At 44.0% G+C, this 288358-nt stretch overlaps 1 protein-coding gene, 1 long non-coding RNA gene and 1 other non-coding gene across 5 annotated transcripts; 1 reads left to right on the forward strand and 2 right to left on the reverse strand.

Annotated features, from left to right (window-relative positions):
* Window positions 1–634: 634 nt before the first annotated feature.
* On the reverse strand, window positions 635–143401 carry GRHL2 (grainyhead like transcription factor 2). 2 transcript variants are annotated; one of them, XM_010981884.3, is made up of 16 exons: window positions 143345–143401; window positions 107069–107264; window positions 100100–100167; window positions 94923–95316; window positions 86390–86445; window positions 83241–83397; window positions 79655–79766; window positions 57657–57751; window positions 39562–39720; window positions 32437–32524; window positions 31809–31948; window positions 27344–27375; window positions 18534–18625; window positions 14514–14599; window positions 5731–5795; window positions 635–3703 (listed from the first exon to the last, which is right to left on the reverse strand). In XM_010981884.3, the coding sequence occupies exons 1-16, from the start codon at window positions 143362–143364 to the stop codon at window positions 3589–3591; spliced, it is 1875 nt and encodes a 624-aa protein (XP_010980186.1). In that variant the 5' UTR covers window positions 143365–143401; the 3' UTR covers window positions 635–3588. The 2 variants fall into 2 exon arrangements, with proteins under 2 accessions (XP_010980186.1, XP_010980185.1); XM_010981883.3 differs by having other exon boundaries at window positions 18534–18628.
* On the forward strand, window positions 143399–221183 carry LOC116148905 (uncharacterized). 2 transcript variants are annotated; one of them, XR_004132485.2, is made up of 4 exons: window positions 143399–143486; window positions 159101–159384; window positions 204647–204843; window positions 214551–221183. It is a non-coding gene; the product is annotated as an uncharacterized LOC116148905 (long non-coding RNA). The 2 variants fall into 2 exon arrangements; XR_010377052.1 differs by lacking the exon at window positions 204647–204843.
* Window positions 199621–199693, reverse strand: TRNAP-AGG (transfer RNA proline (anticodon AGG)). Its single transcript has one exon. It is a non-coding gene; the product is annotated as a tRNA-Pro (tRNA).
* Window positions 221184–288358: the final 67175 nt, after the last annotated feature.

Raw genomic sequence — 288358 nt, forward strand, 5'->3', positions numbered from 1 at the left:
GCTGTGGGCATGAATAGACAGACAGAAGGTAAGGTGTGGAAGAACACAGAAGCGCTGCTTGTTTGGAACAGAGAGGCTCTCAGGCGATAATCAAGGAGGTTGAAGGAGTGTGGGTGGCTCTGAAGGGGGGAGAGGTGGTCACTGAGGAAACGCTAATAAATCCTGGGGTTTGAGCTGCCAGATCCCAGTGAGCCTGTGGGTTCCAGGGCAAGAGATTGTCATGATGAAGCTGGAGTGTCAGCTTTGTGGTTTTAGCCTCTGAGTATAGGTGGGTACAGATGAGCTGGGGAACCGGCGGGCTCTTGGGGTAATTCAGGTCGGGGTGAGGGAGCCAGGAGTGAGGAGGTGAGCACTGGACAGAACCTGTGCCCTGCCCTGAGGAGCTTCAGAAGGAGAACCACCCTGCGGGCCTGTCATGGTCTCACCCAAGGCCTCTGCTGTCTCCAGCCTGCTTCTCATTTGACGTTGAGGTGGGGCCCAGCAAAGCAACCAGAAGAGGAAATGCCCGCTGTGTTGGAGCCCAGGGCCTGAGGTGCCCAAGCAGAGCCAGAATCTTCCAGCTCACACCGAGGCCTCTTTCCAGTCAGGCTAAGAGCCCCAACATCCACCTCACGGAAAACACCAGACATTCGAGTTTACTCTTACGTTATGAATATTTATTTTTTTTTCTTCTTAAAAATGTACAAAAAATAAAATAACTGTATTTATAGTTTATAGATTCCCCCTCTCCCATTTACAAAACTATTAAGTTACATTTGTCTTTTTTCTTTTTTTAACACGAGAGCAAATTGTCCATCTATCTATCTCCCTCGCTTGTCTTTAAAAGAGGGCTGTTCATAGAATTTGGCACAAACCCTTTGCTTCTGTTGCATTTTCATAATTTTAAATTAGAAGGAAAATAAATGTTTGATTCAGTTCATGCTTCTTAAGTTTCTGGGCTGGGACGTGCCTCAGTCTTTTAAGATCCAATTCCAAGATGACATCTGACTGCATTTTTCTGTTGGTCCCAATTTCCAAACAAAGTCTAAGCAATTTGGGTAAGCAAAGAAAGAAACACACTTGTTTCACATGTTCCTCATCTTACATGGATTTTTTTTAAGCCTACTTATTTGAGTGTAATTGAGGGACAGAAAAAAGAAGAAAAGGCAAGTTTTCCTGTCTCTCTGGAGTGTTCTTGCTTGGACAACTTTGCTCATCAAAGCTCTGCTCGCATACATAGTGAAGGACAAGCCATGGGCACACCGAGAATGCAGAGGGCACGTGATAAGATGGGGACAGATCTGGGAGGGGACAGTCTGCCCCACTGACCTCATATGCTTTGTTCTGGCAGTGGTCACCACAATGATTGTCCAGGGACTGGGGACAGAGGCAAAAGCATCTCCAATTCAGCCTCTGCCTAGGGCAGGCCCAGCAAACATTCTTCCCACACAGGCTGGAGAGAGAAGGCTCGGGAACCTGTGTCAGATTGCCGGAAATTGTCTCTTTTCCTACTCTGGAGTCCTATGCCCCAGCCCAACAGTATTCGCCATTATGCCTGCCAGTCATGTTTGCAGCCACCCCTTAGGTGAGGACCATGGGGAGTGCATCGTACATCATGTATTTTTCCAACACTGCATCTGTCCATCTTGGAGCAGGGCTCCTTGGTACCCAGGAGAGTCCCCACGATTCTGGTCCAGGGCATGGCAGTCAGAGTGGAGGAGGAGAGGATTGATTGGAGCAGAGCTGAATCTAGGGTATGAACCTTAGGCACCACAAGGAAGGGTAATGTGTCCAGAAGACACACAGCGAGGTGCCCCTCCCCACACCTGGAGATTGTCCCAGGCTCTGCACCTGCCCTCCATTCCATGCAAATCTGCTGCAGCCTCAAGGAGGAACAGCTGGGTGGGAGTGGCCCTTCCTTCCTGCTCTGGGCCTCAGGGGCAGATGGGATGGGAGGGCCCGGAGCCCTTGGACAGAAAGCCCCCAGGTAAGACATCAAAGTGCTTTACAGGCAAATCTGGCCCTTACATAACAGCTGTCTTTGATCCAGGACCTTGGTTTGGTGTGGGAGGTGGGGGATGTCTGGCTACCAAAAAAGCTAGTGCTTCAACCCACAGGGTGAACACAGACCCCGAGACCACGTTCCTGTCCCCTCAAAGAGAGCAGTGGCCCGGACGGCTTGTGATCTTGTGATTGTTCAGGGAAGTGTTTCTTCTCTTCGTCTGCCAGGGCACCCAGCAGGAGGACAAGACCTTCTCTCTCCCAGTCGTCCGCCGGACGCTGGTTTCAGAAGAGCCAGGGCTGTCGAGGCATTCTCGCTCCCTCCCTCCCTCCACATCCAGCAGCCGGGAGCAGACGCGGCTGATCCCCGCCTCTCCGGTGCCGGCCGAGCCCTGGGAGGCAGCCCTGGCCTGTCGGTTCCAAGCTGAGCTGCTGGCACCACTCTCAGAAGCGCAGTCGGGCTTTGAAGGGGCCACTTGAGATGAAGAATGGGCTTGTAAACTGCGAGGCCCCACACGGTGGCCAGGGTCCTCATGACAGTCAAGGAATTCTGCAGCGGCCCCGCGCAGGCCCTGATGGCAGCCCACTGCCGGCTCTCCGGAGAACTCAGGCAATGCCAACGCCAAAGGCGGAGGGGCTGGGGCCTCAGACAATCTGACCTTTCCCACGAGACAGCTGGGAGGGAGAGTCAGGCGAAGCACATCACCGGAGAGAAACTCAGCGGCCTCCAGGGCGGGTGGTGCCCGTGCAGGGGCCCCTCCATGGACCGGGACTGAGGCCCTGGGTGTGCCCACTGGGGCAGCTGTCTTGGCACCCACTGCAGCCACCTGACACCCTAAAGGCCACTTCCCTCGCTCAGCACATCTCCTAAACAGAGGCAGAAACCTCTTGTAGAAAGCAGAGTTTCCAGGGATGTGCCTCCCCTAGGCCAGTGGCAGTAAACATGCCCACGTACCACAGGTAAAATATATTATTGCAATATTATCAACACTATATACATGAGAGCCGGGCACGCCTTCTGTGTTGCTTACTAATTACATGGAAGCTGAACATCGTCCTGTCCAAGGCCTGGTGGCCACTCGCTGGGAGCCCCTGGAGGGATCAGCAAGACGACCTTCCAAGAACAACCTGGAGGTTTCTGGACTGTAAGGGGGCGTCCTGAGCAGCAGCTCATTCTGTCCAGACAATCTGCAGCCATGGAGATGGGAGCCGCCAGGAGTGAGCCTTGCCGGGCTCTTCAGGATGACCGGGTTGGCGGTGTTTCCCTTGAAGGGGAGGGCACTGGACGGTGTTACCTGGAGCTAGCCGTGACCTGCAGAGTCCTGGCAGGCCTGGGCCCCTGCTCTCTCAACAAAAGGTGGACAATAAATAAGGATGTGACAGGCGCAAGGCCGTTTCCCCAGGGGCTGGGGCTTTGGCTCCCCAGCAGGAGCCGGTGGGTGGGCCAAATGCACGGACAGAAGGTGGGGCTTCGGGCCTCGCCCCCTCCCCAGCGCAGTCGTGTAACAGCAAGTGTGAGATGGGCAAGGTGGGTCTGCGGGTTCTGGGGCCAGGACCTGTGGCTCTCCCCGGGAGGAAGGCACTGAGGGCCGCTGCCGAGAGCAGGGCTCAGATCTCCATGAGCGTGATCTTGAAGCCTTCCACCATGCTCTCCATGTTGAGGATGAAGGTGTCCTCATTCGAGTAGTGCTCAATGATGTTGTCGTCCATGTTCACCAGGATGCTGCCGGGGTCAGGTGGGGAAGGAAACAGAGATGCCGTGACCCAGGTGCTCGGGGCAGGGGAGAGGAGACAGGCAGGGAGAGAAGCCATCACTGTATTTCTCTCTCCCCAGAAACCAGTTTGAGGAAAGCAAAGGCTGGATTTCTCAGAACCAGCTCCTGATGAAACAGGATTGGAGAGACCTTTCAACCCAAATCTTTCGCTTTCTCGATCTGGACTCTGAAGCCCAGAGAAGTTAACAGAACCTGAAATCACAGAGTTGACTATTGACAGGGCGAGGACCTAAAGAGTCAGTTCCCCTAACTCTTCATTAAACTATACTGCCTCTTGAAAATACATTTAAAATACATTTAGGAGGAAAAAGAAAATAAACAGGAGCTGCAGCTACCCTTTGTGGAGCACGTGGCATGCTCCAGTGTCCCTGAGACCTCGCGTTCCATCCTCACGGCAACCCTGAAGGCAGGCACGGTCCTCGCCATGTCGCACATGAGAAGCCTGAGCTCAGTGAGGTTCCAGCCTGTCCCCAAGTCCACTCAGCTAGTTTACAGCTAAGCTGGCTTTTGGAACTAGCTTTGCCTCGCTCTGAAGTTCGTACTTTACCACACATGACCTGCTCCTTGGTTATCCATCCCTGGTGGGTTTAGTTTTTAGGAAACCCAACAGCTTCCAGGGCCCGTCCATGATTCAGAAGCCCTTGAGCCAATCCCCTTCTTTGAAGTCAGACAGACCTTAGTCTGAGGACTGACTGTCATTTTACAGCTATGAGTCATTGGGCAAGTTGTTTAGCCTTTCCGAGCCTCAGTTTATTCTTCTGCAAAAATAAGAATAACAACCCTGCTTTAGAGGGTTGTTGTTAGGATTAAAGTACTTAGCCCCGGGCCTGACACAGCACTCAGCGGATGAGAGATGCTACCATTGGCATGTCCACCAGCACTGAGGGTTTCTGCTCAGCATAAGACCTTCAGACACCACTCAAATCTCACCATCAAAGGAATACACTCAGCCTCCCGCACTGACCTTGGAAAGAACTGTAACAAGCATTTTAGTGAGCTCTTCAACCGGGGTTCAAGTGGAAAAGGTTTCCGGCTTGACTCCAGCCAAGAGACTCCATCACTAGGAAAGCCTGTGGATCCCAGACAATTTCCTCTATGAAAGAGGCCCACAGAAGAGTTTAAAGACCCATTTTCTGCTTTTTGTATGAAAATAGCTCCAGAAGCTGACTCGATGAAGACCCTCTCCTGTCACTAAACTCAGCTCTTGTGGCCACCACGCTTAGAACCTCATACACAGGAAGCCCCGGGAGGGCTGGGGGCAGCAGGCAGCAGAAGGTGGGAGCTAAATACTTGGGCTTTGGGGCCACAGACCTGGGTTCAAATCTGCATTTCACCTGCTAAACATGAGACTTTGGGCAAGATGCTCGGCCTTCATCTGGCTTAGTTTCCTCAGCACCAAATTGGGTTGAGAATCTCCCTCATTGAATGGTAAGGAATAATAAAGCACTTAGCAGGGGACCCAGAACCTCCTGAACCCCAAATAAATGAGAGCTACTGTTCTTAACACTGAGAGCAAGCAGGTCCGGCAGTCATTTTGATCATTTTGTTAATAATGACCGCAGAAATATCCCCTATGCCCTGAATCCTTTGTTCCTACTGTGCTGCCCTGAAACCAGCCCCAAGAGCAGCATGTAAGTCCCTATAAACTCCACCCTGTGCAGAAGGGCGATGTTGCCACGCTCCCAGTGCCGCCCTCGCCACTTCTAGACCCCTCTATCCTACCTGCTAATCCCATCATTGCAGTGGGGCATGTCAGCTGATGTCATGACTCTCCAATCCCTCCCTTTCTCATTAAAGGTCTTCAAAATGCACGGCATATGTAAGCTGCTCAGCACTCCTTTGGAAGGATGACACACAATTTTTATAAAAGTGGACAACAGAAGCAACAAAAGATGGGCACCATCTCGTTTTTTTTTAAAGCACTATGTAGACATATCTGATTTGGAAGTCCATTTAAATCTGGTTTCTTTCTTACCCTTTTTTGCTTTTCTTGTAAAGCTTTGTTATCTTCTCCACAGGGAGTCCATATTTCTCAGATATCTGCAACCAACAACAAAAAGGCAGATGAGAGTGGAAGGGGAGCCAAGCAGAGTCAAGAGAGAAAGTTCTAAGTTCACTGTCCTGAAGATTCTCCGGCGTGCCAGCGGCCTTCACTCAGGAGTCAGACTCTCAAAATGGCTCTCCCTTTGGACAAACCATAAATCAGTCAACAGAAGATTCAGCCACACGGGAATTTAATCTATGAGGAAGCTGTCATTTCAGCCAGGAAACAATGGACTCTGATCATGACGTTGGATTAAATAGGTGGTCATACAGAAAGTAACACGTTAAGCCGGGTCCCTGCCCCACTCCTTACATCAGAATAAATCACATCAAAGGTTTACATGTGAAAGATGAAACCACACAAGAGGAAGCTGTGGGTCAATTCTTTGTATCGATATCATCTTTCAGTATGGAGGCTCTTTCCAAGCAAGATCTGAAACCTGAAGAAAAAAGGTCAAAAGGTGGATAAAACAGTACAGAATTTAAAAGAGCAGAAGAGCAAAAACAACCCCCAAAAATCTGAAGACAAATAATGCACTGGGAAACTGTTTTGGAACACAAAAGACAGACATGGAACTAACTTCCTTAAGTTAGGGAAAAACTCCTACAGATCAAGAAGGAGACGCACGTGCTCGCGTCTGCAGCACACACACTAACACTGGGGCGCTGCCGAGAAGCGCAGTGCGGGCCCTGCACGTGGATGACATGCAGATTCGTGAATTCCACATTTTTAAATATAAATGAATTTATTTACAAAACAGAAACAGACTCACAAACATAATAAACCGAACTTATGGTTACTGGTGGGGGGAAAAGGAGTGAAAAGGGATAAATTGGGAGTTTGAGATGTGCAAATACTAACAACTATGTATAAAACAGGTAAAAAACAGACTTCTTCCGTACAGCATCGTGAAGTAACCTATAGTGAAAATGGACATGAAAATAATTGCAGGTGTGGCGGAAGCATCATGCCGTGCACCAGTAACTGACTGTGCTTCAATTAAAAAAAAAAACGAAGAAGAATGGCATCTGAGAAATGCTTTTCACCCAACCGTCCCATTTGAGGAAAATACTCACAGAAGAACTCTAGCTAAAGAGAAGATGCATCAGAACAAAGACTCCAGCTAGGCAAGGCGTGGGGGAAACAAGAACCAGCTTTGCGGCATAAACACACACACACACACACACACACACACACACGGAGAGAGACACTACCTATACGCTCTTCATATATATCTAGATACATTTTTTGGTTGTTTCATCTCCTGGTTTATTAACAAGCCACAGGCCACACAGGTGACAGACAGAGGTAGTCACATTCCTCTAATACTTCAGCTTTAAAAGTATGACTACCATAACCCAGCTATGTCCGCCAGCATACTCCTTCCCACAGGAGTCTGCGTTTTCAGGGTTACTGAAGTCTCACACAACCAGGAGCTATGAGTCCATATTCATTTCCAGATCAGAAAATGCTTTATTCCTCCAAGTCACTTTAGCATCACTATCAACACACACATGGTAAAAGCAGGTTGTTTTTGCAAAAAGTTTCCCTGTAAAACCTATACACGCCTATAGTTATATAGCTACATACAATGCTTCCTCTCTCTATATACACAGACATAGATGGTCTATCTATAGACACATATAGGTGTCTGTAACTATGTACGGTTAAATGGACTGGGAATGTGAAATAAGTGCTAAATAAGGATTCTTGAAGTAAAAAGAACGTAACGGAAGGAAAATCTAATCATTTCCTAAAAAGAGCATATTAAACTATTTCGGTAGCATCCAGAAGCCTGGAGTTGTGGGGACAGTGTGGGGTAAATGTTACGGTGGCCTCACCCTAGCGAGCGCAGGAGGGGAGAGGAGAACCGGAAGCTCAAAAAGTCTCTTCTTACCTGGGGGGTGAGGGGAGCTAGAGTGTACTGGTGGGGAAGGTGGCTGGAACTGTATTTTCAAATCACAGAGCACTAAGAGGAGACTGAAACAATTTAGGAAAAGTAAAGAATGACTCTGAAGAAAAGGTGAAAAACAGAGACACACTGCAACACCAAAGCGAAAGAGGAAAGCACAAAGTGAAAAAAGTAATGAAGAGTTTATCGTTGTGAATTGCTTGGCTTGCAAGAGTTGGGTTTTGAACTTGAGTGTCATTTGGAACTTCTTTTTAAAATGAAATGGAAAAATAAAATAAAATACGTTCCTTTTTTCCACTCAACATCAGCCAGCTCCTATCTGTTAGTTCCCCTTTTCTGAAAGAGAAGGAAGTCTGATTCTGGGAGCTTCTCCTTTCAGGGGTGTGATTCCCAGTTTCCCAAGGCATGAACGCACGGCTGGCTCACAACTCAGCTGGTAACAGTCAGAACTGGGAGATTTGCATAACCCTGCATAATTCCACTTTTGACTTGGGTCCGCTGGGAGCCCAGGCAGCAGCCAGCATTTGCCAACTGCTTACTAAGAGCTTCACGTATCGGCAAAGGGAGCTTTGGATCTATTAAGCTGCTGAATCCTTGCATCATTACAACGGAACAGGTGCTTTCATGAAACCTGTTTCTCAGGCGAGGAAACTTGGGCTTATAGTCATTAAGTAACTTGCCCAGGGTTCTTCAGCTAGGAGGAGGCAGAGACAGGGTTTGAAAGATCACAGCCTGGCAGTCTGGTTTCGGATTCTGAAGCCTGAGAGAAAATGGGCACACGTTGGGACTGTTTGGAGTGGGGCTCATGGACTCCATCCAGGACCAAGAAGCAACTGGCAAAGTTGACACCTGTGCACCTGGCTGTCGCAGGCAAGTTTCCAGGAGGGCAAAGTCCTGCCCTCAGTGCAATCATCAAAGGCAAAGGCAGCTCGATAATATGCCACCCTGACATGGCGTCCTCTGTCTCCATGCCAGGCAAGGAAGTGTGCTTTGCCAAATTCAGAAGCCTGGAAAGAAGTGCAGGATGTCATGTGGAGGAAGCTGCCCATCTGTCGGGGGTTACAGAAGCAACACTTCTGCCCGGGAGCTGGATGATAACACCCAGACAGCCCTCCGCTCCCACATGCGTGGAAAGCACGTGCCACGTGACAGTTCTCAGAACGGGTGCGATAGGAGTGCTTGTTTTTTCCTTTGTGTTTCTTAAGTTGTCTGAACTGACTGTACACTTACATCATTTTTAAAAGCCCATGACTAATATTTTGAAGGACCCCAAAGGCCTCCTTGACAGCCAAGAGGACCCTAGGTCTTGGACATATCTCATCAAGGTGTTACTGGTTGCCTGATGATCAGCAGCTTTTAGACTTTTACACTTTTACTTTGTGGGGAATTCTCTCTGCCCAGAAGCCTCAGGTATGTGACAGGCAGAACTCAGAGTTTCCCACTGGTTTCCACCAATGCAGGACTCTGTCTGCCTGATCTAGAGGCATCCAACTGAATTGCTGGCTCTGCACGCCAGTGACTTGGATCTGGAGTTACAAACTGTTCAGCGTGGGCTCCAAGATGCACATTTGAAAAAAGGAGGGGACTCGTGCTTGCAAATACTTCCTAGGTGGCTGCCCATGACCTGTCAACAGCATCAGAAGGACAGGCCTTCATCTCCCTTCATCTCCTTGTGTGGACGGCTCAGCTGCACAGAGAGGGTGCTACCCGGGCCGTGAGCCGCCTTTCCCGGCGCACCTCTGCCAGCCTCACCGGAGAGAATACCCTTTCTCTAGCCCCTCTGGCTCGGAGGAAGCTCAGTCTGCCTCCCCACCCCATGGCTCTTACAGTCGTCTACTATACGCACAGCCATTCAGGGAGTGCTTCTATGTGCTACTTTAAGCACCTTGTATATGAATTTAATTTAATCCTCGCAACAACCCTACATATTATTTTATCATTATCTTCATAATAATACCCAGATTATTATTCTTCTCATTTCAGAAATGATGTGCCTGGGGTATAGAGAGGCTGAGTAACGTGCCCAGGGTCACACTACTCTGAAGTGTCAGAGCCAGGATTTGAACACCGACTGTGTGGGATCAACCACTACACACACTGCTTCTTGCCTGATGGCTGACCGTTGCCTAAGCTTCTCTCCTTTCATTGTTGTGAGCTGTGACTTGGAGTGTTTGCTCTTCTTGTAATAACTTTTCATGTGTGGACATCTCTCTAAGTGGACTTAAGCTGTTCAAGGGCTTAAGTTGGCTCTGCCATTCTGTAACCCCCACTCTGAGCCTCCGTCCTGTCACCTGTAAGTGATGATGATGACATCTGACCTGCCAAGTTCACAGAGATATTGTGAGGGTCAAAGGAAGCAATGCATGTGAAACAGGTGTCACCCATAGCGCTCAGAGTGGTGACGCATACACAGTGTGTGCTTGACGCAGTCAAAGAGTTATGCTCAAAGACCTGATGGTGCGCGGCAGACAGCAAGAGACAAAGCCCCCGCGCTCATGAACTTTCCATTCTATCGGGGAAGAGAGAAACAATGAACATCCAGCAAGTGTTAAATATGTCAGGTGGTGATAAATGCTACAAGGGAAAACAAGGCAGGATGAGGGACTAGTGACAAGGATGCCCTTGGTGCAAGTGGTCTGGGAAGGCCATCTGAGAAAGGGACATGTGAGCAGAGGTCAGAAGGAAGGGAGTGGGCCTTGCAGACATGGAGAAGAGCACTCCTTGCGGGATGGACAACAAATGCAAAGACCCTGAGGTATGAGTTGCCTTGGTGGGCTCAAGGATAGCAAGGGGGCTACAAGAACTAGAGCTTCTTTATCTTTTTTTTTTTTTATTTTTTAGAGCTCTTTGTTAGTGGATTACTAGGTAAGTTCACCCAAAAATGCCAAAAAAAAAAAAAAATTGAAATCTCACGTCACCTCCACTATCATCATCATCACCATCACCAAATCCTTATGTATAATCAAGTTTAAAATCTAATTATAAGAATAAAGAAGCCAACGTGGATCATCGAAGTTACGTGGAAGGCTTGACTGACAGGATACGAAACATGCAGATGAAAGAGAAACATTCTACTTGATCCAAGTGACACCGGGTATGGGAATTTTCAATAAGATCTGGCTGAGAGAGGACTTTTTACCTTTTTCTATGTAAGTATCTAGATGTGTATGGATAATGCCTTCCTGACATGTGAAGTAAGGGTCTGGGAGGCTCAGGACCCATAAATAAGAGAATCGTCTAGTCTGTCTTACAGAAAAGTGACCGAGTTCAGTACAGACTACCCTGAATCCATTCCTTTTCGTGGTGGCCAAAGAGTTCTTTCTAAGACAGCGAGAGGTTGAGGGCTGTACAAACAAAGCAACTCCTCAAGGTGGGCACCGTCCACGCTCTGCAGGGGAGGAAACCAAAGATGCCGCGGTGGACATGCCTGAGGCTGCACAGCCATGATCTGAGCCCCAGTCAGTCGTGTCCCAGCCCGCCTTCCTTTGCCGGAGCTGACGCGGGCGTGCTCTCGGGGGGACTGTGACCTTGGTCTCATGGGGACTTCATTAATTAAGGCAAGCTAGTAACATCATCGCAAGGGAGAGCATAGCATCTGCTGAGCATAAAAACAACTCAGTTTCTAGACAGCGGAACTACTCATTCTATCCAGTGACCTGCCTGGCCGACATGTGCACAGGCTGCAGCGACACCGTCACCGTCTCCAGATGCTCAACAAGCCTGCCTGACGCGGCTCCTTACGACTCAGACCTCGGTTCCCGTCTGAAGGAAGGGCGGCAGTGCTGTTCTGTCCTGTCTCCACGACACATCGACATTTCTCCGCTGGCTGCCGATACTTTTTTTAAAGGGAAAAAAAAATGCAAAACTTTTTTTCTGGCTCTTTATCCTCCAGGACAGACTTTCTTCCCCATCTAACTAGTGCCTGGCTGAGGGTCGGGAATTGGGGGTTTATCAGGAGAGATGAGAGAACGTTCTCCTCTGGAAAGCAATCCAAAGCTTTCTGCTGAGGAAGCAGCTGCACCACCATCAAAGTCACGGCCATCGTGTGCTCAGCTGGCGGCCACGGGGCTTCTGTTAGTTCATTTATTGCTCCCGATGACTCCACGTTACAGGTGAGGAGGTTAGAGCACGACCAGCCCTTCAATAACGAGTTCACGAAGGGAGCGGGAGAGCGGGGGTGCCGACACGAAGCAGGTGTTTCTCTCTCCAAAGCAGCTGCAGGACACACACACACTTTGCACAAGACACACCTTCCATGTGGAGTTGTGAGCTCTGCTGTCCCTGGAAGACTGTGAGCCTCCTTCTCCACAAAGAAAGCGTTTGATCTTCCCACACCACTGATGAAGGGTGAAGGAGGGAGCCTTCCCCCGGACCAGTTCCCCAGAGCCACAGGGGCGGGGCTCTGCACATGAAATAGCCTGCAGGGTTCAAAACTACTGCTCAAAACTCCTTCAGCAGGAATGTTGGCCCCAAAAGAATATAATGAGGGGGCTTATTCTCATCTGAGTAGATATGCACTTAGGACCTAGGGCAGAATTCGACCCTAATACCAGGTAGTGGCTCCCAAACTTTGATTTGCTTCAGTGTCCACTGGGGAGAGTGTGAGCAATGCTGATTCCTGGGACAACCCCCAGAGAACCTGATTCTGAAGGTCAGGTGTGGGTACCCTAGGAAATTCCAAGGGACTCGCCCACTTAGAGAAGAAACACCCCAGGCCCACAGTACACGCCGGGTCCATGATGAGTGGGAGACTGTTTTTATGAGAAACCATTTTTCAACCAGGGGCAGGATTCCAAGTGATGGCTTGAGGTCAAGTATAGTATCTCTCAATTAAACAGATTTCCTTTAAAGTTAGGGATTTTTTTTTTTTTTTTTTACAAATGCAGCTTTTAGTTGTTAAAGAATTTAAAACCCACATGTGGTATTATTTTAAAATTAAAAGTCAAAACAAAGCATGGGGGCCAGGGTCACAGTGCTTTCTCGTTTTGAGGCAAACAATATGGCTTCTCGGGAGCAGCCTTCTGCCTCTGGGCTCAGGAGGGGAGCCCCTGACACGGCTTCCAAGGTTACCTGCGCCATTTGCACAGCTCCACGCCTCCTCTGAAGTGTCAAGTTAGTGGAAAATTCCATCATAGAATCACGAGCCAAAATCACTTTCCATCTTTTGGACAAGGCCTACAAGTAGCTGATTATTTGAGAAATCCAAAACCCGAGGCAAAGGAGGAAGTCTGCACCCTGTATCTCTGATTCTTACTCAACCCAATGGTTCAGTAGCAAAAGCTAACCTTTATCGGGTACTTAATATAGACCAGGAATCCGGTGAAGAGTTTGGTATCTGAAGCATCTCCTTTCACCCCTGCAACAACCCTGTGAGGCAGGTACTACTGTTACTTCCATTGCAAAGATGAAGAGGTTAAGAAACCTTCCCAGCCATGAGAGGCGCAGCCAGAATTTGAACACGGGTTTCTGAGCCCAAAGCTCATATGCTGGCTCACTAGGCTACACTGCCTCTCCGTGGGTGTTGGTAGGTGTCAGGGTGGTAAAATGCCAGACACTAGCCAGGTGCTGGTCTGCAGGGGACCCCTACCTGGAGACAGCCCTGTCTTACCCCACTAGGTCCCACAGAAACGTAGGGTACCAGTGCAGCGAGCAGGATCCAGTGATCTTCAAAATTCTGCCTCTCACTCCATGTTGTGCTCAGGTCGTCATGTAAATAGAACCTGCTGTCCTTCGCGGCCGCCCCCACATTGCAGGGGCCGCCAGGGTCGTTCCTTTGGAGTTCCCCACCAGACTGCATCCCCTGGGGACCCTGGAAGAGCTTCTCTGGCCCTGCTTTCCCATTTGCACAACTTAGGAAGCAAGGAGAAAGCTTGTGTTGGTGCTTTAATAAATCTTTTCCTTTCCAGGTCTAATAAAGGAATGATGAAGTCAGAATTGCCCTATGGAGTCTGCCCAGAGCCAGCCTAGGGAACCCGATCTCTTCGTGGCTTACAAGATCAAAGGATACAATACATTACTCTCCCCCACACCCCACATAGGGATGATTCCACTTCGAGGCACTGTCCTATACATTTTTAACATATTACTCCACAGCCCAATGGCCTGCTCCAGTGCAGCAGTTTTCCAGACCAACAAGTCTGGACTGTCCCTTGGCAGTCTCGTTGTCTCCACCACTACAAAACCCTTGATCTTCTACAACATAGCCATGCAGGGGAGTTAAAAATCATATTCAAAGCAGAGTCACATTTAAGTCATAGTCAGATGGGTAATGCATAGATAAAACATAAAATAACTTCCTGAGCCCAGGCTGGGGAATGCTAGGCTGAACTGGGAATGAGAAGGGAGGGGGGGACTTCAGAATCTTAACCTAATCATTATAGCTCTGCAATATATGTATTTTTTCCTTAACCAAGAAGTCATATTTTCTTTTGAATTGCACTATCACAGCTGGCAAGACGCTTTCTGATTGTTTTTGTTCGTACATATTTGGAAGTTAACCATATCTAATTTGGTTTTGAGCCATGAGACAAATGGAAACTCACAATTTAACCTTCCTCGATGGCGTCTCACTCTGATTAGCCTGAAATTGACAGGGAACTGGCAGTTTTTCAGTTTCCTTCTCCTGAAGATGCTAATAAGCCACAATAGGATGGAAATCCGTGTCCCCGCCAATCTCTGCTTTTGCTTTTGCTTTTATACAGCTCATTCCAGAGCCGTCTTGAAGGCTGCATTTAATAAATGGATTCCAGCTCAGGAGACTACAAGCCGGTTTCTTGGAGGCCAGAGGAGGGTCATTGCTTACCGCTTCCATCAGGCCCTTCACTGTGGGAGATTTCAACATCAAGGCATCAAACACGTCGTCCGTCTCCTTCCTCACGTACAGAAGCACTGAAAGAGAAGGGGGGAGCTGTGACCGCGGAGCCCATGCAGCTGCCCCCGGAGCCCCCGTCCCTCACACAGGGGTTAGAGGCACACGTTATCTGTTAAGTCTCGGACCCCGACCCAGACCACATCCTCCAAGGGTGACAGGCACCTGCAGCTAAGGGCTGTTAAGGAGGATCTGATGACAGAAACTGACAACTGGGTAACACCAAACACGCTGTGAGATGCTCTCACACATCATTCACACTTGAATTTCCCCAGGTGGACACATGATCTCTTTAGGACCCATTTTTCTGTGACCTCTGTCTTCCATTTATTTATTTGGTCATTCAGCAATGCTGAATACCTGTCTGGGCCCTGAGGTCCCAGGCTGTGTGCGAGGATCTGGGGTTGCAGCCCTGAGTTAAGGCACGGCCTGCCCTTAAGGTGTCCATGGTCCACTTAGAGAGGCAGGCAGTCCTCAACAAGCAGACAGCTGCACAGAGTCGTAGGAGTTATGAAGGCAAAAGACACAGGAGAGGGCTCACGGGGCCTGAGTTTTTCGGGGGTTGGGGGGGCCCCCTAGAAGGTTAACTTGAAGGAGGGATCTGAGTTATGGAGGGTGTGTAGGCTTCAACACAGGCAAGAGGGGCGGGGAGGGTGGGAGAGAGAGGCCGGGGAGAGCAAACTCCAGGCAGACAGACCAGCGGACCGGGAGGGAGACGGTGCGCATCAGAGGCAAGTGGAGGGAGAGGCATAGGGTCTGGAGAACCGTCCAGCCTGCGCCGGGGCATTTCACCTCTCCGAGCTGAGGTCTCCTCTGTAAACGGGTGGAGATAATGCCAACCTCAAAGGGTTGCTGAGAGGGTCCAGTGAAATGACATCCACATGGGATGTTAGCACAGCGCCTGGCGCGCGGAACCCATCCCTCCCTCAGTAGGTGCTGCTGGGAGGCAGCTGCAGTGGTTCTAGGGCCCTCAGCAAAGGTGCAGGCAGCTTTCTGTTCATTTCTCTATAATTCTGAATTTCACCATGCACAGAATAGGAGAGATGGTAGGGACCCCAGGTGACACGGTGACACCCTGCCACTGCCAACCCAGCCTCGTGGCAACTGCTCCAGGCTTAGCTCCCAGGAAGAACTGGGAGATGCCATTCAGAGGCTACCCTCCAGCCCCAGTGAGCTGGCTGCCCTCTCCCTCCTCCCAGGGGTGTGACCTCTGGTTCTTCCTTCAGAGGGAAGGAAGAGGGCCAAGGCTGAAGCCCCATGCACTTGGCCACTATAGGAAGAAAGCACAAGCCAAAACCCTGCTGAGCCTGGATCCCGACTACGGTCAGATACCTACTGAGCCCCGGTCACCACCAACCTGAAAGAGTGAAGCTGGAGCTGGGAAGTGAAATCAGCTCTAACCCCTTCTCCCCTCCTGTCCAATCCCCAGGGGCTTCGTTAGCGCTGCTGCTTTATAATGGCAAAGTCTATGCGTGCACATGGGGTCTGCCTGCATCATTTTCTTTCTACAGCCAGATGTTCCATTTGTGTACAGCCGAAAAAAAGAACCACGTATAAAAATTAAATATCAATTAAATAAATAGATTGAAAATGTCTCCAAAGATTTCCCAGTTTGGGCCTTTGGAAGTAATATTTTGTATTTTGTATTTGTATTTGTAGCCCCCATTTCAGCTAAAAATGATCTAGGGGCCTGGTGGCACTATCAGCGGACTCAATCTCAGCAGGATGAAGAGACATAATTAGACTGCAGGACCTCATTACGACTAGATGAGGAAAATTAAAGTGAAAAACAACAGAACAAAACCCCCTCGGTGGCTGTTACAGGTGAACATTCTATAACTTCTTCCCATAGCCCCCAGCAGAACACTGTCATTTCCAGTAGGCTGACCCTAAGGAAACCCCAAACCGTGTTCTAATGAGTACAGCTTCCATTGTGTTTCCTGATCTCGTCTTTGAAAAGCCTTGTCTTTGAAATAGCATGGCTGCTACTCCTGCTGCAGGGGGCCCTGGGAAGAGTTAACAGTGGCCTGGAGGCAGGTGGAGGGGCTAGAGAAAGGCACGGAGTGGGCAGGGCCCCCTCGCTCCCGCTGGGCTGGCTGACAGCCACACCCACCCGCTGGGCTTACAGCTCACCCTCACGGCTTGCCCAGGGAGGCAGCTCTCATTCAGGTCGTATCAGTGGGTAACGATCACTCCACTAGGGGCAGCAGTAACCACCACCATATATGCCAGATATTGTTCGGACAAAAGCAGCCAGCCACCGGGGGCGGCCCCCAGTGACTGCAACGGGGCCACCCTGAGGAGTGGCTGCAAAGGCAAAACAGCAGATGACAGCATTGGTGATCGCTGTGATCCTTCTCTCTCCGGGAGAACTCCTAACACACAAACAGCAGGCGCCATCAGGGACCCTGACTCCTCGTGCTTGTCCAAGCCCAGCTCAGAGCAGGGGCTCCAGGCCAGGGGCGCAGTAACTCCACTGTCCTTTGCCAAAGAAAAGCCACTCCTAGGAGAACCAGGTCTCTACTGCTGGAAGCTTGCAGCGCCCCCGTGTGTCCCTGTGGGGCAGGTGCCGCAAAGGCCATAACTGCTCTTCCTCACAGCCCAGCACAATTCCTGGTGGCAATTTCTGTGCAGACCTCACAACCTCAAAATAATCTGACAAACACAAACTTTGCACCGGCCAGCACGCACTAAACATGGATGTAAGCTACAACTGCTTTGGCCCGTGTGCTCTTGATTTCCATACGATGCTGCCTCACTGGAAAGGAGGAGCTAGAAGAGGCAGACGGGAGCGGAGCTCAAAGTCAAAGTGCGCTCGAGTATTTGACGGTGAGCCTGGGACGTCGGAAAATCCTTTAAAGGTTTATATGTTACAAATGTTAGAGACACTACTCAGGAATTTATGCTCTTTGAATTCTGAAATGCTAATTACTCACTGATGTTTATGATAACACACCTTAACTAGATCCAGGCCTAAAAATGAAACTAATAATTATATTAGTGAGCACGGAGGCTTACTATGTCCTGGGCACTTGAGTTCAGTGTTGCACGTACGTTAACTCATCCATCCTCACTCTATATATGTAGGTCCTCTCGTCACCCCCATTTCACAAATGAGAACTCTAAGGATCAGAGGACCTTCCCAAGGTCATAGGACTCTAGGTGGCTGAGCGAGGCTGCAGAGAGGCTGTTCTTGGCCATTATGCAAATTCCATTTCAACAAATAGGAAAAAATTCCTCAATAACAAAAAACTCAAGCCTGTGCAGATGGTGTACGTGTTGAACACGGTCACCTGACTCACTGACAGCCCAGGGCTGCGCAAGCCAAGGGTCTCTGGAAGCTCTGGGTGTTGGCTACCGCAGGGTGTGCGGCCAGCGGCCACCCCGCACTTCCCTCTCACACGTGGACGGACAGGGAGTCAGCACAGCACTGAAAAGCTGAGCAAGACATTGACACGCTGGTGCTTCATTTCTCACTCTCTGGGTGAAGTGGAGTGAGATCCTTGACTGAGAGAAAATGACTAAGTTGTGATGTCAAAGAAAACAGGTTCATTTATTTGTAGGCGATGAATTGCTGGCACCCCTACTGAGCGATTCTCAGCCCTTATCTCAGCCCTACTGTCATACACGGCAAGAGTTTCTTGTTTAGCCTTATATCTCACTCCCGATGAGTCAGTGTATCCATTACATCTCCCTCAAGGCGAAGGAAAGAACCAGTGCCCAGAAAGAATAAACGTTTGCTTAGGATGTTTAAAAGATAAGGTTTAAAGCAAAGGAGGAGACTGCGGACTTCCTGTGTCAAAAACATCTCCAGGCAAGCGCCGAACCACAGGGGCCCGGGCTGGGCTGCATGCTCTCCGCTCTCCAGGGTGAAACGGCCCCCACTGATCATAATGGAGGATGGGTTCCCACAGCAGTGCCCTCGGTGGGGGTGGGGAACAACAGGAGTGGTACCTCGCTTCATCCCTTCTTCTTTCATCTGCTTCGAAGGTGCTGGACCAAACTCCTCTTCCATGGGCCTGAACATCCGTTTCACAAGGACACTGCTGCTGGAAGAGATGAGCAGTGTGTTAGGTACGGCAGGAAGGGTGCCAAAACACAGTCCCCGGGTGGGCCCGTCCCTGTCTCTTCCCTTTGTTTACACCATCCCTAGTCACAGCTGGATCCACTCACCAACCTCCTTGTCATCCCTGTCTGAGCAGAGCACATACGCCAATACCTTTGAAGCGCGGCCCTAAGACATCCTTCCTGTTGCTGAACATAGATCCACGAAGGTGAGACCTGTGAGTTTTAGCCATTCCGTTCCACACCTAACTCCCCTTCCTGCTCCAAAGATTTGGGCTAGGGATGCAGGTGAGAGCCCTGGTGTTTGTGTCGTCTCCAAGTTGTGCAGCACCCGCACCCTTCCAGCTAGGGCCTGGGTGTCCTGCATTCTCTTGCCAGCCCCGAGGGCTCGGTGTGACCTCTGGATATGGAACTGGAGGTCAGGCGAGGCTCCCTCTCTTCCCGCTGCTCTGCGGCGCCATTAGGTTGGCTCCCTAGAGACTCAGGCCTCACTGCCCGGCCCTTCCCTCCTCTTGGGAGGTTTCGGTCCCCCTTCCTGAGGGCGCACATGTCCCCAAATGGCCAGTTCTGATGATTCTGCATTTCTTCCCAACATTCGTGTCCTTTCTGGGCACTCTGAGGAAGGAAGGGCCGTCCAAGAGGAAGGAACTGGAAAAACAGACCGTCATTGAAGAGAGGTCATTGATGCTGAGTGTCATGGACTGCACGTGTCCCCTCAAACTCACGTGCTGAAGCCCTAACCCCCAGTAGGATGGTATCCGGGGGTGGGGGCTTTGAGAGGTAATTAGGCCATGAGGGTGAAGCCCCCATGATGGGAGAGTCTTTGTAAGAATGGGAAGCTCTCCTTCTTCCTGCCACGTGAAGACACAGCAAGATGGGGGTCTGCGGGCCAGAGGAGGGTCCTCACCAGACACCTACCATACTGGAACCCTTATCTCAGCCTTCCAGCCTCCAGAACTGTGAGAAATAAATTTCTGTTACTTAAACCGCTCAGTTTATGGCATTTTGTTACAGCAACCCAAGCTGACTAAAACACCAAGAAAATGCTTCTGCGTGGAGTTTACTGTCCTTTAGGCCCTCAAGAGAGTAGGTACAGATTTTTAGAAATTTTTATCTCGCTGGAGATTCCTGGAAGCAGGCACATGAAGCGACACTAGATACACAGCTCAGCAGAATTGTTAAGACATGGACTCTGGGTCCAGACTACCTTGGCTTAAACCATTGCTTTGCAATTTACTAATTATGGAAACATGGACAAGTTCTTCAACTGCCCTGAGCCTCGGTCTCCTTGTCTTTAAAAGGAGGCTGTTGAAAGAATTAGATGAATTCAACAGATGTAAAGCACTCAGAGCTGCCTGATGCACTGTAAGTGCTGCTGAAGGGCTAGTTCGAGATGACGATGATAGCGATGCTGGTAATTAAAGCTGGAGAGATTTGAGCAAGAGAGATATGGGAAGACCACATAAGGCAAATAATTTGAAAGAGCTCCAAGTTTCCATTCACCATCAGGTAGCAAATAGTCCAAACTACCACTTTGGTCCAATTTAAGGGCTGGGGCCGGAAAAGCTTCCTGCATGGGATACTGACATTCCATCAATCCCAAGCTTCCAAGATAATACAAAACCCTGCCCCAAAGCCAAATCCCTGTTGGCATCACTGTCATTAAGAAGTTTCTTATCAAGTTGTGGTGTATCTATACAATGGAATACTAATCAGCCATAAATAAGAATGAAATAATGCCATTTGCAGCAACATGGATGGACCAGGAGATTGTCATTCTAAGTGAAGTCAGAAAGAGAAAGAAAAATACCATATGATATCACTCATATGTGGAATCTAAAAAAAAAAAAAGAGAGACCCAAATGACCTTATTACAAAACAGAGACAGACTCACAGACATTGAAAACAAACTTGTGGTTACTAGGGAGGAATGAGGGAGGGATAAATTGGGAGTTCGGGATTTGCAGATACACACTACTATATATAACACAGATAAACAGCAAGGTCCTACTGTACAGCCCAAGGAACTATATTCCATATCTTGTAGTAACCTATAATGAAAAAGAATATGAAAAGGAATATATGTTTGTATAACTGAATCACCATGCTGTATGCCAGAAAATAACACAACACTGTAAATCAAATATACTTCAATATAAATAAGTAAGTAAGTAAAAAATAAATAGCTTTTATCAGTTCTCAGGTCGAGCTAATAGTAGGGTCTAGTGGTAGAAAGAGCACATGGTATGAAACTGTGGACAGTCCAACAAGTATTTCTATTCATTCTAATAGTGTGAAGTATTAAACCAACAAGGCTTTAGTTTACCACCTCATACCCTAGATGGTCCAAAGTTATGTTTATCAGCTTTAATAAGACCACATTTTACAAAGTGCTTTTCATCTCCTTGGTCAGTTAGGTCTCATGAGCACTCTGTGAGCCAGCGGGGCAGGGACCAATCTTATCCCTAGTTCAGGGACGACCAAACTAAGGCTCAGGGTGTTATGTGTCTTATGCAGAGCAATGCAGCTAAAAAGTGAGAGAACCCAGCGCTGAGGGACAACCACAAGACAAAGCACCCACTCAGTAACCTGAGATGCTGATGAGTGAGGGCATGAGAAATGATATTAAGGGTCAGCATTTTATTTTATTCCTTAATAAAGTCAAACTATGGAAACAACTAGAGGAAAAACTCAATCTCAAGTCCCAGCTGAAGGTGGTAATAATCCCCCTATCTTACCCTCACTTTTTTTTAAATCATAAAAGCAGGTAATATTATTCTGTCATGTCCTGGAACCAAACTGACCATGACCTCGGGAGCAGATTAAAAATCCATTCATATGGCTATGAGTGACCAGTAGGTGAACAATGGGTAAATAGCCTGAAATATCACCAGGCACTCATGCTGTGCCAGGGTTCCTAAAGTAGTGGTTTTCTTTTTCTCACCAAGAAAGATTTATTTATATTTTTCTAGTTCTTGTTGAGCTTTGACAGCACCCCATTCTGAGCCATGACAAACTTTGCCATTAAAATAACATCTTGGATAAACCACATTTCTCCTGGGGGTTCAGAAATGCTTTTTCACACTTTCAAGCCTATAAACCCAGTAGGGGTCGATAAGCTTATGTGGTCTGAATTCAACTGTTTCATTTCTTTTCAAAGCAAGATGAGAAAAGATGGGCAGATATGTCTGCCCCAACGGATAGATGACAAGAGCACAGATTCCAGGTCTCCTGGTGCCCTGTCCAGTCACACTGGATTGTACACATAAAGACGAGCACAAGGAGTAGGTGCTTTCTCTGGTATCACTCTCCATCCTACTGGCACAATGTGTGGATAACACGTGGAGTGACTCCAGGTCCGGCAACATATGAGGCCATTGCCTTGTGCGGTCAATCTCAGGGAAAGCAAGTCCCTGAGTTATAAACAAAGGACCGCTAAGTTGCATCAGAAGAAAACTGGGAAGTTGCTTGGGTCTGAAGCCTGAGTCTCTGCTTATACTTGGCAGTGTTGAGCCCTACCTGCCAGACTGAACTACACAAGGCATCAATGCCTAGTGAGGAGGTGCCAAAATAAAGCACAGAAAGTAGCTGCAGGGACCACGGATGCAACTCTGCTTATGGCCTATGTTAAGCCAATCACCAATTCTGCCCTAAGGAAATTAATGCTCCTCCCACCTTGTTAGCCTCAGAAAAGAGGTCTTCTTCTGTTCAAGTCCTCAAAAGTCTCTCAAATGATGGAGTAGACTCTCAATTAATTTATTCAACACTAAAATCACTCTTTGGGGAAGAACCCAAAGATACGTGCAATTAAATTAATAAAGTAAGTATCAGTAATCATTGATTCTTTTGGCTATGTCTGTAAGTTTACCTAGTCAAGTTGGCCCAAAAGATTTAATTTATGTTTTCATCTTCACCTTGGGAAATTGGAGAAATTGCTCTATATTTGTAATCATCTTATATCTATGTATATAGGTGGCAAAACACAGGCCATCATAACATAAATTTCATGATTTGCTTAGCATCCCTGAGAATCTTATTGAAGAAAAGTGCTTGGTTACCTGGGAAACTGCTCCTTTAAGGGAAATGGTGCAGAATTCTAGAATTTTATTTTGTGCTGATGAACACGGGGTGATGACTTCTCAGGTCTGATATTATGCTGATTAAGTGCACTCCCTGGTGATTGGATGATTATCGCTAACTTCCCTGGAGGGTATTGAATTTTAGCCAAAGTGTTTGCTTCCATGGAAGATGGCCACCCAGAATTGCCTCTTTCTCAGCAACACTGCAATCAAGCTCATGGTTTGGTCTGGCAGCACCTACAGGGCCCTCCCGCGTGCAAGAGGAAAGGCAGGAACCTCTGCTGGAGTCACTTAGAAACCAATGAGTGAAGTCACTTTGAGGAGCTGAGAGCCGGGGTGGAACCAAACTGCAGGGTTGTTCTGCCCCGCGTTTGCTTCTTCTGGCTTTTGTTTTGCTAAAGCCTCAGGCTTTGAGATTATACAAGGGAGATAGTGGCGTGTCTTTGAGACAAAGCAAGGAAATGAGAGATTCTTGGAGAAGATTACAGTCTGAGTGTCCCAAGCAGCATCATGACAATGGCAAGTTCTGGGAGGGAGACCACTGTCTTCCAGACACAGGGATGCCCAGATTTCCCAAGGATCCCTGTGCCCCAAATGCAGTGCGAAGCCACAGAGCTGCTAGACTTGAGGGGACCTCAATGCAGGCTGGATCAGGGGGCACCTCAGTGGGGACCAGTGAGGATCAAGGCAAGAAGGGCTTTCCAGGAACTAGAGATCTGATGGAGATGGAGACCAGACCCCCAGAAACAAGGGAAATAGCATTTCTCTCTGTGCATGATACTTGCATATCAATTTCCATATTATTTTGGGAAGGAAGAAGCCGTTCTCTCTTCCCCATGAGAGCCATTCATGAATCCCTGGTTAAGAGCCCAGCTCTACAGAATATTCTTTTTGTCCGGCTTGTTCTTGCTATTATTCTTCATATTCCTTTCTTCCATTTCTCAATTAAGCATCATTTATTCAAAGCCTGAAAAGGAACCTTAACAATAATAATAGCTATGTTTTTATGAAAGCACCTTCTGTGTATCAGGGCATTTTACATATTGATGCTTCTGATAACCCTAGCAGGTAGGTATTAATATTTGCTATTTTTAGATGAGGGAAATTAGGCCCCAAAAAGTTGTTATTGTAAGTTACAGAGCTTGTAAGATCAAGGTAAGACTCAAGTCATGGCTGGCTGGCTCTAGAGCAGTGGTTCTCAAACACTGCCACACGTTAGAATCATCTGGGGGTTTTAAAAAGGTCCCCGTGCCTGAACTGCACCCCATCGCTAATTAAATCAATATCCCTGGGGGCGGACCCTGGACATGAGTATTTTTTAACTCCCCGGGTTGATTCCGATCTGCAAGAGACCTGTTGCCAAGAGCTGGTGTCCAAAAGCCTCTGTATCTAACTGTTGTAGCCCCTCCCTAGGAAGCAAGCCTGCACGGGGTCTGTGACCTCCGAATTCAGCACTAAAAGTCACCCTCAAAACTCACTTATCTTTAGACAGAGAGGTAGGAACAAACAGGAGTTGCTCTTTCTGTTTAGTTTAGGTACTTGGCTGACGAAGCCTCCTGAGCCCACCCCACCCGAATTTTCTCCAGTTTGTCTCTTTAATTGCATGCAGGTTTGCTGGCACTTCTGGCCGAAAAGCTCTCCTCCTTGTGGACAAGTCTGTGCCTGGCCACCTCGCTCGCTTCGGACTTGCTGGGAGAGGGCTCTGGTGTGCCTCGGCGGGCTGTGTCCTCCAGCTGGCGCTGTGTGAATGAGGCTCTCCAACACGCAGTTAGATGCTCTAACGCTAGCTGACTCACTCCTGGCAGGGAGTGAGGAGACCCGGCCAGGCAGTCCTGACGAAGACTGTGTGAACACCAGCAGAGCTGGCACCCCTCAGGGCTGGGTGAACTGACCCCCTCTGCCAGGTACTCTCATCTGGGCTTGTCACACTCTGGGTCCCAAAATCCAAACGATGTGCCTTTGTCAAGGCGAGGGAGCCATCACAATGAAGACCCGTCTCTCCACGGCCGCCGCAGATGGAGAATTAAGAGGGTTAGGTGATAGGGCATGATGGGTAAAGGCCGGCGATGGGAGTGCGGCTGGACTTGGGGTCAAGTCCTGTCTCTACCACTTACCAGCTGTGCAGCTTAGAACAGGTTTCTTAATCTCTTGAAGTTTCAGTTTCCTTATTATAAAGTGGAAGTAATTATAGTACTTCCCCATGGGAATTTTGGAAGAATTCAATAAAATAATGCATATAAAGCACCGTGTATAGTGTCCAGCCAAGGTAGCCAGTGAATGTTAATGGTCACTTTCACACATGACGATCGATTGCCAAGTACCTACTATGTGTTAACACTGAGGCCCCAAGGCTACCAAGAGTGCTCAATCGAACTCTAATTAGAAGACGGGTAAGAGTAAGAGAGTTGGGCCTCTGGCCTCGTGATTATGCAATAACAGAGGGTAATTTTTCCAGAGAAGACAAGCCAAAAGAGTTAAAAGTAGGTCAACTGGCCACCTAAATGTTGCCAACTTGCAAGGCAGGACAGTTAAGCTGAGATAGATTTCCAAGTGCACACGTAGGAACATTTAGGTCCCAGACATTTCTCCCTCATAATGCTCAATTTTTTCACAAGAGATCTTAGAGACCATCTTATACAAGATCTCCATGTTACAATGGAGGAAAACAGAGCCCAGAGGTCAGGGGGGCGGCCCCAACTTTCCCACAGGTGAGTGCAGCCCAGGCGTGGAGAGTAGGCTTCCCCAGCCCAGAGTCAACGTCCCTTCCATGGCGCCACAGCGTCCCTTGTAAGACATGTGAATAACAGATTACAATTGATGGCGCTGATCATCTCTGTTCATCCCAGCCACTGGAATAAGTTATCTACGGACTAAGAGGAAAAGAACAATCTAATAAGGTATTTAGGAAATTCAGAACACAGAATTTAGAGGTCAGATCCTGAATAAGGTTCTGCTCCTAACCAACTAGGGAATTACTTGACTTTTTTGCGATTCCCTGTCCTTGAGGACAGAGGATGGCACGTGTTTTCTGCAAAGCAAATATTTAGGCTTTCCATGCTAGACGGACTCTGCCAAAACTACGGCAGAATCTTTGCACTCAGTTCTGCTGCTGTGGCACCACAGCAGCCCTTGACAAGTCACAAAGGCACTAATGTGGCTGTGTGCCGGTTAAACTTTACTTACAGGCACTTGAATCTCATCATTTTCAAGTGCCATGCAATATTCTTTTGGATTTTTTTCAACAATTTAAAAATGTTTGCAGACAGAACAAAACAAGTGGTGGGCCTTGGTGTGTCACTGGCCTGCCATTTGCCGAGCTCTGCTCTGGAAAAGGGACTCAGGACTAGCTGGTCCCCTCGCTTCACTTTGAAACGTTTTATAAGTAAATAGGTAAATTATATAAGCACAGGGAAGCCCTGGTTTGACTATAGTTTGAAAAAAAATGATCTAGAAATTTTAGTTATGCATATGTAATGAATGCAAGCCACGATTTTAGTTGTACATATGTAGTGTAATGTAGGTATTGAAAAATGAATGTAGTTCTAGATTGCATGAAGAGACAAAAAAGCATTCAGGCCATATGAAGAAATTATCCCAATATGTGGTTCAGAACACATGTATTTCTGAGAGCCAACTGTAAGGAGACCATTAACGAATCTGGTGGTTCCCCCAGAGAGGGAATTAAGACCTTGAGAGGTAACTGTGTCCAAGTGAGAAGGCAAGGATGACACTTATCCAGAGAGCAGAACCAGAGCCACTGGGTATCAGTCAAAAGAAGGCAGACGTCAGTTCAACAGACAGACTCTCCGGAGCTGGAGCTGTACCGCAGTGCAGTGAGCCACCTTGTACACAGGGCGAGACTCTCGCCTCACATACAGGGTGAGACCACCCAGATTATTCCCACCACTGGGGACATTCGACTGGAAGCTGGCTGACCACCTACTAAGGATGCGGTGCATGGTGTCACACTGCTGAGGAGACGAGCTCAGCTAAATGACCTCGAAGGTTCCTTTTTGGATCTAGGAGTCTACACAGTGAGCTAGTGCATAGAAAGGCATGAGGCAGAGACTTGATGTGCAAGACGCTGGGAGGCTTTAGTGCCCTGCGTAGCCCCTCTCTTACCTACAGTCCTAAGGACAGTGACACGATCTTCAGCCTTCTCGGCTCCCATCCAAACCAGCCTCACCCGAGACCACCCAGCTCACGTCCCCAAGGGAGGGCTCCAGGAGGTGCGTGCAGGGGGCCCAGGGAGCACAGGGTAGGACAGCCTGTCTCCCTGGCTTCTGCCTCGAGCTCGGCTTGATCTTGTGTTGGGGCCAAAGATTGCAGTAACTGGATTGTCAACAAAAGGGTGGAACTGGAGGGATGTATGACTTCAAAACATAGCTAGCTATTCAAAGGCAGATCATAGGAAGGAGAGAGGGTAAGAGAGACTGGGAAGGAGAATGGTCTCGCCCAGCTTCCTCCCAGACGATGCCCAGAATCAAGCCTTTCTTAGCTCTGCGTCCAGAGCTGAGAAGGAGTTCCCCCTCCCCGCCCCCGTTCCCCTGTGCCTGGAAACCCATTTCTACTGACACAGACTGACTTCGGGTGTTTTAGTGAAAGGGCTGAGTGTCTTACCCTTCTCGTTCATCATCCGTGTTGTAATACACCTGTGGAACAAAACAACAGGCTTACTGCCGGTCACACACCAGAAAGGGAAATACATTCCATGATGCACAGGCCTTCCTGTGCATTACACTGTCTCTTGAAAAAGACAAAAGACAAACCTGTTTAATGATGCTGTGCATGTGTGTCTAATACAAATTTAACCTTCTCATAGCCTCCCTGGGGTTAATTCTTAGATTTTAATCAACTCCCTATAGCCCCTAAGCCAGATCTTGGGTTTGACAATGAGGAAATATTTAAGGAAGATCTAAAAATCACTGTTTAGAAAGGTCTTGGAGCAGGGCCTGTGAGTAACCGATCCCATCCGGCCCGCAAGGGAACTGACTCCAGGCAGTGCGCTTTGGCGAGGGGAGGGGAGCAAGAGGGTCCCCCGGCAGTAACCCCAGATCTCTGTTTATTCCCCAAAGGGGCCTCGGTTACCCTGGCATCCCATAACCACAAAAATCCAGGAGTCAGCTATCTTCAGGCTGGGGAAGGTCATTTCACTCTAAGAGGTATTCTGATCAGAAGGCAGACCTCAGAAAAGAGACTTCTTTAGGTGGTCAGCATGGCGGCAGGCAGAATCAGATTTGAACAAATAATGAAGCATCCTTATTATTTGATGCGACTCAAGAAATCCAGAGGGAATCTGCTACGTATGTTAAGTCCTCTTGACTCAGTTATTTATGAAAATTAATTGTGGGTAGCCTTTTGTGAGCTTCAACTGTGTGCTTCAGGAATATTTTTGTTTGGGTGAAGAACAACACTCTAGTATCCCACATTCACACACGACCTTTGAAAGTCACCTCTGGTTCTAGGACATTTTATCGCTGTCCCTGCCACAGCCACCTGGGAGTGGAACAGCCATGCCTAGACTGACACCCTCTGTGCAAACTTCCTCAAAGGCTCTCGGCAGTCCCCGCGATGCTGCCAAGCCCAGACTTAGTTATATAACAAAGCTAGTTACCCGGAACTTTTTGGGAATGAGTCATGCTAGTCACTAGCCTGGATTTCCACTGGGAACTTCTTCCTCTTAAATTTTCTCAGTGTCTATTGTATTGTATACTTTGTTTCTTTTTAAAAAAAATTTTTTTTTGGTTTAGTCCTTGGGGATTTCCCCTGTTTTCTTTCAACTTCAGCTATGCATTCAGCATGTCGTTTCTTCTTAAACAGAAAACAGTGAACATAAGAAGCTTCCTCCTCACGACCCTAAGTCTCAGTGTGGCATCGGAGCACCTGTCGTTGGGATGTGCTAGTAACGGGACCACCGCAGTGCACACCGAGTGACCCATGTGAGCGAGAGAGTCTGGGCCATGGCACTGCACACACAACTGGGTATCAGGGTAAAGGACGGCTCTCTGCAAAGGTGACTAGGGTCCCCAAGCTGGAAGCGGCCTCCTCTTAAGCATCTTCCTGGCTCCTGAACGGCCCCTCCTATCAACACCCTCGCACTGTCATTCCTCCCCGCCGCACGTAATGACCTAGTTTCTCCTTGGTCACTTGCAGGGCTTCTTGCACGAATTTAATTTCTAAACAGTGTTTCTCAAACTTTCGAGTGCGTAAGAACTATCTGGAGACTTTGTCATAAATGCAAATTCCATGAGCCCCCCCCGGGGGGGGGCGGATTTTAATTTCAAAGACCTGGAATGGAACGTGGGAACCTGAATTCTCATCAAGAGCGCCTGTGATCTGGGGGAGGATGGTTTACCAGCCATGAGTGGGGAGATGGTTCTTGAGAGTGTGTGTGGGGGAATGAGGTCCTCCTGGGGTTCAGATGCCTAAAGGAAGGCTGATACCTGCAAAGTACCCATTACCCAGCAGCATGATGCCTCTGCATCCCACAGTTTCTCCCAAGCTCCCCTTATCACTTGCTTTTAAAGGCATTCCCAACGAAGGCCACATGACTATCAGGGCTTCAGTGCAAGGAGTGGGAGACAGGATCTCCACTGTGCCTGCACGTTGGGCTCACGCCCTCGTACAAGGTTTTGATAACCGTCTGATGATTATTCCAACCTACTAGTGCATCAGTGAGGTAATGAGGACGGAGAGGACATGTGGGCCGACAGTGAAAATACCTGCTCCCTGGCCCGTGTCTTTGGGTGACCACAGCTGATGGGCCTTCCACATGGCTTGGGGTGCTCACTGACCATGAAAGCTAGACGGCTGCGTGCTCTGAAGTTGTGCAGAGCTGCCCTGGGCTGATTTTACCAGGCTCACGCTTGCGGTGGTTCCTGAGCTGCCCACTATCACCTGCCTTCCTTTCCTGCCCACCCTGCTCCCTCATGGTAAAGCTGGCCCAGCCTTTGACCAGCCATGGCTGGCTCTTGCTTTGCACGTTAAAGCTAGCCAACCCCTGCCCCCTGCTACTTCCAGCGCCACGGCACTGCCCTCTTCCCTCCTGCCCCTGGACCTGTCTCCCAAGGCTCCCAGCGCTTCTAAGAAAAGGCAACCTTCAAAGTCCCAGCCAGCCTCCATAGGTGCTCCTGTCTTTTGACCAAGAAAGCTGATCAACCAGAGGATAGTCACGTGTTGTTCCAGGGCACAGAAGAGTGTGTTCCTTTGTGGCCCGGCTCTGGCAGGCTCCCTCACTGACCCCCTTAACTCTGACTCCAAGGCCACAGGCAAAGCCTGAGGCTCTTCAAGGGTGGTGCCCAGACAGCAGGACCCTTTGCCGATGCCCCAGAGGACTCTAACTGGGCTGCCTTACAGACCACTGAAATCAACAAACTGTGAAGACTACGCCTTCTTTCTGATTCAGCCACAGTCTAGGAGCCCAGTTCAGGACACGGAGGGGGCAAATGAGGCCAGAGGACTGACAGTCCCGAGCAGCCAGATTTGGTCACATTTTCTCTGAAGACTCATTTACAGCTTTGTGTATTTCAGGGGAATCTTGCCAAGAAAACAGGTCAGGCTGTCAGCTTTGACACGGGGCTGAAGCCAGAATCATGACAGTAAACAATAAGAGCAATTTAACTCAATTCTCTCCTCTCTTCTGGAAAGTGTGGACACCTAGCTTCAAAAAAAATCCCACAGGCAAAGACTGTAAACACACAAGTCACCACCATGTTATGGGGAATTTGAAATAAATAAAATTAGGTGCCAGCACTCATATCTTAATAAATCATAACATCTTCCTTTCTTCTTTGGGTCCTTTTCCTATCAAACAAGTAAGACAAGATGGGAAAGTTAAATTTTAGTGGAATGCGCTCTAAGAAAAAATCTATAGGTATTTTGTTACCATGTTGTGTCAAGAACAGCGACAGAAAAGTCCTGGTTGTGTAACAGCTTTGTCTCATACATATAATGAAGTGACACAGGGGACAAACTTCCTCAAGAGAAAGTTAAGCCAATAATGATTTCTCCGCTCAGACTAAGAGGAGAATTCCAGCGAGTGTCTTTGAATGGAAGAAAAACTTGAATGTGTCAGGAAGCACCTATTTCTTGAAACGGACCTTTCCTCAGAGGACTTGGCTTTTAAACAAAAACTAATCAACGCTAGAGTCACTAAACCTACTGGTTTGGTGAAAGGCAACTCTGCCTAATGCTAGGGAAGTAGTTTTTTTTCCCACACAATTTTAATTTATCACATAAAATAGATAACACTAACAATATTACTAAAAGAAAAACAACCACCCATCTCATAACCCTACTCATCAGGTATCACAATTTTTCCTGATGAATTTCAGGTACGTATTTGGAATCACAGTATAGACACAAATGGGTATTCTATTTTTTATCCCCACTAAACACTATCATAACTGGTTCCTGTGTTGCTACATCCTTTCCATAATTATAATTTTAGTGGCTGCATAATATTTCACCAACTTGAGCTACCAAAGGAGTTACCTATTGGGCATTTATGTTATTATAATATTATCTCCATAATTTCACTTTTACATATACCTAGAAGACAGAAACTATTTTTTTAAAGTCTTGTCTACAATCTCACTTTTCTTTTGGTGTAGAATAACTTACCTATTCAAGAGTAACTGTTAATTTACTAAGGGAAAATTTGTTGATAGAGTTTTATTTAATCAAAGAATTCTTCCTCTTGTGCCACTGTTAAAAGTTACAGGTACAACTTCCCACCAGTAGATGGAGCTCCATTGCATCAGGCGGATCCCACATGACAAAAATAACAAAAGAAAACTTTTCTTAAAGGTTACCAGCCTCCTTACTTTCTTCCTCTTTCACTTCTTTGTCAACACTTCACAGATAACAGCTCACTGTCTTCTTCCCCTTACTAAGTCGGTTTCCTCCCCTGAGATGTTCCTTTCTATAAAAATTCCATTTTCTGTAGGAAATGACTGACTTTTTGCCCAATGCATGGAGTGGAGGTTTTATTTTTAAAGTCAACAGTGCCTGAAGTGATGCTATCTGAAGGCTCTGCTAGCCCCACGGATGGACGGCAAGTGGATGTTAGCAGGTAAGGCCATACCTGTCCTGTCCTCTGCAGGTTTGCAAAGTGAACGTCGGGTATGAAGAGGACTGGCTGGGAGTGCAGATCGGGCATCGTTTTGAAGTAGGTGATGTCGCTCTTCTTCTGTAAGGGTATCGCTGCCAACTTCCCATCAGAGGCTGGACACGATCACAAAACCCACACATGAGCGGGCTACGAACGACTGAGAGCTCTCACCTGTAAGCTCTAGTCTTAGCCAGAATTCCTGATTGTCTCCTCTGAAGTTTCCCAAATGCCACAGATGTGAACACAGCTTAAAAGCCTCTCCTCTCCTACCACCAAACTAACAGAAAGAGCGGGACTTCGAGTGAGCTCTCCCGACGGGGAGCTCCGGTTCCCTCGCCCCCCTGTCCCTCTCTGAGCCCTAGATTCCTTGTCTGCAGAAGGAGGGGGTTGGTCTCTCCATATTAGAAAAGCCCCTCCTTGCTCAAACACTGTGATCATGTGATTCTGTCTGCTTCTCACAGGGATGGCTCACCCAGCCTCCACTGCTAGGGAGAAGAAAGCCGGCCCTCGCATGTCTGCGTTTTACTTGCAACCCCCTCCTTTCCACCCGTTCCCCAGGGACCCAGGGCGGCAAGGCCCACCCCTCGGCAGCCACACTCACAGTTGTTGCACTGGGTTTGGGAGGCCTGGCCTTTCCCCTTCTTCCTGTTCTGCTTTCTCTCTTCATCTCGGATTTTTCTTTCTGCTCCCTGACAGGGAAAAACAAATGCAGACAAAGCCGCACATGTGACCAGAGCATGCAAAAAAGACCTTCTGCGCACAAGTCACAGGGGCGAGAAACCACACGCGGGCAGGAGAGCAGGTGGCTCCATCCCCTTCCCTCCGGTGAGGCCAGGCCTCGGCTCTGAAGGCGGAGACCGGCCCTTCGTCTACTCTACATTGCTGGCTTCCAAGGGAGCCACTTCCCCCAGGTTTCCCCCCCTTTTTGGTATCTTGCCTATTTAAACAACTCTAGTTTTCACTCCCTACAGAAAGACCAGACCCAGTTCCCTATCCCAGTGAAGCCGCTTCAGTACCTTTAGTGATTGTAATAAAACGTCATAGGACGAAGCATTGGCCCGTCAACCTCATTCCTAGGCACGGAGAGGGCATTAGACTTGAGCGTGAATTCCCTATACAGCTTTTCCTTTGCTTGCTGGTATGGAACTTTCAAAAATCATCACGGTAGTGAAATGAAGGAGGGCGTAAGGAAACTGCACAGGATGTAAGATCACTTGGTCCATACGAGTATGATTTTGGGTTTTGCTTTACTATGTTCATATGCTGTTGGAGATGGTGCTCATTCAACCAAATAGAGAAGAGTTTGGTCTGTTCACCTCCTTTTTGCCCCTCTGTTCCTTGTAATCTGACTTTTTCATTGGCTTCTCTTGCCAAATCCATCTGACTTAACCAGTTGACCATCACGTTATGTCTCTTGCCTTCCTGGCCTACGATGATTTTTCAGTTAGCCTCTTCTCTTTCTGGTCATTCTTCTATGTCAGCTTTGCTAACTCATCTTCCTCTTCTGACTCCCCAAATACAGACGTTCCAACACAGTTGCCTTTTCCTTTCTCTCTCTCCATTCTTGCGGCAGAAGAATTGATCTTCACTTATTTTTCTACGACATTCTAGACAGGTGACACCCAGGTAGACACCTCCCAGCCGAAACTCCTCCCCTAGATTTGACATGTGCATTTCCTGTTCCTGCCCTTTGTGGCAGCGTATTTCAAGACTAGTAAAGTGTGGACTGGCCAGCAACTCTACCTCTAGAAACTGCCCCCAACTTACCAAGTATAAAAGAGACGGATTTGAGAGTATAAAAATTTAATCCTTCTGTTACACACACACGCAAATCAATTAAAAAGCAAAGGACAAATTGGTGATAAAACTTGCAATAAAATATCATGTAAAGCATTACCTCATTAATATGTAAATAATGATTCAAATTTAAAAAGCAACTACCATGCCAATAAAAAAATGAACAAGAGTCGTGAAAGAGGCAATTCCCAGAAAAGGACACACAAATGGTTTGAATTGAAACATTGAAATATTTTTTTTGCTTATCAAACTTTTAAAAAAGCAGACTCCCAATTCTGGCCAAAGTAAGGCCATGACACCACGGGAATTTGTGGCATCATAAAGGACATGGCTTTAGAGCTGATTCTTGAAGAATGAGTGATTACAGCCAATCCCTTACGTGGCACTTACCCTGTGCCCGGTGAGTTCTAATAGCTTTACATAGGTAAGATTTGGATAGTTAAAATATTTTAACCAGATATTTTAAATATGCATTTTTTTGTCAAAAAACTTCTTACTACCAAAAGGGAATAATTATCTCACAGTGCTTCACTTTTAAGTTTTGAATTGTCACTGATATTTATAAACCGTGGAAATTCATACAAAGAAAGAGCTAAAATATAGAAATATTTCCTCTGGAAGTCTCTTCAAGATATACTAAGGTTTTGTAGAGTTTTGTTTTTTTTTTTTTTTTTTTTTGGCCAGATAACATATAATATTTTCAAAAAATAGAGGGTTAAATGCACAGACATTACCTTGTTCAAGTGGGTGTGAAATATAAGCAAAAGGCCCCTATTTTTCATTTTTCTGTTGTGTCCATGTAAGACATTTTTTTCTACATATTTGAGGTTCTGTACAATATAGTATTCAGTGTAAGTAGAAATGTGGAACTTTACCTATATAAATTACAGCTCACCCAAGACACACCCCAAGATTTGTCAAACAATTTTGTTTCTAAATTAGTGTTTTGTTTTGTGCTATTTCTATGAGGAAAACGTCTAGAACTAATCTGTTTCTGGATTTATGTATGTTCAACGTCAATTTTTAGAAAATAGTCACCAGCTTACTTTTTTACAGGTATTTTTTGATAAGCCAAACCCAAAGGATTAAAACAAAAGAGTAGATCTCCGTAGAGCCTAGTCTTGGAGCCACATCTATGTAAGAAATTTCCTGCCCAGAAGGCCCAGATATCAGCACTAGAAAATAATTCTGATAGTTTTCAAATTTAGGAGAACCACAGTTCTCATTTCTAAAATGAAGCTTTGACTTCACGATGACCCGGGGAGGCTTTGATACATTCAATTAAAATGGAGAAAGTGTCCTTGAACATGACCTTCCAAGAATTCCTTTCTTTCCTGTGATTATCTGTGACCCACAGCTTCTAGAAAATATTCTTTCCCCTCTTACTAAAGTGCAAAGAAATCTAGTTCTTCCAGAAGAGTATAATTTGCTACAAACACCAAATTTATCATTTGGAATAATTTCCCCCACCTATATGTTTACTATGGAGGGTTAAATTTGAAAAATATGCCTGAGTAGTTCCTGATTATCTTATGATCACTTTTGCCACCTCTTGAGAGGTGATCTTTGTTTTTTTATTTGACTCTTAAATTGTTTCTCTTAAATTTATTTTAAGACTGTGGCGTCAACCTAAAGTTGGCCAAGTACCAAGAAAACACCAAGGGGCGGATTCTTTAGCTCTTCATAATCTTTAACAGCCATTGCCTCCAAGATCATTCTAAACAAGAATTAATAAAGAGAAAAAAATTAAAGAGAATGGCTTTATTCTCAAGTTCTGAACAATATATAGTTGTTTGCAGTAATGAAATTCTTGTTTTTCATGAGAGATAATGGAAGTAATTAAATATACAGATATGCATATAAGTATTGATGTAGGCAAAGCTAATAGACAGCTCCTGAATTTTTTTAAATTCCCAAACATATGTATTTCAATAGAAGTATCATAATATCAAAAAAAAAGTTAGAGAAAGCCTTTAATTTCATCTGCAATTTCACAGGTGCATTAATTAGAAATCAAGCTTGGGAACTAAAAATAGTACAGAAGTCCATCTGTTTAAAACTTTGGACTGTGATTGGGAAATTTACAGTTTTAAAACGGAATAGCTCTTAATTTTTTTGCTTTAGAAGAAAGTTCAAAGTGCAAGAATTAAACTGTTTCTCTTTTCAACCTCCTAGGAGTGAGTTTTGTCTGGATTTTGAGATTAGAGCTGGAAATATGATAACAAATTATAATAAAAGATTTTATGTCTAGCTTATCAGAAAAATTAATAACGGTTAAGCTTAATACACCCTGCTTGTCCCGTGAGATTTCTTCCTTATGGGTTTTCTCTCCACATCAGGACGTGTGAAGTAAATACTACCCACTAGCAACTCTTTACATCACTAACTTCTTAGAGTCCCTCTCATTCTAGAACATAAATGAGCAACAATGCAATAATACAACAGTCTCTATTCATTCTGCATTCTTGTTTTGTTTTAATTTTTACTATTTATTGGAACAACTCTGTTGAGAAAAATAATTATATGAGTGTGCCTTAAGCCCTCTCTTTCCTACTTTCAATTCCAACTATGACATAAAGGTAAATGGACAGCCCGGGGCTTCTGTTCCATCCTTCCCTCCCTTTCTCCTTGCTCTTAATCTTACTCCTCACTTTCAGGAAGGAAAGTCATGGAGGGGGTTGTACCATCTCCCTTGAAATTTGTGGGGTAAAGTAAGGGAATTCAAATTGCTTAAATGTGCTCCCATTTGTACTTTAAAAATTCCATGTTGTACATCATTTGAAAATGCATTCATAATGTTTAATATGCTGAATTAAAGACATATGTTTGAGATTTACAAATGTTAACCACTATACATAAAAATAGATTTTTTTAAAAAAGCTTCTTCTGTATAGCACAGGGAACTATATTCAATATCTTGTAATAAACTTTAATGAAAAAGAATATGAAAAATATATATATGTATCTGCATGACTGGGACATTGTATTGTATACCAGAAATTGACACATTGTAACTGACTGTACTTCAATTTAAAAAGGTTAAAAAAATAAAAAATAAAGATATAAGGAGTATGAGTCTGGAATCAGAACTGGATTTACATCCAGCTCCTTGACTTTCTCACCAAGTGACTCTGGGGAGTTACTTGTGCTCGCGGGCAGTGTTCTTATCCGCGCAACTGTGTCTGTCGACTTAAATGGCCTCTGCAGAGGCCACATAGAGGCCACCTGACTGTCCCTGAGAGGGCTGTGCCACTCTGACGATTAGCACTAACTGAGATCATCACAACCTGAAAGGCTGTCAGGGTTTCAGAGCTATTTGCTGCCAGGCTGCATGCATGTCTTTAAGCCCAGTGCAGTTCCAGTCGATGGTTTCCCTTCTCTCTTCTCCTGACCGTCTCTGCCTTCTGTTCACAAACGCCCACCTCCTCCTACTCTCTTTCACTGCTAAACTACAACTCAGACATCCTAATGGCATGGTCTATCTTTGATACACCTGACTGCAGCACCTTTAAGAGTATGAAAGAATAGGAAAAAGAATATTTATATGTATAATTGAATCACTCTGCTATATACCAGAAACTAACACAACATTGTAAATCAAGTATACTTCAATTAAAAAAAAAAAAAGAATGCTGGGAAATTCCGAATTAGCCACTAACCTCTTTCTCCCCTTCTTCTCCTCTCCCCAGGATTTAATCTGAATTCCCCTTTTATGTCCAGTTAACGCTTATGGCAGTTACCACCTTATTCTACTTTTCATAGTCTCTTCCCATCCTCCCTAATTTTTAAATAATTGCACTATGTCTACATTGTCAGAACATAGACTGCCATGACTGTCTCCCGCATCATTTAAAATTAGCTCTGTAAGTAAATCTACACTTAATGTGCACCATCAGTCCTTTTATCCGTGCCTTTACCACCATATTGGTTGTCTAAAGTTTGCTCTTTACTAGATTCCCCAAGAAGCATATTCCCTGGATTTTTGCTTGTTTGTTCATTGGTAGTTTTGTGTTTGTTTTATTTTGTTTTGCTTTTGCCTGTAGTCTTTATACTTGAAAATCAGCTTGGCTAGACATAAAATCCTTGGCTTACATTTTCTTTACTTGATTACTTTAAATATCGTTATCTTCTGGCAAGGTGTTGCTGTTGAGAACTTTGATATTAAAAGTTTCCTTATAAATGACTTATTCTTTATTTTAAATTTCTTAGATGCCCAAAGGATATTTTTAAAGTCCAACAGCTTAACAATTTGATATGGCTACCCTGAATCAAATTTCCCAAGAGCGTGTATGCCATTTAAATATATACACTTTTAATTTTAAGTTTTCCTGGTTTATCACTTTTGGCATTTCTTCTTTTCCACTGTTACTTCCTCAAAGATTCATATTGTATGTCTATTGGCTCTTCTTTACCTGGCTCCTGTGTCTATTATTTCCTCTTACATGTTTCTTCATTTCTTCTGATTTTTAAAATTCTGCTATTTTTCAACCTGTGTTTCTCTTAAGGCATTATCTTCTATATTTATTCACTCTTGTGTTGCTCGCAGTGTAGTCTTTACTTCTGAAATATTTTAATTTTTTGCTTTAAATTTTTTCCTGATTCTATCAGATCTCTTTTCAAGTCATTCTGTTCTCCGAACATCCCATGTCTGAGTTTTTCAAATTGTGACTTATGTTGTTCTTCATCATTCCTATGACTTTTCTCAGTTTCATTTGGCTCATTTTGGAATATTAGGCTACAGAGTTCACCTGTTTTGTGGGCAAGTCTTTCTGGCAAGCATTGTCCACCAGAAGTCAATTTTTCATCTTTGTTTCATGAGACATTGTATGGAATTCAACTGCTTTTGTTTCTGCTAGTCATTTCTAAGTGAAATGAGAGGGCTAGGGTAGTCTAGCATCATGACTCTCATTTTCCTGTTCAACTGTATTCACAAAGTGATAAAAGAAAATAGTCTTGTATTTCCTGAGATCTGCCTACTCTGTATCCTTTCCCCTCTTCCTTTTTATTTGAAACTTCTCTTTCCTTTGAACTTTTTTTTTTTTTTTGGTCCAATTTAACTTGGATTCTACTCTCAGGAGGCTTTTCTCAGAGCAGGACTTTATCCTAGAAGAGAGCTTCCATTTATACCTTTCCAGAGTTTATAGAGCCCCAAACCCTTCAAACACATCAATGTTCTGTCCCCTTGCACCGACCAGTAAACTGGAGTCTGCACAGTTCACACCCTCCCACCCCAGTTTCACGTACTGCCCTCAGGTGGTCCACTTCACTCTCCAGTACCCTGGATCAGTTTTGTAGGTTCCCTGTTCTTTGGTCATCAAGTGGTCCCACTACTTTCCCTCACGACGCTGACATCACACAGGTCTTGAAATTGTCGATGCTTGGTCCCATTCACATCTGGGGTTTGTAAGGGTCTCCTGTCACATCATCATGGGATTTTAATCTTGGCTGTTCTAATTGTTCTGTCTCTTATGGGGGAGTTCAGGAAGATTCAAAAACTAATCTCCTGAGGAATGAACTTATTTTATTGGTACCATTTCCATTCCAAAAGGCTCTAGATGAGAACCCATTTAACTCATAAAACAATAAGGGTTATACTGATATGTTCTGGGACAGGATCTATATACCTACTAAAAACTGTTAATCCCTTATTTCAGTTATCTAAGTGAGTCAGACTCACAGCACAGTGCAACGTCAATCAGTCGTTAAATTAGTGGTAGAATGACTGACTACAAAGAAAACATAACGCAGGTGACTGATGGCTCCCTTGCTATCTAATCGGAATGAGGATGAAAGATTACCACTCCCGCTGTGGTCGGTAAGTGATTATTTTGACACCACTAGACAAGAGAAGGTGACAAGGGGGAAATGTCATTCAAAGTAATATCTAATAACAAAAATACCTTTATGACAAACTGTCATTTTTACTCACTTTGTCGCAGAAGACCTTGATCTGGCAATAAGCTCTATGAATGGGTTTATTGCTACGATTATTATAACTGTATGTGTCAATCTGAATCATCAGAGGAAGTCCTTTCACCCCTTTTTGGGAGGAGAAATCTGTGCTCAGGCAATTCACGGTGATGAAAATCTGAGAGAGGAAGAAAAAAGAAAAAAAAAGGAAAATTTCACAGGTCACCATAAAGAAGATCTATAAAAAAAAGCATAAGCCTTAGACTTAAAAATCAAAATACTAAACAAACCGATAAGGATAACTGAAGAATATTTGGATCTTCTCACAGAAAAAGTGTTGAATGCATAAAACATGATTTCTTATATAACTTATTATTATAAATTGATAAAAATTTTGCTTTTATATTCAATTTTAAAACAGACAATTTAAACTACTTCCCTTTAATGGCATCAGCAAAGTCTCACTTAGTTTTCAAACATGCATAAGTTAACTGGGTGAAATACTGTCTTCTCAACGTGTTAAAACTGTCACTTCTAATAATTATGTCAATTTCTCTCATCTCTAACCCGTGGGATAAAAAATTAAGCCATGCAACCCCTTCCTCTGTGCCTTATTGCACTGGAACATAGTTATTTGTTTACACATCTGTCTCTCCTACCTGAGTGAGATTATGAGAGTTGAGACAACTTCTAATTATTTTTGCATTACTCGTACCTAATGTAGTGCCTGGCAGGGAATAAGCATTCAGTAAACATCTGATGAATGAGGTCAGTGAGTTCACCTGGAAAGCCCACTAGATTGAGAGTCCAGAGCCCCAGGCTTTAGTCCCAGCTCTAGCACTAACCAGCTAAAAGACCTCAGGAAAGTCACTTCTTGTCTTTGGTTTTCAATTTTCCCTTTGAACCATTGTTAAATCCCTCCCTGCAGAACAGAATATCAATACGAACACGCTTTCACTCAGTGAAAAAGTAAAAGAAGAGCTGGCAACGGTGAGACAGGAGACAGGAGGGACGCAGGGCGGTAAGGACACCGGCATCTTCCTCTCACAGCATGAGGTGTCAAGAGACACAACAAAAATGACGTGACTCTGAAAACGTGGAAAATCAAGCAAACGACGAAAGACGATAGCACTGCTCAAGAGAACTGAAAACGGTAATTTTATTATAAAATCTTGGGAGGAATAAAGGGAGGAGAATAAGTGACGAAGTTTAGCCTCCTTTTATATAGTGTGGTGACGTCAATATACACTGTTTTAAGGTGAGTTATCGTGGACCAGGGGTTTGAGGGCAGCACCTAGACTTGTGGAAACCACATGAGTAGGAGGTCTCTGGGGGAAAAGGAAGCACACTGTATTATACTCTCAGTGCTATTTTCATTCAATACCCTAAGTGTTGTTTTTATGTAACAGAAAATTTTAAACCCACTGTTCTTAAATTGTACAGTTAGGTATTCTGAAAACCGTTTCATCTGATGTATTATCTGACTCTTGTTTGATTTGATCCCCTTGACGTTTTCATTCACCTTCAAACCTGGGACCTGAAGCCTTTCACACCACAGAGAACAGCCCTGCAGAAAGCAAGGCACCACTGCCAGAAGCTGCATCTTAAAAGCCATTTTTTGAATTTTTGACATAACTACCAGGCCTGACTTAATTCATTTCAAGCCCTATGCCTGCAAGCCTTCGGATCTCTCATTTTTAGTGCTATATCCACACAAGGATCATTCTTTATTTCTGAGCATCTTACTTGGTGATGAGAAACACATTAGCAAGGCACCACATTGACAGTGGTCAAGGCCAGATGACAGGTCTCAGCGACATGCCAATTACAACCACCCTGCGCCCCAGGCCACAGGACCTCACTTCTCCAGCCATGTCTGAAAACAAATGCCTAAAGATGATCTCACCACAAATATGGTCATTTTGCACATTCATCCCTTTTATCCATTCAGTCATTCATTCATTCTATAAACATCAACGTACAGTCCACAGTAGGTCAAACACAGTGTTAGGCACTGGGGATACAGAAGAAAGCCAGACTCCAGCCTCACGGAGCTGCCAGTCCAAGGGGAGGACAGACGGGCAATCCAGCGATGACCAGCACACGGCGGTGAGGGCTCTCCACGGAGAGTGATGTGTGTGCAGAGGCGGCGAGAACACGGAGCCCTGAACTTGGAGGACAAAGTGAAACGCAAAGCCCACAGAGACACAGGGATACGACCAGGGATTTCACAAATACTTGTTTATTATTTAGGAGTCGTGAAGACAGAGTGACTCAAGACGCAGATGTCAAGTGGTTTAGGGCTGCTGAGTGACGAAGGTCAGTAGGAAAGACTGCCGTGCCTGTTTCTCCTACCGAGCGTCCAAGGGGAAATAAACAGAATGTGCTGCCCGCTGCTCCTGGAGATGCCCTCACTGCAGAGGACGGTCATTCGTGCCACAGACATACTCACCACGCCCCCGAGACCGCACTAGGTGCCCGCTCAGAGGCACCAGTTACGGCCCCTGCGGTCACAGAAATCGGAGGACGGCTGGGGAAGGAAAGACAACACAGTGGTGCTCTGAAGATTACAACAGCTTCGTCAAATGCTGATCTTCAGGTCAAAAAATAAAAGCATACTTTCCTAGGGACACTTGACTTCTTTTACTGTTACTGTCATTACTGGCAAAAGGGTTATCTTGGCCAGAATGTGTAAATCAGCACAGCTTTATGCCAGCAAATCAGACGATCACTCTGATGAGCCATGCGGTTGTGTATATTCTTGGCTATATATTTCAAGTAGAAATCTTCCTGCTGGTGGCTGTAAGCCACAGGGGCCTCGACCCAGACTGGTTCGTTCCTCTCCCTCACAAAGCCTGCCTAGTGCTGCAGAAGCCAGGCGAGAACAGTGCCCTGTATTTCCTAAGCTGTTAGGATTCCTGGTTGGCTCACTGATCCCCCACACATGACTCACAGTGGGCATCCACCCAGACAGGCAGGAGGCAGTATTAAATGTGTCCTGGTCAGATCCAAGTCTCAACTAAGAAAGCTTACCTACCGAAACATGTGTATTTATAAGGGCCACTAGAGTGGGACAGAGCCACTGAAATAACAGATTTTTACTGGCAATATCCAACAGTACAGACTAAATCCTCCATGGGGGAGCATAACCCTCAGCAACCCCCCCCCCCAGTAAACAAGGGCTTAAAGGTCAAATGAGCTACAACACACTGGACTCTACCAGCGGACACTTAGACGTAGGTCCTCTTAGTGGAGAAAGGTCCTTCATAGAAGAGCTAGTGGACCCTCTTTGATTCATGACATCCTGATCCTATAGAAAGCAAACATGAGAACCTGCCTTCTCTGCTACATCGTGGTGCCAGCTCCCAGCGTTATCCCAACAAGCAGAGATTTTATAATGGGATTAGCACTGCTTTCTTCTTGCCTGGATATCTGCTCCAATTGCAAAGCACAGTCTATGTGCTTGATGGTATCATAGTCTCGCTGTACTGCACTTAAAACCCAAATGGTTGAACTTTAACTGCAGCTGGGGGGTTGGGAGGCATGCAAGCACATTAACTAAAACCTTGGCTTGGGACTGATAAGCATTCATTTGTTTCATCTTGCAAACCCAACCATGTCCCAGCTCTATGCACAGCAGGCTAATGTGAGAGCAAATTTCTTGGAAGTTTATCTACAAAGCACTGTTTGTAAATGTGTATTACAGAAACTTAGGGAAAAGGTATGCTTTACCTTACCAAGTGTTCATCCAAATGTCAAGCACAGAATGTTCTTTTTAACTTCAGTAGGAGCCCTGGTTATGTAAAGAAATGCCGTGAACAATTGGTCTGTCAACCGAGAGCTATGAATGCTGTTTTCCTATAATTCTTACAGTACATAATTTATTTTAAAAAAATTTAGTTGAATCAGGTGTATCCAGGCAGATAATAGATACCATTTTAATTTTGTCATCGTTCAAAGATTGATTCAAATTGATCATTTGTAAAGGTACCAAGAACTTTCCAGAAGTAGAGGCTGTCTCGTGGTAACTGACAATTTTTAATAAAATCATTTTTTGACACATGAATTGCAATTCCCATTTTGTAGTCCTTATACAAGAAAAGCAACTTTGCCCAGGTTATATAATATCTCTCAGTTGAACATTATGTGTGTAGTAAGATTTATTAAAATAAACACAGATCAATGGGCTTAGAATTGCTACATTAACTTGATTATGAACTCCTAAGATTTTTCTGACAGCTTGCCATTAAAGTAAATGGGCCAATCTTCATTCACAAAGCAATTTGGGATTTGAAAAATCATAATGTCCATAATTTGATGGGGAGTATTTATTTTCCTCTTTAAACAATTGTATTTGCATCTTCAAGAAGATCCTATGATTAAAGACTAAAAAAGCTACTTATTTCCTAAGGTTGATACTCTAAAGAGCTCTTCTACAAGAAACTGCACACACATTAGCCTCCAAATTACAGGGACAGGCATATATCAAGAAATCAGCACTTTCACTGTAAAACGCAAACAATGCACAAATACGTAAGTGTCTCTTACAGTTTCCATACTCTGTTTTCTTCTTGGTTCTTAGAATTATTAAAGACCTTTTTATAGATGGTTTTCTTACCTTTCAGCATTTTTTTCCCATTTCTATGATTGCATTTGGTGCAGAGATAAAGCCAAATTGAGACAGAAAGATAGACTAAAAGTAAATATTAACATGTGAAATCTCAGTCGTGAGCAATTACTTATTTCCTCCATGTACTAATTCATCAAATATTTATCAAGTAGCCTCTCTCTGTGCCTGGTATTATGTGACAAGGTGGGACACAAGAATGCTGAGACAGATTCCCTGCCCTCAGAAAGCTTGCTATTTTGTTGAAGATCTCAGAAACTTCTGGATTTTCTGACACTTCCATTTATATGGCACCAGAAGGGAGCAATTTAAAACCTGATAATATATTCCTGTATTTTCTCCTACAGATACTGTGGGTATGCACAGATACACATCTGGTTTACTCACACATCCTACCACAGTTTTCCATATTCTTTTAGTTCTCAATATTCTCCATTTCCAGAATATACCAAGCTTGTCCCCAGTGGACAGCCTTTGCTCTGTGCTGTGCCCTCCACCTCCAAGGCTGTTCCTGCTGATCGTCACACACTAGCTCCCTCTGCTCACTCAGATTTCAGTCCAGGGTCCGCTCTTCAGGAATCCCTGCCTTAACCACCTGTCTAGAGCTGGCTTTCTCCTCCTCCTCCCACCTCAGCCCACGATCAGCATCACATTCCACCACACTGCTCTGCTCAAGTTTCTTCATAGTCCTCAACAGTATTTGGATTTGTCCTGTTTATTTGTTGAGTGCTTAATCATGTGTCTGCTCCAAGTGAACGTAAGCCCATAAGAGGAGGGCCTTTGGCTGCCTCAAGCTCACTCTAGTCTCAGGGCCAGGCCCACAGGACATACTCAACAAATGTTTGCCCAGTGAATGAAGAGAAAATTACTTTTCTACATACACATTTTCCTCTTTAGCCATGTTCTTGCTTTCATAAACAAAACCTCCTATAAGCCAAGATTGCTTTTTTTAGTAGCTGAAGTTGTCAAGATGATACAGCAGAGTTAGCTGCTCTAGCCAGATTATCCTCAAAAAATGTTATCTATCTCTATATCAACACACACAAATTGAGCACCAACTATCTAATCAGGATGAATGTATGTATGTACGTATATGTATATATGCTACCGAAGATGCTGTATGGAGATGTCATGGGAGATACAGAAGTCCATGGTAGAGCCCTGCCCTCAAGGAAGAGGGGAGATAGAACATCTCTCACTGTGGTGGGGTAGACGTGAGTAGTTACTAAGTCGAATAGCTCAGGCTATGTCTTGTAAGAACTTGGAAAAAAGGACAGAGTTCAACAAGGGAAGATTTCCCATAGAAGTCCTGATCTAGAAGAAAGAGACATGGAAGAGAAGAAAGCGTATGCTGGCTCTCAAAAGAGTGAAGAGACCAGCCTAATGGGAGAGGAGGATTCATGCTGGGGAGGTTCAGAAAGAGCCAGAAAAAAGGCAGTTGGTGACAGAAGAGGCCAACCAAGATGCTTGTATCACTGTGATCAAGGAACGAACCCTTGATGAGGTTAAGGGTATATTCCTGAGGCCAAGGGCAGAGAGAATGGTGACCACAGTACCCAACATCCAGGTTACAGAGAGGACAGAGGGAAGACTGAGCAACGGCCACCAGGATCAGAAGTAGAGGGTCTGTGCCCCTTCCAGATGCCAGACTCATGGAGGGAAGGACGGGAAGTCCGATTGCTGGGGCGAGTGAGCCAGGACAGGAAGGTGGAGAGGGGGCACCTCGGCTGGGCAGTCTGGCAGAGGAAGGAGGGGTGGGCAGGAAGGCGGCCCATGGGCAGCACATGCAGAGGTGTTCTTCCAAGATGCAGGAGGTGTTCACGCAGCAAGAGAGGATGCACGCCAGGCTGCAGAGAGGAGGACTTGTGAGAGGTAAGAGCCCAGGAAGCAGGGATTAAATGGGATCAACTCACAAGGGAAGCTTTGTAAGACGAAAGACAGAGCTTTCTCTGAAGCTGGAGGGTGAAATGAGAGGAAAGCGCAGCGAGGAAAAAAGTGTGCAGGAGGCTCGAAAGCATGTCCCTGGTGCAAATCCTGACACTATGGCCTTGGACTAATTGTTAAACCTTTCTGGGCCTCATTCACCTAATCTGTTATGAGTGTAATAATCCTTACCTTGGCACCGTGACACTTTAAAGTGAGAATATGTTTTTAAGGCGTAAAGTGGCATGAAAATCTAAAGCAGCTGACTAGCATCGCCATGGTCTCATCTTCAGGTATCTCCGATGCCTGGTCGCCCGGCCAGCCTAGTCTCTGACTCCAAGCTCCTCCTTGCCCCCACTGCACAGTCAATAAAGCCCCATACTTATTACCTCCCCAGTGATGCCACAAGGCTGGCTTCCTGCTCATCCCTGGTCCCCCAATTCAAGCCCTCCTTCCAATAGCTTCCTATCAGATTCTCTCCCAAGGCATTTTGTGATGCTCTTTCCAAATGATTCAAAAGTAGGTTAGGGTCCAGGAGCCAAGATGGCAGAGTAGAGAGACTCACAGCTCACCCTCTCCCACAAATACACCAAGAATTACATCTACAAACTCACTGAATCTCACAGAACACCTACTGAACTCTGGCAGCGTGTCTCTCGTTTCGAAATACAGGAGGATTCTCACAAAATCTGACAAATAAGTTCATACTGTGCAGCACAGGGAACTATATTCAATATCTTGTAGTAACTTACAGTGAAAAAGAATATGAAAATGAATATATGCATGTTCCTGTGTGACTGAAGTACTGAGCTGTACCCAGAAACTGACTCAACACTGTAAACTGATTGTACTTCAATAAAAATAAATTTTAAAAAGTAGATTAGTTATATTCACATTAATCTGAATAAAGAGGTATTTAATGAAGGTGAATTGATTCAAAAAACACAGACACTATCTCTGTGTGACACTCTAGGAGGAGCAGAGTCCCAGGCTTGGTCGGGGCGAGAAGAAGGGCGAACTCTCTCAGGCAGGGCCTCCCTTGCTCTGCAGGTGGCCGGCCTCTGCCACGCTGCTCTGTCACCTGGACGGGTCTTGTGAAACAGCACCTCAGGAAAAGGAAGAATTTGGACGTTGGGTAACAGTGGGTGGGGCTGTTTCATACATAATGAGCTCCCAGTCCGAGGAAGAATTTAAGCCAAGACTGAGTCACTCACTCACATTTCTGACCATTTGTTATTATTTTAAACCTTTCCTGTTCTTGTTTAATACTTGAAACTTGTTTTGAGTTTGTCATACCTGAATCTAGCACAAAGTTCAAAAGAGTCAACCGTGGAAACCATACACCCCGCCCCCCACCAGCACTGCCCCCCAACCAAGAGTTCCTTGAGTGGCCTACATGTTCTCGTGTCTCCTTCTAGAAACATGCTATGCAAATTCATAGCCTTTTCTTTTCTGTACAAATGGTGGCGAAGTAAACACATGGTTCTGCCGCCTCCTTTTCTCGCTTGATGGTACATTTGGAAGGCAGCTGTTTCTTTTTCTTTTTTTTTTAAACATTTTTTATTAAGTTATAGTCATTTTACAATGTTGTGTCAGATTCCAGTGAAGAGCACAATTTTTCAGTTTATACATGAACATACATATATTCATTGTCGCATTTTTTTTCGCTGTGAGCTAACACAAGCAGCTGTTTCTTTTTCTAAAGAGCCATGTATAGGGAGTAACAATTTCTCTAATATGAAGCTGTTTCCTGTCTTTTCACCTTGTAACCAATGCTGCGACGCACGCCTTTCAACACATGCACATGTAAGTTACTGTCCGTAAGTCAAGGCCGTGTCACTATTTTTTTATCTGACTTTGGACTATACTCTGCTACTTGAAGAAATTGCTTTTTTCAAAGTCAGCCTTCTCAGTAGCATCCTGATAAGCAGGGGTTTTCAATGCCCCTCCTGGGCATCCAGGAGGCCATGTTAAAACATGTTAAGATTCTGCCCCACTAGAGTTTCCAGTTCAGTTGGTCTGAGGTGGGAGGTCCAAGTACCTGCATTCCTAGCGATTTCCCCAGGTGATGCTGCTGCTGTTTGCAGAGGCCCGGGCTGTGAGAAACCACTGCCTGCAGCATCCACTTCATTGCCACTTCCTCCTTCTGTCCTCCTCTCCCTCTTCCTTCTCCTGTTCTCTCCTTACAACCACCCCTTCCTTCTCGGGTTCCTCTTCCTCCACATCCCCTAAATGGGGAGCTCTAAAGTTCCCACCTTGCCCCTCTTGCCCACCCTGAGCTCTCCCTTCACATCTCATCCCCTCCCGTGGCGTCTCTCATCCTCTTCACAGCCCACTCCTACCTCCTCCCGTCCTCCTGTGCTTCCCAGTCTCTGCACCTTTCAGCGCCCCGCCCTTCCACCTGGGCCCCCTTCCCAGGTCCACACGCCTCAATTCCACCTGCTCACGGGCCACACCCTCCCTCATGTGCCCTGGACCCCATAGAATAGCGCCCTCTCGATGTGCTGACATCTTCAGATGAGAAGTGTAGGTGAGTGTGAGGGAGAGGGAGAGAGGAAAGGGAAAGCAAATCTGGCAAAAGCCTAACAAAGAGTCAATCTAGGTGAAGCGTATGTGGTCATAATTGTCTTATTCTTTCAGCTTTTCATTTGCAATTTTTAAAATAAAAAATTGGGAAAAAAATTTAAAATCAAAAGCAGGGCTGTCTCCCTCTCCAGAACTCTCCTGGCATTGTAATTCTGTTTTCATTAGCATCTTTGTCATTGTCTGCCTCACAGTAGAGTCATTTACAGTTATGTCTGAGTTCTCAGCCCCTAGAATGTCCTCCGAGAGCAGACACTCTGCTTGGCTTGTCTGTCTGTGAATTCCCACTGCCTGGCCTCGCCCATGACGTCCAGCAGGCGAGCTGCTTCGAGGGAATGACGGCCCCTTCGCCGGGGCTAATGTAGAAGATACTATGGCGGGCCCCTCCCTGGACAAAACCTCGGTGTGGAAAAAGCACGTGCTGCAAACACACATTCCCGGGATAGGAATCCCAGCTCTCCTGTGCACTTGCTGTGCAAGCTTAGGGAAGCTGGCTAACCTCTCTGGGCTTTAAACTCTTCATCATTTAAATGAAAAATGATATCCACTTAAAATATGAATATTGCATAATGTATAGAAAGCACCTGGCAGAGTGCCTGGTATATGGTAATCACTGAATAAATATTAGCCATGGTGTGTGCACAGCACACGTGCACACACGCACGCGCGCACACACACACACACACACAGTCTATGTAATCTGACTCTGTCATCTAATTCTCTGCATACACACAACAGTTCACGCATGTGAGTTACGGAGCCCTCAGCAGATTCGGGCCAGAAACCATGGATACTCCACATTCTAACAACAGATCAGGCCATGGATATATCTGGTGAGATGCTTTCCAAAGATTATTCCTTCTATAAATGAATTAACTCCAGCTTTATAGCTTTTGCTGCCATCCATTACCTTATAAAACTGGAACAAAGGCATGGCTTTGTTTAAGTTCAATATCAAAGACTCCAGCAAATGTTTACCTTTCTCTTTTAAAACTTCCCTCACCCACACCACGCCCTAGCTAACACATAAAAAAGCCATTTGCCCTGCTTTGCAGTGTGCGTCTCAACCTTTTAAGACCCCTCCCCAACCCCTTCTTCACTTTGGAGACCATAGAAGATGCCCTATTACATTCTCTAATCTTCCATGTGATGACCTGTTGAAACCTGGGCCCTATTTAGGCAAAGCATTGAGATGTAACTTTTTCTTAATATTTATCAACTCCATTTCATCCTGGACTGTCTTGTAAGCAGAAAGAGGAGACGGGGGTCAGGGGAACCAAATAGGTCACGAATCCATGGGGCACTCAGCAGTATGGCCTCTTTGGCCAGTCCTTTGGGTCCTCTTTTCATTCTAAAAATCAGTATTTAATAAAACAAAGAAACAATAAGGGCCTACTGTATAGCACAGGGAACTATATCCAATTCATTGTAAAAACATATAATGGAAAAGAAGCTGAAAAAATATATACGTATGTATATGTATAACTGAATTGCTTTGCTGTACACCTGAAACTAACATTGTAAATCAACTATACTTCAATAAAAAATTACATTTTAGAAAGATATCATTGTATAGTAAAAAAAAAAAATCAGTATTTACACACCTTCTCTTCTCCCTGGCGTCCAGTACTGGAGTTTGGCAGAAAGAGAACACAGTCCAGGTTGGAAGGCATGATTCATCACAACTATTAAAAACATTAACATTGTAAAGTGCTCTGCTTGACACACAGTGGGGACCCCATAAATACTGATCAGATCTTTTAGACCAAAAAAGAAGTGCTGAGAGAGAGAGAAAAGGAAGGAGGGTGAGAAATAATAAATTGGGACAATTTTAATGGATGCATCATGATTTGGTACTAAAATTTCAAGCCAGTCTTTCAATTAGTGAAAAGAGACTGAATAGTTTGCAGGGTACAAGAAGGTTCGAATGTTTAGATTTTCTCCAGTTTACTGCCTGTACGTAGGCTGGGATCAGAGCACTGCCGCTGGCACCGGCCTGTCTTCTGAGCTACTAAAACTGAGATCACGTGGACCAATGCACTGTTTGCCTGTCCACCAGTAGCTGATAGAGTAAAAAGCGAGGCTGGGCTTGCTGACCGCTGGTTATACCTTGAAAAGACAGCACTGGCAAGAGAAAAGGTTGACCACGCAGGGAGAAAAGGAAGAAGCCTGGACTTCATTAAAAAAAAAAAAAAAAAAAAGAAAGTCACCTGATATGAGGGCTTTGTTTATGTCTCACAAGGTGAAGCAATTCCTGACACGCGCCGCATCAAATGCATAAAGGCAAGAGGGTCCAGGGCAGCTGCAGAGCAGTGCTGGGGCATTAAATCAACTTCATTTTCTTCCTCAAGCATGGAATTACAAATCTGGAAGAGAACCTTTTATTCCCAACTGTCATGTGTATTTCCCTGCTCAGCCAGCTAACTCATCTCAGCGCATCAGACTGGGTCTCCGTTCTCATGTGACATCTCCCTGGTATTAGCGCAAAGTCAGATGCAAATGCAATAAATAAGGCAAAGATATTCAGGGAAATAGGGCCCAGAGGGAATATCAACATGCACCCTCTCAGCTTGCATCTTTTCTTGATTTCAAAAATTACATGTCAATCTCTTTGGTAAATGCCATTCATTTGAAGCATCCAAAGGAATCCAAAGTGAGAGGAATCTATCTATAAAATACTGCTCATGTGTAAATACTGATCCAATTTACCAGCCTGGTAAACATGGGTTTCCGTTTACTATATTTCTTAAGTTGCAAACAGAAAGCAGATAGCCACTGTGTGCCTTCTGCAACCTTCATTTGCTCTAATAACAACTGTCATTCTTGCTTTGGATTTTTTCATGCTGTGCTTCCTGCATGGTATTGCAAAAAAGAGTAAGGAACAGTCTTCACTGTTCATAACAGTGAAAAAAAAAAAGCAAAGAAGAAAAGTGTACAGAAATAACATAAATGAGTATGAAACTGAAGTTCAGGGTCCCAGGGAAAGGAGAGAGAAGTGGGGAAAATGGAGCATGAATGTGTAAGGTATGGAGACGAAAACACTGGTACACCTCAGAACTGCAATATTAGAAAGCACAGTATGATCTTCAATTAATACAGAGTGAGCGAGGCAGTGACGGCACAGATGAGGTCACTGATATCAGGCTAACACGCACACATACACACGAGCTCAGTCGAGGAGAGCAAGGAGTCCAAATAGTCCTCACTCCCATATTCATTCTGGCCAGTACGTATGTGACATCAACAGGTGATGAACCAGGACAACTAAAGGCATGGCTAGGAAAGACCTGTTGCTAGAAGCATTGGACCAGTGGCCCGTCTTTGTTGGCAGGTGTGGGGGATAGAGAATGGCAAAAGCAGAGGGACTTGATTGAACTGCTTTCCTCAAGGAAATGAGGCTGCTCCTTTGATCTCTTTCTTTCTGGACCTTCCTAGGTTGTACCCTATAAATTTCTTCGGGAAGGAAATTTATAAACTTCTTTGGTTTTAAAAAAAAAATTATAGCTATCCCCCTGTTGGGATGGCTGAAGAAATGGACTCTGGATTCAGAGGGATGTCAGTTCAAAGTCCACCTTTTCCACTTGCCCAATCTAGCAGTGCCTGCTATGAAGAAAGTTGACATTTGGAAGGATCAGAATCTGAGATGCACAGGAAAATGATCCATGATCTCTCTCAGCCTCTCTGCTCCCCACCCTACCCCAACCAGTTTTCGGCCCTGCCCATCCCCAATCTCACCACAAAAATCTGTTAACAAGGATGAAAACATATGCCTTATCTATGTCTTCGGTATAGGACTTCCTGTCAAGTTCCTCCCAAACACCAAAATTCAGGAAGAACCTTCCCCTCGCAAAGCAGAGTCCCCTCCTGTAACTCCAGAGAAAGGGTGGGAGGCAGGGTGGGGTGGGCGTCACTCCAGAAGGCAGTCTCTCTACTGCAGACAGAGGTGCTGGGCTCAAAGGCTGCAGATGGTAACCCGGGGCAGATAGAATTCCATACTACTGAGTTTACAGTAGATTTTCTTTTTAAATCACAGAGACTGGGGGGTGAGCTCGTAGTGGGTTTACTTGTTTGCTTGATTATTTAGTGGTGGCGAGGGAAGAGGAAGATTTCACAGGCTCAAGATCATTCCAAAAAGCTTGGCTGCAGAGGGATTAAAAAAGGGTTCATGGAAAGAAGCCTCCTTCATCTCAGATAGTTCATGAACCATGAGAAGGATGAGGCACAGAAACGGGAGGAAATGGGTATAGTGTTCTGGTGAAAAGACACAAAAAAGGAAACTTGTTCCTCAAGGCACTGAGCAGCATCTTAATGCTCAAGTGATTCTCTGTGGTCACATGAGAGAGGCCTTTGTAGCACATCGAGGTGGGTTTACTGCTGAAATCACTGTGAACAGAGAAAACTGCCCCAGACAAAAATAAAGGGCCTAGTTTCAAGAATCTCCTTAGAAATCGGGGAGAAAGAGGAGCCTGTAATTAGGGTTTGTGTGCTCCTGCTCTGGGGGTGATGTCATCACCTAGAGAAAGACGGCACTCGGTGCCAAGAATCTGAGCTCACCGCTCTTCAGTAATTCAATAGGGTTTTGCATGGGAATTTCTCATCTAGAGGATTAGTGACCAACAAATCTACTGTGTAGGTACCAGCATTTGGCTAAGGGGGAGAAAGAAAAATGGAAATGACCTTGAAAATGGGAGCCATGTGAAAGAATGTAGCCCGGTGGTCCTCTCATTAGAATCATACGGTTGTGACCTTACTCTGTCAACCCCTCTCTGTTCCCCTTCCCGCCAGTTTGCAGCTGAGAAACTGAAGCTCAGAAGGAGGAAGCCACAAAGCCTGCTGGCTAGTCCCATGCCTGAACCCCACTTCAGTGCTTTTTCCTCTCTATCACCCTGTGCCCCAGCCTCTGTCAATTTCCAGGCTGTGACAGCAAGGATGCTCAGAGCCTTACCCTCCTGGATGCCACCTGAGTCATTCCTAGAGACCCAGGGACACTGGTTCATATGACATGAGCTTCCAGGCTGCACAGACCCTCGGGGGAAACAAACATCCTGCTGGAGACACTTTCTGCGGTGGCAGCGGCAGGTGTCACTGTGCAGAGATGCTGCGGCAAAGCCAGCGAAACCGGTTCTGGGTGAAAGCACCCCAAGCCGCTCCGCCAGAACCCTGCTGGGTTGCGGCTGGCAGTCTGGGGCTAATCCCCCAACCTCGTTTTAACTAATAGTTTTAACACCTTCCCTGGCTAAACTTTTTCCTGTAATTAAATTAAACTAAATGAGTAGAGCTTCACTTTCTTTCCTTTCTTCTGTTTATCCTAAATGAGAGGGAAGAAGAAAATGCAGGTCAGCATCAAAGGAAAAAGTCGTGTTCTGGAAAAATCCATGAACCTTATCATTAGGTCCTGATGATGTGCATGTGGGAAGACTGCCAGATCCGAAGCCGTTTTATTTATTTGTTTTAGTAAAAGTACCAAGACCAAATATCCCAAAAGAAGCTGTTTCAGGGAGACACACACTCTTCTCAAATGCTGCTGCTGTGGCTCAGAGTATAGTTGTAGTGTCTCTTCGGATGTTGGCTACTTCAAAGCTGGTCTTGAGCCAAAAAAAAAAAATCTCATTTTTACCCTTGAAGTATTATCCAACTTGTTGGTATATATTTACATTTGGACCCAAGTGATTTCTGATTTTTTTTTTAATCTTCAAAGATTAAGATTTACCACCATTGTGGATGTTCCAAAGGAAGGCACCGGCCTGGCAGTGCCGACACACGTCCGCGTCAGTCTGCCTGTCACCAAAGGAAGCCGGGAGTGCGGGTGGGTTCCTGACGGCCTGCATCCTTTCAGCCACACTGTATCACACTCCCTTGTGTCACTGCCTTCCCCAACACTGAAAGCCAATAAGGATGTAAACTGCATGTTCAGTTGTCTGAGGAGGTGTGAATGGGGCATGAAAACTCAAATGTCCATGAGGGCCAGGCAGGGAAAGTTCCAGAATGGAGAAGCCCAGAGAAAGCATTAAAGAGAGCAGCCAGTACGTCACAAGAGCCACTCGCAGCCTCGCAGACGCTCAGGCTCATGGTTGCCAGAGTCTTCAGTTATCCAAAAGAATCTGGAAACCTTGTGTTTGTTTTTTTTTTAATTTCTTAATTATTAAATGTGAGCAAAATATTTAAAAAATTGAAATATAAGTACATAAATGCCAGCTATACACATACATATATACATTCTGTGGACCGTGTGAAGGCTGCAGGTCACAAATTTGTGTCCTCTGGCCACATACACCAAAACACCATGTGACCTTGAACGGGGCCCAATCCTGAAGCCTACAAAAGATTTCTGTGTGGTTACTACGTATAAAATAGATAAACAATAAGAACCTACTGTACAGCACAGGGAACTATATTCAATTTCTTGTAATAACTTATAATGGACAAGAATCTGAAAAGAAAATATGTATGTGTATGTATATGTATAACTGAATCACTTTGCAGTGCACCTGAAACTAACAGTGTAAATCAACTGCGCTTCAATTAAAAAATTTTTAGAAAAGTGAAAAAAAAAAAAAAGATTTCTGTGTGGATGTTATCAACAGGAACTCAAAAGCAAACACAACTGCTCCTGAGAAGTCCACAGCATGGAAATTACTAAAAATCCCACTGCGAGAGGGACACCCTTTACGCCTTTATTGAAAACCCTTTCTCAGCCATGGCATTTTGATTTTTGCAGTCTGCTTATTATAAAATCAGTGATATTTTAGAGAAAAACCTTATACTCTGTGGATAGAAAAAAAAAATCTCAGTCTACCTGAGGAAATGGATTTAACTTTTATGGTTTTTCTTTTAAAGCCCTTCCAGTAGTTTGACAAAATCATTTGGAACTATTTTTACTACTTATCAAAGAAACTCAGACTGCATACAGTTACAACTATCAAATAATAGTTATTGAAAATCTGTATTAAAGACACAAGTTTTACTACAACAAGCAAGTATTGCCGTTTGTCAAAGCATATGAGCTTAAATTTGTCAGCCTGGAACAACACATGTGCACAAACACACATATTTGAACAAGAAAAGTGAGCCCTACCTACGGGAAATGAAAGGAAAGTCAACTCAGCCCCAAGTTAGCTACCTCACTGATTGACCACAGAGCCTCCATCATTCAAGACATCCCTTCCGGTTTAGGCATTCTCTTTAAAGGTCCTTATTGAGAGGTAAAGGTAACACATTCACCCTCTAGCACTCGTTGTCAGATTGCATGATGATAAAATCAGGGCTGCAGTTCCAGCTCACACTTACAGGCACTTCCAGGGATAGGATCCCACTGTCTCCCCAGTGGAGGACATGGCTACATGGTTACTGGTCCCCCTCTCTCCCTCAGAGACTGGATTTTTACACATCATTCCCCTAACATGTACTTGGTTCAGCAGAGACAATCAGAAACATTTGTTTTGTTTTGTTGTGTTTTGTGTGAGGGAACTGAGGCCCAGAGGAAGTCGGACCACTTGCCAAGGATTCTACCCCTGGCCCCTTGTGCCATTGCAGAGACAGCCTTTTCCTTCCCCAGAACAGTCATCTGGCCCCTGGGAGAAGGGGGCCGAGGAGAAAGCAGGGGGCTCACGTGAGGAACTTCAAGTGGAGGCAGAGCGGAGCCTCCAGGAGGAAACTTTCCTTCAGGTCTTGTGGGACCTGAGCTCCCATGGCTCGCAAGGCCTCCCTCCTTCCCTCAGACGCACTGAGCCACTGGAACATTCTCCTGGCTGCTCTGGCGTTCTGTTTCTTCTTGCCCATTTAGGTCACCTTTCTCGGGCCTCAAGCCAATTTCATTTATTTTGTTTTACACACGAGTGAAAGGAGACACTGAGCAATTCATCTCCTTCTCTAAGTCATGCCCACAAACTCCATCCAGTTTCCTTTCTCACCCAGCCTTCCCGGCTCGCAGACAATGGAGCATTGAAAGGACTTGTTTACATTGACCTTTCCATTAATTCGAAGACAAAGTCTTCTAACGCCTTCCTAGATGGTACAGAACTGAAGGAGGGAACAAGCTGGGGGTTCATCTGGAACCTTCCCTTTTGTGCCAATTAAGGATCAAGAATCGAAAACTACAGAACACAGAAAGGAGAGTGGGCATAGCAGAGAAGCTTGGAGTTTTCCAGCAAATCTGAGTATCAGCAAGTCTTACATTTTACCCAAACCAGTGCAGTGGTAGACGTCTATCCTCAGGACACACCTGGCCAAGATTTTCCCACTGCCCTTCGTAACCGTGCCTGCACCAGGTGGAAATAAGAAAAGCTGAAGCTTAAGGTCAACAAGAAAGAAATGGCTCAAGGTCACAGTGCTGGCTTGACCTCAGGCGGTGAACTTCAGAGACCTGCAGCCCTGCTTTCTGTTCCCTCCCTAGCCTGGGTGCAGCCTGGAAGGAGCCGGGGTGCAGGAGGCACGCCCAGCCACTTACCTGGGCAGATGTCAGCTCCCAACACCTTCCTGCCTCTGAAGAAGGCGGCAGTTAGGAGAGGTGTTTGAGAAAGCTGCAGTGCAGGTAGAAAAGGTTTTCCAGCCCAGTCCTGCAGCCCCAAGTGCTAAAATAAAGCCTGGGGGCCTGCAGGATGTGGGAGGGACAAGGGGTCTGGCCCAGTCAGTGGGAGGCCACAGAGAAACAGGTACACCCCCATTCTCCTTTGCTCCCTAAAAGGCAACTTAGGGGCCATAGTTGAGTATGTCTGACTTCTAAAGCAAGATAATAGGTTGGTTTCCCTCTTTTCTGGCTCAAGCTAACAGACCTTTCCCTACTTACAGAGGCGTTTGTAAAAGAATAATCTGCAGAGAAAGGGTGTTATTTAAATGTATGTATCTATCAAAATGCATCAAACTGTGCATCCGAAATATGTGTAATTTACTGTACAGGAATTACACCACCATAAAGATGCTAAAAAAATTTAAAACTTAAAAAAAAGGTATGAACAACGAATCAGTGCTACTTTCTCACTCACCTTCGCTTCTTCATTCACGTCCCAGGTGAAGGAAACAGCATTGTACGCGATCTCTTCAATGTTTCCAATTGTATTAAAGCTCTCCTTGTAATCAGCTGTGACGTGAAAAAAGAGAAAGGTCTTAAAAGAGTAAAAGTTACTGGGTGACATGTCTTGAACCATCATTTTCCAATGGGGAGACTGCTGCTTTGCCTAGTCGTCTGCCTGTCTCTATGGCAACAGTGCAGGATTTGCGCTCACTGGTAGCCTTCCACTAACATTTACTCTTTAAGAATGTTAAGCACGTTCCTCTAATAAAAGAGTAAGTCTGGGTGAAGCGATGTTCCCAACGGATTTGTTCATTAATTTCATGTTTGAGTAGGTTTTTAAAATTATTCATTTTTTTCCCTCCTGAGTCCCTTGTCACCTACCCACTCCCTCTCCTGCTCACTTTCCTGCCACTTAATTGTGCTGGCAGTGCCTGAGCCATCCCTGGGGACTGTTCCATAGAACAGAGTATCTGTTTCTTAGCCAGGACTTCAGTGAAGAAATTCCAGGAGAATGCAAAAAAACTTTTTTTTTTAACTTCTTTTTGGACTTGGGCACAGAGTTGAGTTAATCACACTCAGCTCACTCTCCCCACCTGTCTATTCAAGGCCCTCTCTTCTTTCTTTTTTAATGTAATAGCTATTTATTTCTTTATCCCCACTATCCTCCCCACCAAAACAATAGCTATCAGTGTGTTTGCTCTGTATTCTTAGGAACTATGCTGGGTTGATTTGCCTGTGTACATGGCTTTCATTTTCACAAACTGTGCTGTGCTCTGATAACTAGGGTTGCCAGGGTTAGCAAATATTTGGCACATACTTATCCTAAAAAGTATTTGTTGACCAGAAATTCAAATTGAACTGGGTACCCTGTATTTTATCTGGCAACCCTAACTCTGCACCTTTCCACATAGAACCACATTGCTGGTTGCATGCCTAATTCCAGCGGTGGCTGTGTAAACTTCCATGGTGACCGTCAACCACAATTACCCCCTCTCCCCAGACACAGACCTTTCAGTGGTCTCCAGCTCTTTGGTACCAGAGACAACACTGTGATAAAATTCCTTATTCCTGTCTCCACTGTCACTGCCTTAGTTGGCCTTCAGGTCCAGACATGATATTCCTAGTCTTCATCCTCACTCTTTCGTGAGGTCTTCAGCTTATGCCTACCATCCCGACTCTCTCCCCTACTCTCAGCCTCCTTTGACAAGACCTCCGACCTTAACTGCATCCCTCGTGTACTAAACACACACCGGTCCTGTCCTGCTTGGCTGGCATCATGCTGAGGCCCCTCTGCTTTTCTTTGAGGGCTGGTTCCTTCGCAGCTTGATCACCAGATCACATGTGTTCTTTCTTCCTAAGCTTCTATAATTATTTTTGGAAAACAAAATCTTTGATCATGTGCTTTTAATGAGTTTTTATAAGGCTAAAATTTACTCCCTGATCTAACACATCCTGCACGCCTGTCCACATCATCACACACCAGTCCCACAACAGGGGTCAGAGGAAGCCTCAATGCCAATGATATTGGAGGTCTTTTTGTTTATAAAATTTTTAAAAATATTTTTTTGAGTTAGGAGTGAGGTACTATGACTGACTCCCAGGATACATAAGGTGTTCATTGTCTGCCAAATCTGACAAGTTTCTGACCAAACGGTCACTTCCTCATCCTGTGTTCTAAGTGGCCCCTATCACTCCAGGGCTGGTGGCTTCCTGAGGCTTCAACAAGTTCTATTAATGCTGTAAAATTTTGAAGTCTGCTTTCCTAAAATTAACATAGCTGACCTTTTTGAGCCGTCTCCTCCTCATTTATCACAAAATCTAAGTTCATGTGATTTACCAAGATTTTAATTGCCTTCTCTTATTAATACAACTCATTTCATGTGAATTAGGTGGAGCAGGACTCCTATTTGCTGTTTCTGTCCAAAATACAAATAATAATAAAACAAAGTCCATAATAAGTTTATACTAATCTGTAATAAAACAGAGTCAGTTTGATTTTGTTTAAAAAAAAAAAAACAAACTCCTTATTTCTGGGACCTGGAATGATGGTTAATTGCAGAAAAATCTACTTAAATGTGCTTCCTCAGATTCACTTTCTAGAATGGTTCGTGTCAGTCTAGACTCTGACCAGAATTCTATTTCCCCTCTTTCTCACCAAATTTCTACGTTTGGGGCCAATCCATTTGGTTCAAAGTGGTATCTTAATGATGTTATATTTGCATTTTTTCGATGAATTCAAACATCCCTTCACATCCAGGACAGCCACCCAAATGTCTCTTTATACAAACTGTCTCTTTATGTCCTTTGTCCATGATTCTATTGGTTTCCCCAGGGAAACTTTAAAGCAAAACTATATATTTTTACTTTGTAAATAAAGCATACACACTTGAATATAGAAGCTTGTGTGTTCACCATAGGAAAGTCATAAACAAATAAGAAAAATATTTAAAAGCAGCCACAATCTACTCACCCATGAACAACCCCTCAAAACACATCTGGGTATAATTCATTTTTCCTGTCTCAGTCTCTGTCTCTCTTTCTCCAAAATATGTAAATATTTTTACATAATATTGCAACAATTAATTTTTAATTTACTTTTTTTCCTTTAATATATCTTCAGCATCTTTCCATGTCAATAAATAAACCTGTGGAAAAATAGTTCTAATGGCCAGATACTTTATATTAGATTAAAATAAAACGCTATAACTTTATTTTGTTCTTGTTGGTAACTTAAATGAAGTCCAATATTTTGCTACCTTAAATAGCACTTAACCTAATTATCTTTATGGCAATATAGTCATATACTTCATTATTTCATTAACATATATCTCAGAAGTGAAATTAATAGGTCAGAGACAAATAAATATTCTAAAACTTTTAATTCATTTTGTCAAATTGCTTCCGGAAAGGTTGAAACAATTTATTTTCACAACAACAGTGTATGACTTCCAGTTTCCTCAAAATGTCTCTTTCCAAATTGGTATGCAAAACAAGTTAACATTATTTTAATTTGCAATTCTTTGATTGCTAAAGAATAGAACAGTCTTCCATTTGCTTTCTGGCTCTTTGCAGTGTTTCTTTATATTCTTTCTCTTCGTCTTTAAAATGTATTCACTTATTATAACAGTTTACTGTTCTGTCTTTTGCTCATTTTTCTCTTAGGTAATTCAAATTTTCTCATTGACTTTAAAGTAAATATTGAAAGCTAAGAAATAAAATAGAAAGCAAAAGAAAACCATTTTATATTCTACAAATTTAGAATAAGGCTTTATGACTATACTTGGGGCGGTTTTAAAAGCAAACCTGTGCTTTTAGCAGGCCAGCCAATCTCTTAAAATTCTGAAAAGAAAGCAGATCACTGAATCCAAAGAAACTGAGTTTCCTGATGCTTCAGAGCTATGTTTTAAAAGATAGTCTTGTGATTTTGTTTTGAAGTTTTTAATAAGCATTTTTAAAACTCAAAAATCAATCATAAATGTTAAACGCAAATGCCATATCTAGCAATAAAGAGAAACCAAAGTGGTCTGGTCAAACGCTGAGCCTAGATCGGCCAAGTTTTTGCATTATAAGGTTTTATTTTTCCATACCTTCTCCAGCTGAAAAATTTCTCCCCTAAAAATGCCTTAGCTTAGAAAAGGAAAGGATTTTAAAAACAAATACAAATAAAATGCTTTCTGGTTCCCCAACTCTTGCACAGGGTCTCTATCAGTTTCTCTCCATCATATTCACATACTCCATCAACAAATGTATTGAAAAATGTTTACTGTGTGTCTCCTATATACTAGGCGGCGTCCCCACGCTTGAGGAACAGCAGAAAATCTTAGGTCCCTAATCTGTCGGTGCTTACAGTTCAGAAGGAGACAGAATACTGATAAGGAGACAAATAAAGAACAACACGATTATGTTTAATATGCTTTTTTTATGCCAAAAACAAACAAGCAAAAAACAAGACTAGCTGGATTACTTTTTATTGGGTGGTTATGTTACCTTGTTTATTTCCTTCACACTGCATCTCAGTATTTTATTTATTTGCTTATTTATTTATCACCAGCATTTTCCATTAGCTCCACTACACGAAGGCAAGGGACTTCTCTTAAATAGTGCTACTTTCCCAGTGTTTAACATTATCCAGACAAGACGTACCCCCTAAACTCGATGAATAAATGAGTAAATGAATGTAAAATGGACACACAGGAATACACAGAAAATATAACTAAGAGACATGTCAAGCATTCCTATTTAACCTTATACAAGAAATACCTGTTCCGCTCTACCCCGTTGTTCTTATCCTCTAAGCCATTCACCGATAGACGGTAAAACAGCTCTGCTGTCACGTGGAGACTGTCAAAGTTTTCTGCACACCTTAGACACATTGATATTGCTTTGTACACGTGCTTTTTTGTCCAGTAAAAAATGCTAATAGATGCGTCTCCCGTTTCTGAAAACTGTCTTAACGTCCTTTGATAAGTCTTGTTTGCTTAAGGGTTCACGGCCCATGGTGCAGGAGTAAAAACTCAGCAACCTGTTAAGTCTTCCTGAACTTATTCCCTCAAGAAAGTTTCTCAAACCCAAATTTTGTTAGGTGTTGACAGCTGCCACCAGTACAAGTATTGTCATGACTTGATGCAGTGACTTTAGTTTCCCAGAGCTGCTGTAACAAATGCCACAAATGTGGGGATTTAAAAGCCACAGAAATGTATTCTCTCACAGTTCTGGAGGCCAGAAGTTCCAAATCAAGGCGTTGGCAGGGCTGGTTTGTTCCGGAAGCTCTCAGGGAAGTGGGCTCCGTGCCCCTCCTAGCTTCTGGTGGCTGCTGCTAATGCTTGGCACCCCTGGACCTGCAGACAAGCGCTGTAACCTCTGCCTCTGTCTGCACACGGTGCTCTCCTATGTCTCTGTTCCCCCCTTTTCTTCTCTTCCAAGCACGTGTCATTGGATTTAAGGCCCACCCTAATCCAGAATGACCTCATCTTGAGATCCTTCTTATTGTGTCTGCAAAGACCTTTTTCCTAAATAAGGTCACGTGTACCAGATCTGGGGCTTAGGATACGAACATAAAATTTTTGAGGGTTATCATTCAACCCCTGCAACAAAGATTCCCTCCTATGATTGGAAGCCACATGATTTGAGTGTCTGGCTTGTTCTTGTATGACAGCCACAGGAGCTAAAAAGCAAGCACCCTACTTTAAGAGAATTTTAAAGCATTTAATTGGCACGCCTTAGAGATACTGTGGAGCTTGCTTCCAGGCCAGTAAAGTGAATATTGAAATAAAATGAGTCACACTAATTCTTTTCCTAGTGCATGTAATATTTATATTTACTCTGTATTGTACTTTTCTGAGTATGCAATAGCACTATGTCTAACAAACAATGCACATACCTTAATTTTAAAATATTGCTAAAAAGACTATCACCTGGGCTTTCAGTGAGTCCTAATCTTTTTGCAGGTGGAGGGTCCTGCCTTGATGCCGATGGCTGCTGGCTGATCAGAGGTGGTTGCTGAAGGCTGGGGCGGCTGTGGCAATTTCTTAAAATAAGACAACAATAAAGTTTGCCACATCAATTGATTTTTCTTTACACGAACAATTCCTCTGTAGCATGCAATGCTGTTGAAAGCATTTTAGCCACAGTACAACTTCTTCCAAAATTAGAGTCAAGTTTATGTCATATTCTAAATCCTTTGTTGTCATTTCAACAATTTCGACAGCATCTTCACCAGGAGTAGTTTCCACTGCAAGAAACCGCTTTCTTTGCTCACCTATAAGAAGGAAGTCCACATTCATGACAGTTTTATCACGAGATGGCAGCAATTCAGCCCCATCTTCAGGCTCCACTTCTAATTCTAGTTCTCTTGCTACTTCCACCGCATCTGCAGTTACTTTATTCACTCAAGTCTTGAATCCCTCAAAGCCATCCATGAGGGTTGGAATCAACTTCTTCCAAACTCCTGTGAATGTTGATATTTTGACCTCTTCGCATGAATCACAAATGTTCTTAATGGCACCTAGAATGGCAAATACTTTCCAGAAGGTTTTCCATTTACTTTGCCCAGATCCATCAGAGGAATCATTGTCTATGGCAGCTAGAGCCTTACGGAATGTATTTCTTAAATAATAAAACTTGAAAGTCAAAATTACTCCTTGATCCATGGGCTACAAAATGGATGGATGTTACAGGCATGAAAATAACACTAATCTCGTCGGACATCTCTGTCGGAGCTCTTGGGTGACCAGGCACATTATCATTGGGCAGTTGTAATATTTTGAAAGGAATCTTTTTTTTCTTAGCAGAAGGTCTCAACAGTGGGCTTAAAATATTCAGGAAAACATGTTGTAGACACGTGTGCTCTCATCCCAGCTTTGCTGTTACATTTACAGAGCACAGGCAGAGTAGATTTAGCGTAATGCTTAAGAGCCCTAGGATTCGCAGATGCTAAATGAGCATTGGCTTCAACTTCAAGTAACCAGCTGCATTAGCCCCTAACAAGAGAGTCACCCTGTCCTTTGAAGCTTTGGAGCCAGGCACTGACATCTCCTCTCTAGCTATGCAAGTCCTAGATGGCATCTTCTTCCAATATAAGGCTGTTCTGTCTACGCTGAAAATCTGTTATTTAGTGCAGCCTCCTTCATGAATGATCTGAGCCAGGTCTTCTGGATGACTTGCTGCAGCTTCTACATCAGCAGTTGCCGCTTCACCTTGTACTTTTGCATATGGAGACGGTGCCTCTCCTTAAACCTCATGCACCAACCTCTCCTAGCTTCAAACTTTTCTTCTGCAGCTTGCTCTGGATTCAGCTTTGGCTTAAGGGAAAGCTGTGGTTAATTTGATCTTCTATCTAGACCAGTAAAACTTTCTCCATATCAGCAGTAAGTTTATTTCACTTTCTTATCGTTTATGTGTTCCCTGAAGTAACACTTTTCATTTTCTTCAAGAACTTGTCCAGGGGGAGGGTATAGCTCGGTGGTGGGGTGTGTGCTTAGAATGCACAAGGTCGTGGGTTCAAGCCCCAGTACCTCTGTCAAAATAAATAAACCTAATTACCTGCCCTCCCCTCAAAAAAGACAAAATAAAACAAACAAAAAAGAACTTTTCCTTTGCATTCACAACTTGGCTGTTTGGAGCAAGGACCCAGCTTTCCACTGTCTTGGCTTTCGACGTGCCTTCCTCACTGAGGTTAATAATTTCTATCTTTTGATTTACAGTGAGATACATGTGACTCTTCCTTTCACTTGAACACTTAGAGGCCACTGTAGGGTTATTAATTGGCCTAATTTCAATTTTGTTGAGTCTCACGGAATAGGGAAGCCTGAAGAGAGGGAGAGAGATAGGGGAGTGGCCGGACGGTGTAGAAGTCAGAACACACACGGTATTTACCAGTTAAGTTTGCCATCTTTTATGGGTGTGGTTCATGGTGCCCCCAAAACAGTTACAATAGTAGCATCAAAGATTACTGATCACAGATCAACAGAATAAATACAATAATAATGAAAGTTTGAAATATTGTGAGAATTACCAAAATGTGACACAGAGACATGCAGTGAGCAAACGCTGTTGGAAAAATGGCATTAATAGACTTGCTCTGTGCAGGGTTGTCACAATATTCAACTTTCAAAACAATAGTATCTGAGGAGTGCAATAAGGCAAAGCCCAACACAACTCTTCATATTACCTTTTGAATGGACTTTTCTTTTTCCTTAAAAAAACTGAGAAACCATAAAAACTACATGTTTTGTCCACTGGTTTGTGAATAGCTATAGAATACTAACATCCACTTGGTGAGCACAGGGTGATAAATAGAAATATGGCTTAGATGTTTCCAAAAACTGGCATGATGGAGCAAAATTACAATTGGCTGAGACCGGTTTCTGAAAAAATGTATGTCAGTTGAATCTGAATTAAGCAGGTACTTCTTCTTAACCTTAGTGATTTACACACAAAGGAATCACCCACAAGTCCACAGCCGGCTCAAAGCAACAAAAAGGATGAAACTATGGGAGGAAGAAATGAGAGTCTGTGTAATGCAATGAGTGAAGCTGATCTCACTGTTAATGTCCTGTTGCTGGTGATGGAGCCAGACTTTCCAGGGTCTGTGCTCAGGCTGGGCGTGTCCTCAGAATGTCAGAGTGAGGCGTATGGGAATCCACCATGGAGATTCTCTGGGGCCTTCTAGGATGCTCCCCAGAGATGCAGGCTGATAGTTTCTGGATTCTCGTAGCTTACAGGCTTGTGTGAATGTTCTGTAACAGCGCTTCTCAAATGCTACGCTAGGCATGCGTAGATGTGCAATACTTTCCACATGCTTCTGGTAAATCGTATTCTGTGCCAAAATTATGGGACTCATATTATTTTAATTGTTATGGAAAGCATGACGGTGAATCCTTTTGTTGTCTTTTTTTTTCTTTTTTTTGCATATAATTAGTGGTCTGTTAATAGGTGTTTAAATTCAGACTCTTGTAGATTGAGTTTTCTTCAAACTGATTGTATGTGTAAGGGTGATTCTGGAATGCCGTCAAAGGAACAATTAATTCTTTCACCTTAATTAAGCTTCACGTGCTTGGTAAATTACAACTACCCCTTTTAATCATTTTTTGTATATATTGTTGGAGATTAAAGGGAGTGGTGTAATTAATGTAAAAATTGCTTCTCTTTTGAAAGGTGTGGATTCTGTCTGGACTAGTGGAATAATGAAGCTGGAATGCTGCAAATGGCTCAGGGCACTGCTGCCAACTCAGTGTACAATACACCACAGCCTAAGAGGAAGGTTTGTTTTGAAAAGCCAAGGACTTAGGGGTAGTTTATACATTTGGGGTCAGGATGCTACAAGGAGTCCATTTACAGGGTGGTGCCCAAAGCACAGAGAGAAAGGACATTGGTGGGGGAGACACCCAGACCTGCATTTAATCTTTGTCCTCCTCTCACCAAGCCCTGAGACCTCCAGTGAGTTACTGAGCCTCTCTGTACTTGCATTTCCTCATCTACAAAAGAGAAAAAAAAAGAACACAGACAAGGCTACACTTTCCCCACTGGTCCCCTCTTCCCCTCAGCCTTCCTGTCCTCAAACATTTGCTTCCCTCTGTCTGCAATGACCAAATAGGATCAGCTCAAATTCAGGAAACAGACGAGAGTCATTCTAGGAGTATTCGCTCTGACTTGAAATAGGTGGAGTAAATAAACCCTAGTCCAAGTAGGTTCTGAGATTTTTTTCCCCTGTTTTTCAAAATCAAAGCAGCAGCTTCTTAAAACCTGAGTGACTCACAAGAACTCTAATAAGTTCACAATTTCCTTTATAAAACTTTAACAAAGACAGAGGTAACCCAGGTTTCCTCAAGTGTGTTGACACTTGAGCCCATTTTCAGGAGCACTAAATGTATTTCCATCATTTGGGCCTGGCCCCTGTGCAAATAGTAGGAACCGTCACCAGTTTTTGAGAGCCGAGTGTGTGCTAAATATACATACTTCACAAGCACTACCTCAGACAATTCTGATCAGTAGCTTTTTAAATTATTTCTACTTTGCAGAACAGGCAAACGTGTCAAGTACCTCCCCTCCCCGGCAGTTGCTTAGTTTCGAAAGGGCCAAGCTGTCTACACACACAGCCAGAGCCTTCTGCTTTCTGTGTCTATGGCCTTTCCCATGAGCACCTTCCCATACATGATTCTCAAACCAAGGGGGCTGGCATTATGAAAACATAACTTGTGACTCATAGAATCTGACTGGAATAGAGTGATTCTTTGATAACACCATTAAAGCTGAAATTATTAATAATATTATTGATATTTGCTCTCCATGATTTAATATTACAATACCCTCACAACCACCACCTAACATGGACTCTTTCTTGGAACTTCTCCATTAGGCTAAACTTAATGTTGTATTTGTGTTTGACTTCCTTCTGTTTCTAGAGAAGGAATTATACAGGCCAACAATAAGCTTTCAACTACATTGACCATAAACTTAGAGAAAGAAAAGCATTTTACATTGTAACCCATTACTGTGTTCCAGATATGCTAGTATTTTTTTTCTGTTCTATTTGATTGCATTGTCTAAGAATTCTGGTCCTGACCCATAAACCTGACTTCAAACTGAAAGTAGGTCATGTTCCATGTGCAGGCATATAAACACCCATGCTTATGTGCCGGTACGTGCACCACAGCTTCTAGCTCTGGGTCTGAATCAACCTGGATGGGCTTAAAATGAAACTCTTCTCATTAGTCTGTTATTCAGTGAGATTTTACTTCAATCTATCTATTTCATCTCTTCAAACTATTTGTCTTTTAAATTTGTGAAAGCACAACAGTGCCTGACACATTCTGACAGTTTACTGAATGAATAAAGACATGGGTGGTATTTTAGTGAGTAATTCATTCTTGTACGCTGCACAGACTACCCATATTTTATCCCAGTTTTCCATTCCTCATTTCATTGCTTAATATACTAACACTTTTAAGGGTAAGTAGGGGACAAGAAGTTATAGCCATGTAAGATTGTAAGTTACTACCCAAAGTGGTTAAACAGCGAAAAATCATCTCAGATCCTCAGAGAGGACTCCTTCCCTCTAGCAAAGTCCCCTACTTTCCCCACCCAAGTTGATATTTTCAGACATAATAACACATCCCAGTTAAACCAACTGGAATTTCTAAGAGAAAATCGAATTCTTTCTCAAATGAGAGTCCTTTACTATTAGCAAGAGTCTTGAATAAAATAATGCCATTTGCAGCAACATGGATGGACCTGGAGATCGTACATTCTAAATGAAGTAAGCCAGAAGGAGAATGAAAAATACCATATAATATCACCTATACATGGAATCTAAAAAAAGGACAAATGAACTTATTTATGAAACAGAAACAGACTCACAGACATAGAAAACAAACTTATGGTTACCAGTGGGTAAAGGGGGTGAGAAGGGATAAATTGGGAGTTTGAGATTTGCAGATACTAACTAATGTATATAAAATAAGTAAACAAGTTTCTTCTGTACAGCACAGGGAACCATATTCAATATCTTGTAGTAACCCATAAGAAGAATAAAAAGAATATGAAAACGAATGTATGTATGTTCATGCATGACTGAAACATTACACTGTACACCAGAAATTGACACAACATTGTGAACTGACCATTCTTTAATAAATGTGTGTGTGTGTATAAAAAGAGTCTTGAGAATTACTGCTCTATGATAAGGCATTCCACAGTCTCTCTCAAAGATCCATTCTAGTGTCGAGCAGCCCTGAATGTCAGATGCAATTTTCCAATATCTATCATTGTCCTTTTGAACTGCAGACTGAATAGATTCAAACAAAAAAGTGACTTTTTGGTAATTGGTGGTGCAGGACACAGACATATGACAAGAGCTGTAAATGCTCACATGGATCATCTCTTGATAAATTGGAATTACAAATCCAATTCCTTCAACTGCTTAAGATCCATCAAGATTCACCTTCATCTTCAACCTCTCCCAGAACCCCTGGCCACCCAAACACTCTTATCAAACTGCTTACCACAGAGAGGAAGGTCAGGTGTTATGGAGGCCTGTTTGGGGGTGGGGGTTGTTTGCTGTATGAATGATTTTTGCCTTAATTGCTACTTGCGTTAACTACTCATGCTGCCATTCCTGTTTACTTATTTTCCATCAGTGATTACAGGATTTAGATATTATTTCAAAATTGAAATTCCAATTCTCTTAAATCTATTTCTTCAAGAAGGTATGTCCTTCACAGGAGGACTGCAGTTCCTGCTGAGGGGACCGTAGGTGTGAGGACAATGGGATGAGCGGCCACCGGAGAGAAGCTGGCTTCCCCAGCTGTGACCTGCCTTGCAGGACCTCTGAGCAACGACGAGATGCTCGTTTATTCAGCGCCTGGTTATTTCAATACTTGCCTTTTAGCAGAAAAAAACGCAGCAGCCCCCACTTCTGGAGCCTGTTGAAAGAGTTCTCTTCAGGTTAGCTCCACCTTACTTTGGGTTCTCCGACCTCAAAGAGCTTAATTTAATTTTGGAAAAAACTTTCTCTCGGCAAGTTTTAGGCTTTGTCAACAGGGAAGGAAAACTTGAGATCTGCCTCATTTCACTCTGGCGGGTGCTGCAAAAACATACACTTGTTTCTGCTGAAAGGCAGGTGAGAGAGAGGCTTCCAGCCAGTGCTGAGGGACGGCTGAGAAGACCAGCTCTGTGGTTTCGTTCAGTAAGTAGATGAGTCTCATGAAACTATCAGACTGTACTGCCAGGGTTTGTTTTGTTTTGTTTTGTTTTTTAATTCTTAAGCCAATCAATTTTTTTTTTTAGATGTGAGACTATCAGGTTATCTGAGGATTCATTAAATGCATTTCTAAAGAGAAAATAATCAGACCCCAAGCAAAAAACATGAAATGAAATAAAAGCACAGATTATATGTTTGAGATGAAAGCGTGGTCTTACACAGCTAAAGGTATAGAGAAGGTCCAACCAAGTAGGGGAAAATAATGTGGTACCTGGTAGCCATGAAAAAGAAAAGATGGAAGACAAGAAATTATAGCATCTTATGGTATTAAGTATGGTGGGTCTATTCAGTGGTTTTAGTTAACTGTGTGTGTGTTTGTGTGTGTGTTAATTTTGAAAGCTCATAATCTAAAACAGTATCTCTTAATGTGACAGCTTTAACCTTTCATTAAAACAGAATCTCAGAGGGGTCTTGAAGCATCCATTCCATGCTTTAGTCCTCTCTGTAACCTTTCTTCTGGTTTACCACTCTGGGCTTTAGAATGCCAGTAGTAGGGAAATACCTTTCCAGGATAGACTTATTAAATAATAATGCCTAGAACCAGACAAACACACCTCCCAGGAGCAGTGAAGAAATATTACCCCAAATTAAAGACCACATTAATTATAATTTTTAATTTCCAAATCTAGCTACCTTTCAAGGGGCAAGCTTGCCTTAAAACTATTTTCTATTTGTTTGCTTCAGGGAAACAATGATAATTTCTAGTTAAGTTAAAAAGGAGAACTATCCCCTTGGTTTATTAGTGTAGATATTATATTTCTACGTTAGCAATTAAGTCTTAGAGTCGTTAACCAAGTTTTACCACAAAATCTATAGTATAATACAATAGTATTTAAAATGTAAAGAAATCAAAGTACCAAATGCACATTTAGCCCCTGGCATCCAGAAAAACATTACCAAAATTGGTCCTTTCATCATGGAAGAGGACAGAGCCCGACCCCACCCTGACCCCCCAGTTAACTAGACCATGCCTGCTCACCGTTAAGTGTTACCTACACATACAGAACCGTACGTGGTGGCTTGCTCATCAACCAGTCAACACTAGCTGAGCATCTATTCTGGGCCAGGCTCTGTACCAGTTGTTGGTTATAAAAGTTAAAGAAAAATTTTCTCTCCACTCAAGAAGCAAGGCACCTAGAGGAGTGGACGGAATGTAAACTGACAAACCACGTGCAACGCCGCAGAGCATTACTGTCTAGGTATAAACTAAAGCCAGGGAGGGAGCAGCCGACTCCGCCTGAAAGGCGAGGCACCTGCGTGGGAACAGGGAGCAGGGTTTTAGGGGCGAGATGTCTGTCAGGTGAAGGAGGGAGGGAGGGCCGTTCTGGGCACGGAGAGCCCTAGGGAAGCAACAAAGGAGAGGCTGCAAGTAACTGGAAAAACTGGAGGCGTGAAAAATAGACCTGTGGATTTGGCATTAAGAAATTTTAATAAAAGGCAGATTATGCTGGATTCTGACATAAGTAACAGTTTAGGATGCGGGGTAGGAGGTGATTCCTCTTTTAAGATACATGGATTGGAAGGAAAGATGACCCGGAAGCAGTGTGGGAGGGAGGCTGTGGACCCAGGGCCTAGACGTGGGGGCGGTTTGTGAACTCTGGTCCAGTCCCGGCCCCTTCCCTGCAGGGGAAGGACAGGGGAGCCCTGCACCACGGAAATGATTCTCCCGGGAGGTGCTGTCCCCAGCAGAATGAGCTTCTAGGATGCACATTGAGCCATGAATGCAGCAAACAAAAACCCACAGGGACTCAATTTTTATTGGAAATTAGTATGTTCTGCCTGAACTAAGATTAAATTAAAAGAATGCTTGCAGTTTATAACTTTTAAATATACAACCTTAATAGCCCACCACTTTTCTCAAATAAATGTTTTCTAACCAAAATTGAAGATAGAAAAAAACTTTCCAGTAACTCTGGCCACAGCATTCTCTATACAAGAGAGGCTGCCTTCCACTGCCTGTGACCATGGGAGCAGCTGGAGCAAGGATGCCCACACCCGAGCAGCAGTCAGGCCATGCCTGGCTGCGCCCCACCCTCGGCCCTGTGGAGGGAGCAGGGCCCAAGGCAGCTCTCTGAGCTGAGCTCTGACTCACTGCCTGGATGCTCACCAACCGGCCCTGGCTGGCTTTTTTTTTTTTTTTTTAAGTTGAGGGTTCTCAAGAGGTTTTGTCTTGTTTTGTTTTGAATCAAATTTACTTTTCATATCTTCTCAGAAGTGTGGAAAGAGTCTAGGAAAACATCAAAAATCCAAATTCCATTTGCTTGAGTTATTTTTAAAGGAGGGAAGAGCCATTCTTTCCCGACTGCAGGGAGAGAGCAGGTTTGTTTAATTCTGGGGCAGGCGAGCTCTCCACAGAACAAAACTCTGGGGAACAGAGAGGCGAGTGGTAGGTGCACTTGTCTCCCAGGCCTATTTGGGCCCCAGGTTCACTGACTACCTGGCTACCTGACCTCTTGACAGGCCACAGCTGCCTCCCCTCTCCCTAACCCACCAATCTCCAGCCTCCCACTTTTCTGCACAGCCTTGCGTAGCCCAAGCCAGGATTGACTATAAAAACTACAAGAAAGTACTTATAGGGCACATCCAAAGCCAGCCTCCTTTAGGAAAACTCAAAACAAAACAAGTGTTACTTAATTTCACCCACAATTCCTATTTGAAAGTGGTATATGACTCCAGGCAGAAGAGAGCGCCTAGCCCTGGACAGATGAGCCAAGCTGAGTAAGTCACGGGGTCAGCGAGATTCTGTGTTCCAGAGTCTTCTGAAAGGCTTCTCTTTGACTCTCAAAGAAAACTATTTAAAACTAAACTTAAAGAAATGTTCTGATTCTGTGGGAACTTAAGTTTTCATGCACAGCTTTACCTTAATATAAGACTGCCATCAACAGCATGATTTAAAAATAAACAAACAGATTTGTATTAGGGCACAGATGAAAATCCTATATCACACGCTAATAACGAAAAGGTACCATAATTGCCTGCCAATTATCATGGAAGACTACAGGATTAATAGTAACAATATAACTAACACATCCTCATACAAGGGAAGACTACTTACTGTGAACCAAAATTAAAGACAAATTGAATAAAGAGCAAATGGTTGGTTTCACAATCAAGTACAAAATTGTATCAACAATGATTATGCTGGATGTGACTGTAAGATAAGGATGCTTACTTGGATGTGTTGTGGAATCAGTCTCATTACATTGTGGTACATACCACTCATTCTGAAAGGGCAAAAACTGTAACGTTCGTTATTTTGAAGTATCTGCATTGTAAAGCTGTAAATTAATTCTCAATTCTGTGCAGTAGAGAGAAATTATATTTGAATGAGTTTCAATTTCTCTGCTGTAGCTTCCAATTTTTCATTCTATAAGTCAATATTAGCTGTTGAATCTCTTCTAATTTTCCTTCCCTGCTTGAAAGGAAACAAAGATAAAAATATCCGTTCCCAAGGAAGTGGTTTGGAATTACCCACTGTTTGAGTAGACTGGGTATGCAGTCCAGGTCACTTTGTGATTTGCAGTTCACTTCAAATATTTTTTAAGTGGTTCACACTGTGCAAAACAGCATCCCTCCACTGTGCAAGCCCCAGGGAACTCCCACCTGGCTCTATGTATAGATGGCGCTTAAACTCATCGCGTCCCTGGCTGTGCTCAATACCTGGCCAACCTCCACCCACCTGACAGCTGGCCCCGCTGCTCCTCTGGACCCCCTACCTCGGGGCAGGGTATCCACCTCGCTAGTAAAGCTGAGCTTTTCTTCTAGGATCTTTTTCATCACTACAGCCAGTCAGTCTGGAAGGTTCACCAGTTCCCGAATTCATCTCTCATTCCTGGGCTAACTTTGTATCAGTCCTTTATAGTTCACTTCTCTGAGTTCCCAGCTATAACCAGTCTCTCCCTCACTGCATCCCACCCCTACGCTAGCCCAGAATCACCTCTCTGAAACACATACATCATCACTGCGTCACAGTCCTGCTAAACGTCAATGGGCATCCAAAGCCTCCAAAATCAAGCGCTGCAACGCGTCACAGAGAAATGTCCCCTCCTCACATATCCCAGCTGCCTGCGGTTTCTGCCCAGTCCCCTCCTTGTCAGAAGTCTGGGAGGACCGGTGTGTGAACGGAACACGCCCGCCTGGATGAGGACAGTATGCAGGACAACTCTTCCCAGCCCTCACTTGCTATTCCTGATCTCTAAAACTCCTTCCAACAGTAGGAAAACATGGATTAGCTAAAAACCAAGTATGCATATATCACACCTCAGTATAAAAAAGTATAAACACACACACACAGAAGCTTCAGTCTCCCCCTGGCACAACTCCAAAACCAGACTTGTGGAGCCAAGATGGTGTCAAAGCGGCAGAGGACGAGAGACTCTGAGCGTAGTCCCCTCAGCATCTGGCGTGGTGACGTGCCCACCCCAGGGTCTTTGCAGAGGACCCGAGATAGCATTTTCCCAAAATTCTACCTGCAGCTCTGAGGTTTACCAACAGGACACGTGGTAAGAGTCAATGGCCCTCTAATACCTGGAACCTTCGGAGTCCTGGGCCCCTAGACACCCTGCTGGGCTCATTCAGCCTCCACAGGGGACTCAGAACTTCAGGCTGAACCTCATGGAAACAGCTTTACATGGGGCTCCTTTTAGAGTTTGAGGCCAGCAAATTCCATCTACCCTTCATATCCCTGTTGCCCTAAGATTCCACTTAAAAAAGCAAGCCTTTCCACGACTACCAAACCCTTCTCTTTCCTTTTCTCAACCCAATTTACTGGGGACTGCCTTCCTTCACCCCACTCCCTGCACTAGTTGAAGCAATGACACGCCCACCAGTGAAACACGCTCACACATGAGCTTGTCCATCCCTTAGAATAAGGTGCCGATCTCATTTTGGCTTTTCTGCCTTGATCCCTGTCCCTCTACTGTTTCCTTGGCTCACAGCCCCCTCACCCACCCTCAGATGTTCTCGCCACTTTTCCAGAGGGGTCCTAGAAACATCTCAGGGAAGCGCTCCTCTGACTTCCCCCTCCACGTGGTATCTCAGCCATTCATCTTTCGGCCTCCAGATCTGAGCAATCTGAGGATGGGGCTCTGCCTTATTTATCTGAATTGCCAGTCCTAACACAGGGTCCGTTTGCTGAGTGAACGTGGAATTACTCTGGCTTTCTGGAAGCTGGTGGTAACTAACATGGCACCAGCACCAACTCCACGTCCCCTTAGAAAGGGGCTTTCACACTCAGAGATGAGCAAACAACAGGCATCATCAGGTGGTGATTCCCTGCGGAAGGTACAACCGGCACAGGGGCGCTCCCTGGGCTGCGGAGCGTCAGACTACTCGCGACCTGGAATTTCTGTTGTTATCCACGCAGCTCACAAGAAGGGACTTGTGAGACCTGGAGAACTCTGCTTGTGTCTCTGCAAAGCAGCAGGCTGCACTTGGGCTGGGGTTGGTTCGTTTTACTTCTATCCAGTAAGAGCTCATGGCATGTTTCCTTCCCCACCACCAACAGAGTTTACGGCCTAATGCACCAGAATCACCAGCTTTCAGAAATGCCAGAACTAGCATCCGCCAAGAAACCCGCCACCCAGAGTGCAAGCCGCTCTCAGTGCCTGGAGGGAAAAGCAGGACCTCAACCCGGGAGAGTATGCAGGTAGTCAGGGCCTGGTGGAGGCCAAGAACCATCTAGACGTTGGGATACAAAGATGACAGATGGTGGAGTGAGGACAGAGAAGAAAAAAATACGAGGGTTGCAAACTCCAGCACTCCTGAGATTCCATCCCACCTCCACCACATACCAGGGGTTGGAACTTGGGTAAATCCTTTGCCCCTCACCATCTCAGTTCTTAAACAATACGATGAGCTGTTTTCAGGATGAAGGACAAAATGCATGTGCCTGATGCACAGGAAGAGCCTGGTATGTAGACGGCATCGGACACGTGGGAGTTGTTGTTAAGACACAGCTCACTCCTTCCAGGGGCCCGCCTCCTGTCAGTGTAATAAGAGTTTTCACCCACATGTTCGTTCATTCATTCATTCATTCATTCACTCACTCATTCATTCCTTCAGGAAATACTTACTGAAAACTTACGAAGACTCAGGCCCTGTGCTGAGCACTGGGGCTAGAGTGGGAGCAAAACAGACCAGTGTCTGCCCTTAGGTGTGTGTCCTTAGAAGGACTTGCCTTCTAGCAAGAGGGGGACACAATAAAAACAGAAATATATGTACAGAATGAGATGTTGGGGGTGATAAGCACTGCAGTAAAGGTAAGGGAGCTCGAGAGGGAACAGTCTGTGACATTCGGGTACAATGACAGGGAAGGACTCTGATAAGATGACAACAAGCAAAGGCCTGCAAGAAGTGAGGACCAAGCCGGGTGACATATCTACTTAAGGAGGGAACTTGTCTGGTGTGACGCAGTTAACAGCCTCACCGAGAGCCCCACTGAGGACACGAGGATGCTGGGAGCTGGGCGCCACGTGCTCTGAGGCGCCACGTGCTCACCAGTTCCTTCCCTGGCCCTCAGGCTCCCACTCTCCTGCTCATGGACACACAGACAGGGCTCCATCGGGGACACTGTCCTCTCCTATCAGGCAGCTGGCACAGAGGGGCACGTCGAAGGATGTGGGCAATGAGGAGCAGCCACCAAGAGCAACCAATAATCCAACAACCAACAGACAAATCTATGTCAGGAAAGACGCAGAATGCCCACCAGGCATGGTTACCACAGCTACCAGAGACACCAGGGGCGCCGAGGGGAAGCCAGATAAGGAAAGACACAGAGAGGTGAAGGCTCCAGTGGGCTTTGCTTGGAGACAGCGTGCCGGAGGGAGGGCTGGTTGTCCCGGGCACCCCAGGAAAATGGGATGAAAGGATTGGCACACTCATGCACACAAAATCGTGTTGTGCATAATTTGAAGAGACTGAGGTTCCCCTAAAGCTGCACCCAGATTCTACCCACAGACCCCAAGGGCCGAAGCTACAAATGCTTGTTTTAGCGAAAGGGGCCTCACCTCGGTCTCTGACTCCGGCTTCCGGTCACCACCCCGAGGCCTCAGCCGACCCGGCGGGCCCAGGGCCGGCGGGGATGTGGGAACTGCAACTTTGGAGCCCAGTTTCATGGAGGTTAAGAAAGGGTAATACATTAAATTGCTTTGGATCCTTCCTTTTCTTTTTGAGGCTCCTAGAAGGTTCTCATTTCAAACTGACAAAGGCATGGCACGCGCACCCTTGGGCCTCCCTCCCCCTCAGCGGGCCCCGGGAGCCCCCGGCGGGGCCGCACCGACACCCCGAACGCCGCACCACCGCGGTACCGCCGGCGTGGCCGCAGCGCACAGACGTGTCCGCCGCAGCGGCCTCGGGCCTCCCCAGTGGAAACGGCGTTGACCACCCACTGGAAGAGGAACAGATGGCTTGATTTTATTTTATTTTTTTAATCTAGAAGAATGAATTAGATGAGATTTTTTTTTACATACTTCCCCCTCCTGCGTGAGTAGCTGTCAGGTTGAGTTCAGGGGGCAGAGACCAAAATCGATTTTCCGTTTGAAGCTAAGAGGCCGATTCAGTGCCTTGGTCTCAGGTTCAGGGCAAGTAGCCCAAGTCGCCATGAAGCCACTGAGTAAAAGTCACAAATCTCAGACATAAATTACGTATGTGCGTGTGTGCACACACGCATGTGTAAAGGGTCACAAGCGGGGGAAAAGTCTGAAGGCAGGCAAGAGATGATAAAGAAGAGAGATAAAACTTGAAGTTCTATGAGATCTGAGAGATCATTCTGGTCTAAGAAAGGTAAACCTTGTAACAACATCAAAGTTGAACCAACAGGTATGCCAGTAAAACGCTTTTATTATTTGCCTTATTTGGACCTAGTCCATATTTTCTATTTAATTGCTCCTCTCATTTTCTTGGGCAATAATTATAAGGTTAGCTTTTCAAATAAAATAAAATTGTTCCTCTGCTCTCTGCAGATTGACTATAAAGCAGGTTACGGCAAGTATCCCCAAACCTGTCATCCTAGTTGGTCTTGGGGGTTCAGTGTGTGACCCCAGGAAGGAAGGCTGTTTTTCACCCTGGCTCTGGCACTAATTCTTGCACTGATTATTTGAAGACAAGTCATTTGGAAAGGTGGGTCAATGAGCCTCTCTAGGCCTCAGTTTCCTTGTTTATTAGTTAAAAATGTTTGATTAGTTAATAGGAGACGTGTGTGTGTGTGTGTGTGTGTGTGTGTGTGGTGTGGGTAAGGAATGGCACAGCCATTTTGCAGAACAAACCAGCAATAATTTCAATATATTCTACGATGAGCGTCTAACCTTAACCTAGTTACTAACTTCTTTGCCGTTGGTCAAGGGGTCCTAGCAAGTGTGCGATGGAAGGTCTAAACAATGTCGTCACAATATGAAAGAAATCAAAGTAAACATCCTTTCCGTGGCTAATTAATTCCTCTGGTACCCAATGCAGTGGAAACCTTCACTTTACCTGAGCTCAGGGGGACTGTACGCTCTTGGTCTGCAAAACATGGTAACAAAGCCTATAAATGAGAAATGACTTGTTTCTTATGGAAGCAGCACATAGATAAAGTGTTAAAATTACTGAGAAACACATATATTACTGTTAGTGTTTTTAAATAATTTCTAGACACCGTAAGATCCAAGCCCTGACTCCCCCTGCTTTGCTCTGTGGCTCAGAGGTTGATTCCTGCAAGCTGCATGTGCCAGGGGCATGTGCCCTCTGGCTTCAGGGTAAACGTGGCCAATGGGAAGCACGAGGGGAGACTGGGAGGCAGGGAGGAGGCAGGGCATCGCCTCCCCTCCTCCTCTTGGTGTTGAGAGATGTCCTCAGCAGTGATCCTTCTGTGGCTCTATCTGTTCCGGGAAGGCTGCTCCTTCCGTGGTCCCACCTCCTGCTAAGGCAGCCCCAGCCTCTGTTCCAGTTCCTGCTGTGGTTCCCATGACACCCAACACCTCCTTCCTCAGTCCTCCAGCCCTCCCACTGACAGCAGGAGATTCCTGCTGGCGCTCCTCTCTGGATTGCCTCATGGTGCCTTCAGCCCTCCCAAACTGCAGTAAGTTCCCTCCACCCGACCACTTGGTCTGGGCTCTGAGACCCGTTCGGGGGCTCCAGTTCTCTGGAGAGCAGACACCATGTTTAGGAGGATAAAGCCCCCAGCAAATGCACTTGGTGGACACATTCCTTCTACTGCCAGGAAAGCTCTCAAACACTGCAATTGCCTGACCACCTAGGCCTGTTTGCACAAGACGTGTGCTCCAGTGGGAGGAACACTGGATGGAGAATCAGAGAACTAGAGCTCTCTACCTAGTCATGTGACCTTCACCAGTGCCTTAGAACCAAACAAGAGAGGTTATTCACGTCACAGAGGGCTAAGAGTTCCCCTGGCATGCCTGCCTACTAGGCTCAAACGCAAAAGGGTGTGAAAGTCTGCTTTAGAAATTATCCTGGCCTCTGCAAACCCAAATCTGTTATTACATGAGACACAACTGACTTTCATGGGGCAAAAAGCGCTTTGCTCTCCACTTAGGCTGATTTCGATTTTTAAGTCTGGTTTGTCCTAAATGAACTAATACCTAGGAAAAGTGCAGAGACTAGCGCCTAGGGGGCAATGTGGGTCCCAGCTGTGACTTCTGCGCTGGGTTCTCCTCTGCACCATGACCACATGTCAGTTTATCAGAGACCACGCAGGGAGGTCAACGTGGACTCACCGATGTCGAGGACCCTCTGCTTCGCCGTGTGCTGCCGAGAGTGCCAGTACTTCCAGTATTTCAGCTGCTCGTCCCGGTTCTTGTCTTCGCTGAAGACCACCATCACCACGCTCTGCAGAGGGGACAACCACGGAGCTTACTTTCTGCTCAGCACCTCCTGCTTCACACACCCTCCAGTGCTGGGAGTCCCACCACAGCTGTGTTTCCTGTCATTTCTGTAAACTTGCTTTAGAGATGCTCACTTGTAAGGTTTGTATTGTGTTAAATGGGCCTACCTTAAAACGTGATGCAGACAGGAAAACAGCTCATAGAAAAAAGAATTTTACCTCATTTTTACCAGTAGTCATAAACAATCAGATTAACCAATTTATCAGCAAATTTATTGTTTTGGGAGGTTGAGTGGGAATACCAAAAGAGATTTTTTTCTTATATTGGAAACAAGCACATTTTTGAAATTTCACATCCTTAAGCATAGAGTTTGGCACATTTGTAAAGGAGCAAATATCTGTCTCTGACCTCATTAAATGCCTCTGGCTGGATCAGTGGAGGTAATGAGAGAAATCCTAAAAGATGAGATGATGTTGATGAACACAGATCTAAGCTACAGATATTTTGTTAGACCACAAGATACAAAGTCAACTATGTTATTTATTTAAATAGTGGATGTACTTTTAAAATGAGCTTAAGAAACTAATTACACCTTGTAGAAATAAGAATCCCAAACCACTTTTAAGTCTAAGTTACAAGTAGCCTTGTTAAACAAAACATATGTTAATTCATTGTCATTTATGAGATGGAGAAGGTACCAAAAACATAAAAATAAATAAACAAACCAAAAAAAGCTCCTTTAATTACAGCATCAGGAATACTGTACCCAGGAATACACTCCCCCTTTCATTCCATATCTAAAATACTTCTTAGACATTTTTTTTCTGCTATTCCAGAAGAATATTTCATTGACTCTCATTCCTCAATAATGTCTCCTTTGTAGCATTTTACACACTCACAGCCATCTACTTAGTTATTTTTAATTACTCAGTCCATGGCCAGGTCTTCCACTAACTTATCACTCAGCAAGGGCAGGACAGTGTCACCCCGGGGGCCCTGGTTACTGACAAACTGACAAATAATAGACACCAGATATATGCTTGTGGCCGTACTGCCAAGTCAAAAGCTGGCTTATTCCCAGTGTCTATGTGAACATTTGTTATACAGGAAAGCAGGTGTCTGTTAGAAAATCTAGTTTAGAAATACATATCCATGTTATTTGCTTCACAAGCAGCATGACCTTCAAAAGCATGGAGGAGAGGTGAGGAGAGAGGGACCTGCTGGCGCTCAGCCTGCTCTCCATCCTTCCTCAGGCTTTTCCACTTGTATGTAAGAGTTTACTGTGTGGGCCCCCGCCCCCCAGTCACTGAAATAAAAATAACACTTAAGGTAACTTTTTCTAGCAAATGACTAACAGCATAAATAACGGCATGTTCTCGGTTTGGAACTGTATGTCTTCAGTGGTAAAGAAGAAGGCAGTTTGAAACTGCCATTGTCCAGGCTACGTGCTTCGACTCGGATGCAACACTGTTCTCAGAAACCAGCACCAGGAGGTTCCAAGCGCATCGCTCCTCCCTCCGGACCACTCACTCTCCCAGAGCCGAGGAGTAAGAAGGATCTGCTTTGAGAAGGGCCATCCTACTCTCCAAAGCTGTTAGACGGAAGTCCTTAAGAGAAGGAAGGCTCCTTGCTTCAGGCAAAATGGAATGGAAGGAAATAACGTTTCTATATTAAATTATTCCCATGATTTCAATGAAGTAGAATTCTTGGAACAGTCCCTGTACTCCAAGCTGTTGTCATGGCCTTAGATTACTAACCATGCATCATCTTTTCATGGTGATAATAATGGTGTTGGTACAAGGGTGTATATGATTATACACTTGTAATTTAGAAGATTTTTTTAAAAAGAAAATTTATCCAGTGTCTTCTTACCAGGTATCCACATATGAGCGTGTAGGATGCAAATTCTAGGATGTATTTCTGGAGATGGATCCCAGGCTAACATCCGCCTGCCTTTCAGGCCTCCATGCTACTCAGCACAGTACACTTAGTGGTGGTCAAGAGAATAGGTGAGGAGTTGACTGCTTGGGATATGTAGCCTGGTTCCCTCACATTTTAGCTATGGAAACTTGGCCAGTTGCTAGCTTCTCAAAGGCCAAGTTTGTTCATCTGTAACATTATAAAAATAATGTCTATTTCATAGGGTTGTTGTTAGTTTAAAATGAGTTATGAGATGTGTGTTATTTAGCACAGAGCTTGGCACATAGAAGATACACTCAATAAATACTAGCTGTATTGTTGTGATGATGGTGATAAAGATGATGAGGGCATCCTTCCACTGTATCCTGGACCACAGGGCTGGGACATACTAACTCCCCTGGAGGGCACACAGCACACTGAGCACCATCCACCTGCCACGGGCTCAGCCTTGGTTGGACATTAGCCCCACATCTCCCCCATCTTTCTCCTCTCAGCTGCCCTGCCTTCTACAGCTCCAGTCTGCCACTGGGACAACCTCTGAGGGAGGAAGTCTTGCTGGACAAATAAGCAGCGATTCTTTGTGTCTTTCTCGTGGAAACAAAGCCACAAAACCTGGTTGATTCAAGAGACTGCCATTGCAATGATTTTACCTAAAGCTAATAACAGGCAAGCTGGCCAGCAAGTGCCCAGTGACTCCTCTCTCTTCTACCTCATCTATTACCTTTGCATGGGGGTCGGGGATGGGGTAGACTCACTGCCCCGGCACAGCACAGCGTTCCTTGCTCAATGTGCTGGAGAAAGAGCTTAGGAGGAGGGAGCTCTGGATAAAATAAGGAGGGGTGGGCACCATGCACACAGCAGCATAAATCATTTTACAGCAGGGCAGGAAAGTCCTTCAACCTCTTTTCAGAGCTCTGCTATAATTTTCCTTTTCAGTAGAGAGGGATTACCAGTTCCCTCCCTTCTTGGCAGGAGCGAGAATGCCAGAAGCTGGCAGCCTTCCAGGGCAGTTTTATTTCCCACAAATAGAACTAACACTCATGAATGTGAAAATTCCTCCAAGCCACTCCTGGGAGGGACCATAGCATGCCTCCCCCTTGACTCCTGAGTAAGAGCTGGGCTATAGATGGTTTTTAAACAAAGCTGTAAAGGGCTCAGGGACACAGAATGAATTGCACCCTCCTCTATGTTAGAAAGCTCAGTTCCTTCCCGCCCATAAAGATGCTCTGACTCACAGCTACTTACTTGAAAAATGAAGATCATTTGATTGAAAACAACAACAGTAACAACTAGGTAGCACACAGGCGATGAATGAAGCCGGGAAAATTCCTTGGATACAGTCAGAAGGCATGTTCCTACCACGTCCCTTCCTGGGGTTTATTGGTTACTGATTAAAATGATAAACTGTAAACCAGTAAGTTTTCTTGCCCCAACCCTCTGACGTTTGTTCTAGAATTATTTATTTTGGAGTTTTTTCCCTGCCCTTCCACAAGGCTGGCAGGTAGCAGCTGCTTTCATCTGCCCTCCCCGTGCTTTATTTGAGAGACGAGGTCCCTACCCTGACTTTGCTGATTGGGTGTCGGAAGCACTTGTTGTCCCCCGTCTCGCTGAGTGTTATGGCGTAGAACTGTCCCTTGTTGAGGTAGGTCATGGGGCCCTCCCCCTGCTTCTGACGGAGAGATTTGGTGGCTTCCAGGGTGTACTGAAAGGTGCCACTGTGAACAAAAAACAAACACTGGTCAGATTCACTCACTTGGACATCTCTGACTTGCTGATCAATTTCACATCAATAGCATTTTGGATGAATGTTAACCAATATTTACTCTGTTTTAGAGACAAAACACAGCATATGGCAGAAGAGATGAGACCAGACCAAAGGTCACTCTGGTACAATGCACACAACTAACACTTCTAACAGCAGACCATAAACCAGATGGTTTCGAAGGGGAGAAAGTCCATGATGGGCCTGTCCAATTGTGCGAGGCTGGGCCAGGGAGCCTCTGCTAGGGCATAGATGGCACTCTGTAATGCCTGAACTCAAGAATCGATAGAATTTGCTACGTTCGTCTTAGGAACAAGCCAAACGTGTGAATGCTTTTGTTCAATTCATATACATACCTAAACTTCTTTTGTCTAACCAACATGTTTCAAATAGCTACTTCCCACTTTAAAACATTTCAAAATGTAAGAATCTAAAATTCAAATATTCATTAAGAATCTAGTTCCATACCAGGAAGTTTTTTTTTTTACTTTTGTTCCTTAAGCCTGCAAAAGAACTCAGGACAGGGTTGCTGCTCTAAATCAGGAATTTACAGACAATGGTCCATGGGCCAAATCCAGCTCACTGCCTGTTGTTGTAAATAAAGTTTTATTGGAACACGGCTACACTCATTTGCTTATATCTCACCTGTGGCTGCTCTTGTGCTACAACAGGAGAGTTGAGTAGTAGTGAGAGAGACTGTATAGGGCCACCAAATCTCAAATATTTACTATCTAGCCCATTGCTGAAAAAAAGTTTGCAGATCCCTGCTCTTAATAATTTCCCTATTATTTTTTAAAATACAATTTAATTAATACAAGGGAAAAAACACTGATTTTTTCCCAACTTTGAAGAATATATCAATTGTTCCAAATGAACAACGGGTATGAACCACAGTCTTCTGTTTAAGATGTTCATTCAGAATATTTACTTCTACTACACTTCAGGATGGCACAGAGTGATGATCTAATTACAAATGCTTTGAGTGTTTTCTGAATCATCAGAAGCCCTTCACTGGGTCTGTTTGAAAGGTTTCTGATGCAAAAATGTCTCAGAATTTGCTTCTTAAAATGATCTGCTTACAAGATTATGGGTGACTTTTGCCTTCTATGTTAAATATTTCTGCAACATTTGATTCTTTTTTAACTTTCATAATGAGAAAGAAATTTGAGGGACAAAATCATATTCCCCCGACATGATAAAAATCTTAGGCTTAAGCTGATAAACAAAACAAATTCCAGAATATGTGTCTTTGGATAAGGTGGGAAATAAATCATTCAAGACAGAACCAATTCCACTGTCATTTTGCCTGGAAAAAGCAATTTCAAGATAACCAGTGAGTCATAAAATCTGAGACCTGAACAGGATATTAGGAATTGCCTAAACTCAGAGCTTGACTAGGGCACAGGCTGCTTGAAAAACATGAAGAAAGCTGTGAGCCCTCTTCCCAGATAAAAGCGCATATGAACACAAATGACTTTTACTATAACGTCAGGAGATTCACATCCCCCAAGCTTATCCGCAACGCAAGATAAGAAGCACCTTCCTCATTTCTCAGCCGAGGAGGGGCTGAGAAACTTGCTCACTCCGGGAAACAAGTACAACAGCAGAGAGAGAAATCGGGTCAAGGGCTGGTAGGTCGATGCCCTTTTCGTTGGCCCAATAGCTGGTGACACGGTGGATTGATAGCATGCAAATTGTAGATGTTTTTCCACATTTTAGAAGGTGACTTGGAACTCTATCTTTCCTGCCTCTCCCCTCCCCTTTACTGCCTCCGAACTCCCCAGCTCTGCCTAAGATGATCCGGGGAGGATGACCGGGGAGCCTGAGGTTGAAGCAAGACCCTGTAGGATCAGAAGAGAAGAAGGCCACACGTGTAAAAGTAAAGTGGCAAGAAATGCAACAGGGGACAAAGTGAAAGTAACAAGGGACCAGCACATAAAGGGCCCCCGACTACTTTCATAAGGAATTTTTGTTTCATTCTGTCTGAGATGGTGAAATCACTCATCAGTTGTGTCAGTGAGAGGGGGCAGTACATCCCTGCCGTTCTGTCTTCAGGCCTGATCACCACCGTGGCCTTTGAACATCTGGCCTCTTAACCTAGAATATTCTTTAATCCTCCTTCTTTCCCTGGAGAGCTCTTGATAATCCTTCAAGATTCAGCTCAAATGCCACTTCCTGTGACGCTCTGCCCTGTCCCACTCAGATCCCCCCACCCAGGCCTGTTGGTCATTTCAGCTGTCGATTAATGTATCTCTGTAGCAGGACTCATCACTTACCAAACATACTGCAGCCTGTCTGACATCACAAACTCCTCCAAACGTTTATGGGCCTCTTGTAAAGAGGGGTTATATCTTATCCCCAATCCCTATTGCATTGCTGGCACATGGGAGGCACCATTGTAGGACAGTAAAAGGTAGATATGCCCAAAGGAAATTGTTGGCAGGGCGATCAGTTATATGCCAATAGCTCAGGAGAACACGAGCAAGAGTGAGGGGAAGGAATAGGACAGGTGGACATTCAGCACTTGGCAGGTGCTGGGAACGTAGCAGGAGGGTAGGCAGACCTTCACACCTCTTGAGTGGGTAGCTGGGAGGATGGCTACATTATTAGGCACAAGAAGAAATAAACATGGAAGAACACATGTGAAAGAAGTAAAGAAGGAAGCAAAGAAGAGGGAAAAAAAGAGAGAGTTCTGTTTTGCACATGCTGTTTTGGAGACCCACATGTTTGAGGCTCAGAAGAACACCTAAGAAAGGCTGTCTGGCCAACGAAAGGACAAAGAAAGGGTACAGGCCTCAAAAAGTTGATCAGGACTGGAATTAGTCATTTAGAAGTCATTGTGTGGAGAAAAGAATTTTCTCTTAAAGGTTTAAAAGTATAACTTGGGGATACATTTAAGCAGCCATCAGTTCATCAGCTTCTAGGGGCATCTCCTGGTGACCTACCTTGCTGTCTGGTCGTACATGTACTCCTCAGCCCCAACTGAAGCACTCCGAAATTTCTGCAAAATGTAAAGGTCATCAAAATGAAAACAAGTAGGGGAGTCATTATGCAAAATGAAAAAAAAAAGTGTCAAATGGATCCAAACTGTTTTATCCTCATTTTAAAAAGGAAAATTATCCATTTTTTGGTATTATGTTTTGAACTACAGTGAAAATGGTTACCATTTGTGTACAGAACTCGCATGTGACCTGAATTACACAGAATTACATGCAACAGAAAATGCATTTGTGCTTTGTACATTATTCACATGTCCATATTCACATGTCCACAGGGGTTCCTAAGGTGTTTTAGGTACTGGAAACTGTTTCCACAAACATCTAAATATCTGTTCCATTTTCTTATCTCCAACACTTATTCCGAAAGTCACAGATTCTGAGTTAATGGAACACTGATTACACAGAGGCCACAGAGAACATCACAAGCAGTATGTAGAGTTTTAGGAGTGTAGCTTCTGGGACAAGACTGTCTCGAGTCAAGTTCTAACTCTTACCCCTGCTGTCTGTGCAGACTGAGGCACGTGCCAGACTTTCTTCGTCTGTAAAATGCCTGCTTACAGTGATTAGAAGAATTAAATGCATTGGTAGAGGTAAAGTACTAAGACCAGTTCCTGGTTCCTCGGGCGCTCTGTCTGTGTGTATGAAATTCTGTTCTGTAGTAATCACTTGATCGCACTCGGTGCCCTTCTCTAAGAACTTCATTATCACAACGTTGTAAGAGTAGGTTTTTGGGAGAAACTTTAACTCTCAGTATTATACGTGAAGAGGCTTCAGTCCATAGAAGTTTATTGTTATATACTTAGTACAAGTAGAATGTATTTTGCTACATTTTAGAATCTTTTCAAAAGTAGTTGCACAAAAGCCCTAACTCTTGATCCTAAAGTGAATATAACAGAATACTGATGAAACAACTATGTTTCAATAGATAGATAGATTACATAGATAGATAGATAGATAGATAGATAGATAGATAGATAGATAGATAGATAAAATTTAAAAGGCTTAAAAAAAACAATATTGATGAAAAAGCACTCGGTGGCCACACATATCTGGACCTTCCACTATGGCCTTTTTTCTAGCATCTCTTCCTAAGAAACAACTTTCCTGCCTCTCATTTCTCTGCAATAACTTTCTACTTTTTGACAAGTAATTCAAAGATTTCCTACTCAGGAAGGGTTTCTCACAGCTATTTTTCAAACTTTCTTCACAATCTCTAACCACCATCTCTAGAATGCAGTGTACCCTTACACCACAGTTTACATGCACACACATAGAATCTTTCTTTTTATCCAGTCTTATAAATTCCTTGGATCCAAGAAGGCAGTTTGCCTTTCCAACTTTACCCAAATGCAGTGCAAGAACCTTTGACAAATGTTTGTTAACTGGTTCATTAATCATGGCAGAGAATTAAAGTACAGATTTGTATTCCTTCTGCAATCAGTCAACCAATCAGCAAGACATCCAGTGGAAATATTCTGGAGCTTCACCACTGATTGGTGCTGCAAGAAATACAAAAAGTGTGTAAGACACTTTCCCTGCCTCAAAGATATAAAAATTGGTTGAGGAGGTGAGTAAATTCATGTGGCAGCACCAGAGAAACTGAAATACAGAAAATAACTAGATATGAAAGTCTGTGTTGAAACATTCATTCATTCATTTATTCAGGTGTCCTGACTAAAAAAAGTACAGAATGAATATTACCAGGAAGACAAGATCAGCAAAATTATAGAAAGATTTTATGGATATTGTGAACTTTGCTCTGACCCTTTGAAGCTAAGGAGAACCTGGATTAATTGAAGAAATTGAGGGAAAGTAATCCAAGTAAGAGAGAACCACCATAAGTCAAGACAAATGATGGGTACAAAGGTGGTGCATTCATGAGGTCAAGGACAACCCAAACATGATAAAGAGCTCCTCCCAATTCTCTCTTACTGAGTTGCCCCTAGGGATCCCCTGCAGAAGCGGGCTAAATAAATATAACTTTGACTACAGATGTGTTCATGGTAGTCTTTGGCCAGTGGACTTAGATACAAAGAAAACTGACTTTACTAGGAACTAAAGGGACAGGACAGGGAGGGCTTCTCCGAAGAAGTCACAGAAGGAAGAGTATAGAAGGAAGTAAAGAATATTCTAGAATAGCACTGTCCAATAGAATTTCATGTGAAGATGGAAGTGTTCTATATCTTCACTATCAAATATGGTAGCCACTGGCCACTTGTAGAAGGTGAGACCTAACATGGAGTTAGTGGAACTGAGGAATTGAACTTTTAATTTTATTTAATTTTAACAGCCATATATGGCTAATGGCTACAGTTCTAAGAGATAGAGTAGCATGCACAAAGGTCCTGGGGCAGGAGGGAGCATATCAGGTTCACAGAACTGAATGAAGCCCAGAGCAGAGAGCACAATGGGGAAAGATGTGCAAGATGAGGTGGGAAAGGCAGAGAAGAAACAGAATGTGCAAGGAAGGCCTTGTAAACCTGTTAAAGATTTAGATCTTAATCCTAAAAACAGAGGGATTTAAGTGATAGGGTGCCATGATCAGATTAGCATTTTGAAAAGACCGTCACAGGTACAGTGTACAAAAGTGGACAGTATTATAGGCCAGAGACAATGATAGCACAAGCCAGTATGGTGGAAGCAGGATGGAGACAATGGATAGATTTCGGAGACACTTAAGAAAGTGGAATTGATGAACTGATAATGACTTAGACAAGGATAAGCAGAGAGCAAAGTATCAAGAAAAATATCCTGGTTGCTTGAGAAACCAGAAGGATGGTGGTACCACTCCACTAGGGGGGAGAACATGAGTGAAGATTGTAAATTAAATTCTGAACACGTGGAGAGTCAAATAGGTGGTTGGACATAAAGGTTTGGAGCTCAGAGAAGAAGACTGGGCTGGAAAAAAAAAAGGAAAAGTATTCAAGACAGAGATGATAACTGAAGCGGTGGACATAAAGCCAAGAGCATTTTCAAGAGGCAAGCATGATCAAAGTATCAAATAGTGCTGAAAAGTAACAGCTTTAACAGAAGAGGGGTTTCCAGAGCCATTCTATTCAAGAGGCAGGGAGATGTCTACTATGAACCTGAATAATGGACCGTCTAATTGTGTCAACTTTGATTACATGTAGAGAAACCTAAATCCTCCCAAAGTATAAAAATGTGTATGCTAAGGATTTTCCAAAAATTCTGCTTGATGCAAAAACAAAATAACAAAATGACAGAAGTTTGGTAGTACGATATACACTGTATCATGTATTTAAAATTAATATAATAAAATTGGCTGCACTCATCAGAAATGAAGTCATGTTCCATTTTAGTACCTGACTCAACATTTTTAAGATTTTATTCTTCAAATTTGTGGGGATAGATGAGCTACCAGTTAAAAATTAATCACCTTAGCCAGGGCTTAGATCCAAGATAACCTACAGTATCAGTCCACAGATGAATATAAAATCACTCAACTAACCATCATGTGTCTATTAGGCATGACAAATAATCATTCTTCTATTTCATTTCAGGATTCTCTGCAAACTGTGTTAATTTGACAAATAATATACCAGGGCTTAAATAATGAAATACATGGTAGAAACATTGAGTGCTCACCCATTGATAATTATTCCTGAACACGTGGGAGGACTAAACGGGAAAACTAAAGTTCTCAGCCCTCTTGCAGTTAGTTAGGCCCACGTGACTAATTCTAGCCAATGAAATGTGAACAGGGGTAATGGTGTCACTTCCAGGTCAAAGTATTTACAAGTCAGCGTACCACCTCCATGGTCTCTCTTCCCCACCTGGGGTGATCCTGGAAGCCCCTTGTAGAGATGGTAATGTCACAAGATAAAGGGAACCTTGACTCCTGAGTCACTGATCAGAAGACAGGTCTGCAGACATGTATTAAGATTATTATTAGCAAGAAATAAATTTTCAGTGTATCAGGTCACTGAGATCTTTTCCTTGATTCCTTCAGCTAGATAAACTTATGTTAACTGACTTATACAAAATTGTAGTATAGAATAAGCAAATTCTTTCCTTTGAGCCTTATGATGACAATACATAAGATTTTTCTGTGAAAGCTCTTTCTTCCATCTCTCAAGTTTTATATGTTCTAGGTGTTAGTACTGCCCTGATTTATATTTATCAACTATACTCTTTGCTTATTAGCTGTGTGACCTTTGGCAAGTTCATAACCTCTCTGAATCTGTTTTCTTTATCTGTAAAGTGTGAAAAATAATATCTTCCCTGCAGAATGGTGATTTAGTCAATATTAGAAATAAACTGTGTAAGCCACAGTGCCTGGCACCCAGTTGTACTCAATAAACAGCAGCTATTTTTATTTCTCTTCACAGATATAGACAGACAGTAAACTTCTAAAGCACAGAAACCAAGGCACGCCTCCTCTGCCCTCTACTTCCACATCTAGCACAATGTCTAATACCCAGTATAAATATTTACCAAATGCTATTACAAAGAAGATATAGAATAAAATATAAATCAACTTAGCTATAATAAATTCATTAATGAACTTTTTAATGCTACCACTGGTCCTAAAAAAACTCCCAACCTAAGTTGAACCAGACTGCTCCCTTCTCTGGTATAAACACACACACACACACACACACACAGAAAGAAGCCATCTCTAATAACAAATGAAACTTGCTAATTCAACAAGTAGTAAACGTTTTAATAGTTTGCCTAAAAGAAGTACTAGGTTTTAAATTTTCCTTAGTAAAATTTACTTGGTGAAATTACTCTGAGCTCGCCTAACCTCATAACCAGTTGACAATGCCATGGCTAAAGTTCATAATAGATCCTTCCATTTGATTCACATCAGACTGAAATCCAATATGCAACGTAAACACTGATTCCCAAGACTCGGAGAGCAGCTAAAGCAAATCCAGTGGAAATATTTTTCCCATTGAGTTTCTGCTAAGTTGCTTTCTCATCCACTTCAAAATAAAAGACAATAGCTTCCTTTCATAAGCCTCTTTATCTGCAACACAAACACAGCTGATAACACATCCTCCAAAGAGCACGATGGTTCCGCTGACATTGGACCACATCCACGGACTCCTCTGGGACTAATGGAATATTTCTGCTCCATGTGAGAAAAACACCAGGAGCAACCCTGTAGTGAAAAAATATGCACCGCACATTCCTGCGTGGATGTGCTTTTCCTGTAGAAGCACCCCTGACTGCTCGAGGGCAAATCAAATATTCAACAATACCAAAAATTCTACAAGATCCCTCACTCAGTTTTTTGTTTTTTTGTTTTTTTAAAAAAAAGCTTGTTAACTATTTTAAGCAACACAGCACAAGAAGCTAAAGAATCAAACTTTAAGACACTATTTTTATTACAAAGACACTGAAAGTTTGATATAAGGCCACCAGAACCCAAGAAGCACAGAAGTCTGTTAAGGGCAGGGAATTTATCGTGTCCTGCTCTGCTCATTCCTCGATTTCGCAGGATCCAGCAGGTACTTGGGGATGATGGGGGCCAGAGAGAAAGGACTGTTCATGTGACTTGTCTCCCCTGACCTCCTACCAACGCTGTAGAGAGCTGGTCCCTTCTGCCCCTCTTATTCTCATATGAAAGATGAGAAATAGCTAATGACATAGATAAAGAACACTTAGATTTAAAAAAACAAACACGTTTGGGCAAGTCACTGTGTTACGCAGTGGACATCCTGAGAACTAGAAGGCCTCACCGTCTCTGAGTGCAGAGGTGATGGTAAGGATACAGGTCCTGGGGCCCGACAGGTTGTGGCCAGTCCCATCTCTGCCACTTACTGCGAGGGGACCACCGGCATTCTTACACTCTCTGTGTCTTTGTATCCTCATTTGGAAAATACAGATGACAATAACAGTATCTTCCTCCCAGGGTTTTTGTGAGGATTAAATGAGTATATGTCACTCATTTAATGAGTGGTATGTGCTCATCAAGTGCTTATTCTTTAAAAATATTATTATTTAGGGCTGCAATTTCAGCCTCAGGTGGCTGAATTTTGTCCCAAATGGCAACTTAAATGGGCACAGGCTGCAAATATTTGGTATGCTGCCACCACACTCACTCCTCTTTAAAAAATTAGAAACCTCAAGCTTTCCCCTTCTGCCATTGTCTTGCATTGACCCAGCCGACTGAAAAATGTGATGTCAATGACCATCATCTCGAATGCAAAGGCACTGCCCCTAAATGTGGCAGAAGCTGACCTGAGATAATTAAAAAAAAATGCATAATGTGTTCTGGATCAAATTGGAGAGGTTAGCCACAATTATATCATCAGCTGATGTTCTTCTGCAAAGACCCCAAGGCAATTAAATGTCTTTTCAGCAAATGGTTCTGGAACATTGGGTATCAATATGAAAAGAAATGGGACTCAACCCTTCTCTTATACCAGATATAAAAATTATCTCATTGTGGATCATAGAGCTATATATAAGAGGTAAAACTATTATACATCTTTAAAAAAAAGAGAGAAAATCTTTGTAGGCCAAGACTTCTTAAACAGCACATCAAAAGCATAAGCTATAAAAGAAAAATACTGATCAATTGGACTTCATCAAGATTAAATACTGTTTGCAACAATATTTAAGCCACAAGCTGTCAGGCTCCAGCTGGCAAGCTCTACATCCTTGAAAAAACACAATTGAGAAAATAAAGAAGCTACCAAACTGCAAAGCATATAACTGACCAAGGGCTACATTCATGTTATTCCAGAAACTCTTACAGCTTAATAAAAGGGAGACAAATAACCCAGTTTTAAAATTGGGCAAATTATCTGACTTGCAGCAACATGGGTGGACCTAGAGATGATCATACTAAGTGAAGTCAGACAGAGAAAGACAAATATCATATGATATCACTTATATGTGGAATCTAAAAAAATGACACAAATGAACTTATTTACAAAACAGAAAAAGACTCACAGACAGAAAACAAACTTACGGTTACCAGGGGAGAGAAGGAGGGAGGGAGGGATAAATTGAGAGTTTGGGATTTGCAGATACACACTACTATGTACAGAATAGATAAACAAAAAGGTCCTACTGTATAGCTCAGGGAACTATATTCAATGACTTGCAGTAACCTGTAATAAAAAAGAATACATATATATATATATGTATATATGTATATATGTACATATACATATACAATACCAAGTCTGGGCAAGGATGTGGAAAATGGGAATCCTCAGTATTGCGGGTGGGAATGAAAATGTTACAGCCACTCTGAAGCACTGTACAGTAGTACCTTACAAAGCTACACATACATTTACCACGTGACCCAGCAAGCCCAGTCCTAGGTATTTACCCAAGAGAAATGCGAGGGTATGTCAGCATAAACACATAAACCCGAATGTTCACAGCAGCATTATTAATAATAGCCAAACTCTAGAAGCAACCAGTGACCACCAACTGGTGAATAAATTGCGATACATGCTTACCATGAAATACTACACAGCAATTTGAGAAACAAATTATTGAATACAAATAAAAATAACAGTTGAATCTCAAAAATATTATGCTAAATGAAAGACAACATATAAGACTCTATAATCTGTCATCCCATTTATATGAAATTTTAGAAAAAGCAAAACTATCACAACAGAAGACAGATTAGTGCTTGCCATGAGCAAATGAAGAAAGAGGAGAGGGCTTCAAGTTCAAACTTTTAAAATGAGGAAACTTTCTATTTATTCTGATGTACACAGTTGTGTACAATCACCAAAATTTTCAAACTGTGCCCTTAAAACGTGTGAATTTAAAACAAGCAAGCAATGCTCATTGTTTTTGTTAAGTTCTATGGGCACACGAGAACACGTAGCCCCTGTTTATAAGGTGCAAAGTGCACACGCACACACTTGATTATTGATAACACCAGTTCTTTCTTCAGTATTCAATCAAACAAGGTCTTTAAAGACTGGTATTGTTTTTTTGACTTTTTTTGTAGGGGTTTTTTTTGTTTGTTTTGTTTTGTTTTGGTGGGAGGAGGTAATTAGGCTTATTTATTCTTCGGAGGAGGTACTGGGGATTGAACCCAGGACCTCATGAATGCTGAGTATGAACTCTACCACTTGAGATATACCCTCCCCCGATAATTGTTTTTAAAAAGGGAGGGACAGGCAACATCTTTAGCTGCCATTTGGAAGAGGTCAAGGTGAAAGCTTTACAAAGTAGGAAGTTTCCACACAAACAGCTCTTCATTCTTCATAAATATTTAATTTTAAGACTAAAACTAACACCAATAAAGGAATCTGTCATCTAAGAGTCAGAAAAAAAAGACTATTCCTACACACACATAGATCAAATGGTTTAATAAAATCTGTTTATAAAGAAAGATGCCAACACATTAAAAAAAAAAATCCTAAACTCACAGTTTAATTCATTTATTCCATTTCGAAAGCAAGTAGAAAAAAAAAAATTAGGTGAGGGTTCTGGGTTTCGGTTCCAGCTGTTAACGTAAGAGCGAGGGACTCACCTCTGTGGTTCCGTCTTTGAAACTCTCGCTGTAAGTGCTGTCCGGGGTGCTGCGCTGGTCATCCTTGAGGTAGGTGCCGTGGCTGGCCATGGAGGGCACGCCGTACTGAGCCTGTTCAAAGATAACCACGCGCTGCTCCTCACCGTCTCCCCGGGCGTAGTGCACAGGTGGGGCCATGAAAACCGGCGTGAAATCTTCAGCCTTCACCACTGTGATTCCTGACACGGGGATGATGGCTGGGCTCTCGGGGACGTTCGTGCTGTACTGTTCCCGTTTTGAATTCTCCAAGTGGTCTTGATTTAGGGAAAGGTTCACTGGAACAGTCTTTAGGACCTGCACTCGGTTTTCTCCTCCACTCAAATTACTCTGGGCTTCACTGGTGCCAAGACAGTTTCTGTGTGGTTAAACCCACCCACCCCCCACAACATGACAGAATTAGAAAAATCACCATTTGCAACTCTTAATAAAATTACTGATGCAAGCAATAATCAGTAGATGCAAATGTGTTAGGGGAAAAATTGAACTTTGTTAGGGGAAAAACAGTGAACTTTACAATGGAATGCAATGGATCTTTGCATCACTAGAGGCAGGGAAACTACCCATGTGTGTGCCTCCTGGTGTCATGCAATCAGCTCCACCTAAAAAGTGCTATTGCCAAAAAAAAAAAAAAAAGTTGACCCTAAATCAAAGTAATCCTTTATATCCAACGTCCAGTTCTTGGGAAATATAGGAGCAGAAGAATGACTCAAACAACATCAAAAGAAACAGTCAAACAAGCCAGAATATTGAACATCTTGTTGACCTGGTTTCTTCAATAAGTCAGAGGCATATATAAATAAAAAAAAAAAAAGAAAGGTGCGAACCTTGCTGTAGATTAAGAGATTTAAAGGAGAACACAGTCATGTATGATGAGCAGATCTTGTTTTGATCCTGATCTGAGAAACCAGAGGCATTCATGAGGCAATGAGATTTTTGAGGCAATCGAATATGAACTGGGAGTTAGCTGATGTTAAGAAGTATTGCTACTTTAGTGAGATGTGATAATGATTTTGAGATTATGCAATAAAATGTCCTTGTGTATTTAGAGATACAAATCAGAAGTTGTTAGAGGTGAAATGACATAAAGTAAGCCGTAAGCTGGGGACTTACTTTAAACACTATTGCAATTAAAAAAAAAAAAAAAAAAAAAAGGCAGGGGGAAAGGAGAGGGAAGGTGGAAATTAAGCAGGTGTAACAAAAAGTTATCATTGCTGAAACTGGGGGATGGGATGGGTATTTGTGGGTTCATTATACTGTTTACTTATGGATATGTCTGAAAGCTTTCTAAAGAAAAGAATTTAAAATAGCTTTAGGGAGAAGTGGGGGAGGGATAAATTAGGATTTGGGGTTTAACAAACATATATTACCACGTATAAAACGGATAAACAAGGACCTACTGTACAGCAAAGGGAACTATATTCAACTTCTTATAATGAGCTGTAATGGAAAAGAATCTGAAAAAATATGTATGTATGTATATGTATAACTGAATCTCTCTGCTGTATACCTGAAACTAACATTGTAAATCGACTACACTTCAGTAAAAAATAAGAATTAAAGACCAAAAGAACAAAAAAATAAAATAGCTAAAAAAAAAAAAAAAAAAAAAAGGCAGGGACAGGACAATAACTTGAAGAGGGAGAGTGGGAGAATATTTTTCACTGTTCTGTGGGCTAAACTCCTTACAGGAAAAATAAGATAATGAGAATTTATCATTAAAATATTTGCACTAAATTGAGAAATAACATGAGCTCATTGATATCCTTAGCATTAAATTACTTTCAGGGCTTAAGGAAGGGGTGTTAACTGGGCTTATGTAAGACAAGATCTCTCAGATCGCAGACCTCCTGGCTGGTACAAAGAGAGAGGAAAGGATTTAGAAAATTAATTCTTGCCAGGACAGGATGAAATACTTTCATCTATGCTATAGAATTCTGGGAGAGAGCAGACGCAAAGAGAAACTTCTTTACAAGAGACTGTTGTTGAAAGCAAAATGATTTTACTAACAAAGTCCTTGCATTCAGTAAGATTTGAGGCCACCTCTTACTTATTTATGGATTATTCTGAATGACATAGAGAGAAAATGCATATTTACATCGGGCCCCATCTCCAGTGTCTGCTTTTTTGAAACTAGCATGTGCTTTCTGGGACTTACAGGTATCTCTCATCAAGAAAAATATTTGAAGAAAATTGGTTCTTCCAAGAATTGAGTTCTCCTGGCTCCTCTCTGTAACGGAAGTCTGCTCGCTTTGGAGTCTGCCTAACTCTCAAGCAGGACTTGGTATTTTTAGCTTTGATTTTTCAGATAAAACTTCAAAGTGAAGCTTGAGGAAAGACTGGCTCCACGTGAACAAAGCCAACAGAAAAATATCGGAACTTCTGTGCATCAGTCACAGACTCGTAGAAATCATTCGAAAAAAGAATCCTTTAAAGAACAAAATCGCAAGTCTCCAAACATTCTGGCTTTAAGTAATAACCTGCTTTCGTGGCCAAATCAATACAATGAATCTGTATCTAAGACACAGTGAAAATGCAGAAAGAATGTTTAATCTGAATCCAGTGAGCTGATGATGCCAAAATCCAGACCACCCATTTATAGCAGCCTTTCCTAAACCTCAGTGTTTAGAACATTGCACGGAATGTTAATAGATGTTCCTCAAAGAAAGGAGTCCCTGATAAAATCAGTATTTAAGAAAAAAAAATTGCCAAAATGAGACCACCCTGGTGGGTCACAAACACCGTGAACACAGTAAAGGCCCCCAGGGGTTCCTTCATTTGTTTAATTGTAATCCAGAATTTCCCAAACTCATTTTGCCCAGGGCCCTTTTGTGGATGAGTAACTGTTAATACTAGGGGACAGTGTCCTGCAAGTAGGGTGCAGAAGGGTTGGTCTCCGTTGATTAGTTACCAAAGCCACTATCCATTTTCCACTCTTCTGGGCTTTGCACAAGCATGGTCTTACTGGCTTTGCCAAAATATTCAAAATTAATCAACTCCTCTCTAGTTAGAGTCCATTTCAGTCCAAATTTCTTAAACTTTTAATTCATGCAAAACACCTGAATTCTAAACAAGAACACAAGCCAAAATATTCTGTATGTTCTTATAAACAAACAAATAAATAAGCAAACTAATAACAGGGGTACAGACCTAGTCAAGTCATTAGTACCACATGACAAGGAAATAAGAGTCAGCACCATCCTAAAAGATGTAACTGTAACTTCCATACAATAGCATTGGCTTTAAAAGCTGATGCCAGAGAACCTTGGAAGACATCCAAAAAAACCAGATCAGATCAGAAGTAAGAATTACTGTGATACTGATTCATGAGCAATAGAATTTAATATTAAACCAAGCATAATAATATGAGAAAAAATGCAATGCTAAGAATGGTGCATGAAATGGTGCTTTTAAAAAAAAAATTTTGAGTCATGTCGTTAAGATTCTCAGTTACTTTTCAAAGTAGTGACTTCTGTATATAAACATTTGTAATGATACGTTAGCACATGGCACCTTAATTCATGAACACACTGCAGACTAAATGATATCCTTCTAAATTACATTCAACCAGAAGTCTACTAAGTCATAATTAGTCCTATACAAGGTGGTTGTCTATGCCTCCCTGCCAGGTTTTTTTTTAAGGTGCTTCATTGAAATCACAAAAATGGCCATTAAAATACAATGAGCGGCTGTCAGTCTTTAACGTTGTTCTAAAAGATGCTTTACCAAAGCGTGGCCTCTTTTATCTATTATGATGCATACAGAGTACGCATCTTAGATTCCTTCACACACCCTCCACCACCACCTTTCTGTGATTACTGGTATAGGACTGAGCAGACAGCAGACAGCAATGCTTAGCTTAATAAATACTGGCTGGATGGAGGAAAAGTTACAGGATCTGAAGAGTATCAGCATCTCTCTCCCTGTCCTCAATGCTACCAACTAGTGCCCACGTCCCCAGAGCAGCGTGGAGCATCAGAAGATCCCTGCGGAACTGCACATTGGATGCATACAGCAGTGACCCCCTGCTGGAGGGCGGGGCGGGGAATGCCTTGAGAGGTGACGCGCAGCACAGGGCTGCCGGTTGCGGGGGCGGGGGGGGGGGCGGCGCCCACTGCTAGTCATCTAACAAGATCGCAATGTCACAAGTAGCTGCTACCAAGGCCAGGTAAGATCCTGGCATATGTGTTGTTAGCAGGAGACTTCACTTCTCCTGGCTTCATGTTGCCAAGGGGAAACCCCTCCAGCAGGGAAGCACCGCGGCTTCTCCACCGCTTTACCGGGGAAGAGGCGTATCTGATTGGTGAGCTTGGGAGAAGCAGCTGAACAAGCTGGTCCAGACCCTTCTGGCTCCCTCCATATGTCTGGATCATCCTAGGGAGTCTCAGAGGGGATACTCCAGTCACCACGGCCATGCCGCAGGTGGCCTGTCCCTCCAGGGAGGACTGAAGCCCTGCTTAGGACTAGATGAGTAGACATATCTAGGGCAGGACTGACATGTTACAAACTGCTGATTCAAAATTACATGCTCTCATTAGCTTCAGCAGAAACAAAACTGATTTTCTTTTTCTTTTTAAATTTCAATCTGTCTGTGTCTTATTTTTCAGCTGGTTCTTAATTCAGGGTTGCAGAAAGCAGTATGACATTTGCTCTCCAGACATCTTTCGTAGCCCAGCACCCAGAAACCGCCCTCTGCCACCCATGGCTCTCTACCAGCTCCTTCCTGGACTGAGATCAGCCTTGCCTCCTTCCTCTTCCCTCACAAAGGTGATCTGCAGGTGTCTCACCCCTCAAGGGCCTCATCACAGTCATACAGCCATAGGATTTTCAGCAAAGCTCCCACCAGCGATGGGCTGTCTTGCCAGAGTATCACTTCTAACTCTTGGGATTTACAGCCTCCTTAGGAGGGAGGATATCAAGAGCCCGTTGATGACACTTTGAATGTAAAACCAAAAACTGCAATTTGCTTTCCTCGCCGAGAGATCCAGTTTTGGTCCAGACTCCAAAAGACAGGTGGGGAGGTTAAGCTTCTCGAGAACGCCTCTCAAGAACAAAAGTTATAGTTTAATACTGTTGTTTTCAAAAAATGTAGAAAAAGAGTTATTCGGGGAGCCAGCCATATCTTTTGTAGATTATCATACCTTTTATCCTGGTCTTCTTGGCTGTCGCTTGCTTTGCTTACAGACAGCAGCCTCTTGTCTCGAGGAACCTGCAAACATCACCGAGCGTCAGTCAGACTTACATGGAGGCAACTGTGACCTTGTGCAGAGCTAGACACCAGCGCAAGTAAAGAACATGAAATGGGACATTCTCCAGGAAAAGGTGGCAACTCTGCGATAGCCAGGAGATGGTTAAAGGTGAGTAGCCTGAGTGGCAATGACAGTGGATCAGACACAAAAGGGTGATGATAAACGTAGGGCCACAGCAAGCCTGATTCTGCGGGGCACTGCTGACACAGACCACTCTCCCTGGACCTGAGCGCCTCCCGAGGTCTCCCCACTTTGGGAGTGGATGAGAGGAAAGGGGCATTATGAGTGGAGGATGAATCTGGGCATCTGTGCCCTGGAGCAGATTGAAAACATCTCGGACCTACGATGAGCATCCTGCTAAGGAACAGGGACTGACTCTCCACTCTGACGAGGGACTCCAGGGGCTGACGTGGAGGGGAGCAAATTGGGCAGGGGGCCGCACTGTCCACTGGGGGAGCAGCACCTAATACTGGGACCAGCCTTTACCCACCCTCCCTACATAGTTCATGGACTGCCTTCCATCATTCTTTAAGTGCACTTTTACTGTTGTCTTCACAACCACAATGCCAACACATTACCTAAAAGATGACTGAAAAAGTGCTACCTGAGAGAAGGGACACCCTCACCAGCCACGTCTCTAAGCATCATCTGATGGCGCTACTGCATTAAGGATCGAGCGCATATCTCTGCCATAGTCTGAACACATGAATAGTGGGTCTAGATTTGTTTGGCTGGTTGAATGTTTTGGTTATTTTGTTTTTTCCTAAATCTCCAGATCTCCTTTCTAGCCAAATATCTTTGCACTCAAAACACAGCCTTCACTATTTTGACATGAAAGAGTGTTTATAAGAAGCATCTCCCTTCTGGCTTCCTCCAGCAATGCTCCTGGTTTCCACTCACCTGAATATGTGTGCAAGCTCAGTCAGCTGGACGAGGGAGGCAACACAGCAGAGCGGCTGAGAGTCCAGACCTGCACTTGACTGGCTGGGTCAAAGCTCCGCTCTACCACTAACTAACTTTGCCTCACTTTCCTCAGCTGTAAAGCAGGCATAATGAGAGTCCTATACCTCACAGGGTGTTTAGGAAAATTAAATGAGTTAATTTCTTAAAAAGCACTTAGAGTGTCTGGGACTTTATTTGTTAAATAAAGATAAAGTCAGTCCGTTGTAAGTCCTTCACTCACACGTCAGTGTTGAGTGTCTACAAGGTAGCAGGCATTCTAAGTGAGTGCTAGACAGAAATGAGATGAATAAAACAGTGCCTGTCACCTACTCAGGATGACAGGCAAACATAAAAGTTCAGTACCCAGCACACCCGTGTTCACAGCACCATTATTCACCATAGCCACATACAATGGAATATTACTTGGCCTTAAAAATGAAATTCTGATACATGATAAAGTATGGATGGCAACGGACTCTTCACTGGACTCTCTGCCCACAACCCACCTCCCTGCTGCTGTTGTAATGTGTGTAAATCATTTCTTCAGTCTGCCAGGCCTGTGCTCACAGTCCTTCAGGAATGGAGGAAATGATGGCAAATAGCACGACAGAAGAAATACAGGACATTTCAGTTTCTTCTTTAAGATTCCCTGTATTTTCTAGAATATGTATGTATAAGCTTAAAATGAAAAGCTGATTTCTTTTAAAAATTTCAACAGCTTATGAATATTTATTAAATCATGTATTCACTCATTCATCCAGCAAAAAGCAAGGCCATGCACTTAGCCCTGTACTCCCTTTTGGGAGAATAAAGCCCAGCCCACCAGCCTGGTCTCTTCCAGAAGGAGTCACTGCCTTCCTGACCGAACTTGACTGCCCACCCCCACCCCCACCCCCACTCACCTCCCACAATTCAGCAAGGCTAGTTCTGTGGAAAAACAAAGTGAGCTAAAGTAAATCAAACCACTTATAAGAAGAACTAACTAATGCAATCTGTCACACTTTTCTGTCATGCCTGAAATTAATAAAAAGGTCATACTTGACTTTGGAGCTGCTACCAGTAAGTAGCTTGAACTGAACAGAAAACTAGGCTAATATGAGTCCCTAAATTATGACAGATCCTAGCAATTTAGTTATTTTTATAATAAATGCCATCTAAATAGCTTCAAATGTGTATCTTTAAAATTTGAACCCATTTTCAAATGGATACAAAGAAGCTATTTTTTAAATGGTGGGCAGCGCTATAGAATGAACTGTGTGTCCTCAAAGTTCATGTGTTAAAACCCTAATCCCCAGTGTGAGTGTATTTGGAGATAGGGACTTTAAAGGAGGTGATTAAGGTTAAATAAGTTTACAAGGGTGGGTCCCTAATCCAACAGGACTGGTGCCTTATAAGAGGAGGAAGAGACACCAGGTATGTGTGTGCACAGAGGAAATGCTATGTGAAGACACAGTAAGAAGGTGGCCACCTTCAAGTCAAGAAGGAAGAGAAGCCTCATCAGAAACCATCCCTGTCAGCACCTTGATCTTGGACTTCCAGCCCCCAGAACTGTGAGAAAAAAAATTTCTATTGTTTAAGTCCCCCAGTCTGTGGTATTTCTTCATGGCAGCCCAAGCAGACTAACACAGACAGTGTAACAGAACAGACATTAAGAAATGTCCAGAATTGCCTTGTGACCTTGAGTAAATCCTGCTTAGCTGCCTGACCTGTGAAATACAAAACCTGATGGGACTCCCTGAAGTTTCAGAATGTAGGTGAAAGACTTTGAAATGCATGAAATATTCTACCAACACAAGCCTTTGCAATTTTCAAGGACAGGGACCATCATTTCTTGAGTGTCTGCTGTGTGTCACACACCATCCCCCCTCTACTGGCCCCTGAGGGGAGATGTACTCCAACCTTAGGAGCAAAAGAAAATGGTTTACTTTATGAAAAGAATCAATTACCACTTACAAAGAGGTACAAAAATTCTATACAATTTAGGTGATAACGTGGCAGCAATTGTTAAAGTAATTTGACTTCCCAAAGTTTAGACTCAAAAAATAGAATCTTTATTTTTTTCTATTATCATTTCACTTTACTACAGAAAGAGAGTCTATCCTCAAAGAGGATTTGACTTTGTTATAACTTTAATTCCAGCATATATAAGCTCTGAAAAAGAGTGGGTTAAGGCCTGAAAATGATCATTTGGGCACAGAGTTTTTGGAATTAAGAATAATTCCTTAATGTTTAAAATTTCAAGCAAAAATACAGTAAAGCTTGTGAGAAACAAATTAGCCATGTAACTCTGCTAGTCCAGACGGTCTTAGAAACTATTTTATTTAAATATTTTATATCCTAAATTAATATATTATTAATTCAACAGTAAGAGTCATAGACTTGGTTACAAATTGAGTTTGGAGGAGTTTGTGGGGGACAGGTGTGGGTGATGGCTATTTATTTATTTATTTATTTTGAAGTATGGCTGATGTAGAATGTAATATAAGTTTCAGGTGTACAACATAGTGATTCCCAATTTTTAAAGATTATACTCCATTTATATTATTATAAAATGTTGGCTATATTCCCTGTGTTGTACTCTATATCCTTGTAGCTTATTTATTTTATACAAAGTAGTTTGTACCTCTTAATCCCCATCCCTATCTTGCCCCTCCCCCTTCATTCTCCCCACTAGTAATCACTAGTTTGTTCTCTGTATGTGTGAGTCTGTTTCTTTTTTGTTACACTCACTAGTTTGTTTTTATTTTCTAGATTCCACATGTAAATGATATCATACAGTTTGTCTTTCTCTGTCTAATTTATTTCACTTAGCATAATACCCTCCAAGTCCATCCATGTTGCTGCAAATGACAAAATTTCATTTTTTATGGCTAAGTAGTTTTCCATAGTGTGTATGAGAGTGTGTGTGTGTGTGTGTGTGTGTGTGTATTATATACCACATTTTCTTTATCCTGTCATTTGTTAATAGACAGTTAGGGTGCTTCCATATTTTGACAACTGTAAATAATACTGCTGTTGGGGTACATGTATCTTTTCAAATTAGTGTTTTCAGGGTTTTTGGACATAAACCCAGGAGTGGAATTGCTGGGTCATATGGTAGTTCTATTTTTAGTTTTTTGAAAAGCCTCCATACTGCTTGCCACAGTGGCTGCACCAATTTACATTCCCACCAGCAGTGTATGAGGGTTCCATCTTCTCCACATTCTCATATTTGAGTTTTATGTGAACTCCCTATTCTGCATCTCAAAATATTTACAGAAAACAATATTCAACTTTCCTTTAAATACATTTAATATAACATGCAAGAGGTGACATAATACAGGTACCATATTTACTAATACTTTATTATCCTCTGAACCTATGGGAAATAAAATAAGTTGCTTTTCTAAATTACTAACGATTTTTGTTCCAAGGTACATTTCTCTTTTTCATCAATACAAAAGAATCATCATCTAATACAAAAGAATTGTCATCTAATGCAGATATATGAAATTATGTCCATTTCACAGTAATGGGATATAATCCATTTTTTAAAAATAAGAATAATATATTTCTTCAAAATATATCTTAATATATTTATTCAAAGCCTTATAAAACTGTTAACTAACATATTTGTTTAATAAACTTATATAAGTTACCAAAAACCCTGTAATGATCCAAGCGATTACATCAGGGTGTCATTTGAATGATAGGCTACTAGGTATTAGAGACTGATAAAACTGTCAAGTTTTAACTGTTTTTTATAATAAAGTATTCCTTTCTAAGGATGGGATCATTTCTGAAAATTGTGTATTAACACAAAAGTTGAACACAGCTGAACCCTCAAGAAATGGCCTAGAATGTGCAGCGCTCTAACATGGGCTTCTCTGTACCGTCCTCAATACGTTCTGGAAAATTTCACTCCAAAACGTTTAGAATTCACCCTTGTGTTTTTCAAAAGAGCTCCTCAGTCAAAAAGGATTAAAAATATAAAACAACCACAAACAAAGAAAAGAAGAAAGGAAAGCCTGCCAAGAAACCATCTTTGTTTCTCAGGCTCCCTTTTTTCAGGCACTTCCTATTCATTGTAGAAAACTGTTCTACTTACATGAAATGGAGTTTAGACCCTAAAACATCCTTTCGTCTGGACCCCAAGTCCCCCAGAGCTAAAGGCCCTTCTTGATACGCTGAGAGCTGTACACCTTCACAAGAGGGCTGTTGGAAACTGCCAACTCCGGCTCTCTTGGTAAGGGGGAAACGTCAGCCTAGATGGACACGGGTACCAGTGGGATGCCTTTCCTGTATTTCTCCAGCACATTCTAACCACAAGAGATGCACTTACTTGGGTTAATATCCTCACTTAAAATACCCTGGATGGGCCAACCTGCCAGTTACTCATGCCTCGTTCTTCATCTTAGATAGTGCAACTTGACTTGGCTTTTATGCCTCTTCCCATAGAGGGAGCCCTCCTAGGGAAAAGGGGAAGAAGCTGGAAAAAGAACGAGTGATTTTAGAGAACTTGGGTGAAAGAGTGGGCATGGGGGCAGGGCCAGAGTTGGTGGTGGTGGGAGAGCTCTGGGAATCATGAAAACTGGTTTAGGAGAGACACAGGAGACACTGCAACTTGCAAAAGTGGAGACTGTGGAAAGGACACAGGAATTGGGAATCAGGACTGAAACAGGAAGCCAAGATTCCTCTCAGGTGATTTTCTCCTGCTGGAGGGAGCGGGGGAGGTGGGGAATCAATGCTTGTTCTAAAGTAAAGAGTTCACTGTGCCCAACCAGCAAAATAAACAAGCCATTCTCACCTTTGTGCCAATCCCAGCCTAAGCTGAGGGCCTTTACAATCAAATCAGGCAATAAATATCCTCACTCTGTAAATACTTGTTGATTTTTCACACATCACTGGTTCTAAGGGAACAAGTCACACCAGACATAGTCCTTTATAGTTGAGACAGACATCGTTTGTTGTTTGACTTCCTGAAATACTCCTATTTTGAAGGTACTGTATGGCAGGTATGTTTGTAATGCCAGTGAATGACATTCATTTTGTTTTACAGATTTCTCAAAATAAATATTTAGCTCCCATTGAAACAAGTGGACACAAAATTAGGTTTTGGAATTGCTGCAAAATCTACCACAAAAGCATTCATCGGAATATCCCTTACAAAACTGAAAAATTTAGAGACCCTGATGTTTCTGGGAAAATGAAAAATCCAAAGGCAACCTAGGCAGGGTTCTCCCCAAGGAATGAACATAACAACATCGTTGAGTTCTAGGAACTAGGGTCCCCCTCCAGGTGGAGGATGGCAACTTCAGGATGAGCACAGCGTTCCTGGAACTCCGCCCTGTTACCTCACCACCAACCAATCAGAATAAAGTCACACACCCTGCAGCCCTCACCCCAAATTTTGCCTATAAAAACTTTTCCCCCAAAACCATCCAGGAGCCCAGGGTTTCCGAGCATAAGCCGCCTGTCTTCCTTGCTTGGCCCTGCAATAAACCTTCCTCTCCTCCAAAGGGAAAAATAGAAATAAATAAAATAAATAGAAGCAACCTAAATGCCCCCAAACTGAGGAAGGACTAAATTATGGTACAGCCACAGAACATAAAATTCTTTATGTGCCAAAAATCATCGTCATAAAGTAAAAACGACAGCAAGGAAATGTTTGCAATATGATATGAAGTAGGAATTATATGTAGGTAATAGGTATGCTTGTGAACAGAGGACACAGAAATGATGGTCCCCAAATGGAAACACCCTCGGGCGGTGGAGTCGGGGGAACGTTGGCAGAGAGGCAGTGAGAGCAGGAAGAGGCAGAAATGCACAGCCCGCGCGGGAACAGCATTGGTCCTCGGGGCTGGGACGGACCAGCTGCCCCCTCTGCCCCCGAGAGCGGAGGCGCCCGGGCAGGGGGCGGGGGCTGGGCTTGGGGTCTACCTTGTAGTAGTCGTACAGCAGGCCCAGGGCGGCGGCGCTGTCCTCGTCGCCGTTAATGCTCATCATCGCCTTGGTGGCCGCCGTCAGGGGGTTCTCCAAATACGACTTCCAGGCCTCATCCTCACTGGTGTAGGCTCTTCGGGTATTAAACGGAGGGTCACCGGGCATGGGCACCAAGGCCACCAGACGTTTATTACTGTGAAGGCAAGAGAAGGGTGAGGCTCATTAGCAGGGAAGTGTTCCTTTTCCCAGTAAAAATATACATGTTATTTCTCTTCCATCCTCGGGAAGCTGTACTTTCCGAGGATGGAAGAGAAGGAAAGATTAAGCCTAAAGTGACAGCCACATTGCATTGCTGAAGCCACTGATTTTTCCTTTACTGTCCGTGAGAAGAAAATGGCCTTTACAAGGCAGTATACATACATAGTGTAAGTCAGTTCCCTTCACACTTGGTTTTCATATCCAGTCATCTCAGGAGACAAATCGTTTTATCTGATTATTCTTTATTAACGAATGTTAGAATGAAACGCTGGGAGGAAGCAGATTTCATTGAAATCTGATGTATGTATATGTGCCATACAGTAAATGTAACCAATAAGTTAATGATTACTAAAAGTTCTTTTCTCTAGGTTAATTTCCACTATAGTTGCTAGAAAATTATAGACCAATCTAAGTCCTTTAATTAAAAAAGGCAGTAGAAGCCACTTTGCAACAAGACATGCTGCAGTTATGCTGAGTAACAGGGATGTGAAGCAACAGGAATGAGACAGACTCTGCATGTGAATCCTGTGTTGCCACAGGATCCTCCTATAGCTAAGGGATAAGGAAGCTACAGGTTATTAAAAATCACCATAGGGAGTGAGGAGAGCACCTGGAAAATCTTCTGTAGAGACAAAAGGGGTTGGAGTCGTTTGTCAGTCCTAACCAAGCCAAACTTGGGGAGAGCAGCAATTAACCATCAAAGCAAGTTTTTTTTTTTAATTCTGTTTTTTATTGAAATATGGTTGATTTACACTGTTGCATTAGTTTCTGAGGTACAGCATCAGCATAGGGATTCATTTATACATATATTCATTCTTTTCCATTATAGGTTATTACAAGATATTGAATGTAGTTCCCTGTGCCAGACAGTAGGTCCTTGTTGTTTATCTGTTTTCTATGTAGTAGTTTGTATGTGTTAATCCCAAACTCCTAATTTATCCCTCCCCTACCACTTTCCCCTCCTGGTAACCTTAAGTTTGTTTTCTATGTCTGTGAGTCTGTTTCTGTTTTGTAAATAAGTTCATTTGTATCATTTTTTAGATTCCACACATAAGTGATATGATATTTGTCTTTCTCTGACTTACTTCACTTAGTATGATAACTCTAGTTCCATCCATGTTGCTGTAAATGGCATCATTTCATTCTTTTTTATGGCTGAGTAGTATTCCATTGTGTGTGTGTGTGTGTGTGTGTGTGTGTGTGTGTGTGTGTGTTTACACACCACATCTTTACCCATCATCTGTCTATGGACACTTAGATTGCTTTCATGTCTTGGCTATTGTAAATAGTGTCAAAGCAATCTCTTAAGGACGATGTGATAATAACTCAAATATCCCCAAATCATGACAGTCCTCAGCAGCTCCCCAGGCTTGATCATTGAAGTGAAACCAAAAAGTAACAATGAGACATTGTGTTTCAGTAATACCTATGTCTCCTAATAGTAACATGACAAGTGACTGTGTCTCCTCCTAGTAGACAAGTGACCGGACTGCAAAGGCAACAGCCACACCGCCCAGTGGAAATTCAGCCAAGAGCCTTCTGGGGATCATGTGGTTCTCAAAGACATCTCTTCTTGCTGATTCTTGCAAGGCCTTCCAATGGCAGATGGTGTCTTAGCTCCCTGAGTGGTGGAGCACTGGCGGGAACCTTCAGCAAAGGCTGTGCTGAAGCCCTTATGTGGAGGCTGGCACTTTGCATTGGCGTGTGGTCAGAAAATGACATTGACCTTAGTGAGATAACTTTGGGGATGAGGGAGGGGAATCCACATTTAGCAGAGTGGAACTCTAGGCTAGATGATCTCCAAGCCCCTGATTTGAACTCCTTGTGCCAGGGGTTTGGCGGAACTGATTGAGAAGGAAGAGAAAATAATGACCCAATTGCAAATGAACTGGATTCAAAGGGTATAATCAAGTTTCTGGAAGTAAACGAAAAAACCCTTGGTGGAAGGGCTTTCTAACCATCAAGCAGTGTGGTGACAGGAAGCAGCAGAGGCCCTGGAAGTGAGTCCCTGCTCACCACTTACAGTGGAGGAAAACTGTGCGAGGTTCCGTTTCTCTGTGCCTTAAATAAGGACAGCACTGTCCATCTCACTTACCTCACACGTCACTGTAAGAAGCAAATGAAGTAATGGATAAGCCGGAGTTCTGTAAACTACACGATGCTACACAATAACAGGTGTCACTGTCACCGCACAGCTCTACGTTCCTGTGAAGTCTGTGCATTTAGCAATTTTTGGTAAAATTGATTATAATGTAAACGTGCTCAAGATAATCACTAATTAAAGGGAAACTGAAGTTGTTCATTTAGCCATTTTCCATAAGTACTGATTGGAAGCCCATTGGGTCCAGGCATTATGCTAGCTGTAAAAGATGCAATAGCAAACGATGCAGACAATTTCCCACAGCCCTCGTAGCTTGCAGTCCAGCTTTCCGAAAGAAAGTACTGCTATTACAAGAGTGATGAGTGTGAGAAATGGAGTGTCATGAGTAATATATGGTCTATATATGGTGTGTGTGTATATATATATATACCAAGGAGGAAGCAACATTTTCACAAAGACCTGAAGGAAAGGCAGGAGTGTGCTGGAAAATGTCAAGATAGGCAGATGTGGGAACCATTTTTAATGTGAAGACTACTTCTGGGAATGCAAATGGAATTTTCCGACAAAAGGAGCACATGTGTATTCATTTGGGAGAGTCGACTAAAGAAATTTACTTATTCTGATTTAACAGGAAAATAGCATTTCTATGTTGTGGAAATTACTAGTCATATAGGACAGGGTTGGATTTGGACACAGAATTTTGGTGGACTCCTAAGAGTCTGTAAGTGGAAGAAATGAGGTCTCTGGGAGGACCAAGAAGGCAGAGGGGGTGGGTCCACATTGTGTCAGTGTCACCACCATCCCTACCACAAGCATTTAACAGGGGCCACCCTGGGTGCCTGGGGGCACTTTCACTTGAAGGGTGAAACAGGATTCTGCACCTTAATCGTGGCCCACGAGGTTCTGGCACCACAGACACTTCCTAAAATGCTCAGTCCCATAGGAAAGAAGAGCTTCAGGTTATTTGCAGCGACCTCACCATTGAAAAAGATGATTTTACTCTCTTGCCTGAGAGAAGCTTGGGGAGCAGAGGGGTGTTAATTACAACACTGGCTAATTTCCAAAAGTGTACGAGGAAGTGCCAAGCTGAAGAGTGAGAGCCAACTCTTGATTTACAATAAGTAGTGTCCTGATTCACTGGAGAGATTTTTTCCTTGACTCTTTCTTCTTAGAGTCCCTACTCTCTCCTGCTAAGTCTCCTAGATTGCTGATTTCATCTGTTCCCAGGACAAGCGTTCACTCATAAATCTAGATTCATCAGCCTCTCCCCTCTGATGAAATGGCTGATGAATCCTTATGTGATCAATGGAAAAAAACATTCTGGGAAAGCACAACCTTACTAGCTGTTTCTGTTCATTTTTTTGATGGCGACAGGATTTTTATGCGCTTCCTTTTAACCGCATAATGACTTTAGTATTTTTCATAGATATAATCTCTCCGGTACAGAGCACTGTTGAATAAAGCTTGGTTGAATAAAAACAGAATAATCTCTCTGGTACACTGAGCAAACATGTAGACTTGTAAAGAAAGGAAAGTTTCACAGAACAGCTTTTACCAAAGTTCGAAACACTTTCTGAAGTTGAGTTTCATCATTGTTCTTTCTTTTGGAATGGCAGTTCTAATCTACTCTGGGCGGCTTTTTAAATGTCCTTTCTATTGCTTTAGGGATGTAATGTTCTGCGTTGCCGCAAACACAGAACTGTAAACAGCAACTCTATAAACTGGATCCCTGGTTCTTCTCTGGAGGCAAGTTTAGATTAGCACCTGAGTATTCACAGCAAGGCTAAGGCCCAGTTAGATCATACATGTAACTTTTTTTTCTTTCATTTGTTTCTTTAATCCACTACTTCATCTTGTTGATGTTGAGAGAAAAATTAAGAGATGAGTCATCAGCTGAAGTAGTGAAAGGGGTGGAGCAGTCACGTAACTGAAATCATAACCGACAAGTCAAGAAAAGTTCCAGATCACTCTAGCACAGACAACCGACATCCCCTCAGGCATTAACAAGAATCTAGCGGAGGGAACGCTTGGCTGGGGAGAAGCATACGAAACTCAGCCTTCGCCTCCTAAAAGTATGTGTAGTAACAGTCAACAAATCCAGGCATAAATCCATTTCACAAAACAAAAGCTAGGACAGTGACATTTTGCCTTCAAGTTATCACTTGAAATCCATTTGTCATCATTCATTTCTTTTCTATAATTCCGAGAAGGGCATTGGTTTCTGTTTTGTGGGAGTGTTGTTTTGGGGGTTTTTTGTGGGGTTTTGTCTTAATCTAGGGGGAGAATGGTTTTAGAGTTGAATAAACCTCAGTTTTAACCTCAGCTCTGTCAATGACTGAATTTAGATGAGTTACTTTACTTCTTTGAGCTTCCTTTGTATTGTGTTATCAATCTTACAGTATAAGGCTGTTCTAAAGGAATTCCTTGTTCTAAAGGAATAACTGAGCTATTTATACATGAAGAGCCTGGTACATTACAGAGCTTCAATAATAATAGTTAGAACTATTACTTCTCTTTAGAACTGATTCTATTAATGACCTGTGCTCAAAATCCAATAGACTGTTCGCAGTTCTTAATCTTCTTGGATTTTCCTCACCATTTCTTACTTCCGAAAAGTCTTGCCTTACCTGACTTCCAAAACACTGTCCAAGCAAGGGTGGTTCTCCTCTGTAGCCAATCATTCTTCTCTAATTTCTGCCCCATCTGAACTCTCCTCTTATTCCTCTAACTCTGATCATTCCTAGGCCCTTTGTTCTTTTCTCTCCATTGTTGATTCATATGGTTTCACTGATTCTCTGCATTAATGACTGACAGATGTGCATCGCCTGAGAGCCAGTTCTGCCTTCTCCTTAGATGTCCTGTTGGCACCTTAAACTCAATCCAAAACTAAGCTAATCATTGTTTCTCAGTTGGACACTCCTCTCCTTCATCTGTCCCCAGTCATCCAGAGCCAAATAGTATGGACTGGTTTAAAATGTAGACTCAGGAGCCAGAGGGCTTGGGTGCATATCCTGGCTGCACCACTTCCCAGCTGTGTAACCCTGGACAAGATCATTAACCTTTCTAGGCATCAGTTTCCTCACCTGTAAATTTGAGATGCACCCTAAACGAGGTAAAATAATAATATCCACTCTCTAGCATCTCGTCAGAACTAAAACTGACACAGTGTAAAAGCCTCAAATGTGTTAGCTATTATTCTTTCTCTCTGTCCTTACATGGAGTCAGTCACCATACCCATGATCACAGCTTTGGTCTTCTCTCCTCATGCCTCCAACTAGTCTCTTTATCCTTCGACTTTCCCCACTTCGATCCATAATGAAGCCCTATGGAATCATCTTCATGGATAACTGTTTTCAAAAGTGTACTATGATTCTTTACCACCTATACTATCAAATCCAAAATCCTGTCTGATACATAAGATTCTTCATTATTAGGCCCCTATCTACTTCTCAAAATTTCTTTCTTTCTACTTGCTTAATAGAAGGAATGAAACCATTTATTAGCAGTTGCCAAAGAAGCCTCATTCCTCCTTCTGTGCCTTGCTCAGACTGTTTCCTTGCCTGAAATACTCTTCCTGATTCTCTCCATCTAAATCTAGTCTTATCAAAGTCCAGCTGCAACATCCCATCCCATCTGCTAGAAAATGCTCCCTGATTGTCCCTATTTAGGCTCTTCAGGACCTCCCTGTTCTAGGAACTCCTGCAGCATGTATATTACTTACTATATATTCCACCATTTAATTTTTACTATGCAAAAGATACTGTCTTTGAAAAGAAAACTGTCATTCAGCTGTCAGATCCACCAATTACACCAAGAAAGTGGCATTCATTAAACCAAAAACCCAGCAGTTCCCATACACGGGCCACAGTCTTCATCCTGCACCACTTTCCTGCCCTGCCTAGGATTCCCAACCTGCCTGGCTTCATTCAAAGATCCGAGAACCCCTCTTCTCCAGCTTTGCCATAGGCTTTCTCCTAAAAGCACCAATCTCCACCCCGTCCCCAATCACACACACACACACACGCTCAAACGTGCACAACCTGTCTTGAGACTGCATGAATTCTGTTTTCTAAATAGAATATCTCATCTTATGCAGAGTCTTCAGCACTTGAGGTTTAGTCTCCGTCCACTTCACTTTCTTGTAGCTGATGTACTGTAGCTGTAGCTCATTACTGACATGCAATCACTTCAGCTTCCCAGAGGGGGGAAAAAAAAAAAAGACTCTATTCAGAACTTAAATTTAAGAGCAAGGTTTCAAGGACTGACAATTATTCTTTCTTTAGGAATCTTGGCATTTTCTCCTTTAATAGAATCTGACCTTCAAACAGAAACTAATGAAGCAATCATCCTAACCAGGGTTAACGTCACAATTTAAATGCCAACAATGTTAGTCATTTCACTGGTAGCTACTTTCAATAATATCCCTCTTTTTGGTGCTTGCTAGAGGCAAATCACAAAAGATAACAGACACTTTCCATGTTACAACAAGGGTTGAAATTGATCAGGAAATTTCTACCGTGAGCACTTATCCTTAATGACTCTAACCTTTTGCCCTTGACCTAATCCATGTAAGATTCAAAGGAAACGAAATGAATCCACAAGCCTAGGGTGACACTGATAATCTTATGTTGAAGATGGTTATGTTTGAGAAAGAGAGAATTTGATTAACTCAGTGAAAATGTTATGATGCTCTCCACCATATAAAGTGCAGTTTTTTAAAATAATCAATTTTAAAACAAAAACTTATGTCTACTGGAATTAAGATAGTTCCATTTTAAATGTATTAACTGCAAAGTATACTGACCCATTGATTGAAGTATAATACATCTATGTCTCTCTCTCTCTGTCTCATCGGTGCCCTGTTTTGCTAGTGCCCTAAGTGTCCTTCGTCTCCCTATTAAGTAATCAAGGACTGAGAGGATGAGGGGTATAATTAAGAAGCTGCAGGAAAAGCACATTATCAGCACTAGAAACAACCATGAGGAGAAGATATAATGGGAAATAAAAGGAAGAGGACAAAAAAAGAATTTTTTAAATGGAGAGAATTTGTAGAGCTCACAATCTATGAAGTAACTAAAGCTGGTTAACGTGTGTGTATGTAAACCAAAATCCAAAATGTTAGCAGTGATTATAGATGAATTTTTATTTGCTTCTTATTACTTTGTCACCTTTCAAATAGTCTTCAATAATAAGTCACACATAGTTATAGAGCACCTGCCATATGCTAGATGGTGTTCTAAGCCCCGGACACAGGTGAACACATTTATTCCTTACTGTAGCCTTAAAGTCAGGCAAGGTAATCATGCCTTTTACACTGACAGGGACACTGAGCAGAGAATGCTAAGTTACTTGCCCAGGGTCACACAGCGGGCAGCTTAGACCAGGACTGCATCCCAGAGCCTGAGCTCTTAAGCATCCTTCTCTGTTGCCAATTCTTGACTATACTCTATTTTCATAATCAGAAAAAAAAATGTCACTTGAAAAGAGGGAACTAGAAAACAGATTGGATGCAAGAGACCAATATGACAGGGGATTTCTTACATGGAAATAAATGAGATAATGTCCAAATTCAAAGTTCTAGAGAAATTGTGCAAAGGGGAAGTCTATAAGCTTCTTAAGGACAAAGATGACGTGTTTGGGTTATTTGTAGAATTCCAAGGTGCTGAGACACTGTGCAGGGGACACATTAGGGAGGCAACGCAAATAAACTGTGTGGGAGGAGGAGCTACTACTCCTTACCCATCTTTAGTGTGACTCAATTAGAGTCCATCTGTTTTTAAACACTCTGTGGGAAAATATTAAATAAGTAACATAATAGAAATACACATTAAATAATTAGGAAATATTAGAAACATTATATTTTGACAGGGACCAAACATACAACTTGTAAAGAAAAGAATTGTTTTAAAGCCAAATTAGCTTTAAAAATTTAAAAGAGAATCAGTTCTTTGGAGGAACTTATGATCAAATCTCTAGCAGAAAAAAACCCACAAAAGCCTCTTAAAAGGCTGCAGGACAGACTTCCATCTCAAGACCATTCCATGTGTTTACTTCTCCCTCAAAGATTTCCATGAAGTGAGAGAGATAATAATGTGTAGTCAATTGTATGCAATTCTAGAAGATAGAAAACGGAAGATTGGAATAGAGGAGAAAACAAAGTCAAGAGGCTGCCTCCACATGCTGGTACAGGAGGGGTTAATGCATTAGTGAGAACTGATTTTCCCACTGAGCCTGGAAAACTCTAACTCAGAGTCTTCAGCATCTATAACCAAGCCAGTCGTTGGCAACAGCTACAGCATTCATTTCTTAAATACAGAAGGAATCAACGTTTAGGGGGGCCAAAGAGAGAAATAACTTGGTAAAATGCCTAGAGTAACTTCAAACTACCAAATGGAAACAAACAAACAAACAAAAAACTCAACTTAAAACAATAGGAAAGCCTTCCAATGTGTCCTACCCCCAGTCTGCCCCCTTGGACCTCACTTGTACATGTGCAAAAGGGAACCTCCAGGTACCCTCAACACCTGTGACCACTCCCTCCACTTAAGGGCACAGCCTGCCTTAGGAAGAGTGTGCTCCGTTCTGCTAACAAACCCTGCCAGCTCTGAAAGATGAGCAGTCTAAATGCTTATTTTTAATAGGAGAACTAAGAATCAGCAGATGTTTAAGGAAACTTAACATAAATGAAAGAGAAGGCCCATGATGAACAAAATGTCTTATTGATGAGGAAAATAATTCATGCTGGATACAAAAGATAATGTTAAAAGAAGATACTGCCATGTACAAAAAGGCTGTGAAAAAGAAATCATCACAAAACAAGATGCCCAATTTCTGAAATGAAAATAAAATTTTGTATGAGAGTTGAATAGAGAAGAGCTGAAAAAAAAACATTCCTTTCATAATGATACTAAGATATTTGCCTTTCCTTTATATTGACATTTGCACTGATGGTACAAACCTAATGGCGGGTAAAAGTTTTGGTTACTGACATGAATCAAGGCAGTGACATCAAGGTGTCCTTGAGTGCTTGTGTTCTCATCAACACACATTCACAAGAAAATTACAACAAGCAAACAAAAAAACAAAAGATGCTAGTCTCATTTGAGAATGTCCTGAATGAAGTAGTACAAAATATTAATTTGATTAATCTCAAACTTTGGGTACACAAACTTTGGGTATCTTTCTAATATTCTGTGTGACAAAGTGGGCAGTACACAGAAAACACTTTTGCGGCACACTGAACAACGATCGCCTTGAGAGAAGCACCTGTGCAATTGTTTAAGTTGAAACCAAACTGGCTGCTTTCTTCATAGAAAGAATGACAGATCAACAAACTATGATTTCAGACTTGGCTGTTTGGCCGACATTTTCTCAAATATAAACCAAGCGTGAGTCTACCACGTCAAGGAAAACAACTGACAGTTTTGGTGTCAACGATAGAATTTCAGCTTTTAAGAATTTTTGAAAATCTATTTGGACCACTAATGATAACTTCTTAATCCTTTAAGATTTTCTGATGAGATAGATGGAGATGTTAGTGGATGTGATTTTTTGCTCATGTATCATGAAACATGTTAACATTTATCAAAAGGCATCCAATATTTTACGCCTTCTTTATTTAGGTACAAGTCTTAATTTTTACTATCTTTATGCAAGTGGATATTATGTCTTATTCAATTTGTAATCTCACATATTTTCTCCAAAATTAACAGAAATATTCAATGGTAAAAAGCAGAATCCAACTCCATCTTTAACAGATGAGGAAATAAATCAGAGACCCACAAAGGTTACACAAGGAAGTAATGGGAAAGGCCATACAAAGTCCATACAAAACACACTGATTACACAAGATGTCCCTTCTATAAAACAAAGCAGGGCAAATGAATGGGCTTTACTATGTGATAAACCATGTAAAACAAAAATGCTGGAAATAATTTATTTATTTATTTATTTTTTTTTTTGAAATAATTTTTTTAAAAGTTAAACTTGAATTTGTCTTAATCAGAATTTAGACGGGCTTCTGAGAACACTATCAGGAAAATAAGAATCAATTATGTACTTGTTTTTCCTCTTCTAGACAATAATCAGAAGCACTCAGAATTATTCCTCTGGCCTTAGATCTGTGCTTGAAATTAAAAATTAATGTTATGTGAATGTATATGAGTACGTATACATACACAAATCTTTATCTACACGTACTTAGGATTGGGGTGGGGTGTGTGAGAGGGGAGTACGGGGAGGAGGGTGGAGAAAAGAGGCAAGAAAAGGAAAGAGAGGAAGGCACAAAAACACGCTGGGTGTAATGTGATCACATTCACGCATTTATACAAATCATGTGTGTACGGAAAATCATGTACATGGAAAGAAATTGTAAAGGAATTAAGAAGAAAGGAAAGAAGAAAAGGAGAGAGGGATGGCGGGAGGGAAGAAGGAAAGAAGGGAATCAAAAGGACTTCTAATAAATGACACTGGAGCAAGTAGTTGAGGGGTTTGATTTCCTTTGTGTGTTTACTTATTTAAATTAGACCCTTACTTGCAACCTTTAAGATAAATCCCAAGAAATTGTTTCATTTAGTATTCAACCACCTACACCAAAACAGCCTGAATAACAGCTTGGGAAAACCCTTGGAGGTAAATCAGACTTTAGAAGTGACAAGAACTTGGGATCTTTCTAGTCTGGGAGAAAAGAGGAGAAGGAAGACAAAATGATCTCAGCCATGTAGAGGTGGCTGTCATCGGCTGAGAGTGAATCAGTCTGTACTGAAGGGACATTGGCAGAGGGGTGGTATGTTATTTCAGGGACTAGCAGGGAGGCACTGGCAGAAATGTCTCAGAAAGGACCAGGAGCCTGCAGAAGGGTTATGTTCTCGTGATCAAACACACGAGGAGAGACGGAACCATGTGACAAGGAGGTTCTGTGTGTGCAACGGGTCCCCTTAAAAAACCATATGTATAGTTTTATGGTGGGAAAAGTCACATATTGGTATAATAAGTAACAACCAGGAACAGGGCAATATGTGATGTTCTAGAAGCTCAGAACATTTAGGACTCTACAGACACATCCCCTCTCCTGCTGGCCATGTGCCAGAGTCACAGGATGCTGGTGAGCCCACGTGGCCTTGCCTCTCCCACCTCGTATCACTGCTGCACCAAAACACGCAGGTCTGCTTCCCAAGCCCGGTCCCACCTAGCGGATATGAGCCGGGCTGGTGCCAAGCCTGTTAGATGAACAGGAGGGGCTGCAAAAGGCGGAAAGCTTCCCAGGGATTGTTGCTGCTTCACTGCGGTGCTTGTGAAGCTTGTATCAGACGACTTCAAATGTACTTGCAAGTCTGAAGAAAGGACAAATATCAGTTGTGCTTTTTATATTATTTAACCTCTTCGAACCTCGCCTGATTTGGCTGCCTGGCCTCTGAAGAAAGTGAGCATTTTTTCAAATTACACAAAAGCCCCAACAAATGTTAGAATATTGTCCAAACTTTCCTGCAAAGCTCAATCAAACACAGCTGGTAGCCTGATTTCTTTCACCAAAAGAGGCATCACCTTTGTCCCGGTGGCTTTTGTGACTTGTTGGGGTTAGAGTGGCAGCTGTCTGGACACTCCCTGCCATCTCTGTTGTCCTGGTCACTCTGGTGAGCCCGAGGAGTGAGGGTGAGCAGAAGAAGGAGCCAGCACTAAATATCCCCACCGGTGGAGAAAAAAACAGATCTGGAAACAAAATGTTAGATAAACGTGGCAAGACCCTTTGAAGGAGAGAAAACTGGGGAAGGGGCAGGGAGAAGCCTGTCGAAAGCTCCAGATGAAGTTTCATGACAACAGAAGTCTTAACAATGGCGCCAGCACTCTCAGGTACCTTTTCCTTTTAACCCTAGTGACTGACAGTCATGAGAACGGAAAGGAGAGAGGTCAGGAGCCAAGGCAACTGTCTCCAGCAGAAGCAGGAGCCCCAGGTCAAGTGGAGGACAGACCTAAAACTCAAAGGCAAAAGAAAATGCCTTTCTGCAGATGTGGGGGGAACGCGACACAGAACGTTTAACCAAGCCACTCACAGGCTACGCAGGGCCGAGCTGAGCTTTTCCACCCTGCCCCACCTTCAAATGCCCAGGCTCCAAGCAGGCCTAGAAAGGGCATGCAAGCCCGTCTCAAATAGCAGAGAGACAGTAAAGAAATTGTTCATTTTGACTATATCATAACAAAAGAAGGTTTGACTAGAACGTATCAAGCATGAACAAGTCAAAAAGAAATGGCATAGCAATAGGGCAAAAAATACTACAGGAAATCAAAGGATGAAAGAACATCACATGCATAAGAAAACTAAATTAACTGCCCGCCCCCAAAAATAAAATTCCCAGAAATTGCTTTATACTATAACACATAATAAGAACATGAATTCAACAAAACAAAAGTACAAAGTTGATGGCACAAAAGGATTAAGTTCAAAGGGAAATTGCCGAGCTAATAAAAGAGACCAAAACAACATCAGAGAACAAATCATACCAAGAGAATGGAAAATGGAATTAATGACGGAGGAAAGGTTTGAGATAATCACAGTGAATACAGAAGAGAGAAATCAGAGGCATTAGATAGTAGATAATCAGGCACAAGGAGGAACAACTATGGAGATAATAAAATGTCCCTGAAGTGGAACACCAAACAAAGAAAAGACAAACAATATTCAGTTATAGTACCAAGAATGCTGGTTAAAAGTAGTAGGTTGAACACATTTTCTGAAACCCCAGTAAAATGATCGTTAAAGAAGCCAAAGGATTTCGGAGAGGAGACGAAAGCCTACCAGCTTCGTCAGTTAAATGGGGGCAGGTAGATGTACTTTAGAAGAGTGGCAGCTGCCCCACAGAGTGACATGGGAAGCCGCTTAAGCACGTGCAGAGGGCTAGACAAGCAGGAAGGGCTGAGCACCTGGAAGCACTGGGAGTCTTGGGCTGTGGGAGTGTGGGGAGTGGCTGGAAACAGGATTCGTTGTAAGTACAGAAAAGGAGAAACACCCCGTCCGCCAGATCTCTTTTCTCACCCCACGTAGCCAGGCTTGTACCTCTCCCACACCCTATGGCGGAAGGGAGGTTAATTCTACAGTAACACTGAACTCAAAAGGCTGTGGTTTGGGGAGCGTCAAGAGCAGCAGAAGGAGAAGGTAGAGCCCTGGACTGCAGAGAGAGGGACTGAGTGAGAGGACATCATACACCATGAGACTCCCCTTTCCCCACCAGTTTCCAAAATCCCACCCCGTACTTACGACCTGAGGGGCTTCCCTGAAGACAATCATTAGCCCTGGAGAAAAGTCAGACAGATACTGACATTTGGGGGTAACCCAAAGAAAAAGTCACCCGCCGATCACCACCCGGAGAAATAGGCCTGCAACCAACAAGCCTGCCCTCCCCGCCACTTAGCACACGAAGCTCCCAGTCACCTGCTGAGGAGCTGTTATGTTCAGCTATTGAACATATCAAGCTATGGAAGAGCCCAGTGGAGAGGCAAAGGTCACGAAGGTTAAAACAAACACACACTACCAAACACAAACAAGAACCTTCAGGTAGCAGACAATGCGGAGGACAGAGAAAACCATCACTTAGATGGACAGACAGAGATATGCCCCTCAGAGATAAAAAGGAGCTACTGCGTCTCCATGGCAAAAAGAAAAGGCGTTTGAAAAAAAAGAGCGCTAGAATCTTGTAAATTAACAAAGGTATGACTGAAATGGCAAAAATTCTACAGAAGGGTTGGGTGATAGAGGCAGGTTCAGCTCCAGAAAACGGAACACATAAAAGAGAGTTGGACAACAGGAGGGTCAGTCCAAGAGGCCCGACACGAGAATAACACGAACTTTGTAATGAGAGGAGAGAGGGCTTAATGGGAGGTAATTATTACAGAAATAATATTATAAAATTCCCCAGAACAAAAAGACCTGAATGTCCAGATCAGAAAGTCCATAGAGTACCAAGTACAAAAAGTGAAAGAGAAAAAATAAATGACTGATGCATAAAACTTATCATGAAATTTAAAAAAACCAAGGATATGGAGATGGTTTTAAAAACTTCCAGAGAGAAAAAAGTCTCATAGAAAGGATCAGCCTCTTTGGAATCTAGAAACAACTGAAGCAATACCTTTGAAATTCTAAGGAAAAGTGAATTGCAACTCAGAATTCTAGCCAAACTATTGATAAAGGATGACGGTAGAAAAAAAAATTTGTTTCTTTTACATTTTTCTTTCTACATTTCTTTTTACATTTTGTATTACTTTACTTTCTTTTTACATTTTAAGACATGCAAGGACTCGAAAACATCGCCTCCCATTCATTTACCCTTTCTCCGGAACCTAGTGGAGGCAGCGCTGGGCAAGGATCATCCTGCTCCACCAGGTTCTAAACTCCAGGGTGACGGGCGAGCCTGAGCGCGGCCTGCGGGCAGCCACCCCGGGCTACAGGCGCTGGCGGTGCCCTCTGCACAGCTGCCGGCTTCCTAAGGGATCCGTGGAGCCGACAGAACAGCGGCGGGCATGTGGACCACTCGGACAGTGGGGGAGGCAGCAGTTCCACTCCCCTCAGCAGTAACGCCCCACCCTGAGAACGCAGCAGGCAGTGGCGACCGACCCCTCCCGCCAGGCCCTGGTTGGTGCCTGGGGCCCTCCCTGGGCGCCTGGAGTGAGGGGTGCCCCCTCCCCTGCTGCAGTGGCATCCCCTGGACTCCCTGGCCACCCCTCCTCTGCTTCTCCTAGTCCCCCTGGGGGTCCCCAGCACTCAAGGCCTCCTGGTCCTGCTCTCCTCTGTTCTGAGGGTCCCCGTGGGAAGTGGAGGCTGGGGACTGGAAAGGAACCAAGGGAGAGCCAGCCTCAAGGAGCCCCAAAGAGGCACCCCCAAATGTCAGGTGCCCCTAGAACCCAGCCTCAGCCCAAATTCAGCACTGCCACCTCGTAGCCCCCTCCACACCCCTGTCCCACCCCCATCCAGAACAGTGCAGGACATTCCTTGCTTGGACAGTGCTGCTGAGACTGGCCCGCCCTTGCTGAGAGGCAGGAAAGCCCAGCTGCCCAGCCCCTGCTGGAGCATCAGTACCAAGCGTCCTGGTGTCCTCTGGATCCCAGCCCAGGATTCAGTAGCTCCGACTCTGGCCTCTGGCCCTCTCTGGAGAACCACAGAACTGAGTGGCTTTGGCTCCCACATATGAACCCTGACCTCTGGCTGCCTTAGCCACAGCACCAGAACCGAGTGGCCCAGACCTCTTAACACTGCCCCCCATCTCATCCCTAGTCTAGGCCCTGGGCTCCCCAGATGGAGGCAGGCAACCTCCCATCCAGGCCTAAGAGCCAAAGCCATGGACTTGTTCGCAGCCCTGCCCAGGACTGACCTGGCCTCTAGGACTGCTCTGCCTGCAGGGTCAGCCTCTTGACCTGGACCTGGGACTGAAATGTGAGAAGGGTAGTTTCCTTCTTTCTTTCTTCCTTCCTTTCCTTCCTTCCTTTCCTTCCCTTCCTTTCCTTCCTTCCTTTCCTTCCCTTCTTTTCCTTCCTCCCTTCCTCCTTCCTTCCTTCCTTCCTTCCTCCCTTCCTCCTTCCTTCCTCCCTTCCTCCCTTCCTCCCTTCCTCCCTTCCTCCCTTCCTCTCTTTCTCTCTTTCTTTCTTTCTTTCTTTCTTTCTTTCTTTCTTTCTTTCTTTCTTTCTTTCTTTCTTTCTTTCTTTCTTTCTTTCTTTCTTCTTTCCTTCCTTCCTTTCTTTCTGTCTTTCTTTTCTTTTCTTTTTTTTCTTTCTTTCCTTCTTTTTTTATTTGTGTTTCAGAGACACCAGAATTAATAACCTACTTTTGATTTTGGTCAGCAAAAGAAAAAAACTTTTATCTTCATGCTTGGAAGTCAATAGGTAATCACTTAAATAGAAGACAGAGAAATGGCTGTATTCATTACCGAGACGTGTGGGCCAAGTACAAAGGGAAAGAGTGGAGCAGAGCTGCCTCTGGACCCGGAAACCAAGCAGCAAAGCAGGTATCAGGAATCTGCTCTTTTTCACAAACCCTTTTATTATTATTCAACGTTTTAAACTAAATATATTTCTTTGATAAAAATACAAAATAAATGTGAAGAAAACATTATGTGGGTCCTATGAAACACATCTGCAGCCCAGAGGCAGTCCACGATTGCGTTTCACCCACTAAAGTACCAAGCTTCTGGCGAGAAAAAGTAGGCGAGTGGACACAGGAATCTCCTGAAAAGGTGATCAGGACCCCTATCCGTCCCCTTTCAATGGGCAAGGAAGCATGATGGCTAAATTCAGACGGTGAGTGCAACCACAGGGGTTCCAAGCCCAGCTCTGCTGCCTGTCAGTTCTGGGTACCCTGGGTACATCACTTAACCTCTTTGTGTCCCCATTTTCTCATCAGCCCTCAGAGGTTTGGTTGAGAAATAACTGAGTTAATACATGTGAAATACTTAGACTAGTACCCATGGCACAGTAAGCATGATGTCTGTATTAACTAAGAACATTATTTTAAGGCTCAATAGTATTAAGCCATCTCTGGTGGACTAAAGTGGTCCCAACGCCAGTCAGCTGCCAAGAAGTGCCAGGGTTTTCTCATGGGAGCCTTACCTGAAGGACAGGTTGTTCAGGCTGATGGTTTGGGATGCAGTTCCTAGGTTTTCCTGAGTGGATGCTGGCAATCTCTGTGCCCCAGCCTCCAGCACTATGGGCACGCCTCAGGGCAAAGACGTTGTTCGTGAGAACACTTAAACTGCCTCGCCTGAAACCTGAACATTTAGAGATCAACAAACAACACGTCTTGGTTTTCAACAGCGACCCCAAAGGACCACAACAGCAGGAGGCACAGGAGAGATCCAGGCTCCCTGGCCCGATCTCACAGGATCACTTTCCTGTGAAAATAATATGACTTCCTATGATTTTTCTTGTAACCAATATTCATAAAGGCAGAGATGAGCTGTCCTCTGTGCATGTGTAAAGGTGGGGCTGGAGTGAAGGTGATGGTAGGAGAGGTAAAATCAGACAAAGAAAGAGTGGGGAGACATAACACTGATAAAAAGGAAATCTGAAACTGATGATTTCCTGGAAAATATAAGTGCTCAAACTTGGCCTGGAGTAGAAACCCTGACTCCACAAAGGAAGCACAGGAGAAACTGAAAGGTTAGTTAAGAACCTTCACTGGGTGCAGGCGACCTTCAAGGAATAGATTATTCCAACACTGAATTATTGCAGAGCGTAATAAGACATGGAAAGTTTCCCAACTCATTCTAATCAGCTGGCAAAACATGGCTATCAAAACACAACAAAGAGAGCACGCACACATGTACACCTCCCCACACACACACCCAACACACAACCCCCGCCAGGAAACAAAGGACCAGGTCAGTTATGACGGCAGTAATGATGATAGCTAACATTTACTGAGTGTTCACTGTACACCAGACTGTTCTAAAAGTTACGGATCTCACCCCAACGCTGGGAAGCCCAATCTCTTACTATTATCTCCGTTTTATAGAGAAGAAACTGTGGCACAGAGGTATTAAGTAATTTACCCAAGGTCACATTGCCAGTAAGCACTGGGACTGACTGGGATGAAGACAGATATAAAGTCCTCAAAATAATATTGATGAGCTGAGCCTATTGGTATGTTTTTACATCCCGACCACATAAGACTTATCCCAGGGATATAAGACTGCTCCCCTCCAAATTAGGAAATTTATTTATGGATATCATTACATTAAGAGAATAAAAAAAGAAAAAGCTCACCCAGGAATCCCATTCCTGGGCATACATCCAGAAGGAACCCTACCTCAGGATGACACCTGCACTCCAGTGTTCATAGCAGCACTATTACAGTAGCCAAGACATGGAAACAGCCTAAATGTCTATTGACAGATGACTGGATAAAGAAGATGTGGTGTATTTACACAATGGAATACTATTCAGCCATAAAAACCGACAACATAACACCATTTGCAGCAACATGGATATCCCTGGAGAATGTCATTCTAAGTGAAGTAAGCCAGAAAGAGAAAGAAAAATACCATATGAGATCGCTCATATGTGGAATCTGAAAAAAAAAAAAAACATAAATACAAAACAGAAACAGACTCACAGACGTAGAATACAAACTTGTGGTTGCCAGGGGGATGGAGGGTGGGAAGGGACAGACTGGGATTTCAAAATGGAGGGTGGGAAGGGACAGACTGGGATTTCAAAATATCTATTTCAGAATAGATAAACAAGATTGTACTGTGTAGCACAGGGAAATATATACAGGATCTTGTGGTGGCTCACAGCGAAAGAGAATGTGACAATGAATGTATGTATGTTCATGTACAACTGAAAAATTGTGCTGTACACTAGAATTTGACACAACATTGTAGAATGACTACAACTCAATAAAAAAAAGTTTAAAAAAAAAAAAGAAAAATCCCAATACAAAAATTATTCTTGATAGCCAAGAAACCTGCAGTACCGTCATGCTTAAAAGTGAGACCTTAAAACCATTTCCTTTACAGGACACTCTCTGCCATCCTACTTTTCAACATTGGACTTGACATCTTGAGCAATATAATGAAAGAGAAAGATCTAAGAAATCTAAATACTGGAAATAAGGAGAAAAAATAATCATTATTTGTAGACAACATAATTATTTATAAAGGACAATTTGATATTCAGTAAAACAGAGATGGGGCAGGGGAGACGGATGGATAGATAGATACTAGAATAGAGGAGTTCAATTGGGTGGTCAGATATAAGATCATATAAAACCAAGAGCTTTTCAAAGACCAGATCATATTTAATGCTGAAATCCTAAGGACATTAGACAAGGATGTCTACTCTGACACCTATTAGTATTAGTGAACATTGTTCTATAGTGATAGGTTGATACACTTAGAGATGAGAATGAAATAAAAGGTATAAAAATTGGAAGAGATGAATAAACAGCATTTGCACACAATATGACAGCATGACTGATACCCAAGAGAATCAGCTGAACAACTATTACCAAAAAAAGGTGGCTGGATACAAAATAATATTTTAAAATCAACATATATAAATATAAAATAATATTTAAAATCAATTAAACTAAAATACATAAAAGAAGAAAAGATCCCATTTAAAATAGTACCAAAAAGTTAACATACTTTTAAATAAACTTAAACTTTTTGAATAAACTTAACAATAAAAGTGCAAGATCAATATGAAGAAAATGTTTTAACGATACTGAGGAACATCAAAGAAGATTTAAATAAATACAGCAAAACATACTCCATTCTTAAATAGGAAGGTACAATATTAATATACCAACTCTATACCAAAGTTACTCATAAAATGTAATGTGTTCTCTCCTTTCCTCCTAACCCCCAAATCAGGACTTCTTGAGAACTTACAGGACTAATGCTGAAGTTTATATTTAATAAAATACAAAAATAACCAGGAATATTTTTTAGAAGAGGAGTAATGGGATGGTGCAACACTTTCAGATATTAAACCATTTTATAAAAATAAAGAAATAGGTATATACCTGCCTGTGAAACATAAATAGGTAGATCAATGTAATAGAATAAAGGGCTAAGAAACAGTCTCTAATACATATATCTAATATATAATAAAGGCTGGATTTCAAACAAGTGGGGGAAATACTATTATAGTATGGAAAGTATTATTCAATAAACACTCTGGGCAAAATAGAGGGGCACCTAGAAAAACAGTTAAGGCTCTGACCTTATTTTTCATGAAATAAATTTCAAGTGGATCAAAGTTTTCCTCTCTGTGGACTGTCTGTTAATGTTCTTTGCCTATTTTTCTATTTTGTTGTCAGCCTTTAAAAAAAAAATAAAACAAAACAGTTTTATTAAGGTATAATTGATATACAAAGATTGTACGTAACTAATGTGTACAATCAGTAAGTTTGGACACATGCAAACCCCTGTGATACCATCACCATAATCAAGATAATAGATACGTGCAACATCTTTCAGAGTTTCCTTGTGTCGGAAGCGGGGTTGGGGGGGGGGCGGCGTTAACAACTCGTAACATGAGATTTACCTTCTTAAATTTTGAAGTGCACAGTACTGTACTGGGGGGGGGGGGAAATACAAATGGCTTTTAAATATAGGAAAAAATTTAAGAAATATAAATTATGAGAATAATTTTTCACATTAGCAAAAATGTTGAAGACTACTAAGGTCCATTGATAGATGGTAGGCAGAAACGGGCACATTCTAACATTATTGATTGCAGTACAAATTAAAGTAGCATTTTGGGAGAACCATCTACCTGATTTCAACATGCAAAACCTCTGCCCAGATGCTCCACTTCTATGAATTTATCCATTAGTCACTCATATATCACACCGTGGAATACTGTACACCCCAAAAGGTTTCTGTATTATTGACATGGAACAATCAAAATTATAAACCAGTAATGTATAAAATCATTTATCTGTGAAAAAATTTCAGATTCTAAAATACATATGCATTCATAAGGGATATAGTGTCTAGTGACTTATCTAGAAGGCTATCCAACAAACTGTCAAAATTCTGTGGAAAATGGTAGGAGAAAAAGAATTACAAAGGTGGCATTTAATTTCTTCTCCCTACATTTATTGGGTAATGAAATATATTTTTTAATGTTTGTAATCCAGTAAATTTCACTTGTAGAAACTTATTCTAGGAAATGCTCTAAAATCTTGAAAGGTTTTACGTCTGAGGACTTTCATAAGTGTGATTTTATAACAGTGAAACCATGGCAACAACCCATATGTAACCGACCTGTAAGTTGATAACAGTAAGTCCGCAGCACATAATGCTCTGCAAGCCATTAAGACACTTAGAAAAAAAAACATAAAAAAATCATGGACAAATACTTACATTATAGAGTTAGTTTGGAAAAAAGAGAAAACTATGTAATATGACCAATTACTTCAAAATTTCCCTTCACTGGCATAGGGCTTTAGAGGTTTCATGGGGGAAGGTCATTATTTATAGCTTGCAAATTGTAGACTTCCTAATCAAACAATTCTTAAATTTACAGCTTCAAGAATGTTTTAAAAAACAGGAGAAAATGTAACGTGTGTCACATGAAATCCTACATAATCAAAGAATATATTTAAAATAATGAGTTCAACCTTCTACTGGAATTAAGTGTTTTTTTTTCTTTTAATCAGTAGCCAGATTAATTAAGCTGAATTTTCCTTTTCACACCCTCTCTGTTAGATCTGTAGGGAGAAATATACCCAAATTATACCCAAAGAAATACCCCCAAAAGGCTAATCATAGGCGGAAGAGTGAAGAAAAAAGCCTGGATAACTCACAGGCCAGAGAATGAGCTCCTGATTAAAGCGGTGGGCTCTAAGGCCCCCAGCACTTTTAAAATAAATTTCTAATTGTCCTAGATGTTTTAATGTTATATCTCAGTTTAGAAAAGTACCGAATTACTTCCACAAATTGCCAGCTTCCACAGATGTTACCTTTAATGCTACGAGCAACATACACGTGGCAGAGAACATAAACAGATATTTTAACCCTTAGCTCTAGACAAGATTGTTAATATAAAGTTTAATTACAGAGCCAGAGAGATTTACCTTTGAAAGGTGACTCCATTTTGAATAGCCCTACAATTTAGATAAACCAAAGTGTTTTTTAACTAATAACAGACCAAAATAAAATAAATAAATGGATGCAAGCCTGACCATGAGAAATGAAAAATAGTGGCAGATCTTTTCAAATCAAAGTAAAGCAAAGAATTGGAAGACTCACATAATTTTGTCTTATTTTGGACCTGCCTGCCTCCACTTTTCCCACAACTAATTACGTCAAGAATGGAAGGCAAATGTGCATTTTTTTCCCCTAAATTATGTTTTTTCTAATTATATTGTTTAAGGTTCTCAGACCTTAAACTAGTAGTCTGTCTAATCTTTGTGGTCTCAGTGCCTGGCATAGCGCCCAGCTCCGTGCCTGGCTACAGGCACTCAGTAAATCATGAAGTGGAAGAGATTTGCGTGGGGACCGTTCATCTGTTGTTTGGACATGTTCACCCTGGGCTTAGTCATTCCCAGTTGGCTTGGAGAGATGAGCTCCCTACCCCTTGACTAAGTTCCCTGAACTTGTGGTCTTTGACTAGGGGTCCTGAGTGAAGGCCTGGGTCATTGCTTTCATTGGCAGAGGGTGAGAGCTGTGAATTAGAGATGTTTCTCAGACCCAGTGACTTGTACTGAGAGAGGAGACCACGGCTGGATCTTCTGCTGATCAATTCCTTTTACTAACGCTGAACTCTCTATAAAACCTAAGCTTTTAACATATCAAAAAGCTACATATACACATATGAAAAACAAAACAAAACATAAAGTTCTCCTGAGATAGGAAGTACAATTTAAGTAAATGGAAAGGAATGCAATTCAAGACAAGTTACCATTTTCACCCTATCAAATTGGCAAAGACTAAAAAGAGGATAATATACATAGCTGGAGAAGGAAGGTGAGATCTTTTTCCCTCAGATGCATTGCTGGTGGGAGTGTTAATGAGGAGAACATTTTTGGAATGCAATTTGGAAAAACAAACCAAATATCTTTAAAAAGAGGATGCCTTTTGATCAGGAATGTCTATTCACTGAAATGTATTCCAAGGAAGTAACGAAAAAGTGTGTTAAGATTTAGCTATAAGGATAACCATTCAAATATTGATTTTAATAGTAAAAAACAAGAAAAATATAAGTGTACAACAGGGAACTGGTTAAATTAACTGGTTAAATTAATTTGACTTAAAACTATGGGCCATTAAAAACATTTACTCCCATGAAAAGCTATCTATGCTCAATATTAATTTTAAAAATAAGTTACTAAACAGTATATAAATTACTATCTCATCTCTATAGACATAGTATGTATGCACAGGCATAGAAAAAGTAAAAATCTAGATATCAAAGTGTTAGCACTATTAACATCTTCGAGTAGTATTGAGAGTAATTGCATTCTCTAATGTTTTTACAAGTAAGTGTGAATTAATCATCTTTTAAGGGCCTTTTAAATAATTTTAAAAATAAAGCTACAATAAAGGAAAAAATTTTAATGAGTTAAATCCATAAAGGTTGATCTCAAACTTTCCACCTTTGAAAGCAATGAAAGTACTCACACACATAAAAACAATATATTTGACGTCAAAAAATTTAAAGCTCTGAACATTTTTTAAATCACAAAATTAAATGATAACCAAAAGTTGAGGAAATTATAGCTAGAATTTTGACAAAAGGTGTGTAAAAAGCTCACACAAATCAATAATAAAAATATCATCCGATTCAAAAAAAAAAAGAATGAAAAGTGAGAACAGACCACCGTTAACCCATATGGTACACTTGTGCAGAGTGAGAAGGCGCCCTTTTCCCTGATCAGAGGCCTCAGCCCCAAGGTCCCCTCGGCCAGGGCACAGTAACACAACCACATATAGAAGTCCAACGGGATGGAGTAACCGCTTAAGCTAAAGCAATCCCAAAAACAACCATATGTAATAACCAAGGCAAGAGCAAAATCTTTGGGTAAAAAAGAAATATAAATAATCAATCAACATTTGAGAAAATGTTTAACCTCACTAATAATCAGACTGCAAATTAAGACAAAAATATACTCTTTTTTGCCTTTCAAATTGACCCCAAAATTGTAATTCTCATATACTGGTGACAAGATGTGAGAAAGACACTCTCAAACACTGCTGGGAAAAAACATAAAGTTTTACAATCTTCCTAGAAATCATTTTCAAAGTATGTATTAAGAACCTAAAAATATTTATGTCTTTTGTTCTTGTACTTCCAGAAACATATTCTAAAGTAATAATCAGAGATACAAAGATTTATGTAAAAGCATTTAGAGTAATGAAAAAGCAAAAAATACCTTACAAAACTGGAGATGGGAGATTTCATCTTTAAATGCTATGTAGAAGAATACTTAAGAGACTAGTAAAATGCAGTAATAGAGCATTAAGTGGAAAATGCAGAATGGCGTGAATGATGTAAAAAGGGGAGGTCATAATTTTTATCTATAACCACTTCTTTTATAACCACATTCATATGCGTGCACAAGTACAATACTGTGAGAAAATACATGAAGTGTTAGGGTCCTGGAATCGTGAGTGACTTTGCTTCTATATACCTTTCTCTAGTTTCCAGTCTTTCCTCATTAACCTATGTTATTTTCATAATTAGAAAAAAAGTCTTCCCAAGAAATGGTGCTTTAAAAAGAAAACATGCAAATGCAAAACTGTATCATAAAATAATTAAAATAAAAATCAGCCTACCCACCCCACGCACTGAAAGCAGTGAGGTAGGTTATTCACAAATGTTTCAAAACTGTGATTTATAAAATAATCCATCAAATACTAAGTACAATAAAAATCTCAGAATCATAAAAACATTTTCCAATTCTTCCATAGTCCAGGAATATTTGGTACAACAACAAAATCTGGTTAGTCCTGAAAGCTCAGAATAGTGTGTTCAGTTTGGTTCACCTGGCCAAGCGTGGGTTATGCTGCAATAGAAAAACAGCCAACTTGTAATTAAACGTGTCCTAGGTATTGACTGCATAGGTATTTCATTGTTTAGGAAGGATCAGAAAGCTAAAAAAAAAAAAAAAAAGCATGTGGGTCTTTTAAACGAGGAAAAGAGAAGAGAACCAGCAGCCACCGCTAGCCAGTTCAACTGCAGGGTACAAGAAGTGATAAATGAACTGTGTCCCAAGATTTGTGGGCAAATTCAAAAAGCAAATTTGTGGTTTTGTGTGGTTGAATATAATACAAGCCACACCTTTTAGGCTGTTTATTGAAATTGAACAGAAACACAGAATAAAAAGACAAACCATAGCCCTTCCTCATCTCCCTCCCACAAGCCCTATAAGGATGTGCGCCTTTATTTAGACTTCAAATGTCCAAAGAAGATAAAGATTTTTGAAAATGTAAGGTACAGTATTTGAGATCTGATGAATTTCTGCACAATGAGAAGAAAAGTATGGGGGAAGGGGAGCCAGGTGGTGGGAGAGAAGGGGACAATTCCAAATTTCACTTTTGAATCCACAACCAAAAAGTATACCTGTGAGTTCCTGTTTCACAAACTCTGCATTGAGTCCCACAGCTGTTGCTTCGGTTTTGCTCACGTTAACAAAGTTCATTTCCATTTTTTTACCACCACCCCCTCAACACACACACACATTTTTTCCCCTGACATATTTTTGGCAACTTAAGTGATTCTGTGAGGCCACTTTCTCCCTCAAGTCCATATCATGTACTTTTTGTTCCCTGCTGTGGATGCTCCTTGGATATGTTGATAAGTAAATAACTTCACGTTTGCGACAAAGCCTCCATTAGAGACGCCTGCAGGAAATCCAGTGATGCAATCTCCTCCAGCTTAACTAACAGACTCCAGCTCGTGTCTGGCATGATCTATGTACCAGCTTGTAGCAGCAGGTAGATGAATCACACACTCGGCCCTCCAGGGAAATGCAAGTCTACGTTATGGAAAACATACATTATTGTTTAAAATAATAATAATAATAATAATAATAATAATAATAATAATAATAATAATAATAATAATAATAATAATAACTCAACCCTGCCTACAACTACTTTTTGTTTTTAAAGGAAGTCATGTTCTGGGCTCTCCCTATTCCTCCAAAAGATTAAACACAGCAGGACCCACCACCAAGTCTCTCCCAAGAAGATGCTTGTGGAATCTGAGACGGTAGGCAAGGCAGCTCCGCCTACACAGAATGTTCTCCAAGGGAAACTGCGCAGGCACTTGCAGCATACTGGGTGGATGGAACAGGTTCTCTTCTTCTTAGTCAGTCACCCCCCCCTCCCCACCCCTTCCCCCCCCAACCCCCGCCAGAAGCTTCAAGTTATACAAAGGTTGGAAACTCCCACACCTATTTGTGCTATTTTGAAAAATAGTTGGACTTCCTAATTGGGCAAATCTAAAGAGACACGGTGGTTGTGTTACTGACCCAAATCTATACAGGTGAGTGCAGCATAATGCAGAAGACACCCGTGGCATCCCACAGCGAAGCGCATGGCAGCATGCCTGGACCAGGAGGAGGGGAGCAGATAATTTCTACCTGGAACAAGCACACAGGCGGGCTTTTCCATTTTATTTAGGGTATGTGTGTGTTATTTTTAAATGTCTCCATGGCAGAATAACTATTTTTATAAAAACCTTTAAATTTTTCTCTCTAATTACAAAAGCAGTACAAGCTCACTTTAGCAAACCAGAAAAACACAGAGGCACAAATAAGGGACAAAAGTGCCTACAATTTCTCCACGCAAAGAGCAAACCATCGTTAACCTATTGTGGCTTTATTCTTTTACTTTATTTTCTGTGGCTGTGAACATTCCAACATCACACACATCATGAACATTTTTCCTATCATAAATATTTTTCCATAATATGATCTATAATGCTTGCCTAGTATCCCACCATCTCACTGAGCTGTGATTTACTAAACCAGTCCTCTATAACTGGGCACTTGGTGCTTTCCTGATCTTTCCCTTTGAAAAATATTCCTACAATTAACGTCCTTGATTACTTCCTGAAGATAGAGCTCTAAAACTGGAATTCAGGTGTCAGAGGGTAGGCCCATTTCAATCAGTTTTGTCAAACTGCCTTCTGGAAAGTTTGTAATAACTTATAAATCCTCCTAGAAATATATTTTACCCAAACTCAGTTTTGTTCATCTTGGTCAATTTGACAGGGAAACCTGGAGCCTCCCTGTTCTATAACCTGTATTTCTTGGATTATTAATGAATTAAATGTTATTGCATATATTTTTTAACCACTTATGTATAGCTTTTGTGAAGTGTCTACTCCTGTTTGTGGGCCATATTTCTATTGAGACATTTGTCCTTTTTTAAAATGTTTTCAAAACTGTGGAAGATAGACATATTTTTAAAAGTAGCCACCAAGATTCCAAGGCAGCTACAAAATTGTGGTCTGCACACAGGAAGTATAAATGTGCTTAAAGGGGTTGTAACCTATCAAAAGCCCACCAGGGGCATTTGAGAACCTTCCTGGGGCTACATACTGGCTTCAGGGAAAATGGACTTCAGAGACTCTAAACCTTACAACACAATAGGATGCCAGAGAAGGAGATTTTATTCCTGACTGAAATGAATAGTCATTTGTGTTCCCTGAAGTGAAAGAATATATTGCCTTATAACTAAGGTGGAACTGCAGGGGCTGTTCTTAGCTGTGTATTATTTAATACCTTTTCCGAACACTAATTAAACCACTGGTTTGGCAATATTGTTTGAAAATGGATGTCCCTGAATTATGTTTTATTAAGAAGAGGGAAGTGGAGGAGAAGAAGGAGAAGAAAAAAGAAGAAGGAAAGGCGGGGAGGACAAGGCGAGGAGGACAGAGAAACGAGGAGGGGGAGCAGGGGGAGGAGGAGAATGGAGGGGAGGAGGAGAGGAAAGGGGATGAAGAGATGCTGATGGTTTCAGCTCACTAAATTTTATTCAAGATCCCATCCATTCCGATATTGCCCCACTGCCACTCCATGAGCCTGCATGGAGTAAACCACTTCCTGGGCTCTCTCTGGGAAGCAAGTGCTCAGAGTTCTTGCCAGTCCTTTTTATCTGATTTTCTTGAACCTTTTTGTACAAGCCCAGGGAGCCTGTGCAGACGTCCACTAGGTAAACCATTGGTTTTACTGCCTAGCTGCCCTTCTAAATTCTGTGTTGCCCTCCAAATTTCTCCCACTCACCTGACAATTTCTCCCACCCACCTGACGTTTGTTTCTTTGTCATCTTAAACTGCCTTTTATTTTGCTAAAATAAAATGATTGCAGGGGGGTTGGGGGTGGGAGTGGGCAGGGGAGCAGAAGCAGGTCCCACTGTGCCCTGTACCTTCCTACCTTGTTAACATCATCACTCTTTCTGTGAGCGGCCACCAGCCTAGACCCCTCTGGAGGGAGAAAATGAGACAGAATGCTGGGGCAGGTGGTTATCCTCAGAGATCATTTAGTTCAATTTTACTTTACAGATGAAAAATAATGCAAGAAGAACCCTCTGATCTTATGTTAATTATCTCATTGGCAATACAGGAAAGAGGCAAAAGCTACCTTTGTTCCTTGCTTCTTTGAAAAGTTAGATCCAAGAAGTACAGAAAGCAGTTATTTTCTGAGGCTCACTGAACTGAGAACTAAAACCAATGATTTGGAGTGAATGTGGGAAGGAGAGTCTGTTCTAACTAAAGGAAAGGCTGTAGGAATCTTAACCAAGTATTTCATATAGTCATGCTCATATTTTAAGAAGCAAATAAGTAATGTCTCCCCTGTTCCCAATCTCCCTACCAGAAAAAGGCAGTATATTTTTTTAACTAATCAAAACCTAAGATTTTCAATTTGTACTTAGAATGCCAATATGCAATAGACAAGAAAGAATATAAAAGCACTTTTTTTCCTCAAACCCCACCTTTAGCTCCAAATCCTACACGGTTACTCATAGACCGTATGTGATCCCTAAGGCTTGTCCTAGCTCTAGGATCCAAAGCTTCAAGTTAAAATCAGAATCAATTCCCCAGGAGGAGAAATAGCTCGCATCGTCCTCCCCTGACTCCAGCCCTGCAGGCAGACACGGTGCTTCTACTACTGAGAAAATGCTGGCAACTCAACAGTGGCAAAGCAGAGATTCTTCCTGCTCCTTTTTTCTTCCTCTCTTTTCTCCATTCTTCTCCCCTTCACTCCAACCTTCCCCCCTTTTCTAAGACCTCGATCTAAATTCAGGAGCCTTAAAAAACAGAGACTCTGACCCTGGGGGATGAGTTATACGTGTACAGCCAGGATTTGGACGAAAGGCAGGCACGAAAATACAAAGAACCAACAAGCGAATCTTGCTTTCCTTTTCTGCTCTGGAGGGTGTCTGCATTCACACTTGTAAAAAAGCATTTCCTTGGGAGTGAATGTGAAGCCAGATCCCTTTAAAAGTGCTCCCCTCAAAGTTCACTGCCTTGTTCATTACAAAGTAAAATAAGGCTCTTCATCGCCACAGGCAGCGATTGCCTTCCACTGAATGCCCATTCAAATGCACAGTCGATCTCCATAGCCCCGACATACTGTCAAAATGTACATTGAAACCCCCTGGAACGTACCAGCTTTTTTACCACTTTCCGTAGAACTCTATGTACTTGGTGGATATTTTATATAGCAAATCAAAATGTGCTGTTTTTAAAAATAATATTACTTTAATCCTGCTACTCAACCAAAACACATCAATCTAAAACACTTACTTGTCTCCCCTATATAAATGGGGGTGGGAGATTTTTAAAGAGATACTTTCTTGATTCTATCCCACTTACCCCATTATAGTCCAGTCCTTTTTACCATATACCACTTACAGCACAGAATGTAATTTTCTGGTGATGGATGCATGGATGGATGGATAAATAAAATGGAACCGAGGAACCAGGACTTCTCTAATGGATGGAAATATGCAGGGCAGTTGGAGGGTAGAGTGGATCTAAATTTGAGGCCTAAATTTGACCTGTGAAGCTGTCTGAGGGACTCCCAGGTATATGTTGTTGTTACTAAGCAACCCACTTGTCTTCCTGAGCCAAAACAGAAATTCCTGTTCAGCCTGTTGCTGCTCGCTAAGGAATTTTTCCTGGACAAGTCTGCCAAACTAATCACTGTACGATTTCAGCTTGGACGTACTTCTTGATAATTGAGCAGCAATCCTTGAATACCTTTTGTAAAGGAAGAGAGTGTCGCACCCCAAAGTGAATGCCCGGGATCATGAGTGATAACTCTAATTTAGGATGCGACTTGCCTTATGCCAAGAGGAACTTAACAGTAAACACTTTTCAAGGTGAGACAAGTTGACTTGAATTAGATGGGGTAGCATCTGCTATCATCATCTTAAGTCGGTTCAGGTCACAAGGGTGGGCTGCTGATATTGTAAGGCTAAGAGAACACAGCACAGTTCACTGACTGAAAGAACACCTAGAATCAGATTCACATTTATCTCTCTGCAAAGAAGATGTGCATTAGTCAGTTCCCACCAAGTGAAGGGGAAAAAATCAGGAAAGTAGCATCAGGACACAGGAAAGAAAGGGGGGGGGGGGGGCAATGCATCAAACTAAGAAGGAAATAAGAGAGAGAAATACTATTTAATCAAATTGTTTATTTTTTAACCTGAAATGTATGTCTAGTTGTATCAAAGTCAAAGGAATCAAAGCATTCACTTTAAATTATCTACAGATTTCAAACAAATACTTCTTGGGGTTATTGGGTGTTGTTGCTTAAATGTTTCTATGTTTGACTTTCTTGGCTGTATGTGTAAATTCTCCTTTTGACTTTGCAGAGTTTGGCAGAAATTGCTAGATACAGCTCTTCGTCACTGCTCCAGCACTACTGCTTTTAATCTTCCTTAAATCAGACGGCACCGGGTCCGTTTGGGTGGCCTAGTCTCTGCAGTCAGTTTAAAACAGGATCTAATCACAGACCAACAGATGGTCCAGTACCATCTTCTCAAGGTAATGCTTAAAGCTACCATCAGCCCTAGAAATGAAGCTGTGACCATCAACCCATTAAATATTTCACCAAGGACCAACATCATATCGGACAGATCGGTGCTCTTTATCTTTGACTTTGTGCTACAACATAGAATCTAAATTCAGTGAAATAACTGTGCCCAGAAAAACGAACACTAATTTTATGATCTATTGTGAAACTCTAGAGGGACAAGGCTGGCCTTCTAACTCCAACCCAGCTCCCTAGTGAGTGGAATCTGGCCGAAAATCTGAGCTTGACCTTTTAGCTCTGGGCCTGACAGAAGCCCACGTGGGTGACATCACTCCAAATCAGGTGTTTAGCAGCTCTGGAAATATATGGCCTGTTAAAAGGACCCCATTCTTCTAGAAGGGGCAAAACAATAAAAGGAAATGATACTGGGAGAAGGTCTAAGAATTCTTGAACCCAAGTTAAAATAATATCCAAAGCTGCTCATCCAGAGGCCGCGTAACGAACGTAGAATAAAGCCCACAGGTTTCATTTCACTTACACGCTGGATATACACCTGGGAAGCTGCATATAAATTGAATTTATTATGTGAAGTACTCACTTAAAGCGTTACTTCACTAACTAACCCGGTGCAGATGCCCGACCCCTCTCCAGAGAGAATCTTGATCCCACAGCTCTAGGGTGGAGCCCAGGGATTTGTAGTTTTACCAAGTGCCTCAGGTGACATTTTTGTAATCAGATGAGTTTGCTTTGCAGCGATTTAACGAATTCCTATGAAGATTCCTATTACTAAGTATATACATAATTATCTTCAACGTTTAATTTAATCAACATAGACTTTCATAGTCTTGTCTTATTTTTCAGTAGGTTAACTTTGCCTATAAATTAGTTTACTTCATTGATGATGAAAAACTAAGCAAAGCACACTGTTTGCAGTGTCTCACTTTCATAAAACAGCGGACTGGTCTGTTTTCTGATGAATACAAGTTTGCAGAAATTGAATGAGGGCCAGAGAAAGGAAGAGCAAGCCTTATTTTGCTGGAGACTAATCTAAAGATAGCCACGGAGGGTGGCAAGTTAAATTCAGAGGCTCAGAGAGGTGGGAGTGTCAGAGCAAACACCATGGGTACTTGGTCCCTCTCCTTCAGTTCTAATTCTCAAGGGTCATCGATTATGTGTGCATTTTTTTTTTTCACCTCTAAATTAAGAAGCGTGCAAGATTTAATCCATTGTTGGGAAGAGAACACTAGACCCTAGCCATTTAAACTGGTGATACTCGGGGAAGGACAAGACTGACACTATTAGCTGATTCTTTATTTACTCACCTCTTGATACCAAGACAATTTATAAGTATAATGTCTGTTTTTGAGTGTACAAATGTCTGGACTATTGTGTAGAGAATTGACTATGTTAGTTTACTTAAAGGGACCACTATTTCTCTACCTCTCTGATTCATCCACACTGGGCTCCTTCCTGACTTTGGAATATGCTAAGCACTCTTCCCAAAGAGCAGGGCCTTCGCACCTGCTCTTCCATCTGCCTGTAACATTCTTATCCCAAGAATCCCAAGTACCAAGTCTTGATCTCTCACTTCAGGTTTCTGTTCAAATGTCATCTTATCAAAGAGGCCATCCCTGACCATCTTACATAAACTAATTCCCCATTATTCTCAACTCCTTTAGCCTGCTTTGCTTTCCTTTGTAGTGTTTATCACCGTCTAACTTGTTATGTATTTACTTTATTATCCGCTCTGTTTCCTGATACTACAACAGTAGCACCACAATGGCAGGGAGTTTGTTCTATTTGCTAATAAATCTCAACACTAGGATCGATGCTCAGTAAGAGGAGCATTCAAGACATATTTGTTGAATAAATGAGTGAATTTTTTTAGTGGTTTAAGGAAGATATGATCATCTCAGTATTTGTGATCTTACTTTATTTAGCCAAATGGAAACATATACATTTATAAAACTAAAGAGTTGAAAGCTTAATTAAAATGTTTCATCCCATTACTTGAAAGGCTATCCACAAGAGAGACCTGTAACTTTGGGTATTTCCTGTTTCCTTTCTAGAATAATGGCTGGACTCCTTTAGATAAAACACACAGAATGACTAAAGATTATTGTTCTTAGGCAAAAGTGGGGTGGGCAGGGAGAAGGGGGCTTGATATAATGCCTGTTGATGTCTCATCTTCCACTAGACTGTAAGCCCCTTGAGGACGTAGCCCATCTTCTACATCTTTTTATTCTCCTATAATATCTGTCTTAATGTGTTGCAAATGGTAGGTAATCCGAAAACACATATATGTAATGGAAAACACCTGTGGGTTTCAAATAAATCATATATACATATATTCTGAATATTCTGGCAGTAAAATAAGAGTTTCTAAATCCATCATTGTGCTGCTAGAATACACATGCTTGTTGACAAAGATCATAAAACTTCATAAAATGTTAGAAAGGGGGAGTAGAAAAATTTTAATTATGTATAAAGACAAACTGTCCTAAAAACACTTTGTGTTAAAGAGTGATAGCATCGACACTGCAGAACATAAAAAGCAGATCATTTCAATATGAAAAGTTCATAGCCATAAAAAAGATGATGCTACTTTAGTCCAGACTTGCTAACTGGAATTATCTTCGTATGCTATCCAAAAGCTCACCTACACTTTGATGGGTTTATACAATTAAAAAAAAAAAATCCTGTGTGTATTCTTTTAGGTTAGCTCCAGAAAATACAGACAGACCTCCTACGGGGATTTACCGTGAAGCTGATAAAGCTCAAGCTTCTGGACCCAGTGTGCTCTGGCAGGAAGCCCCAGAAACGGGCTCACGTGTTCTTTTTCATAGAGCCCTCACCCTCCCTCCACCTAACACACGCACAACTGCATAAGCTTCAGCTCATAAAACCCGGAACCACCCCTGTCAGTCCTCCATTAGAATATTAACACTAAGAACACTAGGCTAGAATTTGCAAAACGATCCAAAAATCATTTATTAATTTCAAGCGTTTCTCAAGAGTCTCAGCAAAGAGAAGCAAATTGATTCCAATGGTCTCTTTGGGTATTGTTAGTATTACTTTTCCCAGGATACAAAATGAAGTCTTGGGAAGCATGACTAGATAAAAATTACTTTCACTAAATGTAAGTATACGTAACCCCAGACAGTTATTACCCATGAAAATCAGGCAATGCATTGCATTGAAACTAGACTGCTAGTGTTCAGAACTTACTTACTTTCCTTAAATGTATTTTTAATTGAAGGACAATTCACATTCAATATTATATCAGTTTCAAGTGTACAACATAGTGATTTGATGTATACACATTATGAAATGGTCTGCACAATAAAACTAGTTAGCATCTGCCACCAAAGTTAATACAATATTACTGACTATATTACAACGAATTTTCAATACTAAAGAAACTGTGTTTCTTGATGCTAAGTATAGCTGGTTAAAATAAAAACCGATCCGTTCTCATTCTGAATTCATTTGACTCCTGTTGTATTACAAAACTAGTGGTGCAACCAAACGCTAATTGTGTTATTTCATTAAAGGATTACAATAAGTCATATCCAATATTCACTAGATTTGCAACCATTTTTGACACGAAGATAAAAACAAATCAAAAAAAAAAAAGGCTACTATCCCGACTTCTGGTTACTGAAAATTTCAAATTCGAGTAGTGAGTTCTTAAAAGTTACAGAAAGAATCTGGGGCGGGAGTGGAGTAGACTCACACTCACAAGACTCACAATCACACTTCCCCAGCCCTACCCCTGCTCCCGCCCTCTTCCCGTGTTTGTAACACTAGTTCCTGCCCTCCTGAGTGCAGCTCGCAGTTAACTTGCGTTAGTGGGTACAGTGGTACTAAGAACTGGTAGAATTTTTTTCAAGTGTGACAGCCTGTGCTGTTAGCTACGCCTACCCTACCCGCCGCTTTACTTTGAGGACGGTCCCCTCTGCCCCTGGACAGGTCCGCAGGGCCTTCCCGCTGCCCCCTCAGGGCCCCTCAGTTTGGGACGCGTCCCGGGCCACTTCCCCAGGAGAAGCGCCGGCGGCGCTCGGCCTCCAGGCGTCCCGCCCGTGCCCCGCGGAGACGCCCGGAGGCAGGTCTCCTTGGGGTGGCCACACCGTCAGGGTAAAGCCGCCCGGGAAAGCGGAAAGGTAGCCCCTACGCACTTCCAACAGGACACAGCCCGTTCCCAGCCCAGGACGTGCCCGACAGGAGGGGGAAGGGAGTGTCGCCACCGAATCCCAGGAAAGGCCGCGGGACCCACCTCCGGCTCCCCCTCGCTCCCGCCCTCGGCCCCACCTCCCCCCGCCGGCACAAAGCCCGCCCGGAGGCGGGGGTCAGGCCTGCTGGGAGGCCGCCCGGACAAGACTGGACCCAGGCCCGGCGCCCCGCGGCTCCGGCCGCGCTGGCCACCGAGCCCCGGAGAGTCTGGAGTTTCCGTCCCGGATGGGGCGGACGCGTCCCCCGGCTGGCCCTTCGAGGCGCGGGAAGCCGGGCCCCCGCCTTTCCAGGCGAGAGTCCCCCCTCCCACACACCCCGGGGAGGCCTGGCGCACCCGCGCCGTCCCGCTGGCCACGCCCGAGGTGGCGGCCTCCAACGCTGGGCGCCTGGGCCAGCCGGGCCGCGGAGGCCGTCCGGTCGGGGGGTGACTCGTTAAGTTGCAGGCGCCCCTTCGCGCCCCACCAAGGCGCAGACTCTGGCCTCCAACCAACCCCCTAACTTCCAAAAGGCCCTGTCCTCTCGCACCTGCTTAGAGTGGCCAAACAATGCGGGGGCAGGCGGGAGGGGGCTTGGGGGCGGAGAGACCGGGGACAGGCTTGCGTGGGGACGGCGGCGGCCCCCGAGACCCCGACGCCTCGCCTCGCGTCGGGGGAGCACACGCGGCCACGCACACGCACACCCTCCGGCCCAAGTGCGGGAAGATGGCCGTTTCTGCTTCAGGATAAAGGCTCTTTGTTGCGCTCACACAAAAGCCGCCAAGACCCGCTTATCCAGCAGGCCCTCTGGACAAATCGAAGGAAGTCAGCTGAATTTCCAAATGGTCCTAGCAGTCTGAAGCGGTGGGAGCAACTAAACGAGAAGGGGAATAACAGGCCCCCCGCCCTCATATACCAAAACCTCTGTGAATAGCCAAGAATTCGTCCTGGGAGACCGGGGCTGAGATCATTCGTAAGGGAGGAAGGAAGAAGACCTACTTTTACTATCAAGGCCCACGGGGGTATTAAACATTAACATTCTTGCAGGGTTTCTCCCCTTAACCAGGGGAGAAACATAATATGGAAAAGTCTGGATACACCAAAAAGAGAAAGAAAAAAAAATACCAACAATAGCAACTTAAAAAAAAAAAAACATAACAAACCAGTTGCCATCAGCCCAAAGTGGTAGTAGCAGCAGCCGGCGCGTGTGATCCACTTACTTGTCCGACTCTTGTGACATGTTTGATCCAATGAACTCGCTCCCCTTTTCCTGGAGCCTCAGCCTCTGGTGAAACTGGACTTTCAAGTCTGTGCAGGTGAAGGTGTGTGAGAGCGCCCGAGATGGCAGAACAAGAGCTACAGGTAATTCTGCTTTTCCGTCCCCCCTCACCACTCTCGCTCGCTCGCCCGCTCGCGCCCTCACCTAGCCGGAAAGGTGGGATAAGGGGGGGCCCCTCACATGGGGCCCGAGCTCGGAGGCGGCCGGGCGGCGCGGAGTCCTCCCGGATCGTGGCAATGGGCAGCCACAGAGCAGAAAGTGGCGGACTTGGGCGGCCACAGGTAACTTTCTCGCAAGGAGCTGAATTCTTTCACTAAAGGGTACAAGCCCGAGGGACGAGCTGCGCGGTGATTGGCTGCAGGGCTCCCTCAGGTGAGCTGCCATTGGCAGAGGCGCGCTCAGGTAAGGCCCTTCTCCAAGTGCAGGTAACTCACTCCGAAGTTTACCTGAGTGGAGCGGCCGCACGTCTGCAGCCCTGCGGCAGCCCGTGGGAGCTGAGGGTCAGTGCTTCGAGCAGACTGCATGCTACATTTCCTTTCTTCCCGGAGGCCGGCTCGGGCCGGGGGTTGGGAGCTGAGGGGCCTGGAGAGACAGAAGTTAACCAGGAAAAAAAGCAGCACGTCTAACCACTAGGGATTGTGGGTCGAACGGAAGGACTAGGGAAAACTGAATTCGGGTATCCCAAGCCAACCGGAATCAAATCGCAGCACATGCCCAAGGCTTTTAATACCCACATTGGAGGACAGCTTGACGGTGTCAGAAGAGTAGGGGACTGAAGTTTACGTTGTGCTCAGAGAGAGGGAAACACAGAGATCGCCGAATCTATTATATAATTGCATTTTTAACATCCTTGTCCACAACAAATACTTTTCGCATCCAGATGTGTAAAAGAGCTGGTAGATTGCTACTTTTACAAATAAGTCAGCATCCTTTTTGTGAGCTGGGCGGATGGGGAGTGCTGTGGTTTTGATGGAGTGAAGAAATTTAGTTGAACAGACACTAAAATGGCTCAGGTGTACCTCTTCCATCCCAGTTCTGCAGCCTGGGATTCCAGAGGCTGGAATCCTCAAACCACTGAATCCCTCCCATAAACCTCTTGTCATTTGACGTTTCCAGGCAGGCATCAACATTTACACTGTAATTCAATAGAAGCAGCAACTACAAAGGTGCTTTATCCTTCCAGCTTAATATGGTTGCTACGGAAACAATTCAGGATGAAACTGACTTTTTTTGTAGTTTGATTTCTCCTGGATGGAAACAACACAAATTGCAAACGTATAATTTATAACTACTGCTCCCAACCAGTATTTGTGGAAGTTCTGACAGGAATCTAGCCCATGAATGTGAATTGTAGAAACACGGAGGGCATGGAAAGTTTATCATAATTTATTTCAAGTTAATACTACATTGACAGAGATCATAGAACTCCTATTTTAATCTGTAGGGATCAGATATTTCCTGAAAATTACATTATGAGACAAAGTTTGGCTAGTTCATGTACTATTCCTAACAAGTGAATTTCAAATTTTTTTTCACTTTTTTAAAGACAACGTAAACACACACTTTTTTAAAATTTATTTTTTTTTTTATTTTGGGGAGAGGTCATTAGGTCTATTTGTTTATTTATTTACTATTAGGTTTGTTTTTCTTTTAATGGACATACTTGGGATTGAACTCAGGACCTTGTGCATGCTAAGCATGTGCTTTACCACTTAAGCTATAGCCTCCCCTCTACACACTTACTTTTAAAGCTCATACAATACTATATAAGATAATGCAGTACCCACCTCTTCTGCCTTCTTAACCTCATGTCTAGAGGCTACGACATTCCACTTTTAGCTGTCTATTCTGTCATTTACCTTCCTCTTTCTAAATAATTTACACCACTGTCTCTTGATTTATCAGTTTAGATGTTGTGCTTTAACCACCTGTTGCCTTAGGTAAAGATTTAACTCATTCAAACTCCCTCCAGTTTCATCTTCCACCATTTTGCAGCATAACTCTTTCACAGGTTAGGAGTTGCCAGTAGTCAGTGTCTGTGCAAATACTAGTCAAAACAGAGCCAAACAAGTGTACTGTGGTAGCTTTCTTACTTATAAAAATCTTTTATCTGTTTACTTAGTTTGTGATGTTTCTGACGTGGTATTTTTTCTACAACATATCTATTAAATGACTATCACATTTATCTTCCAAATGATCAGTCAGTTCCATTTTCTCCCCTCTGGAAACATCCGTCCAAAAGTCCACTGCCCTTCCTTTCCAATGGAGATGAGCTCCTCTCTGCACCTGCTACTCAGTTGCCATCCTGGGACCGTCCTTCATCTCGAGAATATGAACCTCGTTTCTGTCCTGTGCCTTCTTTCTTGATTTGCTGCTTCATTTTCCATGGCATATGTTCCAGTAATAGCCCAAGAATGAATACAGAATGTAAAACTTAAAATGTCTTCATTCAACTCTAACTTTCTTTTCAACTCTTACTTTTAAAAAGAGCTTGACCAAGTTTAGAATTCTAAGTTGAAATTTTTTCATTCATAAGTTCATAAAAATTGCGCTTTTATCTTCTAGAGTCCAGCATTGCTGCTGAGAATTCTAATGCCATCCTGATCCCCATTCTTTTGTGACCTGGAATCTTTCTTTTGGAAGCATAGAATAATCTCTTTATTTCTAATATTCTGAGATTTAATCATGTTGGAGGCTTTCTTCAAATGCTTGCAGACTTTTGACTCTCCGTTCATACTTAAGAATGAGCTCATAAAACCCCACTGAAAACTACGTATCGGGGTGGGAGGGTGTGGGCTTGCTCATTGGTGGGCTTGCTGTGTGGTTATCAGGTTAAAAGTTCATCTTTCCTTAGGAAATTCCCCCAAAGGTCAGAAACTAGAGGTCTTTTCTACCAGGCTCTTCAGCTTCTCAAGAGAAAAATCTACAACCTCTTGCCTGAGGGAACATTCACCTGCCTGCCAGTATTCTGGAGGCAGTTCAAGAGAAGGGGTCCAGAGAAGTCACTGCTTAGTATGCAGAATTTTTCATTCTTTTCTTTCCTGTAGGTGCCTTACTCCTGACCTCCTTTGTGCCTCCTGCACAAGCCTCTCTCTTGTTTCTCCTGCTGGAGTGGTAATTACTTGGCTGCGGGAAGTGGGACAGAGGACCCAAGGATCTAACAATTCTAGATACCCACATTTGCTCAGCTCCAGGCCTCTCTCCTCTCCCTCACTTCTGGAATCCTGAGCCTTTCATCAGCATCTCTCTCTGATGATCTCTGGCATTTCAATGACACAGGCCAATCCGGGATTTTACAGAATAATCTCTTGGGCTGTTTCTGTACTGACCCCTAGGACAACGTTAGAGTGTAGCTTCTCTTGTTCTATTAAACTTGTTTCCACACTTTCATCCGTCCCATCTTCCAGCATTATGTCGAAATATATCTTTTGCCAATGATCCCTCCTGCATCTTCTTTGTCCCTGTGAATTTATCCTTTTATGTCCCTTTACTGTGCTTTTCAGGAGACAATGAAGATAAACAAATTTGGGTCAATCTGCCATCTTTAATCTGAAGCCATTTCCAAAATTATCCAGAAACTTTTACCAAACTATCCCAAATTTGTTTGTGCAAACAAAACCACAATTTATGGGAACACCTTTCTTTTTTTTTTTTTTTTTTTTTTGATCAGTGGTGGCCAAGAATCCTTTCTTCTTCTCCAATACCTAACAACTCAGCTTTGATTGCATCCCATAGTATCCCCTGATTGGCTACCTACTTCTAAATTGATTGGTTGGATTGTGAAGGAGAAGACCCTCATGGATCATTTTATATTGTCAACCAGGAAATTACCTCCATTACCCCATTGCTTTGATTCTTTTGGCAAAGAGTTGTAAATGAATATGAAAACTCTTCCACACCCATCATGAGAATGTACTCTCTCTCCAAACGTCTTTCTCCATAAACACTTAAGTGCAGCATTGGTTCCCAAAGTGTGGTCCTGAGTGGACCGTCAACATCAGGTCACCTGGGAACTTGTGGGAACGCAAATTCATCAACTCACCCCTGGCCTCAAGAAACTCAAAAAAGTAGACAGCAGTCTGTGTTTCTAACAAGCCCTCCAGGTGTTTCTGATGCACATTCGAGTTTGAAACACACCAGTACAGCCTTCTGACTGTAGGAGGAAGTAGCACATCTTTAGCCATTGAAAGCCATCATGTTAAATTGTACTGTACGTGGAGTTTTCCAACAACTTTCAACAACCATGGGATAAGTAATGGATTTTACCTGTCTGAATTATTTCATTCCCAACCTTGTGATTGCTTTTATAATGGTTGACCACTGTCCCCCATTGGAGCAGTTAGTGTTTAAAAAAAATAAAGCCTGTGATCTGCTACAGTATTCATCATAGATATAGGAGTTTCAGCACAGTTTAGAGTTTGATGGTTATTTTAGGTGTCAGCAACAAAGTAAAATGTCATATAAAAAGCTAGTGATAAGAGAGTACTATTTTTAGACTGAATTATTTCATTTATGAGATTAAAGTTTTAGTTCAATTCCCAGAAAAGAAAAATAGTATTGTTTATTTCTATTATCATTTTAGTGGTGGTCTTTAGCATCTATTATGATGGTCAATCCCATTTTCCTAAAGTAAAACTTGAGGGTTTGATGCTGAATTGTCAGTTTATTATGGTAAGTCTTTTATAATGAGACTGGGGGAGAAGAATGCCACTTTTGTGGCATCCGGGCAGAAATACCAAGTTTTATAGGGCTACACATCGATCAGGTGAGTCTCCCTGCTGCTTGTTCACCCACTATATGTTATACACAAGGCCACTAACGCAGGTCTGTCATTGAATCTACTGTGGAGCCAATGGCAGGTAACACCTCCTCGGTTGTTTTGCCCCATAAAAACACTAAGTTGTTCGACTCGGCTGTTATCCCCAAGAAGAAACCTGGAGAAGAATGAAATGTACCTGGATGCCTGAATTTGAAATCAACATAGAGACATGTAACTTAACCAACTAAGCATTAAATGGGACGTCTCTTCCAGTTTGGGGCTGCTTCTGTTTTTCATAGTTGCATGCATATGTGTATTTGCGTTGATACTTGGTGTTTTCCTGAAAGTTCTGGAACTAGCAATGTGGAATTCAGCTAGTAGCCTGAGGTTTGCATATCTCCTTCAGGGTAGTGAAAGTTTCTGTTTCTTGGGCTAGCTATTGGCAACTCTTCAACAGAAAGCATGGTCTTGTTAAAACATAGTGCATTGAATACATATCTTTATCTCCACTTCTTCCTAAAGTCCCACTGATGGAAGAATAAGAGAGGAGATGAGAAGGTTAAAGATGACAATAAAATTTGGAAAGTGGGGGAAAAAGTGGAAAGTGACTAAAGGAGTAGAAACTGATTCTGTTGAGCTGAGAAGGATGAACGTGAGCATCTGTAGGCTCTGAGGATGGAGTCTGCTTAGCCTAGACAACCTCATAAAGGCACAGAAAATTGAGTTTCCAATTTATCATTGAGGGTGGGAGTGAGTGGTAGGGCTGAAACCAGAGAGAATGAGTCAAAATCTTGCTTCAAAGATGTCAGACCCCGTAGCTCCCCACACCCACCCAGCATAACCAAGCTCCTATCTGTATTATTTTGCTAGGGCTGCTGTAACAAAGTACCACGGATTGTGTGGATTAAACAACAGAAGTGTATTTTCTCACAGTTCTGGAGGCTAAAAGTCCAAGATCAAGGTTTCGGCGGGGTTGTTTTCATTCTGAGGCCTCTCTGCTTGGCTTACAGGTGGCAGTCACTGGCTATACCCTCACATAGCCTTTCCACAGTAAGCATGCTCATCTATGTCCTAATCTTCTCTTCTTAAAGGGGCACTAGTGATATTGGATTAGGGCCCACCCATATGACCTCATGTTGTCTTAACTGCCTCTTTAAAATCCCTATCTCCAAATACAGTCCCATTCAGAAGTAAAGCATGCCTCAGAGATATTGTGGGTTCAGTTCCAGATCACCTCAATAAAGCTAGTATTTCAATAAAGTGAGTCATACAAATTTTTTGGTTTCCCAGCACATATAAAAGCTATGTTTACACTACACTATAGTCTATTAAGTGTGCAACAGCATTGTGTCTGAAAAAACAATGTGCATACCCTAATTAAAAAATACTTTATTGCTAAAATATGCTAACTATCATCTGAGCCTTCATCAAGCAGTAATCCTTTTGCTGGCAGAGAGTCTTGCCTGAATGTTGATGGCTGCTAACTGATCAGGGTAGTGGTTCTTAAAGGCTGGGATGGCTATGACAATTTCTTAAAATAAAACAACAATGAAGTTTGCCACATCGGTGACTCTTCCATTCATGAACAATTTCTGTATAGCATGCAATGCTGTGTGATAGCATTTTACCCACAGTAGAACTTCTTTCAGAATTGGAGTCAATCTCTCAAACCCTGACACTGCTTTATCAACTAAGTGTATGTCGTATTCTAAATCCTTTATTGTCATTTAAACAGTCTTCACAGCATCTTCACCAGGAGCAGATTCCACCTCAAGAAAACCCTTTCTTTGCCCATCCTTAAGAAGCAACTCCGCATTCATGACAGTTTTATCATGAGATGAGATCGCAGCAATTCAGTCACATCACCAGGCTCCACTTCTAATTCTAGTTCCCTCGCTATATCTGCAGTTACTTCCTCCACTGAAATCTTAACCCCCTCCAAATCATCCATAAGGATTGGAATCAACTTCTTCAGAGATCCTGTTAATGTTGATATTTTGACCTCTTCCCATGAATCACAAATGTTCTTAATGGCGTCTAGAATGATGAATCCTTTCCTGAAGGTTTATCATTTAGTTTGCCCAGATCCATCAGATGAATCACTATCTGTGGCAGCTACAGCCTTATGAAATCTCTTTCTTACATAGTAAGACTTGAAAGTTGAAATAACTTCTTGATCCCTGGGATATTGTGTTAGCAGGTATGAAAATAACATTCATCTCATTGTCCATCTCCATCAGAGCTCTTGGGTGACCAGGTACATTGTCAATGAGCTTCAATATTTTGAAAGGAATCTTTTTTTCTGAGCAGTAGGTCTCAACAGTGGATTTAAAACATTCAGTAAACCATGTTTTAAACACAAGTGCTGTCATCCAGGCTTTGTTGTTCCATTTATAGAGCACAGGCAGAGTAGATTTAGTGTAATTCTTAAGGGCCTTAGGATTTTTCGAATGGTAATACATTGGCTTCAACTTCAAATCACCAGCTGCATCAGCCCCTAACAAGAGAGTCAGGCTGTCCTTTGAAGCTTTGAAGTCAGGCATTGGCTTCTCCTCTCTAGTTACAAAAGTTCTAGATGGCATCTTCTTCCAATATAAGACCTTTTTGTCTACATTGAAAATCTGATGTTTAGCGCAGCCACCTTCGTTCATGATCTGAGCCCAATCTTCTTCTGGATGACTTACTCCAGTTTGTGCATCAGCAGTTGCCGCTTCACCCTGCACGTGTATGTTATGGAGATGGCTTCTTTCCTTAAACCTCATGAACCAACTCTGCTAGCTTCAAACTTTCCTTCTGCAGCTTGCTCACCTCCCTCAGCCTTCATAGAATTGAAGAAAGTTAGGACCTTGCTCTGGATTAAGCTTTGTTTTAAGAGAATGTTGTGGCTGGTTTGATCTTTTATCCAGACCACTAAAATGTTCTCCGTATCAGCAATAAGTTTGTTTCACTTTCTTATCATTTATGTGTTCACTGGAATCACACTGTTTCATTTCCTTCAAGAACTTTCTCTTTGCATTAACAGCTTGGCTAACTCGTTGGCATAAGAGGCCTAGCTTTTGGCCCTACTCGGCTTTCTACATGCCTTCCTCACTGAGCTTAATTGTTTTTAGCTTTTGATTCAGAGTGAGAGAAGTGTGACTATTCCTTTCACTTGAACACTTAGAGGCCGTTACAGGGCTATTAACTGGCTTAATAGCAATATTGTTGTGTCTCAGGGGATAGCAGGGAGAGGGGCGGGCTGAGGAGAGGGGGAGAGATGAGGGCACGGCCAGTCAGTGGAATAGTCAGAATGCACACAACATTTATCAATTTAGTTTGCTGTCATATGTGGGCACAGTTCATGATGCCCCAAAACAATTACAATAGTAACATCAAAGCTCACTTACCACAGATTACTATAACAAATATATTAATAATGAAACAATTTGAAATAATGGGAAAATTATCAAAATGTGACACAGAGACATGAAGTGAACAAATGTTGGAAAAATTGTGCCGACAGACTTGTTTGATGCAAGTTTGCCACAAACCTTCAATTTGTGAAAAACACAATCCGTGCAAAGCACGATAAAGCAAAGTGCTGTAAAACGAGATACGCCTCTGAATTTAGGGGAGGCACCATTCAGCACATAACACCATCCCTTGTCTATGCTGGCAGCAGACAGAAGTACATGCTAGTCAGATTGAACCAGGAAGACTGCAGGCTGGGGCACATCGAGGGAATCATCAAACCATCAGGAGTGAGGCACTGGACCTATAACAAGGAGAGTAAGTGAAGGCCGTATGCTAATCAGTGAGATACCATCTCCTGGCTTCCTCCACCCAGCTCAGGGAGCCAGGAATCATGGGTACCACCACCACCCATGCCTCTCCTTAAGGTAGAGATCAGAGGATCTTTCTTTGGCTAAATTATAAGATTCTAGAGAAAAGATCTACAGATACCCATGTGGGTGTTTCCCAATCAAAAAGAGAGAGCAGTAAGAGAGAAAAAAGGAAGAGCGGGAGGGAAGGAAGGAAGAAAGAAGCCTATTCTCTACCAAATCTCCTTTCAACAAAGTCCATCAGTCAACAAGTCCCACCCTCACACATAGAGCTTCTAAGAAGCTTTTTATGCCATAGTCTTAAATATAGATATGAGGTCAGGGGTCACCAGACACTTGAGAAAAGCCTCCAAAATAAAATATAAAGAGCGGGACAAAAATGTAACTAAAAGAGTGATTTTGAGGAAAACAGAGGGTCCAAGGATGGGCTAAAGATTCTATAATTAAAATATAAGAAGATATTGCATTCATGAAACAGGAACAGCATACCATTTAAAAGCAATAAAGCAACTATCAGAGAATCAAAAAGGGCTTGTGGACATTAAAATATAAAAGCTGAAATAGAGCCTTTCATGGTGTACTTTTGAAGACAGAATCTAGGAAACCTCCCAGAAAGTAGAACAAACAAACAAACAAACAAACAAACAAAAACCACCACCAAAATAGAGAGTAAAAGGGAAAAAAAAAAAAGAGAATTGCAGGATCAGTTAAGAAGTTCTAATATGTGACTAAGAGGTGTTTCAGAGAAAGAGAATGGAAAGAATGTTGGGAAGAGAATTATCAGAGAAAAAAATTAAATGTGGTATTTAAGAATTCAAGTATTATTAAATCTTCTGATCAGCACAGTGGATTCTAAAAATTGAAGCAATTATCATAGGATTTCTGGGCTGATCTTTCCGGTCTAGATGAAAGAGATGAAAATAAAATGAAGCAAACAAAGATGAAATTGCTGAGATGCAAAAGATCAAGAATCAGAATGTGTTAGCTCACTCAACAACACTGCCAGCTTGAAGATGTTGGTGGGGGAAAATGCCTTTATATACTGAATTATATGCCTAGAAAAGTTATTGTTGAAGTATAAAAGTAGAATAAAAATCAATTCCAGAAATGCAAGTTCTAAAAACTGCCTCTCTTGCACCCTTTCTCAGAAAGATATTAGACAATGTGCTCCATTAAGACTTGGAGGAACAGAAAGAACCAAGAGAGAGATAGTCTTAAGATTCAGAAAAGAGAGGAGGCAACAGAGGAGAAAGTTTGAGGGATGTCAGAGAAATGATGACTTTTTTGCTAGTTTAGAGAATAACTAAACTCTGTCTTTCAGCAGAAGTCTCTGGGTTATGGGGGTGGTGGTGGGAGGTTGAATCCTACTATTAATTTTAACACTGTGGAAAATTATATTGAGACACTCGTTAAGGATGTGGAAAGTGTTAGGAATAGGTACAGAGAAAACTAAGCAAATATTTAGCATTCAATGGCTCCAGGGGGCAGAAGGGAAGATTGTATAAGAATGGAAGTATTATCAAATTAATCTTACTACATAATTGGCTCAACAGTGAATGATGTTCATATGATCATAATAGTAGAATTACTGAATGATAATTAACTTAAAACTGGAAAGATGGAAGGAGGAGGATACTGGGATTGTGTGGGTGAGGAGGATGTGCAAGATTGTGAAAGAGTTAAGTCATCATCTATTGTAACAGAAAGTCTATAGCAGTTTCTGAAAACTCATGGATCAGGAACTAGCAACTAAACATCAGTTAGGAATGCTTTGGGCGGCCAATAATGTCAAGGCTGATTAACAGTAGTTTAGAAAAATAAGATTTAGTTTTCTCTCATTTAAAAAAAATGGTCTGAAAGTTGGCAGCCACTTGCTTTGGTCCTGACACTCAGTTCTGGCATCTCTTAGATTCTCTTGGCCTTTTTCAGGTGGACACAAGATAATCCCTTCAATGTTAGCCATTACATCTCTGCTTAAGGCAGTAAGAAGGGGGAGAGGGTCAGGCTAGCTTCACCCAAATCATTTATGGGGAAAGCAGTGCCAGCACTAACTTGGGAGCCTCCTGCATGCCTTCATCTCATTGGCCAGAAATTGGTCACAGAAGTGTGTTCTGGGTTAGCCAGTCAGCATACTATTTAGAAACATGGAGGTAAATGCTAGAATTTGGAGAAGAAAGCTCCAATAATGAAAAAATGTTACCCCTTAGGAGTGGGATTGGAAAGTAGGGAGAAGTGAGGCATGGATTGATATTTTTCAATAATATGAACTAGTATTATTTTCAATATTAGTACTCCAGGTAATTATTTGACTTTTAAAACTATATATAGTTTTATACACATATGTGGCTTATAAACACATATAAACATATATTTGCAATTTTGATCAAATAAAAGTAATCTTGAAAATAAAAGTACAATTGCAATGTTCCCTCTTTTTTCTAAATTTAATTTTATTAAAGTATAGTCGATTTTCAATGTTGTATTAGTTTCAGGTGTACAGCAAAATGATTCAGAGATATATATATTCTTTTTCAGACTCTTTTCCTTTATAGGTTATTACAAGGCATCAAATGTAGTTCTCTGTGCTGTATAGTAGGTCCTTGTTATTTATCTATTTTATAAGGAGTAGTGTGTATAGCAAACATGTGTTCCCTCTTGCCCAAGGTCTTCACATTTGCTATTCTATCCCCCTAAAACCCTTGCTCTCTTTGGCCCTCATCCAACTATCTCCTAACCTTCCTTCAGATTGGTGATCCATCATCTCACCTGCAGAGAAGCATCTTTGGCTCTCCCAGATTAGATACAGGAATATTAGGAAGATACATTTCTCCGTGATTTATTAGTGTAGTAACATGCTCCTCTTCTGAGAACACTTACCACAGTTGTAATTTCATACTTACTTGTGTGGTGTTTGATCATTGACCATTACCCTCCACCAGACTCAACGTTCCAGAGGGGCAGAGACGATACGTATGCTGGCTCGTCACTGTCTCCCCAGCGCTTAACACCATTGCTGGTATTAGGTCAGCAGCTTCGTAACTCTGAGCTCTGGGTCAGTGTCTTTGCAGTTGTCTGCCTCTCACAGTGAAACGTTTCATGTGCTTGCATAACCAAGTTTAAAAGCAGGAAGCAGGTAGACGGGGCATTCACCTTAGGGACGAACATCTTTCCCAGGGTCCCTGATCAGACTTCCCCTTGTATCTTATTGGCCAGAATGGGGTCACATGACCAGTATAGATAAGGAGCTGGATCCGCCTTCCATGAGATCAAGGAATCTTAATATTTGAATAAATATTTAACTCAATATTTAAATAAATCTGGGTTGTCTTAACAAGAAAGTAGTGAGAAAATGGCATTGGGTTAAAAAAATGTCACTAGTGATACCACCATATTAATAGCTTTGTAATACAGATGATAGATTTGATCTTCATAATGTAAGTAGCAGATCTGGGATTCAGATATTTACCTGCCTTATTCCAAAGTCTATCCCATGCCACCTCCTTATTTAAATGTGAAGTTCTTCCTGTATCAGGATGTGGTAAATTAGTCAGGAATGGCTTCACAGAAGAAAAATACCTTAGGCAAGGTCTTGAAGGAAATAACACGAAGTGGGTTGATGGAGTGAATGGGAGGGTGGTTGTGGGGTGTTAGATTAACACCACCCTCTTCATTTTCACTCTTGTATAAAAGTGCTTTTCATGTATCCCATTGATCATCAGAGCATCTCCCTCTATTTTGGGGATTATTATTGCTTTGATGGTCTAAATGAACTATAAATAAACTGAGGAGAGATGACATTTACCCAAGGGGAAATGCCACAATGAAAGCCCAGAGACCAGGGCCGGGGCTGCAGCAGAGCAGAATGTTCTCTCTGAGATTTTTAATGAGGCATGCTCATTGTTGATGCCTTGATGTACTCTTAAAAATGGCTCAACCTGGAAAAACATATTCAAATAACCTAGTATCGTGAGACTGCCCCTTCCCTGTTTGATAACCTTCAGCAATTCCTCAGGACGCATAGGGCAACCTAATCCATGAACTGAGGTGTTCCTCAGTCTAACTCCAGTTGCCTAAATCCATCTCCTGCTCTTCTGCATAAAAAGGCCAGATTTGAAAGTGGCCTGATGTGGGGTCTACAGGGCTACAGACTGGAGGGAGTTGTTACTGTCCAAGGCTTGGGACTCTCTCAAATGACAAGTATAAGCAATGCCATAAAACATGAATGAAAATTGGGAAGTGGATCGAAAATGCTGGAAAGGGTATTTGGAGGGATCTTAATGCTTAAGTGAGCCAAAGGAGAGATTAAAAGTGGGCCATGGGTATAGGATGTCAAGCCAAGAAATAGGAGTGAGTAGATGCCAGTTGGGAGCACTGAGATTCAGACAGCAAACAATCTAGGGCAGTCATCTATGGCATTCGCTGCTGGGGATGGTTTGCTTTTATTATCCACCCTGGTTTTGGTACAGCCCCCTTCTTCCCCTGCATCACATGTTGTCAGTTCTTCCTGGGTGGACCTGGCTGAATGCCCTGACCTTTTCCAGGGTACTCGGGAGATAGCAGGCAGGCCTCTGTGTCACGTGCTGGTCCACTTCCCAGTAAACTAAGTTTTAGAGACAACCAGAGCAGTATGTGTTTCACTGTACTTTTTCCATCTCCTGTTGTAGGACTTCAGACAGAGATGTGCATGAGAAGGAGGTGGCTAAGCCTAAGTGACCCAGCCCAGTGGGAAGGGGATTGTCGTGGACTCGGGCACTGGATGCAGAGGTCATGTGAAGGAGGCCATGATTGGTCTCCAAGTAGTAGTTTTCCAGATTGGAAGAGAGAAAATTTGCCAGAAAGAGAGCCCTATAGTGTTGCCTAATTTAGATGTCCTCCCTGTTTCTTAGGGCCAGTTGGCATTAGTCATCAGAGAGTGTCTTCAGAATCTGAGCGGCCTGTGTATAGCTCCTTCTGGCTCCTATGAAATGTTAGATGTTAGCGATGCACTAGGGCCTTGCTTTGTAAAGTGTAGCCACAGGTCAGTAATATTGTAATAACCAGGGAGCTTGTTAGAAATACAGACTCTCGGGCCTCCTGAAGTAGATCGACATTTTAACAAGATTGATATGCACGTTAAAGGTACAAGAAGCTGTTTTCTAGGGTTTGGAGATATAGCCATGAGTGAAAGCCATATCTCCTGGGGATTCAGGGCAAAGATGTACAATGGTGGGTAAATTGTAACCAGTGGACCAGTTGTGTTATGGCAGCACAAATTCCTCTTCAGAACTCACCTGGGATTATCAACAGATGGATCTCATGCGATGAACGGTTAATGGGAAACTTCAGGATGAGCTATCAGGTGGTCATCACCTAAATGCATCCATCAACTGTAGCATCACTAAAAGCAGAACAGCCAGATACCGCGGGTCTTCTGAGGTGTTTCACAACAAAGCCTGTGGCACCGCCTTTGGGGTGCTGTTACCTAAAAAATGAAGTTGAATCTAATCAAGCCTCTGGAAACAAGGAAGGGAGGGAAACAAGCTGAAGGACACTCCAAGGAGCCAAACAGACACATCTAGAATGTTGAGGAGCCCGTAGGAAATGGGCTTAGTTACTGCAACAAGTCAATGGCATGAAAAAAAAAAACAAACAAAAACGTGGAATGGGAAAAAAATCCACATTAAAATAGATGTAAAAGACCAACAACTGAATGTAACTTGTGGGCCTGGTCTGGATCTTGATTTGGACAAGGAACATGTTTAAGAAATGTGTATGGGGATCTGGGCATAATAACGTGCTATCTGAAACTGGCTGTAAAAGAATTCAACAGAGGGAAGGGGAGCAATAGATAAAGCCAATGTGGCAACAGCTTTCATAACTATTGAATTGGAGTGAATATCTTTGGCAGATACCCCTTAGAGGCCTGCCCGTTTGCCGACCATCAGGAGCAGCAGTGGGTTTCTAAGGTGGCAGATAGATGGTTACTTGTATCATGAAATCTGTTGGATGAGCCTGGGGCCTAGAGCCGATGGAGGGGATTGTTAGGAGATCAGACTGAGGAAAGCAAGTTGATGTCTTTATGCTCTTGGCCATCAGTGCCAGGATGCAGGAGCCATGCCCCAGCTGGCCCAGGGAAGCAGTGGATTCCAAAAGGCAGCCTGGGCTGGTAGTTCCTCAGGTCTCGGTACCAGTGCTTGCCTGGTGTGATAAAAATCTCTGTGCAGGTGGAAGGGTGTGTCACAAATACAGATTCCTGAACCTCACCCCTGGGGATTCTGATTCACTAAGTTAGAGGCTGGGCCAGGAAATGTACATTCTTGACAGGCTCCTGTAGAGATTCCGTGGGCATCCAGGTTGGGGATCCAGAGTTCTAAGTGATTCTCGGTGGGCTGGCCCCTTTATCTCCAAGCCTCGTATGCTCATTCTCTCATCTCTCCCTCCAGGGCCTGCCCATAAACCTGGAACAAATAGGTTATAGATAAGTACCAGGATGTAATGTACATGATAAATATAATTAACACTGTTGTGTGTTATATATGAAAATTATTAAGAGAGTAAATTCTGAGTTCCCATCACAAGGAAAAAAATTTTTCCTATTTCTTTAATGTTATATGTATATGAGATGATGGATTTCACTAAACTTACTGTGATAATCATTTCATGATGTATGTGAGTCAAATCATTACGCTGTTTCCCTTAAATTTAAATAGTACTGTATGTCAATCATATCTCAATAAAACTGGAGGGAAAAAATGACACTATCCGTTGAATACAAATTAATAATTGTGATTAAAAAAACATAATTAGACCTGGGATAAATGAGATGATACAGGATAAAAACGTTATCAAACTGGAAAAGAAGCTAGACACTTCAAGAGCTTGTTTTTACATGTGAATCAAGTCAATGAAATTGCTGCAAAATGTGGTTATGAATTTGATGTCAGAGCATGTAAACCTTTTATAGATGACGGCTTTATAAAAGCATCTCTTGAACATAGTAAACGATATCTTTTTGTACTAGCAATTGAGAAACACTGGAGCTCAGCTTGTACAAGATAGGACTTGCAAAATTAGAGGAACAATTTGTTGGGGTCCCCAAAGAGGCTCCCATTAAATTTCACTCCTTTTTTTCACCTAGGTTCTAAACAAGATGAGACACAAAATAAAGATTAAAGATGGAGTCCAAAATGTCATCTTCCCGACTGACAGAGGTACAGTTGAGGTGGTGACTTAATGGGGAACCAAACTGAGCCTACAGCCTGAATCGAGTTCCAGTCCCCTCCTGGTCGCAGGCCAGCAAACTGCCACTATGAAAGAGCAAAGGAAAGCCCATGCTGCCTGCAGGCAGGTTCTGTTCAAGGGAATGAAAGACAGCCAGAAGCCAAAACATGTCCAGTTTATCTTCCCAAATTTTCAAATCAGGTAAGTCACTCTAAAGTCACCACAGGTGTGTCCTGTGGCTGAGATCATAGGTCTGAACAGTGCCTTCCAGTTAGCTCTACCAATGCATGATGATGATGAGAATTTATTCTTTTTGGAGGGGGGAGGTAATTAGGTTTATTTGTTTGTTTGTTTATTATTTTAATGGAGGTACTGGGGATTGAACCCAGGACCTTGTGCCTGCTAAGCATGCACTCTACCACTGAGCTATACCCTCCCCCCAATAATGAGAGTTTAGATGGGACCAAAGAATTCTTAGGTGTGACAACTGTGACAGGAAAAGATTTGGTTTTATGTGCTGTCTGGTGTACGCCTACACTGGTGAAACTCACTGTGACCTCTGATGGTGTTCTTGTGAGGGACAGAGCAGTGTCAGGGTTGCTTCTGAGCTCACTCTGTGGTGGTAAGATGTTCTGTGTTCGTGGAACGTGCAGATAGAAGCTGTTGAACTGCAGTACAATGAGGCAGCCCAGGTGTGTGTGCCAGTGTCGGAATACCTAACTCTGTAAGTCTCTTGGGAGTAGTTATCCTAAATATAAAAATAGGCACCTCCATTTGTAAACAGTTGTTTTCGTTATGAAATAGAACTTAAGTAATCTCCCTTAGAAGACTCAGTGGGGAGGACAACTGAGATAGCATTTTGGTGCATAAGGAACCGTGAACGTTCTGTGGTTCTAATGAAAGAGGAATGAATAGCTCCTCTATGTACAGGGGGCCTGGAAGCCTCTTCTCAGCCCTCGAGAATTCATTCTCTAGGTTGGGTTCCCACGGCACGCGGAACTTAAGCTTACATTGGTTGGATTTTGAATTGCAAGCCCATTTGAGCTAATGCATCCGGGAGGACCCAGGGCTCTCACAGAGTCCCAAGACAGGCATGCAGCTGGGTCTCCAAAAAGGGCTGCAGTCGGCAGCTGGGTGGCCACGGAGCCCAGAGCATCCTCTCACTGCCTGTCCTCATGGTTTCTCTCTGATGGTCCTTTCATTCTTTCTTGGCAAACTGCCTCGCTCTGCCGCTCGCCTGCAGGGTGGACAGAAGACTGCTTCCCACTCCACTCAAGTGTTTGTGGTTGAGCCATGTGGAAAAACCAACTCTCTCTCTCAGCCTTTCTCCCAGCCCTTCTCCCTCCCTCCTTCTCTCCATCCCTCCCACCCCTCAGGTTCCCTCTCCATTCCAAGTTCCAAGGAGAAATATATGATTGGCCTAACCTAGATCAGCATTGCCCTGTGGCCCAATCAGTTGTTGCCAGGCAGGCGGGAGCATGCAGGAGAAACAGTCCCCCCTCCGCCCCCCACCAACCACCACCACCAATTTAGAAGGACTGGGCTCATAACCCAAAAGGTGTCCACTAAACATGCTGTAGTAAGTTTGTGAGATTTTCCCCCTGGCTAAACACACAAACATACACAGCACAGCTCTGAAACAAATTATTGACTCACTCCGGTTTCTGTTTTCCAGACTAGCTCAGTGGCCAAGATGTTAGTGAAAGAAATATGTGTGGTAAACTGAATATATGTTTGTTGTATGACTGACTGTGAAAATGCACAGACTCAGGCTGTACTTCCAGGGCAGAACACGCACACACACACACACACACACACCCCACTATGAGTGATGGCCCTCAGGATTCATTTGCAATCAGAAGAAGTTAGCTTTGCCTACTGTAATCAGAATTTCAATGGAAACATAAGGGTAACCAACAGAATCAAGGAGAAATCTGAACATCCAGCCTCAGGAGGGACAGAAACTGGGGCTGCTTTCAGGTTCTCAGTTGATGGTCTCCTTAGGATGCTGTCACACCATTTTCCATCCCTTAGCTCAAAATTCAGATCCCAAGGAGAAGGTATCTAACTGGCCTAGCTCAGGTCACCCAGCCCCCTGCCTCCCACCCCAGAGCCTTGACTGACAGTCCCACCAGATGGCATCCAATGTGACGAGGACAGGGTCCCCACAGCAATACGGGGAAGAGGGGTGTAGCCTAGTAGACAGAGACAGCAGAGGCCACTGCAGGAGCCCTCTGGGCTGTATGTGGTGAGATGGGGGTGGAAATAAGCTGGCTGTTGTCTGGTCTGTCCATACTGTCAAAAAGTCTCTGGGAAGCTCCCTACACAGGCACCTAGGAGAGACAGAGGCCTCCCCAAGCCGTGGCATCTAGCTTGGGCTCCAACCAGGAATGTTGCCTGATGATGTTGCAGGAAGCTCTCCAACATTTCTAAACAGGCTTCTGGGTGGGAATCTGGACCAACATAGCTTTGGATGAGTTTGACTCATCCTTAAACATCCTGGGGCACTTTCCAAATCATGACAACCAAAAAGAAATGCCTTTCCTGGGTCAGCAGGGGAAAACTTGAGCTGGTGCTTAGTTAAGGCTGTCATCAATTTAACCAGCAAGTCACTCACCTGAAGGACCTGGAGGAGATCCTCAGAAGTGTATGGAACGAGCAGTTGCCCTTGAGAGTCTCTCCAGCCCTCTAGATTTGGACATTGCTGGCTGGGTGGTCTTATCTCAAAGGGCACAAAGGTCAAGTCACTGTTCATTCCAGATCCTGATTTATTGGACTAAAGCAACTGTCCAGGAGTCCGTGATGACCCCTGCGGCTGCCTCAGCCCGTGTGCCCACCCTGCCCACGGCTGTCCCAGAACGAGGAATGCCTAGCTTGGGACGGATCCATCTCAGTCTCAAGTCATACCCCTGCAAGGCCCCTGAGTGCAGAATCCTATTTGTTTTTTTTAAAAAATCTTTCCTCATGGCATCTTTCCAAAGCATTCAGTCTAGTTTGCATAGAAACAGCAACTCTTTTTGTTTCCTCACTCATATTTCCTTAATTTATGTAGTGCTCAAGTAAATCACTCCCATTGCAAGAGGCATGAACAGGTTGATGACAAACACAACCTGCCCTGACGTGCTCAGCCCTCAGCTGAGGGGGCCCAGGTCTCCTGGAGGACAGCCCCCAGCTGTGGTGGGCTTCCTGCCGATTACACAGAAATATTGACAAGGGATAATTTCAGTTGATAGGGTTTTGGGTGATTTTTTTTTAGGTACTATTTTATAGTTTCTGACATTTGCATGGGTTTATATGACTTTTTAGAATCAAAGAAAAATATATGTTTTCAAAGGGTCTGTATTCACCCCCTCTATATTTTTGGTACTTATTAAAATGGTACAAGAGAGAATTTTCAAGGATTTTGCTAATAAAAGAGATTTGGCAAAGGGACAAAAATTTATTTTTTGATAATGATTGATAGAAGAGAGTCTACCCTGCATTAAGCAAACCTTTACATACGAATGGAAATTGGGATGAGAATTAACCTTTATAAAACCCCCCTTAAACGGGCCAATTAAGATAGGATTGTTTTAGCTACCTTATTTAGTTACCTTAGCATCAAGTATTTTTCTAATTTCTTTTCTTTTTTTTTTTTTACTTTTTAGTAATGAAGCTCATTTCAGTAATCCCTATTGGAAGATAGATTACAATAATCACTCATAATCTAACCACTTAACTGTTGTCATTTTTATTTCAAGTTATTTTCTGCCCTAGACCTTCAGACCATTTAATAAGTCTTACCCATTTTAGTCTCAAAACAGGATTCAGAACAGGCCAGGGAGATGGTCTTGTTCCCGTAAGCGAGGTACGGAGCCCACTCTTGCCTGCTTGGCCAGAGGCTTCTCTGGAGACAAGCTGGCTGTGTCCCTGAGGGACACCTGTACCCTGGGATCACTAAGGGCCACAAAGAAAGACTAAGGTCATTTATTTAGATGATTTTTGTTCTTTGTGTTCTTGTGTGTTTTAAGAACACACAAGATACTTGCTTCATCTCATCTTTCAGACACTGTGTATTGATTACTTCAGGTTCTTGGATCAGAATTTGATGTAAGCATGTGAGATATTTAATCTGCCACTTGGGATCCTGTTTTTAGTGACCTGAATACCCGTTTGGAGAAAATTTACATGAGTTCATTCAACATGAATTTTAAAGTTGTCTACCTTTGTATGGAAATACAAAGCAATCGGAAATAGGCTAAATAATGCCCCCCCATCAATCTTTTTAATTATACCACGCCCCGACTTTTTTTGTTCTGTGACATTTTCTGCAGCTGTTATCAAACCGCAGGACAACTATTTTCATTAGGATAACTTGCTGGCACTTTCTTGTGTTTTAGTCCAGGAAAACTGAAGGGTAGAATTCAAACAGAACCTTGTTTACTTTTTCCACACTTCAGGAACCAGACTAAATTCAGTCCAAAGAACCCTAGGGGGAAAGACAAAAAAAAAGAAAAAAAAATGTTCTTCGTGGTACACAACTGAAATTAGCAAAGAAGACTTTATTTACACTAGACAGTATCATCCAATTGAACAGAGGGAAAGCAGTTGTCGATAAGGATAGATAGTTGTCTCAGAGAGCAGCTAGTGATGAGATGTGATCATCAAATGGTGGTTTAGAGGCATTTAGACGTTAATAGAGTCGAATTCCTTGAGCTGCCCAATTTTGGCAGACGGAGCATTACATTGGGACAGAGTACACTTTTTCTGCGTGTCCTCCTTGACAGTGCTTTGCCTGGGTTCCAGCTGAGAGTGTATTTTCTCTTGGGTGCTTGTCTCTTGGTTGGATTGGCTTCAGGGGAGGAGAGAGGCCGGCAGTGTGCCTCTGCTCCGGGTTGAGGCTGGTGGCTGCAGTCAGTCTGTCCAGTGGGAGGGCGGCCTCCCACCTCCTCTACTTGCTCCCTTGTTTCCAGCCTTTGGCACCCAGTGATGGACACTGCTGCTGGGCTCTGGTTTTCTACCTCGGTGAGCATTCAACAGTCTGTTTTGATGCCTTGCTTTTAGAGCTGGGTTTAGCAAAGCAAGGATGGAATTGCCGTCCTGGGAGTCAAGGGAAAAACGATCCCGCTCGTGCTTCCTCTGGGAGCTTGCAGCTGCTCTAGCCCAGGAGGAACTTCTCCCTGCTGTGTTATGTTGGATTGAACACAGTTGCCACTTTTTAAACATTTTTTTAATTCTAAAAACGTCCATTTTATGTGATTCAACTGAATAGTTGAACTCTGGAGCACAGTGGGGTGAATTAGGGCAAAGGAGGAAGGAACTGACATTTACTGAACACGCACTATGTGCTGGGCATGCTAACACACTCATGCCTTGAATTACCCCAGAATACAAACCACATGAGGGCAGGGAGTGTGCTTGCCTTGTTCACTATCGTAGCCATATTCCCAGCACAGTGTATGGCTTTGTAGATATTTGCTAAACAGATAGATGTGAAGCAGTGGCATAAAATAGACTAGAATTTTTTTTTTTAATTTTGTTGAAGTATAGTGATTTACAATGTGTTAGTTTCTGGTGTACAGCAGAGTGATTCAGTTATACATATAAATACTCTTTCACTATAGGTTATTACAAAACACTGAATGTCATTCCCTGTGCTACACATTAGGACCTTGTTTATCTATTTTATATATAGTAGTTTGTATCTGCAAAGCTCAAACTCCTAATTTATCCCTCCCCCGTCCTTTCCCCTTTGACAACCATAAGTTTATTTTCTATGTCTGTAATAACTTCTAATGAAGAAGAACATGAAAAAGCTTCCCTGAGAGCCCGCTGACGGCTGAGACCAGGCAGGCCGAACGGTGCCATCTTGGCAGACCAGACGTACAGTTCTGCACCCCTGCTCTGCCTCTGGTTTCCAGGGGAAATAATAACAGTAATAAAGAGGAGAAGAGGAGGAGGAGGAAGACAGTAAGGATGAGGAGGAGAAACACTACGGAGGCGTCTATGTGCCCGTCACCACATATGCAAGATCTTTGCTTGCATTATTATTTCGTGTGCTGCTCACAAAAGCCCATGATTATCCTCGTGTTACAAACTGAAGTCACTTATCCAAAGCCACGTGGGGCGTTTTAACTTGGCTCTCTCTTATTCAGAGACCTAAGATGGAAACATCATCATATCATCAAGAAGGAGCCTAAGAATCGCTAGAGAAATGCACGGTTGGAATATTAGAAAAGAGTCTATCGTTTATCCTGTCTTCTTGTCATAAAGCATCATCAAGTTTGCGATTGTTCAGAAATTTCCACACTCTCAGTAAGGCCCTCGGGGACAACTGCCCTGTCACTAGGAATAAGGAGAGTGTGGGAAAGGATGCTGCTCCTGCTAAAACCACCCTTCAGGACAGGAGGCAAGAGAATTGTAGGAAGATCGTGATGGGCCCGGAGAACATGGCGGGAAGAAGGCTGCCTAGTATTGAGAACAGGAGCGAGGATCCTGGAGCCCAGGATACTTAGCCTTGAAACCTGGCCCCACTGCGGGGTTTACTGTGTGTCCTTGGAAAAGTTACCTCTCTTCTCTGAGCCTTAGTTTCAGATAAGAATAAAAGGGAACTAATAATGCTGACCTTATTGGGTAAGTACAGGATTTAAAATGAGGGTGTTTGTAAGGGACCTGGTGCACATGAAGAGTTTAATAAATATTGATTCTCCTCCCTCCTCCTAGGGATTAGAGAAAGCAAATTCACTTTGCTTAAATGCATATAGAAGGTTTCAGATCCCTTCTTAACAGTGAGGATCTTTGTTGGTGAATATGCAAACCAAAAATAAAGAAAGGTTAAGAAACCTTGGCCAGTGGCATCCCTATCTCTCTTTAAGATCAGCCTTATCTCCAGGGCTTTCCACCTTAGGAGAAAGCAGAGGCTCCTGTCTGAGACGTGCTGTCTCCAGTGGGGGTGAACCCCCTCCTCCTCTGACTCCAGCCCATGCTGGGCTCCAAAAGAGTTTGGCGTGGAAAGTCCTCCCTCTCAGGGCTCCCTTTGTCATTTGCACTGGAGCCAAAGCTTAAAAGAAAGGGCAAGGGTTAGGGGGCGGGGACTGGTGGTATTGCAGCTTGGTCCTCTTGCATGCTAGGAAACGTGCAAAAAACAGAGGGCAGTTCATCAGAATCCAGAGCTGCTCCCCTCAAGAATCCGAGCAAGATCAATAACGTATTCCCGTATTACTGTGATCATTTTATTGATACCCTCTCTCATCAATATCACACTGATCACAGGTCCAACTCAACTGAGACCTCCCCGTTCTCAGCACACTTTGCTTTTCCTTTATAAGAAACAATTTCACCTATGTTTTTTTTCCAGTTGTAATTGTTTTCTTTGGACCCTGATGCTTTAGTCACTGTTTATCCCTGCTCATCAGAGAGCTTTCATTAACTCACATCGTCTAGCTAATTCTGTCTTAGAAGACCAGTTGGATTTGACACGCTTCCTTGAGTCCTTCAGGGGCTGGTGTTAAACTCTGGGCCTCCCGCACCATAAGGTGCTGCAGGAGGCTGGGAGAGCCCGCCTTGCCCGGTGGTGCGCGGTCTACTTTCCCTCTTTTTGCTCTCACGTCGTTACCCAAGGCAAACATCTCAAATGGACCATTTAACCCCCACCCCCACCCCCACTTTCTTTCACTTCTGTTTGAGCTCAGGCTTTAAAAAAAAACTGAGTCATTCAAATTGACTTATTCAAACTGACAAAATGCAGTTTTTTACAACTGTAGCCCCCCAAACACAAAAGGGATAGTCTTTATTCTGTACAGGATCAAAAGGAGAAGTAAAGTGATTCAAATAGCTGTTTATTTATTAAGTGCAGGAGGGCCGGGTGGGGGGCAGGTTTGAGCCTGGGCTTTCTATCTCCTCCCCACTTCATTCCTCTGCTATTAGACCTGAGTACTTGCCCTCTGGGCAAGCAGGCTGATTACTTCTGTGAGGAGACAGACTGCTGTTCATTTGGCCCACACTCTTTTTTTTTTTTTTTAAATAACCAAGATTTTAGCCTACTTTTAGCTTGGGGCCAGATCATTGCTCTGGGACCCGCAGGCGTTTGCATGCCAAGGAAGGGAAAGGCCAAGGCTGAGATGTGTGTGTGTGTGTGTGTATGTGTGTGTGTGTATCCACCTTTCTGGATTAGATGGACGCAAGCCAATTCATTTCCAAAAGCTTGCGTTTTCTCCAGCGCACGCTTCCCCTTAAACTTAACACCATGCTATGGTTACCTGGAGGTGTTACATGCTATGAGAGTGATACTTACCTCACAGAAAGAATTCAAGACACCAACAGCCACACTGACTTTGCTGTTCTAAGATGCCCAGAACCTGTTTGGAAAGAACTACCTATGGAATGAAGAATGATTCCACCATCACCAAGAATATATCAAACGGTGACCAAATAAATGATTTTCAGCCTTCACGATGCATGGGGTTCCCCGGGGGTGATTACAAAAACATGCGGTTGTCCAAACCCTGCCCTGGGTGTGCTGATTCAAGGGGCCCAGGTGTAATTATGTTTAGAAAGTTCTCCAGGTGATTTTAATGAGTAGCCAGGGTCTAGAACCCTTGGGAAAGGCTCTCTCTTTTCTCAGAAAGATCCAGAATTATTTTAGAAGAATCTGTAAAATAGTTTTGTTGTTTGGTGGTCTCTAACTACAGAAACTGGAATTATTTGATTGTGCTTTAACTAAATAATTCTTCTATTCTTAACACTATGTGAGGCTCTAGACCTCAGTCTCTTGAAGAATTGAACTGTAAGATAGACGTTTAGATTATGTGTTTCAAAGGCCCCTCCCAGTTCTGATTTTCTGCCATCTCATGACTTTGAATCTGCTCATTGCTCAAATTCCTGAAGAGGATTACAGCTGGAGGAACTGTGTAGGAACTTTGAAAAGGCTGAATAGATAGATTGGTAGTAGTACTCTGTAGAGCCAAACAAATAGATAGTTCAATAGATAGATAGATAGATAATAAATAACACTGCTCTGTGGAGCCAGATGTTAAACATGGTTAAGAACACAGACTTATTGAAGCTCAGCCTCTTGTGACCTTGCACAGATTACTTAACTTCTCTGCCTCAGTTTTCTCACCTATAAAATGGAGTCAATAGACAGTACCTGCATCATAACATTTTTGAGAAGATTACATGAGTTATTCTGTGCAAATACTTTGAGCACTACTTGGCTATATTACAAGTACTCAATAAATACTTTCTGTTATTATTATGACTCCAAGACTCCTTCCTTTGACCCAAGTTCATTTAACGATAGCTAAAAATCCCTCCCTAGCTTCAGGTTTTACTGTCTCATTAGCTGAGTAAAATTCACATCCAGGAGAAGAGCTAGCTCAACTGGTGTGAAGGCATATGAGTCGCTGGAATCCTATGAGAAAATCTTACCTAAAAGGGACAAAATCTAGATGTTTTAGTAGTCATGCCCCCACATGGGCTTATAGGAGCTGCTGTAAACTACTGGCTCCAGACAGAGAACGCTGTAAGGTCCCCCATCAGAGCATCAGTCAAAGGTTTTAATTGTGTTCTTAGAAGTACTCAGCCCATCTTTCCTCAGAAAAGAATCCAGCATTCTCTCTGAAATCACACAGAATGGGGTGGTCTCGGGTTCTGCCGCTCGCTCAGTGCTTCTGTAATGCCATGAGAGACCCAGGCAGTGTTTAGCGGACTCTGAGTCCCTAACCTAGACCATGTTCTCTAACACAGGGCATGCCCTGGCTCTTCCACTGCCCAATTTCTTTCCTGGCCAGGATCATAATTCTGAAAGGGTCACCGTGACCATGAAAGAGAGTCACTGTTTATAGAAGCATGATTTAAATGCTCTGCTGCCATATGCATTTTAGCCTTGGGTGGTTTTTAAGCAACCAGAGAAAATAGGTCCAATGCTTGAGGGAATAGTCCCTACTTCAAGTGAGTCCAAATAGGACACTTTGATTTGTGCGGAAGACAACGTAGGAGGCAATGATTGATTCACGTGAGGATTTCTCACCTTACATCCTTGTAAGATTCTCTTCACTGGCTTTCCCACTGCCTTTCCAATACAAGTTGATATACCAGCATTGATTTGATGTTTGATGTTAGAGAAGGCGATCAAGTGTCAGAGGCCCCAGGCAAGGGCAGCGCACTTGGCTTCTGCCAGCCTTGGCCGCACCACCAGCTCTTAAAGCCTCAGCCTCTTTGGCCACTGTGCAGGATGAGCAGTAAGCTGAGGGCCCTGTCCCCGGCGAGGTCTGTTTAGAGATGACTTTGGGTCGATCTAGCTAAATATTTGTCTATTTTGTTGGTCTTTTCAAAGTACCAGCTTTCAGTTTTATTGATTTTTCTCTTTGTTTTCTTGTCTGTTTCATTCAATTTCCACTCTACTTTTTATTATTTCCTCCCTTCTGCTTGCTTGGTTTAGTTTGTTCTTCTTTTTCCAGTGTCTTACGATGGAAATTCAGGTTATTGAGTTGAGATTTTTCTCCTTTCTTAACGTAAGCATTCACAGGTATACGTTTCCCTTCAAGCACTGCTTTAACTGAATTCTGTACGTTTCAGTATGTTGTGTGTTCATTTTCATTCATTATAAAGTATTTTCTGATTTCTTTTGCTCTCTCCCTTGACTCATTGATTATTTAGGAGTGTGTTGTTTAATTCCCACATGTTTCTGGGTTTTCTCAATTTTTCCTGCTGTTGAGTTCTAATTTCATTCCATTGTGGTCAGAGACCATACTTCTTATTATTTCCCTCCTTTTAAATTTATTGAGCTTTGTTTTGTGGCTGTATTAATTTGTTTCATGACCGCCATAACAAAATATCAGAGACTGGGTGACTTAAACAATAGGAATTTATTTTCTTGGTTCTGGAGGCTGGGAGATCCAAGGTCAAGGTGCTGACCTATTCGGTTCCTGGTGAGAGCCCTCTTAGCAAAGCTTACAGATGGCCACCTTCCCTCTGTGTCCTCACATGGTAGAGTGAGAGAACACGAGCTCTCTGCTGTTTCTTTTTTCCTTCCTCTTTTAGTGAAGTATAATTGACACACAGCTCTGTACAAGTCTAACATGTACAGCATGATGACCTGACTTACATACATCATGAAATGATTACCACAATAAGTTTAGCGAAATCCATCATCTCATATACATACAACATTAAAGAAATAGAATAAAATTTCTTCTTGTGATGAGGACTCAGTATTTACTCTCTTAACAATTTTTATGTATAACACACAGCAGTGTTAATTATATCTATCGTGTTGTATATGACATCTTTAGTACTTATTAATTTTAAAACTGAAAGTTTGTACCTTTTGACTGCTTTCATCCAATTCCCCCTTCCCCCACGCCCTGCTCTGGAAACCACAAATCTGATCCCTTTTTCTATGAGTTTGTTTGTTTGTTTGTTTTTGATGTATAATTGACCTACAACACATGTTAGTTCCTGAGACACAACATAGTGGTTTTTGTACATTCTAGACATTTCTATACATTTCAAAATGATCACCATCATAAGTCTGGTTACAATCTGTCACCATACAAAGATTTTACATAAGTATTGACTGTCTTCCCCACACTGTACATTTCATACCCATGATTCATTTATTTTGCAGCTGGAGGTTTGTACCTCCTAATCTCACTCACCTATTTCTTTTCTCTCCCCACTCTCTTCCCCTCTGGAAACCAGCTGTTTGTTCTCTGTAGCTATATATAACTCTGTTTCTGTTTTGTTATTTGTTCATTTGTTTCATTTTTTAGATTCCACATCTATGTGAAATCATACGGTATTTGTCTGACTTTTTTCACTTAGCATAACACCCTCTAAGTCCATTCATGTTGTCCCAAATGGCAAGATTTCATTCTTTTTTTAATAGCTGAGTAATACCCCATTGTATATATATCTACTGCATCTTCTTTATCCATCCATCCATCAGTGGGCCCTTAGGTTGCTTCCATATCTTGGCTATTGTAAATAATTCTCAGTGGACATAGGGGTGCATGTATCTTTTCGGGTTAGTATTTTTGTTTTCTCCAGATAAATATCCAAAAGTGGAATTGCTGGATCATATCATAGATCTATTTTAATTTTTTGAGGAATCTCTATACTGTTTTTCTTAGTGGCTTCACTAATTTACATTCCCACCAACAGTGCATGAGGATTCCCCTTCACATCCTCACCAACACTGGTTATTTGTTGTCTTTTTGATGATAGCCCTTCTGACAGGTGTGAGGTGATATCTCATTGTGGCTTTGATTTGCATTTCCCTGATGGTCAGTGATGTTGAGCATCTTCTCATGTGCCTGTTGGTAAAAACTCTCAACAAAGGTGAAAATGTTCTATGTGCACTTGAGATGATGTATATTCTTTAGTTGAGGAGAGTATTTTATACATGTCTGTTTGGTCTGATTGGTTTATAGTTTTGTTCAGGGCTGTTTCTTTGTGATCGTCAATGGGGTGTGGAATCCTTTAGCCACCTTTGAAGAGTACTTCAGCTGTGTGAAGCATACAGTAATTCAGCTTCTAAGGATTGTTTATATGTATGAAGTTATATAATCACAGATTCCCTATAAAGCAGACAAGTAATGTTATTAGTAACATACTTTTTATAAATGGACGAGCAGAGGCATGGAGTGATTAACTGATGAACCCAGGATCACAGTGAATGAGTGGCTGAGCAGGGAAAATGGTCACATCTTTTGATTGCTCCCAGTGTTAACCTTTCCATCAGCCTAAACTGCCTTCCTTATGAGCCAGTTACCATGTGCACAGTGTGTGTGTGTGTGCGCGCACACATGCAACACAGAAAGTGCACTAGGCAATTGCAACGTTAAATTTCTGCTCATCCTGGAGCCACAGCCAGGTTTAGTCATTCTTGGAATTCCTGTACCTGAACAGGGTGTAGTGTGGACTCTATTTACACAACACTCTCCTCTCCCTCTTGCCCGAGGGAGAAAGGGGCTCTCTCTGGAGCGAGCAGAGACCCTCCCCCCACCTTATCTTTCCTAGCTGGAAGCCCACAAGCATGCCTGCTGCCTTCTTGGACTGGGCTGTGGACGTGACCTGGGTGTCAGACTGACCATTAATAAGGCAGATAAGCTGCACCCAGCTTCTCTCTTCTGTGCTTCCTGCCTTCCCTCATTCTCACCTGGCTGTCAACACAGGAGGCACTTGATCAATATTTATTGATTTGGTTTGTAATGAGGCCAGGCTAAGCTGTACCCTAGTTAATGAACTAGTGATTCAGCAAGAGGTGGGGCTGACAGATACCTGGGGAGACGTCCAGAGTCTCTCTCCAAGAGGGATGACAGAGGAAGACTGCAGGAGAAAACAGGCAGCACCTGGTCACGCCTGGACTCCAGTCCTGCCGTGAGGCCCCTCCCCTCCTGGGGGGCCGCGGCCTCTGTCTGCTTGACGGTTGTCACCTGCGGGTGCTCAGTCTAACAGCCTCTGGGGTTTATTTCTGCCTTAGCTTTTCTCTCATTCTGGGAAATGCTTTATTCCTTTGCTCACTTGCTTTCATGCTCACGCTCTGGTTCAACAAATCACCTACTGAGTGGCAGGCACCAAGCAGACCTGGGGTGAGAGATGGGGAGGGAGACGCAGAAATAAAGAATGAGCCACTGCAGCTGTTGACCCCATCTTGCTGGGCGGAGGGAGAGAAGGGGTGACAGACATCCACGTGGAAAGCAAATACTGGGTGAAATTAGGTTAATGGCTCTTGGGATGAGTCCCACACACACTCCTGTCCAGATGGTGCTTGTCTGGGAACCAGGGATACTGAGGCAGTGCCAAGGGGAAGCTGGGAAGCAGGGAGTGGTTCTTGAATGGGTAGAAGGGCTTGATGGGATTCTCAAGAGCATTTAATGACATTTGGGGTCACCTGCCCAGTGGAGACATGAGAAATGGATGCATCCCATGTCTAGACATGTCAGGATGTGTGGAGAGCCACCTGGAGGTGCTTCTGCTATAGACCATGTCCATCAGATAGGCCACCAGCATTCTCTGAGATCGGCTGCCCAGAGGAGGCCCATGGTCTTCCAGGGCCATGACCCTGGAACAGTCTCAACGCAGCCTGACCTGCAGCTGAGCACGTGGCCATCACCTCGACTCAGCTCAGCTCCACGCCTAGTGATCACGGAGCCCACAAGCCAAAACCGCCCATGCAAATGTCCAACAGAGCTTGCAAACAAATCCAAATCTGTAAAAGAAAATGAAAGCAATCCCAAGTCATGCAGTCTCCCGAACGGCCTGAAGAATCTGGCTGCCAGGCGCAGGGGGTCACAGCGCCCACTCTTGGGCTGCGGGAATACGGGGCTGCAGTGGTATGTTCCCTTCCTCTCTCTCCACATCAGGCCAGAGAGGGGGACATTCCATCTAGATCCACGCACACAACCCAGAGGAGATGCAGTGAGGGTGTGAGTGAAATCCCACAATGGCAGTGCGAACGACAGCATAGCACCCTGATTGCTTGCGGTGGGCCAGGCACTGTGCTAAGCGGTTTATGTGCACCATCTTCCTTTGTTCTCAGTCCTATGAGATCAGTATCACCGTTGTCCCTGTTTTTAGTGATGGAGAAAGCAAGGCTTGGAGAATTTAAGCAAACAGCATAATAATTAAAATCCAGACAGGATAACTCTTAAAGACACATTCGTAACCATCACTCAATATGGCACTTCTACTGGCTCTGTGTTACCGTATGTGAAAATTAGGCAAAGGAACACACACCCTGGAGCATCTTTCTCTTCCTATGGCTTGAGTTTTGATCTGAGCTTTTTGTGTTTCTGAAGCATTTCTGTTGGATGTGTGTTTTTAATGTCGTAAGCCAGCACAGATCCTTGATGGAAGTGGGCACGTTATGAGGCATAATCAAATAAAAAGGCAACAGAACACACACAGAGATCATGGAAGTCGGCTCCATCTCGGTCTGGTTATAACCACTTTGGGGTGGGGGCTGGGGGCGTGGTCTTGGCGGCTGCCAGACAGAAGGTTGTTTGAACTTGGCTGGTTATGAGAGCCAACAGAGTGAACTTGAAGAGAAAGATAAACATACAACAACTGTTCAAAGCTTCAGGTGTTATGATTGCTAATTGAGAAAGGCTCTAAATGATACCCACTGGTGTGTAGGCATTTCACTCCCAGAGATTAGTGGCTCAGGTAACTCTGGGACTCTGTTCCTTCAGATTTTCCCTTAATGAAAATTGAAAACGATTTGTAGTGTCATGGTCCATCAGGAGCCAGGATGCCTCAGAGCATCACCAGGGCAGCCAAAGCTCCTTTATCTCTGAACATCTTCAGGTGGGCAAGTCTTACTTGCACAGTCACATACGCACACACACACATGCTGCAAACATATACTCCCAGACATTTCACAAACAACCCACCTTTCACACCCACAGTCACACACGCTGTCAGATACATACACCCATGAACACACCCTGTCTTACACACACTTGCTCTCCGTGTGCAAAACCATACCAGCTCACGTAACACTCATACTTTCACATGCACACATACTTTCTCCCTCACGTACACACATTCCTACACACACACGCACACACACGCTCTCAGTCTCTCTCTCTCACATGCACAGCATGCTTCTGGCAAAACTGCCGCAGCTGTACTAACCTGCCTGAGTTTCTCTCCTGGCCCAGCCCCAGTCAGCATTTTCCCAGGCCCACGATCCCTTTAGCTGCCCCGCTGCCCCCCGCCCGCCACCCCTGAGCCTGGTCACGCTGTCCCTGACTCCGAGCACGTGTGTGTGAGACCAGGCGCTGCTGAGAGTCTGCGATGGGATGAAAGGCAGGAGCCTGGAGCTGACCCCTCCCGGGGGCCGCCCAGCATCTTGGCCCCATCCTGGCTTCTTCCTCCTGTGGAGACAGGTCGCTGTGGTGGACTGGGCTTCGGGCCCAGCCACAGTTCCAGGACCTTGGGTGAGCGGGGCGCTCCGAGGCTCAGCGTTCTCGGCCGTGATGGAGGTGACACTCAGGGGGCGTGGGGAGGACCATGTCCCTCGCTCAGTGGGGACTCGCTTCCCCAGGAGGGGCTGCTACCAGGGGCTCCTCGGACTGACAGGTTGTAAAATGTCTCTCTTACTCACTCCAGACTCATATGGGTGAACTTTGCTTCCAAATGAATCAGCTTTGTGTCAGTGTTCCTCCAAAAATTTGTAAAAAACAAAAGGGGTGCCAACATTCTGCACAGATTCCCATCAGGAGAAAGCACCTTTGTGCTGCTTCTAATAAATGAATGCCCGAGGAGAAAACGCTTTAAAGACCTTTGTTTTTATGTGTAAGAAGTTCAAGAGTGAGCTTACATTATGAGCAACATTATTGGTTGCCAGTGTTCTGTAAAACCATTGCCTCAAGAGCAGTTTTTGAAGGTCCAGAAACAACACGCTCTCTCCCCAGTCTACTCGCTTCTTCCTGGAAGTATTTAATGGCGCCAAGTAAGTACTCATTTTGATATGAAAAGCAGGAAATGCCACAGTTCCCCAGGAGAAGGAAACAGGAGAGGGAAGCTGTGGACACTGAATGTAAAATATCTCTTTTCACAATTTTGCTGAACATGGTCCCATTAAATATCTTCCCAGTGGTGAGGATGATTGTAGGCACCATTTCTTGAGCACCTACTGTGTCCTGGGACTACATATTTGACATCTAACAACCTTTGTCTTCCTTCTCCCTTCCGAGCATGTATCTCAGTTGTAGAGATGTCGTTATTATTATAATCTACTCAGTGTTTATCTCCAGGAGGGGATGGGCCGGCTCTGTGCCACTTGCTGTTGTAAGGCCGTGTCTTGCCTTGTGTCTGGCACCTGGCAATGCTTAGTAAATGCTCCTTGAATGAATGCATGAACCAGCTACAGTCCCCGCAGCAAAGCAGCAAGTTGGGCATTATTATCTCATTTCACAGATAAGGAAATGGATGCTTAGAAAAGTGAAATGGCTTTCCGAGGAGATACTGCTCTGTGGTGCTGGGAACCGAACCCAAGTCTCTTGATTTCAAACACATTTTCTTTCCTGATTTCTAAAGTGACTGACGGTTCGACTGAGAGCCTCCCCTGGGTTGCCCTGTATGAGTTGTGGAAACCCTGAAGAGTTCTTGTTTAATAAACATTTTTCTGGGTTTCACTCCTTTAGCTGATCCCTAAGTCTCCCTGATAGGCTGTTGCCCCTCCTTTTACCTTCTCTCTCATTTCCGTTCTCCTGTCTTATTTTGTGTTTCCTTTGTCTGGTCAATCCCTTTCTTTTTTCTCTGAGCCAAGGGCACACCCCAAGACAACCGCATTAGGTCCTCCAGGGCCCTTCATAGCTGTGGTTCCTTCCTCTGCTCCAGAAACCCCAGCCCAGAAGCAGCTCAGGGTCAGTATCACCAGGGCTGTGCCGGGTAATTCACAGCCACCCTGACCGCCCCGGCTGGAGCCAGATCAGGGCCCGTGGCGTTCCCACCCTACTTGGGCTCAGTCTGCATCTGCTGCCAGTGACTGCTCCCGCTGGAAATCACTTGTGCTCCCCACTCCTCCCCCATCCTCCCCCATCCCATCTCCTTTGCAGCCTCTTCTTCGCGCATGGTGGTGTTGCACGGTTTCCATTTCTTCCTGTGGAGTCTCCCTGGGGCACCTGTCTACTGTCCCATGACTTTGATATTATCTTTACTCAGAGACTCTCAAAGTTAGTAGGCATGCAGATGGTCTGAGGGAGCCTGGGGCTAACCCAGACTGCTGATTTGTCAGGTCAGGGGAGGGGGCTGCATTCAGGTGACTCAGTGCAGGCTGTTCCCAGTTCTCAGACCACAGGATGTGATGCTGTGTCATAGGTTCGTATTTCTCAATACCATGCTCTTCCAAGCTCTAGACTGAAATAGCCAACTCCCCACCATGGAGTTGGCTTGATGTCTCCCTGGCTGTAGCAGCCACGCAGTGTGCCACCCAGATGTCCCTTCAGGGAAGCACTTTCTGCCCCAGCTGCAGGGAGTGCTGTCTGCACCCGCCCCTTCCGGGATAGCCTCAGCTGGACAGAACCTCCTTGTCCAAGATCATGCCCTTTCTCGGGGCAGCCCGTGTCCAGTTTCTAATCAGTGTAGGAATATTAAGGCTCAGCTGTCTTGGCCCCACTTGAAGAGCTCTGGAAGGCCATCCTAGCTCTAGAGTCCCTGGAGAGGTGAGCCAATGTGCCATTTATCTACTGACATGTGACAAACCACCCCAAATGCAATGGCTTAAAACAATGACAACATTTATTTTATTCATGAATCTGCAATCTGGGCCGGGCTCTGGGTAGGAGAAGGGGCAAAGAAATTGTTGGTCTTTGCTCCACTCAGTGTCTGCTGGGCTGGCTTGGAGGCTGGGTCTGGATGCTTCCCAAAGCTCTCTCCCTCAGGCAGGTGTCGGGAGCATGAACAGGACACGCTGGCATCGCGGGGGCTGGAACCGCTGCGCCTCCTGGGCGCCTCTCTCATGTGGTCTCTCCGTGTGCTTTTTCCAACATGAAGGCACCAAGGGAACCAGACTTCTCACTTGTTGCCTCAAGGCTCCTAAAAGACGCATCCCAAGAGAAAAAGCCAGGAAGAAGCCGTATTGCCTTTAATGGCCCAGCCTCAGAAGTTGTGCAGCTTCGCTCCGGTCAAGCAGTTACAGAAGTCCACCCAGGTTCAAGAGCATGGGTGTAGGTCCCAGCTCTCCCTGGAAGAGCGTCAGCATCACACAGGATGACAACACACAGGAACATGTAGAATGGGTCACAAGTTGGTGTGGCCATCCTTGGAAAGTATAATCTGCCACAGCCAAAGCCATCATTAGGTAGACCCTGCATCTCCATCTTTCCCTCTGCCCATTCCTGTCTCCTTCCCCTCCTTTCTGATAGCGTCGCCTTCAAAAACACACCTTAAGAAATCTCCTGCTCACTAAATCGTGTCTCAGAGCCTACTTCACAGGAACTTTACTTGTAAGACTAGTCACCTAAAACCAACGTGTTCCAAACAGAGTCATCATCTTCCCCACCCCCTCTTCTCTGTGCCTTATCTCAGTGAATGGCTCTTCCTCTAGCACCTCCCCTCCCTCGGGCACTCTCCACGTCCTGTGTCTCCTGGACATCTTTCATACGTGTCCATTTTCCTTCCTCCCCAGGCCACTACCCTCAGCCAAGCCGCCCGTATCACTCACCCCCGTCTGCACAACAGTGCCATAACCAGTCCGCCATGCTCCCTGCAGCTTCAGCTTCACTTGTTGCCCAAATGATCTAAGTCTCATATTTGCTCACTTTGTTTCCCATTGCTCATGTCATAAAGTCGAGGCTCCTTAAGTCCGCCCACAACACCCTTTGTAACCAGCGCTTGCCTCCTTTTGAAGCCCCCATTTCTTACCCCTATCCACCACATTCACTCACTCTGAGCTTCTTTCTGCTCCTGTGTTATGTTATGAGCATGGCAGAATCTCTCTGCCCTTTCAGGAACCTTCCTTCTGGGTGGAAAGCCTGACTGTTCTTCTCCCATACCCCAGACCTCCCTACGTTCTTATCCTCAGGTTTTGGCTCAAATTTCATTTCCTCCCTGAACCCTAGACTGAGGGAAGTGTCCTGATCTGAGCTCCTGAAGTGCCCCTCCCACCGTAGCACAGCCACACTTCATGGAAACCACATGTGTGACTGCCTTCCCTGGAGGATAGACGTTCCACCAGGGCAGTGACCATGTCATCTTGATCACCAGTGTAGCCAAGACACTTACATCCAGCACATGGCATGTGGTGGACACTCTAACAGGCTGCTTTAAACACAATACAGGTTGTGCACTGATCAGCAACAAGGGGCTTCATTTGCAGAAACTACACTGTGGACACATCCCCTAGAATTATGCAATGCCCACTCTAAACACACAGAGAGGCCCAGCCAAAAGTTTTAATGGCATGATCAAATGAATAAGTGAATTATGCTCTCCCTGGTGCTCTCTGTTAATCAGTGAATTAATGTTTGGCAAAAGGAAAATAATCTGATTTCGTATTCTCTTTTCAAATGCCAAAGAATGCAACATTTGCAAGTAGAAAAAAAAAATGCAAAAGCCTAAAGCAGTGGTTCTCAATCCTGGATGCACATTAGATTCACCTGGGGGACTCTGGAAAAATACTGATGCCTGGGCCTCACCACGGGTCGTTTAAACAGAATCTTCAGGGGTGGGGCCCAGCAGTGTCTCTCAGGTGCAGCGAAGGTTGGGAGCCTCTGGCCTAAGGAGCATCCAAGCACATCCAAGGAGCTTAAGAAATCCACCTAGCAATCATTAACCTCACCCTTAAACACCTCGTTCAGGACCCACAGGGCTGAGCACCCAAGATGAAAAGCTTGTTGGGTGAAATGTCTTTCTTCACTGTTTTTTTTTTTTCCCTCAGACGCAGAGTTGGGTTTGTCATATCCATCAGTTCAAGCACATTGTCTTCGTTGGCCATGCAAGGCCCTCTCTTGTTTTATTTATTTCTTATCTTTGACTCCTTTCTCCCTCCAAGTGTCTTCCCCCCACTACAGGCAACAATCCTAACATACTTGTTGTATATACAATATATACTTGTGTTTATATGCATTCTTGTAAAACTGTGTGTGGCTGCTTTTTACGCCTGTGCCTTTACTTTCTGTGAATGTGCCATGCTCTCGATGCATTCTGATTGTTCACTTTTCACTCCATCCGTGTGCTCTGGGTACTTCCAGTCTGATGTCCTAACTGCTCAGAAGATGCCAGTCTGTTCTTCCACCACATTTTCCCCATCCACACCCCCAGGGATATTCGCCCACATTGTTCCCAGCTGCTCAACACCACCACACTGTAAGAACCATCCTCGCAGGTGTCTCCTTGTGCACCTGGATGAGAACTTATCTGGGATAAGTACCCTCTCTGATCTATTAGTTATATACTTTAGGTCTCATTAATTATGTGTTTTTGCATGATGGATACTTTTACAACAATACACACCAAAAAGACGAGTCCAAGTGATTCATGTAATACACTGACTTTAATAATGATGCCCAAACCATATGTGTAAGTTACTATAAGAAAATAATCTAATCTAATTTAGCTCTAATGCCACAGAAAGAGCTGGGAATCTTGGAATCTCAGCGTCATTCTGTGCCTATACTCTATCAGGCTGGATTTTAGTAGAGGATGTGGTCTCCAGCAGGGACCACTGGATCACCTTGAGTGAAACTGAACCATTTCTTGGCTTGTTTCAAAATGTCATTGGGTAAGACTTCCAATCCTGTGGCTCTTGGCTGAATCTCTTACAGGTTCAAAAGGAACAAAGGCTAAATCTGGTTTGAGAATTTGTTGTGAAAACTCAGGTCTGGCTGCTCACCACTCAAAAGCCAGTGTTCAAGAGGCCAGTGTTTGTAGAAAGGAAAGTTGTTTTATTCCAGAGGCCAGCAACTGGGAGAGAGGCTGGACTCATGTTCAGAGGCCAACTCCCTCCCACTCCCCCGCCGCTTCCCCCCACCAATCAGCTTTTAAAGGGGAGTTCTGGGGTGTATAGGCAAAGGGAGCAGGCTACATGCAAACCAGCACAGTCAACTCTGGCAATCATCTTGAAATTGGTCATGCAGTGGTCTGATCAGTGTCATCTTGATTATGTTAAGTACAGTTAATCTTCAGTTTCAGGGTTGGTTTGTTCCCATTTCTTTGAGGGCAGTTCTCAGAATTGTGGCAGCTTATGTCATGGCTATAGTCTGGTCATCATGTAGTTAACTTCTTCCACCTGGTGGGGCTTTCAGTGTCTACAAAACAGCTCAAAGGATATGGTTCAGAATATTATCTATAGCCCTTGAGAAGGAACTAAAGGTCCTTGACTTTGTTTAATGACTAAACTACTATTATTTGGTCTTGTTTGACTGCTTTTCTTTGCCTTTTCATTTTCTCGCTTCTCTGATTAAATTTATTCTTTGACTGAAGTTTTTCTACAGACAAGAGGCAGGCAGAGGGCATGGGGGTTGGGGAGTCTGTTCTGGGAAGGCCCCAGGGGGGCCGACTCCATTTCACAGTCAGGCTGTGTGTATTGAACCTAAGCTCTGTTGACAAAACTAGGCAGAATCAGACATTCTGGTTTGGGAAAGAATGAAATTTTGCCAAAACTCTGCTTGTTATAATCAGCCTTATAAGCTGAATGGAATGTTTAGGGAAGACGTCAACATTTAATTGGCCAATGTCATGAGTTGTAGTAGTTCACTAAAAATCCTTTGTACAGTAGCTATGTTGTGTGATGCACTGATATCCATGAGATTTCCAAACCAAATTTCTGTGTTTTAAAGCAGTTGTTACTGTAGCAGAAGTGTGGAGGGTAAAGCTGAGACTTGCCATCATGTTTCTGCTTGGCCTCAAGAGTTCCTGAGCCTTGACTGTCTAGCTAGTGGAGAGTAGTGGTTAATATTGCAGGCCACTCACTAGTTCTGTCATTCAGGGCAAGGTGATTGTCCTTTCTGTGCCTTAGTTTCCTCATCTGAAAAACAGGATGGTGTTAGGGCCTGCCTTTTGGTGGTAGTGGTGACACACATGAAGTACTTTGCATATAAGTAAGCCCTGCAATGTAATCATCCCTGGAGATATTCAGTAAGTATCCCTGTGATGATTTATTTGGGCATTCTGGTCAGAACTGGGACATGTCAAGTCCAAGTAATCTCTTCAGATTCACAGACTTTATGGGACTCTCTTGGCTAGTCCCATGGCCAGGCTCTTCTGTTCTCTGACCCTCTGTGTCTCCAGGCAATCAAAACCCCCAGATTTCCTTCACTTATCCATTACTTTAGACAGCCTGTACTTCAGCATGCATTTGACTTGTCTACCCAACTAGATTACAACTGGAGGGAAGTGACAGTGTCTTTCTATTTCCTTTATTTCAGAAAGCCCTTGGCAAGTTCAAGGACACACAGTAGAGTGGTTGAATGTGTCTTTCTGCAAAATCCCTTTGAAATTTTGCTAGCATAAGAATCTACTTTCTTAATAGATTCTATAAATGTATTAATGAAACCCGAAGAGCATAACATTTCCTTCCCCCTTCCCTAGAGAAGTTAGGCTAGCGTTTAGCCAATTACTCCACAATCTGGTTCCTTTCTTTCCAAAACTCCTATCAGGCTTAGCTTTGATTCGCTTTGGACACAGATGGGTCTTCGGTCCTGTTAGTTTTTCTATGGAGGGACTTCCTGTTGAAGTAACTGAGCAGCACAAACTCTTCTGTGTGTGTGTGTGTGTGTGTGTGTGTGTGTGAGACAGAGAGAGAGAGAGAGAGACTGTATGTGTGCACGTGTCTATTTTTAAAAAACACTTCCTTTTACACTGGTTTTTCAGCCTCCCAGTGTTCACATACCGTCACAAGTTATTATCATTCATTATTATGAAACGTTATTGCCTTTTCCAGGTAGGAAGTTGGATGCATTTCAGTTGCTTCATTCAGCTGCTAATTGGTTCACGCAGTTTACTGACATTCAAGTTTAAACGTATCGCTTCCATAAACAGGAGCAATACTTTCCACTTGGGGATATGATCTGCATGTTCTTAGATGATCACTACTTTAAAACGCAAACTGATTCCTGAAGATCCTCATTGTTCTTTCTGTAAAGAATGTTCCCCCTTCTGAGATGATTTTGTTTCTTTAGCTAATCCAGTGGGTGCTACTGATGACCTGGTGGATTTTAATTCTATATTTCTATAGTCAAGGAATTTTTATAAACACCATCAGCACCCTCCCTTTTTATTTTATATAAATATATATATATATATATATATTTTTTTTTTAGTTGGGGAGGTAATTAGTTTTTGTTTGTTTGTTTTCTTTTAACGGAGGTACTGGGAATTGAACCCAGAACCTCGTGCATGCTAAGCACACACTCTATCACTGAGCTATACCCTCCCCTCTAACTACTTTCAATATTAAATTTTATTTTATATCATTATTGTGTACCTTACCTTGTCTCTGAAAGGACTTAGGATGGCTAGTTTAAGAAAAATGTTCCTTTCTCTCACCATTTGTTTAGGAAATCCGGCTACATTCTGTAAGTTTCTAACCAATGATCTTATTCATCTCTCGGGGGCTTGAATGCTGTCCTCTCTTGAGCAGAAACCAGAGGGCTGGCAGGGGATGGCTGTGGGACACAGAGGAGGCAGGCTGGGAAGGGGCCAGAGCGAGTGAGTGTGGCTCGCTTTATGCTTAGAGTCTTCATCATCGGCACCGTTCATACTTACTTCTCACCAAAGCCTTTGGCTCATTCGTTCTCTTCAAGGGTGGGAAGCCAGATGCACTGATGTCCTCATGCCCTTCTCGGCTCTAGCTCAGACGTTTGACCCTGAAGCCCTCTCAGGGGCTCCTGGGGGAGACATTAGGAAGCCTTCACTTCATGCTCCTTCCCACATCCTTTCCAAGAGGTTAACACACCCCAAGTTCAAGCTTCCTCTGCCAGGTCTCTAACCATGGCCAGTCCCAGACGGTCTTGTTTCTCTCTCTCCGAGGTCAGGAGCTCTGGGGATCTCTGGAGAGGGGAGTATGAGTGTTCCTGCATCCCCTCCATGCCTCTCAGAGCTCTCCCACTGTCACCCTCCCTTGGGCTCTGCCTCCCAGTCTCAAGGTGGCCTCTTCTCGAAGGGCCCACTGGCCATGTCCTACCTTTCTGCATTTGGAGGACTGCCCATCAGACCTCACCCTTCTGTAAAACTTGCTAACTGCAAGGGTCTAAACGAAAAGCAAAAATGTGCAGCTGCCCCCACAATTCTTTTTCAATCATTATAAAAAGGTTTTTCAGAATGCAGCCTTAACAGAGTCTTTTACATACTTATGGGAGTAAAAACAGCTAATCTCGTGTGCCTCGGACAGCAGCGGTTCCCAAGGGGCCTGCAGACTTTCCTCGGAGAGGTCACGGATTTGCTTGAATTTGAATTTGAGAGGAGCCAGAATCTTTGATCTGCTTCATTACTGACTCAGAACCCCATTAACTATCTGACCCTTGATTTGTTCAATTATAGAATGAACTGAGTATTCTGGGGCGGCTTCTTGTAGAATTTAAAAGCATAGGCCTCAGTTCCCCAAACCTAGATTAAAACATAGACTCTGACTCACCTGGCTGGGTGACTGACCGAGTTATCTCATGTCTCAAAACCTCAGTTTCTCCATCTGTCAAATGGGCATGGTCACACATGGGTTCTAGGGCAGTGATGCCGATGAAATGAGAAAACACACATCGAACCGTTGAACAGCCTGCCACAGTGACCAGGACAGAAGTCATGCCTGTCATCACGCTGCTTAGAGGCTGGGAGGGTTTCCAGGCCCATGGTGGTAAACTGTAGGCATTGCTGTGGAAATGGATGCCTAAGCAGATACCTGAATCATGAGGAGAGCTGGGCAGGGAGGCTGTTCCAGGCAGAGGGAACAGCGTGTGCAGTGTGCCCTGGAGCAAAGAGAGGTGGAGGCTGGAGAGAGAAATCTCCGCTAGATCATCAAGGCCACATAACCATCCTTAGACCAGTTAGGAGGCTGCTTTATTAATTCAAATGCAAAACCTTGGTGCTCTAAATGGAAGACAAAGCCATGAGGATGTGGAGCAACATGTGGATCTGAGAGAGATTTAGGAGGTAGGATTGACGGGATTTGGTGATTCATTGGATGTCCTGGATTTAGTCAGCCAAGACTCCGCAACTGTTTGTTGAGGACACCATCCGTTCCCTGCAGGACCTTGACTGATTTACTTCCTTATCAACCCTCAGGCCAAATGTTCAGCAGACCCCACTGGACCTGTCCATCCTCACCCATCCCCAGAGACCAGTTGCTTTTGCCTGGGGTGTGTTTGGGGTTGCCCTGGGCCACTCTTGTTTTAGAAAAGCCAGGACTTTAAAGAGAGCTGTCAACACTTGAGGATTTGGGAGTTGATCAACCGGTTAGTGTAGTGTCTCAGTCTTTAGGCTCGGCTTTCTTTGAAAGCCTGCTTTGTACGTGGTATGGTGGCCTAAGGAGAGGGTCGGAGAGAGACAGTCTCCCAACACAGCTACTGCCATGCGGCCATTTGAATAGCACCCTCCCCTTCAGAGCACCTTTTCTCATCATGCTTTGGATTCTTTGATGCTAAAATCTGTGTAAAACTCTTGATCCCTTATTGACAAATGGCAAGTAGAGAAATGTGAGGGATGGCAGGGGAAAGAGCCTAGAATTTAGGGGCAGTACATGGAGGGGCAACAGCTGTGATTGTGAGGACCCAGAACCCCCTCCCCAGTGGGGCTGGAGAAAACAAGCCAAGAACTCTGAGTTACTCTGAAGTTACTTCTTTTTTTAAATTGACATATAGTTGATTTACAATGCTGTGTTAGTTTCATAGTGATTCAGTTACACATATATTCTTTTTCATATTCTTCTTCATTATAGGTTATTACCTATAATATAGATATAGAAATCAAACTTATGGTTACCAAAGGGGAAACGTGGGGGGGATAAATTAGGAGTTTGGGATTAGCAGATACAAACTACTATATATAAAATAGATAAACAACGAGGACCTACTGTATAGCACAGGGAACTATATTCAATATCTTGTAATAACCTATAATGAAGTCACTTTTTGGTTATCAGAATACCATTCTGAAACCAGACCATGTGGGTCACTATTTTAGTAAGCTTTTTATCAACAACAGCAATAAAAATAGCTGATATTAAATGCATATTATGAGTGAGGTCCTATACCAGGCGAGGAGCTTTATCTTATTTATCCTACCCAGTGATGCAACTAGGAAAGTAGGACAATTGTTCCCATTTTGCAGATAAGGAAGTTGAGGCTCAGAAAACCGATGTAACTTGTTCAGTGTTCCACAGCCAATACATAGTAGAATGAACCAGGGGAAAAGCATGACATTTAACAGCAGCTGATAGCTAAATAGTTTATTATTTGTGAAAGATTTTGTGCTTGGTAATGAGAAAATAATGTTAACCAAATACAGCGTGTAAATGCTGTTTGATATTAATTTTCAAGCAACCAGGTAGTAAGCTACATGTTCTCAGAGGGCTTCACAAGAGGAAGGGCCTGTTCATCCAGTTTGACCTCTGAAGTCCCCTTTGGGACATCAGCCCCTTGGTGGAGGTGGGGGTCATGGCACCCACAACGTAGGGCAGCTTTCATGAGTTAGCAGCACCCCAGAGAACAAGCCAGGTGGCCTTCTGGTTGAATTTTCCCTCCATAGGCCCATGAGCAGCTGGTGAGAAGGATGCCCAACTCCACCGTCCCAGAGCCCCGAGGAAGTTTCTCTCTTGGGAGCCAGCCCTGCCAGTTTGGCTCTGGCAGACAAGTCTGAGCTGGATGACCGAGCAGGAAGTACCAGTTCCTGCTCTGCACACAGTGACCCCGAGCTCTTTGTGGAATAACCTGTCCAGCCCAAGAGGAGAATGCCCCCGCCTCCAGGAAACTGGCCTGACAGCCTTGCCCATCTCAGAAACCTGCTCCAGAGCTTGGGTTCTTCGCCTGGAGTTTTGGAATCTTCACTGGAGCAGTCTTGAGAGCGTCTTCCGATGTCATTACTCTGGCAACGGTTTTGCTAGCCCACAGTATTCACCAACTCCCGTGGTCCCTAAGTGAGGAGCCTGACTCATTGAGGGACATATGGCAACTCACACCCCCTCCCTAGGCTTCAGGCACTTTGTCTATAGAATGAAGTGTGTGGATTCAGAGAGCCTGTGGTTTTGATTCTGAATTCATTATCAGTAGAATGAGAAGGGTAGTCTGGGCTACCAAAACCACTGAAATAATCACGTCCCCCAGTTAAAGATGACAGAGCTCCCGAGATGAGATAAAGAGGGGAAAGTGAGGTTTAGGTATATAGTCTGTATTCTATCCAGATGTCCCAAGAGGGGAAGCCCAGCGTTTTTCCACATGTGAGGGAAGTTCCCTAGACCTGGTCATCTAACTGAAAATGGGCCCTCAGCCAATCCAGGGCCATCTAGCAGTGCCCAGTCCGCCCACCCAGCCCCAGATATCGAGGGTGAAGAGGCATCAGCATGCCTGTGACATGATCTCCCTACTTTGAGTGGCATCAATGAAAGGAAAGAAAATAGAAGGGGAGGTGGAAGAGGGCTTACAGCCTATGCAGCCCGCCGCATCTCTTTACTAGAGAGAGGAGCTGAGGCTCAGGCAGGTCACATGACTTTCTCAAGGTCTTACCTGTAGTAGGTTTGGGGCTGAGCCCACAGGCCACAGCCTCCACTGCCAACCCAATGTCAGAAAGGAATTTTCACCTGTGTGTCACCTCCGTTTTTATCCACCCAAGGGAATTCACTCTCCATTTGGTGAGGGTGGACAGCCTGTGATTCCCATGAGTGATTTAGGACGAGTGGATTTCATTTCTGGAGCCCTTGCTACCCCGACCTGCACCTTCCGGTCGTCTTGAATTACCATGGTGAGCTACCCCAGAAACCCCAAACAGAGCATGATCAGCATGGTGACGGGAGAAAAAAGAACCGGTGTGCCCGTTGAGAAGTCATCATTCCGGTTTAAATCAGCCCCGGTTAAAATAATCAAGGGAACTTGGGAACTAAGGAAAGGTCAAAGGTTTGCTGGTTTAGGGTTTCGTGGGAACATGCGCGTGTTTGGACCCGACCCAAGTGCCTGGTTGACCTGTTTGACAGGTAACAATTAGAGAGTAGGAGCTTGCCTGGCTGGAATGTGGCCGCAGAGGCCGGTCGGAGGATCTGGTTTACCTGCTCAGCAGGTGGGGCCTGCTGAGTCCGACAGGCATGTGCACGCACAGCATTCCAGAGAATCGCTTTTCTTTTAAAGACAGCGATGACTGCAGGGCACAAAAGGGTTGGGTTGAGCCCTGGCTGGAAGCCGTTAGCTATTTGCAAGGTAAAGAAGCAAAATAAATAGTTCCTTCTAGACAGCTCAAGGAAGAAACTCAAAGGCATTCACAACTTTTTTTTTAATGTCTAAAATGAATATGTGTTTCTTGTCTCGAGACTTGAGAAACCCCAGACTGGTACAAAATGCCAAAGATAATAGAATTGAAAAGTCCTGCCCCTCCCCTGATTGTTTTTTCCCTTCTTTGTTTTTAAAGGGGTCATAATACTATTGAGAGCAAACGATGGGCTCCTTGAAGGGAAGCGTCTGTTTTAAGACAGTCTAGAAATGTTTGCTAGCTTTCCTAATACAGCTGCAGAAGACACCCAGAGAAGCGAAGTTTTTGCTTTTTCCTCAATAAATTGTACATTATCTGTATATTTTGAAAGTTAACAATCCTATTTCAATAAAATGTAATTAAAGAAAGTAGTTTGGTGTTTAAAATAAAAGAAGGACATTAAGACGATATATACATAATATACAGTATAATGGAAAGTCTGTGCAGATATAGACCCACATACATTACATCCCTTTTTTTAAAATTCTTTTTTGGTGGGGTAATTGGGTTGCTTATTTATTTGTGGAGGTTCTGGGGATTGAACCCAGAACCTTATGCATGCTAAGCACGAGCTCTACCACTGAGCTCTGCACCCCCCACAACCTTTTGATTCAAAGGGATTTTTGCGAAGTATCGCTTTCACTTCCCGTGTCGTATTCGTCACTGATGAGAAGGGGGAAGACAAAGCCAAGGGAGATTGGGGCCTGAGAATTGCGATGTTACAGGAAACATTGCTCAGACAAACTCAACACTCTTTGAACATTTCCAAGTAATTAATTTTTTTTTAATTTACCAAGTTAGTTTTCTAAAAAATGTAAAGTCACCCCTTCTTTCACAGTGCAGAAATGATTTAAGTCACCTCCAAATGAATGCTAGGTGCTTGCCATTGCTCTGTGTGCTCTAGAAACTGCAGTCTCAAGGCAGAGTCCCTGGATGCGCATCCCGGAGGCCCTGGGAGTGTGGTGGCGGCAGGGAGAGGCCAGGAAGATTGGACAGCTGGTAATTACCCTGAAAGCGCCTTGCCACTTCAAAGAGTTAATTATAGGGAAGCAGAGGATCTTAAAATTCAATTGGCAGAAACAAACAAGCAAACAAAACCTGAGCTGTCTCATTGTTGACTGTTGCTGGTGGTAAAACAGCTGCTAATGTAGCAATTTAACTCTTTAGGTGTGTGTGTAAATGTGAAGGTGATGGGGTATAGACCTTTTCCCAGAACTGATAATAATGGAAAGTCAGAACAATAACAAGTTACAGTTCTTGAGCTCTTACTATGTGCTATGGGCTGTGCTAAACTGGCTGCATGTTCTCATTTCACCTCCACAGCAATCCTGAGACAGGTACTATCATGATCTCTGTTTCATAGATAAGGAGATGGAGACCCAGACTTGTTCCAGAGCTTCCCAAAGATCGTACTGCAGAGCTAAGATCTGAACCCAGGCAGTCCATTCATTATTCACTGTTCTGAACTCCTGTCCTGAGACAGGCACATTGCCAGGGATCACGAGACCATGATGAGCATGATGAGTTGGTCCTTCATGGACAAATTGGACTCAACAGAGTTCGATTTCAGACGATCCCTGACTTAATGATGCTTCGGTGTTTGATTTTTTTTGGCTTTATGATGGTGCAAAAGCAATACTCGTTCCGTAGAAACCATACTTCGAATTTTGAATTTCGATCTTTCTCCTGGCTGGTGATGTGTGGTGTGATAGTCCCTCGTGCTGCTGGGCAGTCGGCCACGTGATCACCAACAAGGGCCGACAACCGAGATGCTTACAATCATTCTGTATGCTGACAATCATTCTGTTTTTCATCTTCAGGACAGTATCCAGTAAACTGTATAAGATATTCAACACTTTATTACAAGATAGGCTTTATGTTAGATGATTTTGCCCAACTGTAGGCTCATATCAGTGTTCTGAGCATGTTTAAGGGACACTAGGCTAAGCTATGATGTTCAGTAGGTTAGGGGTGTTAAATGCTTTATCCACTTAACATTAGTTTCAACTTACAACACGTTTACTGGGATGTAACCCGATCATAAGTGAAGTTCCCTTAACTGTCTCTGGACACCCTCCTAGTGGTGCACACACTTTAAAGTCTGCTGTTGTCTCTGACACCACTGAGTGCCACACCAGAGAGCGTGGCCCTCACCTCTGTCACCCTCCAGCCATGCTGAGACGGCCTCAGTAGCTGTGCAGCAAAGGACAATGGTCATTTTCTAGGCTATATACTGCAGGTATACTCCAGGCCTGCTTTGTTTTATTTGCCTAATTGGTGTGGGAGTAGTAAATTCAAATTTGAAAGATCTGTGAGCAGAGCTTACTATGGGTGTGAGAAGCCACTCTGATTACTAAGTATCTTATCAATGACAAATATTTGCATGGTAGTTTTCACCACTTGATAATTGAACTTGATCTTCACAGATTCAGACATAATGACTACTTCCTGCGAATCCTAAAAAGCACAAAGCCAAATTAGCTTTTACCTGCGCTTTACCTGCCCAAAGGGAAGCGCCTTAAAGTGGTCTCCTTATGCTGTAGCTTTACACAGTTTCCCGCAATCCCGTTCTTATTTCCCAGCTGCTATTTCCTTCTGATAGTGTATATAAATCCTGACCCTTGTGCTCTTCGACTAAGCTGTCCCTTGTGTGTCTTTGAGAAAACCCTGAAAAACAGACATGGTTTCTCTGGCAGTGACTGACTTTCAGTGGCCACAGAAAGGCTGAATGGCCACTTACTTGGGGCAGCATAATAATAATGACAAATGGTAATAGTAATAAATATGTTGAGAGTGTGCTGTGGGCCAAGGACTGTGCCAAACATTCTACATGCAGTCTCTAATTTAATAATTACAGTGGCCGTAAGTCTGTGTCATGATTATAGGTAACAGTGAAGGAAACCTGCTTACATAGCATAAATCCGGCTTACAAATGGCAATGCTAAGATACAGAACTAGACCCATCAGGCACTAGGACCTTCATCAAGCAGGATGTGGAAGTAAATTTCCATTTGGTCTTTAAGGTTTAGTGATTCTGAGATGTTCTGCTCTACTCTGCTTTGAACAAAGCGTATCAGAAGTGTTACCTCGGGTTCCTCTGGTCACCATGCTTTAAGCGAGAAAGTAAACAATCTGAAATAGGTTTTAAAAAGAACAACCAGAGGGGAAAAGATACTCAAATCATGTCATATGAAGGAGAGTTTAAGGAACCAAATTTATTTATAGCCAGGAGTTGAGCAGACTAGGGCTGGGGGGCTGGGGAGGAAAGAATCTGATAATTGTCTTCAGATAATTGAAGGACTGTCAGAATATGCTGGTGTTGTGTAGCTCCAAGCTGGAAAGCCAAGACCAGTAAGAGGAAGTTGGAAGGGAAAAGATTATGATCCATCTAAAGATGAGTTCACTATCCCTCCATCTAAAAAGCAGTGGAAAGACTGAATGCCAGTTCCATCACTGTGGTAAGCATTTGTTGGTTTTGCTTTCCAGAGTCCATTCCTCCTTATTCCGAAAGCAATGACCTGATTTCCTTTGGGGAAATAACATTTCCCCATTGATAGCAGTCTTGGGACAATCAGTCAGGTTATACTATTCACCCCTTGCCAAGAGCTGAGCACGTGATCCAAGTTGGCCCAGTCAGATTCTTTTTCGCAGGACATTCTATCTTGAACTGAGTAACATGATGGTGAAAAAAATGACTGAAGCCGAGCATTGCCCTGACCAATGAGGATGCCAAAATACAAGACACGTTTTTGTATATTAAACATCTCCTTCAAGCTAAATTTCCCCATTTCCTTCCAGTCTTTAAAGAGAATCTCTCAGGATTGTATCTCCAATCTAAATTCCTTACAATGCTGTTGGAGAACAGGATTATCATCCCTGATCCAATTCTTCAACATTTTCTCAATTTCATGAGCTACCTGTATTTTCCCAATAAATTCTATTTTTGCTTGAGTAATAGAAATGCTTTTTGAATCTGAGCAAAAAGTTCTAACTGGCACAACCATTATCTCTATGCATGGCTATGACTGTGGGAAACAGTTTGACCTCACTGAGCCCTAGTTCCTCATTTGAAAGTAATCTCAGTGGGTTTTTGCGTATAACATGAGAGAGCATCCGTGAAGAGAAAGACACATGGTAGGTGCTCAATAAATGCTGGTTCTCTTCTATTTCTCCTTTACAATGCAACTTTTCTGTTTTCTGAAAAATTAAGAGAGATAAAGTAGCAGTGCCTAGCACACAGTTTGTAGGTATCAATAAATGGCAGCATGAAAATGATTTGATTATAATGCTGTGCCCCTGGAAGTATTCAAGTCGAAACTGGAAAATCATTGGCCAGGGATGTGTGGGGCGATGCAACCATGGGATGGGTAGTTGGACATGATGGCTTCATTTCTTTCCCACCATGAGAGTCTATGATTCTACATGAGAAAGATTTGAGGATGTGCAGATCCTTTAAAGCAAAATAGCAGAAGCAAGTGTCTTGATATGAGGACTGAGCATGGATGGGTGCATCCCCTGGGCTGATGTTCAGTCCAACACTGAGCAGGGGTCACTAACCAACCTGCTCTTGAAGAAGGCTCTGATGGTCACCTAGGTTAATATTCATAAAAACTAACTCAGTGCTTCCACCTTGGTTTTGTCTTAATCAGGAATACTCACTCACTCAAGTTATTTCAGACGTAATCGGGTTTATTGAAAGGATATGGGTGTGTAGGAGTCCTGGAAGAGCCAAAAGCCCAGCCCCAGGAAATGCAAGAATCAAGGCAGCTCTAGGAAATGTTCTCTTCAGCTTTCCAACTTCCCTCCTCACAGGAAAGTCTGTGTGTGTTGCCTCCTTTATCTTCTTCCTTGCCAGCTGATTATTTCTGGTTATTTGTCTACACATGGCCCCAAATGGCCTTCAGTCCCCAAATATGCATGATCTTCCAGGTTCAGCAACCATAGCTATCTTCCTTCTGGGCATCTTCACCTAAATCCCGAGAGGAAGATTTGACTGGCTCAGCCATTGAGCCAGGCTGTGTCACAGGCTTGCAATGGGCCATCTCTGAGAACTGCACCCTCACCAAGTGCAACCAGCTGAGTCTGGGGAGACAGGCTCACCTGGATTTTGCCCACTCACCAGGACATGAGGACAGATCAGGTAACATTAGCAAAATCGGGTAGAAAACACTTTACCTGTGGTGATACCAAAATACAAGATACATTCGTATAGATTAAACATCCTCTTCAAAGTATATTTTCTCACCATTTCCTTCCAGTCATTATAGAGGGTCTCCAACAGTTGTATCTCCAACCTAAATTCTTTGTGATGTTGTTTTCCCTTGAAGAAGATCTCCTATGAGAACACGGAAATGTCCTGTCTGTGGCAGATGCAGAATGTTGCCTTGAAGCAAGTGGGTCTTCCAACGTGCTGTGTCAGATTCTTGAGCTGACATGAAAGTGTCTCATCGGAAAGGCTCTGGTTTCCACCTGAAGATGACAATAAGAAGAAAAGGGAGTTGCGTGGAAGAGCTGGGTAGACATGAGAGGCCAGGTGGGAGCTGCAGGTTGGAGTGGGAGGAAAGCCAGCCAAGACCAGAGACCAGACAAGAACTGTGGCTTCCACTTTGGGTCTCAGAATATCTAGAGTGAAACTGGAAGAAGTGCAGAGCAACATGGATGGACCTAGAGAATATTATGCTTAGTGAAATAAATCAGACAGAGAAGGACAAATACTACAGGATATCACTTATTTGTGGAATGTAAAAAATAATACAAATGAATCTGTATACAAAACAGAAGCAGACTCACAGACATAAAAAACAAATTTAGGTCACCAAAGGGGATTGGAGGTGGGGGAGGGACAAATTAGGTGTGTGGGATTAACAGATACAAACTACTAAACATACAATAGATAAGCAACAAGGACCTACTAATAGCACAAGGAATTATACCAGTGTCTTACAAAACCTACAATGAATATAAAATGCAACAAAAAAAAATCACTACGCTGTACACCTGAAACTAACACAATATTGTAAATCAACTATACTTCAATTTAAAAAAAAAAGCAAAGTAAAAGTACAGAGTGTCAGGTAGAATGAGAGAGCTGAGTTGGGTGAGGGCTTGACCCCAGTGATTGTGTTGAGTGCCAACTACATACTGAGCACGTGAGATCTCTCTCAGGCTTGGAGCTGTATTTATCTCATGAGACTCTAATTGCCAACTTGTATTCAGTTTCAAAACTTGTAAATTCTTAGCTACCATATTCTCATGACCTGATAAAGGGAGGTTTGGGAGTAAGAAGGAGGGTGTTTTTAAGACCAGGAAAATGTCTTAAACCACATTTAACACAAGGGAGAGTGGAACATTCTAGAAAGGTCAGCCCAGGGATTGCCCTGTGGTTTGCTGTAGTCTTGCATACCATTCACGTGCCTGTGAGATCCCACCCCAGGACTGGACTTGCATCTTTCCAGTTTGTTTTAGGATATTCCTTTGAGTCTCCAGGAAGACATTAGTACAAGTCTCTCTGTAGGAGGAGGAGGTTTAATGGATTACCCAGGGGCCTCCAGGGACTGAGCTAAGAAGAGGATTCTGGGCCTAGAGTTTGGGGCCCACATACTTCATATCTGAGGATTAATGCCTCATCCTCCTCTGAGTGGGAATTAAGCCTCTGCCAGTTGATTACAAATGTTCCAGATACAAATCTTTAAGGTGGTAACTTTGCGAACAGTAAAAACAACCACAGCAAAAGTCTACAGAAAGTCTTTCCCTCACTCATTACTCAACTCTATGAATTTTGAGGATTTAATGAGGCATTTGAAATAAAGAAACGAACTACTTAAAGGTGAAGGATATCGGGGACCAGCTTAAATTGGGCAATGAGAAACCTAAGTTGCCCTTTCAGGATATTATTCACCCTATAAAAACAAATGTATTTGTTCACAGTAAACATGTCAGAACAGCAGCTATGGTGGACAAGTGTAGACTGGTTGCTGTCCAATCTGCCAATTTTTCAGATAAAAGACTGGGATCTGATAAGTGACAGATTACCTTGAGAACATTTGCATCCAGAGAGATTCTGGTTCATCATTTCATCACCAGACATATGAGTGTATCAGTTAAAGTGTAAGACAGTTGCTGTTCTCACAATGTATTTATAATACTTATCTGAAGTGGGGGGGGGGGGCTCTGTTTGATGATAGCCCTCGTGACCTGCGAACATAAATAAGCAGCCCTGGTACTTGCTCGTAAGGGCAGGGCCAGGCCAGATCCCTCACCTCTAAGTAAAAACATTTTCGTCCTGTTCATGAGCAGATCCTGTCTCCTCTCCACACATCAGTTAATGCATCTATAAAAAGGAGAGAATTATCTTGGTTCGGTGTGTCCCACACTTCAATAACAGACACTGTCTCATGATTGTTGCTCTATCATCATGCCATCGGTAAGATTATTTACTGATTTTTTTCCTTTAAATCAACTCACTTATTTTATCTAAATAGAATATTGTTGAATAAAATTGTCAGTGTCTTCAAAATCATTTTTACTTGTGAATTCATAGCTTATATGGGCTATTTTTCTAGTATCAATTGAAACAAATGTATAGTGATTAAGAGAAAAAAATGTTGGCCCATTTCTTAAAAAAAAAAATCTTTATTTAAACATCTGAAAACGTCTTGTGTAACCATAACTGGCAGACTGCATTTTGGAAAATACTGCTCGGCTATAAGGAAGATGCTAGGTGTGACTGAAACTTTATGCTCTGCCCAGTTCATCCCTGGAAGAGGCCCATTGAGTCCAATACTCTCCTTAATTGGTTGATTCATCCTGAGTTAGTCACTCATCTCCTACAGCTTCATTTTCTCATCTGAGGAAGTTGGACTCAATAGGCTCTGAGTTCCTCTCTAAGGATCTGAGGTTTTCCAAGATTCTGTGGCCAGGCCCAGTGCCCCGGCAGGAGATGCTGTCAAGAGCAGTGTGGCCCTGAGCACGAGCTGGTTCCCTGGCACCAGCCCATACACAGGCTTAATTTTCCTGGGAACTTTGCAAGACTTTGCTTTTCCTTTCATCTGCAGTGGTGAGGGAATACGCCTCCCAGCCAGGGTATGGAAGCGAAATCGCCCTTCCTCTTGTTTAGATGAGCTGCACTGGGAAGAACAGGCAAGTGGGGAAAAGGAATTTCGAAGGTGGCTTTGAAAGATTGCTGATTTGACCCCTTCTATTGCCTCCTCCCAGGTCTAATGCGCCAGCTACTCGGGAATGATCCTGGGGAAAAGGAAAACCTAATTTGATTCCTCCACATCTAAGAGCTCAGCGATGATAAATAATAACAATAGTGCATAGTTACTAACGTGTTACCTACCAGTCTAATAAAGTGATGGCAAATTGGCTGATCTCACTGAGCCTTTATTTCCTCATTTAGAAAAGACAGTGTTTGAACCGGGTAATTTTTGAAACTTTTGCCAGCTCTGAAGTTCTTCGATTGTATGACTTCAGATTTTATTTTTAAAACAAAAAAGTGGGAGATTTTAAACTTGATAGAATCCCTTTAAAAAATCTGGCATTAGAAGACAAGAATAAAATTACCTTTGGGACAGTCATTTATGTGTAATTTTTGTAAGTTTTCTCAAAATTATGATATGGTCTATGGTACAACCGAATTGAAATGTCACCATATCCATGTTATTCGTTTTTTCATTCATTTACTTGGTCGTTCTTTCTTCAGACATGCATTGCACACCTGTTATGCACCAGGTATATGACTAAGAGTGTAATTCTAGAGGCAAAATAATTTGGGATTGAATCCCATTTCCACTAAACATTAGCTCTATGACCTTGGGTAAGTGACTTAATCTCCTTAAGCCTTGATTCCTTCACCTAGAAACCAGGAATGACAACATATAGTAATTATTAAGGTTATTGACAATTAAATGAGATAGCAGGTGGAAAGTCAGGTGCCCAGAATACAGTGAGCACTCAATAAAAAGTTATGATCCTCTTCATCACTGTTGTTATGGATTAAATTGTGTCCCCCCACTGGATTTATATGTTGAAGTCTCAACCCTCAGTACATCAGAATATGACTGTATTTGGAGATAGGACTTTTAAAGAGGTTATAAAGGAAAGTCACTTGATAAATACAGTGGGACAGGGCATCTTAGGCAAGGGGACATATAGTGGAATTTATGAGTGACAAGGACATTCTTCAGGATTTGTTCTTTGGGAGTCATTTGTTCTGTAACATGAGACCTTATCTGTTTGTGATGGAGAAAAAGTAAGACCTCCCTCAAACACAGTGGGACGCCATCACTCACCTGCATAAGCTGGTGCCTGGACATTCATTTCTCCTGTCCAGATAGCATGAAGATAGCACAGGAAGAGAAATTCCCATTTTGGCCAACCGGTAGCATTTAGCAGGCCTAGTGGTTTTTTTGTTTGGAAGCTAAGGTAACGTGACACCTCAGCTTTAGCTCAGAACGGATAAGAGGACAATGAGAGTGGGGGAGAAATAACCTAGTTCCGAATAGGTGGTTAAAATGTAATCCACTTGTTCTGTTGTGTACATATATGGGGATTTATAACATATAAAATATGATTAGAACTTGCCTCACATAAAGCCCTCATCATAAATTCAAAACAATTATACCTTTAAGTGAACCAGAATCAGCAAGGTGGGGGAGGTAATATTATTCCCTGCCTGCTTCGTGGATTGTTGAGGATTAATGAGCTAATGTCTGTAAAGCTCTCTAGCAAAGCAGGAGAAAAGGACTGGAAAGCTAGCAGGTGTTGCTGTCTCCTCCCCCAGCCCCTGCAAAGCTAAAAGACCAAACACAGAACAGTCTGTCTCAGCTTTTTATCTTTTCTACTACAACAAAAAAAGTGATTAAAGAACACTTTGTTAGAAGACAAAAAGCAATTCCCCGTTTTGCTAGTTCCTTCATCTTTATTCTGATCAGTCCATGGTTGTAGTCATTGACCTACTTTGCATCTTAAATACGTATGTATTTTGCACTAGGTTTTTTGTGTTTCCTTAAGGTATCATACAATGTGTTCATGTTACTACACAATCTTCATAGCAGGTTTTAAAGTATTATGGTGATATATAATTTATATACCATAAAATTAACCCATTTTAGTGTATGATCCAAGGACTTTTAGTAAATTTGTAGAGTTGTTAAAAACACAGTTTTAGAACATTTCCATCACCTGCACCAACATTTTCTTGTGCCCATTTTTAGTTCCTGGAAACCACAGAGCTTTCTGTTATAGCTTTGTATTTCTTAGAAATTTTACGTAAATTTGTGTCCAGTTAATTTCACTTAGCAAGCTGTTTTTGAGGACCATCAGCAGTGTAGGATGTATCAGTAGTTTGCTCCTTTTTATCACTGAATAATATTCTATTGAATGGTTATACCACACATTATCAACTCACCAGGTAATGGACACTTGGATTGTTTCCAATTTTTAGCTGTTATGAATACTGCTGCTATGAACATACGTTTGTGTGAACATACGTTTTCATTTTTCTTGGCTAGGATAGCTAGCGGTGGAATTGCTGAGTCATTTGGTAACTCTGTGTTTAACTTTTAAAGAAATAACTGAACTGCTCCAAAGTGACTGTACAGTTTTACATTCCCACCAGCAATGTATAAAGATTCCAGTTTCTCCACATCTTTGCCAATACTTGTTACTGTCTCTCTTTTTCATTCTAGCCTTTAAAGAGGGTGGGAAGTGGTGTTTCACTGATCTCAGTCTGCATCTCCCTACTAACTGACGATGTGGGACATCTTTTCCTGTGTAGTAGCCTTTTTTATATCTTTGGTGAAATGACTATTCAGAGTGTTAGCCTGTTTTGAAACTAGGTTGTTTGCTTCTTTTTACTGAGTTATAAGAGTTTTTTTAAAAAGATACTCTGGACTTACGTTCTTTGTTAGACATAATTTGCAAGTATTTTCTCTCAGTCTGTGGCTTTTCATTCTATTTTTTTGAAGAGGAAAAGTTTTTCACTTTGATGAAGTCCAACTTATCAACCTCTTTCTTTTATAGATCATGCTTTTGGTATCATATCACCTAGGAAATCTTTGCCTAACCCAAGGCCACAAAGATTTTCTCCTCTGTCGTAGCCTAAACTTTTGTAGTGTTAGTTCTTATATTTAGGCCTGTGATCCATTCTGAATTAATTTTTGTGTGTGGTATATTATAAGGTCTAATTTTTTTGTTTTGTTCTTTCATTTTTTTTGCATGTGGATATCCAGTGGTTCCACAACCATTTGTTGAAGACTATCCTTTTCCCCCATTGAATTGCCTTCACACCTTTATCAAAAGTCAATTGACCATAAAGGTCTAACACTTTATTTTTGGACTCCCAGTTTTGATTCATTCACGTTTATCCTTATGCCAATACCATACTGTCTTGATTTCTGATGTAGTAAGTCTTGAAAACAGGTTGTATAAATCCTCTAACTTTGTTCTTCTTTTTAAGAATTCTTTTGGCTATTCTTTGTGACAGTTTTTTTAAGTTTTTTTTTGGGGGGGTAATTAGGTTTGTTTGTTTGTTTGTTTGTTTGTTTGTTTGTTTAATGGAGATACTGAGGATTGAACCCAGGACCTCGTGCACCCTAAGCACATACTGTACCACTGAGCTATACCTTCCTCCCTCTTTGTAACAATTTTTAACGGTGGCAGAATAGTTCATAAAATGGATGTTTTACAATAAATGTACTTCATCATTTAATTAATAACTGGTATTGTTATTAACTTTGTGAAGAATATCCTGATGCCTGTATCTCTTGTTTCCTCTTGGTTGTATAGTTTCTTAAGGTGAATTCCTGGGAGGGGGATTACTGATCAAAGGCTCTGAACCCGTGTTCCCACCTGTTCTGTGTAAAGGGACAGCCTTACAAGGAGGGCAGAGATTTTTCACACTGAGGCGCTAACTCTTACCAAGCACTTACCAGGTGCCAGACACTCCTGTTAAATTCTTCATAATTATTTCACTGAATCTTCACAACTATGCTCAAAGTAGATGTGATTATCTCCATTTACGGAGTTAAGTACTTTGACCTAGTTTGACCAGCAGATAGATGGCCAAGCCGAGACTGCAGCCCAGGACGTCTCCCTGATTTTCTGCTGAAATACCTGTTCACTCTTGTACGCAGTTCTCGTTCATTCGCTGCGAGGATCAGTCGGGATAGAGGAATTCACTCACCTGTTTCCACAGTCCTCACCAGGCATACTCATCTTCTCTGAGTGTCTTTATCAGCACTTTTATTATTTGTCGCAGTAGCGGCATGCGGACTTGTAGACTGTGGGGACCCTTTTTATAGTCAGGAAGAACTGTTAGGCGCTTAAGGGAACTACCAAGAAATTAAAGATCAACCACCAGAGGGAGGCCAGAAAATGATGCTGACTCTTTAATTAACGTCTCCCAGCCTTCATCAGTTTCTCATAAGGGCCTACTGAACAAAGGGACAGCTTTCTATTTTTTGTTTCATGTTGTATTTTGAATGTGAGGATTCATTTGAAGTCTTTCCAGAAGGCTCGGTGCTGGGCTTTTGCAACATCTATAGACATTCTCACTCCATATCTTTTTCCACACTTTCTTCCTACCCAAGAGCTCTCAAGCCTTTTAAACCCAGGACACGGCAACTCCTGCTTCCTTGGCCTGGAGAGTGTACAGAGAGGAAGACTCTGGGGGCGTGACTGAGCGCACAACGGTGGCGCCGTCCTGCAGAACAAAGTGAGAGTCTGGGTTGGGGAGGAGATTCCAGCATCGCTGTCCTGGCTCAGAGGAACAGCCACAAAACAAAGCAGCTGAGGCCCTGCCTGGGAGCCTGCAGCACGGAGTAATGGAGACTCTGAGCTTGGCTGAGCAGGCCCCACACGGGTGGCCGAGGCCAGGAGAGTCGGGGTGTCTGCTTTGTCCAGGCGGGAATTTGGGCTGCCTGGCCCAGGTTTTGGCCGCTCTCGGTCAAAAGCTGGCATTGATGATGGCAGTGGGTCTTGTTTCATTCTAGGGCTGTGCCCTGAAACAGCACAAGGCTGAAAGTAGCTCTCCCTTCCCTGGGGAGATGCTGAGAACACACAGAGCTAAGGCCTCACCACCCCTCACTCCCCTGTGCAGTCACCTGCGGAAGAGCTAACCCCACGTCCAGGCTATTTATTGTTCAAATGTTGCCCCTGCCCTAAGTGACCTTCCCACACACCTCTCTGTGTGACTCCCAGTGCAGCTCAAATCCTACCTAAATCATTGAATCTGCACGAATACCTTGTACAGGCGAGGCACCGGTCCTGATCTGGGAGTGGTCTTTGGGTCCCTGCTGTGAGTCACCTCTTCTTTCCCAGAGCTCGCTTGGCACTCTGTCTGTCTCTGCTGGAGTTTCACATGGCTGGGCTGTCACTCTGTTCTGCCCTCTGAGCCCCAACTCTGGACCTTTCTCTCTCACTCTTGACTGTGAGCTTCCACCTCCCAGTCTCTGGCTCAGCAAGCTGATTCTCATCTCCTGGTTCTCATTTAACCACCAGGTTCTTTTGCTGGTGGTGTTTTTTCTCATCATCTCCCTATAACCAGTGTCTTGGCATACACTTTGGGAAACACTGCAGAACTGACTCAGCTTCTGGTTGCTCCTCTGAACCCATCTTAGTTTGATTTTGGCCTTGTTACCCCACAACAGACCTAAGCTATGACCATCCAGCCATAAAATCTCTACAGCAAGAACTGCTTTCTTTTCTTAAATATATATTTTAGTTGTAAGTGGCTTTTGCTGTAGGCAGAATTACCATATAGCCAAGGAGGTGCCGTGGTGATAGTTAGATGAGGAAGAGATTCCTCTGATCTTCTGGAAAATGTGCTTCTTTTGGAGGGGATTGAGAGTGAGATTGGGTTCTCTAGAACTCTGGTTAAGAGGGGAACTCTAGTCAAGAGACTGGTTAAAAGGGGACCAAGCAGGTGAATCTCTTGTCCTCACTGTATCTTTTTTTTTAATTGAAATACAGTTGATTCACAGTGCTGTGTTAGTTTCTGATGTACAGCATAGTGATTCAGTTATATATATAAATATACTTTTTCATATTCTTTCTCATTATAGGTTATTACAAGATATTGAACCCGGCTCCCTGTGCTGCACCGTAGGACCTTGTTGTGTATCTGTTTTATATGCAGTAGGTTTTCACTGCATCATTTGACTGCTGACCAGGTTTTCCTTCCGCAGCTCTCCCCACCTCTGTTCTCTTTCTACTTTTACATTCCTTCTTGTCTCCTTTGCAGGCTCCTCTTTTTTTAACCCACTTTTTAATGTGGGTGTTCCCTAGACTTCCCTATTCTCTCTTCTCCATTGACCCACTCTGATCTCATTGTATCCCATACATTTAAACTTCAAGTTTATTTAAACTTATCCTATAATCCTCACATATATGCTGAGAATTCTCAGATGTCCCTCAAATGTCCAGCTCAGCACTCTTCTGCAGCTCCAGACCTGCAGGTGATCAGCTGTGTCCTGTTCCTCCTCTCCCTTTCCCCTGGGGAAACAAACATGACCAAAGGGTGTGATCCCCCTCTGTTAGAGATGGGCTATGGGAGCTGAGGACAGAACGATGCATTGGCTCATCCACCTACTCATCCATTCGCCAAGCGCCATGCTCCTACTGGGTGCTGGGCACTGGATTTGGCATCAGGAGCTCAAAGAGGAGTAAGACACGGTACCTGTTGTTAAGAGCCCAGGTCTGTCTAACATACAGAAAGATAACATAAAATACAACTTGGTAAACACAATACTTGACACATATAAGCCAAGTAGAGTGGGCACCAGAGGTGGGAATTACTAACTCTGCCTGTAGAAGACTTCACACACAGGGTACCTGGAGAAACTCCTGGTGGTCTTCGCGTTTTTATGCGTGTGAACATTCATGTACATGTAGACAGGTGCTCAGTAATTATTTGGCACCTGTGAGGACGGGAGCCAGCAGCCAATGCTAAGGATGGCAGAGCAGGAAGAATGAGGGTGAGGGTCATTGCCGATATTGGAGCAATCACCCTGGCCTTGATCTCCAGAGTCTTCCACACGAAAGAAACACAGACCACGCACTCTCTTTTTAAAGCTCCCGTAAACACTTTCCTTGCCACCTAACAAAATTCTTAATTGAAATGGAAAAGAATCTTAGAGATCAGCTAGTCCCATTTGGAGTAGAACCCTACATCTTTAACCTGTTGCTAAACCTGAGGTGCTCTGCTGGCTGGAGTTGGGGTTGGGCTCCCCCATCAGACTTCCTACCCCGTGACTGCCCCGGAAACACTTCTGCAGACATCGAAGGCTCCAAGGAAATCACCTGCAAACCATCATGTCCTCTTTTTCTTTCTTTCCTTCTTTCTTTAATGCTTGAGGAAATAAAAGCCCTGAGTAATCAAGTAATTTGCCCAAGGTCACGCAGCTAGATTGTGCTAAAACTTAATTAAGGTTTTAGTGTTCTGCCCACTGTTTTACATTCTTTTTTTTTCCCTTTACAACCCTGATTTGGGAAGCTTGGAAGAGCCAAGGCAAAAGTGCTAGTGAAAAGTGGAAGATTAAACTCTGAAATACAGGAAGCAAAAAGAGAGGGAAAAAGGAGGAGTAAGGAAAAGAGAAGAGAAAATAAAGGGGTGGCAGCGTTGAGACTGTTCACCTATTAACTGGCTATTTGTCCAGTGTTACTTGGGGATGCTGAGGAATCTTGTTCCCTTAATACTCCCTTGTCACCACTGAGGTAGGTTTTCTTTCCTAGTATAAAAATATTCCTGTAATTAACCAGTCAATCAGTCAGTCTGCAGCTTCCACAAATTATATATTGGTACTCAGCACTGTATGAAATGTGTAGATACAAAGGAATCACAGAGGTGGCCCTGCCTAGGGTAGATGGCTCTGGGGCTTTCCGCTCACCTTCAGTATCCCCTTAACTTCCTGTTCTTCCCCATTCACAGAAAACGGGCTCTCTGCAGAAATGTTTGTTCAACATGATCTTGCACCCTGGGCCCAATTGATTGGACCAGAGATATTCATTTGATCCACATAGAACCAATCAGAGTCTAGTTACAGTAAGTGCGGGGGTGGAGAAAAGGAAAGGAGAGAAAGAGAGAGAAGAAGACAAAGGGGAGGAAGAAAAGGAGGAGGAGAAACAGAAGAGGGAAGAAACAGAAATGAGGCAAGAGAGGTGGTCAGATAGAGACCAAGAAAAAAGAATAGAGATTTATTTGATAATCTTTTGCCACCTAAATGCAATACACACCAGAGAAGGCAGATGTGCTGGGTGAGAAGGATGTAATGGACACTTACAGAGAACCAGACAAAGACTGCTTATCCCCATGCTCCTGACAGCAGATTCCCAGTCCTGCATCAGGGACAGTGTTTGAGAGATGGAAGTTAGCAGCACGCTGGCAGGAGGTGACAGCCCCTTTGGACCAAAGCCTCCGCAAGAACCCCTTTCCTCTCCCTCTGTGCTCAGATGCCATTCAGCAGCTGCTGTGTGTCCGTACCCCGTGTGCTCCGCCCTGCTGTTCTCACAGAGCTGTTAGTAGACAGACATCTGGTGAGGCCAGGGGAAGACACTTGACTTGCCTTGGTTCATATCCCCACAGGGATTCAGACAAGTCAAGGCACAGGAGAGGTGAAAGCTTCCGCGTTTATCCCTGAAGATCAGAGCCTCCGAGCGGCCGAGGACTGGCGGGAAGGGGGCGGCTGGTCCCTGGAGGCGGCCGCGCCCACGTGCAGAGGCGGGCCTGCGCTCACGAGTGGAACCTCCTGAATTCCTGTGGGAGCCGAGAGTTGGAATATGGTAGGAAGGCAAACGCTAAGGAATTTTTTTGATGCTGTATTTGCATAGTACACCCATTGTTTTCACTTTGTTTGTTTTGGGGTGGCTTGGGCAAGCGGGGGCTAATTCACCCAAGCACCTCTTGGCACAGGTACCGGTTGTGTCAATGAGCGATTGCCACATCGTGTTGTGTAACAAACCACCCCAAACCTCACGGCTTACCACAGCAAGCTCTCGTTCTCACGCTCAGGAGTCCGCGTGGCTCCTGTGGGTCACGTGAAGGCGCTGAGCTCCGGCTGGGCTGGGCTCCTGGTCTCGGGTTGGGTTTCGGTCTGTGCGTTCTCTCTGCAGCGCAGGCTGAAGGGGTAGCCGCCGTCCAGGGAAAGCTCTGTTCGTGGCCGTGGCAGAGGAGCGGGAGGGCGGTCCCAACTGTCTGGGCCTTTGTGACATCACTTCCCAACCCACTGACTCACAGCAAGTCGCTCAGCTGAGCCCAAAGACAAGTGACAGGGAACTGCACGCTCACCGCAGAGCGGGAGGGAAGGAGTGAATAGTCTTGAACAAGCAGCCATCTGATCTACTGCTCTGGTGCTCACAGACATTCCTCCTACGCCCACAGCTGCCCAAGAGCGGCGTGAGAAGAGCCCGGAAGTTCCCTTTCCACCTCCATCTACCCCACCTGCATGTCCCCCCACCCTCTGAGGGTCCAAATTCTGTCTTCTCCGGCCACCTTCAGTTTCCTCCAGGGCAAGCGCAGACTGTCTCTTAGCACAGTCTGTCACGTATTATTGCTCAGGCAGGATGAACTAGTTCAGACAGAACTGTCTTGTCGAGCAAGCCTGTCAGGGTACCTCCCAGCTCCAGCTCACGGCCTCCCAAAGACTGTGATCTGAATGGAGGACTCCCGAGGGCCCACGCCACTGTGCCTGCAGAGCAATGCTTAAAATTTGTCATTTTACCATTTGAATTTGTTTATTATCTATGCCCCCTCCTCCAGACTACCAACTATAAAGGCAAAAAGCCTGTGTCTGTTTTATTCACAACCAGTGGTCTCAATGCCAGCCACACAGAGGCACTCAAAAAATATTTGTTAAAGAAGTGAGTTAGGGATTAGCAGATACACACAGTACTATATATAAAATAAACAACAGGACCTACTGTACAGCACGGGGAACTATATTCAATATCCTGTAATAACCTGTAATGGAAAAGAATCTGAAAAGGAATATATATCCACATATATAACTGAATCACTATGCTGTACACCAGAAACTAACACAACATTGTAAATCAACTTTACTTCAATAAAAAAAAAAAAAGAAGAAGAATGAAAGACATGAACAGGCCCCGTAGGAACAGGTTCTATTGTCTTGGAGCCCAGGTTTTCAGTATTTCCCCAAATGCTGGCCACATGCGTCATTTCAATGCCTCTGAAAACCCCTCCCCTCCCCCACTCCTTCACCAAGTGAGTGAGGCTGGATCTGGATGGCAAGACTCGGTGGTGGCAGAGCCTCCCCCACCGCTCCCTGGGGCCCCTCCCAGTTCCTGGAGCGACTTCTGCTAGCAGGTCACCTGCCTGGACAGGTCACCTCTGCCCTGATCCGGATGCCCTCCGTGGGTCTCCCGGCCTGATGACAGTCACAGTGTCCTGCTGGGTGAGCACTGCCCTCATTCCTAGGAGCTCTCAGGGAGTAAATGTGTCAGGTTGCGCTGATTTCCTTCTCTCTCTCCCTCTCCTCCTCTTTCCTCAACTGCGGTTGAATAATCTGACTGGGGGAGGCAGCTGGGGAGAGGATTCCTTCCCAGTGACCTCTCATCAGGGCCTCATAAGCCCCAAGCACAGTTCTGTCTAGATCTAGGACTTGCTGACAGGACCTGGACAAATGGCAGGTGGGAGATCAGAATATATGCTGGGCCTTGACAAGGGCTTTAGAGCCAGACAGATTTGGGTTCAAATCCCATCTCTGCTATTTTCCTGATCACGAGACTGAAGACAAGTCTTCGAGCCTTTCTGCTCCTTGGTCCCTCATTTGTAAGGGTTACTGGTGCTGCCCAGTGGGGCACTTGTGAAGATTAAATGAGTCTATTTCCAGTGCCTGCCAACCACCGAGCACTCGGAAAAGGTATCATTCCTTAGCGCCATCCCATATGCTTGTTCATTCATCTATTTTTCCCCTCTAGTTTTTTTTTTCAATAAAATCAGGTTAAAATCAACTATACCTAAATTTTAAAAAAAAAGAAAAGAAAAAATAATTCACATAAGATAGGGAAAAATAAAACAGGTTAGAATAAATATCACACCAACCTAGAAGAAGGAACCAGGTTAACCTGCAGGGTTGGATTTGGGAAGAAAGGACAGTCCCAGCCTTTCTTTCCTAACCTGCTCAGAGTATGTGTCTGATAAAGCCTCTGATGTATAAATTTAATTATTTAAAAATATATTCTTATCTTTTGGAAAATATCCATGTATAGTCAAGATTTGTATATGTATATCATAAAAAGCAAAATTAGGAAACACTTAAATCGCTGCAGGGTGTTGGGTGATGTCAAGGATGTGTCGATAGAGAAGATTCTGGGGAGCAGCGGTAGTGGGGTTCAGCTTAAAGGCTCAACATATCACCAGTGGCACAGTCACTAGGTTGTACTTCAAAACTGAGGATAGCAGGTGTTTCTTAGACTGACATGTTCTGGGATGTTCTGTAAAATTCAGCTTGCGGGGTTACAGTCATGTCAGAGAGCTCTTTAAGCATCACAGGGATGTCTGCCCTTGTACACAGGGCCTGTCTCACCCTGACACCCATCAATCCATGCCCTTCTTTCTGCTCCCCAGTCCCCTCTCCTGTCATTTCAATCTGCATTCCCTCCCCTAACTAAGATCTGGGTTTGTCTTTGGATATCCCAAACTCAGGAATGAATTTTAAAAGTGCTACCTCTCGCAGATCTGCCCGCCCTGGGCAGCATACCCCAACAGCAGGAGCTCTGAAACCAGTTTCCCCCATCCTCAGGCTGCGGTGAGCTCCCTCTGCCCCCAGGTCCTGCAAGTAGGAAGGGGGCAGTCCAGAAAGCAAGCCCGGGGTCAGTGGGGTTTGATTTGTTTGGGTTAGTGACTTTTTTCTTAGAGATTTGTCAACGTAACTTCTCCGCTAAGCAGGAGCTTCTGGGGACAGGGACTTACTTATCTTTATCTCTCCAGGATGAAGCATTCAGTAAATGTTTGCTGAACAAATTAAAGAGCTCATGAGTGGAACTAGCTGAGCTTAACAAATAGTGAGCGTGCAAGAAACATTTGTTGAATAATAGAATGAATCAGTGGCTCGATGAACACGTTTGAACTGCTATATCCTTTCCACTTTCTTCTTAGCGGACTGTTTCTGACTCAGTTGACCTGATCCCTCATGACATGACATTCAGCTTGGTGTGACCTTTGGGCTGCATAGAGTTTAGGCGGCAAAGAACTCAGGCTCTGCAATCAGATAGATGAGGGTTCAAATAGCTGTCACTTAGGAATCCTGCATGACCTTGGGCAGGGCACATAGCTTAAGTCTGAGTTTCCTCCTTTTAAAATTCAGAATGGTAACAGTCCTGACTCAAAAGTTTTGGGAAAGGCTCAATGGGGATAATCCATTTAATGTACTTAGCATAATGCCTTAATGCCCAGCACAGAGCTAGCGCTCAATCAGTGATGGCTGTTGTTATTCGTTACTGCCATTGTCTCCTCCTTCTCATCCTTGTCCCAGGCGCCTGGGCTCAGTGAGAAGGCTCTAAGGCCCTTCCCAGGGCAAAGGTTTCACCTCTCTGTGGAGATCACAGTTGCCCCTCTCTGTCAGGTACAGCAGCACTAGGTAGAGATGTTCTGATTACTCTAAGTGGGTGGTCTTTAAGCCTGGTTTGGAGAGTGGGTGGTTTGTTTTAACAACCTAATCTTTTTTTTTTCTCTCTTAACAAAAATTTATAATAAAAAATTCAGGTAGAAATAACAAAAATTTTAGATAGATTCAAAGCAGAATGTTTATGTGTGGCTTCTCAAGCCACTTGCCTCAGTTGAAATCCTGACCCCTTCAGTTACCAGTACGTGAGATTGCCCAGATATCTGACTAAGCCTCAATCTTCAAAATGGTTCCTATAATGGTACACACTTGACAAGGTAGTTGCATGAGCTACTAAGTATAACAAACAGCACTCCTGGGCCCTCAAAGGTTATCAATCATTACGTGAGTGTCTGATGGTGGAGAAAAGGTTGAACCAACTCCCAACTCCAGTGGCGATGTTCAGGTGTCTCCCCTGGAACCACGTTTTGAAACTCCAGATCTTACTAGTTACACTGTTCTGATTTTCTGTCTGCCTAAGTTGGGGCTGCCACACCCAAAAACATTCCAGAATGCCTCTACTCTGACCAGGCTCTTAATCTGAATCGTGAATCTTAATATGACAGAAAACTGCTTTGGAAAATCTCAGTTCTGCTCCAAGCTCAGGGTCATGTCCTTTATCCTTTGACTTTAAAAGCTGTTTTTATAGACGGTAAGGGACTCACATCTAAACCATGCAGGCCCTGCCCATGTCACACTCAGTTTAATTGGACTCACTGTGAGAAATATGTCCCTGCCTTTTATTAGTCAATCAAGAAAAACAAAAGCAATTTGTACTGTCCAGGATGTACCCCGAACTATTTGCAAGGTCAGTGATAACATGCTGTGAATCAATTTTAATTAAATTGGTTCACTTTGATCTAAAAAATATTGTAACTTTTACAAATGTGTCATTTTGGCAGTTATATAAAGACCACAGATGACTAGGATGTCATTTGTAAATCCAAAAGGAACTATTATAGAATGATATATATGTGAGATCAAAACAATATTTATAAAAACCATGCCAGGATTTTCTCTAGTAAAAAGAGAAGGTGATTTTCAAAATCAAAAAAATATATAAATACAAGCACTATTTCCTAGATTTTCCATCTAACTAGTCAAATTAAAAAGATACAGCTTTATTCGGTGCAGCGGTTCCTTGATTAGCTGGAATTCTTTGGGAATAGTGTGCTTGGGTTAACTGGATTCTCTCTACCTTGTGAGAAACTCTTCTAGACCATAGTTTTATCCTTCCCTCCCCCCTTTCTTCCTCTCTCCCTCCTATTTTCTCTCCTTCCCTCCTTAAAAATAAGTATAAGGGATACAATTTAATCTTTCAGACCTTCTGACAATCATTCTGAACATGAAATTTCACTGTTCAGTCTTAAAATAAGGAAATTGGCTTGATTAAGTCTCTGGACAATTGAATAGCAAATCAGCTTGTGGTTATTTGACCAATCCCCAGCCCCTCTATCTGACACAGTCTTCATTTACTTTCTTTGTAGCATGCAATACTGTTTGCAAATAAACAATTCATCTATTTGTGTATGTGTACGTGGGGCGGGGACTGGCTAGTTCTCAACTGAATCTGCAGCATCTGGAGGTGTTTGGGACGAGCTAGCCACTTTGTAAATGTTGGTTGGATAATGAATGCCTTGGTTTCTTATTCTTCACCTATCACCAAAAAGTCCTCACCGACAAGGCTTAGCTCATAGTAAGGGAGCAGTGATAAGCCAGGGCCCAGCCCAGACCAGGAATATGGACTGGTCCTAAAAACCAGAGCAGGCAAAAGATCATCCCTCTAGGGAATCAGATAATGGCTGCAGGGGGTGCTGCAGGGGCTTATTAGGCATAGAGGACCCTCTGCTGGCTTCCTACACTGCGGATGCTGAGAGAGCTCTGCAGGTAAGACTGTCCTAAGCATTGGTGCCAGTGACCACCTGGAGCCTTCGTCCCTGATGAATGAGGATAGACCTCATGGGCAGGGAGGCCTCTTCTCCCAGAATGGGCAGGCCCAGTTGGCCTGGATTAAAACCAGGCTAATGGCCTCCTTGGCCCCTGATCTTGGCCTTCTGGTTCTTATTACTCTTAGGGTGGAAGGGTCAGGAATGGTTAATCCAAAGAAAATCTATCTACAGAAAGAGTGCTTCTCCTTAAGGCTCAGAGCAGAGCTGGCCTGAGCAGCCCACCACCGTCTTGGAGCTGGAGGGTAATGGCAGCTCCAGCCTCATGGGAACTTCCGGGGGAGAAAGAATGTAGAGAGCAGGTGACACAAATTCAGCCAAGACCACAAAGTTGCTGGCTTCTAACCTCTTCACTCTTCACCCTGTAAGTTTCTGACTAGAACTTCAGAAGGTATTGACCTGCCCCGTGTCAGTCCATCTTGTGCTCAGAGACAGAACAGAGAGGGAGACTTGATGTGCTGCCACTGGAGGGGTGACCTAGGCAGCAGGATGCAAATCTCAGTCAGACGTGCATCCGTTACCTCCCGGAACCCTTCATATCCACTGAGTGCCAGGTGTTTGCTGAGTGTTTCATAAAGATTCTAATACAGAATCTTCCCTGCAACTTCTGCAGGATACCTATCATTGTTCTCATTTTATAGACAGAGACACTGAGACTCAAAAAGATGAAGGAATTTGCCTAATGTCAGGTGGCGTGAGATATGATCTCCAAAGCATATGCTCAGCCTTCTCCGCTGCATTTCCACCTGAGCGGAGGGTGTGTGGGCAGAGATAAGCAGGAACTTCTAAGAAGCACTTGCTACCTAACCAAAAATAACTTCAACCTTTGTTTGTCATCCAAGAACATCATTATGTGTGCCCTCTACGGAAATGCATCATAATTCAGTCAGACCCTATGATATATGTGGTGTTCTATGCCATGTCCCCAGCCAGCTGTGCATTAATTGGTAGTTTTCCTTCTAGCACTGCTTGCTGCCATCTGAATTTCTCGGTAGCTTCCAATCTTGTCAGTATCTTTGTGCACAACTGCTGTGAGCTGGCCCGAGGGTGACTCTGCCTTTCCTATGAGTTCCTGAGAGTTTTTAGCTGTGCAAAGACCTTTTCTCTGACTCCAGTGCTCACTGAATGGTGATTTGAACCCAGGAGCTCAAGAGTGGCCACGTTCCATCTACCGTGAGTCCAGGGAAGTGGAGAGAGCATAAGGCAAGTGTTTGTAGAGATGAGAAATGAGACAGGTTACAAATTCAGGGTCCAGGACAAAGTCTTATCCACCATACGGAGCACTGCCTCACTCCAGATACCCCAGGAAGCTTCCTTGATTTAAGCCAGCCTTCAGCAGAGAGAGCTACTCTGCCACACGACTCAGGCTCTTTCCTAAGACTGCACCATTGATTTTGTATAAAAATGTTGCTTCCAGTGCCACTCCACTAGTGGAAAAATTGGATGCAAGAAAATGTAAAGCCATAAGGAACAATTAAGATAAATATGAGCTATTCTTTCAATGAATAATATCTAGCCATTCCAATTCATTATTGTGAAGATTGGATAGAAACAAAAAGCAAAATATGATGCTGACTTTAATGCACATTATTATAGCATTGTAAAAAAAAGAAATGTATTTGAAGAAGATGGAAGAAAGTACACCAAAATGGCAACAATAATAAAATGTCAGGTTAACGAGATCATATGTGTTTTCCCTTAATTTTCTCTATTTTATTTCTACAATGTGGCTCTATTATGTAGATGATTTAAAACAGTTCTTATTCCCAAAGCTCAAACCTGAGCAGTTTGGGTAGTTTCTGGGAGTCCTTCGAGTCATCACAGATCATATGCCTAAAAGGAAGGACTGAATTCAACTTGAGAATTAGGAAGTGGTTGTTGGCATCAAAGGGGATGCCCACCTGTCGGCTGGGGACATGAATGACAGTCCTTCTATCAAGCCCAAGAGGAGAACTGGGTGACTACTTGCAGAAATACTTCTGTGAAAGAGCTGTGAAGTAAACCAAGAGGCGGGGCAGTGTCTTCCCAGTGAGCACAGGTGGCCAGCTCCTGGCCAGGCACTGCCCTCTCTCAGCCCCTCCCTGTCTGGGCTCTGGAGCACCTCTCCCTTCCTCAGCAGCTCTCCTCCTCAAAGCTCCAAGGAACCATGCTACCCACTGACCCTGAACTTCATCTCTGTTAAATGCCTCCAAATTATCTTAATGAGGATTCTCCCTGCCCACCGGGGGGTCAGCTCAGGGCTGCCCTGTGACTCCTCCTGTTGGCGAGGTGCAACAGGTCACTGAGAGGCTTGCTCAAACACCCCCTCAGGGGAAGACCTGCAACCACAACTTTTGTGTTCCTGGGTCTCAGAATGCTTCTTAGTTCACTGAGCCCAGCCAATGCCCCCAGTGAGCGAGGGCTGAACAGAATAAGTAGTAAAGGGGGGTGAGAACCTGGGGCCCAAGCTCCCCCTGAGCAAGCAGCCGCGTCCAGGACGGGTGGACTGCCATGGGTTTCCGTTCATCAGTCATGAGACACCCACCCCAGGGGCTAACATATGAATGAGCAGTTGGCCTTGTGTGGATGAACAGTAATTAGCTAAAGATTAAGAAGCAAGTTAGCAACAAGTTCTCCCCAGAGAGCAAAAGAAGTGTGCAAATAATGTGAGAGGAGACCCCCCCATGCCCCCCACACACAAAGGACCAGAGCTGCTTATCAAATAAGTGGAAATTACTTACTGTACATTAAATATCAGTATTTAGTGAGTGGCCACCACATGGAGGCCCTATGCTGGGTGGTGAGCGAAGCTGAAGCAGTCGGATGGTCCACGAGTCAGAAACTCACTGTCAGGGACCTTGGGGTAGTCCCAGGGAAAGGTTTGGACTTGTCTAGGTAGTTCCCTGGCAAGACCAGATACAGCTAAAAGGCAGGTGCAGAACTTGCATCATGGAGGGCTTCCTGGGGCCACATATACCACTGAGCATATAGCAGAAAAGCCAAACCAATTAGCCAGGCCCCAGGTCTCTGCTTTGACACCTTTGCCTCCCAGAAGCCGCCACTGACTCCCTGAACTCTGGGTTCCCCTGTTACACACTCAGACTGTAACGGCAGCACTCATGAGTGTGATTGTGTGATTGATGGTCTGTTTCCATGCAAATAGGAATGGGGGTGTCTCTTTATCACCATTGTACCCTCAACCTGCCATGAATAGGTTGCCTACAAATATTCACAGCACTCACCACACAGTAAGGATGCAAATACTTAGGTAATTATTTCTCTGCTGCCTTGTTCATTGCTAAACTTTAAGTCCCAAATGCACAAGGGCCTCCATTATCTTGTTCCCCACCAACATTGGCACAGTGCCTGCACATCGTGGCACCCAATGTTGGTGGCAGAAATAAAGACACGAATAGAAGTCCACAGGTCTAGAGATGGGCAGGGAAAGGGGGATAAAACTGAGAGGTTGGGAGTCAAATATGCCCAAGAATGAACCAGGGGAGCACAAAGTGAGAACGTCTAGGGCTTCTGACTGTGTGGACGTGGGACGCCCACATCCTCCTTTCCAAGTGCGTGGTTAAGGGCATGGGGGAGGCCAGCCACCACACTCAAGATGATAAACCAAGGCCAAGGGCCTCTTTACCCCAGAAGACAAGTTAAACCACTCATTTCCTCCTCTGCAAAGTAAAAAGCACAGGTCCTTTTCTTTTGTGAGATGGAGCCTTGAACTCCCCAAAAGTCTGGAGAGCAGGGGGAAATGGTTTGGCACCTGCAAGGTCGGGTTCACACATAGGGGTGGATTCCAGCCTGTTGGCTGGGAGCTTTAGTGCCGCTTGCTGACTAGTTACGAGGTCAGCTTTGTGTCCGGTAGGTAGAGACTTGAGTTTGCATCACTGGGGCTGCCTCTGCTAGAACTTCCAATTTTTCTTCTTCCCAGGTGTGAGTGGAGACAGGCTCCAGGAAGAGTTCAGGAAGGCGAGGGAGCCAGTAATCCACAGCAGCATGACAAGGGAAAGATGCGGGCCATCTGGAAAGCTACTCGAGGCATCTCTCCTCTCTGCGGTAATTTCTCTCCCTGGATCACTTGCCAGAGTTGGCTGCCAAGGCAAGGACTCTCCTGGAAGTTGAGAAACTGCTGAAATACTGTGAAGATTCAGGAACTAAAAGCCACGCTGCAGATGGGAATTGCTGGAAGACTTTCCTCTCTCTGGGCCTCCTCCTCTTCCCTCCTCTCCCATTCTAAAACGTGTTTTAGGTTCTGTCTTTCATGAAATTCCTTCTTATCCCAATTTCCACTTCCTACTTTCCTGGGCACCAAAAAGGGAAGAGGGAGCACTGAATGTTGAAAGCAGCCACCCCCAGTCCTCACCCCAACACACACACACACACACACACACACACACATACACACACACATCTCTAAAACACTTCACCCATTTTTAGCAGATAAAAAGGTTAAAGGAAAATGTAGACTTTTGCCAGGATCTATCTTATTGCCTAATCAATCTGCTTGGATGGTGTGACTGACAGATTTTAAAACAGGCTTTCAGATTTTAAGCTAGCTGCTCTGTGTTTGATTCGGCCTTTTGTCATGAACGCTTTGTATTTGGAGGGTAGAGGTGGCAGAGCCTGTATGCGGCTGATGGGGGGAGTTTTGAACATATTTGTGCTGATCTCACCAGCCTTTGAGGGGACGCACCAAACATTTCCCTTTCGTGTGCTTGTGTTTGTGGTTCGTGTACATGTGGGGTTATTATTCTACTTAGTACCTCCATTCAGTTCGCCCAGGAGAGTTTTCTAGACATTGACTTTATTTCCTTATTTTTTTGATTCAAGTGTCACAAATGTTGAACATCAGTAAATTGCTCTGAGCTGATTTAAGCCATTGTCGAATTTGACCTTAATCATAACCACAGGAGTATACTCTATACAAATTCTTTAGTGTTTTGTAGAAGCGAGTAGTTTATATGTTCATTCAAGTGAAGTGTTCATAGTCACATTTTTGCTTAAATACTAAGATACAACATTTCCAGGCAAAAAGTAAAGAGTGGTCCCCAAAAGTGTAACTCTTTAAAATGATGTCATTCTAGTTGAGGGTGGGTGTAGCTCAGTGGTAGAGAGCATGGTTAGCATGCACGAGGTCCTGGGTTCAATCCCCAGCACATCTATTAAAATAAATAAATAAATAAACCTAATCACACACCCCCCAATAAAATTAAATTTAAAAAAATAAAATTAAAAAAAAATTTAAATGATCTCATTCTACTAATAAATGGAGCCCAGTTGTGTATGTTTACGTGCTGGGGGCAGTGCTCAGTGGTGGGGGTGACCCCGACAGTGAGCCAGCAGATTCACGCTGTGGTCCCCAACTGCCCCTCACCCACCAGCTGTGTAAGCATGGGTCACTTTGTCTTTCTCAGCCACTCTTTCCTTCTGTGGAGGAAATTTAGAATCATCTAGACCAAGGCTAAATCTGGCCCACTGCCTGATTTTATACATCTCGCAAGCTAGGGATGGCTTTTACATTTTTATACAGTTGGTAAAATAGTATTCCATGAAAGGTGAAAATTATATGAAATTTAAATTTCAGCGGCTCATAAATAAAGTTTTATTGGCATATAGCCATGCTCACTTATTTAGGTATTGTCTGTGGCTGTTTTCCCGGTGCAGTGGTGGTATTGAGTAGTTGCCATGGAGATGGTATGGCCCAGAAGCCTAAAATACTTACTGTCTGGTCCTTTGCTGAAAAAGGTTTCTGGCCCTGATCTAGTTCAACTCCTTGACAGATGAGGAAATTAAAGCTTGGCCAAGTCTTAGCTCAAAAAGACAAAGCATAGAGAGAGACAAATGGCCATTTTGAAGCATCCAAAGGGAAAAAAACAATTAACAATAAACAAAAGAGTAAGGACGCAAAAGGAATGTCTTTCTTACATGACAAAGGATCATGTGTTATACGAGAGATAAGGACAAAGACCTTGCGAAACCCTCAGGACATGCTGCATTGTCTGCACAGAAGAACTGGTATTTTCTTAATCTGGAATCAAATTATGATGGGTTGCCGAGGAGGATTTGGGAGGTGGGCAGATGACGTCAGAAGCAGCTTGAGATTCTTCATGCTGATAAGACTCCAGGAAACTTACACCCAAACTCGCTGCAGGAAATGGAGGTGGACATTTGAAACGCTTTAGTGGGCCTTTTCAAAAGTGTGGGAGGTCTGGAAGGGATGAGGCAATGCTGTGACTGGAGAAAGGGAGCTGGGGGTGGATTAGAACTTTTGAGTCAAAGAAGGTCTAATGTCAGAAAATCCCAAAGCCCTTCAGGTCACAGACTCGACTTATAATAGCCAGCATTGTTCTGAGAGCTTGGCCCTCACTAGTGACAAGGCTCATATCCCAGCAGGTATACAGGAGCAAAGTAAGCGTGCAGTCGGCCACATAACGATTTTAGGAAGGTTTAGACAGTTTCATGGGGTGAGGGAGGCGGAAACAAGTTCATCACCCTTCAGTTCACGTAGGAGCATTGCTGGAATATGACTGATGATGAAAAATAATATTTCAAGCCCAAACGTGAACAGGGGAGAGAAGAAATTGCCCCGAGATCCGCACTGCTGATGATCAACGGGGTGCCAAGCTCTGCTCCCCTGGGAAGGGCTGAAGTGGATAAAATATAAAATTGAACTTGCTGAACAGAAAGGATCTACCCTGGGAATTCAGTTTATTGCCAACACACAGTCAGTATTTCACTGATTCAGCGAGCAAGAAGGACCCTCTCTAAACTGAACTCGTGGTTAACAGCGTGAGCTTGCGAGTCAGACTGCCTGGGGTTGCATCCAAAATCTACCGCTTGAATTCCTTGGGCAAGTTACTGAACCTCTCAGGTCTCATTGTCTTCTGTAATAATAACACTAATTTTAAAAGAACAATAATAATAGTACCTGCATTATGGGCTACTGAATTTAAGTGAGATTATTGATAGACAGTGCTTGGGACAACTGAGCATTCATGGGCACTCATTCGATGCCCCATGCCTGCTATTGGCTTCATTGTTGAGCATATTAACTCAGAATATGGATCTGAGTGCAAATAGTTGTGGGTTGAACTTCCAGCTTCACCACTGAGTAGCCTTGAAACCTTGAGCAGATTACCTCAACTCTCTGAGCTTCAGTTTTCCTATTTGTAAAATAGTGGTAACAATAGTACTTACCTTAAGGGGCTATGGTGAGGATTTAAGTGAGAAAATATACTTAAAGTGCTTGGGAGTGTTTCCGGTACTTAGCTATTATGCTGACGATTATGATATCATCATCACCTTTATTATTATCATTCATTGGTCCCCTAACACCCAAAAATGTTCTGAAGACAGGCTGTGGAACAGTAAGCCTGATAAGTGATGCGTACTTGGCATACATATACAAAGAATCTTCACATAAATGACTTGATCAAATGGTGGTAAAATGGGTTCAGATTGTCATGGGATTCCTCCCCTGAGCTGGACAGACAGGGTGCAGGCTGAAGGGAGACTGTGGAGGATGCTGCCACGGGCATCCCCACTGGCTGGGGACCTCCTCCCGCCCCAACGCCCTCCAGGCTAAGCCCAGAAGCGCTGTGTGCTCTGACTCCTTTGATTCTCCCCTTGAATCATTGAGATTCTTGCTTCTGGTCTTCCCACCTCCTTTCTGCCAAATTCCGTTATTCTTGTTTCCATCAGGCTTCTCCACATTGGGAACTCGTGGCTACAATACCGCCTCGTGTTCCAGGTAAAATTAAGCTCCTGACTCATCTCCTTTATCAACAAGAAGATAGAAGCGATGGTCCCTGGAGAGGAAAGGGCTCTTTAATAGCTGGCTCAATCTCTCTTCTTAGTTTGCTGAGTCCAGACGTCATTTCCTACCATTAAGAGATTTGTTTGCTTATCTGATATTCCACAGCTTAAATTACTGGGCATTCACAGTGACGGGGCTCGACAAACCTGCTTTTCCCATTTCTTGCTACCCACACCCTTTCACTTCTGCTAACTCCTTCACAATGAACAGAAGGGAGCCTATCCACTGACATCAGGAGTTACAAGAACATGTGTTATAGATGCCGGCGGTGTACCAGTGAGCACACGGCGTGGTAAGGCTGGGGTGTTGCTCCCATTCAATTTCTTAAGAACTGAGGGTCTCTTCTCCCAAATAAGCCAGATTGGAAGGTTTGTCTTTCCTTCTGCTTTTCCATGTGCCCATCTGGGAGACCGTTGGGGAATAAGTAACACATGGAACTCAAGTTCTCGTGCTCATAATTTCCTTCCTGTGAACCTGTGGGGTCCGTGGGATCACTTCATCCCACTTTTTCTTTTTGCTGGTGAGGAAGTCATGAAGTATGGTAATGGCTGGATCCTACCGAGCTTGGACAAGAGCTTGGCTCTCCTGACTCTCAGGCTGCCACCCTTGCCTCCTTACAGTTCTTGTTGCCTTCCCTGCTCATGGCTGGAGTGGATTCTCCTTGGTGCCTTTTCTGATGATTCTAGGCAGCCAGGACTCATTCGGGGACCTGGCTCTTGTGTAGTTTTCTCGGTGCATGGCATCCTCTGCAGACCTAAAGATTTCCCCTAGTGGCCTGTGGTCAGGACAGATACTTATTTGGGGTGAGGAACTGGGTTGCCTGAATCTGATTGGCAGAAGGTTTAAGGTGTGAAGTGTGAGGTCACTGTGTGTTTTTTCAGCTTGGTATGGCCCAGAACCCAAGTCCCACTAGGAAAGAAAACATTGAATAAATAGTCCCCGATTGGGCCATAGAGTAATGAGTGTGACAAAGGTCAAGTACAGGATATTAAGCAAGTGTGTCTCCAGGATTTTAATTTAGGTTGGGTCCAAGGAGACAGCCTAGAGGATGTCATGTGTAAGCAGAGACCTGACGACTGAAGAACGTTCCAGGCCAAAGAGACAGCATCTGTAAAGGAAGAGCTGAGGCAGGAAGTAGGGTTACCTGTCTTGGCCTGACCTTGGCTTTTGCTCATTTATCTGGTGGGACTTGATCAGGCCCATTCCAGAACCTTCCTGCTCTGCCACCACCAAGGGCAATGGTGCTGCTGCAGGGACTCAGCTGTCTGTCTCCATGAGCTTCTGGCTCTTATACCAAGGCTCAAGGCAACAAGTCGGGTCAGTCACCTCCAGTGAATGTGAGCGAGGTGAGAGGCGTGGTGAATGGCTGAGACACACCCCACCTCCCCATCTCCCTGCAGGACTGAAGGACTCACTCCCCGAGGCTATGAGGACCGGCAGCAGACAACCTCCAGTGACCAGTCTTACTTCAAAAGCAGGCAGTTCTGGGGCACCATCCCATGTTCAGAACTCTTAAGACTTCCTTTGACTTCCTTGTCCTTTGACTTCTCTCTCAACTCAATCCTGCTTCCTCTCCTCCCCCTCTAAAGGCTTTGGTCTCAAGAGATCCTTATAAACCTCCTCCTGCACACCAATCATCATCTCAGGGGCTGCTTCCTAGGGAACCACCTTGTAGCAGATGAAAAGACCTAGGATCGAGGATGAGAAGACTGTGTCTGAGCCTGTCCCATCCTGACCATGTTATCTTGGACCAGACTTAGTACTTCCTGCTGGGGTTGGTACCAGGCACCATGCCTGTCACACAGAAGGTTCTCAGTAAGTGCTTGTTGATTCAGACAGTGGATGGAACTTTCTCTGTACATGTTCTTAAAACCCGCACAGTTGTCAATTATTATTATTTAGATTTAGAAAGGGGAAAAAACATAAAATAACTCCAATGAAATAGTGAAAGATGGGCTTATATGTGTAATCTGAAAACTATTACGAATGAATCTATATACAAAACAGCAACAGATTCACAGACATAGAAAACAAACTTATGGTTACCAAAGGAAGAAGGAGAGGAAGAGAGGGATAAATTAAGTGTGTGGGATTAACAGATACAAAGTACTACACATAAAACTGATAAGCAATAAGGATTTACTGTGTAGCACAGGGAACGATATTCAATATCTTAGAATAACCTATAATGAAACAGAATCTGAAAATACATATATATAACTGAATCACCTTGCTGTACACCAGAAACTAACACAATATTGTAAATCGAGTATATTTCAATAAAAAAAAAGTGAAAGATGGAACTAGATTGAAAGTTGGAGACCCTGGAGTGGGAGAGCAGGGAAGAGGATCCACAGTTGTCCAGAGGAGACATAATGAAGAAGAAAGGGAGACCGAGCGCTCAGAGCAATGAGAACTGGGAAGGAACAGAGGCACAGAAACCAAGGGGTGAACAGGTGCACAACAAGGGAACATCGACAGCATGTGCTGCTTCAGAAATGCCCAGTGGGTTAAGCAATGATGGAAAAAGTCAGATTCCAGAGTGACGCTCCCATTCACTCTTCCAGCAATGACCCACGGGGCCTCAGAAGTCTACTCAGAAGGAAGGGATTGTGGACGGGAACATATCTGTCTCCTTGGTCACCGTGGACCCTGTGCTCCAGAAGCTGCTTGTCCCGACTGGGCACCAGACAGCCTTTTATTATTATTGAATAATTCTAGGTGCTTGAAAATAAAGTTGGTAGTTCATTATCATTAATGAAATAGTATTTTGGAAAAATCTGTCTGCCACCAACCTCTGCCATACACACACACCTACCTACCCCAATCTATCCAGCCCGGTTGCTGAGTATAAACAAAGCTGTTTCCTGGTATATCAGAAGCTGTTTTTCCTTTGCACCAGCCCTGGAAGGGAATCCCTGAGCCCCTCCCTACATTTATTTAAAGTCTTTATAGCTCTTTTGTAAATGAACCACTAATAAGAGGCGTGCTTCTAAATTTAGTCGGGAAAGGGTGAACACATAGAGCATAGATGAGAGATCTGAAGACACATTTTGAAGGGTGTACCAACAGGATATTGGAGGCAATGGGATTGTTTCAAAACAAAACATTCCCCCTTTGAAGGCAGAGCCCATCAAAGCAAGTTCTTCTTACCTTTAAGGATTTGGACCTCCCGTCTGAGTGGAGATTATGAATCCACAAGCCCAGCTGGATCGGTGATCATAGCATAATCTCCCTTTCCCATTTCAACCTGGCTGTGGTGGTCTGTCATTTTACTAGATATGACTGTTATCTTTGGTACATCACCGCACCATGATTTGTCTAATCTCCCCACTGAAGCATGAACTTTTTGAGGGTAAAGACTGTTTCTTTAATCTCTGATTCCCTAACATATTGCAGATTACCTGTTGCATAGTAGACATTAAAAGCATATTGATATGGGGAGGGTACAGCTCAGTGGTAGAGCACGTGTTTAGCATGCACGAGGTCCTGGGTTCAATCCCCAGTACCTCTGTTAAATACAGAAATAAACAAAGAAACCTAATTAACCATCCCCCAAAAAGTAGATTTAATTAAATAAATCTATTTTAAAAAAGCACATTGAAGGAAGGGAGAAGAGGAAAGGGAGGAGGGGAAGGAGAATGAAAGGGGGCCCAGGAAGACTCGCGGAACTCATGCAGAATGGTTGAAGCACTAAACTCCTGCTGTCAGGAAACTTGGGTGTGTGAGCCAGCTCTGCCATTTAATGCATGTGTATCATATGTCATTTTGTCATTACAGGAGGCACTTAACCTCCAAGCCTCAATATCCCCTTCTGTAAACTGAGGATTTTCATTTCTACCTTAAAGAAATCATGAGTGAGTAAGTGAAATAATAGACGTAACACCATTCAGCAAACTATTAAGTGCCGTATAATTGTTACTTATAAATATTATCACCCTGGAATCGAAGCCATCTTCAACTGAACCCTCTCGTTTGTTTTATTTGGCCAAACACTGTGCTTTGAGAGAGTATTTTGAAGGAAGGGAAAAAGTCTAATCTTTAATTCATTTTTTTCTTCTCATTTTCATGATTTTGCTATTGTGTTTGCATTGAATGGCTATCATTTTTTTAAAAAAAAACCATCTGGGTGTAACAGTGATTCCAAAGATTGACCAGTTGAACCAGAATCACTTAAGAACTTTGTAAAATACAAATTGCCAAGTTCCAACCCTGAGCAATTCCATTCAATTGTCCTGGAGTTGGGGATGGGAATTCTGTATTTTGGAAAGCTTCCTTGGTGGGTCCAAGGAGCAACCAGGCCAGGAAAGCAACCTGGACAGGCTTCTTTTTCCATTTACAACTGTCAGAAGACCTTCAAGGTCAAGCTGAGAGCTTATAAATATACCCTTTTTTTTACTGGCTGATTGCCTGGAAAATGCTGTGCGGGTTCACGGCATTAGACTTTGTTATTTGAAACTAATAATATTATAGTAGAAATACTAGCATGAGCATGAAATTTCCGTAACAAATTCAGATAGGCATTTGGAGCTAACATCAAAGCTCTGGGGCTAGAGTGGGAGATATGCAGCCTATTAAGGCTTAGAAAAAGCATTTTAGTTGCCTCTGTAGTATTTCCTCACTTTCAGGAGGAAATGGCTTAACACCTACCTCCATCTGTTTCACTGGGATGTTTTGATCAGAAAATTAATGTGAAAAGTGAATGGCGCCTTGGACTTCTTGGAAAGACTCACGTGCGTTATCATCTGTTGGTTCAGGCAAGTATTTCTCTCCAAGGTTACCATCCATCACAATTTTTATTTTCTTTTTGCAGGGGGAGGTTTAGGTTTATTTTTAGAGGAGGTACTGGGGACTGAACCCAGAACCTTATGCATGCTAAGCATGCACTCTACCACTTAAGCTATGCCTGCCCCCCACCTCACAAATCTTGTTTTAAAAAGAAAAAATCAAACAAACAAAAAAAAACTGGTCTGTTGAAATTCTCATACTTGGCTGGTGGGAATGCAAACTGGTCCAACCACTTCAGAAAACTGTTTAGTGGTATCTAGTAAAGCTGAACATTTGCATATCCTATTTCACACCTATACACATACCAAACAGAAAAGCAACATAAATTTATCAAAAGACATGTACTAGAATGGTCATAGTCTCAGTGATCATAATAGCAGAAAACTGTGAACTACCCAAATGACCATCCACAGTAGAATGGATAAATAAATCATAGTATGTTCACACAACAGAATCCTATACAGCCAAGAAAATGAACTGTCTACATTTACATGGGAAATTAGACAAATTTTAGATTCATGAATTTGAATGAAAGAAACTAGACTTCAATGAAAAGTTAAAATCAATCCCAAGGATGTATATCTGAAGTGTAGCTGATGCTGTTCACGGAGGGAAACTGACATTTATTTATAAAAGGATCCCTTTTCTTTTTGGAGATGCCCACACGTTGGGAAGAGCCCGTGCACTGTAACCCCTGAACACTCTTCTCAACTGACCTTTTTTGTTGTCTTTAGAGACATCTAACCCCCCCCAAAAAAAAAAAAAAAAAAAGCCTGAAGAAAGAAAAGCCCACAGGCAAATTTTACAAAAGCTGTATGAGTTGATAATTCAACAGTGCCTTCCAAGATGAAGGAAAATGTTGGCTCTGTATTCAGAGTAATTTTTATTCTCACCTCAAAACCTGCCCTGAACAGAGCTCAGAAAGAGGTGCCGCTTAAGTGGCCAGCTGAGGGGGAGCTGTTCAGAAACTACCGTGGAAAAAAAAAATAGTGCATTTTAAAGCTTTTGAAAAAAGTATTGCCATACTGTTGTGTATAAGTTTTTAAAAATTCCTTCTCACAATGGTTTTCTTTTTACAAAAATGATGCTTGTTAATTTTTTTTTATTGAAGTATAGTAGATTTACAATGTTGTATTAGTTTCTGGTGTACAGCATAATGATTCAGATATATATATATATATATTCTTTTTCATATTCTTCTTCATTACAGGTTACTACAAGCCATTGATAACAGTTCCCTATGCTATACAGTAGGACCTTGTTTATCTATTCTGAACATAGTAATTTGTACCAGATGCATGTTCATTTTTAAGTCAATTGATACAGAATAGTACAAAGCAAAAAACAACACATTAAATAAAAACCACCCTCCCATGTCACCTCCCCAAGTAACTATTATTAGTATTAAATGACTGTCATTCCAACAAGTCTGTAGGCATAGATAAGAATTATTTTGTAAACATGGGTGCAAACTTAAAGAAGCAAACGACAAAGAGCATTGCTTGGGAAATCTCTGTGGAAATTCACCTCTGTGGGGGAGGAGCAAGGGGTACTTGTGTTTTTAGAGGCTGTAAAATAGCCTCTTTCTGGACGTTCCTCTGGTGAGATGAGCGCTCTGATAAGAAAATAGTTGGAATTCTAAGGCAAATAGTCTTTCTGATCAAATAGTTGTCCTAACTCAGAGGTGGGAGATGGGATGGAAAGGAGGGGATGGAAAGGAGGGGCATGGCCTTCAGTTCCCCTTGGGAACTTTCTGTAGAAAAGAAGGAGCCAAGGTGTAGGGCGTCGCCAAGCCAAGGAAAGAGGAGGTGTGGCTCAGAGTTACTGCCTGAGCAGTAAACTGCCAGGCGGCCTGAGGGAAAAGTAAGATGACTGAGATAATGAAGAGTTGTAGGTTTTGAAAGATGATCCTGGATGTGCTCAAAGAAAAGAAATAGAATAAAACAGGGTGTCACTGGTCTAACTGCTCTTAGTTCAAATGATTTCAGTTTCTTCTCTCATTTTTGAGAAGAGCTGTCTTGGAATCGCAGATTAAATGTGCTAACTCTTGGATCCTACCGGTTTACAAGTCAACTGAGCACAAAAGTAAAATTCTCATTTGTTCTCCAGTGGGGTCTAGCAAAATTTTTGCAAGATGAGGGTCAATTTAACTGAAGGGGCCAGGAGGGGAGGACAGTTAGGTGCAAATCCGGCCTTTCCAGCAGCCGGAGATGCTGCCCATCTAGCCAGGGAGCTGAATTTATCACCCACTGGCCTGAGGAGTCAAGGACACACTGAGATTGAGAAGGAAAAAGGATCGTTCTCCCCTGCCCACAAGCTTTTTCAAGTGCAAGTGCTTATAAATTACAGCCATTAGGGCAAAAAGACTTTAAAACTTGGTAAATCTTTCCTTGGACCTCATTTTCATCAGAATCTCAAATTGATGCCTGCCTTTGGTACAGTTCTCACTGGCTCTTGATGGAGCAAACACAAGAGAAATCAAGCCACTTGCCCAAGGGCACAGAGCTAGTGTGTGAGGCTCCAAAGCAGACATTCTGAGCAAAGGGCCTCGTGCCAAAAACCTGACTCATGACCACTGAGATCAATTAAAGTTAGGATAGAGATGTTATAATGTTATTCTAACATTTCCTTAGAATAAATCCGGATTCCTCGCTGGAGGCTCTCCAGTTATTTCAAGTGGCTTTGGAGTCGCCAAATCCCACAGCACACTCCACCCGCCGGCAGTTTATTGTCTTGGGTGTTGGCCTCCTGACCTTGCACCCCAGCGTGTCCTCAGCTTCTCTGCAGGACGAGGGAGGTGTGCACGTGTGTGCACGCGGGAGTGTGTGTCTGCCAGTGTGGGGGTGAATGTGGAGTGTGCATGTGTGTGAGTGTGTGTGTGAGTCATGTGCATGTGTGTGGTATGAATTTGTCAGTGGAGGGGTTGGGACTGTGTGAGTGCATTTGTGAGGCTGATGTAGGTGAAGGTGTGTTTGCGTGTGTGTGTGTGTAAGTGACAATGTGAATGAGTGAGTAAAAGTGTTGAGTGAGTGTGTCTGAAGAAATGTGTATGTGTGTGGGATACAGGTGTGTAAAGGTAGGTAAATGTGTGGTGTGAGTGCACGGTCTCTGTGTGTCTGAAGGCATACGTGTGTGTGTGAGTGCCTGTTTGAGTGACACTAGGTGAGTGTGCATGTTGTGTGAGTTTGTGCAATGCTCCCAACCTCCTTTGCTGGCAGGAAGATGACACCGGGGCCCTGCTCTCTGACGAGAAATCTTGAGGAAGCTGTCCAAGGACAGTGCTGAGCACGGCGAGGGGGCAGGTCAGGTCTGGGCGGAGTGGGCTGACAGGCGGGCATAGCAGACCCACTGGGGCCCCCGCTTCCCTGACTGCCGTCCCCGTCTGAGGTCTTGTGGGGTTTCCTTCTCTCCTAGCCAAGTGGGTGAGGAGAGAAGGGCTCAGGTGCCAGACGGGGAATAGCTCATGCTTTGGAGTCAGACTTGAGCTCAAATTCCTGTTCTGCTGATGGACACTAAGGGACTGGGTGCAAACTGTTCCACCCATCTGTCCTCAGCTTCCCCATTTAATAAAGGAGAGCAATGATACCCAGCACAAAAGTTTATAGTGAAGATCAAAGGAGCCAATCCATCTTTAAAAACAAAAGAAGAAAAACCAGGCATAGCAACTTCACAAAGTATATGCTCAATAAAGAAATGATATTATTTTTCCAGTGAACTATGAGAAAGATCATCATTTCTTTCTTCCAAGTTGCCACTTGGGTCAAAACCATAGCTTTCACAGTGGAGCCAGGCCCTACTGGAAGTTGCTGGAAACTTTTTGGTCCATCTTAATTACATATTAGGGCACTTGGGAAGCCATTCATAAATCAGGCCCCAGGGTCGGAAAGAGTTAATATACCAGAACAGTGACAACACTCCTCACCATCACCAGGAAATCGGCACATTGCTTTCCAAGAGGAAAGTGGAAAAGTTCCTCTTACCCCACAAACCCAACTTGACAGCTGAAAATTCTGACTGGAGTGAATTACGTGTCTTTAAAAATGAAATACTAAACCTGTAAGTGTGAGTTGATTGCCCGGCTCTTTGAGGACCAGAAAGTGAAGTAAAGAAAGGAACTCTTGACAAGGAGGCCACTGGTGTCACTGAGGAGGACTGAGTCAGAACAATGGCTGAGTGGCTGGCTAGGCCACCTGCTTGGAGGCAGGAACTGAGCCAACAGAGGCACTGAGCAAACAACTGGGTTTTAGTGTCCTCAAGCAGTTTGAACAGTGGTTAAAGCTTGTGGGCCGCGGAGCACTGAGAGCCGGCACACATCCTCTGTTAAGTCTGAGCCGACCTCCCGGGGCCAAGGCTTTGTTTGCTCAGCGTCCTTCATGGCAAAATGGCCGCCCCATTAGGGTCATAAGCTGAGCTAGGTGGAGCCGGGCACAGAGGAGGCTGAGCCAGGGGGCTGGGTCTGCATCCACGGGGCTGCCCGCTCCCCGGCCCGCAGGTGACAAGAGCACAGAGGAAGGACAAAAGGCGGAAAACACGCACTGTCAGTGAGAGGCAGTCTTGGAAACAGCTTTTAAGACTCGTGCTCCAAGGCCAGGAAAAGACCTGAGAGGAAAGAAGGGTGGCTTTCCAAGGGTCCGGGTCACTCTGGAGAGCAGAGCCTCCCCCTCAGCCAGCAGTGCGCCCCCCACCTCCCATCTGTGTACTTAACCACACCTCCCCCTCAGCAGCCCAGAGTCCTTTAGAACTTGGGCAGAGGAGAACGAAAGAACTTTGGGAATGTGCATTTGTGGGCTCACCCGTGAAAAAAGACATGATGTTGTGTCAATGAATGAACCATGCTTCTGGGATTCACAAGAGGTAGCCTCGTCATCATGAAAAGCTGGGAATATTTCTTAGGGGAGAGGGTGAGGCAGGGTGGTCCCGGAATAAACTGTAATTTCACAGCATTTCATGTTTTGGAGGCAGTAAGGAAGTGGAGAGGAGACCGTCGGGACCAGGGCCCATGCGGGTGCCCGGCACTGTTTCACACAGGTGGGCTTTGTTTCCAGTGCCTTCCTGTTTCTCATGGTGACCTGTCTCCCACCCAGAACAGTGAGGAGGGCTTTCCGCGGCTGAGACACAAGTGGATCATGAGAAGTAAGAGGGTATCAACACCCGCTCCTAAACTTATCCAGGCCTGGCCTCCTCTAAATCTTCCTATCTTGCAAAATTTCTTCTTCCATCAAAATCCCGTCCTTTCAGTACAGTCGGTCTCAACTGGAAGGGATTTTGCACCCAAGGGGATGTTTGTCAATATCTGGAGACATTGGTAAGGATTCCAGCTGGGGACTGGAGCACTGCTGGCATCTCTTGCAAGTCAAGGCTGGAGATGCTGCTAAACATCCTACAAGGCACAGGACAGCGCACATCAAAGGATTCTCCAGCCCAAGACATCACCAGTGCTGAGGCTGACCACCCTGCTTTCAAGTCCTAACGTCACAGCTCTATTGTTGAAAAGTATCTATTTGAACTAATTCACAATATGATTTGAATGGTTGACAGTCTACATTTAACCTTCCAGGATCAGCTGGCTTTTAAAAGGGGTTCTTACTTATTGGCAATCCTTTAAATCACATGAAAAGAGCTACGTGAAGACTTTTGAGAAACTACAGGAAGAAATGTGCACATTGGGGAGGCCCTCCTGGCTGTTCCTTCATTCTCATCATGAAGGCACCCACCTACTTACCAGTTCTGTCCACTCATTCTGGCAAGAGCTGAAGTGAGGACCCAGGTGTGCTGCCTGCCTCCTCTACCTGCAACTGATGGGAGGCACAAGCATTGACTGACGGACCATCCTGGTCCAGATCACCATGTGATGGGAATAATTCTATGTAAAAAGGTGGAAGGAATAACAAAGGTTGGCGTGAACCCTTCTCCCAAAACAGCTGGAAGGGAAATGGAAGGACCATTAACAAACCCAGTTCCCCCTCAGCCTGTGAGGACCAGCCAAGCTGCTGGTTTGTGCTCTCCAGAATAGTCCTACCAGCTTGGTCCTCGTGTTGGACTTTTTCCTGCAGTGTAACCAGCGAAATCACAGCTGAAAGGGTGTCAGCCCAGCCTTTCCGAGGTCTGCCACCCCTCCTCTCCTAACAGGCTCTGGTCTCAGCTCTCATGATGTCAGCCAGTGGTGTACTTGTAAATATTAAACATCAGGCGCTCCAAAAAAAAAAAAAAAATTCCCTCAATGTAAATAAACCCACCACGGCCAATTTCAAGCTATCACGTAAGGTCACTGAACACAGAATTGGGAAGAGATGTGCATAATTGGGTCTAGCAAGCTGGCATGATCTGGCCCCAGCACACCTCTGGCTTTCCACCTGTTGACCAGCTCCCTGGAGATGAGGCAGGAGTTTTCTACCTTCTCTTCCTAGTGAGCTGGGAGGCGGAGGGGTCAGGCTCACTGCTGGCTTAGCCAAGTAGGAAAGTGCTTGAGACAGAAGGCGAATCTCATGGGCTGTGGTGCCTTATTTTATAACCTTAATGACTCTTCTGTCCTACTCATCCCCCAGAGAAAATAAGAAACCAGCTTCCTGGAAGATGTAGCCCATGAATATCATTAGCATGTTATTACGTCCACTGTGTCACCAAGTCACTATCCGAGCATGGTCTGAGGGTTAAATGTGGTAGAAATTACATTTGAGTTCAGACAGGATGGGAACTGGCTTGTCCATTTGGATCTAAATTAATAAGCAAGAATGATTTAAACTATCACAGAAAAGAAAGAAAAAGATCTAGAGTCCTACCAAGTGTCAAGCAAAGCAGAGGAAAAGGTTTTGATTAATTAAAAGTACAAGACTTTATCTTCAAACCTTATCTCAAACCTATAGATGAACTGTGGTATAGACTTAGGATACCCTGAACATCGTATATTCATGTTTTCCACATGAATCATGGCCAAATAATAAATATACTTTTTCATCAGTTAAAGATACACATATGCTGCCTACCATGGAGAATTTTCACTATATTTCTTGGAAGAACAAATTGTGAAATAAATCTGTCTTGTGCTTTCATAGAGTTCAAGAATTGTGTGGAGAAATGACTTAAAAGTAGTTTGTCTAATTTTCATATTTTTTTCTGCATTGTTTCTAGCTCTCTGTATGGAGGTACTGGGGATTGAACTCAGGACCCCCTGCATGCTAAGCATGTACTATACCACTGAGCTCTACCCAGCAGCACCCCCCCACACCCTATTTTCTAAATGACCAAATCAGGACTCATATGCTGCCAGATCATTGATCCAATCAAGAGTCAAATTGGAAGGATCTAAACAACATAGTGATGTTTATGTGTATAAAGGAAATTTAAAACATTTTTAGAGTTTCTTTAGAACCAGTTTACAAGTCATATGATAGAATCAGTCATAGTAATGATTTTGTGTAAGTTAAAGTGATATTTTCCAGCAAAGTCGTTAACCAGAGTCATCACCAAATTACTTTGGCTGCACCCAAAAATAAAATCCATTTTCTCTGAGAAAGACCAAAGAGGAGATTCTCAGGTTGTGAAAGCCTTTTAAAAAATAGTTTTTAAGATTTATTTATTCATTTATTTACTTATTTATTTAACTTTTTTTTTTTAAATTGAATTATAGTTTTTATGGAGGCACTGGGGATTGAACCCAGGACCTCGTGCATGCTAGGCATGTGCTCTACCATTGAGCTATTCCCCACCCTTTTCTGAAAGCATTTTTAACTGTTTTTTTTCTTTATTTCTCCTTTTTTTTTTTCTTGTGAAAAGTAGCACACATCCAGGAGAATACAAAACAAATAGAAACTGTTTAAGGAATAATAATAATAATAAATCTGTATACGTACTACCCAGGTTAATTCATAAAGCCTTCCCCAGGATTGGCTACCCATTATTCAAAAAGCAGGAGTAAAATGTTACAAAATGTACTAAAATATAAAGCTTTTTTCTTTCTTCCCTAGTTCTGCTCTGCTCAGGTGCACGTTCCTTCATCCCATTGGACTTCACTTCCAAAATGCAGTTTCAAAGGTAATATTATCAAGCACTTTAAATCACGACAGCAGAGCATTAAACAAAGTGTGGTCCCGCTCTCTAAGTTCAACTAAATACTTAAATCAAAGGAAGTGGTGGTTTTATTTTTTCCAGCCTTTCTGTGTGTTTGTAGTAGGAGGACAGTCACATTAGCTCAATCCATCGTGTTGTTGGAGCCAGACTTCCAGTTTTATGCTCCTTCCGCTGAATCGTATCAGTTTGCCACACAACATGTGTGATGGAATTTTCATAACAAATGAGTCTCAATCACGCAATCATTTAGACTCATTAGAATCTCTTCATGTTCCAGTTTCCAGGAGAATCTACCAAATAAAATCAGGACTCCTTTGGTTTTAGAATTTGGGGAACCATTAAAGAATCAACTTTGGAACTGCACCTCCCTGTGCTTTTTAGCTCATTGTTTATTACTTTGCAGAACTGAACAAACCAAGCCAGCACCATGGGTGAAGAGCAGCAAGCAGGAGATGAATGAAACCCTACATAAAAGGCTGTAAGGCAGCGGGTTTTTTGTCTTCCTTTCAGATTCCGTAAGCTGTTGCCCTGAGCTCACTAACTTCCAAGCAGGGGTCTCTCCTTCCTTCTGAGGTTCTCCTCTCCAGAGTTGAGGGTCCAGACACCATCCACAGGCCATGACCGAGTGTATATGAGGGGTGATGTAAATATCCTTCTTGAAGAAGCAGTGTATCCACCAGGCAAAGTGTAAGGTGTGTTCTCCCCCAGCAGCTCCGCCCTGACTGGGAGATACAGCTCCCAAAATATAACAGGTGCGGTCCTTGCCCTTGGGACGGGGATGATTGCAATCATTAACGTTTTACCAAACTTTTGCTCTGCCAAGAATTTTTCAATAATTATATTGTTTAGTATTTGCCAAAACCTATGAGATAGATACTATTAGTATCACCATTTTCCAGATAAGGAACTGAGGCACTGAGAAAAAAGTAAAACTGCCCAGTTAGTAGGTGAAAGATACAAATACCCATCCTAATGAGTCTACATTTGCTTAAACTCCAAAAACTTGAAGGTGTGGTTGGAACGTTCATCTTCAGTTTTAGCATTTCCTGGACATTTCGCATTTAGCATTAGGGGTTAGCTTCCCACTAACCCTACCACTGTGTTCATTTCCTCTATCATGGCAGTCATCACATGGGTTTGTGTTTATTTGTTGAGATATCTTTCTCTCCTGATAGATTCTGGGTTCCTTGAGAACAGGTATAGAATCATATTCATCTTTGTTTTCAGAATGCTGGGAATGGGACCAGGCACTCATAAAGGGTGCGTTGTCCTAACCAGAGAGGTTTTGATTGTAAGGGACAGAAGCTCAATTCAAACCAGTTTATGCAAAAGGGATAATTTAGCTTTCATCTAACTAGGAAGGGCCAAGATTGTAGCTAAAAGAGCTGTCTTTCCATTTTCATTTTTGCTTCTCTGTACTTATAAGATCTTCTTTTCTTCCTCCAAAGGCTGAGGGACCATGGCTTCCACCCAGAGGGGCCATGGCTGCTGGGTGCTGTCTGTCAAAGCTTCCTAACTTGGTTAACTGAGAAGTCAGGACACCCATCGTCATCACCGCGAAAGACATCCAATCCTAAAAAGTATTCTAAAGTTAGTGAAGCAGTCCCCTTGGCAGGGCTTGGGGCACCCCTGGTCCCAGTGTGATCAGAGGGTGGGATGTAATGATTGGTAGCCATGCTAGAACTGCACGGTTGAAGTAGGGGAGGAGGATTAATTCCCTAAAAGAGATGAAAGAAGGAGGGTGTGAATTTATTAGAAGCCAACATGAATGTTCAGCCAACAAAAGAATTTTTTTTTCTACTATATGGGTCCAGTTCAGTTTTGCTGAACTGAAATGGAATTGAAACTGCAAGCCCCATCTCCCCTTCTGTCTCCAGAGACACCCTGACCTTTCACGAAGCTCACCTTCAAGAGGCCAGTGGTGTGATTTCATATGTTCTTGGAATCTGGGTGTCATAGGGCCAAGAAGAAAAACAGAATCAGGAAATGGGAGAAGCAGCCCACAAAGATGTTTGCAGGTTTTCCTCGGTAGCATGCTAGGTCCTACTTAAATAACTACTGAGATTTTATTTCAATAGACGGTCACTTTAAAATTTGCCACCTAAACTTTTAGCCATGTGGTGCATAATAAATCAGTGTGTGATTTAATAAGCCAATACAAACAAGGAAAAAGCTACCTCAACATTTACAACTGAAAAGGTAAATAAAGTTAGCTTAATCCCTGATAATCATATCCTGGGTCCAAGGTGCCAGGAATAATTGGACAGTCTCAGATGGGAGGAGCTGAGAGAGAAGGAATGCTTCTGCAGTGTAGGCATCACCTTCCCTTTGAGAGGAGAACGTCTCTGTGCTGGTGGTCCTCAGCCAGTGGAGCTGCTCCATCAGGAGATGTGGAAGTAGATTCTTTTTTCTCTCCTCTTTATCCCCACCGTCCACCAGGCACTGGGGGAATATAATAAAGACCCAGCCCTTGCCTTGGAGAAAGCCTTACAGTTACTTGGAGGACACAACCCCAACTGTATACACATGAAATGACCTGAGAGTATTTGTAAACTGAAAATGTCAACAGAGAGGAAACATTTTTTCCTGAATACAGGAGCGCTGTCCTGAAGTCCGGAGAGCAGCCCTGGTCCTAGCTGGGGGCCCTTGGGAAGTTATGAAACTTTTGTTTTCTTGTCTATAAGTTGAAAAATATGAATACATTGAAAAACAAACATCATGATGCAGTAAGTGCGGTTTATGACAGGCTTCCTGTGCTTGGCTTTGCACATCTTTATGAGGTGCCATTTTAAAACTAGGACAGCCATTAAAACCTAGTAGAGGCACACCTCGGAGATACTGCAGGCTTGGGTCTAGACCACCACAACAAAGCAAATACTGCAGGAAAGCGAGTCACAGTCTTTTGGTTTCCCAGTGCATATAAAAGTTATATTTACATTATACTGCAGTCTATTAAGTGTGCAATAGCATTCTGTCTGAAAACAAAGCACATGGCTTAATTTAAAAATTCTTTATTGCAAAAAAATGCTAACTATTATCTGAGCCTTCAGCAAATCATAGTAGTAACATTAAAGATCACTGATGGGTGTCAGGGAGAGGATAGCTCAGTGGCAGAGCGCATGCTTAGCATGCACGAGGTCCTGGGTTCAACTCCTGGTATCTCCTCAAAAAAACAAATAAATAAATAAATCTAATTACCTCTCCCCTTAAAAAAAAAAAAAAAAAAAAGAGCCCAGGCTTAGTATGCAGTAGGTCCTGGGTTCTATCCCCAGTACCTCCAGTAAAAATAAACAAATAAATAAACCCAATTACCTCCCTCCACCAAAAAAAAAAAAAAAAAAAAAAAAAAAGATTGTTGATCAGATAACAAATATGAAAAATTGAGAGAATAACCAAAATTTGACAAAGACACAAAGTGAGCAAATCCTGTTGGAAAAATGGTGCTGAATGACTTGCTTAATGCAGGGTGGCCACAAACCTTCAATTTGTAGAAAATATAATATCAGTGAATCACAACTGAAGAATAATAAAAGTATGTCTGAATAGAGAGGAGGCAGGCTCAAGTTGGTGGAGTGGGAAGACCCTGAACTCTTCCCTCGGGCCTCCCAAAATTATACCTCCTTCCACAGCAGCTGTCTGTGAGAATGACGTGAAGACAAGCAGAAAAGATTTGCCACAACGAAAGACATAAATAAGGCGCCACAGTGAGACAGGTCTGAGGGGCCCAGACCCCCAGGGTGGTCTACCCAAAGGAGGGCTGTCACAACTGCAGAGGGTCTCCCTGAGGAGCAAGGGTCTGAGCCCCACACTGGGCTCCCCAGCCTGGGGGCCTTGCACCAGGAAGATGAGATCCGGGAAAGCCTGGCTTTGAAAACCAATGGGGCTTATGTTCGGGAGATCCTGAGGCCCATAGGAAACAGACTTGGCTCTTAAAGGGCATGTGCAAAATCTCCCGGAGCACAGGCAGTAGGTTCAAAGATGCCTGGGTCAGACCCACCTGCTGATCTTGGAGAGCCTCCCAGAGAGGCAGGTAGCAGCTGGGACTCCCCCTGGGGACAGAGACGCTGGCAGCAGCCATTTGTGTGATCTCATTCTGCCGTACTGACACTGGTGCTGGCAAGTGCCATTTCTGAAATCCTCCCTCTAGCCTATTAGTGCCAGGGGCTTGTCCCACCCACCAGCAGGCCCACAGCAGTCTCACACCACTGGGCCACACGGTGAACGTGCAGGGAGCCGGCCCCTGCAGCGGTCCCATCCTGCCAGGCTGCACAGCCAGGCACCCGGGGAGCCTGCCCTGCCCGCCCGGGGGCCTGCAGCAACCACAGGAGGGAAGGCCACAGCCAGGTGGGCCAGGGGCCAGCCCTTCCCACCAGCACACCCACAGATGTCAGCCCTTTCACGACGGATGGGCACAAACAGCCCACACAGGGGACAGCCCTGGAGCCGCCAGCTCTGGTGGCCAGGGGGAGCATGCTGCTAGGCCCCATAGGATGTCTCCAGCATAAGGCCAGAGCACTTCTCCAAAACTGGGAGATGTAATAGATGTACCTAATACATGGAAATAAATACAGAGAATCAGGAAAAATGAGGAGACAGAGGAATAGGTTCCAAGTGAAGGAACATGACAAAATCTCAGGAAAAGAAATAAACAAAATAGAAATAAGCCATCTACCCAACAAAGAGTTCAAAGTAATGATTATGAAGATGCTTACCAAATTCAAGAGAAGAATGGATAAACTATACATGAAATAGATAAACAACCAGGTCCTACTCTATAGCACAGGGAACTATATTCAATATCTTGTAATAATCTATAGTGAAAAAGAATATATATATAATATGCGTATAGCTGAATCACCATGCTGTACATCAGAAACTGACGCGACATTGAAAATCAACTATAGTCCAATAAATAAACTAAAATAGCAGAATACACACTCTCACCAAGTGCATATCAAACATTTTGTGCTAGGCCACGGAACAAGTCTCAGTAAATTTAAGGAGACTGAAATCATACCAGGCATCCTTTCTGACTACAGTGGGCCGACACTAGAAATCAAGCACAAGAAAAAACTTCAAAAAATACAAACGCGTGGAGTCGAAACATGCTACTAAACAGCCAGTTGGTCATGGAACAGATCAAAAAATAAGCAGAAAAATACCTGGAGACAAATGAAAATGGAAACACAATGATCCAAAAATCCAGGGGACCCAGCAAGAGCAGTGCTAAGGGGGGTTTCACGGCGATACAGACCCACTCAGGGAACAAGAAATATCTCAAATAAACACTCCAACCTTACACCTAAGGGACCTGGAAAAGAAGAATAAACAAAACCCAAAGTTAGCAGAAGGAAGGAAATCACAAAAACCAGAGCAGAAATAAATAAAATAAGTAAAAATTCTAAGGTCTTCCAAACCCCAAGGGAACACAGGCCCACTGGGAATGTGGGTCATTAGCGAAGCAGATGTGAAAAGAATTGCACTTTAGAAAGCACAGTGTACAAAGCCGGAGACCTCACTAGAAGGTCCCCACCAGACACTTTGATTTGTGACATTAGAAAGAGCAGTCAGCAGTCCACACCCCCTCCCCGCCCCAGGCAAAGATCTGTAGATTTTGCTTATCTGACACTCCCAGAGACGCCCCAATTCTGTGAAAGACCTGAGAGCTTGCTTTGCATTTGGGCTTGGCAGATGTGGTCATTTGCATATAGGTAAATTTTTGTATATAGACATAAAGATCTCTTAGGTCTTCAAATTGTGGAATGTTAGTAAGACTGAAACCTAAAGTCTATTTAGCATCCATCAGTGTAACCAACAAAAAGCATTAAGATTTATGTCAGAGAACCAGTCTGTATTTATTTTCATGAGAAGGTGTCCTCTTACAAATGGAGCTTAGAAGGAAGCTTAGAGAAGCCAACACAAGCCTCAGTGCTCTGAGAACTGTGCCTGCAGCGCCACGCAGGCTGGCTCGCCCGCTCCCCTCCCAGGGAAGGGCCTTGGCTCCTCTGCCTGTGCCCTTCTGCTCTTTACAGGTGCCCTTGGATGTCGCTGACTGGGAGGCACTGCTGGTTCTAAGTGGGGCGGGGCTGAGACATTCTACAGTGTGTGGGCCAGTCCCGCCACATGAAGGATCATCCCCCCTCCTGCATGGCTTTTGACTGTTCACTTAAGTATGTACAGATCACAACTTGGAGTTGCACAGAAACATTTAAATTATGAGAACAGGAATGAGAAAGGAAATGTGGATCATTGCTACAATATTGAAAATCCATAGGAAAATAGAAGCCAATTTCCAAAAGTGCAATTTGTATATAATCTGGGGGGATTAATGGTGCTGTTCCCCACCTTGAAGCATTGATGTGTGTGTGTGTGTGTGTGTGTGTGTGTGTGTGTGAGACAGAGAGAGAGAGAGATCGGTACCCTTTAGGTGCTAAGGGAATTTTGATAGGACTGAAACTGATGGGGCTGGGCTGATGTACAGAGGCTGGTGAGGCTCCAGGTGGATGTTTACAGTGTGATGTTAGTATCTCCATGGTCCACAAGGCCAGCAGCGATCTGGTGATGCTGGCTTTGCTGAGCCTCTGCTGGAAACTGGAAGTGTGGGGCCCTGCGACGTGGGGCTTCAGTGAGGACCTTGCCGGCAGGCTGAAATAGCAGTATCCAGGCACAAGGTGGAGGCAGCACTAAGAGTGGCCGAGGTGGGAGCAGAGGGACCAGGGATGTGGGGGCACGGAATGGCGTGTGGCCTGGGATCCCCCACCACAGAGCTGAGGTGGGACCCCTGGCCAGCAAGCACAGAGAACAGTGTGCTGCGGGCTACAGCCAAACCCTGCGCCCAGAGCTGGGGCCTAGCCCAACAACTGTCACAGGGAGAAACCCAAGGTGTGTCTGTGGTCTCAGGATCCCAACAGTGGTGGAGGTCATGACCACACATTTACACTTTGGTTTACCAGAAATAAAAAGTGTTACCAGGGATCAACATATGCCTGGCCTGGGCTAAGCGCTGTGCATGCTCATCGAAACCCTTTAATACCCATTTTACAGATGAGGAAACTGAGGCTTAGGAAGTTTGAGGAACCAGCTGATGCTCTTGTAACACAGCTCAGTGGAGATTTGCACCCAGGCCTGTCTGCCTCCAGAGCTCAAGAGCCCATGGGCTTGGGCCATGAACTGAACAAGTGGTTCATTTTCCCAGTCACTGAAACTGCTTTCTGCAACAAGCCATCTTCTCTTCTTCCCCCGCTGATAGAAATCTCTTTGGCTCCATCTCATTACACACTTACTTGCCTTATAAACCAAGTGTTACAAGTGTTACTCACCCTCAGATCCATGGTTCCGGGGTCTTCTTTATAAGAAGGCATTGCCTCATCCAAGCGATGGCCCAGGGCTCTGTCCCTGCACTGCAGTCCCAGACCTTCTAGTCCTCTTTTCGTCCTTTTCATGTTTCTGTTCCCAGTCTTACCACCCTGATTTCTGAACCTAAGTCCACCTTGTCTCTAACAATTTCCCCCTCTTCCAAATAGCTGGTTTTTAATCCATGTATACCAGAAAACTAAATAGCCAGATTAGAATCGTGTCCAAAATAATCACAGCCCCTAAGTAAAAAGCTGTGTCTCTTTCAGGCATAAGTGACATGAATTTGTCTCTGTGAATCAATTTTTTTGTTGTAATTGCTTTTTCCCCCCTCATCTTTTTTCACTTTTTGAGTGGGATCTTAACAGCCGACATTATTGGGTTGGGAATATCCGAACTGAGCCGTTGCTGTAATAGCCATCATCTCTCTAAGAACCCACCTTCCTGGTAGGTGACTCTGAGCCCTGTGACCAGCACCTGCTTTCAGGAGCCAGGAAGTCCCATCAGTGTGCAATGCCTCTACTGCAGGAGTTTGAGATGCCGGCCCCAGTCCTCACTGCGGTCCAGTGGGCGGGAGAGCAGCCTGGTGTCTGAACACTTCTCCCGAGAAGCTGCCTGAAATATCCATGTCGCTTTGTTTTTGTGAAGAGGCAGGATTCAAGGAATCAAATCATAGCCCATCATTTTATTTTAAAATACAGTTATTGATATGAAATAAAATCACCACTTACCTGATCTGCTGAGAGTGTTTTAGGGCAATGAAATTACTCTGTATGATACTATAGTGGCCACATGTCATTATGCGTTTGTCAAAACCCATAGAATGTACAACATCAAGAGTAAACCCTAATGTGAACTATGAAACAAACAAACAAACAACTAATTCCTGAATCACACTAGTGCTAAAGGGTTTGGAAGAAAAGATAGAAACCATCAGTGGAGTCACAGAAGGAAACGCCAGTGAGTTCATAAAAAAAAACAGAAACCAACAACAAAAACAATTATAAAAATGGTAGAATGTATTGAACTGGAACCTCTATCATGGCAGCACTTCAAAGAGAAAGAGAGACTGACTGTGTCAAATGAAGCTGATAAAGGAAAGTGTGGATTGAGAAATCTTTTTTTCCTATGACAGAATTGTTCTAAAATAGGATCATGAGGGAGACACAACTCTGCACATTTACACACACAAAAATCAAATAATTTTGTATTTAAATGAGTGAATTTATAGCATGTAAATTATACCTCAAGAAGTCTCTTTCAAAATGAAGGAGTATTTAGCACAGATCTACCCAGTAGAGCCACTATTTGTCTCACAGGGTAAATGAAAACAGATATCTAGAAAAAAGATGCGTGCATATATATACAAAAATATTTATTCATGATAACCCACACTTGAACTAACCCAAATGCCCATTATTAAGAGAATGGATTAATATTTTGTGATATAATCTTACAAGGTCAATTATTCAGCCCTACAAACAGAACGAATGGCATATTCAAATAAAAACATAGCTCTAAAAACATTACTTAGAGCAAAAGAGACAGACATCAAAGTATACATCGTGATTTTTTTCACTTTTATCAAGTTCACCACCATCAAACTGATGGATGCTGTCGTGAGAGTGTGAGTATTTCAGTTGAAATATGACAGAGGGTATATATTCTGTGTTAATGGATGTGATTCAAACATGTGGTTCATACACTGACTTTTCCGATACTGTCGAGGGTTAGGAATTTGAAAGATTTGTGAAACCATAAACTTTACATTGACACATTTTACTATATTTTTATTGTATACAGATATAAACACAAAAGGAAAGAGGTAAGAAAAAATTACCATTAGACAATAATGGAGAAAATGACATTTTAGTTACAACCCTCTCCTCTGGCAACCCCCACTCCTCCTCACCAACACTGACCAGATAACTGACCAATCCGGGATGTCAGTTGCTGGCTGGGTTCCAGATGGAATGTTGGGGTGTCCCCTGGGGCTTGTTGTGGCTGGGGGATCCACGGTAACTGGGCAGAGCCCTGGGTGGGTCAGTGCCATGGAGGGGCTGCTGTCCTGTGTGGAGCTTGGCTTTGGGCTGATCCTTAGGACGCTGAGTGCAGTCCTGGTTTTGCTGCTGCCCAGTGGCCTGTGTTCTCAGCTCATGTTCCAGAGCCTCCACTGGGAGACAGTGTTGAGTCTGCCTGTCCTCACCTTATTCCTGGGTGTTTTATTTACTTTCAGACTTATTCAGTCTGTTAGAAGTCAAGTTAATGGAAGACATGAAAAGCAACTGGCAAAAACACTGGCTGCACAGATCAGGGAGAAATGCCACCTCATCAACAAGCTTTGTGTGGCTAAACAGGAGTGTGCCAAGATGGAGACAACCTTAAAGAATGCCAGGCTAGAGAAGGAGCCAGCAAACATACCCAGCCTTGCTGACACTTACAGAAAGTTGATGACGGTCAACCTGAGTTTGAGGAAGGAAATCAATTTTCTTGTCCAAGAACTGAAGAAAGAGAGATCCTTACAGTCTGTACAAGAAGAGATTGCGGAGATGCTAAAAGTGCTAAAGTTCCTGGAAGAGGTCATGAGAATCAGCACATCACAAGGGGCTTTTACAAACCAGCCAGGGGACCAAGCACCGAGTCCTGATGGCCTCTTTCCCAGGGGTGGGCCCTCGTATTAAAGCTGTGCTGTTCCCTCCCCTCCACTCAGGCCTCCCAGACTGCCAGGCTGCACTCACTCACTCAGCCAGATCTCCACCTGAGCTGCACGGAGGCCAGTGGGTGGAGAGCAGTCCCCTCCTTTGGACCAGAGTTCCTCCAACTGTACCAGTGAGCACAGCAGTGAGCTCCTTTGTGGTCAACATCTCTCACTAAAATACATTGGAACTCACAGAACACACCATGAAGCATGGGACTTTTTCTATATTTAGTAAATGTTTGAATTATCTCTTATTAGTTGTGAAAGAAATGTAATTGAGACTGATCTTCTACTTAGTTTGAATCTATATTAAGCCTCATTTCTCAAGACAATTTGGGTAACTATTATATATCAGCAATGTAAGTGAAGTGTATATATAGTTATTCTGTGTACAAATATTGCATTATAATTAAAAAATGTATGCAATTTGTTGATATAAACTTTTAGATGGCCATAGCATTTATTTCTAGAGTTTAGTTCTGAAGTCATGATTTTAAGTCAAAAAGCATTTTTACCTGAGTATATGTATAGTTAAAAAAAAAAGACGAACTTTTTAAGGTGAATTTAAATTGTACTCTTATTAGAAACTTTTATCATTTAATTTTTATATTCTTCTATAACAATATCCATAATAAAAAAATAAATTTGATAAATTAAAAAAAGTTCCATGTCCCTTGCGACACAATATTGCCACCTACTGACCAAAATACTACAGTGCAATTGGGTGTGTAAAATAGTGCAGAACTACAGTTTAGCTACCACCTTTAAACTAAGTAAAGCTTACAGCAATTTGTGTTCCAACCCAAAATAACCATGATAGTTCACAACTTCACCCAGGCAAGAGTCAACTTCATAGTACATTTCCTTTATTGAGCTCTTCAGAAATATACATACTTCTGTTTAAAATAAGAAATCACAAAGTTGCCTTTTATTTTTTAATTTGTTTTAGCCTTGACAGTAAATAAATAAGAATTGTAGAAAGTAAATAATAATGGTTCATTATTTGGTGATAAACAAAGCTAGAGAAAGCATGGTGTATGCAGAAGATAGACCTGGTTTCACAATCCCCACCACCACCCTTAGCTGTGTAAATCTGAACCTCAGTTTCTTCATCTATAAAATGGAAATAACACCTGTGGCAAACTGCAAAGTAAAAAGAACATAGATGGTGCGCAGCACAGATAGTGTAGTATGTCAATTTAGTCTCCTTTCATTAAAGGAACAATCATCCTGTTTACTAAATACACACCCATCCACCAAATTTCCTCTAGAACTGTCATCAGAGAAATATGGTTTTAAAGCATAAAGCGTATACAAGACTCTGAAAGTAAAAGTAGAAATCAGATGGTGTTTCTTTTTTTTTTTTAATTAATGGCTCATGGACAGTGATTTTCACTGAATAAACTTATCAAAGGGAGAGAATTTAGTGCAGTAAGGTTATGCTCTCACAAACATACATTTTATTTTTAAAGTGAATCCAACACTTGTATCTGAGGAAGCAGAAGGTTAAAGAGATCTGAGTGCCTGACCTCCATGAGCTGTCAGAGCAAGCTAGCCTCAAAGAGGGACGAGTGCGTGGGTCTTCAAAAGTCAGAAAACAGAGATTGGCTTTTCCTAGTTATCTTTATCTGTTCCCCTGACTGAAATGCCTCCTTCTCAAAGTGTTGTCCTTATTTATTTTAATTTAATAGATTAGTACATTCCCTGCTAACAGTGTGCCAGTTAAGGTGGATTCTAGAATCAGGCGAATAGGCTCAAATCCCAGTCTTGAGCAAGCTACCTAAATTTCCTCCGCCACCCTTGTGGGGTTATTACTAGTAGGTTAAATGAATTAATGCATGCAATTAGCTGGGCACAGAATGCCTAGAAGTGTTGTTTATATAAAGAAGTTTTGTAATAGGGGAAATGCCACCCTGAGATTCCTTAGATGAAACAAGTTTCCAAATGAGAATGAGCTAATATGTGTCAAGTTCTTACCCCCGTGCCTGGCTTACACAGTGCTCAGGCTATGCAGCTGTTCTGTGAGGCCTGTGTACTGTATGCGATGTGGTAGAATAGCATCAGAAGGCAGACTGCGGTGAGTTAAAATGTATACTATCAACCCTGAGACAACCACTCACAGAGCCAAATAAAGGGTAATTGTTAATAAGCCAACAACGGACATGAGTGGAATCATTAAAAATATTCAATGAAACCGAAAGACGCAGAGAAAGAGAAAGGGAAGAAGGAAAAAATGGGAAAATGAAAAAACAGATGGTAGACTTAAACAATCTACACCCATAATCATATGACCCTTCGGGCAAATGTGATGCACCCACGTGGAGTTCAGGCTTCTCCTGAAGGTTGTCCAGCCAACACTAAAAGCAAGGCTTAGGCAGGGCTCCCCCCGCTCTCCCCGCCGCGCTCGCAGCCCCGTGGCAGGAGCACGATCGCCACCCACAGGGAGGGCCGCCAGCCTAGGGTGTGGCCGGCGCGCACGTGGGCGCTGGCCATAGAGTGGCTGGGAGGCTCCACGGAGCGGGTCAGGCCCCAGGAGAGATCTGGAGGGCAAGTGAGAGTTAGGTAGCTGGGGGTGAAAGGGGGAGGGGTCCTAGGCTCGAAGGCGACGGTTGAGCCAGAGGCAGGAGAGAGCCTGGCGTAGGGACCGGGGAGCTCGTGGTGGTTCAGTGAGGCCGTGAGGAAGACACCCCGCCGGGCAGGGAAGAGGCTCACCATGCGGAGGGGTCTGAAGCTCATCTACTGGCGCTAGGGAGCCACTGACGAGTTTTAAGAGAAAGAGGAGCAGGCTGATGTATCGCCTAAGACAGACAAATAAGGCCCAGCCCCACTCCCGCTGCCAGCGGTTGGGAGGAGGGGAGGCGGGGGAGGGGGGCGGGCGGCAGACTTGGGGCGGGGGTGGGGGAAGCTGACAGACTTTGAACAGTGATGGGCCTTGGGGGAGGGAGGGAGGGGAAGGAGGCATGAGGAGTTTTCAGGTTTTCGACCTGAGCCTTTGAAACTTGATGGCACCGTGACCCCTTAGAGAGCAGGGCTGGGGTGCACAGAGACTCTGGAAGCCAGGAGTCTGATTTTATCACACGGAATTTAAAATAGCTGAGGGGTGTTGGGGTGGAGGGATTCAGTAGGCAGCTGGCTCTGCTTTGGTAGCTCAGGATCGACCCAGGCTGGCAGGAGACATTTGGCATTGTCTAAGGGTCCCAGGAAGCAGGCCCTGAGATGAGGAGCCACGTGCGAGTGGGTCCCCATGGCAGAGCTCCCAGTGGAGACCAGTCGGGAGGGGGTGGGACAGAGGCTACGAAGTGGGTTAGCTTCCCAGGGCTGCCATCACAGAGCACCACAAGCACGACGGAAGTGTGTCATCTCACAGTTCTGGAGGCTGGAGGTCCAAGATCACGGTCCAGCCAGGTTGGGTCCGTGCCTCTCTCTTAGCAATTCTGGTGGTTTGGTGGCAATCTTTTGGGTTCCTTGGCTTATAGACACTTCCCCTCAATCTCTGCCTTAACATTCCCATGGCATCCTGTGTGTGTGTGTGTGTGTCTGAATTTCCACTTTTTATAAGGATGCTGCCCATGGTGGATCAGGGCTCACCTGACTCCAGTATAACCTCATCTTAGTTAGTTACATCTGTAATAACCTTACTGCCGAACAAAGTCACATGCTGCGGTACCAGAGGTTAGGACTTCAACATGTGAATTTTACGCCACTACGCCAAGCCAGGGCAAAGGGTCTGCCAGGGGCTGCTTCAGCCTCGCCCTTCTCCTTAGAGGAACTGCGAGCACAGGGACATGTCGGAGTTGCCCAGCCTGAGCCGGACTTTCCTGCTCCTGAGCTGACAGTCGGTGGCTGATGGCCTTGGGGCTGTGGAGGAGGGACGGATACTCTCAGGCCCTCCCAGTGCCGTGTGTCTCTTTGTGTGGCTAAAAAGCACACCCAAGTAATTTTTTGAAGAGACACCAGGGGATGGAGGGAAAGTATGGCATGTCCATTACAATGGTCAGCAAGATAGAAGGTCATCAGTTTGCCAAAAGAATGGCTCAAAGCCCAAAACCCCACATTCCAGAAGCAGGAAGAACAAGCAGGAGCCGAAGAGGAGGAGGAGAAGTGGGAGGGAGGAGCCGGGGCTTCAGGTGATGAACCAAGCACCCCAGTCTTTAGATCCCAGTCCGAACATCAAGGAAGCTGGCTGATCAAGCACGGTTGGGGACAAAGGGACGCTTTTAAAATCAGGGCTGGAAAATCTGAAAATGTCTTTGGTCTTCATATCTGAGCTTCACACGTCCTGGGAACCTAGATGGCAGAGCCTGAGAGCCAAGCTGAAGAAGCCGAAGGCTCCTGTTCCCGGCAGCTGATGTCACTCCGTGGTGGCAGGCAAAGTGGGGACACTCACACTTTCCGAGCTTTGGTCTCCAGCTGATGGGGCGTCTGAACAATACACAGCACTGAGCACTCTGGTGGTGACTGCAACATGAGTCATGTTAAAAAGAATAATCAAATAAAAGCAAAAAGCTCTGATTTGAAAAACATCCTCTGAGACAAGCAGTCTGATGTCTGAACGCACTCATTGTGTCCCCAGGCCTGCCCAGCAGACTTCCAATCAGACCACAGCGGATAACAAAGTGTTTTCTCTGTTTTTTTTTTTTTTTTAAACTCTTCAAAGGTAGAACCCTCTAGGAGATCAAAGTTGCCAGAACAAACATTATTTTTACATACATCTTTTAAAAGGAGATGGGCTTCTCAGAATAGTTTTTTAAATAAATAATTATTCAAAGGACACCAGTTTCATCCAAACCGTGTGGCCTAAGACTGGGAGGGGACCCAAGGAAAGTAAGGGAGCTGCTGTCTCAAGAAGGGGCATTGGGAGCTGGACTGGCAGAAACGATGGATGTGTGTACACGGAATTTGTGAGTGTTGGCTCATTATGACCAAGGACAAACCTCCCCTTAGAGACAAATTGGAAGGGCATATGGGTCGATAGGAACAGCTCCACAGACAACTCAAACAGTGGTAGTGGTCAGAAAGGTCAGCCTTCAAAGCCCTTGTACCTAATAAGAAATAGAAAAAAAAAAAAGCTGAAATGTTGCTGACAGTTACTATTTAAGGATCTACTTGTTAAGTTGCTAAGGAACAGATGGACCATACTACTTCGGAGATGAAATCTTAAGAGTCCCTGGGGGTTATGGGGCCCATTTCCATCCCTCCCTCACTCCATCTGGACTTTGATGTGGGCTGTGGCAAAAATACCACCACGTTCCTGCAGAACTACAGAGTTTAAAATATGATAATTTCATGTAGCTACGCTGGTGACATACTTCAGTTAGCGCCTTAGATGTCAGATCTGTCTGAGAACCTTGTCTTTCAAGTCCTTTTACGGCACCAGGCAAGTAAACATTATAAATGAGTAGAAGAAAGCATGAATTAGTAAACAAGCAATTGACGTCTGTGGTGCATCTATGCAACCACACTCTGGCCTAGATATCGTCACGTGCAATTTAACTTAATCTTCATGGTAGTCCTCAACTGATTGTCAGAGAGGTATCTTCAAGGAAGTCAGGCTCTAGCTTGGAAAATAAAGCTTAAGAAAAAAATTTAAATGTAAAAACAATAAATAGTGTTGTTGGTGTAAAGACAGGCCTATAGATCAATTGAACAGACTAGAGAGGTCAGAGATTGTCCCACACATATATAGCCAATTGGTTTTTGACAAAGAAGCCAAGGATATTTAATGAGGAAAGAATAATCTGTTCAACAAATGGGACTGGAATAGTTGCTTATCATATGTAAGAAAATAAATCTTAACCCTTATTGCATACTATATATAAAGGTCATCCCTGAATGGATCATAGACCTATGGTAAGAGCTAAAGCTATAAAAGTTTTAGAAGAGAACACAGGAAAATATCTGAGTGGTTTGGGTTGGGGAAAGATTGCTTAAATAGGACACAGGAAACATCAACTACAAAAGAAAAGAAATTAATAAATTGGAGACTTCATCAAAATTAACGATTTTGGTCCTTCAAAAGACACTACTAAAAAATAAAAAGACAAGCCACAGAATGAGAGAAAATATTTGCAAATCACATATCTGATAGAAGACTATATCCAGAATATATAAAGAACTCTTACCACTCAACAATCATGGAACAAAACACTTGGTTTTTTAATGGGCAAAATATTTGAGTAAACACTACACTTAAGAAGATACATGAATGGCCACCAGCATATAAGAAGTGTTATCAGAAAAAAAGAAAAATTAAAACTATAATAAAGTATCACTACAAATACATGAGAATAGAAAATTTTTAAAACACATAATACAAAATGCTGGTGAAGATGTGGCACACCTGGCACTCTCATATGTTACTGACACTCTCATATGTTGCTGGTAAGAATATAAAATGATACAGCCAATTTGGAAGACAGATTGGCAGTTTTTTAATAAGTTAGATGTAACATGCCATATGCCCAGCACTTTTACTCCCAAATACTTACCCAAGAGAAATGAAAACATACGTCTGCCCAAAGACTTACATACAAATGCTAATAATAACTTTATTCATAATAGTCCCAAACTGGAAGCAACCTAAATGTCCATCAACTGGTGAACAGACAACTATATTGAGGAATATGCATGAAGTTAAAAAAATACTTAGCAATGAAAAGGAATAAACTCCTGATAATAGCAACATGATGGATAAATTTCCAAAGTATTATGTAAAGTGAAAAAAAAAAGGAGACAGAATACTGTATGGTTCCATCTGTATGAAATTCTAGAAACAGCAAAATTATAATAGAAAACAGATCATTGGTTTTGAGGGGCCAGGAGTGGAGGTGGGGGACTGACCAAAGGGCCTGAGAAAACTTCGGGGAGTGATTAAAATGTTCAGTAGCTTTATTGGGGTGGTGGTTACACAATTATAAATATAATGTAAAGCTCTTCAAATTGAATACTTAAAATTGGTGAATTTTTATTGCATGTAAATGATACCTAAAGAAAACTGACCTGGCCTCAAAAATGAAGCATGTAGCAAGCTCAATTCACAGATGAGGAAACTGAGGCCATAAAAGGTAAGGAACACGCCCCAGTCACAGAACTAGCAGGTCGTGGGGCCAGGATGCACACCCAGGTGTCTGCTGAGTCCACAATTCATCTTCTTTCCTTTGCATTTTGTTTATTTCTTTGCTATTCATTCTAGAAATAATGCTTAAAGGCTTATATTGAAAGAACCAAATAACTAGCAGGATAAGACAGTCACGTGAGGGTCCCTTGCCCAAGAATGTGTGGGTGGTCTTCCCCAACTAACCCTTACTCCGGAGCCCTGTGCTCCCCTGGCTATTGACCTGCACACGACATGTGTGTCTTGGCTCTGGGACCCATGTTTCTCCAACACCGCCCTTGTCCCGGAATCCCGCGACCCTCCCTGCCCACACTGCCTCCTGCTCCATCCTCAAATCCGGGTCTTTGCTTCTGTTATCTGCAGACTCAGATTCGCCCCAGCTCACGCTTGGGGAACATAGCATCTTCCTGGGTCACAGCTGCTGTTTCTGCTGAAGAAGCCCAGCCGTCTCCCCTCTGCCTGTTCCAGAGATGCCAGGACACAGAGGACTCCGGTGAGTCCCCACACACAGCTGTGTAAAATGTAGACCTGGAACATATGTGGGCCATACCATTCCTTTTGACCATGGGCATCCTGAGGGTCATAACAAACATCCCGTTACGAACAAGGTCCAAATTCCTTAGTGTGGCCTTCGAGGCCACCCACAACTGCCTTTCCCAAGTCATCTGTCACCCCTTCCCTCCACACCTCTTCTCCAACCCACGTGACCCACTAGCCATCCTTCAGATTTGACTTGTGTATTCCCAGGTCTGGGTCTTCATTCCCAGCGTCGCCTTGGCCTGTCTGCGCCTGCCCACCTCCCTCCCAGCTGTCCTTCCAGGCTCAAGTCAAGGGCAACCCGGTCACTTCCAGAGAAGCGGCCTCCCCTGGGGTGTTAGTGCCTATGTGCATCATCCTCGCTGGTCTTCCCGCCCTCGCCCCAGAGGGGCAGGACCGGTCCTGCACGTGCTGGTGTGCCCCTCGGGACCAGGACTGGGCCTGACGTACACCAGATACTCATCAAATATTTGCTGAATGACGGCAGAGTTTATTTAGTTATTTTTTATTGTCTCCAATTTCTTAGACCCTTGGATCCCAGAAGTCTCAAATGAGAATCTGTCGTATCTTGCAAAGATTCACAGGAAACTGTATTTCACAGCCTCTCTCCTGACTTAGCCTGGACTGTAATAACTCATTGTTGGGAAATTCTTCCTGATGTTCAGTTTAGTTCCTCCAGCCACGTTATAAGCTGATTTTGTTGCTGTTTCTGTGGTCTCCTCTGTACATTTGGCATAGCAGTTCCTGGTAGACCTTAGAATGCTGCCCCAACGTGATTTACTATCAGACACGAAGACCCCTGAACAGAACCCTACAAAGTAGAAGCCCCCACGGTGTAACTAGCCCCCTCACGTTTCAGCCCTATTTCTACCTGATCAAGGCCCACTCTTCACTGGAAGATTCTAGTAAGTCAATTCTCTCCCCTCTGGGTTGAATACTCTCAGTTCTCCTGGGGGTTATTTCTGGCCTTGTCCAATGCTTTCAAGCTGAAATTGAAAACAATATTCTTGCAAGGGTCTAAGAGAAGCTTCTAAATACATTGAATCCTGTGTGTGTGTGAGTGCATGGCATGCGGGGTGTGGGGCCTGGGCGTGTGTGCGGAGGGAGAGAGACTGAGGGATTATGGAGGTTTTGTTCTAAAGATCAGGTTACGGTATTAAAAAACCAACCCAGTCTAAAGTTTAATGAACATAAGGTAAGCATTTGGAAACCCACTTAAATACTTGGAATAGCTCTTCTAACAGCTGGGCCCTCTGTCATTTTAGCTCCAGGAATTGATCAAAGACCACAAATTAGCCCTTCATGTGGTCACCTCAGCCTGGCCTCAGAGCAACAGATGTTAAGGAGAGAGCAAGCAAGCTGTGTCTCCCACGGAGTTCCAGCTCGGCACTTTTCGCTTTTTAGAAGATTTTTACTTGAAGATTTTTAAGTTTGACTTTTCTGGCCCCGACCCAGAGGTTCTTCACTGCCTGGATCATTCCTAAAGCAGTGGGTGGGATTTGGTTTTGCATTTGCACCTTAGGTAAAATCTCGATCACTGTCTCCATTTACACACACACACACACACACACTCCCACTTACACTCACATCCACGATGGTGTGCACCCAAGCTAGTGACTGTGTCCGGGATGAGGCTCACCCGCTGCTCTTTTCCAGGGAGAGTTGCTTTGAAGTAACCCTCCGGGGTCTTAGAAGAATAAACCCAGTGTTACTTGTACCCAGCAGATGGCGCTGTGCACCGCGCTCTGCAGAGCCATCGAAAGGCGACCCTACCAACCTCCAAATGAGAGGGTTTGACCCCCACCCCAAAACCTGGTATGAGGACCCGTTTCCACTCTGATTCAGTCTCCTCTGCAAACTTACAGACATTATTCATCTATAACAAGCCTGTGAGTGGATCATAAATATATAAGGGCTTCCTACTAATGAATTCATTCATTCAGCAACCGTTCAGTCGTGCCACCACGTGCCAGACACAATTCTTGGGGCTAGAGTGCTGAGCGAAACCGATGATTAAATCAAGTCCAATAAAGCCACAAATAACTCTACCATGTAATGTCTGTCATCAACAGGTGCTCAGAAGAGAAAATAAGAAGGCTCTTTTAGTGGGCAGCTCTAAGAAAAACTTTGCTGGTGGTGATGAGGGGGCAACAGGTGAGCAGAAGCCTGAATGACTCCAGCCTCGGGCGCACCTTGCAACCACCTGGGGCGCTTTAACCTCGCTGTCGTCAGAGCTCACCCCGAAGCAGGCTGATTTAAGTGGTCAGGGGTGGGGTCCGGGTACTGGCGGGTTTTAAGTTTCTCAGGTGATCCTAGTGCACAACCAGGGCTGAGAACCATTACCTCTAAATGTCTGAGCGGGAAATCATACCCCTTGGCAGGGAATTATCCTGAAGCTAAATGAGAAGCGACTCTTTTGGCTGCTGCCTGACACAGGGACTAGCTGGCTGCATACAGGACAGCTGGTCCAGGGCTGCTACCTGGAATCCGGGTGTGCCGGGCAGCAGAACTCACTCAGCAAGCCGGAGAACGCGTCATGCTCTGCCAGCCGTCTGGGCTGATGCGTCATCTCACATCCTTTCCTGCCCCCATGTGGGTTCCCTAGACCTGCCTGTGTGGGAGCAGAGGGCTGACCCACCATCTCTCTTAGTGTGGGAAGCACCCCTTTTCTCCCCAGGTGGCCCCCTTGAGCTGCTTCTCTCACACCTCCATCTCCTCTGACCTTGTACCTGAACTCCCTGCCTCTCCCCCTTCTGCTCTGAAACAGGTCAATTATCTTTGAGGGCAAGGGGTGTTTGTTCTTCTTGTGGCAGGGGAGGTAATTAGTTTATTTATTTGTTTTGATGGCAGTACTGGGGATTGAACCCAGGACCTTGTGCATGCTTGGCAAGCACTCTACCACTGAGCTATATGCTCCCCCAAGGGGCAAGGGGTGTTTGAATTCAATTCTGGAACTGATGATGGGCACCGCTGTGCTCCGGGAGCCTGATGGATGCCAGCCTTCAGCTGCTGAGCCTGATATTGCCTTCCTCGGATCCCCTCGCCACTGGACCTGACAGAGAGGTGGTGACAGGTGCTGCCTGGCTGCCCCTGTGAGCATTTCCTTGTTTCTCTTCCAGACAAGCTGGAAATTGTCTTTTCCCTCCTTTGAAATGCCAGCCTGGAGCTGCTCACTCCATCCACCTTTCTCAGACACGTGCTCCAGGTAAGATCTTTGCACACAGGCACTGAGATGTTCAAGGAGGCCAGTCTGGGGATCCAGGCTGAGGACGGATATGCTGAGAGAAGAGAGACTGCTCTGTAATGGGATCCCCGTTGTATTTGTCCTGGGACCGAAGACCACAGTTCTCTCTTTACTTTTTTTTTTTTAACTTTTTTTTATTGAGTTATAGTCATTTTACAATGTTGTGTCAAATTCCAGTGTAGAGCAAATTTTTTCAGTTATACATGAACATACATATATTCATTGTCACATTTTTTTCCGCTGTGAGCTACCACAAGATCTTGTATATATTTCCCCGTGCTATACAGTATAATCTTGTTTATCTATTCTACGTTTTGAAATCCCAGTCTGTCCCTTCCCACCCTCTCTCTTTACTTTTAATCATGGGAAATTCAAAACATACACAAAAGTGGAAAGAATAGTACAGTGAGGCCCTATGGACCCCATCACCCACCTGTGACAGGTTACCAATCTCATGTCATCTCTTGTCATTAACGGGGAGACAGGGGTAGAGAATTTACAGCACGTTTCAGACAACATATTGTTTTACTCATAAACATGTCAGAGGGATGTCTTTAACTGATAGAACTTTTTTTTTAACATAAGCGCCAGGCCATTATCATCTAATACCGTACTACGTCATACTCATGTCTCCATGTTGTCTCAAAAGTCAGTTCTCTTAAACTGAGATCAGATCGTTACTTGATACACATCTTATTGATTTTCCATTTAACCTGCTTCAATTCCCCAACCCTCCTTGTTGGGCATGGAGCAGTGAGTTAGAATGGGAACGTTTCCCTTTGACATTGACCTGAGAGGTTTAGGGGAAGATGTGCAGGCCACAGGCTCAGACCCAATCCCAGATCTGCTCCTTCCAGACTTAGTGTAGGATCTAAACGAACCAGAATTTGGTGACCCCCACATCCACTGTGCACTAGTCACTTCCCATTGGGTCTGAGCGGAAATTTAGATGGCATCCATCCACGAATCCCAACCCACGGTATCACTGGCTAGCATGGATTTGGACCTTCTCTCTCTACATAGTGATAAACTGATGAGTTGACTCATCTCTGAAGTGGGGACAGTAGAAGTGAGGAGTCACAGAGTTGTTTGTGGTGACAAATGGAATAAGAGCTTTGTAATTGGAGAAAACCTCTTCCAATGTCATAGCGCATAGCGGTCGTTATAGTAACCGTACTGCAAGAGAAATTAAATGGAGAATCGTCATTCCCTGCGTGTTTTCTTATTGTCTCCAAGTGAGGATATTGATTACCAGGTTTAAAGCCATCTGATTTTGCATCATAACTCATTCAAAACGGGGAAAAAAGGATCAGAGAAAAGGAAAACAAATTTTTTTTCCTCCCCAAGAGTTTGGGACCTCATGTGTCCTTGCTAATACAGTACGTAATTGTGGATTATGTAATTTGTGGACGAGTATGTTCTCTTCCTGTCCTGAGCTGACCCTCCTCTCTCTTGCTTTCTTCGATCCCTGAGCAGCTTTTACACATGTTCGTCCACAGCGGGGGAATAAAAGTGTATGTCGTAGAGTTCACTGGAGCCTGTGACTGCTTATGTAAAATCAACTGCCTTTCGGAAAGTTTGATCAAGCCTCATACAAGTAATGATTAAAGAGCTGGAGTGGAGTGAGTCCGCCTCTCTGGGGAGGACAATTCCTGCAATCGGAGAGTGAACTCGAGCCCAGAAAACAGCCGCCACGTGCAACGCCGCAGCGCCGCTTTGAAGACGCTTGGACTTCCGTCTGCCCGCAGCGAGGCCTGTGAAGGATAGAAGCTGGCTTCACGGGCTGTTGGGAGCCAGACCAGAGCAGCCTCGGGGGCCTGAGGCCTTTGGTTGCAAGCCCTGGGAGTCTGTTCTCAAGCACTGAGACGAATGCACAAATGCACATGTTTCTCTCCTGCAGAGTTAAGATTCCTGGGCTGAATGTCCAATTTTGAATTTGAAAAACCAGTTTGGAATTTCCGTGTGCTTTTAGCCACATCAAAGGCTTTGCTCGTGGTCGACAAGCCGCCTCTGACTGAAAACATGAAATCTGGGCATTTGAAGCAGTACAAGTCAGGCCTGTCACTGCTCCGTCCCTGAGGGACCATCACGCCTGGCTGGAGCGGGTGGCGGGGGTCAGCGCCGCCTGGGGCGTTAGCTTTTCCGTGTGAGGCTTCCCCTTCTCGCTCGTGGGAGTTGCTGTAAGTGTGGGTAACACGGCTCTTCCAAGACCGGAGCACTGTCTCCCACCTTCCGAGGAAGGGCCCCATATTGTGAGAGGAATGGGCTGGGCCCTGCGCCCGCTGTTAAAGTCCTCAGAGCCTGAGCTGCAAGCCAGCGCCCCCGCCTGGGGAGAAAGGGGAATTGCCGACACCGTGAACCCCGGCCTTGATCTTTGTTCAGGCAGAGAAAGAAATGAATGGAAGGGTTCCTTTCTCCCGACAAAGGTGCAATTTCCCAAGGCCAAATTCACTGACACCCAATGATCATACCCCTGAAAGGCCCAAGCCACGGAGCGCAGAAGGCAGCAGTTAAATGCCCCAGAGGAAGACACGGGTTTTAACCTGCCAGCCGGCGGGGAGCCTGTGCGGGCAGAAGGCAGTGGGCACGAAACTGCCACCGGGGGCCCAACAGAAGCCTAGGGAGGCAGGGCGGCACAGACATCGAAAGGGAGGAGCTGGGGACAAGGACACTTGGCTCGGCCACTTGTGCAGGCCTTTGGCAAGCCCTCTGACCTCTGTCACTGAGAGAGTGGGGATGTGGGCTAGCATCGTGCCCTCCAGGGGTGGTCTGGCGAGTCCACGCGGAGGATGCCTGCTGCAGGTCAGGGCAACGGTGGGGGCGGGCAGCAGGAGGAGCTGCGGTCGCATAAGAAACAGTGGGGCTGAAGTCGATCAGCACAAGTCACCCCAGTGTGGGGGTGAGGAGGGGGATCGGCACAAATCTTAGAGCATCCGTCAGGAGTGCTCGGAGACCCAAAGTGGGGGTGGTGGGAGTGGTCCTGGTCTCTGAAGCATCATTTATCTCCTCAGCCTTGTGACAAGGCAGGCAGTGCCTGGGACAGCAGGTCAGAGGGGCTGACACCCCTCGAGGCTGTGCTTACCCTCAGTTCTTAACCAACGCGTGTACAAAGCCTGTGATTCTGGGCTCCAGGTCATGCTGACTTCCTGGTCTTCACGTCCCCCTCGGCAAGATGTTGTCCATTAAGACCAATCAAATTTCATCCCAGTTGGACTCTGATATTTAGAAAGATGATTAAGCAGCAGGTCTTTATTTCCCATTTCTTTTTGCAGCTGTTATTCCAAGTCACAGTCCCCAAAATAAACTGGCTGTTTTGCTTTGAACCAAAAATTTCTCTTGACAGACAGATAAGGCACAAACAGTGACCTTTCTGGATCTGCAGAATTCTTTGACTACATTATTTATTAGCGCACAGGTGCTGTGGGTAGTTATAAGGGAGACGTTAGAAAGGCCCAAGAAGAAAATGCTAAAGGAAATTTACTTCTGTTCATGAGTGTGATGTCTCTGAAACCCTTCTCTCCATTAGCCACATATCACATCTTGTGTGTGTGTGTGTGTATGTGTGTGTGCGCGTGTGTGCATGTCTATGACATCAAGAGCTTCACAGAATTTCAAAACATGCTGTGAATCCTATATTTCAGCCTCAGACTTTGCCATGGCCCCGCATGTCAGGGTGGACAAGTAAATAACTTGGCCTCACTTTTCTTGTTATGATGAAGTCTAGTTTATTCAAGAAGACAAAGGGCAAATAATAATGAAGCTTACCTTTGCAACAATGCCTTTTTCCAAATGCTTTGCATGCGCTCACTCGTGGGATCATAATCATGACAACCCTGTGAAGTTTCTACAGAGCTCATGATGGCGCCAATGTTGACACTTGTGGAAACAAAGTTGCAGAGCTGTCTAGGACGGTGGTGGATGTCACCAGCTGACAGTGACAGAGGAGGGCTGAAGCCCAGGTCTCCTGTTTTCCCATCTCTTACTGATGAAATTTTTTAAAATAATGATTTTGAAATTTTTAGTACAAAAGTAATACATACTCATGGAAAACAATTAGATAATGGAGAAAATTAGGGAACAACCCCCCCCTTTAGTTCTACCGCTCCAGCACCATAGTTTTTAACATCATTCTATTGTTTTGAGGTTAAATGGGAAATTTTTGCCCCAGAAAATAAATGACTTCTCTAAGCTCATATTGTAAGGATACTTGCTCTTGGCAGTCTTGTGTTAACCGAACTGTCACACAGATCCTGGCTGCATTTGAGGAGACAGGTGGCTGCCCACACAGTATGAACTAAGTGGCACCAAAAGAAAGCCATTTGGGCCCGCTCTGTCCTTCTAGGGCCATTATTAAGTCACTTTCTAGGCTGAGTATTCGTGTCTCCAGGAGGCAGACCCCTGTTACCTGCAGTTAGGTCTCACGGGATGAGTCACCCATTAACACCCATTAAGTCATGAGTTTCTGAGTTTATCTGGCTCAGAACAAGGCTCTGATGGAATGAGATATAGGATGGGTAACTGTTATAACTAACTCTGGGGGTCTTCCTGAAACTACAACGGGGTGGGTGGTCTCTCTAGTGGGTGTGGGAAGGATGGTCAAGGCTCCTTCTGCTGCTGCCGCCACTATGTCCACTGTGGCCACCATCATCCGATGGGGCGGACCATACTCCCCAGAGACAGATACAGCGATCTCATCCCACGTGCTCTGCTCACGCCAGGCCCACTCAGAGGTGGTATCTGTTTTCCCTTCCTTGAATCTTGACACAGGACTAAACTGCTCTGACCGCTGGCGAATGGTGGAGGTGATGCTATGGGCCTGTAATAGGGAAGAACAAATCTGACTCTACATGGGATCTGTCTCTTTTACTTTAACCTTTAATATTGCTTGTTAATCGCTAAAGGGATGTTGCCTCTAAGCCTAAATTATACATAATGGCCCATCTCTGGGAACCCTGCCTCCCAGTAATGAGTGTTAAGCTAAAACACCTTGGTTTAGCTCACAGGAAACATCCTGACCAGGCCCACCTGTGAATGGCAGCAGGAAGGAAGAAATTAACTCATTTCCTCCAGAGTCTGGCCGGGGCCAGGACTTTACCCCTTCCCCTTTTAGTATAAGAGAAGCCTGAGTTCAGATTCGGGCAGGATGGTTCTCTAGGACATTAGTCCACCACCTTCTCGGTCTGCTTGCTTTCTGAATAAATCATTTCTTCTTGCCCCAGTACCTCATCTCCCGATATAATGGCCTTTCATGCGGCGAGCAAAATGAGTTTGGACTCGGTAACAGGCTTTCAGAGGCTAGAGCATAAGAAGGTGATAGCTCCCCGCCGCCGACGCTCACGATGTTCTCTCTCCTCTTCCCTTCCCCACCACCTTCTGAGTGCTCACCTTTGCAGCCCAGCCATTGCGCGGTGAGGAAGCCCAAACTAGTTCAGGTGGAGAGACCACGTGGAGGGGACCGAGGCCTCAGCCAAAGCCAGCGTCCACCGCCAGATGTGGGGGAGAACAAGCCTTCAGGAGAGCCCAGCCCCTAGCCTTCAAGGCTTCCAGCTGACACTCAGACCCTGTGCAGCGGGCGCATGCGAGCCATCCTCACTCCACCCTGACCGGCTTTCTGGCCCACAGAACCCATGCTCTTGATACTTGGCTGTTTACGCCGCTAAGTTTGGGGTGATTGTTACGCAGCCGTGGTATTGGAAAATGTGAACCCAGTGACATCAAATGAAGAAAGACATCGATCCAAGAAAACCACACGTTCATTTTGTAAAACATATCACGAACCACAACCCTTGTGCTAAAAACCCAGCCCAAGCTCACCTCCCTGTGTCTTTTCTTGACTAATTCCTCCCTCCATTCCCCCAAGTTAGAGGTGTTCTTGCTAAAGTTATCCAGGGACCACATGAGGGCCCCAGACTCTTACTGTGGAATCCACCCTTCATCTCTCCTCTTCCAGCATCTCATCTGTGGGGACAATGGTGGTGGTTTGTAGGCATAAGACACGTAGGCTTTTATGAAGCACAGCACATCAGAGGTTGGGTGAATAATCTTTAGACACAAACTCCTGAGAGTGAGTGCTGGCTGTCATGTCTAATAATTTTAACTCAGCAATAAGGAGTACATGTTCAAGATTTTAAAAATCCAAATCAGGCAGAATGAGAGGCAAGCTTTCTCTTGTCACCTCTTCCCAGGCCCAGCAGTAAACATTGTTAACACGGGGGAGGACAGTGTTGGCACAAACCCTGGAGCTAGACTGTCTGGCATTGAATCCCAGCTTTCTTGGGGGACCAGAAATGTGACTTTGGCCCCAGTTTCCTCATCTGTAAAACAGGGATAATTTACCTCATGGGTTTGTTGTGAGAATTCATGAGTTAATGTATGTAAAGCATTTAGAACAGCATCTGACACAAAGCCTCAGTACGGACTGGCCATTACTACTGTCATCATCTTTATGAATACTGTTTTCCGTAGCCTTGATGGGATCAGGAAATAAGCATTGGAAGGGACCCAGAATTAGGGTGGAGGCTCCCAGGCCAGAGAATGCACATCTGGGCACAGTGGCCACTTGGGGTGCAATGAACACCCTCAACTTCATCCTCACTGTAGACCCTTCAAGGATGTCTCAGTCCCCAGTGCCTCTGCCAGGTGTCACAAATCACCCTTCCTAGCCTCTCGTGGTGTAAGAGGGTCAAATATGGCTGCCATGTTCACACAAGAAAGAAAGTACGTGAAAAACGGCCTGATCCTGACAGCTTAGGAATCCTGACAGATTGTGAGAAGGAAGTACGACCTTTTCCATGATCACTCACTCCCTTCCACTTTCACGTCTGGAATCTCATGAGGCTGGCACCAAATACTCATCGTGTGGCCACATGATGGTAGGAGGTGAGGGCTGCCTGTGTAGGCACTGGGTGGTTAAGGAATGAGTGCATCTGTGACCTGTTTCCATACCTGGCAGTCTTCAATTTGGTCTTCTTGAGAGAACAGCCCTCAAGGGGCAGCCAGGGTGGCCCACTGTGAGGGAGTAATCCAATCTCGTGCATGGAGCGTGGTTAGTGACCCAGAAATGTTCTTTTTTTGTGTCAGTTGGGTGCTCTGGACTACAAACAATAGAAACACCTGGCTAAAATTAGCTTGACTAGGAAGGAAAATTGATTATCTTACCTAACCAAAGGCAGAGGGAGGGGGGCCCAGGGTTGTTAGCTCTGAGATGCAAGATGGCATCAAGCCTCCTGGCTTTTTCATCAAGGAAAATGTTTCCAGAGTGCATCCCCTGCCCCCAGATTTTATCTTCCATCTCATTGGCCAGAGTTATGTCACATGACCATGCCTAACCCAATGCAAGTACGTCACATGACCACGCAAGGGGCGTGGAATTACCACCATTGTCTTAGACTAATCAGCATTCCCCTGAAGACTAGCCCACAGGGGTGGGCCTGGGGGGACAGGGAAGAAAGGCACGCTGCATTAAGTAATCGATGACTTCCCTTTCTTATTCCAAAAAGCTCCCCTGTACTTACACTTGCAATTTAACAGGATAATATTTAAAAGGATTAAGTGATGAGGATGGAGAAAAAAACAAAACAAAACAAAAACCCTAAGGACACACAAAAGGGAGCTCAAAATGCGATCAAATACAAAAAGTGCATAGTGTGACCCCCTCTCGGGTGGCCAAGGGTAGGCTACGAACGTGGGGTTAGTAGTCAGTGCAAAGAGGTCTTGCCAGAAGCTGCAAACAGTAGCTTGTGGGCCAAATGTGGCCCATGGATATATTCTGTTTGGGCTTTTCCAAGACTGTTTGTTTATTTTTCAGTTGGTTGCTTGCGAACCTTAAAAAATTGGGATATTTTATACTGCTCGAAAGTATTCCTGTAAATAACCGAAAACTTCCCCAACTTGGGAAAGGAAACAGTCACCCAAGTCCAGGAAGCACAGAGAGTTCCACACAAGATCATCCCAAACAGGAGCACACCAAGGCACATAGTCATCAAATAGACAAAAATTAAGGATAAGGAGAAAATGTTAAAGTTGGCAATAGAAAAGCAACAAATAACATACAAGGGAACTCCCATAAGCTTATCAGCTGATTTCTCAGCAGAAACTCTCCAGGCCTGAAGGGAGTGGCACAATATATTTAAAGTGACGAAAGGGAAAATCTTACAGCTAAGAATACTCTACCCAGTATGGCTCTCCTTCAGACTTGATGGAGAAATCAAAAGCTTCATGGATAAACAAAAGCTAAAAGAATTCAGCACCACCAAACCAGCTTCACAACAAATGTTAAAGGAACTTCTCTATTCATCAAACCATAAGAAAAGAGAACAAAAAGAAGAAAGATGAAACAACAACAGCAACAACAACAATAACAAAAAAACCCCAAAAAAACCTATGAAAGTATTCCTGGCTTGCAGTAAAAAAAAGAAAAAAAATCAGAAGATACAGCAGCACTGGGCCTGCCCGTCCACCTGGCAGGGGTCAGCTGTCCCCTCTGAAGCACACCGTGCTCACGGGTACTCCTTGTGGTCCTCGCAGCCCACACTGCTCATCTGTTACCTGCACTGTCCCACCAGCCTTTGGTTCTGTGACCCCATTAGTTTACAGTGTCCCCAGGATAGAAGCCAACCAGTTCCTTAAGAGAACATGGGTGTCCCGATCCCAAGCTTGGACCTCACAGAGTGACCACTGTGGGGTGTAACGGGCACCCCCATCTCATCCTCACTGTAGACCCCGGAAGACCCTCCCAGGATGGTTTCCGATTAAGGCTTTCTGTACCAACCAGGGAGCAAAGGCGGAGGGAGTAGGCACGTGCGCTGATGGTGAGAGGGGCAGAGACACCTTCCACACGGCAGGATGACCTCCAGAGCAGGTTCTGAAGATGCCTCCTATTTGAAGAGGGCTGGAGTGTGCGAGAAGACTCTCCCAGCAGTTGTGAAATGAAAGAGAAGAGGAGCAGGTTTGGAAATGAGACTGTGTTTGGAGACCATCCCACTCCGCAGCTAGAGGTCTTGGCCTGAAAGAGCAGCCTCCTGCCTTCTGGCTCGGCCTTTCCCCGCAGCCCTGTACCTTTCCAGCCAGAAGTGCCCGCTGCAGCCAGGGATTTAGAACTTCAGACAAGAATTTTCCAGTCATGTTACTTTATTTTTGTTTGTGAGGTTTTGTTTGTTTGTTTGAGGGGGGTAATTAGGTTTGTTTATTTATTCTTAAAAAAAATTTTTATTGGAGATACTGGGGATTGAACCGAGGACCTCATGCATGCTAAGCACGTGCTCTAACACTGAGCTACACCCTGTCCCGCCCCTCCTCAGTCGCATTACTTTAAATGCAAAGCTCTTTCTCCAGATTCAGGTCCCTGAGCAGATGTGCACACAGATGGGGCTTATCTGATTTCCTGTCCATCTATGCCCACACACTGTAGGCTCTCCGGAAAGGTTCAATAATGACAGTGACTCAGGAAGCCAAGAATGTGAATTATGTGACGTGCAGCCCACGTCTAGTCCATGGGTGGTTATTGTTCAACCCACCACAGCAAGCCTGGAAAGAAGAGGACACGTTGCTTTAAAAAAAAAAAGGGGGGGGGGATATTGCAACATGTGTGTTTATGAAATAACATTCATCCGGTTTGCTGGAGAGAGAGACAGAGAGACAGAGAGATTAGACCCAACCAGCAACCTTGCTTTTGGCTCCCTGCATCCCGCCCCCCACCGCCCCTCCACACTGCATTCCCACTTACCCACCAGTCTTCACCTACCTGGGCTTCATCAGAATGGCAAAGGCCTGCGGTGGAAGCAGACCAGGAAACCAATTTACCAAGATGTTCCTAAAGCAGTTGGAAATCCATTATCACATGATACGCTTCCCTGAGCTCCTTAACTGCAGAGAAGCCAGCGCAGGGGCTGTCCCCATGGTGTGGCAAAGTGGGGACAGCTGCTGTCCGCCTAGACCTTGAGGGGAGGGAGGGCCGGGGCTGAACTGCTGCTGGGACCCAGCGGCTCAAGGGGAGGAAAGAGCAGAGGAACTCGAAGAAAGACCAAGGCTGGTGTGGCCAAGGTCTTCTCGGGCGTCACTCGGGCCCTGGGGTTGACCACCAGGGAGCTCTGCTCCTCTCCACTCACCCTCTTTGGTCTGCCAGGGCCCTTTGGTGTATGTCTTTGAGACTCATTTTGATAAGATTTCGCTAGAGTAGAGATCCTCGAGGAAGAGATAAGAGCCCAGGGTGTGGGGAGGTAGTGGAGTGAGGCAGAGCTGGGCCTTTGCCCTGTGTGACCCTGGACCACCTATTTAATGGCTCTTTGCCTCAATTTCTCTATCTGTGAAATGGCTGTGATAATAGTCCCTTAGAGGAATAACAAAGGATTGCTGTGAAGGGAAAAATGAGATTGTACAGGTAAATCTGGTCCCAGTGCTGGACACAGAGTGCTCAGATAATGTTTGTTTATTCCTAGCCCAGACTCCTCATTCCCGAAATGGACTTGAGTATTCTCAAAATATGGCTGAAATTCATTAAATTAATTAAAATGTATCCCTGATTATAGTCAGTAAAAACAAGAAGTCAAAGGAGAGAATATCCCTGACATATGGTAATAAAGCATAGAAGATGACTCACATTTCGGACTCCACTAATGTGATTTCAAACAGGCTGAGTATTTTTCAGCAGGAAGGGGAAAAAAACCAAGTCAGAAAGTATTGGTTACATTCCTACCATGTGCCCATCACTATAGGGAAAAAAAGATATAATAATAATGACATAATTAGTACCTTTTGTATACCAACTACTGCCTACAGGTTACTTTTATTCCTTACAATCCTTCAAACTAGATATTATCTCGATTGTAACAGTGAGAAAATTCTAACACAGGTTAAGCAGCTTGGCCAAGGTCACACAATCAGCCAATGACTGAGCTGGCCTGGGACCTGGATCTGTCTGACGGCAGTGGGGAGGATGACAGTATTTACCGACTGTTTTCTAAGTGCACGTGTGTGCTGACCTGTCCCACTGTTGCTTCATCCACTCTCCACATGACTGCGATGGGGCAGGTAATTATTATTATGCTTATTTTGCAGATGGGAGAAGATTAAATAATGAGCCCAAAGTCTCACGGTCACGTAGAGGAAGATGCAGGTGTCCATCGCAGGTCAGGGTGACCCCGAAGCTCAAGCTGTTACCTGTTGTCTTAGCAATAGCAAGAGATGTGACCCATCACGACACACCATTGCATGGTAACAAGTCCATGTGGATGGTCTGACGTCACCCTTGATGCAGAAGAGATTTTGATTTCTTTCTCTGCACCACAAATGGTTATTAGCCAACATCCTCTCCTAGAAAGATGCATCCAATGTTCCTCCCAAGGAGACGGCTCTCAACCCCTCATGAAGATCTAATAAACTCAAGATCATGGGAAACATTGCCTCTAAGAACATGTGACTAAAAGAAGAACAAGAAGTATTAAATTAGCTTGGATTTTGGAGGACTTGACCAAGAGAACACTCGAGTAATTTTATTTGAACTAATTAAAGACTTACAAGCATCCTGGGTGGTGCCAGCATTATGCTCACTGCAGGCAGGTCTATGATTTGTACGCCCTGCAGGTGGGGTTCTCTTATGAACGCATCTGTGTTAAGTGAATCATGAGCCTCCAACCCCACAACTTTCTTCTGGAGAAACAGGTGAAAGGGAATTGTCAAGAGCCAGGGTTTTCACCCTACCCCTTCTCCTTATTAACCTTCAACCTTTGATTTTTAACAAATCAAAACACTTTTTAATTCTATGAAGGGTGGACAAGAAAAAGGTAGGATTGTCTAGACCCATGATACCACAGTCACAGACCAGATGTGGCTATTTAAATATAAATTAGTTAAAATTAAATAAAATTGAAAATTCAGCCTGTCGGTCACATGAGATACATTTCAGGTGCTCCATAGCCACCTATGGTTAGTGGCTATTGACATGCACAGCACAGATCTAGAAGAGTTCCATCAACGCAGGAAGTTCTGTTAGACAGCACTGATCTACAAACCCCAACCTGAGGAATCTGAAAGGCCCAGGACTCCTCCTATGGTGGCTGTTTTAGTTTGGGTTCTCCCCGGAGCAGATCTGGGGGCAGATTTAAATGTGAAATAAATACTTTTGAGAAATGCAGGGTGCACCATCAGGGAAGTGATGCAGAAAAAGGCAGGCAGCTCATAACCTGCTTAAACCTGTGCAGAAACTGAGATGGTGTAAAACACACAGAATTATCCCACCCAGAGAGAGAGAGCTGGGGTATGTGTACACCATTCCTGTAGACTGGAGAAGCCTCAGATTCAGAGGCAGAGACTGGCAGTGGAAGTTGGCCAGAGCACCCCCAAAAGCCTGAGAGATATGAATGCTGCACAACACCGAGCGGTACACAGGTGTTTAAAGGTCACCTGTCTCCCAGAATTTTGCCTAGAACATTATGTCTATGACCTTGATTTTGTGTCACTCTGTAAAGAGTGGTCCAAAACCCCTAAGGCAGGAAGTGCTGAGTGATATCAAGGGAGGGGGAAGGAGAGAGAAAGGAACTCAGTGATACTTAGACAGACTGATTCTACATGGTCCGAAAGGCCAGTTGATGAGGAGAATAAAGTGATGTTGTGCACCACCCTTGCGTGTTGATTCTGGGCGCTGCAGATGTACCATGGAGGTTACAAGCCTGATCAAACAGGGAGGTGATCTGGGTGCTGGGAGCTGTCTGGAGGGTGGAAGTGAGATGGCAGGACTGGGGGCAGCAAGATACATTAGGGGGCTGTTGCAGCAGCCAGATGAGTGAGCAAAAGCGTCTCAACTAGCAAGGCAGCCGTGAACATGGGAATCGAGATGGAGTCAAGAACAGTTTTGGAGTTGCAATTCATCTAGGGTGACTAATTCATCTGTTTTCCCGACACTTTCCCAGTTTTTGCACTGAAAGTCTCACGTCCTGGGAAATACGTCAGTCCCAGGAAAATAGGGACAGTTGGCATCTTAGTCCATCCAGGCTGCTCTAACAAAGACCACAGCCTGAGCAGCATATTGACAACAGAAATGCACTGCTTATAGTTCTGGAGGCTGGGAGTCCGATGTCGGGGGCCAGCGGGGCTCGGTCAGGGCCCTCTTCCAGGGCGCAGACTTCTTGTCATGTTCTCCCACAGCACAAGGACCAGGGGGGCTCTGTGGGGTCTAAGAGCAATAGTTTCACTCATGAGGCGCTGCTGTCATGACGGAAGCACCTCCCAAAGGCCCCACCTCCAAATACCATTATATTGAGGACTAGGGTGTCAACATGTGAATGTGGAGGGAACAGAAACCTTCAGACCATGGCAGCTGGTCACCCCAAATTCAGCAGACTTGACTGGTGGCAGAGCATTAAGGAAGAGGGGAGGATCAAGAGTGAATGTCCTATTTCAGACTTGGCTAATGTAGGGGCTGCCATCACCCGCGAAAAGGCGCACAAGGGAAGCTGAGTTTGAAGATGAGATGATGCGGTCGGTTTGCGACAGATGGAACGGAAGGTGTCTTCGGGACGGATGGGTAGGTGTGAGCAGCACTGGGGTTTTATCAGGTGGTAGAAGAAACTGAGAGTAGTTGGGAGCATCCTGGGAAAGCAATAGTTAGACCTGCTGTGATCAGGAATGCTTCCTGATGACCAATCTGTTTTCCATTTACCAAAACTATGTATTTCTCCGGAATACTCATTTTGAAAATTGTGACCATTGCTTGAAATGGTTATGAGGGCTATCCTGGTGCTCAGAAAGCAGTGTCCCGTAAATGTTTAGGATTCGTTCATCAGTGTAGCTCTTTGTCACCTAGAAGGGGACAGGGATCTGAGCACAGGAGTGTTGGCCACTCCCAGTCAAGTTGCAAATACAAGTCTGCCTGCATGGGGGAGGACCCCCTCCCTGGGTGGGGGAGGGGTTGACCCACGGCCAGAGAGCAGGATGTGAACAGGCACCAGGGAGGTGGGAGGAAGTCTCCAAACGCAGGGAGGATTTGGAGAACACAAGTGGAAAGTATTTGTCACCAGGCTTGGCAGGCGCATCACAGGCGTCAACACCGAGTCTTCCTTCATTGATTTGGCAGAGACAGACTCCGGTGGCTCTGGTTAACCCCCAGTTTACCTTGTTGCATTTTCTCTATAGTAACTGCTCACATTTTATAAGTCTGAAATCCTTTTTTTTTTTTTTTTTTTTTTGGCTTTCTGGAGACCTGCAAGCCAGCGAGGGTAATACTCACAATCGTCATTGTTAATAGAATTGATTGCTTCCTACTTGACACTCTTCTAAACACTTTACCTTTATTAGCTTGTTTGAATACTAACATTAACCTGTGAGATGGGGACTTTCATTATGTTCACTGTTTTTACAAATGAGGAAATTGAAGCACAGAGAGATTAGGCAACTTGCCAGAGTCACTTGTCTGGTAAGAGGCAGAGCTGGTGTGTGACCAGCATGATGCCACTGACACTGGGGAGCCGGGGAGAGAGACGTGCCAGCCCCCCACATGCCTTGCCCAGCACACCTGCACCCTCACCCTCAACCTGCTGGTCCTGCAGAGTAGATTTCTCCCATCTGAGCTCCTGTGCCCACTGTCCCTGCCTCTGGCTGATGCCCAGGGTCCCCTGCCTTCTTCAGTCTCTTTTCAAGAACATCCTAGATTCCTCCTTTGTCCCATATTTTAAACAAATGAGTGAACAGATCAATGTCCTTCATGCCTCTCCTTCAGGAAGCGGTGTCCTTTATAGAGAGCTCAGCTCGTGCTACATCCTAACCCGGGGTGGGAGGAGGGAAACCTGGGTTTCACACACAGCATTGTCTATTACTGTGTGTTTCTGGTTGCTTCACTTCTTTGGGTCTCCCTGGATTCCCACATCTCAAAAAAAGAGCCGTTAACGTGGTCAGTGGTTTTCAACATAGACAAAGGGGTATTGGAATCGTGGGGTGTAGGGGGTTCAGGACTTCTTCTAACTGTGTGGTCCAGACCATTCTTGATCACCTTTATGAAAATGTGTCTGTCCTATGTCACCTCTGCCTTCTAGATGGCAGAAAGCCAGACTGACAGGTACTACCCCCACCCCCAAGATTCCGAGTGTGACCCCCCATCCCACCCCGGGCTGAATCACTGCTGTAGAAGATTCTCCTGCTGGTGGAAGTGTGTCTCATCCCTTTACAGTGCTGGGTGGAAAAAAGACGGTGACTCACCCACCGTTCCAGATGGCAGTGCTTACGTTTCCTGAGACTATGATTTCTCTAAAATGCTGGTGTGAACAGCTAAGTCACCTCCCCAGGATTTGTGCTGCAAAGCAAAGGCAAAGATAATTAGCCTTAAAAACAGGGGAAAGGTGGGGGGTGGGGGCTGTGGGTGGGGAAGATATGCCACTGGTTCCCGTCATGAGTCACAGGAATGTTTTGCATAATAGAGTTAAGAGAGTCGTCTGGAACTGCCCGGGGTTGCCTGGGAGAGGAGAGATCAGTCACTTCCCCAACCCCTGTAGAGAGATGTCTTCAGACGCATGTGATAACCCAAAGCTCCTCTGGTCCCAGGAACTTGGCTCAGACAGGTCTCTGCAGAGGAGGCTGCCCATTTACCCTTCTCCTTTCCCAGCACTGCTGGAATCTTCTCTCCTGCTCTCCATTGCTGTGAGGTAAGTCAACACAAGCATTTATCAAGTGTCCACTGAGCCTAGAATGGGGGCCAGATGGGGAACAGGGGAAGAGGGGGCAAAACCCAAATAAGTTTCAGGCTGCAGTGGCAGGAGGCTCTCTGTCCAGCCTCCTCCCCTCCCCAGATGCAACTCTTAAGGAGAGAAAGAAAAAGTGTGGGCAACAAACAGAAAGCGAGGCCCGTGTTCACTTATTCACTGTCAAAGATTTCTCAGGTGCAGGGGTGATGAGCATGCCCGCAGGCTGACAGTTTAATGAAAGGAGTGAGGGCCAGGGCTGTTGTCCCCACTCTGAGCCGTTTTGGTTCACCGAGGCCTGGCAGTCCATCTGGTCCAGTGGCCCAGGGGATGACCCCCTTCCGGGGGTGTTTAGACAATTGTGCTCAGACCAGAATTCCTCCAGCTCCCCTGGAAACTCAGAATCCAGGCTCCTATTCCCATAAAAAGATAAACACATCAGTTTCTTCCTTAATTATATTCCGACAAAATTTCTAACACAACAGGGATTTTCTATTACCATAGTAACGCCTGCATGTGAACAGCAGACTCCAGAGAGGAGGGAATGAAAATGCAGAGAAATCCAAGCCTTGGAACGGAGCGTGGAGAGAGGGCACAGGCTTGGCACTGATGCGGTGGCCAACCCCTGAGGGGGGGTTGATCTGTGGTCTGCCGCTGTGTTTGCCTGTAAGTTACAGTACCTGGAGGCCCAAGAACAGTGACAGTGCCCTGGTTTTCATCTGATTGACCAGACTTTCTACCTCTTTCTTTCCTTCTTTCTGTTTCAGGAGATCTGGGGGAAGATACTTTTGTTTTCGGATGGTGTCATTCAGTGGCATAGTTCGAAAGAGACAGGATGCAAAGAAAGCTGAATACGATATGGGGGTAAAGTCAAAGAGCTGGAAAGGAATAGCTTCACTGTCCCATGGCTGAGAGCATCCTGCCCCCTTCACTGGTGTGAACCGTCCTTTGGTCACTGTCCCTTCCAGGTCACAAGGCCATGAGTACAAAAAGCCTCCATTCAGGCTTCAAAAATGACAGTAACAAACAAGCAGAAACCCCAGTTGTCAAGTCAGGCATGATCTTTCCCATGAAAGGTTCTGCGTCCACAGGAAAGGAAACAGCCTGCAGGCTGAGTGAAGGGGAAACGGATAAAGACAAGAACGTAGCTGACACCACGCAGGTAAAGTGCTGTCCACCAGGCCTGCATCTTGGGTTTGTGACTTTAAAAATACAGTAGAAATTTTGTCCCCAAGAGTACCTACATCAAAGAAAGTGGGCTTGCGTCCTCCAGGTCACAGTGTAAAATAGATTCTGATTCCTGAGACTGGAATCACCACTGAGCTTTTGGAGAATGTTGCCTTAAAGTAGTGGTGTTTAACTCTGTGTATATGAGCAAGGCTTTTCTAAACACTTAAATCTCTAAGTGATAATAGATGGTGACACCTGCCCCCTTCTAGACATCATGGCAGGTAAAACACAAGGGACTTAAGTTCCAGCAATAACAAACCACAGAGCGTGGGGGATGCACTGTGTCTCACCTCCGGGCCTTTGCATGTGCTGCTCGCTCTTCCAGGAGCCCTTGTCTACACTCTGTGCAGCCATTAGTGTAGCTCTAAGCCTTCTCTCACACTGAAAGCTTCTCTGACTTCCAGGTTTGGTTGGGAGCTTCACCTAAAAGAATAAAGGATATGAGACAATTTCCTGCTTGCAATTTGACTGAGTGGCCACTGGGCACAGAGGTACCTCTGCTAACACCTGGCAGACAGTGTGAATCAGGAGAGCATCGGCTGCAAAAACAATAAAACAAGAGTTGTCCCTTATCAAACAGTTACTGTGGGCAGGGGCTCCACCAAGGGCTAGGTGATTTAACAGCTCATGTAAATTCCCTCAGAGGCAGGTATTCATGTGCCCAGCTTACAGATGAGAAAACTGAGGCTCAAAGAGGGTTAAAAAAAAAACTTCCCTAAATGAGGATGTAACGTACAGCATGGTGACTCTAGTTAATTCTATACTGCATATTTGACAGTTGCTAACAGAGTAGATCCTACAAGTTCTCATCATGATAAAAAAAAATCTGTTGCCATGTGTATGATGGATGTTAACAAGATCTACTGTGGTGATCATTTTGCAACATAGACAAACATCCAATCACTATGTTGAAACTAATACAATGTTATATGCCAATTTTATCTCAATAAAAGTAGATCAGTACTCATTTATATTTAAATTGTATCAGTATAACAGTGAATGAAATAAAGTTGTCCCATTAGGAAAAACAAACACTTCTCTAAGTCAAACAACTATCCAATGGGAAAGCAGGGCTTAAACACAGGACTTGGACCAACGCCTGTGGTCTTTACTGCTGTGCTAAGTGGCTTTCCTTACATGTTCTCCTGGTTTTCCGTGGCCACTTCCCATTCCATGCATGTGGACAAAGATTCTAAAGCCAAGTAATGAGGCCATTTTGTGCCAATAGCTTCCTGTCTCCTTTGTAAGCCTTGGTCAAAATCCTGGTCGCAACCAGTCAAGAGCTACACCCTGAAGAAACGATGCCAGATATCCTCGGCCTGTGCAGAGACCTGGGCGATCGGCCCAGGGAAGGGGTGCACTTTGCTTGGGGCCACTCAGCATTTCTATTTCATGCTCCATTGATTTCTAGCCAGAATGTGTGCAAGTCCTCAAAACCGGAACTCTGCCTTGGGTTTAACTCACACGCCGTCTCCTCTTTCTGATTCTTGAGGTTTAAAATGATGCTTCTCTTATTTATCTAATGAAGATGACGGAAGGCTAATTTGAAAATGTCAGACCCCATCAGTCATGGAGAGAGAGGCCGCAGGGGGCCGGCTGTTTGATGTGCCAGGTGCGCATCGTCAGAAGTCGGTTGTCTCCCGTTTAATGCAAAGAGGAATGTCATTTTGAGAGGCGCCTTTGTGGTCCCTCATCCCACCCCCCCATGGGCCCCTGGCGAGGTGACAGCCAAGGCAGTATGAACAGACATGCTCCTCTGCTTACTGCCTGTGAGAGCCTGAGTGAGTCCATCTGGAGTCTCACATGTAACGTGGGGGCACCACCAATGTGCCCCTCATACAGATGTTGAGGGGATTAAGTAAAATCATATATGTATGTAAAGCATTTACTCAGTGAACACCATGGTCGGTAAATAAATCTGGTTTCAGATTCGCCAATGGGGGAGGTTCAGTTATATTCAGAGTCCTTTGATTCACTTCATATTCCCTTTTGACAGTAAATTCCTCTACTAGAATATGACTCACATGTTTCTAGAGGTAGGAAGTACATAGAGACTCGGTCCCAAAAGTGCAGAGAATGAGGGAAGGGGAGGAAAGAGGACAGTGGTAGAGGAGTCAAAATTCAAAGAATCCCCTCAAGATTCCACCCACGGGACGCATGCCCTGCCCAATCCCCTCCTCTCCTGTGAGCAGGGCTTGGGACGGGGGTGGGAGAGTCACTCCTGGGGCTACTTTGGCTGCATACCACTCCATCCTAGCCGACCAGCACGACAGATTTGTCCTTCTGGCCTCAAAGAGGGAAGCACATGGCCAGGTTGAGGACTGCCTGTGGGGCCACATGCCCACGACCTGTGGGAGGTCACTAGGAGCTGAGCGCCTCCCTGGCTCACAGCCATAAGAAAGCAGAAACCTCAGTCCTACAACCCCAAGGACTGAATTCTGCCAACAAACTGAACAAACCTGGAAGAGGATCCCCAGCTCCAGGTGGTCACAGTCCCTGCTGACACCTGGATCTCAGCCATCTCAGCCTGGTGAGCCCCCAAGCAGAGAGCGGGGCCACACAGTGCCTGGGCTCCTAACCCGCACAAACTCCGGGATGATAGACAGGTATGGTTTTCGACGACTAAGTTTGTGGTAATTTGGTACGCAGCCTAGAAACTACTTTAGGGAGAAAGGGCAGAGATTAGAATTTCTTCTTGCCTCTTCCTGCTTCCCCCCGCACAGAGACGGTGCTTAGAGGAGGCGTAGAGGAGGCACCTGGGGTTCAGCGTTCCAGCCTCAGGCACACAGGCCCTCCACGTCTCTGGCTCCGTGGAGGACTAACCTGGGCTCGCTCTTCCACAGGTAACCCCATCGCTAACTGACGGGTCTGGGAGACCTGGGGGGAACAGCATATGGAATTATTTCGGACAAAAAATTCTACCTCTAGCACATACAAGCTCTCTCTTTAACAACATCAATAAACATTCGGCAGACGTCCCAGGATCTTGAAAAGAAATGAGTGAGATGTCACCTGTGGGGAGAGCACAGCTGGGAGGGAAGTGGTGCTAAGAAGTGGACACGAGGACTGAGTCACAGAGTTAAGTGCAGAGGGATGGCGGACGGTGATGGAGAGAGGGTGGGGCCCGAGGCACAACTCGGGGACACGTCGTTTGCTAAGCAAGAATAGTCTAGATCTGGACCTTTCAAATCGGTTCCCTCCATGCTTCCTGACCCCAGCTTCCCCTCATAGTAGGAAAGTTTGAGAAACTCTTTAGTCCCTCTCTTTCCTCCACCTCCCCAGCCAGCCAATAGAGATAAAGGGGAGTCCTCTCCGGGGGGATGTGCACATCAGTAGGAACACGTGGAACATCTTAAGGTCTTCAGGACCCAAAGGAAGGAAATGACTCCTGGTGGCTCTTCAGACACCGTGTCGGGGAGTAGAGGACACTGTCTGGGGATGGTAAGTTTGCAGGAGCTGCCCCCACCAGCCCACGCATGACAGTCCTCTGTCTGACTGCTTGTTGGGGCCAGATGTCCCCAGATTAGAGACTGTTAGGGCAGCACAAGACCCCCAAGTTCTACAACCTGAACTCGGAGTAAAGGAATCAGCCTGCAGAGGTTAACGCTGTCTGTCCGAGGCTCCTGAGCACAATAAAGGCAGGGCCTGGTCTAGAATCTGGCTCTGGCCCCCTTAGCAGGGCTACTGATCCACACAGCTGCACAGTCACCAGTGTGGGTGGATGTGGCCAGAATGTGGGAAGGGTCACAAGACTCAGAGGAGAAAGCAAAGGCAGACACAGTCTCCTGCTAGGTTGGCTGCGGTGGGAGCCGGAGGGAGCCTGAGGGAGCCTGAGGGAGCCTGAGGGAAGGCCCGGCACCAAGGGAGAGCAGAGAGAGCAGGAGGGCCAGAGGGGACAGCCAACATGGCTATGGGAAGTAATCGTCGCTGCCCCCGCCTTAAGTTCGGCTGATCTGGCAAGGTAGCCTCCTCCTGGGCCTCCCTGCCTCCAGCCTCTAATCCAGCTCCATGTTGCCACCAGAAGGATTTTTCTAAAATAAAAATCAGATCACATCACTCCCCTATAAACTCTTCAGTGGTTCCCCACTACCCACAAGGCAGAACAACCTGGCAAGACATGCAAGGCTCTGACCCCATGACTCAGGAACGCTTGAGTAAAGAACGTCTGACTTACAGAGGCCTAAGTGAGCAAAGACACCTCGTGATCTCACCTACAAGAAGCAGGCTATCAGAGCCGGAGCAGCGCTTGCCCTCATCAACACTCACCCCCTTCCCAGCTTCCCACTTTACCATCCTGCAGGTGGGTTACTGCCTCAGGGTGCCGGCTGTTTGCTGCAACTCCGCATCACGTCTGTATTGGAGGAATACAGGACAAGAAGCCAGGGCTGCGGGAACAAGAGGTCCTGCCCTGCAGCCGCAGCTGTCTCCCTTGTTAGGAGAGCAGAGCACGTTTCTGCCGCAAACCCCTAGCAGATGTAAGCTTACGTGTCATCGGCTAGAACTGTGTCACCTGGTCACTCCCGGCTGCAAAGCACATGGTGAAGACGTGGATGGAGTGTTTACAGCCATGGTAAGCTGTCGGGGGAGGAGGAGGTGGGAAGGACTTGTGGGTTGTTCTGGCAACACTGAAGCCACACTGGCTTTTCAGAGCCTCTGGAGGCCACTTGCTCGCTTGCCCAGCGTGCTGGGGTTGGCCCAGGGCTCCCCGAACCCCATGCCCTTCTGTGCAGTCTCAGCCCAGACTCCCCTCCCACGCCTCGCCACCCTGGCAGATGCCTGCTCCTCCCTCACAGCTCAGCTCAGTTCTTCCCTGCGTCCTCCCGGGCCCCTGCCCAGCGTCCTGCACAGCCTCTTCGGCAGCAAGTGATCTCTGCTGGGGTAGGTGTGGTGACTGTTTTCTCAGCTTTCAGGCCTAAAGTTTCAGTCATAGCACCTCTCTTTCCCCCACATCCCATCCACAGCAAATGCTGTCAGCTCCAGCTTGAAAATATGCCCAGACTTCTAATGCTTCTCACCACTACACCCCCTTCTCCATCACCTCTCACTTGCCTCCCTGCCGTGGCCTTGCTTCTACCCTTCCTCTCACCCCAACTGGCTGATTGTCACCACAGCAGATCTTGTCCCTCCTCTGCCCCGACCCCCCCAACCATCCCTCTTTCACTCAGAGTTGAAGTCAAAGTTCTTTTCATATCTTATAAGACCTATGTGACCTGCCCCCAGCCCCTTATTTCTCTGATCGCATCTCCTATGACTGCTCCCCTCACAAACACACCCCCGCCCCGTTCCTGACTCCTTACTGATCTCACCAAGCACTCTTCTGCCTCAGGGCCTTTGCACGGCCATTCTTCTGTCTGAATGGCTCTGTCTCACACATCTACATGGCATGCTTCCTCACCTCCCACAGATCTTTATTTAAGTTGTCATCATAGCTCAGCCCTCCCCACGCCCCACTGCACACTCCTTGTCCTCTTCCAACTGTATTTTCCTTCAGGCACTACTCTAACATTGTATTAATTTATGTGTGAAATTTGTTCCTTTGTCTCCACCACACTCCCCATCAATTATAACCTCCATGAAAGCTGTTCTGTTCTCTGCTATATAATTGGCACCTAGAATACCTAAGAGTCATTTAACAGCAATGATAATTGATTGAATGAATGGATCCTTGCATCCCAAGCTCAAAGCCTGGCCCATAGGAAAAACCAGTAAAGATGTTGAACAAATGACTGGCTGAACTGGGAAGTATGGACTGGAGAGAACGGATGAGCTGTGCAAAGGCTCTGTTGAGAAGCTGGCATCAGGACCGTGTGCAGGAGCCAGGCGTCACAGCCTTGAGGACAGAGTGTGGGGCAGGAGAGTGCTGGGGTGAAGAGGAGAGAGGTGACATTCAAGCTGTTCCTTCCATCTAGGATTCGTTTTAATTAACCCCCAAAGGCAACTCAATTCTGTTTTCTCCTTCATCCTTCAAGTTCAAGTTCTATTAGCAAAAGCTGCTGCCCACAACATGAATCTTGATTTAGAGGCTCGGAGGAGGGCTGTTTTTGTGCAGATGGAGGGAAAGCACAAGAATAGGAAGCCCCAGTGACTTTGCTGGGTGGGAAGCCAGACAGAGGTCCAGCTGTGCTGGTGTGGTGCCTTTGTGGTGGCCAAGAGACAAAGTGAGGAGAAGAAAAGAGAAAGGGAAGATGCTGGTGCAGTGCCCAAAGCCAGCCACCTCTGTACCGCAAGCCCGTGTTAACTGCCGGTGGTTGGGTGTGCCACAGAGTCGAATCTGGGCAAATCTGGTGGCTTCTTTTATAATCCGATTCCACCTGGATACATTTGGTACCAAGTTTCTCCCTGGTGTGTAGTTTCTTCGGTTTCACTACCTGAGACCTGGAGGAGATTGGGTGTCTCGTCTGTTCAAAGTCAGAACATGTAACACCAGTTAGATGCAGAGAAAACACGACTGTCCTTGTAAAACGTGGCCATGTGCACCTTGTGAGTTCTGCGTGCCTATGTAAATAAGCTTCACACAAGGTATCTCCAAAGGGAAAGGAAATTAAGCTCCTGGACACGCAGCCATGAATGACACTGGACATGGTGGTTGGTAATTTACAGTTTTAAAGGTTAAGGAGAACAAATATGTGTATGTAGGTGGGAAAGCACTGTAGCGCTTTAGCATCCATAACACTTGTTAAGGTTCTGAGGTTTCTTTTTTTTTTTTTAATTTTTCTATAGTCACCTGCAGAGAGAATGCAAATCCCATTTTTAAGAAGTATCACATGACTGCTTACTTCCATTCCCTTTTGTAAAACAATTTTTGTGCTTTCTCTTTTTTTCTTTTTTTTTAAATTGAAGTATAATGAGTTTAAAATGTTGTGTCAATTTCTGGTGTACACTACTCAGCCATAAAAAAGAATAAAGTAATGCCATTCGCTGCAACATGGATGGACCTGGAGATCGTCATTCTAAGTGAAGTCAGCCAGAAGGAGAAAGAAAAATACCATATGACTTCCATTCCCTTTAAAACTGTAAAATACTTACTAAAATCTCAAGAACATCCTCTTGCAAAATATTCTAGATTAAGACAAACAGGGAGCTTAATTTTGTTGCTGTTGTAAAATAGGCAACTTACAAGTGCTTAGTGTTATGTTGGAGGATAAACTGTTCCAAGAGTGGCACGAAATGAGAACACTCAAATAATGGAAGCCTATTTTCATTTTTGTATAATTATGATTTTATAAGCTACATAGAAATGTAATAAAATTATACTGCAATTAGGTTTTTACTAATTTTAAAACCTGTAAGAAATATGTGGCTGCAATGTGTTGGTGTTTCTGGAACAGAGCTTAATCAAATTAATACTAAAATCTCACTATTTCTAATTCTCATAAAATAAAGTTGTTGGCACATTGCTGTTGCCAGCTTTCCTTGTTAGAGCTCTGGTAGCAAATAATTTACAATCTCATTCCTAGAAATTCCAGGCATTCATCTGACCTAAATGTTTATTAAATCCTTCTCAAACTTCCTTGGAAGGAAACCAGAAAAAAAACAAAAAAAACCCCAAAAAACCAACCAACCCTGAAAACTAAGATAAAATTTCCCTTAAAAGCCTTTGAAAATGGGTCATGACATAAATCAAAGGTCATATTTTTTTTCAAGTTTGAATGATTAACATTACTAATTTCCTATCTGAATTTTTAAAAAGATATAATTAACAATTGGAATTCTACAGTTCCTCTTTAATATTAATTCTACCAGTTTTCTTTGAAGAAGTCTAGTAAGTAATCAGCTTCTTTCTTTTTTTCTAATGTGCTTTTTAAAATTTTTATTTACTTTTCTTGGGGGGTGAGGGAAGGTAATTAGGTCTATTTATTTATTTTTAGAGGAGGCACTGGGGATTGAACCCACAACCTTGTGCATGCTAAGCATGTGCTCTACCACTTGAGCTATACCCTCCCCCCAGTAATTAACTTCTGTTGAACCGAATTTCAAAATTCCTCAAAGGATTAATTAAAATTGTTTATAAATCTCTTTAATATTTTGGAAATTAAAAAAAAATAAGTAAGTATGGCTACATACCACATAGCACAGTAAATACAATTGTCCCAGACTTTCTGGGATAATCCTGATTCGAGTCATTTAATTTTTTCCACTGAGGGCAGTTGGTTAAATGTATAGCTAAATGAGATTTAAACTTTATCAGATTTCTTTTTCATAAAACCAGATTCAGAGAAATTAGCAAGAATCCTTGGGGAAACCATTTGTCCTATTTTTTAGTCTAGATATTGTCACTGAGGCTATGAACTTTTTATTGAGAAATATACCATTAGAGCCGATGGGTCATTTTGATTCCTTCCAATTTCTCTGAAAGGACCCGAGGTGCAGGGGCCAGCCTAGGCTCCAAGCTAACAAGTGGGCTGCCTGTTTCCTTACCTTCCAAGTGAGCCTGATAACACCTTCCTTCCCCCTGAGTTTCTGCAAGATCATATGTGATGTCTGGAAAACCTCTCTGGAAACCCCAGGGCCTGTGTGTTGTGAACTGAGCTGGAAGCCAGGTGCCCTGGACCTGAGGGCCTGAGAACCTGTGCAGGAGCCCAGGTGAGACACCTGCAAAGCTGAGCTGGTCTGAGAGGCCAGAGCCGGGGAAGAGCCTGGGCCCAGGGCAGCTTCCTGGTGACAGCACCGAGCTGGGAGGGCAGCACAGGGCTGAGCTCCGAAGGACCATGGGCTGAGGTACCACTGTCTCAGATCCCAGTATCTGGAGTGAGCTTGAACTCCAAGCTTGACCTTGGCCATCTTGGGGGAGATCGTCCATGGGACGCCCAGAAACAGCACCCAGAGCTATGAACTGTAAAGTACTAAGATGCCGCCTCCTCTTCTTCTTTTGTGAGTTTACATTACTGTAAAAAAAAGTAAGTAATAACATTCATCCTCTCGTTCCATCCACAGTTTCCCCAGTTCTCATCCCTGCTTTTAAGAACCCACTCCCCTTACTCCTGAGGAGGCAGAGAGGAGCTCCCTCTCTTGACCAAGGAAGGTCACATTAAACATTACAAAATGTCCCTAGTAATAACCCTGAGCTCTGGTGATACAAATGAAAGGTAATCTCATGATCAGACCCAGATTCAACGTGTCACCTGTATACACCTGTATACAATGAAAACTTCATCTCACTGAACCAACTGTGGATCCATATGTACGTGGAGCATGTAGCAGTTGTCTAACAGAGTGTAACCTTGGATACCAGGAAACCCAACTTTCTCAGTGTTGTTGCTAAGGCAACGGGACAGAGGTGGGTGTGGGGAGCCCAGCAGAGCCATCCACCTGCTGTGCTGCCCGCAGGAGGAAATGGAATGGAGGGATAGGGGTGCCCACGTCTCCATGGCCTCATCTGAAAAGGCCACAGGGACAGTGCAATTATCCCACGGCACCAATGGCTGGGGAACCTCTAAGGGGGACCCTATTACACACTCGTGCAGGGCAGACAGGGGAGGCGGAGGGAGGCACAGATGGTGAGCAAAGGTGGGATGAAGGAGAGGGATGCTGCTAAGTTGGGGAGTTTGGGGCAGGGGAGATGGGAGCCACCTCAGGAGATGAAGCCAGGATCCAGAACATTACTGGCACAGAATGAGAGCGTCCAGGACATAGTCCCAGCCACAAAATTCCCACCAGTCATGATGTGTGTTAGCCTGGGCTGTCCCAAAATGAGCCCCTAGTGCATGGTCGGAGGGTAAAGCTGAAGGTTTTAGAATGTTCTAAAGATCAGGTAGAAGGAGAGACAAATGAATTAAGACAAGAAACTACCTGCCTCTGCCCCGCTGTGACTTTGATCAGAGATCCTGCGTTTGCTCTGTTTCCATCGGATTTGACCCGCAGAGCCCAATGCCGTCTTCAGGCATAGGGAGGCCGCAGCTCTCGCTCTCCTTCAGGGCCTGGACAGCAGAGTCATCTTCACGCACCCTCAAAGCCATGAGGCAGTGCCCCGGGGCCAGTCCTTCATGGCCCTGAACCATCTATCTCCACCCTATCATTTGTTAAGATTTATAAGATTTTAAAGATACAGGGAAGCTCACAGAGACACCGAGGCAATGGGCCATTAAAATAATCATTACTGAAAAATTCATAAAATTTTGGATGGAGGGGACTGTCAGCCAAGGAGCAGATAAGAATGTTTGTATTAGAAACATCTAAGCCGAAGATAGTTGCGAAAATTAAGCCCAAAATTTGGATCTGACCTTTAGAACCACCAAGTCTAAGCCAGTAACTCAGTGATGTTTTAATGACCTTACAGGAACCAGAGATGTCAATCACTGTGCCTTACGCCTGCTGGCCCTGTAGAGGACGCTGCCTGAGCCCAGGGCCCCTGTTGCCCTGCTGAGCCCACTGTCACTTACGTCCATAGCCGGCAAGATGAAGGCAATCCCCCCATAAACTGGCCATCCATTTGTGTAGCAAGTATTTTCTGAGGACCCACCATGTGTCAAGCTCTGTGACAAGTACTGGGGATACAGTGGTGAACAAGAGCATCAAGTCTCTTTCCTTTGGATGTTTATAGTCAACAGGGAAGAAAACCCCAAATAAATAAGTCCTCTTCAGCCTAAGAGGATTGGGTGAACCAGGCCAATCAGATTCTTCTCTTAGAACTTGGGAATGAGACAGCGTCTAGGAGCTGACCGTGCGTGTAGAAACCTGGAGCTGAGAAGATGCCTCCAGGCCATGGGAAAGGGGGTGAGAGGGTGCCCGTCTGTAGGGGAACCTGGAGCAGAGGCTGGGGGAGAGGCCCGAGCAAGAGACTGTGGCCAGATGGAAAGGAAGAGAGTAGTCTTGTTGCCAGCAGCTTTCCAGAGCCATGAGGCCTGTGATAAACATCCTAACCCGAGCTAGCTTCAGTAGACTTTGTTGCTGGCGATTAAAAGAATCTTGATTCTAATACTCGCTGTTCTTCGAGGGTAACAAACAAAATTCTGTTTCCTTCCATCTTCAGCCCTCCTCTTAGATACTAAAGTCTGAACCTGGACACCCAAGCTCAGTCCTGCTCGGGGATCTATTGAAATTGTTCTTTCACGCTTTCTTAACTTCACTCAAGCCAATCTCTCTGCCTTGAAAGACTTCTTTCCTCCCTGCCTTTCTACATTTTTTTTTAAGACTCAGCTTAATCTTCTCTCTCTCTCTCTTTTTTAACTGAAGTATATTTGATTTACATTGTGTTAGTTTTTGGTGTACAGCATAGTGATTCAGTTATACATATATATTCTTTTTCATTACAGGTTATTACAAGATATTGAGTGTAGCTTCCTGTGCTAAACAGTAGGACCTTGTTGTTTATCTATTTTATATATAGTAGTATCTGCTAATCCTAAACTCCTAACGTTTAACCACCTCTTCTTTTGTAAAATTAGCCCATTCCTTGTTCTGCAGACAGAGCTGACACCTTGGACACACTTCTATCATAAGTCCGTTTCATCGCAGTTGCTTGTTTTCGTGTCTGCCCTCCTCTCTAGTTGCTGAGGTTCTGGAAGGCAGGCGCATGTTCATTCAGCCTGTAACTTCAGTGCTGAGATAGAACAGTCAATAAATGTTTCCTCGGTGTGTGTTTGTTAACTTAATGAATGACCACCTTGGATGAGCATTTGTATGGAAGACCCTATTGGAGTTTATTGACTCAGAGTTGCTGAGGTTCCCAAATCAAATGGGCAACGCTGAAGCTACCTCAAGCCCTGCATGACCGGGAAAGGGGAGGCCCCAGAGCCACAAAACCACCAGCCCTCACCTACTGATTCGTTCTTTATGGTTTAAAAAGAGTGAGGAAATAGCCAGGTAAGGGGAGTGCAGATGTCTCAGAGGAAAGTCTTGGAGTCAGGGCATCTTCTAGGTAACCGCTAGCATCATGGCAGCACATACTAATTCAAAGGGGTGCATAGATAGAAATTCACAGAAAGTTCCCAACCATCCTAAGGGGTAAACACTATCCCTGTCTCCATTTGTCAGGGGAGACAACTGAGGCACAGTGAGGTTAAATCACTTGCCACTCAGATAGCAAAGGGCAGAGCCATGGTCTAAATAGGTGATCTGCTGTGGAATCTGAGTTTTTATCCACTACAGATCTTCCTCAACTTAAACGATGGGGTTATGTCCTGATAAAGCCATCGTAAGTTGAAAATATCCTAAGCTGAAAATACATTTAATACGCCTAACCTGCTGAACATCATGGCTTAGCCTAGCCTACCTAAAAGTGCTCAGAACAACAACAACAACAACAAAAAAACCCCCAACAAAACAAAACCCCACAATAACAAAAAACGTGCTCAGAACACTTACATTAGCCTGTAGTTGGGGAAAATCATCTAACACAAAGCCTATTTCATAGTAAAGTGATGACTATCCAATGTAATTTATTGAATACTACACTGAAAGTGAAAATGGGTGTGGCTGTCTGGGTAGAGGATGGTCCTGAGGATGCCAGGTGTTTACCCTTGCGATCCAATGGCTGACGGGGAGCTCTGGCTCCCTGCCACTACCCAGTATCGAGAGAGGGTCCTATTGCATATCACTCACCTGGGAAAAGATCAAAACTCAAAATCTGAAGCAAAGTTTCTACTAAGTATGTGTCACTTTCACACCATTGCAAAGTCAAAAAATCCTCAAACCATCATAAACCAGGGGCCCTAAATGGTGCACCAAGTGTCTTCATCCACTGGGATGCTCTAGCAAAATGCCACAGATAAGGTGAATTACAAGCAACAGAAATTTACCTCTCATAATTTTGGAGGCTAGAAATTCAAAATCATGGTGCCAACATGGTTGTATTTGCTGATGGAAAGCCTTCTCTCGGGTTGCAGACTGCCTACTTCTCACTGTCAGGGCACAGATCTCTCTGAAGGCTCTTTTATAAAAGCACTAACCCCATTCCCGAGAGCTGCACCTTCATGACTAAAGCACCTCCCAAAGGCCCCACCTCCCAAAACTATCATCTTTGGGAGGTAGGATTTCAACATACGAATTTTAGGGGAACACACACACTCAGACCATAGCACTCAATGACCTCTCAAGCTGAGTATGGTGGACGTCTCTCATTTGTGCCCTCCAGCAGACATTTATCTTTTTCTAGTAATTAAATAGAGCACCAGTTTTCCTCTGGGAAATCAGCTCCTCCTCCATGCTCATCTTTGTTCTCTGGTTGGAATAGTGGAGCATGTGACCTAGGCCTAAGCCAATCAGAGCATCCCATTCCCTAGGCCCAGTAACCGGACCTGGAGAGGGATTGCATGTTGATTGTCATCACAATGGCATCAAATGAACCATGCCTTCTTGTGTTCTTCCTCTTGGAATTCTGAGGCCACCACACTGCAGAGAAGTCAGTTGAGACTACTGAATGGTGAGAGGCAATGTGGAGAACTGAGGCTCCCCAGTCAGACAGCCATCCCAGCAACTCTGTGACTACAACTATAAAAGCGAGCCCAGGCAAGACCAGCCTACAAACCACCCATTGGAAATAATAAATTAGCATTGTTTTAAGCCACTAAGTTTTAGAGAGGTCTGTTATGCAGCACAGATAACTGGTAGATAGTGTGTGCTCTGAACTAGAGTGTTAGTAGCATTCATTCATTCAACAAATATTTTTGAGCATTTATTATGTGGTAGGCTTTATTCTGGGCACTGGGGATATTGCAGTGAGCAAAATGGATAAAGATTCCTGCCCACATGGAGCTTATATTTTAGTCAGGGAGTGGACTGGACAGAGGGGATGGATTTGAGAGATATTTAGGAGATATACTTGGAAGGGCCTCCTGATTGTTTGGAGATGGAGGGAGAGTGAAGGAGACAGAAGTAAAGAATGGTTGCTCAAGACACCCTGTGTGGGAGATTAGGACAATGGTTGGGTTGTCCAGAGACAGGCAAACCAGACTGAGAGTTGCTCAGTTTTGGACACATGGGCACCTATAGAACAACAAGATGGCAGATGTAAGTTGTGTCTGAAGCTCGGGAGGGATGTCAGGATAAATACTCTAGAGTCATTCTGTCTTGCACAATTCAGCAAGTGTTTACTGAGTGAAAACCATATGCCAATCATTCTGAGGAGGACCAGGAAATACAACAATAAACAAGACACAGTTTAGTGGAGGACACAAAAACATTAACTGTGGCAACTTGTTTAGCAGAGAAAATGCAGGGCTCTGTCTGACACGGACTTGGAAGACAGAAACTGGACAGACTGTGGTTGAAACCATGACACTGACTATGGTTATCTTTGGAGTGTACAGTGGGAGAAAAGTGGATGGGCCAAGGACAATATCCCAGGAAATGATAACATTCAATGGGTATTTAACCGTAAGGGGATCAGCATACAAGAAAGGGTAGGTGATACCAGGATGAGGGAGGGAAGGAGGAAAGAGGGCACCTGGGAAAGGGAAAGGAAATGGGTTGTTTTTTGCCATTGACCAAGGATTAGAGGGGCAAGAGGTTGGTTTGGAGGTAACTAGCTAACCATTTTCAAGTTGTTTTGGAGTTAAAACAGTCCAAGCTGTTTCAGGTGGTGTCTGGCTTGGCATGAGGTGTGTCACAGGCTCCCAGAAGCTCTAGTGTGGGCACTGAGGGCTGTCCTGGGCAAAGGCCGCCTCTAAGAGTGTCCAGAAGAGACATTCATTCTTCAAGCCCGTAAAGGGCTCTGTGTCCTGCTGCTACTGTAACTCGGAGTGCTTTGCTTGGGTGCTTTGTTTTCTCACACTCAATCTCCATTGCCTTTAAGCTGGTTGGTTTGTACTAATTTTGCCCTTATTCCTTGCTTCTTAAAGAGTATCATGGAGTCATCCCACTTGGGGCCCAGCGTTTCATGAAGCTACCTCCGGCTAGAGCCCATCATTCCACGTGGTAGATGCTTCTATAGCTCAATGAAAGCAGGACAGAGCTGAGCCCACAGGCAGCTCTCATTATGTACCCTGAAGGGGAAACAGTGGCCCTGAGAGTTCTGCTATGGGTTGAATTGTTCGCCCTCTCCCATTAGAATACACGTTGGGGAGGGTATAGCTCAGTGGTAGAGCACATGCTTAGCATGAACGGGGTCCTGGGTTCAATCCCCAGTACCTCCATTAAAAATTTTTTTATAAATAATAAATAAAATATATGTTGGAGTTCTAACCCTCAATACCTCAGAATTTGACCTTATTGGGATATAGGGTCTTTACAGAGATAATCAAACTAAAATGAGGTCATCAGCATGGGCTCTAATCCAATAGGGCTGGTGTTACAAAAAGGGAAAATTTGGACACAGAGACAGATATAGCACTTAGGAAGAACGCCGTGTGAAGACAGGAGTTTCGCTGTCACAAGCCAAGGAACTATCAGAAGCTGGGAGAGTGGTCTGGCCCAGATCCTTTCCTGTGCCTCCCTGGTGGGGGGCGGGGTAGGGGGCGCGGGTGACCTTACAGACATCTCCATCTCAGATGTCTCCAGCCTCCAACCGCGAGAGAATGAATTTTTGCTGAGTCACTCAGTGTGTGATACTTTGTTACGGCAGCCCTAGCAGACTTACACAAATTCCAGATTTGGACATCCCAGGGTCATCTGCCTGGATCTGTGAAATATACCTGAATTTCTATTCACTGTGTTCAGCTGGATCAGGAATTATGATGAGTTCCAAAGATCCCTGAGTGCATTTGCCCCTGTAGTATCTGTGTGTCTGCTGAATAAACAATATAGAAGAGAACATACATCACTAAAGAGAACAAATTGCTTTCAAACTCTCATTTGGTTTAGAAATACTATTGACATATAACTGAGATACTAGTTCCAAGCGGTTTCCTATTTACTTGTGGAGGGAACCACCAGGGAAGTCTGCTGCTTCCCCTCTGTGTCTCCGGTGGCTAGTCGGTGGTTCAGATGTCTCTCTGATCTAGATTGACTAGTTGTCACCTCAGCTAGTTGGGACAGGTGAGATTTTAATACTAGCTCCACTGGGGACTTTCTGCTTGTCTCTCCATCCTACTCTGAGCCCTGGCAGGCTGACGCATGTGGCCTATAAAAATAGGTTCCCTTCTGGTTGGGTTGAGCAAAAAGGAGCTGCTGGCAGGAATCAAAGGAGGGAGAAAGGAGGAGAGTGAAGGAGGAGCATTTATTCCCCAGGGTCTGATGCTCCCCCACTTCAGATCTCGCAGACTAGCTGTGACGGCTGTGAGGGTGACCTGTCCATGCAGCCCTGCCCCCCGCTTTCTGCATTCTGTGAACCACTCCCTCCTCTAACCTCTTCGGTGGTTATACTGTCAGTAGCCCCATTGTACTGCAGTAGCTCTTGGCCTTAACCTTTAAGCCCTGCCAATACCTTTGTAAACATCTTGAGATCTTTTATTAAACCCTCCCCACAGATGACACAGTTTGAATGCCCTCTTTGGCTCCTGCCAGGGCCCTGGCGGCTACACTGGTGAAATGCATCAATGCCTCCCATATGCCTGAGGCTGTGCTAAGAACTTTACACACATTAATTAGTTTGTTTAATCCTAATGACAGCCCTGTGATGTAAGTAGCATTTCTTTAGAGTCTCCACTTTAGAGATGGAAAAAACAGGATGCTAGGTTAAGAGATTGGCCCAACCTCACCCAGCCAGCTGGATGGAGCTGGCCTGCACACCCAAGTCCCTCTCACTCTAGACACCCAGCTCCCACCACTCTGGTGTCCTGTTTGTCAAAAAGTCGTCTTTGCAAAGAACAGGCTCACCTTCACAGTGGGTTTTACTCAGGCTCATTTTAAAAAGTTCTTGCACCCACTGAGCAGAGGACTCCAGAATCCACTGGGGCACAGGAGCTCCCACACTTGGATTAGATATTTGCCATGAAGGTGTGTATATTCTACCATGGATAATCAAAACACACCTTTTATTAAAACAAGAAGTTGAGGCTCTAAATCACGAGGCCATGATTGGGGTGGGAGGTGGGAGAGGATGAGGATCTGGGGGGTGCCACCAGTGAGATGCAAGGATTCCTTTGCAGCCAGGTGGCAGCCCATGGTAGAGTGCGCCCTCTGCCACCTGTGCCCTCTGACGCTAACACATCAATGCTTCCTCATAAATGCTGATGCCCTAGATAGCCTCGTGAACATTTACTTCCCCTTGTCATCATCTGTCACCCACGGTTTAAGGCGTCAGCCATCAATTTGGTGCTGTTAGGGATTTTATGTGTAAGATTCCTGAGTGAGAAGCCATCAGATGGGCTCCCCTCCTACCAGTCTCCTGAAATTCTTAAAGCATCACTATTTGTTCAGGGGGTTTTACTAATATTATTATATTTTTCATTTTGTTTGATTCTTCTTTACATCTTCAAGTGAAGAAATCTCCCTAACCTGCCCCTGGTGGCTTTTCATGTGACTGAGTTGCAAAGCCTGAATCCCCAGAGGTTCCTCAGCTGCTAAAGCAGAACCACTCAGGCTCTGCAGTGGAAAAAACAAAAGGGCAAATCCATGCACTATTTTCAGTCCATGCGGCTGGGGGTGTGCAGAGTTAACAAAAATCACACATGCCCTGGACCCGCCTCCTCTCCGTCCTGGTCCCCACGCCAGGGCTAACATCCTGAAATTGAAGCCAAGTGTTCTTTCAGAAACAGTGGCTAGAACGGGCTTTCACAAGCAGTGATACCACTGATTGTGCCTTGTGCCCCAAATCCTGTTTGCCTAAATACAAAGAAGCCTTCTTCAACGAGCAACTACTCTTTGCTACCTCGTGTTCTTGCTGTTGAAATGAGTGACAGTAACACACAGTGTTAGTCTTACAGGACAGGTCTGTCTCTAGAGAGCTGGTTCTCTGTACAAACTTGCACTTTTAGAAATCACAGGGGAATACAAATAACAACTGTATGGGGAAAATAGATCAGAGAGTTACAGGTCTTCGGAGCTGAGCAGAGCTGAAATTTCGGTTTTTACAGGAAACAAGAGGTGAAGCGATTTGCCCAAAATCACACAGCTGTGTTTCATGGCAGAATGGACACGAGAACTCTTGATTTCAAGTCCAGTGCTCTTTTCACGACATTCGCCCAATAGTGAGATACATGGGGAGTCTATTGTAAATATCGCCCAAAGTCCCAGGGTCAGTTCTTTTATTCTTGCAGTTCATTTATATTCTAACTCTGATCGTCTGATTTATCTACATGTCTCTATAACAAAGAGTTTGCCCAGAAAAAGAACTAATTTTTAGGACTGTGCTGAATGATTTAACAAAATATACACATTTCAATAATGCAAAATATACAGATATTGTGATATGAACCGCACTTTCATGGTCCCAGAAATTTTGTCCCTGTTGCTGGTAATGTTTAGATGCAACACACGATTCATGAGGGCAGGGATTGTACTGGTCTTTCCCATGTCTTCCTGGTGTCACAGTGCCTATGATGTAATTAGCACTCAACACATATTTGTTGTGTGGGGGACTGTTATGGAATATTGACACAAAAGTTAGAAATGAATAGGTCATAGTATACAGAAGAGATCAGGATATTCTTGGAATTACATCATGATCGTCAGATTTTTTTTAAATTTCCACATTCAAATGCCTTTATATCTCACTGCCAACCTCGGGAAATTATTTACTTCTGACTTTATTATTGTTTTTACATTCTATTATAAACTCCATAAGGTTAAGGACTTTTTCTGTGTTATTCACCTCTGGGTCCCCATAAGTGAGCCCAAGCTTGGCACCGAGTAAGCAGTCCACAAACATTAGCTGCTGTGTTTCTTTTTTACAACCCATTGAGAGCATTTGCCAACTTGCCATTTGTGACTATTGACAAGATTTGCAGCTCTTATCTCAGAACACTGGCAGGTTTCAAGACTCTGTAGCTGGTTGAACTCTTGGATGGCAATGAAATACAATAAGTTGCCTAACTTCGGGCCAGATACGCTCTTAGCATTTATAAATATGATGATATAGTGCCAGTGAGAGTACCAGCGGGCTCAGCTATGGGACCGAGGAAACAGAAGTTCCATAAGCACTCAAAGAATCAATGAACCTCCCTCACTCATGGAAAAAAATAACTTTGGCAGCTCTCTCACCACCCCTACTTTCTCATCAAAGGGGAAAGTGTTTTCCGAAGTATTTGTTCTTTTGAGAGCTAACAGATGGCAATGACTTAAAAGCCTTAACACTAGTAACACACTGCACATGATCCTAACCAAATTCCAAATGGCATCAGTTGACAAGACTTGGAAGCTTGGATGCTCACACAAGGACGTGCCAAATGCCTGTCAATTACATCCTGAAAT

This window comes from Camelus dromedarius, chromosome 20 (assembly GCF_036321535.1).
Source record: "Camelus dromedarius isolate mCamDro1 chromosome 20, mCamDro1.pat, whole genome shotgun sequence".
Classification (NCBI taxonomy): domain Eukaryota; kingdom Metazoa; phylum Chordata; class Mammalia; order Artiodactyla; family Camelidae; genus Camelus; species Camelus dromedarius.

Excerpts from the sequence above, each read along its gene's own strand:
- GRHL2 (XM_010981883.3), bottom strand. The coding sequence starts at position 143,364 with ATGTCACAAGAGTCGGACAA. Across the intron at positions 86,446-94,922 it reads TCAAAGACGGAACCACAGAG|AAATTTCGGAGTGCTTCAGT; the intron begins GTGAGTCCCTCG and ends TACATTTTGCAG. Across the intron at positions 32,525-39,561 it reads TCAAGGTCTTCTGCGACAAA|GGAGCAGAAAGAAAAATCCG; the intron begins GTGAGTAAAAAT and ends TTTCCCTGTCAG.